The sequence below is a fragment of the Stegostoma tigrinum genome, chromosome 18 (genome assembly GCF_030684315.1).
Source record: "Stegostoma tigrinum isolate sSteTig4 chromosome 18, sSteTig4.hap1, whole genome shotgun sequence".
In the NCBI taxonomy this organism is placed as follows: domain Eukaryota; kingdom Metazoa; phylum Chordata; class Chondrichthyes; order Orectolobiformes; family Stegostomatidae; genus Stegostoma; species Stegostoma tigrinum.
In genome coordinates this window covers 40978916-41267273 of record NC_081371.1, presented here as the reverse complement: position 1 = coordinate 41267273, position 288358 = coordinate 40978916, and the positions used below count along the sequence as shown (strand labels likewise).

At 40.7% G+C, this 288358-nt stretch overlaps 1 protein-coding gene across 3 annotated transcripts; it reads right to left on the bottom strand.

Annotated features, from left to right (window-relative positions):
* Positions 1 to 97640: 97640 nt before the first annotated feature.
* On the bottom strand, positions 97641 to 288028 carry LOC125461000 (protein O-mannosyl-transferase TMTC2). 3 transcript variants are annotated; one of them, XM_048549261.2, is made up of 12 exons: positions 287623 to 288028; positions 210777 to 211347; positions 165652 to 166480; positions 165432 to 165546; positions 151222 to 151307; positions 150123 to 150307; positions 138718 to 138796; positions 132761 to 132882; positions 128238 to 128319; positions 121275 to 121389; positions 107947 to 108010; positions 97641 to 99691 (listed from the first exon to the last, which is right to left on the bottom strand). In XM_048549261.2, exons 1-12 carry the CDS (start codon positions 287703 to 287705, stop codon positions 99503 to 99505), a joined length of 2520 nt encoding a protein of 839 aa, XP_048405218.1. In that variant the 5' UTR covers positions 287706 to 288028; the 3' UTR covers positions 97641 to 99502. The 3 variants fall into 3 exon arrangements, with proteins under 3 accessions (XP_048405218.1, XP_048405219.1, XP_048405221.1); XM_048549262.2 differs by lacking the exon at positions 287623 to 288028 and adding an exon at positions 285816 to 286515; XM_048549264.2 differs by having other exon boundaries at positions 99572 to 103811.
* Positions 288029 to 288358: the final 330 nt, after the last annotated feature.

Genomic DNA, 288358 nt, shown 5'->3' with positions numbered 1-288358 from the left:
AGCTAGAATTTTATTAGGCAAGAGAATCAAAGATTATCTGGAGCAGATGGGTATGTGGATTTCAAAACACACACAGATCAGTCATGAACTTGTGGAATGGTGGAGAAGGCCTGAGGGCCAGAATGGCCTATGTCTGTTCCTAATTCATGTATTGATATGAGTGGGGGAGGGTGCAAACAGATGGTAATCACCAACTTTCCTCAGCAGATTCCGGGTGCACCTTATGTTTTATCTGTGTTAACACTCCACTCCTTTACTTCAGAGATTTCAAGAATTAGACTGCTTCCTGATTGCCAAGTTATAGTTTCTTTAGTGTCTTTATGGCAATGACACAATGCAATTTTCATACACAGTGACAGTATGACATGGTAAAGAGAATTAGGTATTAAGCTTAAATCTGATGTGGCATTAATGTATTTGGATAACTTATTCAAATAAAGGATCGAGTTAAAAAAAAAGCTGTGCAACAATTGACTTAATTTGTGGCTAAGTCAACTAGCGTTATTAAGCAAAACTGATGTTAAATATTGTATGGCCAGCCAAGCAGCAGTAATCAGTGGGAGTGGTATTTTGCAATAGCAGTAATACACTGCAAGAACAGCAAACTTAGGGTAAATTATGCCACATAGGATGAACCAGCAACTCCTTGTACTCTACTGAAGATGTTATTAAAAATTACAGTGTATAAGTGATTAAAAATATAAAGCAAAATGACTTTTGAATAGTACCGAAAATGTATATCCAGTCAAATAGGAAAGGACACTATAACAAAAGGAAAGCCTGCAAAATAATTTAAAATAAAGTTACTTTTTTTTATTTGACAATTGTATCATGTAGGGCTGAGGAAAAATCAAATACAAAATAGATCAGTCTCCACATTAGGTCAGTGGGCTTGTCAATCACAAAGCAACTCTGTGTTTAACACAAAGTGCTATTCAGGCGCATTCCCTAACTTTTCCAGCACTTGATCTTAGCCTTAAACCTTGAGAGTGCTCTTCCGGAAGTGGGTAATATGAGATTGAAGTAAAAACTTCATTTATGTTCTGGGAAGTATCCTCTTGAGAAAATCATGAAGGTATAACTTTCACCCTCGTGTGTAGTTCAATAAGTCTGTATTTCTTGCAAATTAATTTTGCTGACTAAACAAGTCACAGAAAATTAAAACAAATGCACACGTCTGTATTAGGTTAGTAAAGACGAGGTCAGAAAGCTTCAGCAATGGCCAATATGTCATGAAGTTACAAATAACTTTGCTAATGACCCTGGTAGTAAAGAACTGTTTTAACTTGAGCTGGGAGCTTGCATTTGTTGTGAATTGGCCACTGAAACACACAATGGTGTCGAGAAGAATCAGTGCCATTATTCACTCCAATTATGTTTCACTGCTACAATCTTCCACCACTACACCTCAGAATTGGCCTGAACTGATGTGAATCTCCTGCTGTTGCAAGCTGAAAAGGGAAAAATAATCAATGCATGCCTTAGGCTGGCAATGTAATACAAGTAGCACGTGAACGGATATGGGCAGCTCTCAAAGCAAAAGTTAGAAAATCACATTCAGTTCCGATCATCCCAGTGTTGTTAACTGTATGTGATCCTTTCAAAGTTCCTGCAGAAGAGAGTTTGCCCCACAGCACCAGACACCCGGGTTCGATTCCAGCCTTGGGTAACTGTGTGGAGTTTATACATTCTCCATGAGTCTGTGTGGGTTTCCGCTGAATGCTCCAGTTTCCTCCCACAGTCTAAAGGTGGGCAGGTTCAGTGACTTAGTCATGGTAAATGCTGGGATAGGGAAGGGGGCTGGGTCTGTTTGCGTTGTTTTTCAGAGGGTCGGTGCAGACTTGATGGGCCAAAGTTCGAAGGATTCTATAAATTGAAAAAAACCAATTCATTTTACTTCCTGATTTTCCACCTGCAAAAAGACTTCAACGTGATTAACACTCACCCTGCCAATGACATCATCATTCTTAGCTGTTTGGTGATTCTCATTCATGGCACTGATGTCAGAAATAGAGTGGGGAACAAAGGAACACATGAACAGGAAGCAGTCATTCAGCACATTTAGCCTGCCCCATCTTTGAATATGATCATGGTTGATTGTACACTTCAATGCCTTTTACCCATACTGTCCCCAGAACCCTCTACACCACTGATAATTAGAAACATATCTACCTCTACTTTAAATATACTCAAAGACTAAGCTTCTAGCTCTCTGGAGTAGAGAATTCTACAGTTTCACTATCTTCTGACTCAAGAAAGTTTTCCTCGTCTTGGTCCCCTTCTTTTTAATTTGTGCCCTGGTTCTATACTCTCCAAACAGACGAAACATCTTGCTTACATCTACCCTGTCTATCCGTTTAAGTATTTTTAGGTTGCAACAAGATCATGAGTCCAGTTTGCCTAATATCTCTTCATGGAACAATCCTACGACTTCTGAAACAAGACTTTGTTGAGATAAGGAGACCAAGACTGTACAGAGTATTTTCCATGCAGACAGACAAGCTATTCAACAGTTAAAGCAAGACTTCACTTACCCTGTATTCAAATCCTCTTGCAATAAATGTTAACAGTCCATTAGGCTTCTTAAAAACTTGTTGTAACTGCATATCGCTTTCAGTGACTCAACAACAGGAACAACCTTTGTACATGTAGACATTCTAATTTTTTTAACATTTAACACAAGTTCTGCAGGTCTGTTCTTCAGACCAAAGTGTATAATTTTACATTTTTCCATATTATATTTCTTCTGTCACATTCTTGATCAATTATTAAGTTTGTCCAAATCCTCCCAAAATCATTTACATCTTCCTCACAAAACAGACAACTGCTTAGCTTTGTATTATCTGCAAATTGGAAGTATTAAATTGGACACCATTTTCAATCATTGATATATATTGTAAACAAGTGGGGCCCAAGTACTGATCTTGTGCTATTCCACAGTCTGCCAATGAGTGAATGACTCATTCACTTTCACTTTTTGTTTTCTGTACGTCACTTCTGAATGCACGCTAGTGCATTACCACCAATACCATGTGCTTTAACTTTGCCATTGAAATTCCTGGAAGGTACATTATCAACGGCTTGCTGAAAATTCAAATATACTACATCAATCAACTCTTCTTTGTCAATCATCTTCACATAGCCTCAGCAACTTTCTTACACATGATTTTTCGTTTGCAAATCCATGCTGAATCTGCCAAATCAAATCATTATCATCCAAGGAACCTCTATCACGTGCTTTATGATTGATTGGTTGGCTGAACATTTTGAGTTTTTGCATTTTGCAAGAATGTATATTTCCTGTAAGCTATGTCATAACTCTTTTTAAAATTGTCCATTGTTTATGGGCAGTCATACCTTTTCATATACTTCCCTAATCCATCTCATACAATCTATGCATCATTCATATTTAATACCCTTGTATCGTTAGCTGAAGGTGTGAAATAGATAATACCCCAACAGAAGAAAACCGTGACAGATGTGCATGTAAACCAAATGTGTTTCATGTCCCGCAGCAAATGTGAGACATGCTCTTGATGTCATCACTTTAACATAGCATGTGACCTAATGGTATGAAGCTCACTGTCACCATTTTATTGAGCTCTGTTCTCCTACAATATGACACATTGAGGAAAGTACACTGCAACACATCCAAATTGTTCAGCCTGAGCACAGACATGAGTTCTGAAGTTGGATAGAGTAATTGTGAATTGGGAGGCAGGAAGTTAGAGTTTGGTGCTTGTAAAATGCTAGGAGGGAAAGCATTGTGTGGTCCCTTTAAAATATGATGTATTTTTCCTTTGTTTAGAGATGTAAAATGGCTTCTGTGCGCAACACCTTGAAAGTCTGCAGGAACACAGATAGCACCTGAAACATTTGTAACAAAAGGCTGTACAGTTAGAAGACAACAACTTTTGAATTTAGCCAATCAACTTGAACTAGCACTTAGATAACAAAACACCAATTAAATTTAAAATCTGATGGTTTTGACAACCTAGGACCAATCATAATGTAAGAAATATTGATATGCCATTACGGGTATTGAAGAAGGGAGCAGTTGGACAAAACAGCAGAACTAACTGTCATTCACCAGAGTTTACAGTCCTCAGCTATTGAGAGAGAATTTCTGGCTCTCACAGCCTACTCTAAGTCTTATAGAAAGCACCATCTAATTAACAAAGGTACCGTTGGCTCAACTAGTTAATGTTCCTGAAAGAAGAATCAATGGAGAAAGCACAGAGCATTCCCTAAGACGCACAATGTGGCTATAATTTTGGGAAACTAAATTCTACTTTTTTAACATATATATCGGACTTATACTTATTGGAACATCATACCATTAACATCTTGTTTTATTCGGGAACAGTTTGTAGTTAGAAGCAATTAATTTGGTTTGTTAATACTTTAATAAATTTGTTCACTGTTGGCGTTAAATAAATAAATTGTTACTTGTTGATTGTAAAGTGAGTGTCAGGCATTTATTTTATTTAACTACTAGAAGTTGCTGAAAGGCAGGTAACACCACTTTCCAGATTATAAGGCAAGGTGTTCCTCTTTGGTTGTTTCAGTTGTTTCTCTTCTCAGAGGAGGCTCAAACTCCTCCTTATATTAGATTGGGGGCTCAAATCCAGGATTTGGACACATCTGAATGGATTTGGGTGGATCCGAATGGATTTGAACAGATTTGGGTATGAAAGATCCCAGCAGACTTAAACAGGCTTGGGGTCTAGTGTCATAGATCTTTAAATAAAACCTATGTGAGAAGTAGAAAATCTGCTTAATTTCAGTTGCTTGTTAGTTGGCTAAGTGGAAAATGGCCGTTAACATTGTTAAAGAGGGTTTGGGGATTGAAGATTCTTCTCAAATTTGCCAAGAAAGTTTAGAAAGACAGAAAAAGGGGACACTTTTAGAATTAGCATATAGGCTAGGGATAATAAGAAAGCTGAAATTGTGCAGCGATGTTAGAAAAAATTAAATTGCAATTGAGACAATTGGAGTTAGAATTTCTGAACTTAAAAAGCTTGAGTTAGAGGACAAAGAAGAAGAAGAAAGCACTCTAGCCATGGCAGAAGAGAAGGGAAGGGAAAGAGCATTCAAGTTGGAAAAGATGAAGTTGGAACTTGAAGCAAAAAGACTTCAAATGACAGAAATAAAAGTACAAGATAAAAGTGAAGATGAGCAAACGCTTCATAGCCAACAGCCTGATAGGGATATATACAAATATGTCCAAACATTACCAAAACTCGATGAAAAAAATGTTAGAAGCCTTTTTCATTTTGTTTGAGAAATTGGCTAAACAGATGAACTGGCCAGACACTATGTAGGAATGTTAATTCAGACCAAGTTGGTAGGCAGGTTAAGCGAGGTGTTTGCAATGCTGTCAGAGCAAGTGTCAAGAGAATATGAAGAAGTAAAACAGGCTAACTTGAGTGCCTTTGAATTGGTACCAGAAGCATATAGACAACAATTCAGAAATATAAGGAAGGAACCAGGAACAAGCAACTTTGATAGATGAATAAGAGCTTTAAAGATAGAAAAGACATTTGAGGATCTTGAAGGTATTATTCTGCTGAAGGAGTTTAAAAGCTCACTGCCAGAAGTGATAAGAATGCATGTTGAGGAACAAAAAGTTAAAACAGTGTGAAAAACTGCAAAGATGGCAGATAAATACACATTAGTGCAGAAATCAAAATTCCGCTTCCAACAGCAATTTCATTCCATGAGAGATAGAAATTAGGAAACAGGGAGATCTTTCAATGGAGAACAAAAAGTAAATCCCAGTGGAAACAGTTTACCACATGTGAAAAAAGGAACCCAAGAGGATGGAAAAGAGTTGAAAGCCCTCAGGTGTTTTCGTGCAATTAGATAGGATACACAAAGTCACAGTGCTGATGGATTAAGAAAGGTTAGGAAAAGAATGTGGTAAAAGAGGCTAAACCAGTGGGATTAGTTGAGGTAGTGAAGGAAATTCCAAGAGAAGCTGAGGAGCTGCAGGAGAGTACAGAGCCTAGTCATGGACTGGAGAGTAAGAAAGCTCCCAACCTTTTCAAAGACTTCGCCTCCGTGGGTCAGATTTACTCAGGTAGAATAAGGGAAGTAGATGAAGGAGTTAAAAATATTGAAAGATCCAGGAGCTAGTCAGTCTCTATTAGTAAGAGATTAAAATATTTGTGCTCCTTCTGAAATATTGCCCCAGAGAATCATAGGCTGTGGAATAATTGGGGAGAGAGTTAATATTTCTCTGTGTAAAATAAAGCTAGAAAGTCCAATCAAGACTGGGGAAATAATAGTAGGAAAGATGGAAAATTTCCAGGAATACAATTTGTTCTTGGAAATGATAAGGCTGGATCACAGGTGAGCATAATGCCCATTTAAAGGAAAAGCCAAAAGAAAACCAGAGAATGAGGAGTTAAAAGGAAAGTACCTTGGGATGTTTCCAGACTGTGATGTAACAAGATCCCACAGCCATAATTTAAAAAAAGATGTGAAAACAAAAGATAAAGATGAAGGAGTTGAGGTCCAATTAGCTGACACTCTGTTTATTGAGATAGTAAAGGAAAAACATAAGCAGGTAGAGGATCAGGCAGAGGTGTTTAGGCCTGAAAGATTAATGGAGTTACACAAAAAGATGAGATCATAAAAGGTTTATATCAGAAAGCCTACTCTGAAAAGGAATCAGAGTGTATTCCAGAATGTTATTAGCTTAAGAATAAAATCTTAAGGCAGAAATGGAGGCCTTGATGGGTTAGTGCAGAGGAGAAATGGGTGGAAGTTCACCAGATCATGTTGACAGTAGCATACAGACAGGAAGTATTGTGGGTAGCACATGAATTACCTGCAGGAAGTTATCTCGGAGTGAGGAAGACTCGGGCAAAGATACAAAAACGTTTAAATTAACCTGGATTACATGAAAATGTGGTTAAATTTTGCCATACCTGTCCTACATGTTGGATGGTAGAAAGGCAGTAGTAAAGCCAACGCCTTTTGTGCTAATTCCCACATTTGAAGGTCCTTTTGTGCAGCTTATGTTTGATTGTGTAGGTCCACTCCCTAAAACCAAAAGTGGGAACCAGTATTTGCTAACCATAATGGATGTGTCTATTAGGTTTCCAAAGGCAATTCCTTTATGGAACTTCAAGGTGAAAAATAATGTGATGGAGGGTAACTTTTTTTTCCCAAAACATCAGCCTTCCTGCTCCTCTGATGCTACTTGGCCTGCTGTGTTCACCCAGCTCTATACCTTGTTATCTCAGATTCTCCAGCATCTGCAGTTCCTACTATCTGTGATGGAGGTGCTTGTTTCCTTTATTCATTATTGATTACTCAAGGAGATTCAGTCAGACTAAGGATCTAATTTTGCTGCTAAATTATTTAGGGAGATCATGGATATTTTAGGCATCAAACTCTTGAATTCAAGTGTGTACCATCCTGAATCCCAGGGAGCATTGGAAAGGTGGCATCAGACCCTAAAGACAATATTGAGGGCTTATTGCCTGGATTCCCAAATTATTGGAATAAAGGTATCCCATTTATATTATTTGCTGTTGGAGATGCTCCAAATGAATCAACTCTGCTCACTCAATATAAATTGATATGCAGACACAAAGTATGAAGGTCTTTAAAATTGATTAAGGAAAAGTTGATAGGTCCAAAGTTATCAATCTCACAGCTGGATTATATATCTGAGGTGAGAGAAAGGTTAAACAGTAGAGTTGAAATAGCTAGAGAACATTTGAAGGTGGCACAGCATCTAGTGAAGCAAGAAACAAATAAGAAACCTAAAATTTGTACATTTGCCCATAGGGATAAACTGTTGTCATGTTAGGATATTCCTTCAAAGCAAGGTATAGTGGCCCCTATTATATGAGAAGGAGTTAATCAGGTGAATTGTCTGGCAAAACTGCCAGATAGAAAAAAAAAGGTTATTAGGAATGTCATGTGAACATGCTGAACCCTTACCGTGACAAAGAAAGGGAACCGGTGAAACAGATTACTGCCGCTCAGTGTGAGAAATCAAATCCAGATGGTTTGTATTTTAATATGCCTCAAAATAAACTGAATAATGAGCAAATCCTTAACGAATGGGATAGGGGGGGTGAGTTTTCTGCCCGAGGAACAGAGAACTGAACTGAATGACTTATTACAGTGTTATGAGGACATATGTAGAAATAGAATGGGAAGGATTAACACCATAGTCCATGAAGTTGGCATAAGGAATGCCATTCCAATAAAACAACACTCTTATAGGCTTAACCCTCTCAAAGCAGCACAGGTTCAGAAGGAAATGGAAATGATGTTCCAAGAAGACATCACAGAGTTAAGTCAAAGTGAGTAAAGTTTGCCAATCATGTTGGCTCCCAAAACTGATGGTGCTCAACAATTCTGTGTAGATTTTTGGAAGATCAGTGCCATGACCAAATCCCATATCCAATTCCGAGGCTGAAGAATTGAGTGGAAAAAGTAGGACAAGCCATTTACATCACAGATTTGGACTTACTTTATAGTTACTGGAGTGTACCTTTGCTGGAGATAGTGAAAGACGTTTCTGCGTTTATAACCCCAAAAGGGCTGTATCAGTTTAAAGTAATGCCCTTTGCAATGAAAAAATGCACCAGCCACTTTTCAAACACTTATGAATAGAGTTGTGGCTGCATTGATTAACTGTGCCGTCTACATAGATGACTTAGTGATCTTTAACCATTTGTGGAAAGATTGTATAGGGCATTTCTCAGAGCTCTCTGAGACACTACGGAAGGCAAAGTTGGTCATAAGCTTGGCAAAACAAAAGAACTCATGAAGTTGAAAGTAACATTTTTAGGGCACAACATCGGATATGGTTCAATGACACAGAGGAATTTCTAAGACCATGTTCGAAGAAGGAAGTGCTACAATTTTTAGTATTGAGCAGATTCTATGGAAATTTGTACCAAAAGTCAGTGGCATAGTGGCACAGTTGACAGATTTGTTAAAAAAGAATGTGAAATTTCGGTGGACAGATCAATGCCAGGAGGCATTTGAGAATATAAAAACAGTGTTAAATAGCACATCAGTTTTAGCCACGCCAATTATTTTCTAAACCCTTCAAAGTTATCATCGGCGCAAGTGATGTAGGTGTTGGAGCTATGTTGTTACAGGAGAATGATTATCCAATTGAAAGGCCAATCAGTTATTTTTCATTAAAACTCAATATCCACCAGAAAGAATATATTCCACCATTGAAAAAGAGTTATTGGGTTTGGTAACGGCCTTACAACATTTTAATGTTTACAGTGCAAACAATGCATTGTGTATACTGATCACAATTCTTTGACATTTCTGGGAAGATTTAATTACATGAACAAAAGATTATTTCATTGAAGTCTCATGTTACAAGCATGTAATTTACAGATTGTACTTGTTGTGGGTCACAAAAATGTTAACGTGAATATCTAATCATAAGTTTCGAAAAAAATTATATAATGAGCTATGGCTCTTGTAATATAATGGAGTTAAGGTTTTTAAAGAAAATAAAATGAAACCACCCTTTTATAATGATAGTTTCTTTTTTCCTAAGGATGGGAGGTGTTGCAAAGTTGGGTAGACTAATTATGATTGGGAGGAAGGAAGTTAGAAATTGATGTTTTCAAAATGTGAAAAGGAAAGTATTGCATGGTCCCTTTAAAAGGTGATGTGTTTTTTTCTATGTTTAGAAATGTAAAATGGATTCTGGGTGCAGCACCTTGAATGTTTGCAAGAACACAGAAAGCACCTGAATTGAAACATTTGTATCAAAAAGCCATACAGTTAGCAGGCCAAGCATTAGATTTTACCAAAACAAGTTTGAATTTCGCCAATCAATTTGAACCAGTACTTAGATAACAAAGCACTAATTAAATTTAAACCTGATGGTTTTGATAACCTAAGACCAATTCTATTATAAGAAGTATCAATATGTCATCACGCGTATAAAAAAGGAGACAGTTGAACAAAAGAGCAGAGCTAACTGCCATTCACCACAGTTGACAGTCCTTAGCTCTCAAGAGAGGATTACTAGCTCTCACAGCTTACTCTAAATCTTAGAGAAAGCAGCATCTAAATAACAAAGGCACATACCCACTGCACAACTAGTTAATCTTCCTGACAGAAGAATCAACAGGGAATGGTATTCATGACAGAAGAATCAATGGAGAAATCAAAGAACATTACAGAAGACATTTAACTTGGTTGTAATTTTGAGATACTAAATGTTTAAAATATGGGTGGGATTTGTTTTTATGGGAACAACATACCATTAGAATCTTGCTTTATGCGGGAATAGTTAGTCGTGAGAAATGATTTATTTGGTTTTTTAATACTTTAGTTAATTTGTTGACTGCTAGCGTTAGACACATAAATTGTTACTTGTTGATTGTAAAGTGAGTGTCAGCAATTTGTTTTATTTAACTACTAGAAGTCGCTGAAAGGCAGGTCACACCACTTTTCATCTCCTTTTATAGATTATAAGGTGAGGTGCTCCTCTTTGGGTGTTTTAGTTTTTTTAGTTCTCAGTAGGGGGTTGTCATCCTCGTTACAACACATGCAAGTCCCTGTGATTGTAATGTCCATATACTAGCTGTTGTAATGAAAGTCTATTCCATTCTTCAGTACTATGTGATCCGCATCTAATACTTAAGTTAAAGGAGCTAAAATCCGTGTCACAGCATGGCAACCTCAAAGCTTCAGTGTATTAAATCACATCATGCCGTGGTGTTATACTAAATTATGGTGACAATGTGGTAGTCAGCTCCAGCAGCTGCTTGTAGAAGAATCTTCACTGAAGGTCAGACTGTACCAAATCATAGCTGACCAACCACAATAAATTTGCATGAGTATAGATCCCCAAATTAAATATACAGAAGGTAGATTTACTTTCTTTCTATTTCAAGTTCAAGCTATCAAGCCAGAGCCTTTCAACTTATCTTACAGAAATAAAAACCAAAATGTCAACATGGATCCCAACACAAAGTTAAAACTCAACAGTCAAAAATCTTCGTTAAGTTATAAAGAACAAAATATTTGGGTAAATACCCTCTTCTCAGTCTAAGAGCAATACTGATAGTTAAAGGATCATCTCAGTTTAACCATGCATTCCCCCTTTTTAACAAAAAAGGTAATTTAAGACAAAAATGTGATTTTGATGCATACAGAAGTTTACCTGTGTGCAGTAGTCAGTTGGATCTGCCATTTGGTCTGCTTCAATTGTAACAAAGCTGATGTGATGCCCTTATTCATTATTTGGTGGGAGCTCCCCCTCTTGGCCGAATCCCATGACTACAGGTCTTCATTTCATAAAGGCACAAATACACTTTTTGTAAACTTTCTTTAAAAGGCCAAAACCATGGAAAATAAAGTAAAATGGAAGGAATAAGGGAACAAAATGGTGGACTATGTAAAAGAAAGGAGCAAACAAGTACTGCACTCTATTCCAATAAAACAAGAAGCTACATACCTTCAACAATCAATGGAAGGTAAGCATTTGACAACGGATTGAACAGCAAATGTCACCTTCACTAAACTATATAGAATCCCTACAGTGTGGAAACAGGCCCTTCAGCTCAACAAGTCTACACCGACTCTTGTAGCATCCCACCCAGATCCATCCCCCATAACCCTCCTGAGCCACGCATCCCTGAACTCTACGGGCAATTTAGCATTGCCAATCCACCTAACCTGCACATCTTTGGGCTCAAACAACAAGAAAACTTACATCGCAGATCAAGGTAGAAATGACCTCGAGAGGAGGTCTGTAAAAATGTTACAAACTTTCAAATTGATGGGTTTTGCTGAAGAAACACATTCAGTCTTTCTGAGAGTGATTTTAAAAATTGAACTTTTAGCAAGTACTCAAGGACATGCTCAAGGTACAAATAAACAACTGGCTCAATAGGTTCTAACACATCTTGTACCAACAGAAACCCTAAGTGTCCATTGATGGCTTTGTTACTAGATACACAGCAAAGGACATTGTGATTTTTCTGTGGAAAATTCACAAAAAGACGAATTCATCCTTGATTCTAATAAAGGCTTTCTGGAAAGATATGCTGGGCAAAATAAAAGTGTTCTTTCATTGACTCCTATTAGAATATAGATGCCAGAAAGTTGCAGGTCATCAGCATATCACACCACCTCACATCAAAACTAGGATTATGTTTCATCCAACACCATTTCCATTAAATGCTCAAAATGGGACAATAGTCAAACAAAGCATTGGAGATGTACATAGCCTGTCTATTGTCACAGCTACCATTCCCTGTTCCCCTCCTTCCTCCTCCACCCCAAAGTTTGCTCAATTTAATTTTTAAGCAGGAATCAAAATGTCTACTTGTGCTGTCTCCTCAGCATTTCCATTCCAGTTCAGGTTAAGACTTAAATAAAAACCAAAAGAACTGTGGATGCTGTAAATCAGGAACAAAAACAAAGTTGCTGGAAAAGCTCAGCAGGTCTGGCAGCATTTGTAGAGGAGAAAACAGAGTTACCATTTCGGGTCCAGTGGCCCTTCCTCAGTTGTGAGGGAGGGCCACAGAACCCAAAACAGTAACTCTGTTTTCTCCTCCACAGATGCTGCCAGACCTGCTGAGCTTTTCCAGCAACTTTGTTTTTCTTCAGGTTAAGACCTGTTACATCTATCAGGTTACATAAGTTATTGATGGTCAGTCAGGCTTTTGACTTGAAATGGTGAAGTTTGATCAAGAGTAAATATTTCAGCTCACCATGTGGCTAGAGAACTGACCAACTAATATGTTATTGTTCAAAGATGTGTAGGTTAGTTGGATTGGCCATGTTAAATTGCACATAGTGTCCAGGAATGTGTAAGTTAGATGGATTAGCTATGGGAAATGCAGCACTGCAGGGATAGGATAAAGGGGTGTGTCTGGGTGGGATGATCTTTAGAGGGTCAGTGCAGACTCGATGGACTGAATAATCTGCTTCCCCATTGTAGGGTTCTACAATTCTATGAATACTGCTGTACAGAAGCAGATATACATTCAATCAATATTTTGTTCGTAGCTATTTACGAATAATATAACAATATAATCTCCCTCTTTCTTTAAAGAAGGACTCTACATCAATGCAAATGTTCTTGTCAATAACTCTGCTTTTCTTAAACCAAAGATGATTAACATTGTTTCTTTATAAATAAATTGAACCCCTTCTTAGAAATGTTGTAATTGTTTTTCTTTCTAAGAGGTATTATTGAGTATTGCTGATGCCTCAGATGTTCTGTTTCTGACTTGTGAATGATATCATTATTTTCAATAGTGGGTTGGCATGCTACACAGCTAAGGTGTGTGTTGCATTTAATGTTGCAGGAGTCTTGCTCGAGTTTGCAAATGTTGAATTACTAACTAGCGATGTTTCTGATCTTGTTAATTATCTCTTCTGCTTTTCTATCTCAGTTGCGTGTCAAATAGGAACTCTGTTCCTCTCCTTTGCACATTGGTTTTGATATCAATAAAGAATGCTATTGTACTCGCCGTTTCATTGATTGCATTTGTTGGATTCCAGGTTTCCATCATTGGATTCTGTAGAAGTAAAGTCATCATAGTCTCACTGGACCATAGGGCTGCTCTCTCATTAGAGAGAGATTACAGGTGGTGGTTTAACCTGAGAGTCACCTGAAGTGAGAGGAAAGGTTAAGGTAGAGAGTCCTTCATAGTAACCTCAACTGGTGCAGGAACTGATAAAAGCAGATGGCATCACTCTGCTTCACAAATCACCTGACCAGTTAACTGAGCTATCTGATAGCTACAGTTTGTCTTTTCAATGCCTCAGGTAGAGATTTAGCATGCTTATTCAAGTGTCAACCTCCTGCTCTGAATCAGTGAAATGTGGTCTTATTCCTTTTGGTTGTTACTCACTATTTAATCTCAGCTTCGCGCAACGTTTTAGGGTAATATTGTTTGGCTTCAGGACATATTTCATTGAGCAATTATTTTCCATCAAATTTGCAGGAAAGATATTCTGAGATGGTTTTAGTGGGATGATGTTACTCCAGACTGATCTTCTATTTCATGGCCAGCTTTAAACAACTTTTCAGAGGGTGTGGAACCTGAGGAATAACCGAAATTGCAAGAGAGTAAAGTGGATAACAGGCAGTTAAAAAGTTGCTATGGAGACTAGAATACAGAGAAACAAAACTGACATTGAATTTGCTTTGAAACTGGAATCATGTCAAAAAGATGAAGTTAAGGGAACTGAACATGAATATATGCAGCATTTTCAACCGGTGTGGGGGATATGATCTAATTGACATTACAGAAACATGGCTTCATGGTGACCAGGGCTGGGCACTGAATATTCAAGATACATCAGACATGTGTTGCATTTTGTTTGGATGATGTAGTAATCATCCAAACAGATTCACAACCCTCTGAGATGTAATAATGTCACTGGACTAGCAATCCAGAAATATGGGCTAAATCTCTGGTGATATAAGTATGATAGCTGATGGAATTACAATTGAAACAATACGACCAGGAACTAAAACCTAGTCTTAATAAAGGCAACCGTGGAAGTATCATCAACTGTCATAAAAACCCATTTAGTTCATTCATCATTATTAGGGAAGGAAATCTCCTATCTCTGATTTACGTGTGACCCATAGGAATATGATTGAACTTGATCAGACCTCTGAATTGATCTAACAAGCAACTGGTTAGACCAACTGGGATTGGGCAACAAATGTTGACCTTGTCAGCATAAAGATTCCTCATGAAAGAATTTTTTATGAATGTCCACCATAGCTGGATAGGTGGAAGATGTGAAAGTGGTGCGTATATTGTGATAAGTATGTGTGGATGATCACAGCAGATGAACGTTAATTATATATCCTGATTGTTAGGAATTGTTGACCCATGAGTAATGTGTAAAACAGATAACTAAAATGAGGTGCGGTGCACATGAAACAGCATTTAGAAATTCATTCACTGATTTTGACAACATCTGATCAATCATCGAACATTTTCCAGTATTATGTCAAAATATGCATCAAATTCCATGGCTATCTGTTTCCACTTACTTTTCTTTCTAAAACTGTACAAGGCATTAATCAAACCACAGTTGAAATGCTGTGAATAGTTTTGGGCCCCTTGTCTAAGGAAAGATATACTGGCATTAGAAGCAGTCCAAGGAAGGCTCATGAGGTTGATCGCAGGTGTGGAAGGACTATCTAATGGAGGAAAGATTGAGTAGTTTCAACCTATACACATTTGAGTTTAGAAGAATATGAGTCAACCTTATTTGAATACAAAAGATTCTTAGGGGATTTGACAGGGTAGATTTGGAAAGGTTGGTTCTCCTTGGGAGACAGTCTAGGACCAGAGGGCAAAATCTTAGACTAAGAGGTCACCCACTTATTAAAGAGATGAGGAAATAATTCTTCTCTCAGAGGGTTATGAGTTTGTGGAATATTTTACTGCAAAGAGTTGTAGAGGCTGGGTCATTAAGCATAATCAAGGCTGAGATAGACAGAATTTTGGTCAGTAAGGGAATTGAGGATTATGGTGAAAGGCAGGAAAGTAGAGTTAGGATTACCAGCTCAGCTATGATTAATTGAATGACAAAGCTAAATCAGGAGGCTGAATGGCCTATTTCTGCTCCTACATTTTAGGGTATTTTGGCCTTAAATCTATTTGAGGTGAGACCTGTGACTCCTTGCAAGAGATGGCCTCTCTCCTTGTCTCCAGTTTCTGCACCTGTGGTCTTCCTATCTACTTTGTTGCTCAATTGCATTGATTCCCTTTTACTCAGAGTCATTTACAGCAATTTTGAATTCTACAGCTTCATGAATATCTTTTGCTTTTAAGGCTGGCAGATTAGTCTTAAATAATACAGGTTAGTTTTAATTGATGTTAACCTCACACCAATCTGAACCCATCCTCCTACCCCTGTTACACCTGCAGCCAGTTGTTATGACCCAAAGTGCACTGATTCCCAAACTCCACTACTCCCAAGTTTGCATAGAAGTTAATAATTTAATCAAAGCACATGAAGTCCTTAATTTATCAGGCTGTTGTAATTAGTTTAACAGAAAAAAATGAAGTTTCCTGTTCTTCACAAAAACTACTGTCTATTATAAATTAGTACATTGTAATGATAAGTAAAAAATTTATGAACTATCAAAATATGACTCTGCTAGTTAAAGTCCTAACCCCTTTTAAAACCCATACTGACATACACACAGACATAAAGAAACAGGAAAGTGTTCTATACTTGTAGGGAAAAGAAATTTGGGGACCTTGAATCAATAGCATCTGTTCACTGGTTTGTTAAGGTAAGCGCAGAAATTGCTGAAGAAACTCAGTAGCACCAGTAGAGAGAAATCAAGAAGCAAAGCCAATGTTTCAGGTCCAGTGACCTTTCTTCAGAACAGGACCTAAAACATTGACTCTGCTTTATCTGTACAGATGCAGTCAGACCTGCTGGGTTTTTGTTTGTGTTTCTGTTTTGGTTTCAGATTTTCAACATCCACAATTTTTCCTTTATTTGGTTTATCTTTTTTCAGTTTGTTGAGATATTCCCTCCAGCTTGCTAAGACTTTCTGTTCTTCATTCTATTTACTCCAGGTTATCTTACTTCTATGCAAGAGACACATGGTGATTGGTACAATAACTACAGAGTCTCCCAGTTGCTTGTTAAATGCAGCAGGGCTTCCAGCAACTGTTTGGTGAAAATAACTGGTTCTCTTCAGGTTCTGAGTAGTTTTACTGCACAAAGAGAAAGGGGCATACTGCCCTTCAAGCAGTCTGAAGGCTTCTCACTATATTGATTGCATCAATAAGTTGTTCAGCTGCCCAAGAACCAGGAGGATGTCAGCAAATTGATGACCTTTGGCATCTATGACAGGTGACATTATATAAACCAATCAGCTAATTCCTGCTGGATAAATTACACTTTTCACACACACCCCCGTGCCGGGCTGTCTACTAACATTGTCTAACCCCACTTGCTTGAACAATGCAGCAGTGTAAACACCATATTAGAAGAGTTTCAGGAACTTGATTTTAAATGTATAGCAATCTCTTCCAAAGTCCTTGGTTTTAAAATGGTCCTTTTTTTCATTTTAGTCTGCAATTAAAAATGCAAGAATAAAATTAAATCATCTTTAAACTAGCTACACACCACAATCATGGAAATGAGCATGCAGACAAAATTTGTTTGCCACCTTGCATCACTTCAATCATGTTTGGGGAAAGGGGCATTGTGATCCTAGTGTTTAGTAATCTGTCTTGCCAAAGTTTTGCTCTTCTTGTTTTGCAGGTATATTAAAGAAAACATTGAGTTCATTTAGTTAAACAGAAGAGATAAACCCAAACAATGTCTCTCAGATCCAAAGTTGCAGGTTAGAACTTACGTCCTTGAGTTACCCGGAGCGTTACAGAAGTGTTTCAGCTGAGAAGTCTAATATTGTAAGAGGTATCTTGCCCAGCTAGCTACAATTTCGTCATCTGTTAACAGCATCTCCTGGATGTATAATCCTAGCCAAAAAGAGTGAAGTGGGCATAGAAAGGCATTATTTGTCCCTGATCTTCAGGATGATTTGGATAGATAAGCTTGATAGACTGCTGTTGACAGCACAGCACATGGGCTTCTATTGCTGCTGCACCAGCATCTGTTATTATATGCAGCATCAGAAAGCTGCCATCTGATGGCTCAACATTTCAGTTATTCTGATCTACGTTCCATAAATTTTGCAGATTGCTACTAGAAACAGGATTTTAAAATTTCAGTGTTCTGAATGTGGCCCATTGTCGACCAGAAGTCAGGCTAGAAACAATTGCTCTCTTGCCCCCTATGACTGCAGCAATATGCTTCTGGTTGTTAAACTTCACAAATGTTGAGTAAGATCCATATTGAGTAGTTATATATGAATGAAATACCTCAGAAGTCAGCCAAGCCTGGAATGACCCATGCTGCCAGTCGAAGCTGATTGCGGAAATCGGACTCAATGCCTCGCACAATTGAATGGTTACATGATGGGGAATCTGGTGATGACTATGTCTAATAATGCTCCTCTATTCGAGCAGAGTTTGGGGTATATTTACAACTACTATATCCTCTCTGAGTCTCAAATTCTGATCTACTAATTTTAATATTACAATCATTAGGTTTACTGCTAATTGGAAATTCAGACCCAAAATTTCAACAGACCATCAGCAAAGACCTTTACAGAATACAAGGCGAAGTACCTTGAAGCATTAAACATGGCAAGTCAGCAGTTCAATTCATAGTATACTGCTTGGGGCAAGAGATTATTATAAACTTCTTCAGACATGTACTTATAGTCTATTAAGCATTGAGTCTTGGAGTAGCAAGGAACTCATCAATGGCTGATATCCCAATAGTATACTTTGATTCTACCTTTTCCTGTCTGCAAGATAGACAGCAGGAGGGAGGAATGTTGTTTTACAGAAGTATATTGAGTTGCAGTAGGAGTGACCAAGGAAAAAAAATGTTAGAAAGTATGAAAAGCAGAGATTGTCAGCAAGATTTGGAATTTATGGAGTTTGTTTTTTTTTTATTTTCTGTACTATAAATCAGATAGCTGGCCACCTTCTGAATTATATGATGAGCAAGCCCAAACCATCTTTGTTTCAGACCTCATTTATACAGTTCAGGAGCTCAGAATGTCAACCAGGTGCTCCAAGGCAGCTCATTTGTTAAAGAAGGTAGCAACTTGGCTTAAAATGAAAACAGTAAATTCTGAAATAATTCAACAGGTCTAGAAACATCTGTGAAAAAAGAAACAGTTAACTTTTTGAGCCCTATATAATTCTTCTTTCGAACAGAGAGTGAGGCTGGAAAATGATGGCTTTTATGCTGCTGACAAAGTGGTAGGAGGACCAAGTGGAACAGATTGTATGGGTACCACAGAGGAAAAGGTGAAGGGCGTGTTCATGGTAATACAGGAGTGATAAATGCAGCCTAGATGTTAATGATATGTACCTTCAATCCAGGCCAGGGGATATTTCAGAGTGTACAGGGGAAATTATTCCACAAGTCCTTATTTTTGATCCCTGACTCTAGCACTTCTAAGTAATTGGGTGAGTTACAGTATTATGAAAGATTATTTGTTCTTTTTGATTTCAAGCCATTTTCTATATTATGACTTTACCAATGAAGCACACGTGCTCTCTTCGGATGCTAGTCAATATTAATGCACTAAGTCCTCATCCAAGACATGGAACATGAACTCACAGCTTTGGAAGGCCTCACACTGGGAGGTAGTATTGTTCACAGGATTCTGCCAAATAGAGACTGGTAGAAGAACTGAAATTCAGGACTATTGCCCCGATGTTGTGCTCAGATATGAAAGTGACAAAGCAGACTTTGACATATTATAAGTAGAATTCTTTCATTTGTTTTCTCATGTACCACAGTTTTAACCATAACAAAAAGTAGAAATAGGCATTTGAATACTTAAAACAATATTATACATATGGAAGCCTTTTACAAAGAACAATAATGTTATTAAAGCCAAACAAATGTAGGAGGTATCAGAATCAATTTATAAGAACATGCCAGTCTTGAAGGGCTCGAGATATAGGGAGAGGCTAAAAAGCTTGGGGCTATTTTCTCTGGAGTGTGGGAAGCTGAGGGATGATCTTATGGAGATTTATAACATCATGACAGACATGGATAGGGTGAATACTTAAGGTCTTTTCCTTTGGGGTAGTGAGTCCAAACTAGAGAGCGTAGATTTAAGGTGAGAGGGAGAAGATACAGAAGGGCCCTGAGGGGTCTTTTCACAGAGAGGGTGGTGCATGTATGGAATGAACTGCCAGAGGAAGTAGTGGAGCTTAGTATAATTACAATACTTAAATGGCATCTAGATGGGTATATGAATTGGAAGGTTTTAGAGGGATATGGGCCAAAAGCTAACAGATGGGAATAGATTAAATTATGATATGTGATCGGCATTGACGAGTTGGACTGAAGAGTCTATTTCCATTTTATACATCTCTATGGCTCTATGACTCTTAAGTGCCAGCGTGTTTAGAGAAGATTTGTAGCTCAGGTTGAGGTTCTGGATGTGAGTTTTCTCGCTGAGCTGGAAGGTTCGTTTTCTATCGTTTCGTTACTTTTTTTTTAATTTGAAAAAATATACTTTATTCGTAAGATGTACAAAAAATAAAACATATTTACACACCTACCCAGTCATGCAAGCCGCTCTGGGTTACCCAGGGGGTACATACACCAACTAAAGGAAAAAAAACAAAGAAGGAAAAAAAAACAAAGCAAAGAAAACACCCCGGCAGTCGTCACCCCGCACAGTCCCAGTTGGCCCCCTGACCAGTTGGGGAAGGTGCCAGCTGGGCCCAGTTACCAGATAGGGCCCGTTTTTCTATTCTGGACAAGGGGTTTCATACCGTGGTCTTTCCCCACCGCACCTTGGCGGCGGATGCCCCAAGCTTTAGCGCGTCCCTCAGCACGTAGTCCTGGACCTTGGAGTGCGCCAGTCTGCAACATTCGGTCGGGGTCAGTTCTTTCAGCTGGCAGACCAGCAAGTTGCGGGCAGACCAAAGAGTGTCTTTCACCACATTGATGGTCCTCCAGGCGCAGTTGATGGTCTCAGTGTGTGTCCCGGGAAACAGCCCGTAGAGCACGGAGTCCCGCGTCATGGAGCTGCTCGGGACGAACGTCGACAAATACCACTGCATCCCCCTCCAGACCTCCTGCGCATAGGCCCACTCCAGAAGGAGGTGATCGACAGTCTCGTCCCCCCCGCAGCCACCTCGAGGGCAGCGTGCGGTGGCGCAGAGATTCCGGGCTTGCACAAAGGACCTCACTGGCAGAGCACCTCTCACCGCCAGCCAAGCAATGTCCTTGTGCTTGTTTGAAAGTTCTGGCGATGAGGCATTCTGCCAAACGACTTTGGCAGTCTGCATGGGGGACCACACGATGGGATCCACCCTCTCCTTTTCCCGAAGGGTCCCGAGGATACTACGTGCTGACCACTGCCTGATGGCCTTGTGGTCAAAGGTGTTTCCTTTCAAAAATTTCTCCATGAAGGACAGGTGGTATGGAACGGTCCAACTACTCGGAGCGTTCCGCGGCAACAAGGCCAGGCCCATCCTTCGCAACACCGGGGACAGGTAGAACCTCAGTAAGTAGTGACACTTGGTGTTTGCGTACTGAGGATCTACGCACAGCTTCATGCAGCCACACACAAAGGTAGCCGTCAGGGCGAGGGTGGCGTTCGGTACGCCCTTTCCCCCATTTCCCAGGTTTTTGTACATGGTGTCCCTGAGGACCCGGTCCATCCTCGACCCCCAAATGAAGTGGAAGATGGCCCGGGTGACTGCAGCGGCGCAGGTCCAGGGAATAGGCCAGGGCTGCACCACATACAACAGTACCGAAAGCCCCTTGCACCTGACAACCAGGTTCTTACCCGCGATGGAGAGGGACCGGAGCATCCAACTGCCCAGCTTCTGCTTCAGTTTGGTGATATGCTCCTCCCAAGTCTTAGTGCACGCCCCAGCTCCACCAAACCAAACACCCAGCACCTTCAGGTAGTCTGTCCTGACGGTGAAGGGGATGAAGGAGCGGTCGTCCCAGTTCCCGAAGAACATGACCTCGCTCTTACCCCTATTGACTTTGGCACCCGAGGCCAGTTCAAACTGGCTCATATCCTTCCTGATGGAGGCGGCAAAGGGCTCCACACAGCACACGAACAAGGCAGGAGAGAGCAGGCAGCCCTGCCTGACTCCAGATCTGACGGGAAAACTGTCTGATTCCCAACATTTGATCGAGACTGCGCTAACGATGTTGGTGTAGAGCAGCCGGATCCAATTGCGGATGCCCTCCCCGAACCCCAATTTGGAGAGGACGTCCCTCATGTAAGCATGAGAGACCCTGTCGAAGGCCTTCTCCTGGACCAGGCTGACGAGGCAGGTGTCCACCCGCCTGTCCTGTACGTAGGCGATCGTATCCCTGATGAGCGCGAGGCTCTCAGCGATCTTCCTGCCTGGCACAGCACAGGTTTGGTCAGGGTGAATCACCGACTCCAGGACAGACCTGACCCGGTTGGCTATGACCTTGGCCAGGATTTTGTAGTCCACGTTCAATAGTGAAATGGGACGCCAATTCTTAATTTCTTCCCTCTTCCCCCTTCCTCTTGTAAATGAGGGTGATGATGCCCTTCCTCATGGACTTGCACAATTCCCCTGCCCGAAGCTCACTATCGTACACCTCCAGCAGGTCCTGGCCGACCGGGTCCCAGAGAGCGGAATACAGCTCGAACGGTAAGCCGTCACTCCCATGAGTCCTATTCCTCTCCAAGGACTTGAGGGCTCCGGTCAGCTCGTCCAGGGATATCGGCCGGTCTAGCCACTCCCTCATGCCGTCATCTAAGACCTCCGTGATAGACGACGGAATGACTCGGAGGCCGTGCTGTCCGTGGGCTTCATGTCGTACAGTCCGGCATAGAAGGATCTGCTGATCCTCAAAATGTCAGGCCGAGACGACGTCATCAAGCCGTCGTCCTCCTTCAGCCGGTTAAGCACAGAGCTCTCTTTGTGCACCTTCTGAAAGAAGAAACGCGAGCACGTCTCGTCCTGCTCCACGGAGCGGACTCTGGACCAGAAGATTATCCTGGAGGCCTCCGTGGCGAAGAGCGAGGCTTGCTGGCCCCTCACCTCGCGGAGCTCCTCCGTGACATCGACCCCCATCAACTGCAGAAGGAGCAGGTTCTGCACTCTTTTCTGGAGTCGCGACAGCTTTCCCTGCCTCTCTCTCGCCTTCCGAACACCCTTGAGGACAAAGAACCTCTTGATGTTCTCCTTCACCGTCTCCCACCAGTCGCCCGGAGACTCAAAGAGGGGTTTCACGGTTCTCCAACCGGCGTACCCCCTCTTAAGCTCCACGACGTTCTCTGAGGTCAACAGAGTCGTGTTGAGCTTCCACGTTCCCTTGCCGGCCGGCTGGTCGTCCTGTAAGTGACAGTTGGCCAGCAGGAGGCAGTGGTCAGAGAAGAACACTGGCTCGATGCTGGTGGACCTGACCGAGAATGCCCGTGACACAAACAGGAAGTCTATCCTTGAGCGGACAGACCTGTGTGGCCGAGACCAGGTGTACCTCCGCTGCGCTCCGTCTGCAGGGGCGCTGAAGACATCGAGCGGCTTCACCGTGCCCATCAGGAATCTGGACGTGACGTCCAGTTGACTCCCCCCACCCGCTGTCCCCAAGCCGGATCTTCCATCTGCATCGACGATGCAGTTGAAGTCTCCGCCTAGGATGACCGGCCTGGACGTAGCCAGCAGGGGTGGAAGCCGCTGCAGGATGGCCAACCGCTCATTCTGTACCGCTGGGGCGTACACGTTGATCAGCCTCAGGGGAGCGTTCCTGTAGGTGTCGTCAGCCAATGGGAGGCACCCCCAACCACCACCTCCTGAACTTGAGAGATGGTGAAGTCGCGCCCCCGCAGCAGAATAGCCAGGCCCGAGGAGCGACAGTCGTTACCCCCCGACCAGATCGAAGGCCCACAGGTCCAGGCGCCGGACCATTTCCCGTACCTGCCGAGGTGCGGTATCCCGCACTCCTGCAGAAACAGGAGGTCCGCCTTGACGGTGGTCAGGTAGGCCAACGTAGATAGACATCTTGCGGTGGACTTGACACTGTGCACATTAATGCTCGCAACTCGTACCCTCATTGCGGGCAGTGACCGCAGTACCCTCCCCAAGTCCAAGGTCCAGCCCCTCCATCTGTCCCTTCATGCCCATTGCCCGGGCTAACTGCTGGATGCTCTCCGGGCTCAGGAAACCATCCGTGCTGCCTTCCGGGTGGCATCCCCCCGTCGTGGGTACGGAGGCCGGAGGGTCCGGCTCTATGTCAGGCTGGGGACGCGCTGTTTCCTCCTTCCCGCCTGGAAGTTCCGGGGGACCCTCCAGTGCCCCAGCGGCACTTGACTGGGTGTCGGAGGGAGCCTCAGGACATGTCCCGTCACCTGGAAGCGTGGTGCTGCTTTCCTTCTCCCTCAAGATCTTTAACTTCTGCTTCGGGCGGGCCCTCTCCGAATCCCCCTCGTCAGAGGAGCTCTTATAGCCCCCCTGTAGCTGCCTCTTCCCGCCTGATGGTTGCGGTTCCTGGGCCCGTCGACGCACGTTCCTCCTCGCTTTCCGGACCGTCGTCCACTCCCCTGGGTCGCCTGTCGCCAACTCTATCAACTCCGGGTTGTCGGGGGGGAGCGGAGACTGCAGGGGCGCTTTGCTGGCCTCAGGCCCATCCTGCGGGGCTGGGCTCTCCTGCACGGCTTGGCCCTCCTGCACATTAGTGGGGCCCTTTCTGGGCCCTGGTGCCTTCCTCTGCTCCGGGGGGGCTGGCCCCACATTGCCCCTGCCGGCGACCTGGGCGTAGGTGGTGCCTCGCTGCGGGCATGCCCTATAGAGGTGGCCCGCTTCCCCGCAAAGGTTGCAGCTTCTCTCTCGTGGGCAATCCTTTGCAAGGTGTCCCTCCTTCCTGCAGATGGTGGCTTTGCAGTCGGCCGCCATGTGACCTGACCTACCACAGGCATGGCAGACTTTAGGTTGCCCTGCATAGGTCAGGTAGCCCTTGCTCCCGCCGATCGCGAAGCTGGACAGTGGGTGTACGACATTCCCGTCCGCGCCCATCCTCAGCGTCACCTTGATCTGTCTCTTACTCATCCAGGTGCCAAAGGGGTCCATGATGTCAGTTAGGTCCCCTTCCACCTTCACATACCTTCCAAGGACGGTCAGGACATCAACTGCTGGCACATGCGGGTTGTACATGTGTACAGTCACCATACGGCTCCTCTGTGCTGGCATCACAAACAGCGGGACAGCGGTCAATACAGAGAGGGGGCCCTCACCTCCTTTCTCCTTGAAAACCTCCAGGAAGCGCTCGCAAAGCTTGGCACTCCTGAAGGTCACATCGTAAAAACCTCCTCCGGGGAACTTCTGCAGGCAGTAAATGTCCGCAGCAGTGAACCCGCAACAGTCCAACAGGACCCTCTTCACGAAGAAGGTGCGGTCCACAGGTGCACCTTCATCCACCTTCTTTACGGAAACACGGATGGTGTTCCGGACCCCCTGACCTGGGGCACGAGCACTTGCCGCAGCCATCGTTGCAGGTTGGCTGCTCCCTTGAACCAGCGTTAGGCCGAAGCCAGCATTAAGATCCACTGGTCGCAAGGGTGCACAGCCAACCCGACGTCTTCCTTTCACCTCCAAGACAGCACTCTCCTCCTCTCAGTCCACAAGAGAGTGGGTCTTTATTTTGTTCCGGATGTAAGCTGGTTCACTGAGCTTGAAGGTTTGTTCCCAAATGTTTCATCACCATTCTAGATAACATCATCAGTGAGCCTCCGATGAAGCGCTGGTGTTATGTCCCACTTTCTATTTATCTGATTAGGTTTCCTTGGGTTGGTGATGTCATTTTCTGCATTGGTAATGTCATTTCCTGTTCTTTTTCTCAGAGGATGGTAGATTGACTTGGAGCCAATGTGTTTGTTGATGGAGTTCTGGTTGGAATGCCATGCTTCTAGGAATTCTCGAGCATGTCTCTGTTTGGCTTGTCCGAGGATGGATGTGTTGTCCCAAGCAAAGTGGTGTCCTTCCTCATCTGTATGTAAGGATACGAGTGATAGTGGGGCATGTCTTTTTGTGGCTAGTTGATGTTCAAGTATCCTGGTGGCTAGCTTTCTGCCAGTTTGTCCAATGTAGTGTTTGTCACAGTTCTTGCAAGGTATTTTGTAGATGACATTCATTTTGCTTGTTGTCTGTATTGGGTCTTTTAAGTTCATTAGCTGCTGTTTTAGTGTGTTGGTGGGCTTGTGGGCTACCCTGATGCCAAGAGGTCCGAGTAGTCTGGCAGTCATTTCGGAAATGTCTTTGATGTAGGGGGGAGTGTTTATGGTTTCTGAGCCCGTTTTGTCTGTTTGTTTGGGTTTATTGCTGAGGAATCGGCGAACTGTGTTCATAGGGTACCCATTCTTTTTGAATACGCTGTATAGGTGATTTTCCTCTGCTCTTTGTAGTTCCTCTGTGCTGCAGTGTGTGGTGGCTCGTTGGAATAATGTTCTAATGCAGCTTCGTTTGTGGGTGTTGGGATGGTTGCTCCTGTAGTTCAGTATTTGACACAAACACCAGACACCACCAACCTCATCAGCAAGGACAACATCATCAAGCTAGTGGACCTATGCCTCACCACCCACTTCACTTTCAATAACAAAACCTACAGACAAACCAACGGTACACCCATGGGATCTCCGATATCAGGGTTCTTAGCAGAGGCAGTAATGCAGACACTCGAACAAACAGCTCTGCCATTCATCCAACCCAAACTCTGGGTCCGCTATGTGGATGACACCTTTGTCATCACTAAACAAAACAAATTAGAGGAGACCTTCAAGACCATCAATAATACCCTTACTGGCATAACATTCACAAAAGAGGAGGAAAATAACAACAAACTGCCATTCCTACATGTCACAGTAGAGTGAACAGTCAATGGGGAACTTCAAACCAGCGTCTACAGGAAAACAACACACACGGACCAAATACTGAACTACAGGTGTGCACAAAGAGAGCTCTGTGCTTAACCGGCTGAAGGAGGACGACGGCTCAGTGACGTCGTCTCGGCCCGACATTTTGAGGATCAGCAGATCCTTCTATGTCGGACTGTACGAAACGAAGCCCAGGGACAGCACGGCCTCCGAGTCGTTCCTGTCGTCTATCACAGAGGTCTTAGATGACGGCACGAGGGAGTGGCTGGACCGGCCGATGTCCCTGGACGAGCTGACCAGAGCCCTCAAGTCCTTGGAGAGGAATAGGACTCCCAGAAGCGACGGCTTACCTGTCGAGCTGTATTCCGCTCTGTGGGGCCTGGTCGGCCAGGACCTGCTGGAGGTGTACGATAGTGCGCTTCAGGCAGGGGAAATGTGCAAGTCCATGAGGATGGGCATCATCACCCTCATTTACAAGAGGAAGTGGGAGAGGGAAGAAATTAAGAATTGGCGTCCCATTTCACTTTTGAACGTGGACTACAAAATCCTGGCCAAGGTCATAGCCATCCAGGTCCGGTCTGTCCTGGAGTCAATGATTCACCCTGACCAAACCTGTGCTGTGCTGGGCAGGAAGATCGCTGAGAGCCTCGCGCTCATCAGGGATACGATCGCCTACGTACAGGACAGGCGGGTGGACACCTGCCTCGTCAGCCTGGACCAGGACAAGGCTTTCGACAGGGTCTCTCATGCTTACATGAGGGACGTCCTCTCCAAATTGGGGTTCGGGGAGGGCATCCGCAATTGGATCCGGATGCTCTACACCAACATCGTTAGCACAGTCTCGATCAACGGGTGGGAGTCAGACAGTTTTCCTGTTAGATCTGGAGTCAGGCAGGGCTGCCCGCTCTCTCCTGCCTTGTTCGTGTGTTGTGTGGAGCCCTTTGCCGCCTCCATCAGGAAGGACATGAGCCTGAAGGGTGTGACTATCCCAGGCAGCGGAGGCCTTCAGGTCAAGACCTCCCTGCACATGGACAATGTCGCCGTCTTCTGCACTGATCGTCGGTCGGTGAATAGACTATTGGACATCTGCGGCCAGTCTGAACTGGCCTCGGGTGCCAAAGTCAATAGGGGTAAGAGCGAAGTCATGTTCTTCAGGAACTGGGACGACCGCTCCTTCATCCCCTTCACCGTCAGGGCAGACTACCTGAAGGTGCTGGGTGTTTGGTTTGGTGGAGCTGGGGCGTGCACTAAGACTTGGGAGGAGCATATCACCAAACTGAAGCAGAAGCTGGGCAGTTGGATGCTCCGGTCCCTCTCCATCGCGGGTAAGAACCTGGTTGTCAGGTGCAAGGGGCTTTCGGTACTGTTGTATGTGGTGCAGCCCTGGCCTATTCCCTGGACCTGCGCCGCTGCAGTCACCCGGGCCATCTTCCACTTCATTTGGGGGTCGAGGATGGACCGGGTCCTCAGGGACACCATGTACAAAAACCTGGGAAATGGGGGAAAGGGCGTACCGAACGCCACCCTCGCCCTGACGGCTACCTTTGTGTGTGGCTGCATGAAGCTGTGCGTAGATCCTCAGTACGCAAACACCAAGTGTCACTACTTACTGAGGTTCTACCTGTCCCGGTGTTGCGAAGGATGGGCCTGGCCTTGTTGCCGCGGAACGCTCCGAGTAGTTGGACCGTTCCATACCACCTGTCCTTTGCGGAGAAATTTTTGAAAGGAAACACCTTTGACCACAAGGCCGTCAGGCAGTGGTCAGCACGTATTATCCTCGGGACCCTTCGGGAAAAGGAGAGGGTGGATCCCGTCGTGTGGTTCCCCACGCAGACTGCCAAAGTCGTTTGGCAGAATGCCTCATCGCCAGAACTTTCAAACAAGCACAAGGACATTGCTTGGCTGGCGGTGAGAGGGGTTCTGCCAGTGAGATCCTTTATGCACGCCCGGAATCTCTGCGCCACCGCACGCTGCCCTCGAGGTGGCTGCGGGGGGGGACGAGACTGTCGATCACCTCCTTCTGGAGTGGGCCTATGCGCAGGAGGTCTGGAGGGGGATGCAGTGGTATTTGTCGACGTTCGTCCCGAGCAGCTCCATGACGCGGGACTCCGTGCTCTACGGGTTGTTTCCGGGGACGCACACCGAGACCGACATCAACTGCGCCTGGAGGACCATCAATGCAGTGAAAGACACTCTTTGGTCTGCCCGCAACTTGCTGGTCTGCCAGCTGAAAGAACTGACCCCGACCAAGTGTTGCAGACTGGCGCACTCCAAGGTCCAGGACTACGTGCTGAGGGACGCACTAAAGCTTGGAGCAGCTGCCGTCAAGGCGCGGTGGGGAAAGACCACCGTATGAAACCCCTCGTCCAGAATAGAAAAAAGGGCCCTGTCTGGTAACTGAGCCCAGCTGGCGCCTTCCCCAACTGGTCAGGGGGCCAACGGGGACTGTGCGGGGAGACGACTGCTGGGGTGTTTTCTTTGCTCTTTTTTTTTCTTCTTTGGTTTTTGTTTCCTTTAGTTGGTGTATGTACCCCCGCATAACCCGGAGCGGCTTGCATGACTGGGTAGGTGCGTAAATATGTTTTATTTTTTGTACATCTTATGAATAAAGTATATTTTTTCAAATTAAAAAAAAAGGTAATGCAACGTTTGAAAACGAACCTCCCAGCTCAGCGAACAAACTCACATCCAGAACTCGAGTGCCAACTGACATCAGACAACCTTGCTGTTGCAACACCTACTGTAATCACTGATCACTGTTTATTACAGGAAATAATGTACCTTTCATGAAATAATGAATAAAAGATGTTGTCCGGTGTTTTTGTATGTGAAGAAATATTAATATGTCAGCATTTACTATGCACACATAGGAAACAGACAATTTTGTCTCCTTTACATAGACTGAGTGATTGCTTTGCAGAACACCTCCGCTCTGTCAATAAGAATGACCCCAACTTTTAAACTGCTTACCACATGTTAACATTTCCATGCTGGGTTTGCCACAATATTCCTATGAAACTCAATGCAAGGTGAAGTAACAGTACCCTGCTTTCTCCTTTGGCACAATACAGCCTTTCTAGACTGAACACTGAGTTCAAAACCTTCAGAGCACGAACAATTTCTTTCATTTTGCTTGCCGCACTACCCAACCTTCCACCTGTGGCTTGTCTATGTCTAGTTGACTTTGCTCTCAACTCTGTCATTAATGTCTAATTTACAACTTAATCCATCCTTTACAACCATTAGCACTCACTTTATAGGTTGCTCTCTACACTCTTACCAGCTGTTTCACCTGCTCTTCCTCCCATTGATAAACTGAGTAACAGTTTACCAGTTCATCAATCCACCAGCAACATGAAAGCTAATCTACACACTTGATGTAAATCCAGCATTTTGACCTTAATGTGTGACTAATTTAAATTTAAGGGAACCAGACTTAACACATTGATAGCCATTATCCTTGGGTAAAAACTGATGCATTTATACAAATTTAACATTGAATTAAAATCAAAATAACTGTGGCTGCTGTGAATCAGGAGCAAAAGCAAAGTTGCTGAAAAAGCCCTGCAGCCCTGCAGGTTTGGTTTGACAAATTAACTCAGAGTAGTGCAGAGAGGTAAAAACTACTATATGACTCTCCTAAAACAAAGTAGGTGCCACATTAACACACAGCTGCAATCCAATCTGAATTGGGAGGTTGATGGTCTCATAAAGGCATTTGAGAAGTTTCACCAAAAGTGCAGATTGACTTCAATGACTTTTGAAAAGACACTAGTGATGAGGAAAAATTCAGCAGTGCTCCTCTTACAGAGAGAAAGAGTTAATATTTTTGAATAGGAGGTAAAAAGCAAATGTCTGAAAAAAATGTCAGCATACCAGCTCTTCAGCCAAAGTCAAATCATTGAATCTATCATTATGAATGTCGAAACCTGAGGCAGGAATTAGGGGAACGTGTTGACAATTTCATTTCAAGACTGGAAAATGAGGCCAAAAGATGTAAATTCAAGACCACAGATGAAAGGCTGCTAGGTCAGCTAATTTGAGGTTATGTATACCCTGAAGTAGAAAAAGAATTAATTAGAAAGGACAAGCTTGCAATATCCCTGGCTTAGGACATTGCCGGAGAGCTTGAAGCCATGAGTAGGCAGATGAAGATGTTGGTTCCCAAGAGGGTTGACTTCTCAGTTAAGTCAAAGGTAAGGCAGCAGTATTGATGTTGTGAAACTATGTAATGCACACCAGACAGAGAAGTTGTGCAAGGGATGTGAATATGCATATGAGTTCGCAGGCAGAAGGAAATATTCTACATGTGTATCAAACTATTCAGCTTGTGAAAAGTCAAATCTCCAAGAAAAATCGACTGGATAAAGAAAGAAACTGGTAAATGAGTGAGTGGAAACAGTCAACTTTGATATATCTTGAAAGATTAACATGCAGGTGCAGCAAGCTGTTGGGAAGGCTAATGGAACGTTGGTGCGTTTGCATAAGGAATTAATTACAGGAGTAGTGAAGTCTTAGTTCAGTTGCATAGGAATTTGATTAGACTGTGCCTGCAATGCTGGGCAATTCTCCAGGCCATTGACTCCACACTGAACTGGGTGACAACTACAGATCCAGCTGACAGGATCTGGTGCCATGGTCTCCTTTGGTGGTTCTGAGAGAAGAGGACAGACTTACTTTCCATCCACCAGAACCTTCTGGTCCCTATTGGCAATGCAAGGTGCCAACTACCCTTTCAAATCTATGTCCTATAGAATAGCACAACAACACTAAATAGCAACTGCTGGCTAGCAGTGTTTGACCTGGTGCAAAGCTGCAATTTAAAAATGGCACCAACGGCCAAATTCTGGAAGATCCTGGAAACAATGAGTACTTCCTCTATTACTTAGCACTAGATTGGTGTGAGACCAGCAGCATTGAGGTGTGGAGTATTCTTAATGAGGTGAGCAGTGGTGAACTGCACGAAACAATTCACTCAAGTGAAATCTTCAATGAAATTTCCTGAAATTGACACAGAGCTGATTTTTGGTAAAACTCACTAGAACCAGATGGTCTCCATGGAGTTAGGAAGTCCTGGCATAATTGAGAAAATCTGTAAGAGATTTCTGTGATGGCACAGAGAGACCAGAACACTTTTCAAGAAAAGAAACAGACTGTGCAGCTCATTAAGTCAGTGGTGGTATTGTTTTGTTACCATGCACTCAGACAGTTTGAGGTGGCATTTTTTTAAACATGCATCTATTAGTCTGGAGTTATGAATGGTAATGATAGAGGTAGTTCCACATACTATTCATCACATGACAGACTTGGGAACTTTCCTGCGCTGATCACTTGCCCTTGGCTGGGTAAGAATGGTTTGTAGGTTGAAATTTGATTTGATTTGACTTAATTTGAGTTTTTTATAGTCATGTGTGCCTTAGTACAGTGAAAAGCTTTGTTTGTGAGCAGTACAGGCAGATGGTAGCACACAAGAACATAAAGAGTATAGGGTGCTTAGACAGAGAGAGGCATACAAAGTTACGGCTGCACAGGAGGTGCACAAAGCAAGATCAATATCATTTGAAGTTAGAGACGCCCATTCAGCAACCTAATAACTGCCAGGAAGAAGCTACTCTTGAACCTGTTGGTGCCTGTCTTCAAGCTTCTGTATCTTCTACCTGATGGAAGAGATTGGAAGACAGCATTACCGGGTGGGAAAGGTCTTTGATGATGTTAGCTGCCTCGCCACAGCAACTAGAAGTGTACATGGAGTCCATAGATGGGAGGTTGGCACCATGATGATCTGGGATGTGCACACAACGTCCTGCAGTCTCTTATGGTCCTGAGCAGAGCAGTTGCTATACCAAGTCATTATACACCTAGACAGAATGCTTTCTATGTTGCATTTGTAAAAGTTGGTGAGGGTCCTTATGGACATGCTGAATTTTCTAAGCAATCTGCAGAAGAGTTGTTGTAGTCCTTCTTGACCATTGCATCTACATGGGAAGTCCAGGACAGGTTGCTGGTTAGCATCACTCCTAGAAACTTGAACTTCTTGACCCTCTCCATCTCAGCTCTGTTGATGCAGATAGGGGGTGTGTCCTCCTCCTTTCTTCCTGAAAAGAATGATCAGTTCTTTTGTTTTGCTGACATTGAGAAAGAGATTGTAAACAACACACCACAGCACCAAGCACACTCGCGCTCGGTCTCTCTCTCTCCTTCCTGTATTCTGACTCACCGTTGTTTGATATCAACTTCGGAGACTACATGATGAACGCACCTTCCTTGGCCAAGTCCTGAAGTGGCTCTGCAGCTCAGAGCTTACAAAAGCTCTTTCCATAAAATCAGTACTGCACTTAGTTTTTTTTTGCCACAGGCATATAGCTGATTTTAATCATCGGCTAGCTATCTCTTCTTGTCCAAGTAGTGTCAGTAATGCGCCATGTATTCAAGCAGGCATATTTGTTTTCAACTGGTGTAAGAACAAGATGATTAAAACAGTCAGTGGTTGTTTTTTATAGAAATGCCATATCTGTCCAAGTTTTTGGAGATATAAGCTGCACTGATGTGGCCATAAGAGTAGATAGTTTCAAGCCACATCATTTTGTCAACCAAAATTGATTTCTTACTATCCAATTGCTACTCAACTATGGGATCTATGGCATGAGGGTGGCTTTTGGAGCCATGGGCATCTTATTCTCTTTTTCATGGCATTATAAAGAACTCTATGTGAAATGGAGGAATACAGCAGTGTCCACATCTGCATGAGAATAATAAAGTAAAGAGAACAGTGGCATTTCAGATTAGAAAGAGCAGGTATCGCCACAGGTGTGCAGCTGTCTCCAGTGTACTCTCAATCTGGTATCATGAATTGGAATTTGACAGGAGCAGGGAGAGACAGAAGCTGAACCACATGGGACATGTTGTCGAGCACATGTACAGACAGTTCAGAGAGAAAAGCATCAGAAATATCTTCAGTAACACCTGATCATGTAGCTATAAAATATCGGCACTAACCAGGAAGCTCCACATAATTTACACGTGCAACCCTTCAGAACAGTCCATTCATCATGAAAAGTGGGAATCCCACAAGCGCCCAAAGGTTTCCAAACATCTTTTCTATTTTTAATCACTTCAAGTTTCCAACAGAAAAAATCAACCAACAATCATGAAAGATTCTGGAACTTTTTAACTGAGTTGTCATTTAGAGTCATGCAGCTGACTTTCTTCCGCACTTTTTTATATTTTCCTCATTCCGAGCATTTCTACCAACCTCAGGTGTAGACTCAGACATTGACAGCTGTTTTATATTATTACGAATCCCTTGGGACCAAGTTGGGAAGTCAAGTTGGGGCCGCACAAGACATTAGTTAGGTCACTATTGGAATACTGTGCGCAGTCCTGTTCTCCCTGCTGTAGGAAGGATACTGTGAAACTCAAAGGTGCAGAGAAGCTTTATAAGAATGTTGCCAGGATTGGAAGGTCTGAGCTACAGGGAGAGGCTTGGGCTATTTTCTCTGAAGCGTTGGAGGCTAAGGGGTGAATTTATAACATTTATAAAATCATGAAGGGTATGGATAGAGTGAATAGCCAAGGTCTTTTGTCCAGGGTGGGGGAGTCCAAAACTAGATGGCATAAGTTTAAGGTGAGAGGGGAAAGATTTAAAAATGATCTAAGGGGCAACTTTGTCACACAAAGGGTCTTGTGTATATGGAATGAGCTGCCAGAGGGAGTGCTGGAGGCTACTACAATTACATTTAAAAGGCATCTGGATGGGAATATGAACAGAAAGAGTTTAGAGGGATATGGGCCAAATGTTAGCAAACGGGACTAGATTAATTTACTATATGTGGTCAACATGGACAAGTTGGACCGAAGGGGCTGCTTCCAGGTTGTACATCTCTATGACTCTATTGGTACAAGTTTTATGAAGGATTTACTTCTGTAAGCCCAACTGAGATTTCTCATGTCATGCTCTAAAACCTTCCTCACCTGTGTCCCATGCCTATTAGGAGTCTCAGTCATACTGCCTTCACCTTGCCTGGGCTGGAAGTATTTAGCATTGCCATGACTTCCCAGGATTCCTGATGTCGGCACCATAGTTAATCACTGTCATGCATCATGTTGTCAGCCCAGAGATACTCTGCCCATTTCCTTCATTTGAAGAATTACCCTGGAGATGGTGAACCAAGGCAAATTGGCACTTTGACTTGCTGAGAGGGGTCTGGAAGTCCTTGTGAATGGGGTGGTACAGAGGAGGACCATCCTTTTCCCTCAATACTGTCATATGAGACCATACCATCAGATGTTGCCAGCCTGCTCCAAAGTTTCCACCTTGGCAGTAGAGTTTCCACAGTCCGGAAAAATCACTGTCGCAAGAATGCCACACAAAGGAAGTGCTCTCACCTACCTCACACTCACTCTATCTCTGCTACTACACTCAGCTCCCGTCAATGCTCATGCTCTTTCCTTCTTATTGTTAATGTAACATCTTCCTTAACTTACACTTATCTTCCAACCTATCCCAGACTACTAAGCCTGCATTGCATCTTCACTGACTATTTACTCACTTGAGATACCTCACTATCTGTCCTCCAACTGCTGCAGCACTCATAGCTGTGCAACCACTTTCATATCACCCAATCCAGCCCTATTTCTTATTTCAGGTGGAAATAGCTCTAAATAGGACACATAGAGCCAGGTTGAGGGTTGGGGTGCCCAATATTTGTCTTGTCACGCCCTGTGAGGAGAAGATTCTTGACCTAGCTAAGGAGCACCATGATTGGTCATGAAGCAATGCTAAAACCTCCAGGTCCTCAGCCACATAAAATTGTTATCCATTTCATGTTACTCTTCTATTATCATGACAGTAGATTACTCTTAACATGTTCAAACCACTACCACATTTCCGAAACTCACACTCCCTTTTGCTTCCTGCTGGCCCCAGTCTCTGCCATCCAGAAGGTCATCTCTGATGAAGTCGACACAGATCCCTCAAAGGATGCATTGGCAAGGATTCCTCCTGCACCCTCTACTAGCTCAGAAATTGTCCCCTTGGTGGATATTTTATCTAGATTCAAGTCAGGAGCACCTGCTGGACATGCTGAGCACCCTCCTCCTGGAAGAGCCAGCCAAGGAAGAAATAGCCCAGGTCACTAGCACTCGAAGAACTGCTGGAGACCAGGCACCTGCTCAGCCACAGGCAGGAGAAGACCCCATTTGTGTTGGCTATTGGCAACCTCATAGAAATGCACAAGTTCGCAAAGGAGCTGCAGATAGGTTTGTAAGAAGCAGTGGGCAAGCTGACACAAAGGTTGGAAGACTCTAGCAAGGTTTTCTGCACCATGCTGCCCCTAGCATGTGATTGTCGGCTCAGCATGGCAGCTGACTTGGAAAGCTACGGTCAGCACTTTTAGTGCCTGCTGGATATATGCACACACCTGCACTCCCTTTCTCTAACCATTAGTGTTCAGAACCAACGTCATGGTGGCAGGGATACTTTGACCTCGCTCCAGATGGCGGAGACAGGGCAGTGCCAGAAGGCACCCACCCAGAGGAGGAATCACACACCGTCTCCATCAGGAGTCCCTTCTCAGAATAATCTTGATGTGGCCAAGACCTCCACCTCCATTCTGCCTGCCACCTTTAGCTCTGTTGGCGTTCAAGCCGAGCAGAGTGCACCTGCCTCTGGATAGGACACACTTAAAGTTCCTGGGCCCTCTAGCCACAAATGAGCTGAGTGACCTGACTAAAACATTTAGATAAATAGCTCCACTGTAGGGCTTCTACCCCAGCTGCAGAACTGCACCAAGGCATAGTCAGGGTGGGGGAAAGGAATACAAAGACACTCTTTCTCATTTAAATGCATTTTCACATTTAGAAATATATTTTCACTTTTCATTATCAGCTTTGTAAATGAATTTCATTTTAGTTGCAACATCAAAAATGAAAGTAGAACCTAGCTACTCAATGCAAGGTCTACGGTGCAAGGTGTGAAGCAAGCTGCTCCTATGCCATGAGCAGGCTATAGGACCCTAGAACATGATTGCTACTTTGGTAATTAGGCTGAACCTTTCTAAGCGCCAGTTGATGGGTGACCCGAGCACCAGCTGACCTCCATGCAGCTCCTCGACTAATTTACCATAAATGCCTTGACTGGTTACACTGAATCCTACAGCAGAAGCAAGCCATTCAGCCCTTTGAGTCTACATCACCCCCCCAAAGAGCATCCCACCTATGCCTACTCCCTACCCCATCATTGCCCATGGCCAATCCACCTAATCTGCACACCTTTGGATTATGGAAGGAAATCACAGCACCCAGATGAAACTCATACAGACACAGGAAGACTGTGCAAAGTCCAGACAAACAGTCGCTAAACAGTAAAATCGAACCCACGTCCCTGGCATGTGAGGCAGCAGTGCCAATGACAGCAACATTGTGCCACCTCTGGACTTAAAGCTCACTGCGACCTACTCCAAAACTATTGTGACATGAACCCCCTAATCCTGATTATGTCTAATCCCCTGGACTGATAATGGATACTGCCCTTGATTTACAGTACTGGAACTTCTTGACTAAAAGTTGTCTCCCTTAATCTAACTGAAGATTATTCCTCTTGGATTTTGAGACATGGTGATTTTGTTGAAACACATCTAATATGTTTACCATATATGCTGCTTGCACATGTTGCTAATGTGAGATTTATGCAGCATAATGCAGTTTAGCAACATGTTCACCTCTATGATTAATGACTGCCAACAGCCATGAGAAGCTGCCTAGTCTTGTGTCTGCACTAAATAGCAAGGTAAGAAGTACTGTGCACCTTTATGTTCTGGGTGAGGTGAAAAGGGCACAAAAAGGCAAGGGAAAGATGTTGAGATCACCTAAGCAGACAGACAGTGACCGAGCACTAAGTGAACACATGAAAAGCTCTGAGGTGCATTCTGGTCTAATCCATCAGTTGGATGCCTATCCCTACACTAAAAGCATCCTGGCAACAGCATTATATTGAAAAGTGCTAGGATACTTCAAACTACACCATTGAAATTCAGAACCATACTGTAAGTGGGTTAGAGAAGTGTTGTGAGGATGGAGTGAAGGTGTCTGATGTCAACATCCATATTTTGGGTGTCGTGATAGTAGCTGCTCATTTGGCATGCCCCAAGATGTTTGTGACTGCTGTCCAAGATGGAGGCTGGAAGTAAAAGTAGTAAGCTGGAGTTGACTGGTATCTGCTCTGAATTTCAAGTGGAGAACTGTTGCTGTATACTTTCTAGCCAGTGGATGGTAAAATGGGAAACTGTTCGTCAATAAGGTGAAATTAAGTGGTAATGACAACCTAAAGCATTAAAATTGTTCCAACTAAGCCTCTTGCTGCTTACTGTTGAAATTCTCTTCTCGTCATTCAAAACCTGGTTGGAGAATCTGGCTAATTGCTCTCAATATCAAGAGTCTCAGTTCTGCCAATTTTTCCACTGACTCACCAATGCCCACATCTTTTTAAAAACTAGAAAGATTCTATCCACTATCATGGGTGCCAAACAAAAGTAATAGGGTGAATAATGATATGGGTGAATTTTAGCTGGCTGGACATTTTGTTGAGGTATCTGGTATTGGGATTCTCATTTATAAATTCCATGCAGATAAGACCAGAAGGCCATAAGACATAGGAGTGGAAGTAAGGCCATTCAGCCAATCAAGTCCACTCTGCCATTTAATCATGGCTGATGGGCATTTCAACTCTACTTCCCTGCACTCTCCCCATAGCCCTTGATTCCTTGTGAGATCAAGAATATATCAATCTCTGCCTTGAAGACATTTAACGTCCTGGCCTCCACTGCACTCCGTGGCAATGAATTCCACAGGCCCACCACTCTCTGGATGAAGAAATGTCTCCTCATTTCAGTTTTAAATTTACCCCCTCTAATTCCAAGGCTGTGCCCACGGCTCCTAGTCTCCCCACCTAACGGAAACAACTTCCCAGCGTCCACCGTTTCTAAGCCATACATTATCTTGTAAGTTTCTATTAGATCTCCTCTCATCCTTCTAAACTCTAATGACTACAATCCCAGGGTCCTCAGCCCTTCATCGTACGTTAAACCTACCATTCCAGGGATCATCCGTGTGAATCTCTGCTGGACACGCTCCCGCGCCAGTATGTCCTTCCTGAGGTGTGGGGCCCAAAATTGGGCACACTATTCTAAATGGGGCCTAACTAGAGCTTTATAATAAAAATATGCTTCTATATTTGCCATTATTACCTTCCTGTAACAAATCAAAGAAAATATTATGATTGCTTGAAATCTGAAAAAAAATGAAAGTGGTAGAAATATTCGACATATCAAGCAGTATCTGCAGACAGGGAAGCTTACATATTTCCACCTTCCATCAGAACTAGAAGAAAAATGTCATTGTTTGGATCACATTCTGTTTTCAATTACCTCCGTGGTCTCACATTTGCAGGTCTTTGTAACCTCCTTTCTGTCAATAGGCCCCTGAAATATCTTTTCCTCTCTAATTCTGGCCTCTTGAACATCCACAATTTTAAGTGTTTCACCTTTCGTGGTCATGCTATCAGAACCTACATTCTGGAAACCAATACCTAAGCTTTATGGTACTTTTTAAAACGTACTTTGACTATCTTTTTGGCCATCTATCCTAATATCTCATAATGTGAGAGATAATGGGAACTGCAGATGCTGGAGAATTCCAAGATAATAAAATGTGAGGCTGGATGAACACAGCAGGCCAAGCAGCATCTCAGGAGCACAAAAGCCGACGTTTCGGGCCTAGACCCTTCATCAGAGGGCTCGTGAAGGGTCTAGGCCCGAAACGTCAGCTTTTGTGCTCCTGAGATGCTGCTTGGCCTGCTGTGTTCATCCAGCCTCACATTTTATTATCTCGTAATGTGGTTGTGTGTCAAATTTTTATATATAACCATTGTGAAAATCACCTTGGGACATTTTGCTATGCTGGAGGCAGTGGACAGCATGTTTTTATGTTTTTGTGAATAATTTACTCCTGCATGAGAACATAATAGTTTCACTTCTAATCACAAACCAGTTTATTTAACAATTTACTAAAACTTGCATGACTGAACTTATGGAGTTTCCATAAACAAGATGATCCTTCAAATGACTTGCATGCTTAACCAGAATCTCTAGTGGCACAATATGATTATTCAAAAGCAGAGGAGTTTATTCTGTTCATTTAATTCAGATGCTGCACTCTTAAACATCTCACTCCACTTCAAGACTTAATAGTGGCCTGTCATCAGTCATATTTAAAAATGAATGAATGGAACAACACTGCTACCATACACATAAAATATTTCACTGAACTGAGGTGGCATTAGGAAATTTGCCATTTACTGTTTGAGTCACATCATTCTACATAGCTCTAACTACATATTGATGCATCTCTTGAACACCCAAGAGTGCCTCATTTGGCTTTGTAAAATGTAAATATTGCATTCTGAGGAGCTGAAGGCTCTTATTCCCATAGCTCCTGTCACAGCAATATCTTCCAATTGCTGCAAAATGAAACTACTTAAAGCAAAATCCAACATTTTCCTCTTTGCCAGGGTTTTCTCTGCTATCCACGCATCACATCGGTCCATTGGCCATGATACTACTATCAATTGTTGCCAAAACCCATCTGGTTCACTAATGTCTTTCAGAGAAGAAAATCTACTATCCTCATCCAGTTTGCCTACGAATGACTCCAGATCCCTTGTGATGTGATCGACTCCTAAGTGGCATCTGAAATTGCCCAACAAGCCATTCAGTTCAAGGCAATCAAGAATGGCATTTCTTGTCAGTCCAATCTCACCCGTATCCCTATGAAACCATAAAAAAGAAAGTAAGTAAGCTACCTGTACTTGCAATTTGAAGATACAGAGATATAATGCTTGGCTCTACTGTAATGCAATTAAAATGTACTTCGCCCCAAGCTGCCTGGGGATATCAAAAAGGCGTCTAGCTCACTGACTTCATATAAATGAGGTCCAAAATCCAACATTATGCATGTTTCAGAACCGTTTTACTAACGTATGGATTGATTCCTGCACCTAGTTCTCATAAACAAATTTCCAAATGCTTTCTTTCATTGTAAAAGTTATTGATATGCTACAAACATAAATTTAGTGAATGCAGTGAATGAGAAAGAAGTCAGTGCAGAAAATGCCGCTGTTCTTAAAAGAAGCATATTCTTATCAAATTTGCTATTTGTAACTAATTTGTTGGATCAAGAATTGATTTAAAATTCCTGACAGGAACTTGAAATAAAAAATACGCTGACAGGACTTAAGTTTAGATTTCATTCCTGTAGGGTCCTGCTTTTTATCATTATTAAAGAGTCTAGACCTGGCATCTGTATCTGTTTTAAATTAAAATGATTTATTATACAAGACTTACATTTTCGAAATTGATCGTTTTGCAATCTGTGGTCAGATTTAGGAAGGCAACACTTTTTCTTTCTCTGTGGCACATTACACGGGCCCAGATCTTCCGGTTTCAAGATTGTCAGAGACTAGACATACAGCTCAGGTTGTATGTCTGGACCTCATGGAAATTCTGGTGTACCGACTCCATGGAAATTACACAGAAACTTTGATCTTCCACAATTCCCTAGCTCCTTGGCAGCCTCCAAAGATATCTTTGTCCTGTAAGTTAGAGTCAGAGATTTTGGACAATTCAGAAATGCTGGATGGTTACCCCGAAGAAATGGTACACAGAAGAATTCTAGCCTAACTTCTGGGTGATCAATCAAGCCCTCGCCACAGACTAACCTCGTCAATAACCCACCTTCTCACCCAACTACCCACTTCAACAGCCTCATGCAGCTGCAATCTACAATCCTGCCACCTGAACCAGTTGCCATGTGACCTTCCCCACCAACCTAGCACATCAGCCACCCTCTATTCACTTATTCATTACCTGCGTACATGCGTATTTACCCCTTAACTCATCCATCAACAAGTTGAAAAGCCTTGAGAGCTTTAATTACTTTCCCAGAATACTGCAGCCAGAGTTATGAAAGTGGGGAAGGGGAGAGGGTATGACTTCTATGAAAGCTGTTTTTGCTGCTGCCTCTGTGGATTCTTGTAGTGAGGGAATTTTTCAGGATCTTCCATTAGATATTTGGCTGGAAAGATCATTTGCAGGTAAGTGGTTAGTTTACTCTCTGATGAGTGTTAGGCCTAAGGATTTCAGCGCTAATTGGGGTTCAGGTCAACTCCTCTTTACTAGTGAAAATTTGATGAAACTAGTAGAATTTGAAAGAGCCGTATACTTTTGTTTATCATGATACTCGACAAAATGATGTGGCAAATATTTAAAGTTGATGTAACGGTTACCCAATTTTTTTTAGACAAAGATACTTATGGTGTTTCCTGTGGATGATGCGAGATTCTTAACCATTACTTGAGGAATTGGCAGATGTTCACAGGCAGGCAGATTTTTATAGCAATAGATCTATGATTTCAGTGGCAATATTAGTCAGCATCAGTGGTAAAATCCTAACCAGTGTAGCTCTGTGACAAAAGTGGTTAATTCATTCCAGAACTGCACATAGAATCATCATAGGATTCAAGTTATAGCTGTGAGTAGCAGTGATCATGTAACAACACAACAGGATAGATGGGCCTAACAAGCTCCCTCTGTGATGTACATTAATACAATTGCTATGTGATGAATGTAAAATATTTTCTAAAAAACTGTCTTATTTTTCAGCAAATGGCTCAAATGACAACAGATGCATTTTGTCATTAGTTTGAAGCAATATTTGCCTGTAACAATATTATTTTTTGCCGACAGTATAGCTGATGAAGCTATAGCTTCATCATACAGCCCGAAGGAAGATATTACTAGTAGGACAGGAGATCATCCTATTCTAAAGATTCAAAACGAAAGGTTTAATAATTGCAAACTTCAGATGTGGAAAGCTTATTGCACTCAAAGGTGGTAAGTTGGCCCTTTAACTAATTTGATCAATACCTTGTGAGTTTTGATTACACTGTGCTTTTCTCTTTTAGGATCTTCAAAACTAACCAAGAACAAAAGTTTTCAGGCAGGATCTAGAGAGGACAAGTGACAACTGTTGTGCTGAAAACAAAGTCACAAGTAAGGGCTCTAATTGGGAGCTCAGTGAATCAGATATATTATCTGAATTGGATTAAAAACAAACTTAGGTCATGTCAGCAAAGAAAGATCTACTGAGTAGTTCCAGCTTTTTCTGGTATTCTTTCGGCAAAGGCAGAGTTTGGAAGTGTTATGAAAATGAGAATTTAACCAATGGTTATGCTTTATATTGTCCTTATAATTTAAGATAAACAAAATGCCCAAGAATGGAGATCACTGAAAATGTATTGAAGTCCCTCAAGATGGTGGTGCAAATGAGATTTGGTTCTCATAGGGATAGAACCCATTGAGTAAAGGAGGAGCAGTTGGTTTTGCTGGACACGATCTTTCAAAACCCGGCCAGAGATTTGTACAGGAAGACATAAAACGGTCGCTGCTCTGTCAATCAGAGAAAAAAATGTTTGTGTTAATTACTAAGCAGAATGGTGCTCAGAACAAATTCCTTGTTTGGAAATATTGAATTTGTAGCAATATAACGATGAGGGAGTCATCAAAGGATTACTTGCTCTGAAGGCCTTTTTGATGAAATTACAAAGATTAAGTGAGAGGAATTTTTAAAGGGCATTAGAATATTTGCTCTGGTAAGGCAGAGAGAAGAGGACAAAAGGAGTTTGGAACCGTAACTACAAAGCTATATCTGGTGAGAATGTGGCATAATGTAAACTATTTTCTAAAAACAAACTGTAAGAACTACATTTGTTGAAAATCAGAAACAAAAACAGAAATTGCTAGAAAGACTCAACAGGTTTGGCAACATCTTTGGAGAAAAATGAGAGTTAACACAGTTCTGAAGAAGGGTCACTGGACCCAAAACATTAACTGTCATTTCTCTCCACAAATGCTGCCAGATTGCTGAGTTTTTCCAGCAATTTGCAAAATATTTTCTGTTTGTGTCAATTGGTTCATGGGGATAAAACTGTTTTATTGTCTAGAGTCATTAGTTGCTGGGTAATGCTTAGTCATAGTCATAGGCTCAATGTTGTTTGCAATTTGCTTGTTACAAAAAAAATAGTTAGAATCTTATGCAACTCTTTCCATTGATTGCTGAGAAATGTTTATCTCTTTTTAAAACCTATCTATCTCTATGGGATCATAAAAAAGATATCTGAAGTAGGGATTTAGCTTTGAGCTATGAAAGACTGGACTGAACAATTTTAATCCCATGGTAAACAATCATTGCAAATATGTTTTCTACTCAGTCCGTAATAGCATTTATGTCAATTCCGATAAACCATGTTTTATGCATTATAAGAGTTAAACATATTAAAACTCATTGTGATTTTTGAATCAGAGCATCTTTTTGTTCTTTCTCTAAGCCATCTGCTGAGCTGCCACCTGCTAATGAAGGTTTGAGTTATTTAGTAAGCTTCACAGTAAATGATCTGTCCAATGCAAGGAAAGTGGCTGTAAATAAGCAGTCATAAAGAGGAAGGTAGAATCTCCATAGAATTATTATTAAGAGTAAAGGCTCTGGAATTACAGTGTTGTGGAGTCATACATATAGAAACAGACCCTTTGCTCCAAATTTTCAATGCCGACCGGGTTTCCCAAACTAACTTAATCCCATTTGCCTGTGTTTGGCCCATATATCCCTAATTCTTTACAATTCATGCACGGTCCAAATGTCTTTTAAACCTTGTAATGGCTCCTATCTCCAATACAAATTAAGAGGTCAGCTAATTACAATAATACAGGAAAATGCAGATACAATTGATTGGAAAATTACCTCAAGGTGCTGGAATTCTTAAAAAATATCATTTAATGGGATGTAAACTTTTCATTCATTACTTACTGATTTGAATTAAGTGGCTTGCTTGGCCTTTTCAGTGGCCACTTAAAAGTCAACAACATCATCCTAGTTCAGGAGTCACACGTAGGCCAGATCAAGTAAGGATGTTAGATTTCCATCCCTAATGGGCATTAGTAAACCAGAGAGGTTTCAGTGACAATCAATAGTAGTTTCATGGAATCATTACTAAAATGAGCTTCCTATTCCAAATCTCTCAATTGAATTCACGTTCTCACCAAGGGCTACAATTTGATGTTCTCTTCTTCTAAGCACATTCATTTGGGGTCTTTGGTTTACTAATCCAGGGGCATTATTTCCACATTGTCTCCCCCTGCGCCGGCTATCTTTCTGGTAGCAGCCACCAGGACCTTTAAGGGTTGCATATAAACATTGTTTTCTTGAATATTGTTAGCCTGGTTCCTCTATCAGATATGTGTCCAGGTCACCTCTCTTGCAGTCTTCACAAATATGGGGAGTGGTGTTTTTTCTGGCACTTAATGTGTGCTTGCATTATATCTGCCATCTTGCACCCATGTTGCCTGTGAAAAAGGAATACATTCAACTTTCTAGGAATTTCAGTTTAAAAACCAGAAGAGATCCACAATGACCTAAAATGATCCATTTATTTACATAGCACCTCTTAACGTGAAGTTGAAAATTATTTTTAAAGAATTACTTTATGTTTTAATAGTTAAAAGTAAATGCCTGCCTCATTAAGAGACATTTACCATTATGTGCAAGCTTGAGAATTCACATTGGATATATGAATCACTATGCTATAAACAACATCAAGTTTTTGGCTTCACCTAAAAATTAATGATGACCTTACCAAAACAAAAACATAATTAAAAAGTTTACATGAAAGTGACCAAAGCTTTGATTAAGGCCACTAACAATCCAATGGCATTTCCAATGGCTCAATGCTTGAAAACAGCGTAATTTAAAATCCTCGAAATCACAGTACATCCTAGCCATTTGTAGGAGCATTAGCAGGGGTTTTGGCCTTCCTGGTTTACAGAGAAGAAACACTTCAATCATGTTTCCCATTCCCAATTATTATTCAACTCCCTCCTGAAAATTGCAAGCCTGTAGCTTTTGGTTGTGATGCCCTTTCTCCCAATACAATTAAGTAATTGTTCATGCTCACAATTGAATAATCATGAAAATTACTGGATAGCTACAGCTGCCCATGAAACCATACCTTCAGTTGACCAGTGATAATGGGAACTGCAGATGCTGGAGAATCCAAGATAACAAAGTGTGGAGCTGGATGAACACAGCAGGCCCAGCAGCATCTCAGGAGCACAAAAGCTGACTTTTCAGGCCTAGGCCCTTCATCAGAGTGGGGGATAGGGAGAGGGTTCTGGAATAAAACGGGGAGAGAGGGGGAGGCGGACCGAAGATGGAGAGAAAAGAAGATAGGTGGAGAGGAGAGTATAGGTGGGGAGGTAGGGAGGGGATAGGTCAGTCCAGGGAAGACCTATCCCCTCCCTACCTCCCCACCTATACTCTCCTCTCCACCTATCTTCTTTTCTCTCCATCTTCAGTCCGCCTCCCCCTCTCTCCCTATTTATTCCAGAACCCTCTCACCATCCCGCTCTCTGATGAAGGGTCTAGGCCCAAAACGTCAGCTTTTGTGCTCCTGAGATGCTGCTTGGCCTGCTGTGTTCATCCAGCTCCACACTTTGTAACCCTCAATTGACCTACCGCCTTTAAGAGAGAAGAGGAGAACCTGAGAAAAACCATATGATATCTTTCATTAATATATTAATTGATAACTTCATTTGATTTGGACTTTGTTCACTGAACAAGATTGGAGTCTTCAGTCTGACACTTAATCAGTGGCATCTGCCATTGTTAGTATTATTGGTGTGAATGTGCAAGGCTATGATGATAAAGTCCCATATCACTTGTTTTCTGCTGAGGCAGTCAGGACTGTAATTTGTAATCATTAATAGTCCGATCAGTATAGTACTTTCCTGCACTGTTGCAGTTTCTACTTATTTTTCAATCTTAATAATCTTACCAACATAAAAATGTGTTTTGCTACACCTATTATTCCATTCAACAAAACTCTTATTGCTTGTACTCATAATGTTGTAAACTTTGCAATATAGGATTTTGATCTATATGTTTAATATATTTCTCCCTATCTTTCCATTTCTTCTCCAGTTGCTGATTATGCTTTGATGGATAGAGCAGAAATTTATTGATCCAATATTTTTCCTATTAATGCAGTAAATTTTTCAAAAATAGTCAGCACAATTTGCAATATCGGCTATATTTTGGGGAGATTTAATTTTACTTAATGGTAAGTAAAACTGCAAGTTTTTGTCTCACAGCTAATAATCCTGTCACTTAGGCACATTAATGAGGGTAATATTAACCTGCAGCAATACCAGATCATTTGTCTAATATACTCTGCTCAATTAGCCTTTCCTCTCACTGCAAAGGACAAACAGTAGAGTTCAAAATTGAAAACTGAAACAGTATTCTTCACTTTAGGCCATGACTAAAAGTTAAATTTATTTCCATTATAAAAGTAAGGACAATAATCTAACAATGATTCTGCTGTATTATCCAGAGATCAGTGTGTTCACTCTTGTTACTGATCGCAGGGAACACTGGATATAGAATTAACTACTTTCTAGTATGCATCCATGAACAAGATTTTAACCGAAGGGCAGCATGACATCAGAAGCTGATGACAAAGCTGGACTGCACTCGTACATGTGTTTGTCAACTCTATTGTTGTTGTTTAAACTGTCATAGATACAAAAACATCTGTTAACTTAATTCTCATGTCATTTTATGAATACAACGACAAAAGCAAGTCCTGTGACATTATGTGCCAGTATTCTCCAACTGAAAACTAAATAGCTGTAATGCTCACCAACATAAATGACCAAAACTATGATGAGGAATATGATTACATTTAACTAAGAGGGACAGCAAAGGAGCTGTATGAGCGGTATCAGTCGCTGCCGACTGGTTTTCTCATCTGTCAGAGACAGGAGGGACCACAGACCTCACATGCAGGAGTAAGGTTACAATCTGTGAGGACCACACATGAGACATCCAAATTAAAATAGAAAGGGCTCATTTGAGGCTCCTTCAAGTAGCAAAGTGCAGATGGCTTTTGAGCAACTAATTTCCATGTTCAGGCAGCCAGAGCTCTAGTTCTAGCTACTATGCTGAGTTCTAAGTTTACATGTAGATAAAACATGCAATTACAATATTCATTCCTTGAGAGGTATGCACATACTTAAAGAATGATACTCTAAAATTGTGACGTTGGACCTCAATCGACACCCCTCCTGTTTTTAATATGTCTTACAGAAACCATTGCATGACAAATTAATGTAACCTAAAGTATAAAGAAACTGAATACAGCCATCATCAAGAGGAATCTTCAAGCCCAGTTTCAACAATGGGGAAGGGGAAAGGTGTCTGTTGAGGAGACACACTGTACAGATGCAGACCATGTCAAAGATAAGCAAAAATAAGGGAGGTCAGTCTCCTCTTTTACAACTAAAAGTTAAAAAATAATCATCTATGTGCATTAAAGCATGAACCTGGAACTTGTAAAATATGGTTCTGTCCCAAGTGCATATTTGTTAAGGGAAAAATAACAGGGAGAAAAGCTTTGCATTTATATAGCACATCATCAAATCCCAGAAACATCTTGAAGCACTTCATGCACAATGAATTCCTTCCCAAGTGAAGTCCCCCTTGTTCTGCAGGCAGACACTGCAGCTCATTTTCACGCTGTGAGTTTCTACGTGCTGGCATCAGTTGAGGAATAATGTTTGATAATCAATGTAAATGTCCTACCTTTCAATAATGCTGTGACATTTTTAATTATGTTAAGACACAGGCATAGTTAGGCTGGACCGCAGTTTAACATATCATCCAAAGAAAGCTCTTCTGCCGAGCTTGAGTTTTTTGATGATGCTTGAAATTATTACCTGCTGATTTGGAGGCCAGAGAGGTTAAATTAAGCCAACCTAAAACTCAGGGGCATATGATCAAACTGACTATAATATCCACAATCCAGAAAAGTGTGCATTTATTTTATGCACTATTCTATTTTAGCAGTCTACCTCATAGAATGATAAGGAACTTTCAGTACCCAAATTCCACTCATCAGTGAGGCACCATTCCAATAATTCAGTGCAAACACCAAATGCCAACAGAGAATTGTGGTTATAAAGTGGACACATACATGCCCAAGGCAAATAATTCACATGCTACCACATCCTGCATGATTTTAATCTAAAATTGATTATTTCTTTCCCCATAAACTGTTCACAATTTATACAGCAGAAAGTGAGAGATGGCTATATGACCACCCCAGAGCACATTCCTGTCTCCTTGAACTAAACCACAACAGAAGTCTGATACTGATCCCCAAATTGTTAGGTTGGAAAACTAAAAACCCCTTGCCAATTAAAGACACCTTTTTCATAAATTAAATATATCCCAGATGTTAACTAAATCATCATGAGGGAAACAAGAAAGCAATATTATGTAGGCACAAGTTTGGCTGCATTAGCATCTAAAATAGGATAGTTACTTCCAAACATACACAAACTTTGATAGTTAATTTGAAGGGAGATTTTAGGCTTCAATTCACTAACCATGAAAAAATATCCTCAGGAATTATAACATTGCTTTTTCAAAGGCATAATGCTAAATATAACATATTCCTCACTGTATAAGATAATTTAATGAAGGCTGAAATATTTTGGTTAGCTGATTTCAATTGAGATGGCCATCCCAGTCATAGAATTAATTACAACGTTCTTTATTGGTATCTAACAACTTTGGATGAAAGCACTAGGCCTCAGGTATCGGAGGAAGTCAAGGTTAAGTTTAGTTATGATGTCCACCACTGGCACTCATTACTCAAGGTCAAACATAATATTTCAGAAAGCTGACCGCAACCATAGAATATATCCTACAACATATGATTATTTTTAAAAGCAGAAGGAAAAATAAACGGAAAAAAAATTAAAATAGTAAACTATCACAAGTTTTCCTCAGAGGAGATAGAGATTGTCTCTAGACTTACAAAGGAATCATCAGTATGGGTCAGACACAAATTATATAACAATGACAAAAAGCATAAGACAAAGAGCACATTGCTGAAATAAAGTGTTAACTTTTTTTTTGTCGTGCGCTCATCAAGGCAAAATTACAAGAATTCCAAAGGAAGCAACAACTTATTTTTGTTAAATTCACTGGAGGTAGACATTACTGGCTAGGCTTGTATTTATTGTCCATTCCTCATAGCATAGAGGGCAGTTAAGAGTCAACCACATTGCTGTGGGTCTGGAGTCACAGTTAGGATGGAGCAGATAAAGATAGCGGATTTCCTTCCCTAACAGACATTAGTGAAGCAGTTATTTTCTTTTCCCAACAATCAGCAATGGCTTCAAGGTCATCATTAGACTCTTAATGCCACAAATGTTTTTTGTCAAGTTCAAATTTCATGGTGGGTTTGAACCCAGACACCCAGGACATTACCTAGGTCTCTGGATTAATAAAAACATAATGAACAGCGGATGTTGTAAATCAGGAAAAAAACAGCAGGTCCTCCAGCATCTGTGATATGAAGTCAGACTTAACAATTCGGGTCTAGTCACCCTTCCTCAGAACAGGAAGGCAAAGGTCACCGGATCTGAAACATTAACTTTGATTTCTCACCACAGATTCTGCCAGACCTCTTGAGCTTTTCCAGCAACTTCTGTTTTTTTTTCTCTCGAGATTAACAGCTCAGTGATACCAACACGAAGCCATCACCTCATGCTGCATGACAAGAAGATGCTAATTGGTTGATAAGTGAATTCTAATTGACTCAGGTGTTGCCATGGAGAACTGAGTGATGCCAAGTGCTAAGAAGTCATCAGAAAGATCAAAACAACATTATTTCCTATGGTGGAGAAAAACCCTATAAAGCGGCATTTCTACTTAGAGCATGTCACAAAGGACTGGTGCAAAGTTATTTTATTTATATAGATTAGCCATCTTGATGGAGGAAGTGAAGTTAATTGGCAACTGGTCCCAATGATGAACTTCATGATTTCAATTGAAGGAAAGGTAAGTTAACAGCTCTTCATGATCCAATTGGAAAGTTGTATATGAAAAAAACTATAGTTCATCAACATTATTAACATCTTTCACCCCGACCTCAAATTCACCTGGACCATCTCACATATTTTCCTCCCCTTCCTGGGCATCTCTGCCCCCACCTCTGGTGATTGCTTCAAAGCTGACATCTATTTTGAGCCCACTGACTCCCACAGCTACCTGGACTACACCTCCTCGCACCCACCTTACTGCAAGAATGCAATCTCATACTTTTAATTTGTCTGCCTCCACTGCGTCTGATCCCAAGATGGGGCATTCCATTCCTGCACGTCCCAGACGTCTTCCTGTTTCAAGGCCTGTAACTTGCCCTCTTCAGTAATCAAAAATTACCTCAACCACATCTCTTGCATTTCATGGATCTCTGCCCTCACATCCCCTCCCCTCAACAAAAATAAAGACAGAATCCCCCTTGTCCTCACATATCACCCCACCAACCTCCGCACCCAATGCATCATTCTCCACCACTTCCACCACCTACAATCTGACCCCACAACCAGAGAGGCACAAAACAAACCTTCCATTCAGACAGGAGTTCACCTGCATGTCTGTTAACTTGGTCTTCTGCATGCATTGCTCCCAATGTGACCTCCTCTACATCAGTGAGACCACATAGAGACTCGGAGACTGTTTTGTAGAGCATCTGCACTCTGTAAGCAACACATGATAACACCTGCCAGTCACCAACCATTTTAATATCCCCTCCCACTCCCTGGTTGACATGTCCATCCTGGGCCTCCTCCAGTGTCACAATGACACCACCCGCAAAACGGAGGCGCAGGACCTTACATTACAGTTTGGGGCCCTACAGCCTAAACGTGGAATTCACCAGTTTTAAAATCCCCCACCCCGGCCTCCTCCCATGTCCAACCCTCCCTCTTATCCCCATCTCCTTGACCTGACACAACCTGTCCATCTTCTCTGCCACCTATCCACCCCTCCCATAACACTGACCAATCCCCACTACTCCCTACTTGCACTCACCTATCACCATTCTACCTACCTTTCCCAGCCCCACCCCTCCTTTTTCTATTTATTTCCCAGATCTCCTCCCACTCCCCATTTCTGAAGAAGGGTCCTGACCCAAAATGTCAACTTTCCTGCTCCTCTGATGCTGTATGGTCTGCTATGTTCTCAAGCTCCATACTATGTTATCTATAGTTGAATTACTTATTATAATATTACTCGAATAGTACATCATCTTATTAAAATAGTACTTAATCTGTGTAATATATCCCGTGATGTGTTTGAATAACAAAAAAGACATTTGACCGGGTCAGCTGGCAATTTCTATTCATTACTTATCACAATATGTAACCTTGGGCTGTATTCATTCAGGTTAATACAATCAAAAACAATGCACCATTTCAACATTTAAAAAATAAGTGTATTTACTAAGCTTGCTAAATTTATTCATAGGAAAACTTCAGGCTTCAAATATGTGGGATAAAAACACAAAGCATTCCTTTCTTATTTCTAACTCATCACAAGTTTTAAACATCAGTGTGATGGGAGGGGTGGATAAGTTTTAAATAGATGCAAAGATAGCGAGTTTTGAGAAGATTTGTAGCTCAGGTTGAGGTGCTGGTGTGAGTTTGCTCGCTGAGCTGGAAGGTTAGTTGTCAGACGTTTCGTGACCTTTTTTTATTTGAAAAAATATACTTTATTCATAAGATGTACAAAAAATAAAACATATTTATACACCTACCCAGTCATGCAAGCTGCTCCGGGTTACCCAGGGGGTACGTACACCAACCAAAGGAAAAAAACAAACAAAGAAGAAAAAAACAAATCAAAAGACAATACCCCGGCAGTCGTCACCCCGCACAGACCCCGTTGGCCCCCAGACCAGTTGGGGAAGGCGCCAGCTGGGCCCAGTTACCAGATAGGGCCCTTTTTACTATTCTGGATGAGGGGTATCATACGGTGGTCTTTCCCCACCGCGCCTTGCCGGCGGACGCCCCAAGCTTTAGCGCGTCCCTCAGCACGTAGTCCTGGACCTTGGAGTGCGCCAGGCTGCAACATTCGGTCGGGGTCAGTTCTTTCAGCTGGCAGACCAGCAAGTTGCGGGCAGACCAAAGAGTGTCTTTCACCGCATTGATGGTCCTCCAGGCGCAGTTGATGTTGGTCTCGGTGTGCGTCCCGGGAAACAGCCCGTAGAACACGGACTCCCGCATCACGGAGCTGCTTGGGACGAACGTCGACAAATACAACTGCATCCCCCTCCAGACCTCCGGTGCATAGGCACACTCCAGAAGGAGGTGATCGACAGTCTCTTCCACCCCCACCGCAGCCACCTCGAGGGCAGCGTGCAGTGGCGCAGAGGTTCCGGGTATGCATAAAGGATCTCACTGGCAGAGCCCCTCTCACCGCCAGCCAAGCAATGTCCTTGTGCTTATTTGAAAGTTCTGGCGATAAGGCATTCTGCCAAACGACTTTGGCAGTCTGCGTGGGGAACCACACGACGGGATCCACCCTCTCCTTTTCCCGAAGGGTCTCGAATATACTACGTGCTGACCACTGCCTGACGGCCTTGTGGTCAAAGGTGTGTCCTTTCAAAAATTTCTCCACGAAGGACAGGTGGTACGGAACGGTCCAACTACTCGGAGCGTTCCGCGGCAACGAGGCCAGGCCCATTCTTCGCAACACCGGGGACAGGTAGAACCTCAGTAAGTAGTGACACTTGGTGTTTGCGTACTGAGGATCTACGCACAGCTTGATGCAGCCACACACAAAGGTAGCCGTCAGGGCGAGGGTGGCGTTCGGTACGCTCTTTCCCCCATTTTCCGGGTCTTTGTACATGGTGTCCCTGCGGACCCAGTCCATCCTCGACCCCCAAATGAAGTGGAAGATTGCCCGGGTGAAGCAGCGGTGCAGGTCCAGGGAATAGGCCAGGCCTGCGCCACATACAGCAGTACCGAAAGCCCCTCGCACCTGACAACCAGGTTCTTACCCGCGATGGAGAGGGACCGGAGCGTCCACCTGCCCAGCTACTGCTTCAATTTGGTGATACGCTCCTCCCAAGTCTTAGTGCACGCCCCAGCTCCACCAAACCAAACACCCAGCACCTTCAGGTAGTCTGTCCTGACGGTGAAGGGGATGAAGGAGCGGTCGTCCCAGTTCCCGAAGAACATGACCTCGCTCTTACCCCTATTGACGTTGGCACCCGAGGCCAGTTCAAACTGGCCGCAGATGTCCAACAGTCTACTCACCGACCGACGGTCGGTGCAGAAGACGGCGACATCATCCATGTACAGGGAGGTCTTGACCTGAAGGCCTCCACTGCCTGGGATAGTCACGCCTTTCAGGCTCACGTCCTTCCTGATGGATGCGGCAAAGCACTCCACACAGCACACGAACAAGGCAGGAGAGAGCGGGCAGCCCTGCCTGACTACAGATCTGGCGGGAAAACTGTCCAATTCCCAACCGTTGATCGAGACTGCGCTAACGATGTTGGTGTAGAGCATCCGGATCCAATTGCCGATGCCCTCCCCGAACCCCAATTTGGAGAGGACGTCCCTCATGTAAGCATGAGACACCCTGTCGAAGGCCTTGTCCTGGTCCAGGCTGACGAGGCAGGTGTTCACCCGCCTGTCCTGTACATAGGCAATCGTATCCCTGATGAGCGCGAGGCTCTCAGTGATCTTCCTGCCCAGCTCAGCACAGGTTTGGTCAGGGTGAAACACCGACTCCAGGACAGACCTGATCCGGTTGGCTATGACCTTGGCCACGATTTTGTAGTCCACGTTCAATAGTGAAATGGGACGCCAATTCTTAATTTCTTCCCTCTCCACCTTCCTCTTGTAAATGAGGGTGATGATGCCCTTCCTCATGGACTTGCACATTTCCCCTGCCCGAAGCGCACTATCGTACACCTCCAGCAGGTCCTGGCCGACCAGGTCCCACAGAGCGGAATACAGCTCGACCGGTAAGCCGTCACTCCCGGGAGTCCTATTCCTCTCCAAGGACTTGAGGGCTCTGGTCAGCTCGTCCAGGGATATCGGCCGGTCCAGCCACTCCCTCGTGCCGTCGTCTAAGACCTCCGTGATAGACGACAGGAACGACTCGGAGGCCGTGCTGTCCATGGGCTTCGTGTTGTACAGTCCGGCATAGAAGGATCTGCTGATCCTCAAAATGTCGGGCCGAGACGACGTCACCGAGCCATCATCCTCCTTCAGCCGGCTAAGCACAGAGATCTCTTTGTGCACCTTCTGAAAGAAGAAACGCGAGCATGTCTCGTCCTGCTCCACAGAGCAGACCCTGGACCGGAAGATTATCCTGGAGGCCTCCGCGGCGAAGAGCGAGGCTTGCTGGCCCCTCACCTCGTGGAGCTCCTCCGTGACATCAACCCCCATCAACTGCAGAAGGAGCAGGTTCTGCACCCTTCTCTGGAGTCGCGGCAGCTTTCCCCGCCTCTCTCTCGCCTTCCGAACACCCTTGAGGACAAAGAACCTCTTGATGTTCTCCTTCACCGTCTCCCACCAGTCACCCGGAGACTCAAAGAGGGGTTTCACGGTTCTCCAACCGGCGTACTCCTTCTTAAGCTCCTTGACATTCTCTGGGGTCAACAGAGTCGTGTTGAGCTTCCACGTCCCCTTGCCGGCCGGCTGGTCGTCCTGTAAGTGACAGTCGGTCAGCAGGAGGCAGTGGTCAGAGAAGAACACCGGCTCGACGCCGGTGGACCTGACCGAGAATGCCCGTGACACAAACACGAAGTCTATCCTTGAGCGAGTAGACCCGTCTGAGCGCGACCAGGTGTACCTCCGCTGCGCTCCGTCTGTAGGGGTGCTGAAGACGTCGAGCAGCTTGGCGTCCTTCACCGTGCCCATCAGGAATCTGGATGTGATGTCCAGTTGACTCCCCCCACCCACTGTCCCCACGCCGGATCTTCCATCTGCATCAATGATGCAGTTGAAGTCTCTGCCTAGGATGACCGGCCTGGACGTAGCCAGCAGGAGTGGAAGCCACTGCAGGACGGCCAACCGCTCATTCCCTACCGCTGGGGCGTACACGTTGATCAGCCTCAGGGGAGCGTTCCTGTACGTGACGTCAGCCACTAGGAGGCGCCCCCCACCACCTCCTGAACTTGAGAGATGGTGAAGTCGCGCCCCCGCAGCAGAATAGCCAGGCCCGAGGAGCGACAGTCGTTACCCCCCGACCAGATCGAAGGCCCACAGGTCCAGGCGCCGGACCATTTCCCGTACCTGCCGAGGTGCGGTATCCCACACTCCTGCAGAAACAGGAGGTCCGCCTTGACGGTGGTCAGGTAGGCCAACGTGGACACACATCTCGCGGTTGACTTGACACTGCGCACATTAATGCTCGCAACTCGTACCCCCATTGTGGGCAGTGACCGCAGTACCCTCCCCAAGTCCAAGGTCCAGCCCCTCCATCTGTCCCTTCATGCCCATTGCCCGGGCTAACTGCTGGACACTCTCCGGGCTCAGGAAACCATCCGTGCTGCCTTCCGGGTGGCATCCCCCCGTCGGGGATGAGGAGGCAGGAGGGTCCAGCTCTGGGTCAGGCTGGGGACGCGCTGTTTCCTCTTTCCCGCCTGGAAGTTCTGGGGGGCCCTCCAGTGTCCCAGCGGCACTTGACTGGGTGTCGGAGGGAGCCTCAGGACGCCTCCCGTCCCCTGGAAGCATGGTGCTGCTTTCCTTCTCCTTCGAGATCTTTAACTTCTGCTTCGGGCGGGCCATCTCCGAATCCCCCTCGTCAGAGGAGCTCTTATAGCCCCCCTGTAGCTGCCTCTTCCCGCCTGATGGTTGCGGTTCCTGGGCCCGTCGACGCACGTTCCTCCTCGCTTTCCGGACCGTCGTGCACTCCCCTGGGTCGCCTGTCGCTGCCTCCAATCGACTCCGGGTTGTCGGGGGGGGGGAGGGCGGAGCCTGCAGGGGCGCTTTGCTGGCCTCGGGCCCATCCTGCAGGGCTGGGCCCTCCTGCATGATCTTGCCCTCCTGCACATTAGTGGGGTGCTTGCTGGTCCCTGGTGCCTTCCTCTCCTCCGCCGGGGTGGGCTGGCCCCGCAGTGCCCCTGCCGGCAACCTGGCCGTAGGTGGTCCCCCACTGCGGGCATGCCCGATAGAGGTGGCCCGCTTCCCCGCAAAGGTTGCAGCTTTTCTCTTGTGGGCAATCCTTTGCAAGGTGTCCCTCCTCCCTGCAGTTCCTGCAGATGGTGGCTTTGCAGTCGGCCGCCACGTGACCTGACCTACCACAGGCATGGCAGACTTTAGGTTGCCCTGCGTAGGTCAGGTAGCCCTTGCTCCCGCCGATGGCGAAGCTGGACAGTGAGTGTACGACGTTCCCATCCACGCCCATCCTCAGTGTCACCTTGACCTGCCTCTTACTGCATAGGTGGTCCCCCACTGCGGGCATGCCCTATAGAGGTGGCCCGCTTCCCCGCAAAGGTTGCAGCTTTTCTCTTGTGGGCAATCCTTTGCAAGGTGTCCCTCCTCCTTGTAGATGGTGGCTTTGCAGTCGGCCGCCACGTGACCTGACCTACCACAGGCATGGCAGACTTTAGGTTGCCCTGCATAGGTCAGGTAGCCCTTGCTCCCGCCAATGGCGAAGCTGGACTGTGGGTGTACGGCGTTCCCATCTGCGCCCATCCTCAGCGTCACCTTGACCTGCCTCTTACTGGTCCAGATGCCAAAGGGGTCCATGATGTCAGTTAGGTCCCGTTCCACCTTCATGTACCTTCCAAGGAAGGTCAGGATATCAACTGCTGGCACATGCAGGTTGTACATGTGTACAGTCACCATACGGCTCCTCTGCGCTGGCATCACAAACAGCGGGACAGCGGTCAATACAGAGAGGGGGCTCTCACCTCCTTTCTCCTTGAAAACCTCCAGGAAGCGCTCGCAAAGCTTGGCACTCCTGAAGGTCACATCGTAAAAACCTCCTCCGGGGAAATCCTGCAGGCAGTAAATGTCCGCAGCAGCGAACCCACAACAGTCCAACAGGACCCTCTTCACAAAGAAGGTGCGGTCCACAGGTGCACCTACATCCACCTTCTTTGCGGAAACACGGATGGTGTTCCGGACCCCCTGACCTGGGGCACGAGCACTTGCCGCAGCCATCGTTGCAGGTTGGCTGCTCCCCTGAACCAGCGTTAGGCCGAAGCCAGCATTAAGATCCACTGGTCACAAGAGTGCACAGCCAACCCGACGTCCTCCCTTCACCTCCAAGACAGCACTCCCCCCACCTCTCGGTCCACAAGAGAGTGGGTCTTTATTTTGTTCCAGATGTAAGCTGGTTCACTGAGCTTGAAGGTTTGTTCTCAGATGTTCTCAGGGGATGGTAGATTGGCTCCAAATCAATGTGTTTGGATTGTTTGATTTGGAGCCAGTCTACCATCCCCTGAGAAAAAGAACAGGAAATGACATCACCAACCCAAGGAAACCTAACCAGATATATAGAAAGCGGGACATAACACCAGCGCTTCGTCGGAGGCTCACTGATGATGTTACCTAGAATGGAGACAAAACGTCTGAAAACTAACCTTCCAGCTCCGCTAGCAAACTCACATCCAGATGCAAAGATGTCGAAAGATTGTTTGTCACCAGAATTTGATCCATACAGCTCGAAGTTGACTGAAACTTTGAAATATTTAAATTCTACACATTTTAATGATTTTTTTCTTTCACTATGATATAATAAAACATTAACACTTCTGAAAACTGCCAGTCAATCACAAGTGCAAAGCACTTGAATGAAATTTCCCAATTATGCGAGGTCGATAAGGTTGATGCTTACCGTTCTTTTACAAATTTAAGGCAATTGGTGACAAAGAGCAGCTGATGGTCTTTCATCAAATAGGAAACTTTAATAATGGTTTGGATAAATTTGAAAAAAAAGTAAATGAATGATAAGAGATTGCTAATGCAGAAATAATTTGCACAATTTAAAGCATGAGAGTCCTTTAATATCGGAACAACGTTACGTTTAGGTGAAATAACATCTTATAAGACTGAAAAATCGACATTTGCTCAGCCAAAATGCAGAATAGCCTGGTATGTTTTTTGAAAGATCTTGCTGGACATTCAGTCAACGTCACTTGATTTAAAAATCAGACACTTCAGAGTGTGACCATAAGATGTCGGAGCAGAAGTGGGCCAATCAGCCCATCAAGTCCGCTCTGCCATTCAATGAGATCTTGGCTGATTTAATAACCCTTACCTCTACATTCTAGCTTTTTCTCTGTGACCTTGCTTCCATTATTGATTAAAAATCTAACTTATGCTTGAATACACTTAATGACACAGCCTCAACAGCCTTCTGTGGTAAATGATTCCACAGATTCACAACCCTCTGAGAGAAGAAATTTCTCCTCTTCTCTTTCTTATATGGAATATTATTTTATTATCTTATTTCAGCTGTTCGCTCTGGTCTTTTACTCTCCCACGATGGGAAGCAACTTATCCACATCTTCCACATCAAGCTCTCTAAGAATCTTTGTTATGTTAAGATCTATAAGACCATGAATATAGGACCAGAATCATACCATTTGGCTTGTTGAGTCTGCTCCACCATTTGATTATGGCTGATATGTTTCATAATCCCACTCCCTTGCTCTCCCCCTGTAACCCTTGATCCCCCTTTCTAATCAAGAACATATCTATCTCTATCTTAAATACACTCAATGACTTGGCCTCCACAGCCTTCTCTGGCAATGAGTTCCACAGATACACTGCTCTCTGGCTGAATAAATTCCTTCTCATTCCAGTTCTAAAGGGTTGTCCCTTCACTCTGAGTCTATGCCCTCAGGTCCTGGTTTCTCCTAATGGTGGAAACATTTTCTCCATGTCCACACTATCCAGGCCTCTGAGAATTCTGTAAATTCCAATGGGATCCCCCAATCATTCTTCTAAACTCCATTGATACAAACCCAGAATCTTCAATCTCTCTTCATATGGCACATCTTTTATCCCTGGGATCATTCTTGTAAACCCCCTGTGAACTCTTTCAAAGGCCAGCACATCCTTCCTTAGATACAGGGCCCAAAACCATTTAGAATATTCCAAATGCGGTCTGAGCAGAGCCTAATGCAACCTCAGCAGTATACCTCCGCTCTTGTACTCCAGTCCTTTTGAAATGAATGTCAATAAGGCACTTGTTTTCCTAACTGCCAACTGAACCTGTGTGTTGATCTTAAGAGAATCCCAAACTAGGACTTCCGAGCCACTTTGGGCTTCAGATTTCTGAAGACTTTCCCCCATTTAGAAAATAATGTATGCCTCTAATCCTCCTACTAAAGTCCATAACCTCACACTTTCTCGCATTGTATTCCATCTGCTACTCCTATGCATACTCTCTTAACCTTCCTACCTCCTCAGTACTACCTGTCATTCCGCTCTGTGTCATCTGCAAACTTAGCAAGTATGACCTCAGTACCTTCATCCAGATTGTTAATGTATCACGTGAATAGTTGTAGTCCTAATACCGATCTCTGCAGAACTCCACTAGTCACCATACTGAAAATGTCCCCATTATCCCAACTCGCTGCCTTCTGCCAATCAAACAATCCTCTATCTGTGCCAGTACCCTGCTCCCTAATCCACAGATTCTTATCTTATACTAGCAGCCTCTGTGTAACACCTTATCTAAGGCCTTTTGGAAATCCAAATAGATCATGTTCATTGCCTCTCCTCTGCTTAAATAGCTTGTTAACTCCTCAAAGAATTCTAACAGATTTGTCAAGCATGACTCCCCCTTAATGAAGCCATGCTGACTCATTTACCATGTACCCGCAATGGACAATGGAGTCCTTAACAATGGACTCTAAAACCTTACCAACAACTAAAGTCAGGCTAACTGGTCTATTATTTCCCATCTTCTACTTCCCTCCCTTCTTAAACAGGAGTATTACATCAATTTTCTGAATTCATGTTTTCTGAAGAAGGGTCTAGGCCTGAAATGTCAGCTTTCCTGGTCCTCTAGTGCTGCCTGGCCTGCTGTGTTCATCCAGCTCTACACCTAGTTATCTCATATTACATCAATTATTTTCAGTTCTCTGGGATTGATTCCAGTGATTCCTGAAAGATCAACACCAATGCCTCACTATCTCCTCATCTATCTCCTTCAGAAGTGTGTGTGTGTGTGTGTGTGTGTGTGTGTGTGTGTTTTGGTGTCGGGGGCAGTCATTGGTGTAGTCCATCTGGTCCAGCTGATTTATCCATCTTCAGATCTTTCAGTTTCCCCAGCATCTTCTCCTTAGTGTTAGTCACTGTACACACCTCTGCCCCTGAATCTCTTGAAGTTGTGCACTGTGAAGACTGAGGCAAAGCATCTATTCAGTTCATCTGCTATTTCTTTGCTCCCTATTGCTACTTCTCCAGCCTCATCTCTTGCCTTTTACATATCTAAAAAACTCTCACAATCTTCCTTTATGCTTCTAGCCAGCATACCCTCACATTTCATCTTCTATCCTCTTATTCTTTTCTTGTTGTCCTCCACTGATTTTTAAGGGGTTCCCAATCCTCTCATTATCCATATCTGACAGGAGTTCACCTGTACATTCACCAACCTGGTCTACTGTATCCATTGCTCCTGATGAGGCCTCCTCTACATTGGTGAGACCAAGCTCAGACTTGAGGATTGTTTTGTAGAGCATCTGCACTCTGTACGCAATAATCGACAACACCTTCCAGTCGCTAATCATTTTAACTCCTCCTCCCACTCACTTGATGACATATCCATCCTGGGCCTCCTCCAGTGCCAAAATGTCTCCACATGCAAACCAGAGGAGCAACACCTCATATTCTGCTTGCAAGCCTACAGCCTAATGGCCTGAACATAGAATTCACTAGTTGTAAAATTTCCCCATCCCTGGCCTCATCCCAAATCCAAATCTCCCTCTCATCCCCACCTTCTTGACCTGACACAACTAGTCCATCTTCTCTCCCAGTTATCCATTCCCCCTTCACACTGGCTAATCCCCACCACCCTCTACCTACATCTACCTAGCACCATCTCACCTACCTTCCTTCCAGCCCCACCCCTCTTCCCTCCATTTATTTCCCAGTTTGCTTCCCCGTCCTGAGTTCTGAAGAAGGGTCCTGACCCAAAATGTCAACTTTCCTGTTCCTCTGATGTTGCCTGATCTGTTGTGATCATCCAGCTCTGCATTTTATCTCTGACTCCAGCATCTGTAGTTCTTGCTATCTCCTCTGCTTCCAGTGATTTTCACCACACTGAATGCTTTTTCTTTTTCTTTTATATTTTCCCTGACCTCCCTTGTCAGCCATGGTTACCTCGTCCTCCCCTTAGTGTGATTCTTCTTCCCTGGGATGAATTTCTTTTATGCCTTCTGAAGTACCCTCAGAAGCATCCACCATGGCTGCTTAACCATCTTCTCAGCTGGCTTGCCCTTCAAACCAACTCTGGCCAGCTCATCCCTGATGTCTTTTTTATTACATTTACTCAATTGTAATACGGTTACATTTGATTTCAGCTTCTCCCTCTCAAACTGCAGGGTGAATTTTATGGTCATTGCCCCTAGAGGTTCCTTCCCATTAAGCTCCCTCATCAAGTCTGCTTATTATAAATTACCAAATTCAGAATTCTCTGTCCTCAAGTAGACTCTGCTACAAGCTTCTCTGAAAAGTCTCTCAAAGGTTATTCCATAAATTTTCCTTGGGACCCACTACCATACTGATTTTTCCAATCAATCTGCGTAATGATATTGCTTCTCATTCTTCTATACTCCAACAAAAACAGACCCAATCTACTCAATTTATTCTCTTTAGACCTGAATAACTGGTAACAGCCCAGTGAAACTTTGTTGGTCTTCCTTCAACACTCACTGAACCTGGCTAACTTTTTGTGACTCATGGATGAAGACTCCCAAATTCATCTGTTCTGTCATATTCTATAGTTATTCTCTCTTTAAATATTGAATTGATAACTCCATGGCCTTCTCCTTTCTTCAGTCAGCCCAGGTTAACTCTGATGTCAAAGACATTAAGTTTCTAATGTAGTCACCATACATAGACTTGTATGTCATGAAAGCTTGTTATTATCCTCATCAGAATCTGATGTTTTATCCAGAAATGCAAAAAGCACATTAAAAGTGCATCCTCTGATTAACAGTGAAAGTAATACCAGAACAAAAATACTTTTTAAATGTCATAACTGTTTAATAGACTGGCCTAAGTTTTGTATTCATTAAATTGTTCACAAAATAGCATGAAAGTTGATCACCAATCTCCAGATATTGCATGTATTTGTTTATTTAAATTCAAAAATAAATAAATTGCTCTCCACGTTACCCTGGTCTTCCACGGTATGTCATTGATAGATTTAGCATTAAAATCAAAGTTGCTGTAATTGACCATTAATAATTGTACATAGTAGAAAATATTATAATGTTAGAAAAGATTCATACTTATAAGTTATACTTGTAATAAAAACCATCATATTACTTCCAAACTTCAGCTAGGTGCTGGAAATTCAATTACACAAGTTTGGGTTTTCTTCTCCAGATTTTTAAAGACAACTTCTTTCGTTCTTTTTGTATATCGTTTATCTCTTATTTAACCCCATGTTATTCTCCAACCTATAGTTCACTATCCATGCATCATTTAAAAGTAATCAGTGCTTCCTGAGTTTATATGTCCTAGTTTAGACACAATGGCAGAATCTTATGGGTGTGGACTATGACAAAATTTGGACAGAATTGAATGAGAAGTCCCATTAGATCTATCTCGATGTCAGGAGCACCTTATTGTATCTTCTTTGGCTTTGGCTTTGCTGAGTGGTGGTGTGTTTCCAACTCGTCAATAGCAAATTGTCAATTAAGAAATATTACAGCTTGTTAAACACCTTATCAACACCACTCCTCTCCTCGTCAATATTCAAATTCCTATCTTTCTAAATGCACCTGACAAGTCAGACAATAAGAATTTATGTCATGGAAGTCAGAGTGGGTACCTGGCGATTTCACCTCAGTGCAGGCTGCAACGCGCGTTCATGCTGCTCAGAGTCAAACAGCATCTCAGGGCATGATCCACGGGCCTCAATGCATGCACCCCTCACTCATGATCATTGGCATCCAACATTTGCCAACTTCACACACAATCATCATGGCACCTTTCCAATCCATTTGCAGGAAGTTTAGTAAGCACGGACTTGCATTGCAGAATGCACTGGCAGCTAGCATTGGATTCTACAACAAGGATAATTTGCACATGCAAACAGGTGACCAGTTCACCTGTTCTGAGAAAGGGTCACCAGACCCGAAATGTTAACTCTGTTTGCTCCTTCACAGATGCTGCCAGACCTGCTGAGCTTTTCCAGCAACGTTGTTTTTGTGACCAGCTCAAAGGTTGAACCAGGCTACATCTCTGGGCTAATCATTTGCTCTCTTAATGCTCTCTCTGCATGCTTGCAGTATTTCCAAGCAGTATTGGCTTGTTATTTTGCACAGACACACAAACAAGCTGCTTGTCACAAGAGATCTATTCAGATGTTCGGGGATCCATCTTGCAGTATGCCACACCAAGGTGCCAGTTTAACACTTACATCATATGCCAGCTGCCATCACGGTGAATACATTGGACATGTAGTCAAATGAATAGCTGGGTTTGAAAGTAGGTAGGAGTTGGGTTTCAGTCCAGTCAAGCAGAGGTTGGGGGCACTCTTTGGTTAGGGGCTACTTTGACCCTTGGTCCAGGCTACAGTCATGCTTCCACAGTGAGAATGTCGAGGAGCATGGATGGTATCATTAACATGTAATATCAGGGTGCAGGGAGGACACTTGAAATCAAAGTTTGATATGGTGTTTTCCTACATTGGTGGGGATGGGTAAAATGGGCAGGTGGAGTAGAGTGAGGTAAAAGGGGTCGCAGAGGCTTAGAGATGGCCTACTTGATGACCAGGCTGTGACAGGTACTGCCAGCGTCCATAGTAAGCTGTGCATCCTGCCATTACCTGTCATATCTGTAGATGCACATTGCAACTGGGAAATGGCTGGCTATTTTAAGTATGGCAGATATAAGGATACTGGCTATCCAGCACGTAGCTAGTTGTTCCAAGAATTGTAGATAGTGAGAGAAGGCTAGAGTCAGATGTAAGGGATAATGTTAGAGTAGGATAGGTGGGTGCAACAAAAAATCTCACAAGGCTTCAAGACAAGATTCCCTTCATAAAGCTCAACACAACTGTCACTTAGCCAAATAAGTTAAGGTTCAGCCTATTGTGACTTATTGAGTACTCTTGAATCCAATCTGTTTACACACACCGCACATTCCTTTCAGAGACCACAACACTGGATCTGGCCAATGATACCAAAGGACTGATTATAACTCTATAAAATCTTTCCATGATTTGACAGGCAGAGCATCTGAACAATTGTGGGTGGTGCTGTAGAGTGAATAATAAGTCCTGCTCCATCTCTACTGACTGGAAAATTTAGGCCATCATACTTGGGCACACACTAGAGTCAAACCACTTATCAAGCCAAATACGCAACAACATTTGGAATGGAGATATTGCATTGAAATGTTCAAAAATAAAATGCAACTTAAACAATGCAAATAACTCAGAAAAGATGTTGCAAGGGAAAAGCACAGAAAAGAATCCAGTTTCTCACAGTGTTATTCTCTCCAACAACAGAATCATAGATAACCCATTCAATCAGAATAATTCAGCCTGTATGATATGGATGCTATCCATTCCTTTTTTCGCTCGGAGACTTCTAAGTCTAGTTAGCTGCTTTCAGGCATCTTTCAAAATAATATACTGAAAGAATTCCTGTATTTTTGTTTTTATAATGCTCAAGCTCCCATCGAAAGAATCAAACAATTGCAACATTATCTACTGACAATATTGGTGAGTCTACAGTATGAAGTGTTCAATGGCATCTGGATTAGATTTCTTTGCAAGATCGTCACAATTTTGGAAATATTACACATGTGCTTTGGTTGAAGAAGGCAAGCATTCTAACAAACAACATCCTAAAAACAACAGTTGGATCACCAAATTTGCAAGGAAGGTTACGTCATAATGTACATTCTTTGAAGATCTGATACGAAAATTTCTTTTGCATCATTTGTAATCATTACCTGCACACTTGAAAAAATCTGGTTTTATCCAATTGGAGTACATGTGTCCAAACATTCAGAGGGAGGCAATTTATGAATTAGATGTGTATTCTGAAGCTATTTCAGAGATATAGTTATTCCTTCCCAATGACACTACTACCTGACATCAACCATTCGTGTCCTGAGAGATCAGCAGCCATTGTTTTCACTCTGCACACTACTTCTGAGAAATTAAAACCTAAATTGTACACTGATGATGATCTGCAAATCAAAGTGGACTTCAAAATCAGTAACATAGAATCAGAGAACGTTTAGACTTTCATTCAATCACATGTACTATTATTTCTTGAACTGGCAGAAACAGATTGTCAAAGAAACCCATAAGGTAATTACTGGTAGAAATTACTCTACATTACTAGAAAAATTAAAGACAAAGTTATTTTTTTTTTTCTTGAAATTAGATATTAGTCATGTGCAGTGAGTACAAATTGCTCAGATCCAAGGGTTTCTCTAAACAATGATGAAATATGAATTAAAGATTAAAACTAACGTGAGTCTTTGCTCCCAAGGGTTTCAGTTTAGACCATAAGACCATAAGACATAGGAGTGGAAGTAAGGCCATTCGGCCATTTAAATCATGTCTGATGGGCATTTCAACTCCACTTCCCTGCACTCTCCCTGTAGCCCTTGATTCTTTCTGACATCAAGAATATATCGATCTCTGCCTTGAAGGCATCTAACGTCCCGGCCTCCACTGCACTCCATGGTAATGAATTTCACAGGCCCACTACTCTCTGGCTGAAGAAATGTCTCCTCATTTCCATTTTAAATTTACCCCCTCTAATTCCAAGGCTGTGCCCATTGGTCCTAGTCTCCCCGCCTAATGGAAATAACTTCCCAGTGTCCACCCTTTCTGAGCCATACATTATCTTGTAAGTTTCTATTAGATCTCCCCTCAACCTTCTAAACTCTAATGAGTACAATCCCAGGATCCTTAGCCATTCATCGTACGTTAAACCTACCATTCCAGGGATCATCCATGTGAATCTCCATTGGATACGCTCCAGGGCCAGTATGTTCTTCCTGAGGTGTGAGGCCCAAAATTGGACACAGTATTCTAAATGGGGCCTAACTAGAGCTTTATCAAGTCTCAGAAGCACATCACTGCTTTTATATTCCAACCCTCTTGAGATAAATGACAACATTACATTCGCTTTCTTAATCACGGACTCTACCTGCAAGTTAACCTTTAGAGAATCCTGGACCAACTCTCACAGATCCCTTTGTACTTCTGCTTTACGAATTTTCCCACCGTTTAGTAAATAGTCCATGCCTGTATTCTTTTTTCAAAGTGTAAAACCTCACATTTACTCACATTGAATTTCATCAGCCATTTCCTGGACCACTCTTCTAAACCGTCTAAATCTTTCTGCAGCCTCCCCACCTTCTCAGTACTACCTGCCTGTCCACCTATCTTCGAATCATCGGCAAACTTCACCAGAATGCCCCCAGTCACTTCATCCAGATCATTAATATATAAAGTGAACAGCTGCGGCCCCAATACTGAACCCTGCGGGACACCACTTGTCACTGGTTGCCATTCCAAAAAAGAGCCTTTTATCTCAACTCTCTTCCTTCTGTCAGACAGCCAATCCTCAATCCAAGCCAGTATCTCACTTCAAACACCATGGGCCCTCACCTTGCTCAGCAGCCTCCCGTGAGGTACATTATCAAAGGCCTTTTGGAAATCTAAATAGATAACATCCACTGGGTTTCCCTGGTTTACTTTGAATTCGGACCAAAAGCAATGAAAAGAAGAGTTTGTGGCAAAGGAGGGGAATAAGCTGATGCTCAAAGTCCATTGGATCCAGAACTCCACTGCAGCTTAATATAAACGCAGCTGCTCAATAATCTGATAGAGTGCGAAGTCCATCAAGGCCCTGTAGAGAGTTTCTATTTTGCTTGTTCAAGGATGGGTTTTGTTAACTGCACAATTTAATCATCACCACATCCACCAAAATAAGTGTCTCTCAGTGAATGTAAAGAACCTATATAATAGCCTCAATGTTCTAAAATGGCTTGGAACCTGTATTTCTGACTGCCATCAGACACTGGTACATTGGAAATTTTTTTTCCAGCCCAATACCTGATGTAGAACCCAGCAGAACAAATGCAGTTAATAAAGCAAACAGGCAACATTAGAATGAATTTTCAGATAAGCTGCACCCCCTTCTTACAGCAATAGCTGCTGTTCTTCAGTAATTGAAATGCTTGTGATCCCAAAACCACTTTTGACAAGCAGCTAAGGGATGATAAGCATTTAAGCTAAGTGGGTAAGAGTGTAGGGTGGTAGATGGATGTGGTAGTGTGACAGTTGGGTGGGTGATAAATAGCATGCTGGAATGGGTGAGGGATAAGTTGGCACTTTGGTAATATGTTGGCAGGTGAATGGAGGGATTCAAGTAGACACTAACTGGGTGAAAGGCTAATGTAGATCGGATGTTAGAGTCGGATTTGTGAGGCACAGAATGGTTTCTTGGAGGTGAGGTTTATGGGTAGGTGGCCTGGGGAAGTATATGGAGCTATATACTGTCGGGGTTTCAGGTACTGGTGGGGTTGTGATTTTTTTTGGTGACTGTTGGGTGTAAGGGAGTTATTGGGTGCTGAGAAGGTGTGAGATGCCAGAGAGTCTGTTAGTGGTTGAGGACAGAATCAGTATGAGTAACTAATTTGACAATTAATCACCTGAAAGTTTTGTGGATAGTGTTGAATTGTAAATAACAAGCCCTATTCCTCCAGTGACTCCACTGTGAATCACTGTGAGTAACTGCTGTGCAGGTCTATAATGAGTCAAGAGTTAGACCACAATGGAACCCATTCAACATTTCCAGGCTATCTATTAATGTTAATCAACTTGGAGTTGTCAAAAGTCTCTGGCTCAACCTCAAAATCGGATTTTTTCAGAGGGTCCCAGATACTGGGGATATGCCATCAGAAGCTGAAATCTCTGAGGCAATTAGTGCATAGTCATTATGCTGGGATTTCTGAGGCGTCCCAAGGTGCATCTTTCAGGATACTATCTCGAGACTGAATACTTAAACATTATTTAGTTTCCTTTGAGCTAAAGTAACAGATTTTTGAAAGTGTGGAATTGTTCCAACCACCTGAAGAGTATGGCCATAAAAATAAATAAAATTAGAACAAGATAACAGATTTATTATCTTCATAGTTGGCTGAAAAAGTTGGTGTATTTGTGGTCGTTTCTCATTATCGAAGTTGTATTGAATACTCCATTAAATTTCAGCACAGATGTAAGCCAATCAGCTCACGAGTCTGTGATAATGTAGTTCTACACCAGAGCCACTTACATACATTATTTATATCTCTGTTTTATCCCCGTATCGTTTTATAAGATCTCTCATTTTATGAACTAATTCCCCCTTTCTTGAGATCAACTGTTATGATCCCAGCTGATGTTAAGACTGGAAAAAGCAGACTCAGTTAAACATTTTTAAAAATTTATCACTGGTCTTTCACTGCAACATAAGTTTGCAATATTGTAGATTTTTTTAGAATAAAATAAAAGTTTATTACATGAAATAAATGAACATAAAATGGAACAAACCAAGTTATTTACATATAATATATTTTGAAAAATTTCAAAATACAAGACAAAACCACATTCCTAATAATTTCACTTTACAAAACTCTAACACTACAGAGAACCTCAGATGTAAGAGCAGAATTAGGCAATTCGCCCCATCATATCTGCTCTGCCATTCGATCATAGCTGATCCTGCCTTCTCCCCATTAGCCTTCATCCCATTATTAATCTAATACTATCTATCTATCTATCTAACATTAATCTATCTATCTCTGTCTTAAACACACTCAATGATTTAGCCTCTACAGCCTTGTCTATCATACCTACAGGCTTGACTTAACTGGTTCTTTTAATTACAGATCTTGAGAGCTTGAGTGCCCTTTTCTTGGTTATTCACACAATTGAGCTTATAATTTCTTAACTTCAAAACCCATTCAAGTTTCTAAATAAACACTTCTGGCCTGGAATTTTGAAACTGAAGCTCTTACACTGAGATAACCTATTTCTTAACTGTTCCAAACTACTTCCTCTCTCTTGGATAAATTGTAATTGCATCCAACCACAGACAGGTCTTCTATAAACAGAACCCAAAGCTTTTCAATCAACGGGTATTTCCTGAAAAAGATGATGTTTGATTCTGTTAAACCAAAAGCAAGCTCACACTTTTCAATGTTTGCTCCTTCTAATAATAAACCTCTCACAATACAAAGAAACTCACATTATGACTTCTAAGAGAGACCCAGTCAACTTCTCTCTAATATATGTTCATTTAAATTCATGTCTCCAGAAAGGTAAGGAACATGCTTCTATTACACATAGAATGAGTTACACAGCAACCATATTTTACATTCATCCATGGACATCACAGTTTGCCGTCTTTCCAAAGTAATTTGATGAGTCCCAAAGACTGTGAAAATGTCAACTGTAAATGGCAGTGTTTACATCAACACCAAGGCACTAACTAGGACAAATGTCACTGCATTAAACATTTGACAAATTTATGCCTAGGCACTAAGTGTGGATCAGAGGTTTTGACAGAAATGGTACAGTGATACAGAAAATGATGAACAAGCAATATTTACACCTTGTCCGCACGTTGAAGGGAACAATACACAGAAATCAGAGAAACTGTGTCCCACTGCACATAGCACATTACTACTGCAGCGGGATTAAATTAATGATGAACGTCATCAGAACCGATGTACAAAATCCATTCTGGTACAGGCCCAAAATTTGAATCACGGATACAACAATCCTCTGAGTCTATCGTGCATGGTCTAACTCCAGATTGATTGGAATTTTTCAAAGCTAGAGACTGGAGGGAAGAAGAGATAATGGAAATTTGATATATACTTGTTTTATATTTTTGCAAATTAATAAAGCATAATGTCAATTATTGGCAGGGAGATTTCGTCTAAGGCAGTTGGCCTGAATGGGCTAACTCCAAAACTTTGCATTTCTCCGTCCAGGGAGATATAAATGACTCTTACTCTGGAAACTGTTACTCAGCTTAGTTCAGTTTGCTGTGGTTATTCTAGTCTGTCCTCTACTGTTAGCAGTCATGGAACTTGGCCTAGCCTGATATTTCATAGGAGATGCTCTATACTAATTTGCTGTACCACATCTATTTTAAGAAAAAAAGTATTATTCAAGACAGCATTTCTGCCAAGATTTCCACATGGTTACCTTCACAACTTACTACTTATAAGCCCTTAGACTGGTACCAACAACAGAGATTGTTGACATCGTAGCTACCCAAAGGGTATCCTGATGGAATAAGGTGGCTGCTGCAGACATTTCTTGTAACAAATACAATCATATGTTATGGGAAAATATCTCATATATCTACATATCATGTAGAATATTTATCTAACTTTCAAGTGGAACTGAACATGTAGTTTGATAACATATTAGCTTGACACTATTTCAGATCATAAAATATCTGTATTGCATAATATTTTCCTATGACTCACTCGATTAGACAAAGGCTGCTGGATGGTGCCATGATTTGAAAGAGCAGACTGCAAATCTTGAACATAGATTTGACAGGGTGCGAAATATTTGTCTTCGTGCTAATTAGTTTTTATCTCACCAAAATATTAGCTAAGAATTTGGGACCTGGGCTTGACAAAAATTATGCCTTCTTTTGTTGATATATATATTACTTCTCTTAGTTTCTCTGATTTTGTTTTATTCTTGACTTCAACAGAGAGTAAAGTTAGGTAGAAAATAAGTGGACAATCTGATCCCAATCCAATGGGTTAGGTTAAAATTACAACCATTTCGATACTAACAGATCCATCTGAAGTGACAACAATGAAAATTAAATCTTCACAATGGAAATGTGCTACCTTTTTAGTGCTTTGTAACCATTTCAAAGAATTGATGCCAGGCATAAATAATGTACTACTAAGCATTGGAGAGGTCACTTGTTCGTGAATCAGTTCCTGCTGTAGACATTGCTCAATAAGAATTCCATCCGATTGCTCTTTCATTGTTTCTGTGAACTTTTAGATTGTTCTTCTGTCCAGCAATTCATACGCGCACAGCTTTTTCTGGCGATCAATCAATGAATTGAGTGTGATACATTGTACCAAATGTGCATTTCCTTACAAACATAACTGTTCAGAAAGTGTGATATTTGAACTGGGTGAAGGATTATTTTGAGTGAGTGGAGGTCATGTTACATAGAATTGGCCAACTAAAGGGTCACCCTAATAATCATTTCAATAGATACACACAGATTGACAAGTTCTCATCTCTACATTCATATTTAACACTGCTTGACACGTAAGCAGTCTTGTGTTGTAGCTTGACCATTTACTGTATTTGGTAAGACTCCTGGCATCCCCTCCTTTACTCTGCATTGAAGCAAGGTGATCCCCCATTCTGATGGTAATGGTAAAGTGAGGAATATGTCACACTATGGGGTTACCAATTGTAGTTGATTACAATGCTGCCACAGTTGATGGTCCAGTTGAATATCTGTTTGGAGATATTGTTTGTTTGATAAATAAGTACACCTAATTAGGTAAAATTCACATACATATTAAAAATATTTAAAGATAAAAATTCATTTAGGAGTTCATAAAATCATAGAATCCCTCCTGCATGGAAACAGACCATTCGGCACAACAAGTCCACCCCAGTCCTCCGAAGAGCATCACACCCAGACCCGTTTCCCTAGCCCTGCATTTCCTATGTCTAACCCACCTAACCTAAACATCCCTAGGCACTATGTCAATTTAGCATGGCCAGTCCACCTACCCTGCGTATCTTTGGACTCTGGGAAGAAATCCACGCAGACACGATGTGCAAACTCCACACATACAGTTGCCTGAGGGTGGAATTGAACCCAGGTCCTTGGCGCTGTGCAGCAACTGTGCTAACCACTGAGCCACCGTGCCAAAGTGTCACCCATTACTGGGAGTTAACTGTGAATTAGCCACACTGCAGCTAGCAGGTAAAGGTTACAATGGAAAGGGCATATAGAGACAATGCTCATATGCTACTAATTCAGTTAGTGCTCAGCACAGACAGATAAAACACATAAGTAATAGTTCAATCACTAAAAAGAAAGCCTGGAAACACACATGCTAACTTCATATTTGGGCATCAAAGCAAAATATCAATTAGAAAGAAATACTGGAACCATCCAATGAATAGTAATGTCACGTAAATGCAATTAGAAATTAGGGTCAACTGATACCCAAGAAACGGATAAATGAAACATCTTTCCAGATAAATGTTCAGTGGATTTTTTTTAAACTGGAAGAAGAAGAGTGAGATGAAAAGACTGTGAAGCATGACAAATAAGATGACTTGATAAAAGCTCACAAATTCATGATGGAATCTTCACCAAATAATTAAGGAGTGACATTAATTAATACAAGTTAACATCAAAATGGGCGGACCCTATATCGAGGGCTGACACCAACATTTGCAAAGCAGGATGAGTCAAAATATTATGTTAGGAAACCTGTTCACTGGAATTTTAGAAGTGCTAGAAACCCCCAGATAATACTTTTCTCCCCCAGGAAAGATATCGCATTTACTCAGGAATTTAATATAAAATTCAAAAATGTTGGATATTCTATTATTTGATATTGTTACATATTCTATCTTAGCTATTCCTGAATACTCATAAATAACATCAAACTGGATGGTATATGATATGGCTCTTCTAATAGAGTCATAAAGATATACAGTACGGAAACAGACTCTTTGGTCTGAATCATCCATGACGACTAGAAATATAGACTAGATAAATCTAGCCCTATATGTCAGCATTTGACCTATATCCCTCCAAACCCTTCCTATTCATGTATATATCCAAATACCTTTTAAATGTTGTAATTGTACCAGCCTCCGCCAATTACTCCGGCAGCTCATTACATATACGGACCACCTTCTGCACAAAAAAGTTGCCCCAGAATAGCCATTTACCTGTCTACACAAAATATATTGATTTTTAATTGCCACCAATAAAATGACAAGATTAGTGAATTGTTTCTTTTAAGTTTTTCTGTTATAGCAGAGATGAACCCTCATATCTTATACACCTCTTTAAGAGAGGAAGCATATTTCCTGAAGAGAAAAATCCCAGACCCTGAAACTATCTGGAATGTTTATAGCATAGCTGACGGTTATTAAAATCAAGCAGACCTTTTGGAAAGTGGTAACATTTGTGGACATCTTCTTCTCCGGTAGGATGGTTAGTTAAATATTACAGTGCCCAAATTTTAAACATTTGTGAAATTGGTTTGTTTGAACTCAACAGACAGAAATTAATAAGGAAATACTTCTGATCCAAGTTAGCTCTAAAAAGAAGTTAAGAGCTGTAAACCCTTCAGTGTCACACAGCATGATGGAAGATCTCCTCGGTGTGAAGGTTGGACTGTGTGGTATTCATTCTTACCAATACTTTCGTGGCAATTAGGTCAAATAGGGAATATAGGTGAGGAAAAGTTCATGTACGTTTTTCCTTTTGATAACTCCCCCAAAACCTGCTGCAGGCCCAGTTTAGCAAATACGTCTTTTAGAACTTGACCAGTTCTGTCAGTAGTAGAGCTACTCCTAGTGGCGAGCATTGAAGTCCCCCAACTGGAGTATATTCTGTGGCCTTGCATGTTAGCGAATCAGTTGGGTCAGCCCTTTAGAGCTGTGGTGCTAGTCTTGTGTTCTAGAGCTGTCGGTTAGTCTCGTGTTTTAATGCTACTAGCTTAAACTGTGGTGAGAAAATTACGGGTGAAGAAAAAACAACACACATAAGGTAAAAACTAGAAATGAATAAAACAATAATACATCCATGTGGAATAGGTTATGAAATTTTGTAGGCTGTTTGCTGATTCTGGTTGGCTTGTGTCTGGCAGTTGCTTTGAAGATTTTGGATCCTGCATATTAGCCAAAAGCAGTTGCCTAGTTCCCTGTGCAACTGTGGCTTTTGTCTTGGGACTTGCCTCCAACAATGAAAGAGAAAAATTTTTTTTTCTCTTTTTACCTTCAAGTGCTAGTGCCATAGGTGTTCATGTTTACGCCTTAGTAATGAATAAATTTACTCTTTCTTTAACTCAAGAAAAGGCCAGTTAAATTGTCTCCTTTTAAAACATAAATACATTGTAAGTGGGAAAAGAATCCATGAGGGAAGGGATCTTCTGTTTTAAGTTAATTTGTTGTAACCAACAGAGGATGAATTAAGAGGAGGTGTGTTCCTCCCTCCTTATTGTGGGTCATAATGAACAGGGGACTCTCGCTGAGGAGCAGTTATCGATGAGTGTGAGCTCGGGACAATATTGTAAAAAAGTATAGACCAATTGCTGCTGAAGATATAGGAATTGAAGGTCAAAGAAAATGTAAGACTCATGTTGACATGGTGTGAATCACGCCTCAGAGATGAAGTGACTCAAAGGGAATGAATTACTTTGAAAATGAAAGGTTATTATTAGGTATGCAAAAGTAGAAACAAATTTGTACACTGCAAGCCTCTTTGAAAAGTAATTCAATGAATGTCAAGTAATTGACAAGTAATGTCATTACGGACAACAAAGAGATGGCAGGCCAGTTGAACAAATATTTTAGATCTGTCTTCACAAAGAAGGATGCAAATATTCTTCAGGAAATGCTGTGAGATGGAGGGTCAAGCATGAAGGAGGGGCTGAAAGAAATTCTTATTAGTCAGGAAATGATACTGAGGAAATTGATGGGATTAAAACCCAATAAATTTCCAAGGCAACAAAGTGTGAAGCTGGATGAACACAGCAGGCCAAGCAGCATCTCAGGAGCACAAATGCTGACCTTTCAGGCCTAGACCCCCCTCTCTGATGAAGGGTCTAGGCCCGAAACATCAGCTTTTGTGCTCCTGAAATGCTGCTTGGCTTGTTGTGTTCATCCAGCTTCACACTTTGTTATCTTGGATTCTCCAGCATCTGCAGTTCCCATTATCTCTGATCACAATTTCCCAAGGCCTGATACTTAAGAGTATTAGAGTACTTAGGGAAGTGGATGTATTGGCGATCATTTTCCAGCATTCTGTACCCTATGGAACAGTTCCAATAGACTGGGGAGTAGCTACCATAACTCCACTCTTTAAAAAAGGAAGGAGAGAAAATGGGGAATTATAGGCCGGTTAGCCTGACATTGGTGGTGGGGTAAATGCTGAAATCAATCATGAAAGATGTAATAACGAAGCATTTGGAAAGCAGTGACAGAATCGGCCCTAATCAGCATAGATTCATTAAAGGGAAATCATGCTTGACAAATCTTCTGGAAAATTTGAGGATGTGACCAGTAGAGTGGACAATAGTGAGTCAGTAGATGTTGTGTATCTGGACTTTCAAAAGGCTTTTCACAAGGTTCCACACAAGAGATTAGTAAGGAAAATTAAGGCTCTTGGAATTGGAGGTAATGTACTAATGTGGATAGTGAGCTGGCTGGCAGATAGAAAGCAGAGATTTGGAATAAATAGGTCCTTTTCAGAGTGGCAGGCAGTAATGAATGGGGTGCTGCAGGGCCCAGTACAGGGAACCCAGCTGTTCACAATATACACTAACAATTTGGACAAAAGAATTCAATGTCATATTTCCAAATTTGCAGATGACGCTAAGCTGGATGGCAGTGTGTGCCTGTGAGGAGGATGTTAAGAGGCTGCAGGGTGACTTGGACAGACTGACTGAGGGGGCAAACACTTGACAATTGTAGTATAATGTGAATAAATGTGAGATTATCCACTTTGGTCACAAAAACAGGAAGGCAGATTTTTAACTGAATGGTGGCATTTTAGGAAACAGTGAAGTGCAATGAGACCTGGATGTTATGTTGGAACAATAACGGAAGGTTGGGATGCAGGTGCAGCAGGCAGTGAGGAAAGCTAATGGCGTGCTGGCCTTCATAGGGAGAGGATTTGAGTATCAGAGTAAGGATGGCTTGCAGTTATACAGGGTCTTAGTGAAGCCACACCTTGAGTATTTTGTTCAGTTTTGGTCTCCTAGTCTGAGAGAGGACATTCTTGCTATTGAGGGAGTCCAGCAAAAGCTCAACAGACTGATTCCTGGGATGGCAGGACTGACATATGAGGAAAGACCGGATCAACTGACTTGTACTCACTTGAATTTAGAAGAATGAGGGAATTTCTCATAAAAACATATAAAATCCAGATGGGACTGGGCAGGCTAAATGCAGGAAGAATGTTCCCAGTATTGGGGATATCCAGAACAAGGGGTCACAGTTCAAGAATAAGGGGTAATCCATTCATGATTGAGATGAGAAAGAATTTCTTCACTCAGACAGTTGTGGAATTCTCTCCCACAGGAAGCTTGGGGCCAATTTATTAGATATATTGAAGAGGGAGCTAGATGTGGCGAGAGGGCGAGAATGGGATACTGAGATTGCATGATCAGCCATGATTGTATTGAATGGTGGTGCAGGCTCAAAGGGCTGAATAGCCTACTCCTTGGACCTATTTTTCTATGTTTCTAAGTTTGTTTTTAATAGACTTGAAACTGAAATCAGTCAGCTATTATAGAGGCCAGTACATTCGATCATTGGGAGGGAAGTTCAGGATATTTTGAATCCAGCAATTAAATTCCAATACCAACTTAATGCCTGGGCATCAAATGGAAACTTACGAGCCTGCTGTTGATGAGAGAAGAATGTCATCCAAGATTTGATGAGGAATGATGGAAAGAGCCTGATTTTGAATGTCAACAAATCGGCACAACCCATTAACTTTGGAATTTTTTGTAGCATTTACAGTGTATTTTAATATTCAGTTCCTTCAGACTTTTAGACTCAGTGTCCATTTTAAACTGATTCTTCTGGCAATATCAACAACATCAAATTACACATATAAGAACTTCCCAAATGATTAGCAATAGTAAACAGAAAACATCATGTTGAAGATAACAATAGGTTTTTCACATTCTCATTTTAAAGATTTTTTTGGTGGGAGTCTATGGAAAGTTAGGTGGCATGGAATCATTAGAAATATGTCCCCTTTATGTTGTGTTGTTTGAATGCCTAATTTCATGTCTCAGCCTTTTGAAAATGTAAATAAAATGATGGAAACTGCCATAAAGCTTGTGACCTTGAATTACCAAGCATAACCTCTTTTTGTCCATCAGACAAAGATATGCAACCTATTTAACCTCTGTCCTCCTTGTCATCTGACCCATTCCATTTAAACAGAAGTTTTTAACTTCTTTCTGAAGCAGGTAAATAATTAGTAGCCTTAGGGCTACTTGGGGAATTTCATATTTTTTGCTTGGTTATATTTCTGTATTAAGCACGTGTTAACCCCATGCACGCATTTTGACATTTTACTTCTAGTGTTGGCTGACATAAAACATAAAGCACAACTTGTAAATTCTCATCAGAATGTACACATGGGTTGTATGAAATTCATTTGATTATAGCTAGGTAAAATAGTTGGCTTTGATTGGTTAAGAGCCACTGTAAAAACCTATGTTATATTGCTTCTGTGGGTTACCATGTAATACTTTTTTTCAGCGGTTCATTCACTTGTCTAGACTACTTTGATAGCTCTGGCATAAAATCACCACTGGTAGTTCGCAGAGTCTGAGACTAGTACCTCTCCAAATGAGTTCCTCATGTGAGCCACAGTACCTTAGCACACCGCCAATTAAAAGCCACACAACACCCACCCCTTCAATCCAAATCCAAATCTTCATCAGGCCGGCTTCCTGACTCACACACTCTTCACACCTGGGCACATTATTTACTCACCTTGTTGCCCTGAGTCACATCACCTGTCTTCCACAGCCTAAAAAAAATACTAATTGTATCAAGTGGCTTTACATAACCTCTTCTCACAATTTACAATGTTTTTCTATTTTATTTGCTTTTGGCAGGTGGCTGTTGCTGGCTGGGCCAATACTTACTGCCCATTGAGAAGGTCCCTTCAAGAAGGTGGCCGTGAAATGTCAAAACGCTGCAGTCCACTTCTTGTAGGAGAATTACATTTCCCTTGGCAAAATAGTGAATGGGATTTTCCCAGTTCTGCATGATAGTTTAAGCAATATAGCTGACAGCTCTGGGCAACAGTGCATCAACAACAAAAATATAGTGAGCTTGGAAAAATTAGATTCTTGAAGGTTTGACTGGCGAGACCACAATCTCACTACTGAGCAGTTAGGGGCTTATATTCATGCATTTACATCTCATTTGGTACCTGTTCTGACCTCATTTTATATGCAAGTTGCTATTCTCCCACATGATGGAGAGAAACTAGATGGTGATAATTCCTGACATGAAAGTCTGAGAAGGTAGCTGGTGGATCCAATTCACTGTTTGATTTTCCAAACCGCCATCTTTGATAATATTCTCCAACATTTCCACACTTGCTTTATTGGCTGTCACTGCCTTTGTTCCTCTCCCACATACATCCGAGAAAGTTGGCAATGTAGATACATCTGCCTCACTACATCATCAAACCACATCTTTGATTCACTTACAATGCATCTCATCACATTAATACATACCTCTAGAGTTCAATTACTCCTTTCAGTGCAATTATGCTATAGGGCCTCATATCATGACAAACACTTGTCTCATGCATGTGTAAGTGCGTTCAGGGCTCTTTCTCTGCTCTCTTAGTACTCAATCATATCATAGCTACTTGGGTATTCACAACATCTCTGCCTCACATCACTTTGCCTTGGATTCTAGTACTTTTCTGCTTCATTCAGAAGGAAGATCCTCACAGCACTTCTGTCTTGCCCTGACTTTTAGCACAGACACAAATCTGGGCAGATTTTTAGGTTTGGCAGCAGTGCTCTTTCAAGGGAGTGGAATCTTACTGTATGGCACCATCAATATCATCTCTACAGCATGTGCCAACAGTATAAGTGGCAAACACGCTGACTGAACTTCGACCAATGGCTATGTCTCTAAGTCTAGGGGGAATAGTTCTCTGCCAAGTCAAAGGGAGCTTTCATCAGTCAGGTGGAACTGGCACAATCCATCATGGGCAGCATCAAATCTCTATATCATAGGAGCCTACATCATCTCTCACAATGGTTCTCATTTCATCCATTTCATCCAATAGTGCTATGCCACCATTCTTTCTTTCATTCCTGTCTTTTTGAAAGCTCAACTATCCCTGAATATTCCAGTTCTGGTCTCCTTGTAAGCATGTCTCCATAAAAGCTACAAGACCATACCCATTTACCTCAATTTGAGGCATCATTATTCCAAATGATTCATGCATTAAAATAAAAAGCCATTAGATTTGCATTTTTGCTGTATTTAATCATTTTTAATCCCTGCTCAATGGTCCATAAAGGAAATACTGAAGACATCTCAGAAAAGAACCTTGTCAATATTTTCTAGTTTCATTTTCTGTGTGTTCTGACTTGCTGCTTTTGGCCCAAAGAAATCTCCAGTCTGTGATCTCCATCTGAGCATTCTGTTCCTCTAATTAAAGCCCAGGTACAAAATTACCTCGATACATGTCAACAACAATTGTGTTTGTTGACAATACACTCTGACCCATTGTTGGCTTCCTGAATATGAGGTCATCACAATATTTCTGTTAACCGTTAAATCAGCTTGTATTATTTCATTCATGATTCAAATAGTAACCTGAAAGCTCATGATAAATATTTAGCTTGAAAAAGCACATAGAGCAGTTGAAGACAAATACTTGTAAAGTATGTGATACAAATATATGTCATATACACAATTAAAATATGTTTACTTCGTCTCCTAAACGAGTGACTCATGCAAGGGTACAGGTCCATTCTAAGTCTACATCACATTATATACTGTCTTTACCAAACATTTAATCAAGAAATAATACACAAACAGTGCACAGTAATGAGGTGCTCTTTCTCAACTTGACATGGAAAGTTTTACAAAGAAATATATCAAGAACAAAAGACACAGTCATATAAATTATATTGTCCTGACACATTCAAAAGTAGTCGACAATCAGAAATGTTCTTGAATGTCATTTCATTATGTTTCAGAAAACCATCTAATGTATGACTGTGTGTTGCTATTAATCTTCGGTTTTTCATTTCTTTGGTATGAAGTCAAGGCCAAAACAGACAAAATACCCTTCTTCCTAGGAGATGAATGGTAGTATATCACAGTTAAAGGGAAAGAATACAATTACATGCCTGCTGTAGCTAGACTTCAGCACTTAAGTATTTTAGTAGCCTTATACTCACTGAATGTTAAAATGCTCAGCCGGCAACATCTTTATATATATATATATGATCAGTGAATGTAATTGACGATACTAAAATATACTAACCACAATGTGCAGATTCATGTTACAAAAATCTTCAATACTTTTTGTTAATAATATTTAATTGGCAGAAATGCTTAACACTGTAGAAAACTGAAAACAAATTAACTATTTGAGGAAAAGGTCAGTATATTGCTCTATGCAATGTATAGTTGTACATATGTCATACTAGTCAGACAAAGGATCGACAAGGAATATGTTGCCAACAACAAAGTAATAAAATCAGCCAATGCCTGTTTCAGTCTCCAGAAAAATACCATTCTCAAGCCGACAAAATTATAAGCATATCCAGCAACTAGGAGAAAACATTGATACTTTGTAAATGATGCATATTAGCTGGAAAAAAAGTGCGAATATGGAACCTTACAAGAAGAATTAATCATGGAACGAAACGTTGTCAGTCTTGAATGAAACTTTGTTGGACCTCTTGCAGTGGAGGGATTGACCTAACAATAGCAAAAGACTGTTATTGGAGCAGACAGGCTATGGGGTTAGAAAGCAGAATCATTCCATGATCTGACATGATAGAAAGAATAGTTTGCAATCAATGACCTACTCAGTTCAGTTTGTTGCTAAAACTGAATGTGTGGCTGCATTTAAAAAAGGCTAGCGCGAAAATCTTCTCCCAACTCTCTGGGTGAACTGCTGTTGGCGTGGTGAGAAAAAAAGCCATCAATATGAAAATTGTCCCCCCAGACTTATAAAAGGAGCTATGTTTGCAAGAAGAAAGGTCACATTAAATCAGCATGCTATAGTAAGAAGCTTATATAGAATAACCAGAGACAAACACTTCTGTAATAGCAATATCCAATAAATAAAAGATGTCAGTGAAATAAAGATGTCATTCCTAGGTAAGGTCAAATGATTGAGTGAATGTTATTGCTGGCCTTAAATCTCTGTCAATAGATGTCAGACAAACTTTAAGTTCAATAATGGTGAATTGGTTTTAGTTATTTTGGATGCTGAGCTGTGCTTGAAGGAAGATTATCTTCAGCCATTGCAAATACAACCACAAAAAGCAAGAAGCCAAATGCTTGAGGTCACAGAACAAATTTAATTAATTCGTGTATAAATAACGTTTTAAAAAATCAGCAAACTTTTTATATGATCTAGAACTAGGATTGTTCACAGTTAAGCAAAACAAAACAACTTGTATGGACATGGCTACCTGCAAAATGGAGTAACTGGAAAGCTGAAAGGGGCAAACTAAAAATTTGCAAAGAATTTACATAACTGTTCGTGGGACTGGGAAAGCTGAAATCAACTTATAAAATCATTCTGTGTCCTGAATTGAAGCCAGTATTTCTGTTTACAGCCAGAAAAATTCCTCATCCCTTCTTGCCAAAGAATAAGCAGGAAATTGATTCAATATTGAGTAAAAGAGTTGTTATACTGTTGACAAATCTAACAAGCTGGTATTCATGGCTGGTCCCAATTCCAAAACTTAATGGACAATTAAGAATCTACACAGTTTCTTGGGTTGTTGTGGATGCCTCCAGTGTCAGAATTGGCCTACAAAAGGCAAGAGATAGCATTCAAGAAATTTCTAGTTCTCTGTGAGCTCTTACTTGGAAGGAAGCTGAGATCTGAACTCCCCACTATCCTACACTTACTCATACAGCTTCTATAAGTAGAGGATTTGGACAAAGTAAGGCAGAAAGTGGAGTGGTACCACATTCGTCGAATGTGAAATTATATCTCTCAAAGCACGTAACCTAGTAGTTTTCCAACAGGGAGAGTCAAGGTGGAATTGTTGATCAAAACAAGTGATTGAAGAAACATCATGTCCATAGACTCATATCATTCAAAACAATGAAGTGGTGCAACAAGGAAGCACTATATTCTACACAGGTAAAGCAGGGAACAACAGATCAGATATATTGCATCCTTGAGAGATCCATATGATGGCTTGAATGCTGATTTTTTAAAAACCTATTTTAGATTGCAAATGATTCTATGTTGATATGTGACTGATGGCTGGAAATTGCAATGAGAGAATGTCACCCACTTCCCACCGCAGATGAGCTCTTTCAAGAGTTGCCAATAACCAATTAGACTAAAATTTGAGATATCACCAGTTGGACTTCTATCCTGATTCAAAGACTGTAACAAGTTTTGTACACTCTTTATGGACTTTACTAAGATGAAAGATTACTATTTGGCATCTTTTGGAGTATTAGTGATTTATCAACACAAAATCCAAACAGTGATATAGGGATCCCAGTAACAACCAGTATCTCAGCTGATATCATTGCTCATGTTCATAAGTAGAAGTACGATGAAAGGCTGAGATTAGTATTGGCTAGGATGCAGTCAGCAGGAGTGGCAATCAATGCTGGCTAATCATAACAGAATGAACATTCATGGGACATAAGTTCACCAGCAGGGAAAGCTATTCTGCCAAAGACATGGTAGAAGTAACGGCAGAGGTTTGTCAATAGCCACAAAATGCCAGAATGATGTGATGTTCTGGGATTCATGACCTATTGTGCATAGCAGATCTCAAATTCTGCCACCTTGGCTGATCTATTCTGGACTTGGAGCAGAAAGAAAAAATTATCCAGATTTGGTGAAGAACAAAAACACAGCTTTGAAAGACAGCTTGGCATCACTTGAACCTTGGAATACTATCATCCAATGTAACAATAAATGTTGTAGCAGATACTAGTCCAGTAGTTCCGGGATCAATGCTGGTACAAATAGATGTTGAAAGCCTAAGCATCATTACGTATGTAATCAGCCTTCTGTCATATGTGGAAAGACAACATTCTCAAACAGAAAACATCCATAGGATTGCTATGGGCCCATAAAACATTCCATGCATACTTATTCGGCATCAAGTTTGAATCAGTGATGGATACAAGAAATTAGAAATGATTTATTCTCCCAGATCTAAACCATGTGCCAGAATTGAAAGATGGGTTTTGAGACTCCAGCAGTACAACTACAAAGTAGTTCACTCCACTGAAAAAATGCACATTCCTGATCTTCTGCCACAATTGCTGACGAAGGATCAAACGCGCAGAACTTCATTGGAGAAGGAAGCTGAGACATTCATGCGGTTTGCGGTAATTCATACGACACCACAGCAATTACAACTGGAAAGATTGAAAGAGGGTTAGACAAAAATCCAGAATTGGATGACATCAGACAAAGAATCTGAGCTGGGAATTGTGACAATTGCCTATTCAAAGTGAATATCACAATACAGGATGTATTGTGCATAATTGTAGTGTGTTCTCAGAGTCAACAGACCTAGACTGGTAATGCCAGCTCATGACTGTCACTTGGGAGTGGTTGGTTCTAAGCAAAATTTGGATGGAGAAAGATAGGGAGCAATTTATCAAAACATGTCATAATAATAGCTTGTCAACAAACCCAATCCACCAGAAATAGCACACAGCAGACTGTTATTAGATGGAAAACGGGATGAGTAGTTGTGCTCTTAGCCTCACTTCCATCTGGAGAGTTAAAACAAGTGTTGATACATGACTACATTACTGGTTTTATTATGAGTATGTGGTAATGAGTGGCAGAAAAAGAGTGTTTGTGTTGACTGAAATGTTTGAAAGGCATGATCTATCCTTTGCTCAGATAATCAATTTATTTTAGACTTTCTCCGATTTCAATCAAGTCACGGGCATTCACCAACACAAAGTAACCACTTGTTAATCACAAGAAAGTAAGGAAATGGGGTGAAAGAAAGAATCATTAGACAAACAGGTGAGGATTGCTCAGGCTGAGGTCAAAGATTGAAGGAAGCATTGTCAACATATGTGGCATATGAGAAACAGCATATTCTATGATGAGAAAGTGCCCAGCTGACTGTTATTTGGGTGCAAAATATCGAACAAGATGCCAAAACTGAAGTTTGTCAATGTTGATCAGGATATTCAGGATCAAAATACTAAGTAAAAGGGTTCTGCAAAGTTTTATGCAGACCGCAGGACAGCTAGATGGACGCAAAGCTGAGTCATTCTATTGCTGAATATTGCTCAGTTTGGTGAGATACAGAGCATGAGTAAGATGGATGCATTGCAGTACAAAAGGCTTACACAATCATTGCCAAGAAGGGAAATGAAAACTGTGTGATTGCCGAAGGAATACTACATGACAGAAGTTCTTTGTGTGTTCAAAAGTAACATGATGATAAAAACACAGCCACAGGTGAACTGGATATAGGCACTAAGGCAAAGTTAAATCTGATGATACAGATGCCCGAGCCAGTGATGTCGATGGCAGACAGAAAAGAAATTTAAGTATTTCATTTAAACTGAAAGAAAAGGTGGCAAAATACAAGTTCACCACCAAGTCATAAAGTTATGCAACTTTCTGTCATGAGTAAGCTCATGCTCTTTGCGAAGATATGAATCTTTAGGCACTCAATATTTAATCATCTAGGCAACTGTGGGGCAGTCAGAAATCTCTAGCTCTGTAATTAGCTCTCCCAATATTTTAGATTTCATTCAGGAATAAAATAGTCTCTCAGATGCAACAAATAATAAAAAATATTATTTAAAAGGAGGAGACAATCAATAATAAAGCCAATACAACTGTGTGCATCATCTTCCTAGAACTATATTTTTTCCAAGTCTAACATTTACTTCTTGTGCTCAAAGATTTGATTTACTTTTCACCTGACATGTCCCATCCCAGCCCCCCTTGGGAAAACTGACAAATAATTCAAAACTTATTTCAGCATCTTTAACAGCGTATATGCCTTAACTACATCTTTCGTTCTTCTACATTTAAGCAAGGAGAGACATAAATTGTTCAATCTCTCCTCATAAGACAAGCCTTTCACTGTTGGAATTAATTAAGTGAACCTACTCTGAATTGTCTTCAATGTACATGGTATTCCACATGTGGTTTCAACATCGTCTTCACGTACACAACACTTCTGTTTTTATCTTTTTTAGCAATAACTGCCAAAATTCTATTTACCTTGCTTATTAGATCTTGTATCTGTTTCTAGTTTTCTGCAATTCATGCACAAGGATACCCAAATCACTCTGCACTAAAGTTTCTCTCCATTTAGATCATTCTTCTGTCCAAACTGGATAATCACACACTTGTCCACATTAAATTCTATCTGCCAAATTTTGGCCTGTTCACCTAACTAATCCATATTCATTTGTAAATTTCTTATTTATTTACTGCAACTTGTTTTCCCATCTATTTTAGTGTCATCAGCCAGTTTGACTTCAGAACTTTCTCTCCCTGCATCCAAGTAATTTTGGTAAACGCATTGTATATGGTTGGAGTCTAAGAACCAAACCCTGTAGCACCCTACTACTTACAGCTTGTCAACTACAAAAAGACCTATTTATCCCAACTCAGTGCCTTATGTTTGTTAGCCAATCCTCTATCCAATGTAGCATATTATCCCTAAAACTATGTGAAATTACCTTGTGTCTTAACATTTTGTGTGTCACCTTATCAAATGCCTTCTGGAAATCCAAACGTACTATAGTGAAAGGACCCTCAGTATCCACTTTTGCTCATTAAATCTTTGAAGAACTCTCGAAGATTGGACAACATGATTATCCTTTATAAAACCATGCTGAAACTGATGGATTGCATTTTTACTTTCCAAATGTTATGTTAACACACCCTTCCTTAATGAATCCCAACATTTTCCCAATGACAAGTGTTAAACTGTCTAGTCTTTAGTTTCTTTCTGTCTACTTCCCTTTTTTGAATAAGGGCATAATGTTAACATTTTTCAATTCTACTGGGAACTTTCTGGAAACCAGGGAATTTTGGAATGTTGTAATCAATTCATCTATGCTGCCGCTTCCTCTTATATCCTGGGATATAGCCATCAAGCCCTGCGGATTTGTTTGCCTTTAATCCCAATAGTTTACTCAGTACATTTTCCCTGGCAATAGCGATGGCTTTGAGTTTCCTCTTTTCATAACCTCTCCATTACCTGGAACTATTGAGATAGTCTGAGTGTCCACCATAACAATCAAGGCAAATTATTGATTTAGTGCCTCTGAAATTTCAATGTTCCCAACTTTAATCTCTAACCTGATCCTCTAAGGGACAAACATTCAGTTTAGCTAGTCTATTTCCTTTTATATACTTATAAAAGCTTTTGTTATCTGTCAAGGATGGGATAAGTCAAGGGTTTTGTTACATTTTTATTCTTTGATGGGATATGGCATTATTGATAGTTCTAGAAACCTATTTTTAATTTTCCTTGAAAAGATGGGAGCGATATTCCTACTTGAATAAAACTATGTGGCTTGCTTGTTCATTTTAATGAACAGTTAAGTGGTCTAGAGTCAACCATATTGCAATTGGTATGTAGTCACGTACAGGCCAACAAGATAAAAATTGTGGATTGGATTCTCCAATGACATCAGTGAATCAGATGGTTTTGACAACAATCTGGTTGCTCAATGACCACTATTATTGTTGCATGCTTCACTTTCACCTTCTATTTATTTTACATAACAAAATTTCAATTTTCTAATTTCCATAGTAGGATTTTAATCCTTGTCTCCAAATCATTAACTCTGGTCTTTGGATGCTAGCCCAATAATGCAACCACACTGCATCTATCCTCAGCAGAGACATGATAGGGTCAATTCCCTCAGCATATGCTTCTAAATTCTCAATCAGTTTATAACAATTTTTAGCAGTTAATTTGAGAAACAGAAAGCTAGGGATAGATCATATGATTTCACTGCTTATGGTGAGAAATTCATGTCATCAGTACAAGTTTGCAAGAAATGTTTGCCTTTGAAATGGGGAGGAAAGTTGTTGCAAGACAAGTATACTGTCAACCTGGGTCCAATACAATGGAAGATAATAAAATGTGAGGCTGGATGAACACAGCAGGCCAAGCAGCATCTCAGGAGCACAAAAGCTGACGTCTCGGGCCTAGACCCTTCATCAGAGAGGGGGATGGGGTGAGGGTTCTGGAATAAATAGGGAGAGAGGGGGAGGCGGACCGAAGATGGAGAGAAAAGAAGATAGGTGGAGAGGAGAGTATAGGTGGGGAGGTAGGGAGGGGATAGGTCAGTCCAGGGAAGACGGACAGGTCAAGGAGGTGGGATGAGGTTAGTAGGTAGGAGATGGAGGTGCGGCTTGGGGTCGGAGGAAGGGATGGGCGAGAGGAAGAACAGGTTAGGGAGGCAGAGACAGGCTGGACTGGTTTTGGGATGCAGTGGGTGGAGGGGAAGAGCTGGGCTGGTTGTGTGGTGCAGTGAGGGGAGGGGACGAACTGGGCTGGTTTTGGGATGCGGTGGGGGAAGGGGAAATTTTGAAGCTGTTGAAGTCCACATTGATACCATTGGGCTTCAGGGTTTCCATGCGGAATATGAGTTGCTGTTCCTGCAACCTTCGGGTGGCATCATTGTGGCACTGCAGGAGGCCCATGATGGACATGTCATCTAAAGAATGGGAGGGGGAGTGGAAATGGTTCGCGACTAGGAGGTGCAGTTGTTTATTGCGAACCGAGCGGATGTGTTCTGCAAAGCAGCCCCCAAGCCTCCGCTTGGTTTCCCCAATGTAGAGGAAGCCACACCGGGTACAGTGGATGCAGTATACCACATTGGCAGATGTGCAGATGAACCTCTGCTTAATGTGGAAAGTCATCTTGGGGCCTGGGATAGGGGTGAGGGAGGAGGTGTGGGGGCAAGTACAATGGAAAATGGTTTCTCTCCTGGAGCTAATGAAACTTGAGCCATCCAGCTGAATGATTGTAGTTTGCCCTGCTCAATCAGTTAATTCTTTGACTATCACTGGGAATGCAGGATACATAATCAAACCCATGTATAATTTTGAAGTACGACCTAATATGAGCCTTATACATAAGTCAGGAACCAATATGTAATACTTGATTTGAGGAAATCATCCCAACACACTTCATTACAAAAGGTTAATGCTGGATTTTCTTTTCACAGAATAAAGCTTGCTAGTTAATTTGCATGACTGGTGAAATTTGTTCTCATTGTTTCCTAACAAATGACTGGGTACTTTGCCACAAATGGACAATCAATTAATTCCAAAACATACAGCCATTCAGCAGAATTGCCATGTTGAGGTTGAGAAGTCCATAAATTCACTGCACCTGATGGTATCTACCAAAGAGACTACTTCCTGGCAGCAGTTGTACGGCAGGAAGCTGGAGTGCTGTTGGTGTGTAGGGTACACTAGTCAACTTACTAAATAAACATAGTTTGTCTCTGGTACACTTTTCTCAGTTCATTGTTTAAACATGTAACAGCAGACTTCAGGTCTTTGAGCACAAATTACTGGACTCCCAAACCTGTCAGCTCATGAAATATATGGCATCCAGATAGATGTACACTTTTATTTGTGGTTTTGGGAGTAATGCTTATTTAATTTAATCATATAATTGCACGACCTGCATGTCTTCATGAACTCACATCAAGAACTTGGAAACCATATGTTTCTTCCACTTAAACTAGCTTTCAAACATCAGTTCCATTGGCCTTCTGTATGCTAGGGATTTCTAAGCTACATCAGCCTACTGGTCTGAACATATCGGAATTCACATGGCACACATAATAAATGCTTTAATTACTTTGCATTTTAAATTAATTCAAGTGATTTATTTATGTCACTTGCATAATTATGAAAATGATTAAAATGACGCTTTATATATATACGGTGCTTCTTATATACAAGAAAACACGATGTGGAGGTGCCAGTGTTGGACTGGGATATACAAGGTCCAAAGTCACATGACATCAGGTTATCGTCCAACAGGTTTATTTGAAATCACGAGCTTTCAAAGCGTTGCCCTTTCATCAGGTGAAATCACCTGACAAAGGAGGAGCACTCTACTTGTTGGACTATAACTTGGTGTTGTGTGACTTCTGACAAGCAAACACATTCAGGTACTGGGTGGAGAGGGACTGTTCTTCTGCTTCTGGGCCATTTCCACTCTCTGTTAATGATAGTGACTCCCTAGATCGCTACTGCACTTTAAGAACCACCAGTCAGCAAATTTTGTACTTTGTTATTCATTCATAGGATCTGGATGTCACTGAACAGTCTAACATTCATTGCCCATCCCTAATAGCGCTTGAGAGGATGGTGGTGGTCTGCCTTCTGGAAACAATGCATGTTATTTGTTACACCCACTATGGTACACCCACTTTGGTGTTAAGGAGTGACTTCCAATACCTTGCCACAGTGATGTTGAAGGAACAGCAATATAATTCCATGTTGGAATGGTATGTGGCTTGGAGAGAACTTGTAAGTTGAGGTATTCTCATGTACCTGCTGCTCTTATCCTCCTAGATGGCAGTGGTCATGGATTTGGAAGTGCTATCTAGGGATCCTTGGCAAGTTGTAGCAATGCATCTTGTACCTGATACACGAAATTACTAGTAATTGTCAGTAGTGGAGATACTAAATGCTCGTGGATGTGGGCTGCTTTCTCTTGAATGGTGTCAAGCTTCCTGAGTGGCATTGGAGCAGCACCCATCCAGGCAAATGCGTAATATGCCATTGTGCTTCTCATTTATGCCCTGTAGATGGTGAACAGGCTTAGGGAGTCAGGCGTGTTACTCACTGCAGGATTGCCAGTCTCTGCCTTGTTTTTGCAGCCACAGCATTTATAAAGCTAGCCCATTTCAGTTTCTGGCCAACAGGCATGCCCAGGCTGTTGATAGCAGGGGAGGTAGTGATGGCAATGAATGTCATGGGCTGATGGTGAGATTCTGTCATGTTGGAGATGGTCATTGCCTCACACTTGTGCAGCAGGAGCATTGCTTGTCACTTGTCAGCTCAAGCATGGAAATTGTCCAGCTCCTAGACATTTGGACTGAACTGCTTTGGTATCCAAAATGTTGCAAATGGTGCTGAACATTATGCAATCATCAACAAACATCTCCACTTCTAACCATACAACAGATAGAAAGTCATTGATGAAGCAGCTTGTTGGGCTTAGGGCACTGCTTTGAGGAACTCAGACAGAGATATCCAGAAGCTAAAATGACTGATCTTTAACAACCACAGCCATCTTCCTTTATGCTACTTATGACTCTAGCCAGTGGAGAGCTTTTCCCCTCATTCCCAATTGGTTCATGTTTTTCTAGAGCTCCTTGCTGTCACTCTCAGTCAAATATGGCCTTAATTTCAAGCACAGTCACTTTCATCTCGCTTCTGGAATTTAATTCTTTTGTCTGTGTTTTTCCAACTAAAGCATTAATGAGATCAGGTGGAGTGACCCTGATGGGAACCCAAACTGAACACTAGTAAGTAAGCTATTCCTAAACAAGTGCTGTTTGATAGCACTGTTGATGACACTTTACATCACTTTACTATAGACAGACAGTAAACTGGCTAATAAAGTGTGGAGCTGGATGAACACAGCAGGCCAAGCAGCATCTCAGGAGCACAAAAGCTGACATTTCCGGCCTAGACCCTTCATCAGAGAGGCTAGTTTGGATTTATCTTGTTTTTTGTGTAGAAGATACATTGATCAATTTTCCACATTATCAGGTAGCTGCAAGTGCTTTAACCATACTGAACAGTTTACGCTGGGGTGTGGCAAGCTCTAGAGCACATGTCTTCAATATTGTTGTCAGAACATTGTCAGAACCTATACAAACAAGTTAGCAACAGGAGTGGATCATTTATTGCTTGAACCTATTCCAGCATTTATTAAGTCCATGTTTGATCAGATTGTAAACTGAACTCAATAATCCTAGCAACCCCAAATAATCTTCCATTCATTTGCTTATCAAGAACCTCTGCCTTAAAAAATATTCAAAGATGCTGCTTCAACAACCCTTAGAAGAAGAATTCAAAAGATTCACTTCTGAGAGCAAAAAAATCTCATCTCTGTCAGCCAGAGAGTGGTGGGCTTGTGGAATTCATTGCTACGGAGTGCAGTGGAGGCCAGGACGTTAAACACCTTCAAGGCAGAGATCGATAAATTCTTGATCTCACAAGGAATCAAGGGCTACGGGGAGAGTGCAGGGAAGTGGATTTGAAATGCCCATCAGCCATGATTTAAATGGCAGAATGGACTCGATGGGCCGAATGGGCTTACTTCCACTCCTATGTCTTATGGTCTTAAGTAGGTGATCCCTTGTTTTTAAATGGTGGCTCCAGCTCTAGATTATCTCAAGGAAGTAAAAGTCATTTCCACGTCCACACTGTCAAGCCACCTCAGGATCATGTATAACTCAATCTAGTCACCATTTACTTTTCTAATGTCAGGTAGATATAAACCTGTCCTCACAAGACAAACCACCTATTTCCAGGTATTAGTCTAGTAAACCTTTGAATTGCTTGCAATGTATTTATATTTATCTTTAAACAAGGTGACTCATACTATACCCAGCACTCCAAGTGTGGTCTTACAAGTACCCTCTATCAATGAAGCATAATCATCTTTCTTTTATATTCAATTTCACTTGCAATTAATATTCTTTTAGTTTTCCTAAATATTTACTGTATCTGCATACTAGCTTCCTATGATTCATGAAATAGAACACTTCAATCCCTCTCAAAGCTCTACTATGTCTCAACATTTAAGTGACATGATTTTTGTGAGAAAAAACTTCTGCCAACATAGACAATTTCACATTTCTTTACATGAGACTTCATTTGTCAGATCTTTGTCTATTCACATAACCCATCAATATCCCTTTGTAGCTTCCTTATATTCTTGTTACAGCTTAGTTTTCTACTTATTTCTTGTCATCAGCAGATTTGGCAACAGGAGTTTTAGACACTTCACCCAAGTCATTTACAAAAGTTGAGGCCTTGCACTGAATACAGTGGTAACGCTAAGAAAATTATATTTATGTTTCAGAACTCATAAATAGGTACATTCCAACTGAAAAGAAAATTCCAAGGGAATGACCTACTATTGATGATTAGCCAATAAGTCAAAGATAGCATCAGAATTAAAGGAAAAGTACATATTTGTGCAAAGATGGCTAGCAAATCAGAAAATAAGACAAATTATAAGAAACAACAAAGATTGACTAAAAGATTAATTAGGAAAGGGAAAATACATGTTGAGAGAAAACTGGCTAGAAATATAAAATAGGATATTAGAAGTTTCCCTTGATATTTAAAAAGAAAGTGAGCATTGATTTTAGAGATAGTACATCTGAGGAATTAGTAATGGAAAGCACGGAGATAGTTGAAGAATTGAACAGACATTTATGCGTTAGTCTTCACTTTAAAGGATACAACTAAAATCCCAGAAGTATATGTAAGAGAAAAATGGAAGGGAATGGAGGAAGGGAGGAACTCAAGAAAATTATGTTCTTCGTGAAGTGGTTCTGGGAAGCTGTAGGACAACAATTCCCCGGTTCCAAGACTCGAAAAAGAACCAGCTTGTGAGATAGTTGACGGACTGGTTTTAAGCTCCCAAAGTTGCCTAAATTCAGAGAAGACTTCTTTAGATTGGAAAATGTTGGGAATGAAACATCTTTATACCAAAAAGAGATTGAGGCAGCAGGAAACTACACTCCGATTAGCTTAACATCTGTTATAAGGAAGTTAATTAGAAGCTATTAGTAATAATATTGTGAGTCTTTTGAACTCTCTTCATCAAAAGGCAGTAGAAGCAGAGCCTTTAAATATTTTGAAAGGCAGAAATAATTAACTTTTTGATAAGTAAGGATGTGAAAGGCTTTCAACAATAGGTGGAATTTTAGACTATTCACATGAGTGAATATTATTAAATCTTATTAAATGGTGGGGAGCAGGGTTGTGGGCTGACTCTTGCCACTAAATCATATGCTTGTGTGTAAGCTATTGGTGAGACTTGAGCCTAATTCCCTCTAAACCAACAACTAAAAAACCTAAAAACATTCTTTGAGATAAAAATCTCAATCCATTTTCAATTCAGGAACAAAAGCAATTAGCAGAATCTTGATGAATAACAGGATTGACAAAAAAAGGCACCAGATAGAAAAAGGTAGAAAAGAAGCATCAGCAAGCATTACATATCCAGCCATTGTTTTAGAAAATTCATTGGCAACCTTTACAGCATCAAGAAGTCAAAATAAAAGTTAATCTCAGTTCTCAATTTCCTCTGGGGCCAACTATAAGTATATACTTCTAAACAGATGAGATTCACATAAGAAATATGATTATGGCTGTTGAATTTTAAGTGGAACCAATTATTATGCAGAACAGCACAGTATTTAATTTGTTTTGCTCTCTTACTGGAGCAATGAATTCAATACACGTATGTATTTCCAATTAATTTTCTCCTCGCTCTGATGTAGATGTCCTTGTAATTCTTTGGAATATTTGGCTCTCGCTGATACAAATGTAACATTTCCTTTTGTGTAGCCACTTTATTAGAGTTGTCACTATGATCTCAAGTAGTGCTTTGAGTACATTTAGTAATTATGGCTCAGAAAGCCAGCTACGGAAATTAATGCAAGTAAGTGGATGAAAAAAGACTGCGGTGTATAAAACAACTAAAACATAATACAGAGATAGAAGGAACTGCCGATGCTGGAGCATGTGAGATAATAAGGTGTAGAGCTGGATGAACACAGCAGGCCAGGCAGCACTAGAGGAGCAGGAAAGCTGACTTTTCTGAAGAAGTGTCGAGACCCGAAACGTCAGCTTTCCCGCTCTGTTCATCCAGCTCTACACCTTGTTAACTAAAATATAATACAAATGTCTGCTTTCACACAGAAGAGTTGTGAAGAAAAGTGGATTGTGTCATTTTATTAAGGTAAATTTAATATCCAGCCAAATAATTTATAACTCAGATCATTTTTGTACTGCACAAGTGTTAAGGAAATTGCCTAGTCCATTTAACTTGTTGCCTAATGGAACGCACCTATCACCGATTTCAAAGAACTTGCCGCAGAATTCAATTTATTATTGGGTAATTTAATTTAAGCAAAGACTTTGATCCAGGGAAAGAAGTGTCACTGTGTTTTTTAAAGCAAGAAACCCATATGTGTAGCACCTGTGTCTTCACATGTTTTTCAGCATCACTCTTATTCCATCCAATGGCTTCATTAGAAGGAAATTGCTCAAAATATTTAGGGCAACAGTTCATAGCAAACTATATTAATTTTTTTTTCCATGCTCTGGCATGTTCTCAGGCAAATTTGCTGGACATACAAAAACAGTTTATGGTACTCAGCACCATTTAGCCCATTAGGGAATGTCATACACATTAGCCAATTAATATGACTCGTCAGCTGCCTTGCCACAAATGTTCTGTTAGCAGATGGAAAAGCATCTGTGTAGCACAAGTTTTTTCTGTGAAGTATTCTTTAAAGAACAAATTAAATCTAATTGAGTTATATAAGGTCCCCACAGAGATTCTCTAGTGTGTTCTCAAGAAGAATCAAAACCTTGACGCAAAATCCCATTATTGCCCAAAAAAGGAAATGTGCTGATGCACATTTATAAGGCAGGATGAAGTCAAAACTAATTCCATTCACAGAGCATTTTTCACCTTACAAGCACAATAGTGTGTTGTCTATACAATGTCTCTCATTCTCCCCTCTGATAGGAGTGGCGTTGGAGGTGTGTGGAAAAGGACTACAATGAGTCAGATTACATGCTATTCATATATTAAAAAGAAACAGAAAGCTGTACCATCAATAGTTATAAACTCTTCCACGGAACACTTTCCAATAATTTTACTGATGTTTAAAACTTGTCTTTAACTTAAAATTATCATGTATAAGGAATGGTTTCCTAACAGAATGAATAAATTAGAATACTAACATTTTGTATCATGTTACATCTGGTTCAGTAACAATGGAAATTTTTTTTCTGTAAATATTTATGATAGGTCCACAAATAGAAGCTGACTTCAAATGATATTTTAAACATGTCATAACGTAAGAAATATTATTAATGTTGAAAAATGGCAATGGCAACACACTTGTCTTTAAAGTCACATGTTTGTCAATCTGTAATTAATGTGTCAAATGTTTATTGTTAGATTATACATGTACGCCCTTTTATTGTATTTTTTAATAATGATAACAATAATGCCCAACACTTGTGTTGGCTTTGCGCATTGCAGCTTATTGAAATGTATAATGCACTCATTTATCTGAATGTCAGCTCCAAAGTGGTAACAGAGGCTTGTTTATGTTAGGCAGTAACTCTTGGACCATAAGACCATAAAACTTTGGAGAGAAGTAGGCCACTCAGCACATTAAATCTGTTCTACCATTCAACGAGATCATGGCTGATCTAATAACCCTCAGTTCCACTCTCCTGCCTACATCCTATAACCTTCAATTCCCTTTCTAATTAAACAATGTGTCCTATTTAATGACTCAGCCTTGACAGCTTCTGCAGTAAAGAATTCCACAGACTTACTAACTGCTCAGAAAAAAAAACTCCTTGCCTCTGTCTTTAATGGGTGGCCCTTTATTCTGAGGTTGTACTCTTTGGCCCTGGACTCCCGCAGGGGAAATAACATATTTACATCTACTCTGTCAAGCCCCGTTAGAATCTTCCATGTTTCATAAGGTTGTCTCTCTTTCTTCTATACTTCTATTCTAAATTTCTCAGCCTATTTCCATAAGAAAATCCTGCCAAACCTAGGATCAACCCAGTGAACTTACTCTGGACTGCCTCCAATGCGAGTATACTTTTCACAATATAAACAGAAATTGCTAGAGAAATTCAGCATGTCTGGAGAGAAAGCAGAGTTACCGTTTTGGTTCCAGAGATCCTTTGTTTTTATTCATTCATGGGAGATGGGATATGGGTGTCACTGGTTGGCCAGCATTTATTGCTCATCCATAGTTGCCTTTGAACTGAATGGCTTGCAACGCCATTACAGAGGGCGGTTGAGACTCAACCACATTGCTGTGTGTCTGGAGTCACATGGAGGCCCAACCAGGCAAGGTTGGTAGATTTCTTTCTCTGAAGGACGTTAGTTAAATGGATGGATTTTTCCTGACAATCATTTCATGATCATTAGTAGATTCTTAATTCCAGATTATAACTTAATTCAAACTCCACCATCTGCCATGGCAGGGTTCGAACACAGGTCCTCAGAATATTAACTGAGTTCTGGATTAATTGCCCAGCAATAGCACCACTAGGCCATTGCCTCCCCAGTTCTACCCAGCTCTGAAGAACAATCGCTTACCCCGAAACAGTAATTTTTTTTTCTCTCTACAAATGCTGCCAGACCTGCTGAGATTCTCCAGAAATTGCTGTTATTGTTTCAGATTTCCAGCATCTGTAACTCTCTGCCTTTTTTGTTGTCCAGTATATTTTTCCTTAGATAAGGGAAATATTGGGCTGCATTTGTTTCACGATAAAGGCATTTGCTTCCCCCATTACCCATTATAATTGAAAAATAATTTCTTGTGATTCTTGCACAGTAACTCCCAAAGTCATTTTTGTTGCAGCTGTCCGCAAATACTTCTTCACATAAATAACATCTTTTGTTCATCCTGCCAAAGTGCAGGTATCTTGAACACCTTATGGAAATTCAAATATATTACATCTAGTAGTTCCCTTTTATCTATCCTGTGTGGCGCCTCATCAAAGAATTCTAACATATTTTGCCTGGCATGATTTCCCCTTAATGAAGCCATTTTTACTCTGCTTAATTATGTTAGGCATTTCTTTGTTCATTGAAAATATGCCTTGCAACAAATATTGCAAACACTATGCTGTGAAGTGTAACCATAAAAACCACAAACACTCGTGATTTGTGTTTTCCATCACTGCATTTTTATTGGGGTAGGCTTGTGTGTTGGCATGTATACAGTCATTATACAAAAGGAAACACATCTACAAATTTGGATAATTTATACAAATAGAACAATTTCAAAAAATAAAACTTTTAATTTAGTAAACACATCCTGTGCTCTTTAGCACCATCTGGAATTACTCCACTGTATGCAATCCCTGAGCAGCAACACAAATGTAATAATTATCAGCTTTCCTCAAAACCTGAAAGCATTGACCGGGAAAAGAGGAATTCTCCCCCTGCATGGCTTAGGTTTCACACTTAAATCTTGGACAGACCCATGAATGAATCATTGCTACAACACAATGCCAACAAAGTCAGAGCAATTAGTCATTTGTGCCACGCAATCACACAAAAGAAGAAAACATTCCTGCTGTTTGATTTAAATGAGAGAAGTACGGATGCAAAGTGATGGCTTTGTGTTGTGACTCAAAAGTCATGAAAATACATCTGCTTTATGGCCAGTAAAATCAACTGAATGTCTTCAGTCATTTAAAAGATAACAAATGTTTAGAAACTGGAAGAGAAATAGCATTAGAACAAATGCAGCTCTTGATTTATTTCCTTTCTCCGATAAAAAACCAACAAATATGCCTTGATTTGGAATTCAATACAATTTTATAAAGGGATTCTGCTATTGCTACAGGAGAAATGAGATACAATTTAATGTTTTCTTTCTCTTTCCCTTTTAATTACAGTAACTCATAGTCAATGAAATGGCCCAATACCATTTTCGCCAAAACCAACATCAAAATTGTCTATGCACAATTGTTTATTGTACTTCAGAACAATACATAACATATCAAACACGAAGGGTGCCTATGCAAACTTGGGCACACTTTACAAATACTCAAACTTAAGCTCTGATAGTTTTATAGTGATAACTTTATCAGAGCCCTCCACAGTTGCATCAGCCTTGACAGGTACCTGTCATTATCAACAACGTCTTCGACAATTTGATAACTCCAAGGGCACTCTTGCCTTGTCTGCAACTTGCTCACAACTAAGTAGTAAGTTACAGCAAAAGTAACCAGCCATCCAGAGATGCAGAGTGGATAGGTATCTTTAGCATAAACTATGTGAACTAGGCAATGTGTATCAGTGGTGGGGAAGTATTGAGACTGACATGTTCCAAATGAGAAAAATAAATTGTTAACAATATTAATCATCATCCAAAAATTATTAGTTATTTACTAATCTTATTTGCTAAGTGCTCTGATTATCTGCTGGCTAGGCAGAACCAAGGGGGCCGATGCATTTGTAAAATCAGAGGACAGAATTCGAGCAAAGACCTCACACATCCACCATCTTCAACCCCCCCAATACCAGTTTTCCATCTTTCTGGGAGCTTTCTATTAACCTTGTAAAGGGCAGAGCCTGCAAACGCCCCAGAAGAGACAAAAGGCATATAGTAATGAACCTACCTAAGAAAGGAGAATCTCCTCCACGTTTTTGACTCATTTGGACCTTGGTGTATTGTTGAAGGCTAGAATGCCAAATGAATTAGGATTAGAATTTCACAAGAGTTGGCAAGAGCTTAATCAATTGGATAGCTGATCAGATCTCAAAGAAATTATTTTTGATTAAATCTTCTGAACAATTTGGAAAATCATAGCTGGAGAAATATATGTCCTCCTTGTAGTTTATTAAGAGCTTTTGGCTGTGTTAGGTAGGTGAGTGCACCTGGCATGTCCCATAATAACCAAATGCCTTTCCATTGATTCTGCAAATCCAGTGTGGTAAGTCTGGAGGTCGTTGCCAGAATAGCAACTGCAAGATGTTTGGCCTGCAGATCTTTGCTGATTCCTTCTCATTTAATATTTCAATAGTCTTTTTTTTAAGGTCTTTTTGTTTTTTGCAAATTCAAGCCTTGTTTCTCCATGATGTTCCACAGTTTCCGAAGGTTGGACTGGGTGATCGTATCATCAGGCTTGAGTTGAAGAGCTCGGAGGTAATTAGCTTCAGCCTCATGCAGTTTTCCATTCAGGTGAAGAATGGCTCCTAGGTTCATCAATGCCACAGGGTACTTTCAGAAAAGAAATTGGAGTTAGAGCCAAATCAGACACACTGAAAAAATAGTGATGACAAAGAGGGATGTAAAATGAACAATTGTTCATATGAATCAGTCCATCACTAGATCAGTTTATGAATATTGAAACTCAAATACTATTTCGTACAATTCAACATTAATTGACTCTTTAAGACGCTGATTTGTATTTTCTTAAACATCACAAATTTAAGACCAATATCATTTCAAAAGCAACTCATTACTTCAAAAATGACCCTAGCAATAAAGCTATAACATGTCAAAGCCAGCGATTATACAGCAAGTGCAATGCCACAATGCCTTGTGACTTAAGCTGCTGTTTTACACACAATATACCACACAGAAACAGGCCATTTGTCCCAGCTAGTCTATGCTGGTGTTAATATCTGTGCAAACTTCTGCCCCATTCCATGTACATCATTTCCACTTTCCAATATTCCTTTTTTCTCAGATATTTAATTTCCTTTGACAAAATTAAGCTATTTCCCTCAACCACTATTTGTGGTAGCGAGTTCTAGTTACTGGATAATCTTCAGTGTAAAAAAAATTCTCCCCATTCTCCTGTTGATTTATAACAATTATTTGACATTTGGTGTTACAGAGGTAAGATCTTTGTTTAAATGTTGGTTTTGTTGTTATAGCTAGCATTTCATTTTGCAACACCCCAGCAAGTTGTAAAAGTCATTGAAGAGAGAAGCTGGATATAAACACTGAATGCACACAGATTTATTTTCATGGGAGGTTTGAGGGACTCTACAGATTTTGCAGTTGTATTGATGGCAAAATATTCAGCAAACACCAGAGTTAAAAGTGTAAAACTGATAACACCTTTGACCATCACTGTGCTGTTAAATACAGAGATTCAGATGTTGCTGTATGTGATTCTTTGCAACTGCACATGGTGTTCTGTTAAATTCCTCATGGATGGAAAGCTTTTGAAATCACTTATAATTGGCATGAACTATTTTATTTTGCTGCTCGTGTTGCTGTAAAAACCTTTTGAAAGGTTAGGCCATATGAAATAATGTGTAGTCAGATATTTAACTATGTACTATGTTCATAATTAGTGCTTAACAAAATCTCTTGCCCTGAGAAAATAATGTGTGCTGTCAAATGTCAATTTTCTCTATAATGATAAAATTCCACTTTCTTAGAAGTAATATCAATGTAAATGTTTGTTTATGGTATTTCAGTTTTCACCTTAATCCCATATACATGATCAAAATCAGTTTTACTGCTTGTATAATTATAAAAAAATTAGGTGTAATCAGTGTTTTTTACTTTCTTATTCACTGTCTGAGAAATTTCTTCAATTTGAGAGGCTGCTTAGCCCGCTTGCTACCAGAGCCAGGAAAAGGAATATTGTCCAGGGGCTGGGAACCAAGGTCTAAACATCCCCCTGCAGTGCCTTTAGCAAAAGCATCTCATCATCAGCCTTGAAATAGGCCAACTGCTTAAGGGAGAGTTGAGCTGGCTTTGGAAGCTGGAGGGCCAAGTACGGGTCTTCCATCGTAAAAGGAGCAAGAGGCTACAATGCAATTTAACTAAAAGAGAATGGCACCACAGCTGGAGATACCCTCTTTCCAATATTTTAAAATCTAAATTCAAAAGCTTTTGGCTCATTCACCATTGTGGAGAGGGGAACCAGCTCTGCAGGGGAACCTACTTTTGCACCCAGGCAGACAGAATAGGGTTAGATTTAGGTTAAATATGGAATTGTTAGGTTAACTAAGGAGTAGAAATTAGTAAATTTCTCCCATTCTTGCAATAACTTGTGCGCACTGTGTATGGCTGAAAGAATCACCTGCAGTAGACTGTAAATCAGCTAAAAATGATGCTGGGTTAAAGAAGGTGGTTTGCCTCGTTCGTAGTCTGCAAACGTTGGCATGTCATTCCTATACCTCTGCTGTCAGCTTTATCAAACACAGTTACAATTATGTCGTGTTGCTCAGAAAATTCAAAATTTCACTCAAAGAGTTTTTATACTAACTTAGCCAAGGTCCTGATCATTTGCATTTGGAGCCATCGCTATTTGAACACATCTCATTTTTAAAAAAAGTAAATTACTTCAAATATCTGCAGCATCTGTGCCTATTATTTTCAGTGTCCTGTCACTGAAGTCCAAGGTGAGAGTTATAACTGCAAAGATGCTTCTAATTTCAGTCATATGGTAGAACCATATTTATTCGTTGTCAAAAAGCATAGGAAGAGTTGGTATGCAGCCAAATTTCCTGCTGGTTTACAAAGAAGGATATGACCACATCTGAGACATTCACACAACAGTCTTGGTTTTCACCATTAGTCTTCAGTTTCACAAAAACTGTGGTTTCTGGGACAACACAGTTAACCAAGCCCCAGCCAAAGCCATTTCTCTTATCTTTATCCTCTCTGTTGCCATGCATCTTCGGGGACTAAGACAAGTTGTCAAAAGGAATGCCTAGCCCTCCAAGTACTGAATAGGAAACCCTGTTGATCACATACACAATTCACAGAGCCTTCTTTTCAACTTGATTTACCCATTCATTTTCTTTGCAAACAATCTCTGACATTATATTTGCTTCGGGATATATGCCACCTTCATTACGTTTGTATGCTTTGCAGGTCACAAGACGAATGGGCAATAGAATGGGAAATAAATGTATATTGAAGTTTCTCAAACAGATTGCTTTTTATTGAATGCAGCTGATGGAACTTTTCACCCCATCAATAAAGATAGTCATTAATGCTGGAGTTCAATAATCCACTACTGCTAGACTTACATAAAAAATGACACCACCTACAGCTTTAAAGTCAAATGATCAAAAGACTTGCTTCACTTCCGACAGTGGATGAGAAGTTTTATAAAATCGGCTAAAAAGCAGACAAATGCAACATCACCCAAAGAAAAGACTCTAAACTCATGAAAACCTTGAGATCCACATCACTGCAAGTTAATCATTAGGTTGTTCTTTGCAATGATCATATGAATAAATAAGTTTGGGGCAACTCAGAACCTTTTGTCAAATACTGTCTCCATTGATTCTTTTTACGTCTATTCCAAAATAATATCAGCGACATACACAGAGAACCAACCTCAGAATGAAACTGGGTTTGCGGAGGGGTGACACTTAATAGGCATTAATCTACATCAACTAATCAAGCTAAATATAAATTGGGACTATAGTACACAAATATGATGAGACAACATAATTGTTTTTTAGCTGTATAGGATCAACGCCACTGATGTGAATCTACTAAATCCTGTTGTGTTTGTGCCATTTAGTAAACAAACTATTAACAAACTGTTAAATTGTATTTGTTGTAGGTGCAGGGGTCAGAAAGTCCCTTTGGCTACTGATTGACAATCAAATTCTGCATAGCCTTGGCCAAGTTCAGTTCTGGGTGGTCAAATCAATCATCTTCCACCTAAAACTTTTTTTTATTAGGATTCTGATTCTTTCTGCATGGTGCATGCTTACGTCTGTTTGGCTCTATGTTTGTTACTCAATGTAATGCACAGAGTCATGCAAAAATAACTGGCAATTGTCAGTCTGGCATGCACAGAATTCCATGTTTGGCATCTCTGTTAATACAAACGATATAATGTTCAACAAATTTGAATGGAAACAAACTGATTCCAGGCTGCAAAGCTCCACTGACCACAGAGATTTACAAACTATGCAGACCTTTTTATTATAATTTCTGTGCCTCGCCTGAAGGTGTAACTCTAGACTGAGTATCCTGTGATTGTTTGGATGAAATGACATTGGATAGAAACAATTTACAGTGAAAAAATTTACTACCCATATAGTTCTGACGGGCAAAGCAAAGGTTTGTCACAATACTTTGGATAAAAAGTACAAATACATTGGTTTTCCATTAACACACATATGTTATCTGGGTCATGGCATTAAAGGTAGAAGGAAGGTATTTCAAAAGTACTGAATTCAATGTAGGCATCTCAAAAACAAAATGTAGGAATACACTTAACTTTTTGCTTAATGCATTTCAGACAAAACTTCAAAGTGTTCTTTTTCAGGCACAGAAGAGAAAGTAAATTAGCAGATGTTGGTGAACCGGTTTCTCCGAATGCAGCTGTTCAAAATCATGTGCATGTAGACTGCAGGGAAAAGGTTGAGTGCTCAACAGAAAGACAGTTATATAAAAAGCCACTGAGGAAATACAGTAAAACTTCTGATAACAGTTTCTTTAGTTCCTGAAAGCAAAGCTCCTTCATTGTTCTGTTGTAGTGTATCTTTGCTTTCAGTGTGAATCTGCACTTTACACAAAATGTATGCAATGTATGTTGTTGTTGTAACTTCACTGCTAATTCTTTGAAGGATCCCCTTACAACACTAGCACTGGATACCCGCAGTGCAGACACACATAGTTTTTAAATCTTATATTTTGTAAATTTTAAGATCACTCATGTGAGGTATGTTAAGTGCTGCGAAACAATGTAGCTTATACTTCAGTCCCCTTTTGTCAGCTGCAATGATTGCTCTCATGTTTAATAATGCTGCTGACCTAGGATGTTCTACTAATGTAAAGGTGCTATATAAATGCAAGCTGGTGTTGTAATATGGAGCAAACATTTCACTATTTCAGAAGACCTCACTATTAGGCCATTATCCTGCCATTCTGCAGTTTCTTTGTGGGAAACAGTCAGTTTTGTGACAATGAGTGCCAAATTCAGATATTTTGCAGAGAAAATTGGGATCTTGATTTAACGGCTTATCTAAAAGACAATACCACCAAAACTATAATAATGCATCAAAGAATATGATATATACCCAGGTTACATATTTAGAATTTTGTAAGAAGTCACCTTCTGACTTTGAGGCTAAAGTTTTGAGCCGAAGATAGCCACCCAAATTAGACAGATTTGTAGATGATATTGGGTGTTTAAAATTTATATGAAGGATAATGGAAGCCAATAAATCAGCAGAAAAAGAAATGCATAAAGAATGGGGAAATGCAAGCAGAATACAAGAGAAAAAGTGAAAAAAAGCTAGGATTTAAAAACAGCAAAGAAGTTTACTCAATGTCCTGGCTGCATTTATCCTCATCAATATTATTGAGACTTTGTTTGCTCAGTCATTGTGTATGTGGGATCTTGCTGTCTGCAACTTGTTGTGCTTGCTTGCTTAACAGTAACACTTCAAAAGTAATGAATTGATTGGGAAGTACTCCTGCATGTCCCAATCATGTTAAAAATATCAAATAAATGTAATTTTATTGTTTCCTTTGAGATGGAAATCTAAAAGAACAAAGTTTAGTAAGGAGAGAACTGAGGGGGGGAAAAAATGTCAAATTTGAAGGTAATAATCAAGTCTTCAGTTTTGGGACTGAACCAAGGCTGAGATGACCACATTCAGCTGTTTACATGAAATAAAATATGGAATTATAAACACACTTCAGAGTCAAGTGAGATGCTGCTGTAGGTTAAAATGTAGATACCAAACAGGGCTAAAAGGCCTACCCCTACCATTATCCTCTTGACTAAACTCCATTCATGAAGCAACATTTATGAGTGAGGAAGAAGCCATGACCATCCAGCAAAGCAATGTCTGCAATGCGACACATTAGATTCATTTTGCAATTTAGTAAACGTCTGCCATCAGCATAATGCGTCAGCTTTCCCAATATTTTAGGCAATAAAGTCTAAAGCCCCCCCTATCAGCTACTAATCGTTTTATCCAGATTCTAGCCACACTCCTTGATGCCAGATTTTGGAGGTAAACAAAATAATACTTTTTCAATACATCATATGAATGTTAAACCATGGAGGGAGCTGCTTAACAACATAAAAATAGGTAGTAAGGAATTTGAGTGTTGTTCAAAAAAAAGATGCTACCATCAAGCCAAACAAATCACTCTGCTTATCACACAAATGCATAATGTTGCATTTCAGTGCTGATGTGATGCCAAATATGTAGACCATAGATCCTGAAGACTGAGGAATTATATCAAACAGTGTATTGCTTTGACTGTTGCAAAAAGCAAGGTAGACAAACAGAAGGCTGGAAGAACACAGCAAGCCAGGCACCATCTGGTAGAAATGAGCAGTCAACGTTTTGGGTATTACCCTTCTTCAGGGCTGGATAGGAGGGTAGGGGTACTGATCACGCCCAGTTAAAACACATTTGTAAATCTTGCAACATAGTATCCCACACTAGATGTGACTCTGCAAAGTGAGGAACATTTTGCTGGATAACCCTGAGTGTGCATAGAATTACACAGGCAAACAACTTAGGGTCGCCAGTCAGGCTGGCAGCATAGTGCACCTGTGTCACTGAAAGCCGAATATATAAATACGCAAGGTCCTATTCTTTGATCGGACGATAGAAAGAATATGCACACTGTTTCAATTCAATCAAATGGATGACAGACATTTGCTGGTCTATTTCTGAGCTCACTGCCTTCACTTACATTCCCTCAAACTAAACCAATTGCTGTACAGACCTTCAAGGTCCATGAATAGCAGAGGCTGGAGAAGCTGGACGTGAATATATCTGCATGCCATTTGGCATTGGTGTAACCGTCAGAGTGTGGAGCGGCTATTGGCTCTGACCTGTCAACCTGCCTGGTTTAAAATTTAAACAAAGTCTGACTGTTAACTGTCAATCATCATTAATTTATGCATTTTCCATGACAATGCTTCTATCAATCACAGACCACTTGCCAACCCATTAGCACTGTCCTCATACAAAGAATAGATGTTGGTTTTTCTCACTAAATTTGTATTCCTGCAAAATTCCAAAGACAATGAACCTGAAAAATACAATTTCTACATAAATATTACCCCGGAAATGAGGTGAACTTCCTGGTTCAGAGTAACCTATAACAGGACATGGCTTCCATTAAAGAATCATGATGAAGGTCACTAAGATAGTAAAGAAGTTGGTATTCAGCAAAATCTCATAATAATATGTTTCATTCAATATATCATGCCATATACGTTAAAATTACTTAGAGTTCTCATCCAAAACTTCCTAAAGAAGTATATCCTTTGAAAATATACATCAAGTATCATCACAAAAGCACCCCACCGTAATATTTATTTTTTCATGTTGGCTTAATGTCAAGCATTTAAATAATAAGTTTGCACTTTAGCTTATTAGTATCACTGATATAACAGATTTTCTTATGACTTACACAGTTGCAAACTTACAAAATTTTATACATAAAAACTCATTTATCCTATAATAACGAATATTACTGCCTCCCGTTGCTGATATCTAAAAGCAGAGTGAACTGGTTGGATCTGCCCCGAATAAGGATTTTTACAGAATAAGCATTGTAATGTTTCTTGATGTGTAACAAATGCTTATGGTTCAGAACAAAATAATGACTTCTAACTATAGATAAAAGTACATTTAATTGTACATCTGTTTGCTGCATTCCGGTACTAAATGTGGTGTTTATACAGTCACAGCTTTACCTCATAGCTCTATAGTTATGTCTTAACTTCATAATTAAATATAATTTCTTGAAAACTGATAATTTAGCAGTCTATTACGCTAAGTCTTTCCACCACAGGTTCCCTATCAACAGTTCATGCATTGACAGGGGTAGTCAATGCAAATATTATCACACCTTGTAAGCTAGACTGTCCTATTACAAAACAGGGCAAAATAACATTTTGAAATATATTATTTTCTGCAATGTAGCGTACCTTATGTGAAGTTCTCATATGGATCCCACATTGTTTCGAAATGTTGAAATAGAGATGTTGGAATTTAGGGCAAGCTTCTGATGTGTATCAACATGAAAGTCACAACAAGACTCTAGCATCAGGACAACATCTAAATCTGGAGTTTAATATCAGGAGGCCCCTCAAGAAGGCTTTCTCACACCATCTAAGCTCAATATTACGTAGAGTATGGATCAGAGCAGAACTGAGCCAAATAAGAAAAGTCCTGCTGTGACACTTTATAAAATTACCACATTCTTTCTTAAAAACAAATTGAGAGAACAAACACTCCTCAAATATAAAATTTTCAACGGGTTAAAAAGCATAGAATGTGCTTGTAGGCATAATAGAGTTCTGCCCTGCAATAGTTCCATTTTCCAGCCATATATCAGTTCTTTCTGGCAGTGCCACTGGCCTCAGACTCATAATGCAGTGTAACTGCAACCTTAAATGCATTTAATGGGGGAGGGGTGGGGCATTGTTTTCAGATGATGTAATATATAGAGGTTTATGCCGATCATTGGACGTTGCTGTTCTGGTCATGGCTGTATTCACTTACGTTGGGTCGCAGTCCTGCTGCCAATCCGTAATGTTTCTCAGCTGCTGCATTCAGGCCAGCTTGTCTGATGAACAAAAAACAGTTTACAAATGAAATGAAATCTGACTTCAGACACGTGTCATAAAAACGGCATACAGTTCATATAGCAGAGCTGTCAGTGCTACCAGATGTTTAACAAGGAGGACAGTACAGCAAACGCCAGAAAGCCAGTCAGGTATTGTAACTTCAACATGAAGGACATCACCCTCAAACTGCTAGTAATTATTGAAGTAATTGCTGTATTCTAAATTACATTTAAATGAAAACATCCTAACAATTCAAAGTATCAGCAAAGATTTTGTGCAACTTCATTGACACTATTGTACATTTAAGCAGCACAGAAACATAATGCTCGTAACATTAAACATGAATAAATACATCTTTCACTGTGTTTCCTTTCTTCCTTGGTTTCATGCAGTGTTGACAATTGATTCTCTGGTGCCAACACTTTTCATGGACCTGATCTGAGTGACCATTCATCATGTATGAGTCAAGGCTTCGAACAGAAGTATGGAGCATCAGAACCAATATGGGTTCTGCCCCCATGCCATATATTTTAAATTCATTCAAGGGATGCAGGTATCACTAACTAGGCCAGCATTTATTGCCCATCCCTAATTGGCCAGAAGGCATTAAGTTTTAATCACATTGTTTTGAGCCTGGAATCACATGTAGACCAGAGCAGGGATATTCTCTTCCCTTTAGCAGACCAGATGGGTTTTTACAATAATTGAATGTTTACTTGGTCACCTTTGAACATTTTCTTTCAATTCCATATTGTTATTGAATTGAAATTTCTCCATAGTGGGATGTGAACCATTGTTCCCAGGACATTAATTTGGGATTACTGGATTACAAGGCCTGTGACATTACAACTACAGGTAGTTCTCCTATAAAGGAAATAGTTGCATTCTTCCATGACATCACGCTATAGAAAATCGCCATAGAAAATCACATGATTGGGAAATTACTATAGAAAATAACTATGCCTGTACAGCAGAAAGTTTGCGCTATCCAAGGAGTGTCCACTATTTAGCAATCGTGTACAGCCAATTTGTGTTATCAAAGCACACGTTATAGCAGAACTATCTGTATGCCAACACTTCCCATAATAGGCATCTGCATGCATTTTCCAGCAGGATCCATTGAGAAAGATCAGAAATAAAAACAGAAAACGCTGAAAATGCACATTTGGCTTACAAACATTCATTTCAGGTTGGTGGCCTTGCATTTGAAATGACAAATTTAAGACCATAAGACATAGGAGTGGAAGTAAGGCCACTCGGCCCATCAAGTCCACTCCGCCATTTAAGTCATGGCTGATGGGCATTTCAACACCACTTCCCTGGACTCTCCCCGTCGACCTTGATTCTTTCTGAGATCAAGAATTTGTCGATCTCTGCCTTGAAGGCATCTAACGTCCCGGCCTCCACTGCACTCTGCGGCAATGAATTCCACAAGCCCACCACTCTCTGGCTGAAGAAATGTCGTCTCATTTCAGTTTTAAATTTACCCCCTCTAATTTTAAGGCTGTGCCCACGGGTCCGAGCCACCCCGCCTAACGGAAACAACTTCCTAGCGTCCACCCCTTCTAAACCATACATTATCTTGTAAGTTTCTATTAGATCTCCCCGCAACCTTCTAAACTCCAATGAGTACAATCCCAGGATCCTTGGCAGTTCATCATAAATTAAACCTACCATTCCAGGGATCATCCGTGTGAATCTCAGCTGGACACGCTCCAGGGCCAGTATGTCCTTCCTGAGGTGTGGGGTTCAAAACAGTATTCTAAATGGGGTCTTATAAAGCCTCAGAAACACATTGCTTCTTTTATATTCCAACCCTCTTGAGATTAATGACAACATTACATTCGCTTTCTTAATTTTGGACTCTACCTGCAAGTTAACCTTTAGAGAATCCTGGACCAACACTCCCAGATCCCTTTGCACTTCAGATTTGTGAATTTTCTCACCGTTTAGAAAATAGTCCATGCCTGTATTCTTTTTTCCAAAGTGCAAAACCTCACATTTACTCACATTGAATTTCATCAGTCATTTCCTGGACCACTCTCCTGAACTGTCTAAATCTTTCTGCAGCTTCCCCACCTCCTCAGTACTACCTGCCTGTCCACCTATCTTCGTATCATCGGCAAACTTCGCCAGAATGCCCCCAGTCCCTTCATCCACATCATTAATATACAAGGAGAACAGCTGTGGCTCCAACACTGACCCCTGCGGCACACCACTTGTCACCGGTTGCCATTCCAAAAAAGAGCTTTTATCCCAACTCTCTGCCTTCTGTCAGACAGCCAATCTTCAATCCAAGCCAGTAGCTCACCTCGAACACCATGGGCCCTCACCTAGCTCAGCAGCCTCCTGTGAGGCACTGTATCAAAGGCCTTTTGGAAGTCTAGATAGATAACATCTACTGGGTTTCCCTGGTCTAACATACTTGTTACCTCTTCAAAGAATTCTAACAGGTTTGTCAGGCACAACCTCCCCTTACTAAAACCATGCTGACTTGTTTTAAGCTGACACTGCACATCCAGGAATTTAGAAATCTCATCCTTGACAATGGATTCTCGAATTTTACCAACTACCAAGGTTAGGCTAATCAGCCTATAATTTTCCATCTTTTGCCTTGATCCTTTCTTAAACAAGGGAGTTACAACAGCAATTTTCCCATCATCTGGGGACTTTCCCTCACTCCAGTGACTTTTGAAAGATCACGACCAAAGCCTCCACTATTTCCTCAGCCATCTCCCTCAGAACTCTAGGATGTAGCCCATCGGGGCCCGGAGATTTATCAATTTTTAGACACTTTAGCTTTTGTAGCACTTTCTCTTTTGTAATGCTTACCGTACTCAACTCTGCCCCCTGGCTCTCCCTAATTGTTGGCATACTACTCATGTCTTTCACTGTGAAGACTGACGCAAAGTACTTATAAAGTTCTTCAGCTATTTCCTTATCTCCCATCACTAGCCTTGCAGCATCAATTTGGAGCGGCCCAATATCTACTTTTGCCTCTCGTTTGTTTCTTATGTATTGAAAGAAGCTTTTACTATCATTTCTAATATTACTAGCTAGCCTACCTTCATATTTGATCCTCTCCTTCCTTATTGCTCTCTTTGTTATCCTCTGTCTGTTTTTGTAGCCTTCCCGATCTTCTGATTTCCCAGTGCTCTTGGCTACTTTATAGGCTGTCTCTTTTCTTTGATACATTTCCTGACTTCCTTTTTCAGCCATGGCTGTCTAATCCCACCCCGGATAATCTTTCTTTTCTTTGGGATGAACCTCTGTACTGTGTCCTCAATTACACCCAGAAACTCCTGCCATTGTTGGTCTACTGTCTTCCCCGCTAGGCTCTGCTTCCAGTTGATTTTCATCAATTCCTCTCTCATGCCCCTGTAACTACCTTTATTTAACTGTAACACCATTACATCCGATTTTGCCTTCTCTCTTTCAAACCGCAGACTGAACTCCACCATATTATGATTGCTGCCTCCTAAGTGTTCCCTTACTTTAAGGTCTTTTATAAAGTCTGGCTTATTACATAGCACTAAGTCCAGAATAGCCTGCTCCCTTGTGGGCTCCATCACAAGCTGTTCCAAAAAGCCATCCTGCAAACATTCCATGAATTCTCTTTCTTTGGATCCACCGGCAACATTATTCACCCAATCCACCTGCATATTGAAGACCCCATGATCACCGTGACCTTGCCTTTCTGACATGCCCTATCTATTTCTCGGTGCATCTTGCGCCCCTGGTCCTGATCACTGTTAGGAGGTCTGTACATAACTCCCATTATAGTTTTTTTGCCTTTGTGGTTCCTCAATTCCACCCACACAGACTCCACATCCTCTGACCCTATGTCATTCAGTGCCATAGATTTAATTCCATTCTTAACTAACAAGGCAACCCCACCCCCTCTGCCCACATCCCTGTCTTTTCGATATGTTTTGAATCCTTGCATGTTTAACTGCCAGTCCTGAGCTCCCTGCAACAATGTCTCTGTGATGCCGACCACATCATAATCATTCAAGAGGATTTGTGCTGTTAATTCATCCACTTTGTTGCGAATACTACGAGCATTTAGATAAAGTGTCTAAATTTGTTTCTCTCACCAAAGATGCTACCAAACTTTCCGGATCTTGCCATAATTTTCTGTATTTTTTTCCATTTTTCACCAATGCATTACATTGCTTTGTGCATCATGAGTTGGAACCTTGATTGTTCTTTCCATCCCTCACCTCAAATCCAATTATGTCAGCCTGACTATCAGCCTGACCAAGGCTCATTAATTTAGAACGCATAGAAATCTATTTGGTCTGAGTAGCTCACACAATTATGTTTTCATGAAAAAGCCTGCGCTGACCTAGTGAGAACATTATCTGTTATTAGATTGTTTTGCAACTTTCCTTAAAAATTTGACCACGTTTATGACACTAATGTGTTTGACGAGTTGTAGTTTCCTTTGTGGAGACTATTGAGTGTTTGGCAGAACTGCTTGAAGGGTAAAAGATTAATATGATTTGCCATGCACTCTGAATATATTTCCATTATTCTCCACTATTCCATAGCATTTTTGCAAACAAATTAAGAAAAGAATGCCGTCTGAAATTGTTTTGATTCACTATTCGTTCACCTCACAAACAGACTTCTGCCAAAAGTTTTGAATGTCTCTGCTACTGTTTCATCGAGAAATTGAACATAGATGAACAGCATTGGAACAAAATCTTTCAACACTTGCCAGTTAGTACAGTTCCAAGAAATGGTCCCACATGAGAAATAATATTATTATTCATAATATTAGATGCCAAATATAGATCTATTGGAACAATAAAGTAGATTAATGTTATATTTCTGGCTTTAATGTACCCAATTGAGAACTATTAACAGTTCAGATCCTATGATCAAGGTCTTTTGCTGGTTTGATGAAATATAGCAATTAATTAACAATCATTTAGAGAAGAAAATACAGCTAAAATATTTGCAATAAAGTTTTATCAACTGAGTAAAATCTGTGACTAAGCATGTTATGAAATTCCTCAATTTACTGCTCAGGCATAAAACTAGAAATTAAAATCAGTTTGTTCGTATAATGGGCAGCTGTTTTGCTAATCAATGTTACAGCCATTTGACGAGATGAACAATAACCTTGTTAATTCAGCAGAGATAAAATAAAATGAAATTTACCTACAGAAACTTTTACTTCATAGGATCATTACAGTTTAGAAGCAGACCATTCAGCTCATAGCATCTACACCAACTATCCAAAGAGCAGCCCTTCAGACCCACCCCATCTCTGTAACCCTGCATTTCCCCTGGCTAGCAGACCTAGTTCACACATCCCTGGACACTACCTGCACATCTTTGGACAGTGGGAAGAAACCAGAGCACCCGGAGGAAACTCATGCAGACATGGGGAGAACGTGCAAACTCCACACAGACAGTCGCCCAGACCTGGAGTCAAATCTTGGTCCCTGGTGCTGTGAAGCACATGCTAACCACTGAGCCATGTGCTGCCCTGACACTGTGCTCTCCAACTAACTTGTTGGTTGTCCAAAAAAGGATGATTGGTGTGGAGGAAGCAACTATGAGTGGCACAAGGAAGTTTATTAGAATGAAAATACGTTGAGTGGTCAGCCAGAAGGGTCAGTGTTAGAGTTGCACCTGTCAATACATATGCAGTGAATTAGACCGGAGGATTGTAGGAATAGTGGTGAAATTTGCTGAAATTGGGGCTGTGTCAAAAGAGTGTGGGGACACAGGGAAGCTGGCAAAAAATGCCAGCAGGATAGGCAGATAGGTGCAAATTCAATGTCGAAAAGTATGAAATGTTTAATTTGGAAGTAAGGATGTGGAAGGAAATATATATATCTATATACTAAATGGAGAAAATAAAATCAAGTGACCTAGATGCACAAAATGCACATTAAATTTGGCTGTACACATATTTAAGGCTATTAGAAAAGGAAAACAAAATGCCTTGATATAACTGCACGTAAAGGTTTCAAAGTAACATTGAATTTAAACCAGACCCTAGTTGTGCCACGATAACGCATGATCAGGAGGATAGAAAAGCATTGGCAATGATATACCGTTGATTCATTATGGATTTACTGATTTACTTATGGTTATGAAAAGTAGCATATGAACTAAGAATCATCAAGTAATTTATGGCAGAGAAGGAGGTTATGCAGCCCAATGAGTCCATGCAGCCCCGACTGATCAACACAATAAGGGAAATTATGGATGGATATAAGTGCTGGTTCTTAGAGAACATCACTGCCCAACACTGTTCTACCAGTTCAAAAAACAACAAATTTATGACAACATGCTGCTTTCCGTTCTAAACCAGTTTCTCCTATCCAATTGTACACTGGGTCTTATATTCCATAAACCTCAATTTTGTTAATTAGTCCTTTCATCTGGTACCTTGTTGAATTCTTTCTTAAAATCCAGACAGATAACATCCACTGAATATTCTTAATCAACCTTCACTGTAATTTCACCAAAGCATTCAATCAGACTGCAGGAGTATGATCTGCCTTTCACAAGTCCATTTACTCTCTTTAATTAACTCAAATCTCTCCGAGTGACTGAAGATTTTTCTATGTTTCTGGACTTCAAAGTTTTATCCACCAGTGATAATAAATTAATTGGTCCGTAATTGTGAGGACTGTCTTTGGGCCCTTTCTTGTATAACGGCATCACTCTCAAATCCTCTGGCACCTGGCCCATGTATAAGGAAGCTTGAGAAATTAAGACAAGCACTTCTGCTTGTCCCAATCCTTTAGCAGAATGAGACACTACCATTGGACTAGGTGGCTTACCATATGCACAGCCAGCTTTCCAGTAACTATTCCATTCACTTTTCACAATTTCAGCACTGTCATTCTTATACTGATAGATGGTTAAAATTTTCTACCTTACAATACAAGAAAGTTTAAATAATCCAGCCTCTTTTCCGTGCCCCTGAAACCCCTTCTTGTCCCTTCTGTCCCGAGTAGGATCCAATCCATTTCTTAGTACTGCTTCCTATTTTCATGCAGGGAGAGGACTCTTGGGTTCCCTTTTATGTTTATTGTCATTCTGTTCTCACCTTCTCTCTTTTCCAATCTTATTTTTATCATTGCCTCCACAATCAATGGTGTTCGACATGGTTCTCATTTCAACAAGACATGCAACATGCACACTCCTTTGTATTTAAGGAGTTTTATTTTGGCTTCCTTCCCTTTTACCCTTGTTGGATAGCACCTAGCCTGAAGGATCAAATACCACAGATTGATCCATTGCAGATTTTCTCATCAGTCTCATTTATGAATTTAGGTTCCTTCTCATTTCACTTTAATTTGTCTTCTTCCAATTTAGAAGTTCTATATTTGACTGTTCCTTGTTTATCTCCATTAATCTAAAGTTTCACATACAATCATAAGACCATCAGACACAGGAGTAGAATTAGGCCAATCATCTCATCAAGTCTGTTTCGCCATTCGATAATGGCGGATATGTTTCTCAACCCCATTCTCCTGCATTCTCCCTGTATTCCTTAATACCCTTACTAATCAATAATCTATCTATCTCTGTCTTAAATGCACTCAATGGCTTGGCCTTCACAGCCCTCTGCGGCAATGGGTTTTACAGATTCACCACCCTCTGGCCGAAGAAATTCCTCCTCATCTCAGTTCTAAAGGGTCATGCCTGCATTCTGAGGTTGTGCCCTCAGGTCCTAGTCTCCCCTGCTTGTGGAAGCATCTTCTCCACATGCACTTTTTGCAGCCCTCTCAGTATTCTGCAATTTCAATGTGACTTCCTCTCATCCTTCTAAACTGCATCAAGGACAGATCCTAGCATTCTCAACTGCTCCTCATACAACAAGATCTTCATTCACAGAATCAACTCCTCTGGACATCTCCAACGCCAGCATATTCTTCCTTACAAATGCGGCCCAAAACTGCTCACTGTATTCCAAATGCAGTCTGACCAGAGCCTCATACAGACTCAGCAGTCATATCTAATCTTGCCTTTTGAAATGAATTCTAGCATTGCAGTTACCTTCTTAAATGCCAACAGAACTCACATATTACAAAGATCACCGTTACCCAATGTTTCCCCACAGTTGGTTAGTCCATTTGAGCTGTATCATTTTCCAACAGCAGACCAGCAATTCCTCCTTTCCAGTTGGATTGAGAGCATACTGATCAAGGAATTTTTCTGAGCATAGCTCTGTGATTCCACCAATCTTCTCTTCCCTAACTTACCCTGTAACATTATTCCAATCAATATTTGGGTAATTAAAAATCTTCAGTGTCACCAGTCTAGTGTTATTGTACATCTGTGAATTCCCTGTGAATGTCTTCCTCTCTTTCTCTTGGTCCCACTAATTGAAGGCCTATAAAATGCCTAAAATTTGTCCTCCCAACTCCAATCAAATGGACTCTACCCTTGACCTCTCAAAGGAGTCCTCCCTTTCAAGTATGACAATATATTTCCTAACCATTATTGCAATATAACCTCCTTTTTGTTCCTTCTCTATCTTTACTGAAGGCATACATTCTTGCACTTTACAGCTGAGTCCTCACAATTTTGTTCCTCACATCTCTGTTGTTGCCACAGTCATCACATTCCCACATTGCTATTCGTGCTTGTAGTTCACGAACCTTATTCACCGTACTTTGTATGTTTATGTGCTTTTACTGTCGTCCTGCCCTGACGAATTTCTTTGAACATTAGAGCTTTGAAGTTTGAGGTTGACTAGTTAGAAGTTTATCAATGTGACGAAGGGTTTTGAGTGCTCAGCTCAATCGTTGGGGCAAAGAACAAATGTAACATAATCACAAAACAAATCTATTCGCACAGCAGACATTTTACAATGTTAAATTCTCTGCTACAAATAATTACTGAAGCAGAGGTCATGAATTATTTTAAAAGGGAAATTAACAGTTGTTTGAAAAAGACAAATACTAAAGAATGCAGAGATAAAGATTGGAATTAAGTAGGTGACAAATCTGAATGCAAACAATATCAATGCAGACAAAGTAGCATCGTAGTTACTGGACAGGGTACTGGATTATGAGTTAAAATATCATTGAACCAGTATGAATCTAAGTTCTGCAAATTAGCTTGTTTTGGTGGTGATGATAGTAAAAACAATAGCTCAAAGTTTACTGGTTTGCAGTAAAACCAACTTATTCCTTAATATCCATCACAGCAAGAAAATGACAATCCCTGTCTTCTCTTCCATAACAACGTAGTCATAAGTAGTCGTGAATTTAAAATATCACCTTGTCAAGGTTGTTCACATTCTGGGAATAAAAATAACATATTACATCTATTTTAGCAAGGTTAACTGCACTTTACAATCTAAGTTGACATATGTTACATTTTTCCTGCAAAATAAATACCAATATCAATGGACCAGATTTATGCAATGATTCATCTCTGTAAAAGCCACCTCCACTCAAAGATGCACATGTGTGAATGTGCCAGTACAAGAATGCAAAACACTTTGAAATTTGGCCGGTAATTTATTAACAGCACATATATTAAGCCAGGATAAACATGTGACTTCAAGACTCCCATTCAGACAGTTTCTACTTGACTTGATCCTTACCCGTGGCTTTGATCTCCTAACCGGTGCCATTTTACTCTGAAATGGCAGCCAAAACTATGTTGTGTGACATGAATGAAGCGTCAAAGCTAAAGTATACTGTTTTCATTGCAGCCCTAATCTAAACTTTTACAATAGTCACAGAATGATCTCAACTAAAGTTTATTTTCAAATTCTGATGTTTTAACATTCATGCCAAGGGATTTTTAATTTCTGCAAATAATCACTTCTCCTTAGACTCCCTCAACATCAGAAAACATTAGAGCGCATTCCTAAGATTCAGACAGATGTGTTTTTGTACTTTTGCAGCGGAGTGCACTTGCAATAATATTGGTGATAAATTCTCCATTCTAAGGTGATATCAGTTCAATATGTTTACATTCTGACCTTGTTGTAGTTTCCAGAGGTTATGACAAACTGTTCTGACTGTCCCCACCCTCAGCTTATTGTGTAGCATCATTAATAATTGGGTAAGGGATCAGTTGGCCTTAACAAGAATCTTACACAGAAGTGGCTGATGATAGCAATGTAAACCCTTGGCTAAGCATTTAACAAATTATTCAGGAAGCCAGTAGGATTACTTCTTAATGTCATATTATTCTATGTTATACCTCTAAATTATCAACTATAATACTTGTCATGCAAGATTTATGGAAACATAATTATGAATTTGAAGTTATGTTCTATTGGAAATATTAGCTGTATTCCAGGGGAATTAAAATGAATCACAATTCTTCACGCGCTATTCTTTAGCGCTTACTCGCACTAACCTGTACACTATTAAGTGTATTTTCACCAGGAACCAAAAAACAAATCAGAGTACAAATACTGCTTTTCAAAATTCCCCAAGCAATGTGAGTTTTTGATAATTTTTCTAATTTTTTTTTAAACTTGGGCTGAATATAAAAGTGAATAAAATGCTGCAGTGTCTACTATGCATTGCAATTATGATGAATAGAATAACTTTGCAAAAGGTTATTTAAAAAGTACAAAGTGAACTTGTTGAGTTTAAAAGGGGTGAATGTTCAAGCATAGGGTTTCATTATATGCAGGTGAACCAGATACAGCCCACAATTACATCAATATTCAAGATGTCCACTTTACATGCTTAAGCATGTTTTTGTGTAACACAGGAAATGGGAACAGTAGGAAGCCAAATGGTCTCTCAAGCCTGCTTCACCATACAATTAGATCATGGTTATTCTTCCCCTGTAATTTCAATTTCCTGTTCTACTGTCATATTCTTTAATTAGTGTCCAAAAAAAATCTTATAAATCTTAGAGACAGTATGAACTGCTGATGCTGGAGTCAGGGATAAAACAACATGGAGCTGGAGAAGCACAGAGCAGGCCAGGTAGCATCAGAGGAGCCGAGAAGTTGACGTTTCAGGTCAGGATCCTTCTTTATTTGTTTGAAGAAGGGTCCTGACACAAAATGTCAACTTTCCTGCCCTTCCCATGCTGCCTGGCCTGCTGTTCTCCTCCTGCTCAACACTGTTTTATTTCTTATTGATCTTAGCCTTGCATATTCTCATCAACTGAGCCTCCACTATCCTCCATGTAGAGAATTCCAAAGATGCATAAACCTCTGAACCATATCTTAAGACAACGGTCCTCAATTCTAGACTCATCAGACAGGTAAAGTTTCCCTCCTTGTCAAGTTTTCGAATAGTTTTAAGCGTTTTTGTGAGGCACAGACAACTATTTTATCTCAGGTGAGACCAATTAAATCAGGTGAGATATATCCTATTTTTGCTTATTCCAGAACAGTGCATTCTTTTGAATTTAATAAATAAATGAGGACATATACAAACAAACCTAAGTGAAATCTGACAGTGTATTCTATAAATGTGGATGTGAGTTTGCTCGCTGAGCTGGAAGGTTTGTTCCCAGACGTTTCGTCACCATTCTGGGTAACATCAACAGTGAGCCTCCGACGAAGCGCTGGTGTTATGTCCCACTTTCTATTTATCTGGTTAGGTTTCCTTGGGTTGGTGATGTCATTTCCTGTTCTTTTTCTCAGGGGATGGTAGATTGGCTCCAAATCAATGTGTTTGTTGATGGAGTTCCGGCTGGAATGCCATGCTTCTAGGAATTCTCGTGCGTGTCTCTGTTTGGCTTGTCCTAGGATGGATGTGTTGTCCCAATCAAAGTGGTGTCCTTCCTCATCTGTATGCAAGGATACGAGTGATAGTGGGTCATGTCGTTTTGTGGCTAGTTGATGTTCATGTATTCTGGTGGCTAGCTTTTTGCCAGTTTGTCCAATGTAGTGTTTGTCACAGTTCTTGCAAGGTATTTTGTAGATGACGTTTGTCAAATGAATTTAAAAGACCCTATGCAGACAACAAACAAAACAAACGTCATCTACAAAATACCTTGCAAGAACTGTGACAAACACTACATTGGACAAACAGGCAGAAAGCTAGCCACCAGGATACATGAACATCAACTAGTCACCAAACGACATGACCCACTGTCACTCGTATCCTTGCATACAAATGAGGAAGGACACCACTTTGATTGGGACAACACATCCATCCTAGGACAAGCAAAACAGAGACACGCACGAGAATTCCTAGAAGCATGGCATTCCAACCGGAACTCCATCAACAAACACATTGATTTGGAGCCAATCTACCATCCCCTGAGAAAAAGAACAGGAAATGACATCACCAACGCAGGAAATGACATCACCAACCCAAGGAAACCTAACCAGATAAATAGGAAGCGGGACATAACACCAGCGCTTCATCGGAGGCTCACTGATGATGTTACCTAGAATGGTGACGAAATGTCTGAAAACTAACCTTCCAGCTCAGCAAGCAAACTCACATCCAGAACCTCAATCTGAGCTACAAATCTTCTCAAAATTCTATAAATGTTTTTGCTACAGTCTGGCCATGTCAATAATTATGAATGTTGCAACCTTAAAAGCAAACCTGCATTTCTCCATCAAATGCTGATCAATTTGTTCTTTATTTTATTCTGGTACAAAATTGTATTCCGTTTTTAATCCTCAAAATCTAAATACAATTGTACCAGGAGTTAATGCAGCATTTAATGTTGGTCTATTGCCCCTGGAGAAAGAATTGACTCAAATTATAGGCCAAATTTTTCTGGATTACCTGCATATTGTTATTTGTGAAATGATACTCTCGAAATGAAGCCAGCATTTGTAATGGATGCAATTGTTTCCAACTGTGTTTTTATCATCCCACTTACGACTCCCAGTGAAAGCGTATACACATTGCAAAATAAGTTACTTCGGTCATTTACAAGTGAACTTTATCAGAAGACGACTAGCTGTAAAACTATATAGTGTATCATTTCTGTTTTCCAAATACTTCATGCCAGCAAAGCACTTACTACAACCTGCCCTTCAGAGCCCTCTACGAGGTCACATAGACCAAGTATATATGTTTTTTTTAAATGTTTTAGCATACAAGACATCCAAGTTAAATTAAGCACAGAGGGAGGCAGAATTACTGCATGATGCTGCTGCTTTTTAAAATAGATTTGAAAGTCTGCCGCATTGAAATATTAGCCCATAATTCTTTCCTTTTTGAAAAAAATGCTTATTTTCCCTCCAAATTATGTCTGATAACAAAATCCATAGTGTCCAACAGCCTAATTCAAACTGTATTTCATGATGCAATCCATTAATAAGAAAGAACTAACCTGAGCATGTGGGCTGCATTAAAGACAACATCAAATTCTGTGCTGTCCAGTTCAGCTGCTCTCTCTGCCATCTGAGCAGCTTCTACCAGACGAGATTCCTCTAACAGAAATTGACCTGTGATAAAACATAAAAATGCAATTTTTTTTAGGAACAGAACATTGACAGTGTCAATTCCTTTTCAATCAGCAACCTATCTATCTGGGGTCATAGCTTTACATAACCTGATAAAGATCTAACCATGCTGGTACTCCATTGTTTCCTGGGGAGTTCCTATTTGGCTTGCAAGAAACAATACCTCCATCTGTCACTTACTACGCAAAAGATGCCAAGAAACTGAATCAGGGAATCCAAGCCAGCTGTCTTGACTTCAAATCTTAAGGCTATTTCTCCATAGAAAGGTTTTGAAAGAAGAATTTTAATATTGTGGATTTTAAAAGCAGCGTGTGCTTTCACATGTTTCTAAAGCAAAACAGAAGATATTGCATGAAGGATAGCTAATCTGCATTTCTTTTGAAGATACCAAATACAACTAGGAACAGCCCTGAGGACCTCCTGAACACCTGAACAGGGCTGGCAAACTGTTTAAAGTAAAAATGCTGCACAGAATAGCATACAAAATAGGGGCAGAAAATTATTGTTAATAATGTTGTATAAAATTCTGGAGTGAACAGTTAGTGTAAATCTGCCACAATTTTACCACCTCCAGTGAGATGCCACCACCAGAAACATGTTCCCCTCCCCTCCCTTTTCCACCTTCCGCAGGGACCATTCCCTCTGGGACACCCTGGTCCACGCTTCATTCACCCACAACATCCTCGCAACAGCCTTACGGCATCTTCCCCTGTAACTGGTTAAGGTGCAACACCTGCGTATCTCCTCCCTCCCAGAATCCAAGGAACCAAACATACCTTCCAGGTGAAGCAATACTTCACCTGCAGTTCCTAAAATCTAGTCTACTGTATTCGCTGCTCACAATGTGGTCTCCTCTACACTGGGGAAATGAAGCGTAGACTGGGGGTGACCACTTTGCAGAACATCTGCATTCTGCTCGCAAAAAAGACCCTGAGCTACCCGTTGCTTGCCATTTTAACGTACCACCCTTTTTCCTGGCCAACACCTTGGTCTCTGGCTTGCTGTAGTGTTCCAGTGAAGCTCAATGCAAGCTGGAAGAACAATACCTTACTTTCCACTTGGGGACCCTGCAGCCCTCCGGACTCAATATCGAGTTCAGTCATTTTAGGGCCTAAACTCTCCAATGTCCTAGGCCCCTACCCACATACCAGACCTTGTGATCACATAGTATGCCATTACACACCACTTGTTGCTAGTCACTAACAGTTCCCATTAACAACTATTCACCCTTGTGGCAAGATCGGTATCAACTCCTTTGTCTGTCCAACTATTCTTCTGTCTCTTTAGGCTCTATTCTGTCATTTACTCCCTACCCCACTCTCCTCCCCTATTTTCTGCATATAAACTGATATTATCACAGCTACCATCAGTTCTGAGGAAGGGTCACTGGACCCGAAATGTTAACTCTGTTTTCTCCTCCACAGATGCTGCCAGACCTGCTGAGCTTTTCCAGCAACTTTGTTTTCGTTCACAATCTAATTATTTATGTTTCATTAAGCACTAGTAAGAACTCTTTAAAACAAAATATTCAGCACTTTAATGTATGAAACATGGCTATTATCAAGCCATTAAATTTATTTCACTTCCACTGATCTGAGGTTGACAATGACTTCTGAACACTGAGTTTGGAGAGACACCAATGTTGGTTCAAAGTGTACTTGTATTGAGGCAGAAGGTTGTGTGTTCAAGTCCACTCCAGGAATGAGACACAATCTCTGCAATGATGTGGGAATGCTGCATTGTCAGCAGTGTTGTCTCTCGGATACATTTTAAACTGATTGAGGTCCGAAGGATATCATGGCGCAGTTGTGAAGGAAGGCAGGAGAGTTCTCTCTGGTGTCCTGGATAACACTTATCACTCAAACAACACTACTAAAACAGCTTACCTGGTCATTATCAATTCACTGTTTGTGAAATCCTACTGCTTACAAATTGAACACTTTGGCCAGCAAAGAGTGAGGGTGGCACAGTGGCTCACTGGTTAGCACAGCTGCCACACAGCACCAGGGACCTGGGTTCGATTCCATCCTCAGGTGACCGTCTGTTTGGAGTTTGCACGTTCTCCCTGTGTCTGCATGGATTTCCTCAGGGTGCTCTGGTTTCTTCCCACAGTGCAATGATATGCAGGTTAGGTGGATTGGCCATGCGAAATTGCCCACAATGTTCAGGGATGTGTAGATTAGGTGGGTTATGAGGGATGGGTCTGGGTGGGAAGCTCTGAGGGGTGGTATGGATTTGTTGGGCCGAAGGGTCTGTTTCCACACTATCAGGATTCTGTGATGATTTCCCACATCATCATCATGGTGATGAATTTTTTTTGTCCCATATAGTACTTTCAGATGTTCTGAGATCATGAAAGGTGTGATTTAAATTACTTTTCTTCATCCTTTTATAAGACATGGCATCACTGGCAAGGCAAGCATTTGTTGTCTACTCCTAATTGCATTTGAATTGAGTGCCTTTCTAAATCATTGTTGGAGGGAATTTAAGAGTTAACCACATTGTCGTAGGCCTCATATGTAACCCAGAAAAATTAAGGAAGGCAGAATTCCTTCCCTAAAGGACATTAATGTCCAGATGGGTTTTTAATGACATTTGCCAATAGTTGTCAAGGTCAACATTCCAACTATATTACCATCCCCGCCAAATTCTTTCTCATTTATAATATGAGCTAGTTTAACATATTCAGGCTCTGCAATTACATAGAATAGCAACAAAAAAAAAGCCTAAAGTGATGATCTTGTAAAATACTTAGCTGTATTATTTCAGTAAACTTAATTTTTTATGTCACTAATTTTAGCACCAGTAGGATTAATACCTCAGATGGAAAAAGACAAATATGGCATGAATGCATTAAGAATGTGTCTGCTAATGTTTGACAGTGTCATCTCAAGGCCATGAGGCAGTGTGATTAGTTACCAAAATACAGGTGAGATTTCTTTCTTTGTATACTCTCATGCTGTCAGTTATTGTCAATGATGTTCCATTGAATTAATAGAAAAATTAACTGACAGTGGTAACACCTATGGAACATGCTGTGCCTAATCTGTTTATAATAAAATTCAAATTCAAACGGGAAGGCAAAAGTAAAATTTATAGATATTTCAGTTTCTACTTCAACATTGAATGGGGAGGTGATGGCCTAGTGGTCTTACTGCTGTACTGTTAATCCAGAAACGCAGATAATGTTGTGGAGACATGAGTTGGAATCCTACCTTGGCAGTTGGTGGAATTTGAATTCAATAAATATCTGGAAGTAAGGGTCTAATGTTAACTGTGAACCCATTGTCGATTGTTGGGAAAAACCCATCTGGCTCACTAATGCCCTTTGGGGAAGGAAACAGCCATCCTTCCCCGGTCTGGCCGACATGTGACTCCAGACCCACAGCAATGTGGTTGACTCTTAATTGCCTTCTGGGCAACTAGCGATGGGCAATAAATGCTCCCTAGCCAGTGACACACTCATCCTAAGAACGAAATTTTAACAATTGACCAGGCACTTTTGAAAGTCAAAATTTTTCAATCAAATGTGTCCTTCAGTTGGAACTGCCCAGCTGTATTTATGGCCATGTGGGCATATTGAATGTCCTTCAATTCTGCTCTAGCCAATTTATGAAAATAAATGTGATCTTTACACTAGATATATGTGCGATGCTGCATTTTGGAAAGGCACATCGGGGCAGGGCTTATATGGGAAGGTCCTGGGAAGTGTTACTGAACAAAAAGACCTGGGAGTAGAGGTTCCTAGTTTCTTGAAAGTGGAGTCGCAGGCAGATAGGATAGTGAAGGCAGCATTTGGTACGCTTGCCTTTATTGGTCAGTCCACTGCATAAATGAGTTGGGAGGTCATGTCACAGCTGCACAAGACATTGGTTCCTCCACTTCGAGTATTGCACACAATTCTGGTCTCCCTCTGAGAGGAAGACTATTGTGGAACTAGAAGGAGTTCAGAAAAGGGTTGCCTGGTTTGGAGGGTTTTGTGCTATCGGGAGAGGCTGAATAGACGGGCTTATTTTTCCTGGAGCATTGCAAGCCAAGGGATGACCTCATAGAGGTTTATAAAATCATCAGGGGCATGGATAGAGTAAAAAGGTATAGTTTTTAACTCAGGCTGTGCGAGTCCAAAACTAGAGGGCATAGGTTTAAAGTGAGAGGGGAAAGATATAAAAGGGACCTTAGAGGCAACCGTTTCACACAGAGGGTGATGTATATACAAGGATCTGCCAGCGGTAGTGGTGTTACAACAATTTAAAAGGCATCTGGATGGGTATATGAGTAGGAAGGATTTAGAGGGATATGGCCCAAACGTTAGCAAACGGGATTAGATTTATATCAGATATCTGGTCAGCATGAACAAGTTGGACATGCTGTACATCTCTATGAGTCACTAGTATTTTATTAGAATCCCGACAGTGTGGAAACAGGTTATTTGGCCCATCGATTCCACACCGATCCTCCAACGAGTATCACATCCAGACTCCTATCTCTGTAACCCTGCATTCCCCAAGGCTAATCCACATAACCTACACATCCCTGGACACTACAGACAATTTAGCATGGCCAATCCACCCAATCTGAACATCTTTGGACTGTAGGAAGAAACTGGAGGAAACCCACGCAGACACTGTCCAAACTCCACACAGAGAGTCATCTGAGGTAGAATTCAACCTGGACCCCTAATATTGTGAGGCTGCAATGCTAACCACTGAGTCACCGTGCCATATTTTACATTTCATTCCCGATCTCAGGGATTCTCGTTAATAACTTAAGTTGCTATTCGGACCTCATTACTAATGGACACAGAGCAGCCAAAGGTGATTTGACCTCATGACCATGCAATGAATTGCATTTCACAATTAGCACATAGTAAATAGTATTTGCAATGCAATGTCATCCCATGTTACATATAAAACTTGACATGATACTTGCTGACAGGATGTTTCCCCTCATGGGAGAGTCTAGGGCATAGACTCAGAATTAAACAGTGCTAATTTAAGACTGAGATGAGGAAGAATTTCTTTTCTCAGAGAGCGTTGCAAGTCTTTGGAACTCCGTGCAACAGGGACCTGTGGGGCCACAGTTCTTGTGTATATTTAAGGCTAAGATAGACAGATTCGTGATCAGTTGGGGAATCAAGGATTATAGGGAAAAGCTAGGATAGTGGAAACAAGGAATTTCAGATCAGCTGAGATCCTATTGAATGGCTGAGCATGCTCAAGGGGCCAAATGGCCTACTCTGTTCCAATTTCTTGTAGTCTTATCATTTTATGGTCTCTAAGAAGACCAACTATGTCTAAATGGAATTCAACCTATAAATTATACTGCAAACAATAATACAGAAGATGGTAAAATAAGATTTCACAGGCAAAATCCTCACCTCCAAATTTTGATCATGAAGAGGCTTAGAAATTTATTTTTGAACATTTTATTTAGCCTACTTATCAATAATCAAGCAAAATAGGTCAAAGGCACTTCATTGCTGTTAGATGAAATCCTGGAGCTTCCAATCTAACAACATAGTTATTGCAGCTGCATCTCAAGGACATCAGAAGTTCATGAAGAAGGCTCAACGCCACTTGCTTATTCTCAATTAGGGTTCAGAAATCAATGCTAAGTTTGCCAGCAATACTCACATTCCATGAACGATTTTTTAAAAGATTTAAGCATGATGACATCAAATTGCAAGATGAAGTTAATTATCATTTTTAAAAGCTGTCATTTGAATTTTCTCAATTTTTGGCAAAATGTTTCGTCAAGTGAGATTTCTAGTAGCCGGTCTGTCATGGCGCACATCAAATTTTCTCATGCAGTCTTTTGTTCTTCATCTCATTAATTGAATAATCCACTTCTTTTGTGTCTGTCTCTTGGAATCATGTGGCAGGAGAGCACAGATTGCTCACTGTTGCCAGAAGTTTAAGATGTGTACACCACAAATGCCAAATTAAAACCCATCTCCATATCACTTCAGGTGCTGCAAGCCAGGAACTTCCCCTCACATTGAAATGTTCCAGTGTTTTCCCAAGAAAACGGCCCAGAAAGATAATGTGGCTCCCTGCTTTGCAGTTCGTGACATAGAGATGCTGGTGGACAAGGTGGTACAGAGGTGGGACATTCTTTTCCCCGCTGATCTGCAAAGGAAGCCAGGCAACCAGACTCGGCTAGCCTAGACTGAGACAGCAGACTGGTCAGTGCAGCCTTCCAGATGAAGCACAATGTCCAGTGTTGCGAAAAGATTAATGATCCCCTGCACCCCACAAAAATAAGTGCTACCCTATTCTCTGTTATTTGACACTTTACAACTGATCGATCGCACAATGGAAGACTTGAAAAAGTAACTTGTGCAATCTCTAGTGTGGAGCATTGTGCAATATGGGTTTGAAAATAGAGCCACAAAAAGGATGTGAGAACAGAAATCTCGGTCAAGGTGTGAGTCCTACGAATCAGCTGAACAGACTAAAGAAGAAATGGATTATCTGTTTAAAAAAAATCAAAGTTCCACTATTTCATGGGTTTTAGTGAAAGTGAAGAAACAGAAACTGCGAAAGTACAAACATTGAAGGTCAGTATTACAAATTCAAGTCCCTTTAAGGGTCAACATTTATCCCCATTGACCAACATCTCCAAAACACATCAGCTGTTCACTTATTATTGTTTTGTGGGACTGTGTTGTGAAAGCGTTATTGTTACAAAATAAAAGTCCCTACTCTAAAAATTAGTTAATCGGCTGAAATGGTTTGTGATATCCTTAGGTCATGCATCGTGTTGCATAAGATCTTCCTTCATTCTAAAGTTAGGGCCAAGTTAGACACTTTAAACAAAAGTTAACTTACCATAATGCATGTAGCAGTTCCCTTTTGTAGGATCCAGCTGGATAGATCGCACAAAATATTTTTCAGCTTCTTCCTTACGTCCCTGTAAATTACCAAACAGATCTTAATTGAGAAAAGGCTTCAATATCTCAGTTTTCAGCTTAAATTGCTGATCAGCAAAGCAAAGACCCTGACTAGAATTATTTTATTGTGTACAATTAGCTGATTCTAAGCACACATTACAAGAGCACACTAATTTTGTTTATATATGAATGATTAATAATATCTTACGCTTTATACAGGCATGGAGCTCTACACCATCAAAAAAGGTCATTCAGCTCATTGCAGTAGTCAAAAACAACAAGTTAACTGTTCTAATCCTATTTTCCAGCACTTGGCCCAGTAACTTCCATGTATTGACATTGCAAGTGTACATCTAAATATTGCTTAAACATTGAGCATTTCTGCCTCTACTATCCTTACAGCCAGTAAGTTCCCACCACCCTCTGAATGAAAATATTTTCTTCACTTTCCCTCTGAACTTACTGCCTCTCTCCTTATCAGTGCCCCTTCTTCATTGCTTCTTCCATTGAGAGGAAAACTTCTTCCTGTCTATGCCCCTCCTAAATTTATACATCTCAATCATGTCCCCACCTGCCCCAGCCTCCATCAGTCTCCTCTGCTACAAGGTGTCAAAGGCCATCATTTTAACATCAATCTATACAAAATATATTAATGCTTGATAAATGTAGCTCATGTATTAGCCATGCCATAAACAGAATTTGCTGACATATTTTGAATCAAATTCTGAAACACGCGCATTCAAACTCATATGTTCCAATTGATTAGATTCCCTACAGTGTGGAAACCGGCCGTTCGGCCCAACAAGTCAATACCGCGTCTTGAAGCATCCCACCCAGACCAATCCCCCTATAACCCACACACCCCTGAACTCTACAGGCAATTTAGCATGGCCGATCCACTTAGCCTGCACATCTTTGGACTGTGGGAGGAAACCAGAGCACCCGGAGGAAACCCACACAGACACGGGGAGAATGTGAAAACTCCGCACAGACAGTTACCCGAGGCTGGAATCGAACCCAGGTCCCTGGTGCTGTGAGGCTGCAGTGCTAATCACTGAGCCACTGTGCCACCCTTGCTGAGTTCCAAAGTCTCACTGTAACCAGCAGGTTGAGGATACAACCTTCCAAATGAGGATACTTACAACCACTAAATGGTATAACAAACATCAATGAGAAAAGTTTACAGAAAGTTCAATATCCATGTTGTTCCATGTCTTAAAGAATCTAACATGCTTCACAATTCCCTGCACAGCATGAGCTCAGATCATCCTGTCAATTTAGGGTGGACGGTTGCCTCAAAGGAAATGAAACAGGAGGCTTAATCCATGGTTGTCTCTGTCATCTAACTAACTCAAGATGCTTGGGAAGAAGGTTTTTTTTTAGTTCAGGATATTGTGTATGAAATGGAGGAAAATGTTACAAAGAGGAAACAAAACAATATAGTGTATATACGTGAGCTGCCAACATTGCACAATTTTCCTTAAAAGATAGTTTATTCTTAAAAGAATATTGTTCTCACAAAATTGGTTTGACAACACTTCTGTATTATTGTTTGTTTCAATATCCTATACATGAGCTAAAACTTCAAACAAAAACATCGGCAGCCCAAGAAGACAATTATTCACCTCGATCTCCCATTACTCGAGGAGTGAGAGTAAGCAAGTCAGTGTGCAATTCTCAAACAGACAGATAGAAACATAGATAAACAGTAGAGGAAAGACAGAGGCAAAGAGTCCTGTATGAAAACCACATGCCCAGTGACTCCAATTACAAATGAAATGCTGGATCCTCAAAAATGTTAATTATAGCAAAGTTGAGATCATTAATTATTGCATGGTAAAATGATCTGTAATGTAAACATTTATGTAATACTGCCTGGCCTTTTATTTGTTTAACTGTTATGTATTTCCATAAGTTCCACTGCATCATATTGATAGATTTGTCCAGTACACATTGTCATTTATTTTACGTGGCACAGCTATAAACAGACTAAACTATACAATCGGTATGTACAATCATAAATCAGTATGAGGTAAAATTTGACTGACTGGTAAGCCTAAGCAGATTCTATCTGATAAAATACTCAACCTTAAATCGATTTAGTACACAAACAAAATGTGAAAACTGGAAAGTTTGAAAAATAATGTTTTCTCTATCAAAAGAAATTATTACGTGATGGAAATATGTTCCAATAATGCATGCAATAACGTCCACCCCCAAATCAGCAAAAAAAGTCTTCATCCCATTGTGCGTTAACGTAGTAGTATGACATTTGTTATGTAATATTTAGTAAGTGACATTTCAATTTAAGTGACAAATTCTTGTCATCCGTGCCTGCAGATGTGTGTTCAAAATCCAAGTGACATTGACTTCATTTAACACAAATTTGTGCCTTCTGTGTCCAGGATGCTGCAATGCAGTGCAATGCATGATACTGTAATTTTGCAGTTCCGCCCTAATTAATTTAAGTGGATAACTACTCAAACACCAATCAAAATATGCATCCTCAACTTAATGTATCTCAGTGTAATAGTGGAACATATGGCATTAGTGACTTGAAGTCTGGAATGACTTGGAGCCAAAACAACTTAATAAACGAGGCAATGAACTCATATCTCTGCGTCGGTTAGAACCAGCAACACGATTATTACTCATTGTTGTAGTAGAAGCCATTTAACATTTTGTCAACCTAACATTCAGATGAGAAAGGCTGGTGGATGCAAAAGATTCCACAGCACAATTCACAGAACGTATTCCCCCGCAACCCTAACAGCAGTTATCCCTCAACCAAAAGAAAAATCAGGTTAGTTGCCTTATTTTTGAATATGGGTCCTTGTTGTTCACAAATTGCTGTCACTGAACGGCAACAGTCAGTATGTCTTAAAAGTACTTCATTGGCTCTGAAGAGCTTTCGGACATCCGGGGATCATAAGCGGCACTATGTAAATATAAGTTTATTTACTTTCTCCATATGAAATTTCCTTTTTAAAATACCCGAGAAAATATGATTTACAATTGAGTCCCCATGAAATTATTTTCTGGATAAGATTTCTTTAGCAAATGTGCAGATATCACATAGCAGAATATATGAACACATAGATTCACAATCCCATGGTTGAATGTCACGTCAATTTGTCTACCACTGTTGAAACAAGATTTTACTGTTTTCAGTGTTTTACTGAGTATATTGGCTCATGGAACAGGGTTATTCAGTATATCTGTAGAGGAAAAACAGACATGCTCACTTTGTCCCTTTAATCGTGCACTACTCTGACTAATCATGGTTTTACGTTGACATGAGTCTAGGAGATATGCAAATTGAACATAGGTTTCACAAAGAAAACTGCCTCCAGAATGTGGGGTGAAACAGTGTATCAAACACACAAATATAAAGTCCATTCAAATTGAAAGCTTGAGATAATCACTTCACAATTCAATTATATTTGAAGAGTATAGTTAAGCACCCAGTCCTGATGTAATCCAACTCAATAAAGGAAATATTCTGGCAGGCATTGTTGCCAAACAAATTGAGAATATGAAAGAGGCAGAAAATAAAAAGAAAATGAACAATGAAAATACCTGTTTGCTACAGAAGGCTATGCCCATTTCTGGAAAGAGCAATTGTATTTGCATGAATTCTGAACCTCCCCTAAACCCGAGGAGATTTTGTTTCTCAAATAAATTGGGAAATCTGAGCTGCTGGCATGAAAATACTTAAAAAGATCAATCACCAGCCATGTGCAATGCAGCAGAAAAAGCAAAAACAACTAATTTCAATATAACAGCAAGAGTGCCATGTTGCTGTTGAAACTGAAGCACGTTGGAATTGTTGTATCTATTTACAGAAGTCTTATGCTTACATTCCCAGTGGAGTTTAGTAGTCAAACTGACTTAAATAATTCCAGAGTGACGTGCCCTGGTAATAGCAGGGTACAACTGTCGGATGGGCAAAGCACATTAGCATCACAGAAGGTTCATACATTCTTTTTGTAAATCTGATGAACTGGGACGTACAAACTGAGTGCACCAATTTCCTTCAATGTCTATCAGCATGATCTCAAAGTCAACAGAGCTAGCACATGAATGTGCCTGCTGCTTTAAATATAAGGAGAATGCTGATCATAACTATTACTTTACAGCAACATTACAAATCAGACATATTGTTATTCAAAAAACTTGTGTTCAATAAATGAAAACAAGAACTTTAATATATAAGAAAAAATATGGCTTTGTACTGTATTGATCAAATCTGTTTGAGAAGCATACTGAATGTCTTCCAAATTAAAAAGCATGTGCTGAAGGAAAGTGTGAAATCCTTAAATAACTCATGGTTCAAGCGTAAACTATGAAGGTAAGTGCTAAGATGTAAGGACTTGCTTTCTTGAATGCACAGTTTCATAAGGGACAACTTGTGAAATGAGTTGTGTAAAGAACATGAAAAAACAAGTACAATCAACTCACTGTGAGTGCCAGAAGTTTCCCATATGTGAGATGGGCAGGGATATGATCAGGTTTAGAACGCAGGGACTCCAAGTACCAGAACTCAGCCTCCGTCAGTTTGTTCAGTCTCATGTATGCTTCACCTGTGGGTACAGATAAAGGTCAAAGCTCACAACGATGTGTATCTTTAATGATATTCTCTCATAGCGCAAGCATACCAAGGAAAATCGTTTAAACATGTCGAACTCCTGTGCTTCGTTATAATGTGACAAGTTAACAAATGGACAGATTCCACACAACAGAGAAGCCCGGCATACAGTACTTTGATGTCCAGTTTGAGTAATGACCTTTTGGAATTCGACCGTGCTGACTGGAAATAGAAATGAAGCATGTCACCAGCAAGGCTACTCCTTCATATCATTATTCAGCCCAAAGAATAATATATTATAACAGGTAGGAGGCCAGCATCCTCAGAAAAATAGCATTAATCTAAAATCACATTCCTGAGGAAATAATGTAACCCTAACTAGGGAGACAATAGTAATGGATATTTAAGGATTGGTTCCAAGTTAAAATCTCCAGGCATCTTAGACCGGATTTTCCATTGGCCAGGCGGTCATTATTCCAGTGTAGATGGGAGGTGCGTATGGAGAGCCTGCAGAATCCTGCATCATAGCAGATTCGGAAGGAATTGCCCAGGAATTTGAATTTTCCACTAGGCAGTTCTGTCGAGGCTAAAACTCTCAAAGTAATAAAATGTGAGGCTGGATGAACACAGCAGGCCCAGCAGCATCTCAGGAGCACAAAAGCTGACGTTTCGGGCCTAGACCCTTCATCAGAGAGGGGGATGGGGTGAGGGTTCTGGAATAAATAGGGAGAGAGGGGGAGGCGGACCGAAGATGGAGAGAAAAGAAGATAGGTGGAAAGGAGAGTTTAGGTGGGGAGGTAGGGAGGCGATAGGTCAGTCCAGGGAAGACGGACAGGTCAAGGAGGTGGGATGAGGTTAGTAGGTAGGAAATGGAGGTGCGGCTTGGGGTGGGTGGAAGGGACGGGTGAGAGGAAGAACAGGTTAGGGAGGCAGAGACAGGTTGGACTGGTTTTGGGATGCAGTGGGTGGAGGGGAAGAGCTGGGCTGGTTGTGTGGTGCATTGGGGGGAGGGGACGAACTGGGCTGGTTTAGGGATGCGGTGGGGGAAGGGGAGATTTTGAAGCTGGTGAAGTCCACATTGATACCATTAGGCTGCAGGGTTCCCAGGCGGAATATGAGTTGCTGTTCCTGCAACCTTCGGGTGGCATCATACTGGCACTGCAGGAGGCCCATGATGGACATGTCATCTAAAGAATGGGAGGGGGAGTGGAAATGGTTTGCGACTGGGAGGTGCAGTTGTTTGTTGCGAACTGAGCGGAGGTGTTCTGCAAAGCAGTCCCCAAGCCTCCGCTTGGTTTCCCCAATGTAGAGGAAGCCACACCGGGTACAGTGGATGCAGTATAACACATTGGCAGATGTGCAGGTGAACCTCTGCTTAATGTGGAATGTCATCTTGGGGCCTGGGATAGGGGTGAGGGAGGAGGTGTGGGGACAAGTGTAGCATTTCCTGCGGTTGCAGGGGAAGGTGCGGGTGTGGTGGGGTTGGAGGGCAGTATGGAGCGAACAAAGGAGTGACGGAGAGAGTGGTCTCTCCGGAAAGCAGACAGGGGTGGGGACGGAAAAATGTCTTGGGTGGTGGGGTCGGATTGTAGATGGCGGAAGTGTCGGAGGATGATGCGTTGTATCCGGAGGTTGGTAGGGTGGTGTGTGAGAACGAGGAGGATCCTCTTTGGGCGGTTGTGGCGGGGGTGGGATGTGAGGGATGTGTTGCGGGAAATGCGGGAGACGTGGTCAAGGGCGTTCTCGACCACTGTGGGGGGAAAGTTGCTGTCCTTGAAGAACTTGGACATCTGGAATGTGCAGGAGTGGAATGCCTCATCGTGGGAGCAGATGCGGCGGAGGCGGAGGAATTGGGAATAGGGGATGGAATTTTTGCAGGAGGGTGGGTGGGAGGAGGTGTATCCTAGGTAGCTGTGGGAGTCAGTGGGCTTGAAATGGACATCAGTTACAAGCTGGTTGCCTGAGATGGAGACTGAGAGTTCCAGGAAGGTGAGGGATGTGCTGGAGATGGCCCAGGTGAACTGAAGGTTGGGGTGGAAGGTGTTGGTGAAGTGGATGAACTGTTCGAGCTCCTCTGGGGAGCAAAAGGCGGCGCCGATGCAGTCAAAGTGTCTTGATTCAAATCAGAGATTTTGGAGAGTTCCAACTAAATTCAGTGAAACAGTTACACAAGAAATGTTGCACTAAGAAATAAGTAGTCTAACTAAAATATATTTAACTGATCCCATATATACTCACACGTGCCATTCTTCACCTCCCCAAAATCACTTACAGACCCTAAACCCTGACCTGTTCAGGAGGGTTTCCTAACGCAGTACGTTGACAGGCCGACGAGGGGAGAGGCCATTCTAGACTTGGTGCTCGGAAACGAGCCGGGGCAGGTATCAGATCTTGTGGTGGGCGAGCATTTTGGTGATAGTGACCATAACTGCCTCACATTCTACATAGCTATGGAGAAGGAGAGGATTAAGCAAAATGGGAGGATATTTAATTGGGGAAGAGAAAACTATGACGCGATTAGACATGAGTTAGGAAGCATGGACTGGGAGCAATTGTTCCATGGTAAGGGAACTATAGACATGTGGAGACTGTTTAAGGAACAGTTGTTGCGAGTGATGAGTAAATATGTCCCTCTGAGACAGGCAAGAAGGGGTAAGATAAAGGAACTTTGGATGACGAGAGCGATGGAGCTTCTTGTGAAAAGGAAGAAGGTAGCTTACATAAGGTGGAGGAAGCTAGGGTCAAGCTCAGCTCTAGAGGATTACTCGCAGGCAAGGAAGGAGCTCAAAAAAGGTCTGAGGAGAGCCAGGAGGGGGCACGAGAAAGGCTTGGCAGAAGGAATCAGGGAAAACACAAAGGCATTTTACACTTATGTGAGGAATAAGAAAGAGTAGGGTCGATCAGGGATAGCATAGGGAACTTGTGTGTGGAGTCTGAGGAGGTAGGGGAAGCCCTAAATGAGTTTTTTGCTTCTGTCATTACGAAAGAAACGAACTTTGTAGTGAATGAAACCTTTGAAGAACAGGTGTGCATGCTGGAATGGATAGAGATAGAGGAAGCTGATGTGCTGAAAATTTTGTCAAACATTAAGATTGACAAGTCGCCAGGCCCAGACCAGATTTGTCCTCGGCTGCTTTGGGAAGCGAGAAATGAAATTGCTTCGCCACTTGTGAAGATCTTTGCATCCTCGCTCTCCACTGGAGTCGTACCTGAGGACTGGAGAGAGGCAAATGTAATTCCTCTCTTCAAGAAACGAAATAGGGAAATCCCCGGCAATTACAGACCAGTAAGTCTCACGTCTGTCACCTGCAAGGTGTTAGAAAGGATTCTGAGGGATAGGATTTATAACCATCTGGAGGAGCATGGCTTGATCAAATACAGTCAACACGGCTTTGTGAGGGGTAGGTCATGCCTCACAAACCTTATCGAGTTTTTTGAGGATGTGACTAGAAAAGTTGATGAGGGTCGAGCTGTGGATGTGGTGTATATGGACTTCAGTAAGGCATTTGATAAGGTTCCCCATGGTAGGCTCATTCAGAAGGTCAGGAGGAATGGGATACAGGGGAACTTAGCTGCTTGGATACAGAATTGGCTGGCCAACAGAAGACAGCGAGTGGTTGTAGAAGGAAAATATTCTGCCTGGAAGTCAGTGGTGAGTGGGGTTCCACAGGGTTCTGTCCTTGGGCCTCTACTGTTTGTAATTTTTATTAATGACCTGGATGAGGGGGTTGAAGGATGGGTCAGCAAGTTTGCAGACGACACAAAGGTCGGAGGTGTCGTTGACAGTATAGAGGGCTGTTGTAGGCTGCAGCGGGACATTGACAGGATGCAGAGATGGGCTGAGAGGTGGCAGATGGAGTTCAACCTGGATAAATGCGAGGTGATGCATTTTGGAAGGTCAAATTTGAAATCTGAGTACAGGATTAAGGATAGGATTCTTGACAGTGTGGAGGAACAGAGGAATCTTGGTGTGCAGATACATAGATCCCTTAAAATGGCCACCCAAGTGGACAGGGTTGTTAAGAAAGCATATGGTGTTTTGGCTTTCATTAACAGGGGGATTGAGTTTAAGAGTCGTGAGATCTTGTTGCAGCTCTATAAAACTTTGGTTAGACCGCACTTGGAATACTGCGTCCAGTTCTGGTCGCCGTATTATAGGAAAGATGTGGATGCTTTGGAGAGGGTTCAAAGGAGGTTTACCAGGATGCTGCCTGGACTGGAGGGCTTATCTTATGAAAAGAGGTTGACTGAGCTTGGTCTCTTTTCATTGGAGAAAAGGAGGAGGAGAGGGGACCTAATTGAGGTATACAAGATAATGAGAGGCATAGATAGAGTTGATAGCCAGAGACTATTTCCCAGGGCAGAAATGGCTAGCACGAGGGGTCATAGTTTTAAGCTGGTTTGTAGAAAGTATAGAGGGGATGTCAGAGGCGGGTTCTTCACACAGAGAGTTGTGAGAGCATGGAATGCGTTGCCAGCAGCAGTTGTGGAAGCAAGGTCATTGGGGTCATTTAAGAGACTGCTGGACATGCATATGGTCACAGAAATTTGAGGGTGCATACATGAGGATCAATGGTCGGCACAACATTGTGGGCTGAAGGGCCTGTTCTGTGCTGTACTGTTCTATGTTCTATGTTCTATGTTCTATGATAAACCCACCCCAGGAACCCAACACATAAGTCATCAAAATCTGACAAGTGACCCCACCCCAGGACCTGACATAGGACCTGCCCCACTGTCTCAAGATTCAACATCGTATGCTTAAGGAGATAACAGCTGATCATCTCCTGAACTCACCCCCCGATACTACCCCTGACAGCTCCCACCTCTACTCCCCACAACCACTGCCAACTGGAACTAACCAGATCCTCATGCTCCCAGGCCCTGCCTGATCCCATTTCATCTGCCTTCACTGACAGTTCTGCATTATGGAAAAACTGCCAAAGTGGAAGTACAGTTCCACATTTCTGACAGAACCTCGAGTGGAATCACCTTTCAGAAATGTGGAACTCCCTTCTTTTGTGAAAAAAGAAGGGCTGGATTGGCAACTTGCAAGAGATTGCTACTCCTCAGAAAATCCAGCCGATAATGTTTGTTTTTAAACATTGGAAATGCCCACACTATATTTTCAACCTCATAGAGTGTTTATGATTTAGTGATTTTATCTAAGTTTGACTAGGGAGTTATTAATCACAACTGACAAATTTAATAGATTACTGTTATTGATGTTTTTGTTTGTTACCACTCAAACAAAATTGAACAGCTTAAAATAACACATTACACTACAGAAATATTTCCCTAGGGCAATACAATTTTGTAGTCAAGTAGCCAACTAGGCTTCGTGGCATGACAATAAATTGACTCATCTTTTGGCTGTAATAAGCCTATTCTGTAGATTGCAACTCTAAATAAGCAAAAATGTCTCTACTTGAACCATCATGTGTCACCAACACAAGATCTACTTAAGTTTCTGTTTAACAAGCACTTTTAATGTGGTACTTTGACTAATATAACAAGAATTAATTTTCACTTAATAAGCATCATATGTTGTACTGCTACACCACTATTTTTAATATTACCTAACTTATGACTTTGAGCTTAATTTTGATTGAAAAATTCATCAGTTTATATGAAGCTTTTGACTGGAGCCAATTCCACAAGATGATACATAATTACTGGTCTAGGTACTTCAGAAGAGTTGCTTTACAGTATTTGATTAAAAAGATGATATTATTACAGACCTATTGGGCCAGACATACCCTTATAAAAACATAAACACACTTCTTCACATGTGGCAGTGTGATTGCAAGGCGTGTGTCAGTGCACTCACCCATCATGTTGTATAAGCTCTGCGGTGCAAACTGTTTCGGCATCTTCTGTATTGCTTCCTTATAAACAACTAATGCATCCTACATTGAAAAGAAACTGTGACTTACAAATCAAATTTTATTCAAATTAAAATTCTATGAAGTTAACAAGACTTTTTTCAACAGAGAGATGCAAAACATTATTTTAATGTCTCATCCACTCTCCCCACTTCCACGCATAAATTCCATTTTTGTTCCCTAATCAGTTCTAATCCTCCTTTACTACTGAAATGCCTTTAGAAGACTTTTGGATTTCCTTTTATGTTAGTTGCCAGTTTCTTTTTTTTAAAAAATTCATTTTTGGGGCGTGGGCTTTTCTGGCTGGCCAGCATTTATTTCCTGTTCCTGGTTGCTCTTGACAAGATGGTGCTGAACTGCTTTCTTGAGCCACTACAATCCACCTCTTACTATACTCTCCTTATGTCTCTTATTTAATATTTCAACTCCCCTCTGAAACTTCTTTGTTCCAAACACTACCATCCATAAAGAAAAGATGGGAACACCAGGCATGCGATTTTCTCTCCAAGTCACTCACCACTCTGACTTGGAAATATATTGCTAGTCCTTCAAGTGTTGTGAGTTGCAAATCCTGGAACACTCTCCCTAGGGCAATGCGGGCCCAACTGCCCCAAATGGTGGTTCAAGAAAGCAGCATATCACCACCTTTTGAGGAGCAACTAAGGATGAACAATAAATGCTGGTCCTGGTAATGGTGCCCCATCTCATGAATAAATTTTTAAAAATCAGCCTTCTCTTCTATTGTATTATCCATGTCACTTCTGGTGTTAGCGCACTGTTTTCTGTTTCACATTAATTTCTACTTCTTTCAGCATTCAGGGAGCTCTGGGATTTTTCACCTTGTTTTTTCTGTTTGTGGGAATGTGCATCGACTGTACTTGAACTTGAACTTGAACTACCCCTCCTTTAAAGGCAGCCCATTATTTGTGCAAAGACAAAATCATTCTCAGCATTCTGTATGATGAACATATTGTGGAATAAAGTAGGTAACAAGCTTGAAAAAGCAAAATTTCATAAAGAGGCAGAAATTGAGTGAAAGCTGATTAGCCTCCTATGATACAGCTGCCGATTTCATTTCTATTGAGGTCTTTGTGTTATAAAAACAAAGTGCTGCAGCTGGAAATATGAAATAAAAACAGAAAGTGAAGAGCAGTGTAGAATAGGTTGCAATATGAGAGAGAAATAAATTGGGAGAATGTCATATTAATCATGGTTTTGCCTGAAGTGCTGTCTACAGCTTTGGAGAATGAGGATAGAGAGATGAAAGAGCAGGGGTTGTATTTCCTGTACTTGCTCAGAAAGCTGTCCAGGAAAATAGCCAGTGTGTTTGGCTGGATTGAGGGGTGATCAGCTTGTCCCAGAGAAGCAGAGATAAAGGATTATTATCTATAACTGAGGTTTTTGGGTTGGTTGATGAGGATCCGGAGAACCCTCCTGTAGTTCTGCAACCATAGGATAGATGAAAGCAGAATTGTGGGGAATGGGCTGAGTACAATCAAAGGCCCTGTCAACTGTGGAAGAATTCCCAGTTAAGAAGAATGGAAGACATAACAGAAATCAGAGTTGTCGTATCCGGTTAAGTGACCGTTCCTCTGTTCTGTTTAGCATGAATTTTTAAAAGCCATTCACAGAAATAGACATCACCGGCTTAGCCGAAACGTATTTCTGATCACCATTTGTTCAGAGGGAAGTTAAGAGTCAACCACCTTTCTGTGGATTCAGAGTTCCATGTAGGCCAGACCAGGTAAAAGACAGTAGATTTCCTTCCCTAATGGATATTAGTGAACTAGATGGTTTTTTACAATGATCAACAGTGATCGCATAGTCACTATTGGGCTAGATTTTTCCTCCAGAATTTTAAAATGCTGGGTTTTTGCCCAAAAGTAACCAAACCATTAACCATGTAGTTGATTGAAAAGCAACTTCGGAAAGCCACATCATCAGGACTGTCACAAGTAAAGGGAAAGTGTACCTTACTAATGAAATGTGAAATTTAAAGGCAGAAGTTGTCATCAAGTAGACTCCTGACCTCCCCTCGGAAACTGCATATTGTGGAACTGTGTAGCTAAGTACCATCATGCATGCTAAAGAGGGGTTGCTATTGTGCAAGGTGTACCTTTGTTGCATTAACTATTTAATGTCAAAGTTAGCTTTTTATTTTAAAATTAATTATATTTGTCTATTAATTCATGCTAAATTGTCAATGGTGCTGATTTCTGTTAAGATAAACGTTACAATAAGTGAAATCTTAAGGATAATTTATTAATTTAAGGATCATTTAATAAATGGTTATTTTGTTTTTAGTTCCCCATAAGGAATATAACTGGGCAGATTGTGAGATGGAGAGGTACAGAGATTTGAGGCCAGAATAAAATCTCAGGACATTGATTTCTTCTCTCTAGAGAGAGATTCATCTTTGGAATGTACCTCCACAGATAGCAGCGGAAGTTGGGTCAATGAATATATTCAATAACATATTAGATAGATGTTTGATGAGTGACTTGAGGGTTATGGGAGAGAAGAAGAAAAGTGGAGTTATGGCCATATAACGACCAGCCATGATCTCATTGTAAAGTGGAGCAGACTCAAATATACCAGATGGCTTATTCCTGCTCTGATTTCTTCTGATTTTATGATCCATTGACAGCTGAAGGCCCAGCTGCTAATGGGTGGAGTAGAAAGTGGTGAATGTGTAAGGTATCAGATTTGCAGAATGCAGTGTTCTTTAACTGTTGTAGAGCTGGAAACAGTTTTCAAAATAAGGTGAAAGCCTATGTAGAAAGCACATATATGGAGCCTTTTAAACTAAATACACTGGTGAAGCAAAGACAAGTTAACAAGCACACGTGGTGATATGCAGATGGGCCTACAGCACTTGGGGATATCAACACAGGAGATTTAGACCAAGATAATAAAATGTGAGGCTGGATGAACACAGCAGGCCCAGCAGCATCTCAGGAGCACAAAAGCTGACGTTTTTGGCCTAGACCCTTCATCAGATTTAGACCAAGTCAAGTTTACAGAGTGTGAAAGGTATAAGGTCCACTAAGAGACTGGATTCAAGAGGAATCCAGGGTTTGTGAACTGAATTTACTTCCGTGGAGGAAATGGTAAATTATTGGCTGGTGGTGGGGGTGGGGGGGGGGGGGGTGCGGTGCAGTGGCGGTGTTGAGAGATTAGAGGTTATGTTTATTTTTGTCCTCACTGAGCACCAAGTCATTAGTTGGGGAAACTGGATCATTTTGAAATTCAAATTTCAGTTGAATTTAAGCTGAGAGCTGCCAACATGACACTAGCACCCCATCCAACTCACTAGCTTAAGATGCCTGGAAAGCAATAGACACCTGCATAGAAACAGCCTGCAGGCCAAAGCTGTCGGACTGGGGCTGATCCTGAGGTGAGTGTTGCAGACAGGTTCTTAGCAGGACTTTATAGCATGATAGACTCCATATTAGCAACCTTAACTTTTCCAACTCTTCATAACTCTAGTCTATCAACCCCAATAACAATCTGATAAACTCTCTCTTTAAGCTTTTCTGAGGCCTTTATATCTTCTCTGACCATCTTTCCTGGCACTCAAAATTGTGCACAACACATTAGGATTATTTTTCTCGCTACAGCAAAGTTTTAGAGGGAATGAAATCAAGAAATTCAAAGTGATAAGAAGCATTGATAGAGGAGATAGAAGAAAAGTCTAGCCACTGGCAAGTAGATCAATAGCCAGAAGTCACAAATTTAACAATAGAATTATAGTCCTGTGACAAAAAAAGCATAATTCAAGAATGTTTCTGGTTTCTCGCAACTGCTTCGGGAGAAAGATTCTCATTAGTCCTGATTTTGACTCTGAGGTGGCAGGTGTGGAATATATTTGGGCCTGCTGATCCTGGAGACACATCAGGAACTGAAACAGGGACTGTTTATGGCTAAAGTAGGCTGTTTAAAGTGCACAATTTAGTTCTCTAGGACTTCATTAAAGTTATTTCCTTAACTTTTAGGCCCTAAATGCTCTTTTAACCTGTCAAACACATCAAATTTTTAATAATCAATCTCAATCAATAAAACTGCGACCTTAGAAAATCCCATCCGCACATCCTTTGCTGAAATAATTATAGGTCGTGGAAAGCAGCCAAACACTAATGATGGATTAATGGGGAGATAGTAAGAACTGCCGATCCTGGAGTCAGAGATAACACAGTGTGGAGCAGGAGGAGCATAGCAGGCCAGGCAGCTTCATAGAAGCAGGAAAGCTGACTTTTCAGTCAGAGTCCTTTTTCAGAAGTGGCGGTGGGGGAAGAGAGCTCAGAAATAAATAGAGAGGAGGGGTGGGGCTGGGGAAAGTAGGGGTGGGATGGTGATAGGTGAATGCAGGTAGGCAGTGGTGGGGATTGTCAGTGAGGTGGAAGAAGCAAATAGTTGGGAGAGATGATGGACAGGTTGTGTCATGTCAAGGTGGCAGGGATAAGAGGGAGGATTGGTCATGGGATGAGGTCAGGGGTGGGGAGATTTTGAAACTGGTAAAGTCCACATTGAGACTATTGGATTGTAGGCTCCCGAGGGGTAATAGGAGGTGCGGCTCCTCCAGTTTCCAGGTGGTGTCATTGTGACACTGGGGGAGGCAGGGTGGACATGTCACCCAGGGAGTGGGAGGAGGTTTGAAGTGGTTTGCAAGTAGAAAGTGTTGTCATTTGTAATGAACAGAGCACTACAAAACGATATATGAGCCTCCATTTGGTCTCATCGATGTAGACAACACCACATTGGCAGCATCGGATGCAATAGACCACAGTGACGGATGTGCAGATGAACCTCTAACTGATGTGAAAGGTTGGTTTGGTGCCTTGGATGGAGGTGAGGGGGGAGGTGTAGGAGCAGGTGTAGCACTTCCTGCGGTTGCAGGGAAAGGTGCTGGTGGTAGTGGCGTTAGAGGGGAGTGTGGTGCAGATGAGGGAGTCACTGTAGAGAGTGACTACAAAAGGCAGATAGGGGTGGGGAGGCAAATTTACCTTTGGTCGTGGGGTCGGATTGCAGGTGGCGGAAGTGGCAGAGAATGATACATTGGATGCGGAGGTTAGTGCGGTGATACATGAGAAAAAGGGAGTTTTGTCTTTGATTTTATTGTGAGGAGGGGATGTGAGGGCAGATGTGCGGGAAATGCTAGAGACACGATCAAGAGCATTTTCGACCTCCAAAGGGGAATGTTGTGGTCCCTGAAATAAGAGGACATCCGGGATGTTTGGGAGTGGTAAGTCCTGTAATGTAATGATGACAAACAGCTATTGCAACTGCTGGAAAGATTTTTTCAAGTCACTGACAGGCAGTCTGTTTTCTCACCTTTAATAGATTGGCATTCGACAGATCTCATGTCCACTCTAAAAATTTCCAGCTCGCTGTGTCTGCTTTGAAAGAAACTGCCTCAACAAACCTGATTTCCTGTCCAGGATGAAAGGTGTAGGATGAAGTTGGGCCCACCAACCCAAAATGTAAATCAGATGCTGCCCTAAAGTTGTGTGATGCTGGGTTAAGGCCCTTATGAGGACAAAGTCTGTTTGTGAGCTATGCCCTGATCTCCTCTCCCTATCAGCAAAAGCTCTCAGAAATGGGGCCAGGACTTCCAAGTCCAGGTCCCACCTATCAGTTTTCAAGGCCTGTGCAGTTGCTGGGTTTTTAAAATCATTGGCAAAAGAACAAGAGCATTCTAATGAAAAAGCATGGAAGCTGATTCCATAAATAATTTTAAAACAAAATCAGATGGTACTTGATGATAAGGAATTTACAAAGCATTACTTAAAGAGTCAGGGTGTGAAACTATGAAAGACTGCTTCTGAAGTGCAAGTACAGCATGATGGACCAAATGGACTCCTTTTACAACATTGAACATTTTTTTTGTCAGCACATAACTGTCACTTTCATTTGAAATGCTATGTAATGGTACCTACAATAAACCATGCTGAAACTTAATCCACTGCTTCTTTAACTGAAAAAGTCTCAGGGGACCACTGTGTATTTAATTTTTGATTGATCCCTTCAAGATATTTACGCAGGATAATACAGATAAGCTCAGGAATTGGATCCTGCTGCAAGATAGGAGACAGACATTGCATAACACAGGAGAGCGAGTAGCTGTGATCATCTACAATTGAGATTCCAGTTTGAGGCTGCTATTTACTTTAATCAGTGTAAGCCAGCAGAACAAAGTTATACTGCTAGCTGCCAGCTATTTTCCTCAAGCATAGCACAGTTCTGTGTGTAATACAAAAATTAATGCCCACCCAACTAGTAAAATTCTTTCATGCATTTACAGTATTGGAAACGTTAGTGTAGAAAAAAAATTGCTCAATAGTTAATGTGATACACAACATTTGGAAGTAAACTATCTATATAAATCCTGCCACTCTCTTTAGTTTTATTAGCTTGCTCTCCTTGTTAAGTCTCCACCCCAATATTGGAATACACATGCACAAGTAATAATTCCATTGATATCAAGTTACATAGTTGCTATAACAATCTTGGAATTGGTGGAAGGTCAGGTTAATCAGCCAAGTTACTTACAACTTTAACATTAACTCAAGCAGGTTATGACTGTAATTTGCTTTTTGGGCTGAGAAGGAATGATCTCTGTAGTGTCCATGAAGCCTGCCAATAACTCATACATCATCAATAACTTTTTGTGGCACTCACTAGCAAGAGGTCTGCTCTGGACAACCATCAGACATATTCCTCTATACACACACGTGCTTGTACCACGAATTTTGTTGTCGGACTTCAGGCCAAAGAAATGGGTAACGAGTTTTATCTCTCAGGAAATAGAATTTATTGTATTAGAATTTTTTGTGACTATTATTTGCTCCTGAACTAAACAAAAATTTTAAGACCTTCATATTAATAAATATTTTATCATTTTTAAAGCTGTTGTACCTATCATGGTAATAAAATGTGAGGCTGGATGAACACAGCAGGCCAAGCAGCATCTCAGGAGCACAAAAGCTGACGTTTCGGGCCTAGACCCTTCATCAGAGAGGGGGATGGGGGGAGGGAACTGGAATAAATAGGGAGAGAGGGGGAGGCGGACCGAAGATGGAGAGTAAAGAAGATAGGTGGAGAGGGTGTAGGTGGGGAGGTAGGGAGGGGATAGGTCAGTCCAGGGAAGACGGACAGGTCAAGGAGGTGGGATGAGGTTAGTAGGTAGCGGGGGGTGCGGCTTGGGGTGGGAGGAAGGGCTCTCACCCATCCCTTCCTCCCACCCCAAGCCGCACCCCCCGCTACCTACTAACCTCATCCCACCTCCTTGACCTGTCCGTCTTCCCTGGACTGACCTATCCCCTCCCTACCTCCCCACCTACACCCTCTCCACCTATCTTCTTTACTCTCCATCTTCGGTCCGCCTCCCCCTCTCTCCCTATTTATTCCAGTTCCCTCCCCCCATCCCCCTCTCTGATGAAGGGTCTAGGCCCGAAACGTCAGCTTTTGTGCTCCTGAGATGCTGCTTGGCCTGCTGTGTTCATCCAGCCTCACATTTTATTATCTTGGAATCTCCAGCATCTGCAGTTCCCATTATCCCTGTACCTATCATGGTTATCAGTGCTTTGATATTTTGATGTTGGACCATACAAACCTGGATTCTAAATCAGCATCTGGCATCTGATTAAAAAAAATAAATTGCCCCAATTATGGACTAAATCCTTGTTAAGGTGTTGGGGATCTTGCGTACTGGCTACAAAGCCCATAAGAGTCACAGAGTCACACAGCATAGTAATAGACCCTGCAGTCCAACTCATCCATGCAAACTAAGATGCTCAACTAAATTAATCCCATTTGTCTGTATTTGGCCCATATCCTTCTAAGCTTTTCCCATTCATGTACCCATCCAAATGTTTTCTAAATATTATAATTGTATGTGTATCTATCACTGCCTTTTGCAGTTCATTCCACATATGAATCACACTCTGTGTGTTATTTATGTGAAAAAGTTGCCCCTTTTACATCTTTCTCCTGTCATGTTAAAATTGAGTTCTCTAGTTTTGAACTGCTCCACCTTAGGGGCAAAAACACCTTTGTTATTCACTTTATCTCTGCCCCTGACGATTTTATAAATTTGTATAAGGTCACTCCTCAACGTCCTATGCTCCTGTGAAGGAAGTCCCAGTTTATCGTGTCTCTCCTTATAACTCAAACCCTCCAATCCTAGTCGCATCTTTGTAAATCTTTTCTGCACCCTTTCCAATTTAATAATATCCTTCCTATAGTAGGGCAACCAAGAGTATACACAATACTCCAAAAGTGATCTCTGTATCATCCTGTACAACTGCAACATGATGTCCTAACTCCTAAGTGAAATGGTCTGAACAATGAAGTCAAGCATTCTAAACTGCTCCTTTGCCACTCTGTCCATCTGTGACACAACTTTCAATGAACCAAGAATCTGAACCACAAGATCTCTCTCTTCCACAAGACTCCCCCGGGCCCTACCATATACTATGCAAGTCCTGTTCTTGCTCGCCTTACCAACTTGCAACACCTCGCATTTATCTAAATTAAACTCCATCTGCCATTCCTCAACCCACAGCCGCAGCTGATCAAGATCCCTTTATAGTCTTAGATAACTTTCCTCACTATCTATTATAACATTAATTTTGGTGTCATCCACAAAATGACTAGCCATTCTTCCTATATTCCTATCCACATCATTTATATAAATGACAAACAACAATGGACCAAGCACCAATGCTTGTGGAACAACACTGGCCACAGGACTCCAGACTGAAAAAACAACCCTTCACCACCACCCTCTGTCTCCTACCACAAAGCAAATTTTGTATTCAATTGGCATGCTCTTCCTAAATCCCAAATTTCCTCTATCTCCCAGGGAAGGCCAACCAGACCGTGGTGAGGTCATCAGTGGTCGATCAGGGAGGAGAATTCCTGCCCTGTAAACCAGCCAAAAGAGAAACGATAAGCATTTTGCACTCAGCAATGTCATGGAGGAAGCTGTGCTGCATCTCCCAGACTCCTAGGATCACCAAGTACACAGGAAAAAGTAAATGATACCAAAAGAGGAAGGAATCAGATTTCTCAAAAGGGAGTCAAAAATAGAGGGGCAGAATGATTGGAAACAGGGCCTGTCATGTAATTTCCAGCTGGGATCCTCCCACCCCAATGTCTAGTCCCTCAATCAGGAGCCAATAAGATGTGGTCCCCTGCATTGTGGGCTGAGGTCATTAGTGGTTTTTAATTAGCAACTTAAGAGTCTCAATTGACAGTGGAGTGGGGATTTTGATCATGGGACTTCTCGCTCAGGTCTAATTCTGCTGGTGGCAAGGTTTAGAAAAACCAACACACTGCCGAATTAAATGCCATTTCTACCTTCAAGTTCACAACCTTAAGATGCAGAAGATGCTGCCTTATGTGTGAGTTTGAGAGCTGCATTTACATTTTTAGGCAATGATATTAAGCCTTAGATGAAATTAAAGTATAAGGCTGAATTTTACAGATTTTTGTCGACGTGTAAGTATCATCATGAATTTCTCCCAGTGAGGCCTCTCACATTTTCTTATGCCATTGGCCCAAATACATTCATTAAACAAGTACCCTGCCCCTATGATGCCCCTCACAACTGATGCTAGGCCATTCACCACAAGCAGAAGAATTCATCACTGCTGGGATATCGTTGAATAGACTAACATCTATGGATCTGTGCCATCTTTAAAAGTCCATTGTGGACCAAAACAAGCACTGTCAGCTCAAAGATACTCTGCAAAGTCCATGACCTTTGCCCCAGACTTGGTAGTTAAGGAGAAATTGGCAACTTGCTTTGCAGGCAGCTACCTAGATGATCCTAGACAAGATGGTGCAGTGGAGGAACATCCATTTCCTCCAGGACTAGCAGAGGAGACTGCTATATCAGACTCTGCCAGTCTGGTCTGAGGTCATCAGCCAGGTCATTGCAATCTCAGTGATATGGTGGAAAGCCCAGTAGTGAAAGGAGGAAGCCAGGACCTTCTTTGTTTAGCCAGAGTAAGTGCTACAATCTTCCCCCTATGACCTCAAGCTCACTGTATCTCTGCTGCTGCACCAAAGGCTCACACTCTACACTTCTGACCATTAAATGCCACGTCTTCCCCCACATACTCTCACCCACCTTAACACCCTGCCATCCTAATCCTGAATGACACTGCAATGCCTAACTGCTTGTTCAGAACACCTTTCCCAGCCCAATGCTAGCATTTGCAGTTGTGCCACCCATTTTATCAGATTCAATCCTTCCCTTTCCCTCATTCCAGAAGAAAAAAACACTCCTAAAAAGGATGGTAGGGCAGACTGATATTTGGCTCCTTGTCGGTTATGAGGAGAGGATCCTGCCCCACACCACTCTGTGGCCAACTGGCAGTGTACAATCCTTTGGGCTGATATCGGAGGTTGCCTTTAATTTACCCACTGGGATCCCCTAACTGCAAGCTGTCTCACTTCACTTAATGAGGACTATTAGCAACCATGACAAGCATCCTGGATTTGTATCTGTGCTAAATGGCAGCGCAAGGCAGAAGTGCCGTGCGCCTGATAGTTCTGGCTGAGGGATCAAAATGCAAAAAGGCACCACAAGGAGGATGTGAGCATCCAAGCAGATTCAAATTAGGTCAGCTCTAACAGAGTAACGAGCCTTTTTGAGATGCAGCAATCCATGACTGCGTGCCTGTCCCTGCACGTGAAGTGTTCTTGCATTGCAATACTAATTGCTGGTGCACCCCAAAGTACAACTTTAAAATGTTGATGCATCCTGCAAGTGGATTGGAAAGATACCACAGAGGCTGGCACGTGTTGATTGCCAGCTTCTGTGAAAGTGGGGTGAGTGCAACCGATGCCCTGGAATGGGCCCTGCTATGTTGTTGCTGGGTGACCAAGATGACTGAGCAAGCAGCAAGTTGAAAGTGCCAAATATTCTGCTCTGATTTTTATCTCAGGAGTTTTCAGCATCTGTTTTCTTTGCTGCACCTGGTATGATAGGAAGCTATGTATTAATGAGGCAAGATGTGCATATAATGAGGACAATAACAAGCAATAATACCTGTTAATAGGCATCTCACCGCTGCCCAGCAAGAAGCTCAATATGATTTCAGTAACTTAGTCATAAAATATAGCTAGTTAATCCTAAGAAAGGCCTCACTGGATAGTTTGTTTGATTCTCTCAGATTCCTCACCATAGACCACATTGTTCAGGGCCCCATAATATTCCACACATAATTCAGCTATGATCTTCTTAAATGACTGAATAGTCTTGAATAATTGAATGGCCTGCTCCTGTTGAAACATACCTTACATGTTCACTGTTACCATTGTACTTTTAATCTATTCCTACCTCATGCTGTCCTTGTTCATGTAGGAGTTTGCCTAAGTTGTACAAGCAGCTCGTTACAGAACTCCTGTGGGTATGAGGGTCTTTGAGGTTTTCGTCTGAGATGTCAGCACATATAACAAAGGTTCTCTTGGCTTCTTCGAATCTGCCCTGGTTCATTAAGATAATCCCAGTGTTCAGATAGGCAGCTGTAAGAAAAGGAGTAAACAGCTGTCAGAGATGTTAATTTAGCAACAAGATTCAGTTCTCTGTGTTTGTGCACAAAAATTGACATTTTTCACTATAGTTTGTAATTCCTGTACCAAGCATTGGCAAAGACACCACCGGTTATTAGAATATTAGTGTTGACATAAAAGAAAAATTACATGGCTCAATTACTGGAGCACTCAAGTTTATATTGAACTTGGGAAATGTCACTGAAATGACCAGGCAAACAGTAGACCTGGTTTACAACTCCTGTTTATATTTTTATCTTGTGCTATTTACATCTATCAAATGCTATTTCTAATGCCTGGATTTACCAAAGCTGCCACCTTCTTTCTGGGGAGGTCTTGCATCGTAATATTCATGGTTCGAACATTTTGCTACACTGAAATGTGTGACACAGCCCACTGGTGTACAATGTATACAATGTGCTATTAACCATCAGATGGAATAAATATCTTAAAATAATTGAGCCCCTCCATTTAAAAATGTGGTTTCTGACTGGTCTTGTGTTGCAGTGTGGAGTTTTCAGCAGGAACATATGGAGAAGTTAAAAATCAGAAAATTAGTACACCAGAGCTATTCCCATATATTAAAAAAATGACAACAAAAACTATTTTCAGCTACAAGAGCAGAAACTGGAGAAAAATCAGGCTTTCATCAGTGTTATGAAATCAAGCTTTCATCGCTATTACTGCAAAGAGGAATAACCATAAATTACCATACTGACACATTAATTGCCACATCATAGAGTGTTGACCAACTCACATTTGGTTTGTTTTAAATTAATGCCCTAAATCTTGATAGCATTGCTATTTTGCTAAACAATACAACTCATTAGCTATTTCCAAATGTAAAAGTCTGTTAATGTTATCAACAGTGATGGGTGGTTACTTACATGCCAGGGTAGGCCTGCTACCAATTGCCAATTTATAGTAATGTAAGGCCTCTGAGAACCGGTCATTCTCCTGTAGAAGCAGCCCTCTGATAAATAAAAAAGGTGTAAAAATAGTTGGTTCAAAGATTAAATCATTTATGAATAACAGAATTCTTAGGGAATGAATATGTCGCTTGGAATTAAAACAAGGACTATCACCTAAATATGTATAAAGAAAATATTCCTGGTCCAGTGCAAAACAAACAACGAGATTTCCTTTTTTCAACCTGGGGGTATCAAACTCAGCAACAGAAACACACAGTACTTAATGATCTTTGCAAAGGTTTATCTCAGGAGAGTTTGGAAAGCAGATGTCCCTGTGGTATAAGGTCATAATTGTCAGCAACATCCAAAGTTATGCGGATGTGCATTTGTCTTCAATAGCACAGTCCTCAGAATTGTTACCTGTTTCCCTCTTCCTTTGATATTCACCTTCCCCAGTGTTTCTTTTACAGATGCATTTCAGGCAAAATAAGATTCTAACTGCAACAAGACAAGGGTTTCATTGAGATTTACATTTAACAGGGAGCATCACAGATTATGTCTGTTACAGAAACTACAGGAGAATTTAGAACCAATAATCCAGATCCAGAGTGGCGAAAAAAAAGTCAAATATTTTTATATTTTACCTTGTAACAAATTAATTAATGGCTAGGAAAGCCTTGAAGGATAAAAGAATCACTAAAATAAATAGCAATTGTCATTTTAGTAAGGGCCATTCTAATGAGAGTTCGAGTTCCTCCTACAATACCCAGGACACACTTATTTCTATAACATGATTTCTACTGGCCATTACAAATATTTTGTTGCTAACAGCATCTGTTCAGGAAAAAGAAAAGTATGTGTTATTTAGAGAGTAATACATATCTGCATATTTGTCATTTAGCATCAAAACGTCTCGGTCACCTCATTGCTACTGCAGTTATCGTTTCTTCACCTCATCCTGTGGTAATCTCATTCACACTAGCAGCACGACCAATACTGATATGAAAGAAGCCTAATCTGTTATCATAAAGTTTATTCCGTTTCCAACCTAGCAATGCACAATGCATTAATTATTAGAAATAAAAGTAAAGTTCAAAACCACAGTCCATGCAATAACAGGGCTTCCTCTAGCTCATGTGCAAGCTCCAGAACCAAGATGTCCAGTGCATTTTTATCAGAACCAGGAAATATTTGCTGGAAGTAAGCTTTCAACTCATACTATCCTGCTATTCAGTGTTACAGAAAGGGAGTCAATTTATCAAAATGACTCACAAGGACTTCAATTAAGCAATCAAAATCACATAAGATAGGTACTTTGAATTAGACCTGGACAACGTGATCAAGTAGGTGACATGCTCCAATCTACCTAGTGGAGATTCATTTTTAACATTAAAGTCAGGCATCCGTCCCCAAACTGATGAGAAAAAAGATATGCAAAATCAGCACCAAACATGGTAACCTGAAGAGGCAGTTTGAGAACAATGCATGCAAATGTCAAACAAGTGATTGGCAAGGCTCCATGTTCTATACCAGAGATATCAATTTACTTGCCTCTCCACAGATTTTGACTTATCTCTAAATGCTTCCAGCATGTTCACTTTCTTTTGTAGATATCCATCAACTATAGTGTAATATCTTGCCTTTTGTTTCTGCCATAGTTATATTGAAGGAAAGGAAGCAGATGCTGTTGAAACCTTACACCTCTAATTGAGTGTAACAGACAAGAGGGAGAGATTAACTGGATTATTCGTACTGTTTTCTTCTTTCATCTGTAACAGAGTTTTTTTAATATTTTTGTTTCTTGTTTTCTTTTCCCTTTGAAAAGTAAATGGTAATTTGTTGCCCAAACCTCCCTTGTGAAGGGCAATTTAAAATAATCTACAAAAATTCTTTCCGGTTATTACAAAGCAGTGTCTATTATTGCATTTAAAACCCAGCAGAATGGTTTGTGATACACATTCACACACACAATCATGCAAGAAAAAAGAAGGAAGAAAGAGAAAAGTTACAAATGGTAAATTACTTAAGATCAAAAATATCAGAATTAGTTCACTTGAATTAGAAAGTTCAGTAAATCAATGTCCCGTTTAGATTCATCCAACTTCACACTTTGTTATCTCGGATTCTCCAGTATCTGCAGTTCCCATTATCTCTGATCTCTCTCTAGTTTAGATTCTTCCAGTTAGCTGTGATTAGAAGTATCTATGCAAGAGCTCGGACACAATTGAATAGCTAGTGACCATGTAACACTCAAACAGGGAATTGATTCACTTCACAGATGAAACACAAAGTTCTTTCCAAAAATTAGATTCTTCAGAAATATTGTGATCAGAGGCAGATATTTAGCTAAGTGTAGAGCTATTTTGTCTTCTGTTGTTACGAATAGATTGATGAATAAAAGACAAATCTATTCAAATAAACAAATCGTTTCAGTTACATAAGACACTTAGCTATTAGAGTGGGTTTGATTTCCCTTTGTTATAAAATATCATGTTTTATAGTGCAAATTATTTGATAGCAATTTGCTAAGTCACCAACTAGGTTTTGACAGTCTCTGTTGTCCAGAACTGAATTAGGTAGATATATCATCTACTAACCATTTGCGTTCTCTTGGCTACAATGTTCATACAATACAAGGAGAGTTATATTCCATAAGCTGATGAGCTTGCTTCTATTCTAATAATTACTGGACACAGTCTAATTGGTCATTCTGTATTTGATAGCTTCCATTTTAATATATGGCAAGAGTCTTTCTTTTTAAGAAAGAATGTAAACAAAATAATGTAACTCACACAAAATATATAATATCACTTTTGCTGCCTTTTTGGCATTAAAATAGAATTCCCCATTGATAGAGTACAATGTCTGGTCAGAACAATGTTATGAATGCGCACATACGTTAGTGATTAGTTATGTTGCTCAACATGCCAGCAGGTGGAGTTCCTAGTAACTGCAGATTTATTACTGAGAGCTTAAACACATGCTTGTTAGTTCTATTAGCGACTCATGACTATTATTCCTTGCAAGAATGGGAAATCTGATAGTCTTTCTGGGATCAAAGCAGCTCCAAGATGACAGATCTGGCAAAGATAATTCAGAAACAAGTTAGCCTCAATGTCAAACTTTGTCATCAAATGTTTGAGCCAGGTAGGTTCATTGCATCCAAGTCATTGTTTGAAATTGACCAGCCTTGTTACTTCCCATTAAGGGTTTGAATACATCTGTAATGGGGAGCAGGATTTTTCATGTTTCTGTTCAAATCATGGGTTGAATTTACACTGTTTTTGGCTAAATCCAAGTCACGTTGAGAGTTTTGGAAGGGATTCTGCCACGAGATCTATCAATTTCACATCCAATTCTGGCCCCATCTTTTCACGTGCTGTTCTGAAAACAACTTTCCAATTGGCGAATATACTAGAGTTCACTAGCACACTGTGTAAACATGTCCTCATTGTACAGCCAGACAAATACTATCATTCTGGAACTGCCCCTTCCGTTCCAGACATTTGCTCCTGACATGGCAGACATGGGGAAATTGAAGCCTCAGTTTATAGGCAGGATCCGAGAAGTTCTGAAGAAGGGTTCTGAGTTCTGAGGAAGGGTCACCTGACCCAAAACATTAACTCTGCTTTTTCCTTCATAGATGCTGCCAGACCTGCTGAGCTTTTCCAACAACTTTGTTTTTGTTGCTGATTTACAGCATCCACAGTTCTTTTGGTCCTAGAAGTTCTGCTGGATGAGGTGATGCAGGCACAGGACATCCTCTTGTTCAGGCTAGGAGTGGAGACCATAACACTAGAACACCACAGCATCCCAGCACGGTTTGAAGTTGCTTCATTCTTAGCCATCAGGAGGAGTGTCCAGCACTGTAGGAAGGAGGTCAATGCTCTTCTCCACTCCACTTACATAAGTGTCACCATCTTCTCTCTAACTCATCATTCTATTTCTTTTACTGCACCCACTCCCAAGAAAGCCCATGTTCCACCATTCTCACCATTGCCGGCAAGCCCTCCCTCACTCACAGTCACCCGCCAAATTCCCCAACACCACAGACCCAGCATTTTCTCAGCGTTGCCTACTCACTCGCTCAGTATACTTCCCCACCTGCACCCAAACTAACAAATGTAACAGAATCCTTTGAAATAATCAGATACTTACTTTTTGGAAGGGGCCCTCATTGGATCCATGAAGGATCATGTGCATGTGCAAGTTTGGCTAACAACACAATATTTAAACCTGTAATGTTCAAGGGAGTGCTTTGAATAAAACAATAAATCATCAAACTTGCTTATTTTAGTTGAATATTAAAAACTTGAGTGTGAGGCACAAATTGGAGATGTACAAGGAATTATTGTAGTCTTCTAAAGAACATTTGCCCCTCAGCCAAAAACACAGGATCATGAGGTTGGGTAGAAGCAGAATGGACTACCCAGCTTGTTGCATGAATTGCTTCATGATAATAGAATGGCAAAGTAAGTGTTAAAACTGCATTAAGTTCCACCCAGTCTGGTGATGTCACAGATTGTCCCAGCTTCACACATTTTTGGATGGAGAGAAAGTAAACTAATACAAGGTCCTGGCGGAGACAGAAGTACCATCCTTGGCTCCTGATAGTCTTTGCAATTATGCCTAACTAATCAATGTACCTTGTGCCTTTTGCTATAATGCAATATACTAGATCATATGTAAGACTTTCACTAAGACAATGGTGGTACATCTTCCATCAGTGTTAAATGAACAGACCCTTAGACTTAGCAGAGAAAAAAGAATCGGTTACAGTAAAACATTCCCAAGGCACCACTGTTTGGTGCTGCAACATATGACATACCTTCAGGCCAAACTATTGTAAAGTTGTTCCTCCACAGTGGTAGCTTGACACTTTAGTCCCCGCCTACCAGCAACAACTACATCTGCCAATTGGGCTGCCATTCGTCTAAAGCCATCACCTTGTGATTGAGTTTGCAGACACAAGAACATGCCTACTGTTCTTACAATTAGAAGGTAGTTGGGCATTGGCCAATTAGTAGGCTACCACCTGGAAGGTCACACCAATTGGCATGTTGACAATGATAGTCATTTTTACAAGATTTTAAGATGCTGCCTAATATGTGTAAAATGCTTGCTGTGTTTCACAACTGAAAACAATTTATCTCCTGTCAAAGGCCGTAGAGTGTTTCTGAGGGATGTAATAAGGTGCTATTTAAATTCCACTCCTCATTCGTTCACGTTCAAATTGCTTCTCCTAAAAGTAAGTCCAAATATTTCCCTCGACCGCTGAAAGCTTCCCGCTGAAATTTCAGGAAAACGTCAGGAACAAAAGTTGGGGGAAGGGAGTGAAAAGAAAGCTATGGTAAATAGATCTGCCTTTCTGTACTTTGGCATTTTTGTTTTTCTTTCTGTTGGACAATTTGTGATGTTTCACAATAAGAATTTTAAAGAAGAGTTTTATTTTAAGAAAAGCTGCACATGTACAACACTGCATTTTAATACAGGCAGTGAGCTGTACATTCTTTCAAAATAAATCCTAACACTTCTCTGAGAAATGTCCCGACTACATTCAGTGAAATCATTTAAAGGGCAAAAGGCAGCATGGGCTGATAGCTATCATGTTAAATTATTACAATGTTTAAAGCAGGGTAGCGTTTATAATATGGGATCTGTGTATGTAAGTCCTGTTATTTATAGTGACATGAAAGAATGGAATCGTTCAGATTTTTTTCATTGATTTGGCTTCTGCAAATCACACTGCACTGATATCACTGCAAAACAAAATCTAAACCAATGTTTGTATGTCCATTTGTATGAAAATCATAAGCTGATGTGTGACTTCCCATCACGTGAAACCTCCTTTAAAGATGTTTAACTGATCAAAAATATGAAGACTATAGACTAACATGTCCATCAATATTTGACCCATGATCTGACATTTGGATATGTCTATTAAGTTCGATTATCATGCACAACTTCATGATCTCACTGAGAGAATTGCCTTTACCCATCTGGAACCCAAAGTCAAAGAAGTGAATTAGTGCAGATTATGAAGTTAGTGGGCTTACAAGTAGTGAATTGAGAACTCACAGAGTCAAAAATGACAGGGGCAGGAAGGCAAGTGGTATTTACAGACAGTGGGATGAGTGTTTGCAGACACAAATGGAAGTGTCTAAAGTCAGTAGGTCCACGTAAAAAGACAAATCAGTGTCCACAGACAGAGAGGGAAGGAATGTTTACACAAAGAGAGTAAGGATTTACGAAAAGAAGTGTCAGTCTTCCACAGAGATGAAAAGCGTCTATATTCGGGTGATTTGCTGTTGACAGACAGAAAACGTATTGACAGAGTTATTTCTGTGTGATTCTGATATGCATTTTCCACTTCTGGGGAACTGTGCCAGTTAACTATTTTGGCAGTTCTAATATATCAATGATTTTGAAACAATTTATTGAAATCATTAAAGTACCAGGAAATATGTTAAATGTGTACCACCCCGTGTTCCTTGCAGTAACATGTTATCACATTGAAAAGTTTGATATCATCAATAGACAAATCATTATTCTAAATAAAGGTACATTATTTTAGTAACTTAAAAAATAAATAACTATTCCAGTACTTACTGCACAATAACAGTAAACGTTTTCTCTAAAGTGGTAACCAAAAAAATCTCTAGAGAGGAATATTGCCTGGAGCTCCTAATATCCATTACAATTGCAAACATTTTTTTCCATTCTTTCATGGGATGTGACACGGCAAGCTTTTAATTATCACACCTAATTAATTGAAGCGGTAGTGTTGAATCGCCTTCTGGAACTGTTACATTCCATTTGATGTAGGTAAACCAAAGAGCTGTTAGGGAAGACGTTCCAGCATTTTGACACATGCAACTATGAAAATGTAATGACATTTTGCAGTCAGACTGGAATGCGATTTGGAGATGGTGGTGTACCACTGCCTGCTGCCATTGTCCTTCAAGGAGGAAGAGATCACAATTTTGGCACATGAAAGAAATTTCTACTGCAGAGCATCCTGTAGATGGTGTACTTTTGTAGGCACAATGGACTGTTGGTGGAGGAAGTGGATGTTTACAGTGTTACATAGGCTGCCAATCAAGCAAAGATAACAAAGTGAGGAGATGGATGAACACAACAGGCCAAGCAGCATCTCAGGAGCACAAAAGCTGACATTTCAGGCCTGGACCCTTCATCAGAAAAGGGGGATGGGGAGAGGGAACTGGAATAAATAGGGAGAGAGGGGGAGGCAGACTGAAGATGGATAGAGGAGAAGATAGGTGGAGAGGAGAGTATGGGTGGGGAGGTAGGAAGGGGATAGGTCAGTCCGGGGAGGACAGACAGGTCAAGGAGGCGGGGCCATCAAGCAGGCTGCTTTATCATGGATGGTGTTCAACTGCTTAAATTGTGATGAGAGCTGCACTCATTCACGTAGTAGACATTGTGTCATCACACTTCTGACTTGCACCTGCTAGATTTTGGAAAGACATCAGAGAGTCAGAAAGTAAATTATGCATCACAGCTTTTCATCTCCTCTTGTCACCATATGGCTGGTCTGAGTAAACCTCCGCTCAAAAGTAGCCTAAGATATTGTTAGTGAGGCATTCAGTCATGGTAATACCATTCAACATTCAGGGGAGATGGTTAGATTCTCCCTTGTTGAAAATATCTGCCATTTGGTATTTATGTGATGTGATTGTTGGGTGTCATTTATCAGCTGAAGCCTACTTGCCCAGGTCATCAGCAGGTATCCTATTTCTGAGCATACAATGGACAGAATATCATTGATAAAGCAGTTGAGTAGGGTTGGTTCTAGGACACCACCTTAAGTGATATTCTGAAATTGATATCCTGGGGTTCATATGATTGGCCTCCAACAACTGGAACCATCTTCCTATGTACTGATTCTGACTCCAAACAACTGAGAGATTTCCCCCTAATTTCCACTGACTTCAATATTGATAGGGCCCCTCGATGCCTCATTGCCTTTGGTCACGGGCAGTCATTCTCACGTCACTTCTAGAATTTAACTCTTTTGTCTGTTTGAACGAAGGCGATATTGAGGCTTGGAGCCAAATAGTCTGGGCAGAACTTCAACTGAGCAACTGGTGTGCAGGTTCCTGGACTGCGCTAGTTGTCAGCATTGTTCAAACTCCCTTCCACACTTTTGTTGATGATTGAGAGGAAGCTAATAGGCGGTAATTGGCCAGAAAAATATTGTCCTGCTCTTTTATGAAGGGAACCAACTGGGCAATTTTCCATTCTAAGGACAAGCAGTATTGGTGAGAAAACACAGCTAGGTCAAGAACACAAGTGTTTAGGACTGCATACATATTGTTGGTAGGGTCCATAGTCTTTGCTCCATCTGATGTAGTCAGCCGTTACTGGATTTCACATACAGTTAATCAAATCAGCTGAAGATGTCAATGGCAGGGGCCTCAGAAGTGGCCCAAGAAGGATAATCTACTGAGCACATCTGGATGAAGTTGCTTGGAAATGCTTTGGTTTTGTCTCCTGCACTCAAGTGCTGGGTCCCATCATTGTGACGATTGGGATCTTCATGGAACCTCCTTCTTTTATTTACTTATTTAATATAATTCACGACTGGATGTGGCAGGACTGCAGTTTTGATCAGATAGGCTGGCTAATTGCTTAGTTCTGTTGAGCATAGTGGTTAGAATGTTAACATTGGTGGACTGGTAACCCAGCCACCAGGTCTAATGATCTGAGCATATGGGTTCAAAATCCTACTACGGCAGCTCGAGGAAGTTCAAATAAATTATTAAGTCTGGACTAGACTGGATTGTTGTAAAAACCCATCTTGTGCCCTAATATCCTTTAGGGAATGAAGTCTTGCATCCTTACCCAGTCTGGTCTACATGAGACACCAGACCCTCAGCAAGGTGATTAACTCTTAAGTGACCTCTGAAGTGGTCCATCAATTCACGGATAAATAGGAATCATCAACAAATGTTGGTCTTGCTGGCAGTACTCACATCCCATGAAAGAATAAAGGACAAAGAAAATGGGCATTTCAAGGATAAGATGTATAAATTCCTGAGGGTGAAAGAAACAGGAGGACATGCTAATTAGGCTTGGTGAATTGTGGGATGGGGAAGTCAGCAATGAATAGGAGGAATGAATGGTTGTTTCTGCGTGGTAAACAGTGCATAATTCTGTTTAACTATTAAAATTATTCAATAAATTAGAAATTACAAATAATGAAATCAGCTCTAGGGCCTTCATCGGGAAGCTCATGACTCAAGTTGGAGCCAAAGTGTAGTATAAATGTTTCCGCAACTGTTCCCTTAAATGGGATTGTGATTAGAATCCTGTCAGCCATTAAAGTTGTAATAATTACACCTTCTACTGACAAGCGTTAGCAAAAGCTCTGACAAATTTAGATTTTCATGTATGCTGCGCAGTTTCTTATTAGATTCTACAGCAGATTTTTAATGCTAATCCTGTCTGCATTCACCAAGGAAATAATGGAATGCAGAGATTTTTTTTTAAAAGAAGTACAATCTGTTACAAGTTTCCACAGTTCATAAATAGAACATGATGTCATTTGAGCACCAGAGCAGAGTAAAAGCTTCCCTTAAGAAAACAACAGCAACAATGCCTGACATTAGTATTTACATTTTTAAAAAGTTAAGTTGCATATGTATTTGTTTGCATTTTCTTTACAATCACAATTGAATTTCCACAACTAAGAATCAATAATGCCCACACAGTACATATCCATGAGGGGGAAAAAGATTCAGAACAGATGCATTCTCTTTTGGGGTGAGAATATGGTTTGAATAGAGAGTTTTGTTTTGATGGTAGGGCCCCCAGCATGTGACAACCTCTTGATTTTAGTTTACAGTAGAAATTGTAAGAAGTTACAATATTGGATATATCCAGTCAGTGCAAAGAGGTGTAAATGAATAACATCTTCACATTGGTATCTAGGTTCAAAAATGATAACTATTCTGCTAATGCATAAATAGACATTCTGACTGCCTTGACCCAGTCAGTCAGTCATTTGGTAGCTCAGCAGTGATGTGGTACTGAGACGTAAAGGTGGAGCATTGGGACCGGGCAGGAGTGGGGAATATACGGATTTGCAGTTAAGAAATCCAAAAGAAATGAAGGTTGAAGGCAGCAGTTGAGAAGCACAAGGGATGGAGAGATCAGAATGGATTGAAGAAGCATTAGAATGAAAAGCCATAGCAAGGGGTAAGTCAAATCACAGGGAGGGGAGCAGGAACAGTCGCTGGATATGGGAGGTAAATGCTTAACAGCTGAATCCAGCAGTCCTGACCTTCACTTCGTCACTAGTTTCCTGAGCCCAGGAAATCCTGCTAGTCTAATTAAAATTAGAAAGGGAGCTAAGGTGCTAAATTATCATCTGGTTGCGGAGATACAATTTGGTACATGAATTAATACACTCTTTTTTGAAATTCTAATTTTCATTTAATTTTTGTTCCATTTACATGTTGGGAATGTCAAATATTCATCCTGGCTTTGGGTAAATAGGGTACAAATATCAGTTTTTCATCTGCTGGTATGGGGTTTGGAAGCCTTTCAAAAACACGTCAGATTTGAGAGCTTGTAAAAAAAATGGAAAACCTACTGAGGAACATTCTGAAAAGGTATGTGCAAAGTCCTTTCACACCCTGAAATGTCATGATTATGTATTGTATTGTAACAAAAATGTGTTTTTTTGCTGTAATTCATCATAGGGATCTGTCTTTAAAAGGTAAATTGACCCGAACGCTGACCAGCCCTGTGTTTTTGTTCACATGCATTACAGGCTTTTCCAATAAAGGCACCCACATTGCATTGGAATATTTTACAAAATATATTTAGCCTGTGCTATAATCTTGCCATTGTGATTTAAATAGCTCTGGCTAATACAAAAAAAGGGTTTGATATTTGAAAAATATCTAACCATCTACTCTCATACATTACTTTACAAGTACTCTGCTTTGAAATAGAAATAAGCATCTTCTGTACGTTTTTTTCCCCCAGACAGTAGTATTTGAGGAAAATGTGGCTACTATCAATGCATGGCTATGTTTGAAGTACAACTGGATTTCAGCATGGTACGTACCCCATTCACTTGAGAACGAATGACAGTTTCAAAAAGTGCTGATAATTGATTGCTCCTTTAAGGTCTTTCTGATTTATTGATATAAGCTAACAGTATTACAAGGTTTCTTTTCATATGGCAGCAATTTCTTTTCTCAATATCAATGATATGGAGGCTTTTTATTAGATAGTGAGAGGTTTATATTTTGTAAGCAATCTAAAATATTGCATGAAATCTGAGGACCATCTGAGTACTGGGTGAGTGGTTACAAATGATATGGAGACATAAAGATGTCAAGGGTTACCTGAGAGTGCTTTGAGGACATGTAGGGGTAGTATAGGTGTTTTGTGATGACATGATGGGCAGTTGAGAGGGATGGCAGGTGAAAAATGAGGCTTTATTTAATATTATACACTATTAGGAGTTGAGATGTTTTGTTGGGGAGTTGAGGAAAAACTTCGAATCCTTTTGCCTCTCTAAATGGTCTCTTTATGTTCTTCAACATGCCTTGCAAAGTGCACTGATTCTCATGTGAAAAGATAGAAATGGTATTTAGCATCATTGATTAGTGTGCAGAAAGCAACCATTTGGACAATTGAGTTTGTCCCAACTGTCCGAAGACCTCCCCACCCTGTCCCCTTAACCCCTCATTTACCAAGCCTGGACATTATTAACAATTAGTATTGGCAATCCGACTAACCTGTATATCTTCGAACTTTTGGAAGAAATCAGAGCACCTGACAGAAACCCATGCAGACAATGTGCAAACTCCACATGGGCAGTCACCCAAAGCTGGAATTGAACCAAGGCCCCTGGCGCTGTGAGGTAGCAGTGCTAACCACTGAGCCACCATGCTGTCAGTTTTATGCCACATGTCAGGTGTGCAATTTGTGAGCATTGAAATTTTAGAGGTCAGATTTTTCTGAGCATACAGAAAAAATTTTGTTCAAAATCTGAGATGCACAGCCTAACATATAAATAACAATGCAACCTCATTGTCATACATTAATTGGTCACCTATGGATTGGTCAGTTAGGTCAACTGGCCAGGCAGCCATTTTGCAATACAAAACAATGCCAAAACTGCAGGTTCAGTTTCAGTCCTGTCTGAGGTGACTGTGAAGCCCTGATCTTCTCAACCATGTCCCCTGCTTGAAGTGCGGTGACACTCAAGTCAAACAACTCGTCTGTCTCTAATGAGAGAGCAGCCTGTGGTTTTCATGATATTTACATACCTCGAAGTGGATGGGTTCAGATTTGAGATTTTGAAAATGTTGACACTGCAATTGACCTAAACTTACAATTTTGTGGTTGTTAAATTGTATCTCTTCTAAGAATGCAATAATATTAATCAAACTTATTTAACAGGCAGAAAGTTTCACTTGAATACATTGAAACTACGGGCAGGATTTTCTGTCCCTGGAGGTGGTGAGAGAGGCGATGAGAAGAGGAAATAATTGGGCAGGTTGGTCTCAAAGAGTGGTTTGGCCCTTCTTGTCAGCTCAGCAATTAAATACTGATGGTCAAATGGTGAATTTCTAATCTTACCAGCAATTAAAGCCCTTAAATAGTCAATTAATGGCCTCTTAAAGGATTCAGTTCATCACTGCTGAGACAAGGGAGAAGCCGCATGGCAACCTGCTTATCAGGTTAGGGTGAAAGCCTTCATTTACACCATCTGGGTCAAGGTAGGGGCACCGATATGGGGCAAGATGTGGTATTTGAAAAACAACCCTTAATCCTGACTCTGACCTCATCCCAACCCCCAACCCTATGACCACCCTAATACCCCCATGCCCTTCCTGCAAGGGAAGCAAAGGAAAAATATTTACCTTTGTGTTATTAGATCATTGAAGATTACACCTTGACTGAAGGTCATTAGAGCCCAAAGGCTGCCTTTGGGGTTAACCAGCATGAAACTTGACCAGCATGGAACATTGTTAAACTTGCATGAGAATCACTCTTGCCTACAACTGATAAACTACAGAAAGCCACAGTAAATAAGTTCAAGTGTCACTTAGTCATGTAGTTCAAACTTTGGAGACAAGCTGGCTTTCTCATGATACCAGATCCCAATGGAGATCCTGTTTTAGTTAAGTCATTATACAAGAAGTCATGATTTTTTTTGTATAAGCATCAAACATATTGCGGCTAATGCCTTCTTTACAAAAGCTAAAATATGATTATTTGCTTGTGGCTGTTCACATCTTCATATAAAATTGAAAACAGAAGGAATTGCCATAATGGAAAATGAATGTTGGCTTGTAAAATTATGTTCTGTAGCAGAATTCAATAAAATGACCAGTTTCAGGTTTATTTTCTCAACATTTGGATCACGTGTGAATGAATTCAATAGGTCAGAAGGTAGATTTGGCATAAGGACAGAAACCACAACGCATAAATCACCATCTGAAGGTACTTTTGCAAGCAAAATATGAGGCCTCTCGGATGCTGATTATCCTGCTGTACAATCTCACATTCTTCAATCTTGTTGAAAGTTTAATGTGAAATGTGATCATATCTGCTGACAAACTTTGGCACAAGTAAACTGCATTTATATTGACTCTGCACAGTTTTGATGAATGTATCCCAAAACACAATTTTTTCTGATTTGGAAGTATAGAGCAATGAGCATTGGGTCATTTTTGAAGCTGAAATAACCCTAACTAAGTAACAAGCACAAATATCACTTCCAAAAGAATTTGAAGAAAATCCTCAACATTTACTCCATAAATTTTCAGAACATTCCATATCTTTGATCAAACTTCTTAGTAACAGTATGCCAATTACCTACTTACTTGCACAGGTTATACAATCATTCTCAATGTAACTTAAACCATTAAAATCCTATGTGCAAGAAATCAAACAGTATTTGAGATTTTAAAAATGATTGAAATGAGGGAAACTTTTTCCTATTTAAGAATGCAGTAAAGAAATGCTGCTGTCAGTAGGAGACAGGGAACAGGATTAATTAAAACACTGCTATAGCGATTCATTGTACCAGTAGACAATATCTGTGTCACACAAATAGATCAATAGTGCCATTCATTGCAAGTTTTATAATTGACCTGGTTAGGAATAAGGCCAGCAGTTGAGTCATGCATACTTACAAATTATAAAGCATATCAGCCATGTTGCTGCGATAGTACAAGGCATTTCTATAGGCCTTTTCAGCTTCCCAAACTTTGCCTTGGCTTTTCAGAACATTCCCGAGGTTACCCCACGCTGCCAGGAAGAGAAAGCAGTTGTTCATGTTGGTGCTAGAATCCACTTAAATATGACTTATCATCTTAACATTAAGTTTCACGTTTTGAAGTCAGAATTGTTTACCTTTAGCAGGATTCACTTTTATCCCTGATCTATATAACATTTCCTCATCATGCCAGTCTCTGTTCCTTAATATGGTTTTCAATCCATACAAAACGACTAAAGCAGCAGCTGCATATAAAATCAAATTCTTAAAGACTCTCTTCTTCATTCTGAGAGAGAGGGTCCTAATGCCCAAAGTTACTAGTAAACAAAAACCCATGCTTGGAATGTACAGGATTCGCTCTGCTATTACAAAACCGACATAAAAGAAAAGGTTAGTAGCAGGCAGGAATGGCACTATTAGAAGCGATAAAGAGAAAATGACAACGTTCTGAGCTTTTGGAAGTGGTTGTCCCTGAATTAAATCATCCTTAACAAAGTGGTCAGTTCTTGGTACTAAATCAAAACCTTGTTCATTATTCCCATGCTCCATGCCTGACTGGCAGCTGTGCCCATTTGTGTTCTGTTTGCCATTCATCATTGTTTTGCCATTGCAAACTTTGTCTTTTGGAGAGCTCTTCAGGCTGATGTAGATGAGGAGCAGAAATCCAACAAGGAATGCTAATGTATGAAGGTTTCTCCAATCATTGATTGATCTTATCAATGGCACGGCATCCATCGACCAATCAAAACTCATTGTGTCAGGGCATAACAGTAGCCAAAAATTTGCTGCTGGCAAATAATTAAAGGTCAAAGTTCGTGTAAGCAGATTGTCCGAGTCTGCCGCTGGGTTGTCAGAGTTGGAGAAGCTTGGTGGTTTGTTACCCATCCAGTACAAGCGAAGTCCCAGTAAAGTGGCACCCCAGACAGCCAGCAGTCCTATTCTTATCAAAAGGGAAGTGACCTGCCTCTAAAAGAAAGAAAAAGAAAAATATTGACTAAGAAGTTAAATAAATCAATGATTAGCAGGCATTATTCATATCATTTTTGTAAGTCTGAGAAAAGAAAACGATACAAACTTTGAAGTGTATGTTAATGCCGAGAAAAGTGCATCCACTAAACTCTGAATATACAGATGTTGGAGGAAACAGAATCTAAATTGCTGCTGCACAGTGATGCCTTATTTTATATACAGTGTGGTCCAGCAAAATCATGTTTGTGCTGCTGTAAAAGCAGTTTAAAGCTATGCAGTATTAAAAAATTTAACAAGGGTAGAGAACAGTAAAACATCGAAGAGGCTATGTCTTTAAAATACTAAACTAAATACATTGGAAAAAAGAAAAAAGAAAAAAATCCACAACAAACACAGAGAATTAGAAACAAAAAATGAAAATTCTCGAAGGGCACAAATTAATATTTCACTGCTTTACTATCCACTTCAGATAAGATAGAATAGCAAACAAAATGTGGTAGAATAAGAATGAAATGGTTTAGCCTTCACTTACATTCAACAAAAACAGCTATGCAATTAATTTTATGCAGTTTGTACTCCCAGTAAATTGTACCTGGTGCTGTTCGATGACATAGATGTAGTTAATTACATGCAACTTTATAAATATCAGTTGCCAAAAAATAGTGCTCAAGCAGAGATATGTTTAAAGAAGTTAATTATTTTAAGTTCGGCTGCCCCCATATAGTTTTAATGGACAGAGAGTCTACCTTCAAAAGAATTTTTTGAACTCTTAAACACAGTGATCTTTAATTTTTTTTTAAAAAAATGACTTTATACAGAAGAGATTCTTCAAGAAAGCAGTCCCATTCCAAAGATTTTTAGAAATGTCTATGCTTTAGAAGCCAGCTGTTAAGGATAACATAAAAACAGGGTTGGAGCTGTCTGGTTGTACCATCATTGTGAGGAACTATTCCTCTTGTTGATATTTTGACCAATATTAAAAGGACCCTGCATAAATACCAGCCTCAATTGAAAGTTCTGGTGGCACTTAATGCCTTTTTGCTCTTGCATAATTTCACCTACCATTATTTCAGGGTTGCTGTTTGCAAACTAGACATGAGAAAATCAAGATGCAGAATCAATCTGAAGATGTACTTCTGTTTCAGAAAAGCAAATATATATCGGAAAACCTATCCGTGTGAAACTAGCTTTAGATAGCAACACAAAGAGAACTATAGCAAAAGGGCAGACCAGCTGATTTTCTATTCTATGAATGGAAGAGAATATTGGACAATTTTGGACAGGGTGTAAGAAGAAACGGCAAAGGTACTTGAAAAGTGTCCATATTATAGAAGAGGAGGTGCTGGACTTCTTAAAACACATAGGCATGGATAAATCCCTGGGACATGATCAGGTGTACCTTAGAATGCTATGGGATGCTAGGGAAGTGATTGCTGGGCCCCTCACTGAGATATTTATATCATCATTAGCCACAGGCGAGGTGCCAGAAGACTGGAGGTTGGCTAATTTGGTGTTATTGTTTAAAAAAAGTGATAAGGGAAAAAACAGGGGCCTATAGGCCAGTGAGCCTGATCTCAGTGATGGGTGAGTTGTAGGAAGGAATCCTGAGGGACAGGATTTAAATATATTTGGAAAGGCAAGGACTGATTAGGGATAGTCAACATGACTCTTAGAAGACAGAGAGTGACGGTGGAGGGTTACTTTTCAGACTGGAGGCCTATGACCAGTGGCATGCCACAAGGATCAGTGCTGGATTCTCTGCGTTTTGTGATTTATATAAATGATTTTGATGTGAACGTAGGAGGTATAGTTAGTAAGTTTGCAGATGACACCAAAATTGGAGGTGTCGCAGATGGCAACAAAGGTTATCTCAGAATACAATGGAATCTTGTACAGATGGGCCAATGGGCCAAGGAGTGGCAGATGGAGTTTAATTTAAGTAAATGTGAAGTGCTGCATTTTGGAAAGGCAAATCGGGGCAGGACTTTTCCACTTAATGGTAAGGTCCTGGGGAGTGTTGCAGAACAAAGGCTTTGGAGTTCAGGTTCATAGTTCCCGGAAAGTGGAGCCACAGGTAGCTAGAATAGTAAGGAAGGTGTTTGGTAGGATTGCCTTTATTGGTCAGTCTATTGAGTACAGGAGTGGGACATCATGTTGCAGCTGTACAGGACATTGGTTAGGCCACTATTGGAATATTGTGTTCATTTCTGGTTTCTTTGCTATAAGAAGGATTGTGTAAAATTTGAAAGGGTTCAGAAAAGATTTACAAGGATGTTGCCAGGATTGGAGGGTTTGAGCTGTAGGGAGAGGCTGAATAAGCTGGGGTTATTTTCTCCAGAGCATCAGAGGCTGTGGTATGATCTTATAGAGGTTTATAAAATCATGAGAGGCATGGACAAGGTAAATAGGCAGGGACTTTTCCTTGGAGTGAGGGAATCCAAAACTGGAGGGCATAAGTTTAAGGTGGAAGAGGAACGACTTAAAAGGGACCTAAGCGGTAACTTTTTCATGCAGAGGGTGGTGCTTGTATGGAATGAGCTGCCAGAGGAAGTGAAGGGAGGCTGGTACAATTATAACTGTTAAAAGGCATGTGGCTGGGTATATGAATAAGAAGGGTTTAGAGGGATGTGGGCCAAATACTGGCAAATGGCACTCGATTAATTTAGGATATCTGGTCGGTAAGACCATAAAACATAGGAGCAGAAATTGGGCCATTTGGCCCATCTAGTCTGCTCTGCCATTCAATCATGGCTGATAGGTTCCTCAACCCTATTCTCCTACCTTCTCCCCAACAAGTGTGGACATGTTAGACCAAAAGGTCTGTTTCCTTGCTGTATATCTCTATGATTCTGTGACTCTAAGTGTTCAAGACCAATTTCAGCCTTAATGTCCCAGTCATTGAAAATGTCAAACATGTATCATTGCTGTTTTCTGCACTATAATTCATCATTAAGCTGATAGCAATAATTAGTTACCCTTCATAATTCTATGAAATTGATGGAATTGCACATTTTTCAGTTCAGCAGTGCAATTTTTACTCCAAATTTAGACATTTTGCTAAAAAATTGTGATTATTCCTTTGATCAGAAAGTTTTGTTTCATATAATGAGTGGGAGCGGGGACTGACTGATTTCCTCTGAAATGGTACAGGATTCTGCTGCATTCTCATGGGAAAGGGACACTGCTTATATAGTACCGCTGATGTAATCCTGGGAGCACTGGATTTCCTATGAGGCTAGTCTGTTCCAGCTGTATGAATGTCCAAAAGTAACTGGAACAAACACAAATCCTTCATCTGAAAACAATGCAAACAATATGTTTCAGTGGCAGGCAATTTTTAGCTGGCATAATTATCTTGTTAAAAGAAATCTCAGTCGGCTTTGTCACGACAAAAAAATAGAAATGCAAAATTAATTGTGATGTCTATTTGCTTTAGAGGCATTTTATCTATGTGCAGTAACAAAATTGGATAAGGATTTCTGTTGCTAACCTATACAAACTAAAAGACATTTCTTAGGAGTTGGTAGAAATTTAAACTATTGAAAGTGCTAAAACAAAATCGATTTTAAGAGAACACATTTAATTAATTTTCCTTCAGTTCCATTTCAGTTCTTTTCTGTTTCAGTTAATTGAAACGTCACAGCTTTCAGTTGTGTGAGCACTAAGGAAATGATTTGTCAAGCACAGTTTGTACTTGAAACTTTCACAAATACATATAATAATTTCCTCTTGTACATAAAAACCATCACCGGTATGTCTGGCTGCACATAGGTCAGATATAAAACCAAAACAAAATGCCATATAAAACTTAAACTAAATAATTCAACAAGGCAAGGGCAGACCCAAACCAAATCTTGGTCATTTTGGGCCTGAGCAAACTTGAATCTTTTCCACACTTTCTTCGATTGCAAATTTCCACAAAGATATGAACAATTTTTATATTTCCAATTTGGAACTCATTTTGATATACTAGGGTGGTTTTGGAATAAACAAAACCAAATATGTGAACAGCAGCCAAATTCTACATCCTTGCTTTCCATTCCATCTCTTCAAACAGGGTTTAGCTATAAGAACATAAGATTTATACAGGAGTTGACCACACAGTCTATCAAAAGGCGCCATCATTCAGTAAGATAATGGCCGATGATCTACACCAGCTCTAGTTTCCAACTCTATCCCTTGATCAAATTGTCAATCCCAATTTACCCAACAATTGGGCATTCACAACCCTCTGAGGTACAGAACTCTAAAAATTCACAAGTCTCTTAATCTCAGTCAAACCTTTCACTCTAAAACTATAATTCCTCATTCTAGACTCTTCAAGCAGTGGAAAAGACTTCAGGCCTCTACCCTGTCATGAGAGGGCTGGTTGCTGATGACTTGAGAGCTCAGTTTCATTCAGAGCTTCACTGATTATGAAGTAACTTCTGTCAGTCTCCGACACGACATGAACAACATCTCAGCTTAGGGTAACAACTGCCAGCTAACAGTCACATTATTCAGAGAATTAGGTAACAACCATCTTGAAGAAGAAAATGTCCAGTTTATATCCTGCATATTATCATACAGACGTCACCATCAATGTATTTAAGATCGCTCTTAAATGGATTCACCTTTCTAACAACACGAGGACAAGAAGAGGACATAAACTGAGTGCTCTTTGAATGTCTCGCCTCCTGATACATCATCTACCACATTCAAGTCTAAGAATGTGATGGAACTCTCAATGGGTGAAATCACAACAAAATTCAAGAAAAATAGTTTCATCAAACATACAGCAGTTTGCTAGATCAGCATCTTTGTAGTCATGTCCCACACACTTCATCATTAGTACGTTTTGATTGCAATAAAATGCACTGTAGCTACTAATCACGGTTACTCTAACAACCTCTTTCTCCAGTGCAACCTCTGCTACTTAGAGTATAGGAGCATCAATACCACTAATTTATAGACAAACCTGAGTCTGGCATTTATTACCAATTCTGTATCATTGCTGCGCAGTACCCAAGTATTCCTTACACAAAATCATGTGAAGGTATTAACGTAAGGGAACTATAGTACTTCAAGGAGGAAGTCCATGATCATTTTCTCAGTAAAACTGGGAATGGACATCAAAGCAGTCTTGTTGTTGTTGCTGACATTCCAAAATAAAACTTCAAACAATAATAATTGTGATATAAACCCTTCCTAAGAAAGAATAGTTGAGTTTTGAAATCCATCAATAATCACTTTTGTACTGTTTTAGTGCTAAAGTAAACAACAAAGAAATGGTGAAAATTTGTTCTCGATTGTCTACTTGACAAGGACATTTCAAATTAAAGGCTCTCACCACTTGTATTATTAACCTAACTCAATGGAAAATGTGACTAAGTAAGCTATTTACAGCAACTGCAGCCCTCTGATTAACTGTTGAATCTACAACAGATCAACACATTTAGAAGAATGCAGAAAATTCCCCAGTCAGCAAATCCTGGGCACTGATACCCAGTTCATGTTAAGAGCAAATTATTAGTGGCTAAGAATCTAAACAGTTCAATTACTGAACCTCCAGGGGATCTGACTAGAAACTCAACCTGACCTTACCTCCCCTCCTCCTTCCGTTATTAATATAGGGAAAGCTTTTGAATGCCAGCACTAACTTTAATCCTGTTTAGTACAAAATAAGAGGTTTACTGGTTCCCAGTAGGCATTATATTTCAGTCAAATCATTGTAAGCCTGAAACAATCCAGCATTATATTGTGTTTTCATGAGAATGTATCCTGCAAGATACATTACATCTGAAAAGAAAATGCTTTCAAACATATGCAAACATTTTGAAAATTCTGAAGGAAATCTGTCATAAAAAAAGAACAAGAATATAATATTTGATCAGCAGCTTGCAACTGGCTGTAAGAATTGATTCTTTCACTTTCAAGAAGTATAATATGATGCAAATGCCTTGGCCTTTTTTCAAACAACATCCTCAAGTGGTTGTCCTTGGAGCCGGGGTTGAGAAAATAAAAGTGCTCTAAACACAAGAAACACATTTAGCAATCTTTTTAGCCAAGTAATTAGCTTTTCCAAAAGCTGAAGTTAACTGCAAATATACTTCACTTTCTTTCTTTTTTTGACAACTCATTCGAAAGCTGCCTCTGTCCATGTGTCACTGGTGTCAAATGCGTAGAAGCTTCTATGTTGAATGAAGAGTTGACTTGAAAACATGCTCATTGTTCAGCATTCCAAATAAAAGTCTTTCGCTCAGTTCTTTTATAACATTGAAACTGAGAGTGAAAGGATATGCACATGGCAAAAAAGCAAGGTAGGAAAGAATGATCTTGCTATGAATTTAAAGCAATCCATCCTATTTTAACATATGCTAGTTCTGAAAACATTGACCACATTCCAATTAAAATGCTTGATTTGGAAATTTGATCTCAATTTATCTTGAGATATGAATTCAAGGCTGAAGTAGGAGGGTGAACCATCTAGTTGTTCCAAGTGTGGGGCTCAGAGATTATAATTCCTAGGCCTTACTTGGGTGCCCTGGTAGGAATGGTCCAATACATTTGCAAATGTTGATAACTTTTCGGGTTCCAGGCTTTCCGACAAAGATCATGTCACATTTAAAGCCCTAGGACAGATGTCAGAGGCAGATTCTTTACTCAGAGAGTAGTAAGGACGTGGAATGCCCTGCCTGCAACAGTAGTAGACTTGCCAATTTTAAGGGCATTTAAATGGTCATTGGATAAACATATGGATAATAACAGAATAGTGTAGGTTAGACGGGCTTCAGTTTGGTTTCACAGGTCGGCGCAACATCAAGGGCCGAAGGATATGTACTGCGCTGTAGTGTTCTATGTTCTATGTGCTAACTATACACAATGAACCTTAAAAATGTAAAGTAAGAATCTTCAACTGGGCCTCCTATATTTCCTGGATGCTGTCTGCTGCCAGATATTCAATGACCCACAACCAAAATTGTTACATGTCCCAATGATGACATCAAGACTCCATGGCCATCACCATTTAATCAGGTCCAGCTCCTCTAAGACAGGTGTGCTCTGCCTGATTTCTGCAAAGTTGGAGAGGGATAGGAGCACAATGCCAGATGCCTATCACCTTAACATTATGAAAACAGAAATCTGTAGAATCATTTTGTATCAGCAGGCTCTGTCTCTGTGTATTGTCACACTTTTTTTAAAAATTGCATTTCATCACATCTGGGTCCAGACTTCCCTCCCATAGATGAGAGAATGGACAGAAATACACCCACACCTACCCTAGCTTTGAACACAAACATTTTAGTTAAGGCTGACAGCTCTATGTGCAATTTGTTCCATATGCATCTGTCCTCAATTAGTGACTCTACTGAAAGCTGGCAAATCTCACCATACACTCCACTGATAGATTTGAATATCAACTTCTGCCATGGCCACAACAGTGTGATGGAAACTGCAACCTTCCACATCTAACAATTGAAATTGGTGGGGTTGGCTTTTAGCTTTGTTTGAATGTTGCTTTGGGTGAAAGGAAGCAAGACGTTCACGGCACAACAAATTAATGGAAGGAATTTTAAGTAGAATGTTTGGAAAATACCTGCAAAAATATTACTTTGCTAATACTCTTTTAAATGAGGACTCACAATAATCTTTGGGTTTGCACACTGAAAGGGTGCTGCAGAATGATGAGTAATGAAGCCAGCTTACACAGTATACACAGCTTCATTGAAATGTCTGTTTAATTTAAATCTATTTCTAGTTCATTTTATGCACAATGTTAACTATTCCTTCAATTTCTCGTAAATATTCATTTACACTATATTTGCTTATAATATCCAGCCACATTACATAGTTATACAGCCACATGTTCTACTTTAAACTTTTAACGTCTACTCCCTTCACCAATGTACGGTGGCAACAATGTGTACCATCTACACAATTAACCTACAAGGCTTCTTGACAGCACCATCAAAATCTGTAACCTCTACCATTGAGATGGACAAAGGCTACAGATGCAAATGAACTCCTCTACCTATAAGTCCTCCTCCAAGCCACTCACCATGCTGACTTGAAACTATGATCATTACTGTGTCCAATTTTGGGCCCCACACCTCAGGAAGGACATACTAGCCCTGGAGCATGACCAGTGGAGAGTCACACGGATGATCCCTGGAATGGTAGGTTTAACGTATGATGAACAGCTAAGGATCCTGGGATTGTACTCATTAGAGTTTAGAAGGTTGAGGGGAGATCTAATAGAAACTTACAAGATAATGTACGGCTTAGAAGGGGTGGGGGCTAGGAAGTTGTTTCCGTTAGGCGGGGAGACTAGGACCCAGGGGCATAGACTTAAAATTAGAGGGGGTAAATTTAAAATGGAAATGAGGAGACATTTCTTCAGACAGAGAGTGGTGGACTTGTGCAATTCATTACCGCAGAGTGCAGTGGAGGCTGGGACGTTAGATGCCTTCAAGGCAGTAATCGACAAATTCTTGATCTCAGAAAGAATCAAGGGCTATGGGGAGAGTGCAGGGAAATGGAGTTGAAATGCCCATCTGCCATGATTTAAATGGCGGAGTGGACTTGATGGGCCGAATGTCCTTACTTCCACTCCTATGTCTTATGGTCTTATGGTCTTATTCCTTCACTGTTGCTGGGTCAAAATGCTGGAACTCCTTCTTTAATAATACTGTTTGTATCATTACATCCCACTGACAGCAACAGTTCAAGGGCAATTTGGGATGGCAATAAATGCATAATCAGCAACTCCCACAACCCATGAATATATTAAATAAACGTCAAGGGTGGAATATTCACACAAAATATGTTGCATGAAACGCAATTAAATTGACCATATTCATGTACATTTATTAATAGGCAACAACAGCACAGATGTACATAGTACTTTTAATATAGAAAATCACAGGAGTGTTAAGAAGGAAAATTTGATGACAAGCCACAAATGGGAACATTAGGTCAAATGGCCAAATGTTTGGTCAAGAAGATAGGTTTTAAGTAGCATTTTTAACAAGGAAAGAGACAGAGAGGTGAGGCTGTCAGGGAAGATGATTCTAGAGATCAGAACCAAGACAGTAAAGCATGATCATCAATAGTGGGCAAATTGAAATTGAGATTCTCAAGAGGGCAAAAGGAGAGAAACAAAGACATCTCATAGGTCTGTGAGGCTAGAGTAGATTGCATGGATTGGCATGGGTAAAGGATTGGAGAGGTTGGAAAACCAGGATAAGTATTTTAAAAATGAGTTTTTTTTAAATGAGAATTTGATACAAATCAGCCATCACGAGGGCAATGTACAGTTACAAGCAGAAGTTTGAATCACCTAATACTTTTGCATGGTAGAATGTGGGCAGCCAATCAGAAGAGCATCAGAATAATTGCATCTAACATCAAAGAGGCATGGATGATGGTTTCAGAAACTGAACTGAACTAAATTATATTACAGAAATGGAAATAAACAAACACAGTCTTAGGAATGGCACGGATACGTCATTGAAAATTCAGCTTGGAGTCATTTATTTTAAAATTTGTTCATAAGATATGGGTGCTGCTAGATAGGCCCATATTTATTGCTCATCACTAATTGCCCAGAGGGTAGTTGAGAGTCAACTATATTTCTGAGGTACTGAGTTACATGTAGGCCACATCCCAAGTGAGGATGGCAGATTTCTTCCACCGAAGGGTATCACTGAACTAGATGGGAATGTTTTTCTACAATAATCAATAGTGGTTACATGGTTGCCAGTAGGCCAACTCTCCATTTCAGTTATCTGTTTTTATGAATTCAACTTTCCTCCATGTGCCATGGTGGGACTCGAATCCAAGTCCCACAGAACATTGCCTGGTGTACTGGATTGCTGGTTGAATGACATTATTACTGTGCCGACACCTTCCATTATTTCTGGTATAACCAACTTTTCTTCCTATTTGCTATTCTGGTACTAATTGTTTAAGATTTTCATAATTCATAGACTATTCACGAAGGGCTTAAATGGCATGATAAAGCTTTGAGAATGAAGCAACTATAGTATTTCATAGTTACTTGAATTTGCAGCTAAAATTACCTCCTAGGAATCACATCAGTATTTATGACATCAGGCTTTGAAATGGTTGGGGATTTTTTATGAGGAATTTTCTCAGTTTTCTGATCATGGCTCAGAGCATTCAGCATGGACGATGCTTAATGATTTCCTTACATACTCTTTGTCCTAGCTCCAACTTCAACTACTTCATCAATGGTGTTCCCTCAATCATAAGATCAGAAGTGGGGTTGTGAGATACTGAAGCAGCCTATGTCCAAATACAGCAAGATCTGATAATATCCAGGTTTGAGGTAACCTCTGAGAAGCATCATATGTGCTTTACAAATGCTAGACAACGACCATCTCTGACAAAAGAAATTCTAACCAGTATCCCTCCACATTCAATGGCATGACCATTGCCAGATACCCTATTATCAACATCCTGGGGATTGCCATTGACCAAAAAATGAACTGGATTAGCCACAGAAATAATACAATGGCTATAAGAGCAGATCAGAGACAAGGAATCCTGCAGAGAATGACCTAACTCCTGACTGCACAAAACCTGTCCACCATCTACAAAGCACAAATCAGAAATGTGATGGAACACTCCTCACTTGTCTGGATGAGTGCTGATCCAACAACACTCAAGAAGCTTGACATCATCCAGGATAAAGCAGCCCACTTAATTGGCATTATATCCACAAAGTGATGTACAGTTGCCGCAGGGTATAATATATTCATGATGTACTGCAGAAATTCACCAAGGCTCTTTACACAGCATCTTCCAAACCCCTACCATCTAGACAGGTAAGAGTAACATCACCACTTACAAGTTCCCCTCCAAGCCAATCAACTTTGAAATATATCAGCATTTCTTCAGTGTCACTGGCTCAAAATCCTAGAACTCTCTGCCTAATGGTATTGTGGGTATACCTATACCAAATAGAATTATGTTTTACTCAGTCATGAGATAGCCAGGCAGCATTTATTGCTTTTTGCAGCATTTATTTACCTCTCTGATGAAGGGTCTAGGCCCGAAACATCAACTTTTGTGCTCCTGAGATGCTGCTGGGCCTGCTGTGTTCGTCCAGCCTCACATTTTATTATCTAGCATTTATTGCCTGCCTGTTATTGCCCAGAGGGCTGTCGAGAGTCAACCACATTGCTGCGGGCCCGGAGTCACATGTAGGCCAGACTAGATAAGGATGACAGTTTCCTTCCCTAAAGGACATTAGTGAACCTATGGGTTTTTCGACAATCGACAATGGATTCATGGTCATCATTAGAGTCTTAATTCCAGATATTAATTGAATTTATTGAATTCAAATTCTACCCTCTGCCATGGCAAGGTTAGAGCCTGGGTCCCCAGAACATTTCCTGTGCCTCTGGATTAACAGTTCACCAATAATACCACTAGGCCATCACCTCCCCAATGCATCACTTTGCAGCACTTCAAGAAGATAGCTCACCAACACTTTATCAAAAGAAACTCAGGACGGGGAATAAATGCTGTCTCAGGAAGCATCTTCCACATCCCAGGATTGAATTTAAAAAAAACTCCTTATTTAAAGGACAAACAAATCAATGTGAAGCAAATCATACTTAGACAAAAGCAAAATAGACTAGGGAGGCTGGAAACCTGAAATATAAGCAGAAGCTACTCAAAGTCCGACATCCCAGTTAGTAGACTAGATTCGATAACACGTTAAAGCAAATTCACAAAGGCTGAGAAGTGGCCGGTGGAAGAAGGCAAGAGCAAACTGTAAAGTCTGTAACAGGGAGACATGAGCAAATTACATGGAGATGGTGCAAGTTAGAAAGGCCACAGTAATTAGACAAATGAAGAAATAGGAGGGGGGGGCTTGAGTAGGTTAAAATAACAACGCTAAAACGTAAATTGTATTTGCTGCATGAAAACATAGGAGCAGTGGTTATGAATTCAGTGTTAGTTCAGCGGTCTGTAAAGTGCCTGTGCAAAAGATGTTATTCTCATTTTCTATCCACATCACTCATGTAATGTTGTGCATACATGAAGATGCATTGAATTCAAGCAGTTAAGAGAAGAATGCACTTGAACCAAAAACTTTGCACTGGTTGCCAATATTCGGATTCTAATTAGGGTTCATCTGCCTTCAAGTTGCACATCCAATTAAAACAGAGTGAGGTGTAGAATCACAAATTTGCTGTCTGCTGTTTAGAATTCGGTCCAAAGAGTTATTTTGCTGCAACCTAATTACATTGCACAATATAACTGTGAGCCAGTATCAACAAAGAGCCACAGAAGCTACACAAAATCACTGTTCATTTTAACATTTGAACACACACACACACACACACACGCATGCACACCGCCATCATATATTTTGATACCACACAAAATGTATTCAATACTATGCATTATTGTGTTGTGAAACAACCTGCGACAGATCTGTGCATTGTAGGTTTGCAGTGCCGCTTAGCATATAAGGGTGCGGCATAAACACGGAAGTCTCTAGGTATACTGAGCAATAAGTTGCTTCCGTGCACTAATGAAAAACAGGGCCTATACCTTTAAAGTATATTGAGCACACAGGAGCACTTTAATACCTCATAAATGTGGGAATTACTAATGTTCATTTATGTCAGTGAAGGATTCGACTAGTATTTAGTTCTGAAATTGCAGATTGCCTGCATTCATGGCATGAGACACAAGACAAAGTCGTACTATATGGAATGGTTTACTGTCAATACTGACAGAATATTTATCACCTGCTGTTGCATCAGGGAGCCCAGTTTTGGTTCTGATCAATTTAAATTTGGGTTTGTTTCAACAATGTGATATTTTGCAAGCATTTAGACCATATGTTATTGATTTGCGTCTGAAAGCTGTGGAGAAACAAACGCCTCACCAAACTGCAGCAACTAAATAAGCAAGGTCTTCTGCAATGTAGGATACTTTTGAAAAATTAAAGAAAATTGTGGAGTAACTGGGGGAAAACACTTTCATGCTGTAAGAATAATTTCATATACATTTAAAGTACATCTTAGAAATATAAGCAGTGTAACGTTTGGCTGTGCACCATCAGGCTTCTGGGTGTAACACATGGCCTTTGAGGTTGGAACTAGTGTCTGCAAAACATGCACATTCGATTAGCATGAATTGAGGCAGATGTCATACCGGGGAGTGTATTTGTGGGTGCCAAGTGAGCATCCATCATAAGTATGCAGTGTAGGGAGATCACAATGTCAATGAACATAAAAGGTTTAATGCTAACGCTGCCAGTTTGCAATCCAAACCCCAGCTAATACAAGGCTATAGAAGAGTGCTGGAAAATTCAGTTAGAACAGTTACATGGTAGCTTTTAGCTAGCATACACTTGATGGGCTAAAGGGCCTTTTTCTGTGCTGTAGACAGCTATGATTCTAACTCCTCTCTTAAGCAAGCATGACCAAATACGCAGCAGGCAGGATCCCTTTACCAGCACTGTTAAAAGAATCTTTACTACACTCAGGTCAGTTGCTGACTCATTTTGGCATGGCTATTGCAGCAATTTCATGTGTTTCATGCTTATTATAGTTCTTTAATGTCACTAAAGCCTGCAGAGAGTGGTGTGGCAGGTGGTGACATCAAGCTTTCTGCACAAACCAGTTGCTCCAAATGTGGGTTCAACAGTCGGTAAACCCTCTTAGACATAGCATGCTCAGGAGCATAGACCCAGCACAGAATACCCTGCTCTTCTTCAGAATAGTGCCATAGGATATTTTATGTTCACCTGACCGAACAGATGCTACCTTGGGATCTCTGATTGCGCAGCACTCCTTCAATGTTGCACTGGTTTGTCAGCATTGATTTTTGAGCTGAAGTCACTGGAATGGGACTCAAACACACAACTTTGTTTTTTACTCAGATTGATAGTGCTTCAATAAGAGGAGAGGGAAGATTTTTAAAAAAAGGGAGGACGAGGAAACCAACACAGCCCCCTTATGGTCTGTTCATCCATAAATAACTCATTCAATTTTGCAACCAGTAAATGTAGCTCTAATTCCCTATGTCTCATAACGTGCAATCTTTGTTTTACTATCAGAGTGTCTTAGCTGTGACAAACTTAATTTATTAATCAAAGTATGCCACATTACATTTAAATATTGACAAATCATCCATTTGCATTCTCTTAGTCACTCAGTTCTAGATGCCTTTGCATGTCCTTGTCTTTAAATGCTTCTACACTTGCTACAGCATCATTGGTGGATTGCTGCTGACTCAATGAAAGAGATTGCAACTAGCTTTGCAAAATGACCTTAAGTAGCTCCGGCTAGCCTTGGCCAACATCATCTCTACATTGGCAGCAACAAGCTGGGTTGTTTGGCAGACAAGCTATATTTCAGGTACTGGCACAGTGGCAGTACTGGGAAGTCCAATGCTGTTGTCTTGAGAGGACGTAAATCCATGATCCATGGAGTCACTGGCTGTTCCTGGGAGTAGCATGTATGCAATCCTGAAAATTTGTGGAAACAAATCATTGTACTGCTGCAAAAGCTGATGTTTCGGGCCTAGACCCTTTATCTGATGAAGGGTCTAGGCCCGAAACGTCAGCTTTTGTGCTCCTGAGATGCTGCTTGGCCTGCTGTGTACATCCAGCTTCACATTTTGTTATCTTGGATTCTCCAGCATCTGCAGTTCCCACTATCATTGTACTGCTGCAACAGCCTGCAAGTTTCTTTGTGCACCAGTATCAACCACACTTGCAACAATCTGATCTCCTACTGAAACAGCCCAAGGTTGTGCAGCCTCTGTTTGTGTTTCAGTGAAAGCCATGAGATCCTTTTATCACGATTAGATCCACAAGTGCATTAATGGACCTAGCTACTATAGGCTGGAAAGGAAGGATGCTAAGCTCCATGCAAAGCCCTATGCAAGGTTGGCACTAGACTTTCACTTGTTTCTTGATATTCACTGCAGGTTTTGGCAGGCCTTCCAACACAGCAAGGAGTTCATTGTACATACACTTCAACCTTATTTTGTGGCCTGTCTCATCAAAGTATTCATCTGCATTCTCCAGAGCAAAATTCATGTGAAACCTGGCAAGAGCTCGAACCATGCTGGTTGCTTTTGCCATAGGTCACTCAGGCCAGGTGTCTCACCACACGCAGGTCCCATCTTTATGCTATTCTATAAATTATGCACAGTGTAAGGATTTCAGTTGATAACTATGAGTGTGAGCTCAAGTGACAGTGCTACTTCATCATCACTATCTTCTTGCTGTTCCATTACTGCCCGATGAGGTAGCAGTTTTCTTGCAAATATGAAGAGAGTTTGGTACAAAGATGGATTTGGGGAGAAAAGTGAGGAAGCAGGAAGTGACACCATCGATTATTTGTAAACCAGAAGAGATCATGGAACGACAAGGACGTGGAATTTGAGGAGGACGATTATCTCTAAGAATACTATCATTCGTTTTTAATTCCATAGCTGACCACTGCCTCAGTAAACAAGGGCTTGCTGTTTTAAAATAAGTGTTTGCTCATTTAAAACAGAGATGAGAGCATTTATTTTTGTCTCTGATGATCATAATTGCTCTTCTTGTGCAGATGGTGGAAACAAAGTCCGTAAATAGTTCTAAGAAAGTGGTGGATAGATTCTGGTTAAGCACGGGGGTGAAAGATTATCAGGGAGAGGTAAGAATGTGGATTTGAGGTTGCAATCAGATCAGCCATAATCTTACTAAATAGCAGAGCAGGCTCATGGAGCCAAATGGTTCACCCCTGCTCTTTGTTCATATGGATGTAAACAAGTTCCAATGATACTGAGCTTAGCCTCTTCCACTGGGGCAGTCACTACTGTCGCAACTTGCCGCATCTGGTTGTACACCACTCGCTCTGCAGGACAGCGGAAAGTGCAGGGCAATATGTGACTCAGAGAATAGAAGACTTTCACAAATCTGGCAACTATTAACCGACCAGAAACCGGACACAAGCATCAATACAGCAGAAGGATCAAAGACACACTGAAAAAGACTGAAAACATCTTTAGAAGCTATTATAGCCGTGACAAAGTTGGAACAATAAAAACAGTTGAACTCATGCCAAAAGAAGATCTGATAGGTACTTCAGGGATGACTAATTTTGCAGTGAATTGTCCAAAGTGAAGAGGCAGAATCCTTTAAATGACATAAGATGAAAAGAACTCTGAAGAATGGGATGAAGACAATGCTGAATTGGAATCAATTATATTGGTCACAAGGAGTTTTATTACTGTGATGGAAGTGTTAGACATTGAATCTCTATTCTAAAATGTTAGATTGTGCTTGTATTTTAACAATACGCGGGACAAATTGGTCAAAATTTTATCTTGGTAAATTAAATAATGAGAATTTGCACAAGGTCAAAGAATATAAAAATGCTTTTAAAAATCCAAAAGAACTGCAGATGCTGTAAATCAGGAACAAAAACAAAGTTGCTGGAAAAGCTCAGCAGGTCTGGCAGCATCTGTGAAGGAAAAAACAGAGTTAACGTTTCAGGTCCGGAGGCCTTTCCTCAGAACGAGCACTATAATATAAAAATGTTACTTACTTTAGGTCTGCTTGAATAAGCCATTTTATTGACATAATTTTACTGACATAATAAACTTGACATGGTACAATAAATATGTTTGGGAAAATCACATGTACCCAGGCAGTACATTATATCCTCTTAACAAAGCCTACTATTTTTTCATTCTGAAGGTTTGCCAGATATTAATGGAATCAAGTAATAAGTATATGAGGAAAATAAAACAAATTGTCTTAAAGGCATAAGGACAATTTTTCCATCCTATCTGAAAGGTTAAACAAATCCTGCAAAACCTAACTCTAACCATATCAGCAACTTGGTTGTTGAAGGGCTCATATTGCCAATAGAAGAGATTAGTGGGAAGTGAAATCTGTAAACTGTACGCCAGGATGTCACCACTTACCATTGAAACCCTTCCATTAACACATGGCTTTAATGAGTTAGCCCTCCTGGATCTAAAGATCAAAATCAGAGATATTTTTGTCCTGCATTTTATTGGTCCAATTACCATATTTTGTATTTCAACTCTAGTACATAGTCAGGTCAAACGGATTATAATGTACAAGACTTTGGGCAAATGGAAAAGGATGGATTTGGGATATCAGCAATTTTCTTGACAGACATTACAGCTGATTTTGCCGAAGGTAAGTTCAAAGATGTGTGAAAACATAAATAACATGTAGCAGCTGAGAGCCCTTTTGCTATGGTCTTTACTAAAGGAACCATGCTGTGATCGATGAAAAGGTGCATGAAATTTTAGCTGATCAGCCGGACTGAAAATTGATCATTGCCTGATTATACTGTCACACAAATATGTTGTAAAGCCTAATAAAAGAGACAAACTAATTGTTGAGTTTAATTGATCAATCAAACTAGTTATACTCTCAGACTAGGCCAGGTGCTAATTTGGATGTGTTCGTTGAAGTACTAAGATGAAACAACCTAGTCTTGATTTTTTTAAGGACAAATAAAATTTAAGAAGGTTAAATTTTGATAAATGCTTTGCATTTTGTATGGTAATATTTTAGTACAGCTGATTTAGCAATAATTTTTAAAGGGATAAAGGAAAATGTCCCTTGCTTGGGCTAACAGTACTCTGGCTGCTATAACACTGTTTCTTTTGGAAAAAGTGGGTAGAAGATTCAATTTTTCAAATAATTTAATTGTGATTCCACACATTGGGCATCATGAAAGTTTTACTGATAAATGCCATGTAAATAATTGTTTACAGTATGATAATATACTCTCACTCAGAAGTGTGAATGAGAAACAATTGAGGGTTAATCTTGTTAGCATGAAACAGATGCAAAACAAAATCTCTGAAATTAAATGGATGGATTTAAACCAGCAAATATCAGCACATTTTACAAAAAGAAATGCACAAGTGGAAATTCTGCCACGGTCCTAAAGGAGGGATGTCTTACCACTTTGCGCAGAATACGGAGGCTTTTGGGGTTTTTACGTAAAATTTTGGTTGGACGTATAAGCTAACTTTTGTTTGAAGAGAGATGGGAATCAGTAAATGGAATAGAGATTAAGCATTTAATTGTATTCAGACACTGGGCATTAAGTGGATTTCTCTTAGGCTCCTACATATAGACGCAGACTGAAATTGTGGTTGTTGGGTTAGGAGGTACATGCCTGGATTAAAGATTAGGCTCTAGTTTTTATCCATTATCGCCAGGCTGTCTGGTGTAGAACACACTGCTGAGGCATGTTGTCACTTCCCATGCTGGCTACATGTTACATCTAACTTAAGCAGAGACGTGGGTTAATCCATGATCCTAGTGCCTGCTTACAAGTTTTACGAACATTAATCTGTTGTATGTCTAAGTTTTTGTGTAGAATGTTATATAAGAGAAAAATAAAATTGCATTGCGGACCAGTGCTACTTGAGTTGTACATCGTGTTGAAATTTGTTATCTGACCTTTACATTGTAGATAAAGAACTCTAATTCGTGGTTCAACCATTGAAACAATATTGATAGATACTTTAATAAAGCTTACCACACACTTACCACAACCCCACCCCCCTTAGAGGAATAAACAGTTCTTTTGTGGTCAAGTTAACTTTAAGACAACTGGCAACAAAACCCTGGAACTGAGTCACTCCTCCTCAGATGAATCACTAATCCTTACTGTTGGAGCTGAGATGGAAGAAGTGCACTGTTATTCGAGTCCCCCACTCCATGGGTTGCAATATAGAATTAAAATATTTTACCTAAGTCCTAATACAACCAATCATATGTTTTCGCTATATTAAATTTAAAATTCATCAACCAAAGAATGCAGAGCAAGAGAGCACAGGGACGGGCCCTTCAACCCTCCAAGCCTACACTGACACATTTTGCCCTTCCATACTAAAACTAAAACTAAACCAGGTTTCTTTAATAAATACAAAATTAATGTTTAATTATAAAACAAAACCTATTTAATGAAGATACTGTATTTTTATAACCCAAATTTATAACCTGAAAATATAAATATTTATCCCTCTATGTAACCTAAAGCACACAAACAAACACACATACACTTCAAGTAAAGGTCAAAAAAAAGATTTCTCTCTCTAAAGTTGCACTTTTAAAAAGCACTTTCTGGTCATTGGTGGCTATTATTGAAGGGAAAACCGAATGCTCTGAACTCTGTCAATCTAGGGATCTTGCTGTGTGATCATGCACAGTTTTCTCTCAGACCTTAACAGACACAGCTTGATCAGGAAATAGAATATTGAGAGGGTCTTCCAGTCATTCTTCCAGGCTTCACCCTGATCTCTCAGAAAATGCATTTCAGAAACAGGAGACACAAGCTGATCAACTTGTTCCATAGCAGGCTTTGCTCAACTGAAAAGCTAAACATAAAATGTAAAACAACCAAAGACTGAAATTGCAGGAGATATTCAGCAGGAAGATTTAATTCAGGCACAAATTGTGCAATAAATAGCTGAACCCTTAGGACCATTTTTATACATGGTGATCTGAGTGTACTTGCCCACAGATCCCTGAAAATGGCAACACAGGAGCATAAGGTGGTTAAGAAGGCATACTACATGCTTGCCTTCATTGGCTGCGGCATCAAATATTAAGATTGGCAAATTATATTACAACTGTAGAAAACTTTTGTTAGGCTACATTTGAAATATTACATGCAGTCTGGTCGCAACGCTACCAGAAGGATGCTTTAGAGAGAGTGCAGAGAAGGTTTACCAGGGTTTTAGTTATGAGGAGAGGTTGGAAAAATTTGGATTGTCTTCATTGGAAAGACACAGTCTGAGGGACAACCTGATAGCAGTCCACAAAATGATGAGAAGCATAGATAGGGTGGATAGTCAGAGGCTTTTTTCGAGGGTGGAACGGTCAACTACAAGAGGGCACAGGTAAGGGGGGAGGGGATGTTTAGGGGAGAAACATGGGAAAAAGTTTTCACACAGAGGGTAGTGGATGCCTGGAACACACTGCCAGTGGAGGTGCTGGAAGCAGGCACGTTAGCAACATTTCAGGAATATCATGGCAGATACATGAACGGGAGATAAGCTGTGGGCTAGGAACTACGTATGGGCAGTAAGTGACTCAGAGATAGTAAGAACTGCAGATGCTGGAGTCAGAAATAATACAGTGTGGAGCTGGAGGAACACAGCATGCCAGGCAGCATCAGAGAAACAGGAAAGTTGACGTTTCTTCAGAAGGACGAAGGGTCCCAATCCGAAATGTGAGCTTTCCTGTTCCTCTGATGCTACCTGGCCTGCTGTGTTCCACCAGCTCCACACTGTGTTATATATGAGCAGTAAGTAGTAGGTCTTAATAAGGATTAGGAATCAGGCCTGGTCCAGTGTTGCATTTTATTGTATTTTGTGTTATTGTAGGTGTGGCAGCTTCTGTGGAAAGAAAACAGAGTTAACATTTCGAGTCCAGCAACCTTGCTTCAGGACTGCAGAAGTGAAGAAATGAAGATTTCAGAAAAAAATTCTAAGCCTGAAAATTCTGCCCAAACAAAATAGTCACGTGTTTTCCTAAAGTGAGTTCAAGCAACCAATACCAGCCATTATCTGGAACCATGTGGTTTCCAAGAAATGTCTTTTCATTAAAAAACAATCCAACGTGTCTGTTTATTGATTTCTTAAAACAATCCAAACATCTCCACGATACTTCAAGCTCAAGTCCACATAAGTTATTAAAAGTGGCACATAGTTCAAACATAACCTAAGCCAATCAGTTGATTAAGAAGAGCAGAGGCAGAATGTCATTGAGATGAGGATGCTATATTATTCACAAACAGTTCTGACTACTCTGCAAAACTATACAGTAAAATGGAATCCCAGTTGTATAAAATCAAACCTCTGCATTACAAAGCTATGCAATTACCTAAATAAACACAAGCATTATCCCTTTGCATACTAAAACACAACAGACCTGCGATCCTGTAAATTAGTGACAAAACTCTCTCCATGCACAAAAGTGACACTCACTCCATGGACTCCGTGGGTACTCTACATTGTGTAATCAGAGCCTACATTACAGATTTCACAATACTTGGTGAGTGGCACAGAGTCAAACAGTGTGGAAGCAGACCCTTCGGTCCAACTCATCGGCGCCAACCAGATATCTCAATCTGGCCTAGTCCTGTTTGCCAGCATTAGGCCCATATGCCTCTAAGTTCTTCCTGTTCATATACCCACGCATATGCCTTTTAAATGTCATATTTGCAACCCGTCTCCACCACTTCCTCTGGCAGCCCATTCCACATATGCACCATCCTCTGCATAATGTTACCCGTCTGGTCTTTTTTAAAATCTTGCCCTTCTCCCTTTAAATCTATGCCCTCTACTTTTGGATTCTGCCACCCTAGGTTGGATGATTTTCAAAAATTGTAACAAGGTTCATGTGTATCAGATGCAGAGCCAGACCAAAAACAAAACATGTAATAGCATTTTCTAGACTTGGACAGAATTTATTCTAATTTCTAATAACTTGCAAATGGAAAATGCAATGAGTGGCTAAACATTGTACCAATCATACTTATGTATCTTTCCCATTGCCCATGTTCTTGCCATTGAGTATCAATAAAGTGTTTCTTTCCATTTAGAAAAATACAATGCACATTTCAACTAGGCACTGACATATCCCAAAAGCCTGAAAAAACACGAGAAAACCAGGTAACAGCTCCAACACTCGCCAGAACTGAGAGTTACTATTGTGGTCCTTGAAAATTAAGGACTTTAGGTCAGCTGAAGGATACAGATTTTAGCAGCATTCTCCAGAATGAACTTCTGATCTTCAGTTTCCTGGTGACAAAAAGGCAGCTGCCCATCATTAAGCATAATTCTAAAATATAGCATCATCCATATTCATACAGCAAGGTTATAACAACTCCCCATTATTCTTTTTGACTAACTGGTCCCAGTTGTCTGTTCACAAATTTATGCAAAAGTGAATGAATTCCTTTAAAAATTCCAGTTCTGTAATATGAAATGTATTTGAAAAACAACTGCGGGATGTTAAAGTGGCAATGACCTTCCTGTAAAAGAGGGACACTTTTTTTACATTTGTTTGTGAATACACAGTGCAAAGTTATTGACGTTATTGTCCTTCGAAATGCAGCAATGCTCAAGTGATACATTTTTTATTTTCCGAACATGAGATACTTTTTTAATGTCAATTTTTCATAATGGCTTAAAAAACTTTCTAAATTTGCTAAAATCTCTTGAAATGCTAGCAATTTCAGTTCAGTGATCAAATGATTCATTTGTCCAGCGTCAGTAAACGTGGAGCTGGGAAAGCACAGCAAGTCAGATAGCATTGGCCTGAAATGTTGACTTTCCTGCTCCTCAGATGCTGTCTAATCCGCTGTGCTTTTCCAGCTCCACATTTATTGACTCTAGCTTCCAGCATCTGCAGCCCTTACCATCTCCAAGTCAATGTATTTGTCTATGTTTTGATGCACTGCCCTTGTTGAGTTGCTATTGTATATTATCATTTTAAAACTTGGGTCTTGACTTGGTTTGGGCTGGCCTGCCAAATAATTCTCGTGCAGGAAATTAAAGTACGAAATGCCCATGGTCCTGCACTTACGCCCACTGCTAATAATTCATCACAAATTTTCCTTCAGAGTTCAATGGATCCCTGATTTTCAAGTTCAAGAAATATCTGTTCGTCTGGGTTCAACGTGGAAGCCATTTCAGGAATTCTGGGATCTATTTACTTCAGTGTTTGTTGACGTCCTAGCACATTACGGCTGTGGGTATGCATGTGTAAAAACATGAGAGTGTTTCTGGAAAATTGGCCGGCATGTCAACAAGAATTCCAATAGTCGCAAAAGCTCTCTCACACAGATGTTTGTAAACCATTGCCATGAGCAATCAGTTCCAACATTTTAATATAAAATGTGGAAGCAAAAATCAGAAAATGAGTTGAATGTTCTATCTAGTGTGGAAGTATCTTTAAAACACATCCAAGTAGGTCACTGAATAATTACTGACTGTAGTCTGACATTACTGCATTCATAGTGAAAATTATCATTGAAAGCCAAAGAATAATACCTATTATCTGATAAAGCAAATAATGTGGTGGCTTGGGAAGGAGGTATATGGAGAGTTGTCGGTTCAGAGAAAATGGGAATTACAATGAAGAGCACGTCAATTATTTTATCATTACAGCTGTGTTTGCCTGATCCAAGGTCAATTATTCATGCGTTTTATCAGGAATCAACTGGAGTAATATTTTAAGGTAAACAAGGCAGAAATCCAGAGCAACCTATTGATTTCAGTAAATGCTAACAATCACTTATTATGCAGAGTGCATTCACTGTACCTAACAAGACCTTAAGAAGTTAAACGTTTTCAGAAATATTTAAAGTTGGTTTATTTATAAGTGTTCTTTCAACAATAGGTCTCACAGAATGTTTTATGAACTTGTGGCCGTGCGAAGTGTTATGTTCCAAATTCTTATGTAAAATCCCAATCTATGCAATCTCTTTGTTTTGGCCATGAGCTGTGGGAAGTTTTCTGAAGAAGTGTCTAGGCCCGAAACGTCAGCCTTCTTGCTCCTCTGATGCTGCTTGGCCTGCTGTGCTCATCCAGCTCTGCACCTTGTTATTTCAGATTCTCCAGTATCTGCAGATCCTACTATCATTGAAGAAAGCTTGGTGAGTTTCTCATTATCATCAACAATTATTTCAGTAGCTGTACATGGAATTAAGGAATAACAGGCTGGTTAGGAGTTCGGTGAATTGTTATGTGGAAACTGGATAGATGCAATACTTGTTAATTACATTGATACCTCCTAATTGCAGTGATACTGCTGCATTGATTAGAATAATTTGAATTGAAATAGAACAGACAATAGCAGCTAACTGATTGTGGCTGAACCAATGGAAGATAATGTGATAATTACTCAAACAATAATTGATCGTATAACAGCCAACCGGAAAAGAACTGTGCATTTCAAAAACAGTGTTTTGAAATCCTGAAAGTGTTCTAAAAGGGATCACTCAAGAAGAGAAGATGACAGATAAATAGTAACTGGGAGATCACAAGAAGGCTAGACGAACAGCACTTTGGGTAGAAGACAGTGGAATGAATATTTTGGCTAAGTCTGAGTTGCATCAAGCTTTTTGGAGGGTTTTTGTTGCAAAGCCTCATGATTTCCCTCACCCTTTCTTACCGAACTCGCCTTATTAATTACCTATCCGACCTCAATGGCATCTCTCACATCAGCTTTCTGCCCTGTTGGCCTCAGAACAATTTGTTGTTCAGTACATATTGCAGATATCAATGCTTGCACCCACAGCTTCTTTAAAAATCTGTTGCGCACCCAGACAAGCACTATCAGTCCAGAGCTGCTCCATATTGTTCCTATCATTTTCCCTGAACAAGACAGATGGGGGAAAGCGATGTCCACTTTGTGGGCAGGGCCCTGGTTATCCTTCTGGTGGTGCCAGTGCAGAACCTCCCCATCCCCTAGGACCAGCAGTGGGTCTGTAACACCACAACAGGCCTTCTCTGCTCTACATATCCATTACTGCTCAAAGGCCGGCCTTGTCTAACACAACAAGTTTGCAACAGCCACTTAAATCTATGACTTAATTCAATTTGTTTTGTCTAACATTTTCAACAAAGGCCTAGGATTTAATGTGGGTTTATTGTCAATTGTAATTCTCAGTCTTCAGAAATAAAATCATGTGTCAAGTGTAATTCTCAGTCTCCAAACTTAAGAAAGAAGTTAAAATCCTCTATTACATATATGATTTTCATTACTACTGATGACATAAACTCTTCACTAATTTTCTCTTTCACTGTTCTCCATTACTTTCTGGAGGCATCAACCCCTTGTTGTTCCACAGACATAGACCACATCCAAAATGTTTCACTTATGTCAGTATTTGTTTTATTAAAACCTTGAAGACTGACTTTGGTATGTTACTTCACTGTTGCATATGACATTCTCACCTATTCCCATTCTTGCTTCGCGTGCACACATTCAAACCAGGGGCTTGCTGGCAAGTCATCAGGCGTCAAAATGGGGACCAAATTTCCTTCCTTAATTGTAACACCCTTAGTACTTTTGTGAATACAATTTAGTAATTTAGCAACAACTGTGCATGGGACCTGGGAATCTTCTGGTTTGCAAAACAAAACAAAATACTGTTTTATCAGGGCAAAGACTCTGGTATTTCAGAGATTAAGGATCAGATCCATTAAGCTCAGCTGCCGCCCTTCACTATTTCTGGACAACATAAATTGCCAGGTCCAAGAAGAAACGTCAGAAACAAAGGCAGGCCATAGATGATTGGAGGAAATGCAGTTCCAAATCCCTTATTCAAACTGGCAGGCTGGGTAACATTACAGTTTTGCAATTAAGACCATAAAGCCATAAGACATATTGGAGCAGAAGTAGGCCATTTGACCCATCGGGTTTGTTGTACCTTTCAATGAAATCTGATAATCCTCAACTCCACTTTCAAGCCTGTTTTTCATAACCTTTGACTCTCTTGCCGATTAAAATTGTCTTTCTCAGCTTAGATTAGATTCCCTACAGTGAGGAAACAGGCCCTTTGGCCCAACAAGTCCACACCGCCCCTTGAAGTATCCCACCCAGACCCATCCCCCTACAACCCACATATCCCTGAACACTATGGACAATTTAGCATGGCCGATCTACCGAGCCTGCGCATTTTTGGACTGTGGGAGGAAACTGGAGGACCCGGAGCTTCTACAGCCCTCTGTGATAAAGAATTGTTACCATCCAAGAGAAGAAATTCCTCCTCATCTCTGTCATAAATGGGCAACCCCTTCCTCGGAGATATGCCTCCTTTCCTAGACTCTCCCAAGAGCTAACAATCTTCCCACATCTACCATGTCAAGCTCCCCAAGAATCTTATAGCTTTCAAGAATTAGTTATTATTATTTGGTGGAATGCTATTAGTATGAAAGAAATGATAACAATTTTGTGTCATAAGTTTAACAATGCAGTTGCTTTAATAAACTCATCTCTCCGAAATGCTGTTGTGTGTCTGATAAGGCAGCCTTTTTATGTGCTGCTGAGCATTTTCATCAAACTGTCAATCACATGGAATCCAGCTATTCATATTGTTAATGTTTTCCAAGAGCTGAAATCAATTCCCAAACTTGATTTAGAATCATAATATCGTTCAACACAGAAGGAAGCAATGTATGCCATATCTTAGCGAGATTTTAAAGTACAGCTAGTCAATTAATCCTCAAGTCAGTGCTTCCCTTACAGCCTTATAATTATTTTTTCCTTCGATTAGGACCTTTTGAGAGAGATCACTGAATTTGCTTCCACACCTCAGTCAGGCATTGTATGCCAGATCTAAATGGCATTTAACTATCTACTTCTAAATTTCCCTGTTCCTTCCACTTTGTTACTGCTCTTTTAGCAATCATTCACCTGTCTTCTCAAACTATCACTTTAAACAACACAGAATCATGACCGTGTAGAAGGAGGACCAGATAATTCCTAGGTCCAATGCTCAGTTGGTGTTGAATTACTAAATTGTATTCACAACAGTACAAGGGGTGTTATATTGTACCAGTGTAGAATGGTAATTGGCACATTACTGAGTGCCAATCTCCTGCATTTTCCCCATACTCTTGCACACTATTTCTATCCAAGTAATCAGCCAATTCTCTTTGAATATCTTAATTGAATCTACCTTCACGACACTTCCAGGAGCTAATTCCATACACTAACTTCTTGCTAAATGAAAAAACTTTTACCCCCATCACTCTTTCTTCCTATGTACATCACTTTCAAATCCCCATTACTGTACTTCTTGTCTTCAAAAGGTTCCCTTGTTGCCTACAATTTTATTCTTGCCTAAACCCTCCTTTCGTATTCACCTGTTCAGTGTCCACTTTATTTTCTGTTACATTGTTATCGCATCTAAGAAAGCTCTGCACATGTTTGCTCATGAACGATGTGAGCCCTTGTTGCAGTAGTTGTCACACAATGTGTTAAAGTTGTCTTCTTACTGTTAACTAACATTAAAGTGGGTTTGTGCCTGTGGCTAATTACCAGGTTGGCATTTTTAAACTCTGATGGTTGTTTAACTAAAGCTAATAACTGACCTCAGAATGTTTATTTATGGAGGTGTTCTGTATGCTGTGACCATTGCTGTGCAGGAGAACTGTGAGAATGAATTAACGAATAAGAGGGGGCCAGTTAGCACCTCAAGATTGTTCTGCCATTCAGTTAGGTAGCAAGTGATTTGAGTTTCAACTCCATCAATCCACCTTTGTCCCATACTCCGAATAGATTTTTATTAAGCAAATGTATCATTCTTATCTGTGAAATTTTCAACTGACTGAATCTTAGTGGGACAAGAGAGTTTCACTATTTCCAATGTGAAAAAAATGCTTTCTAATGTCATGCCTAAACTAACTTGCTCTAATTTCAATGTAACTGCTCCTTGTTCCCTGTAATATTGCATTTAATGCAGCACTTTTATGTTAGGTTTTGAAAGTACAGCTTTTCAAATTTCATTTCAGAACAGACTGTTTCCATCAAACCTATCAGTTCCTTCAAACAGTGCAAAATCCTCAAATCGATTACTCTAAAAAGGGGGATCTTCTGTAATAAGCCTCAAAAACCAACAGTGTTAAGGGGACAAGATAACAAAGTTGAAGCTGGATGAACACAGCAGGCCAAGCACCATCTCAGGAGCACAAAAGCTGACGTTTTGGGCCTAGACCCTTCATCAGAGAGCGTTAAGGAGAACATAGTATAGCCTTGGATGAGCAGAGCAGGCCAGGCAGCATCAGAGTTTTTCAGGGCAGAGGAGATTACCAGTGGGTTGCGGTGGGAAAGAGGTTCACTGAGGTCTTTCAGGAAGGAGGAGGGCAACTTCTTCAAGGTAGGCATCCTTGAAAGAGGATTCACAGTGGGGTTATAACTTACCGAGATAGCAAGAACTGCAGATGCTGGAGGAACACAGCAGACTAGGCAGCTTCAGTGTTAAGGGGTTACAAAACCAGAAATTGCTGGTGAACCTCAGCAGGTCTGGCAGCATTTTAGAGACAAAGCAGACTTAACATTTCAAGTCCAGTGACTCTTCTTTAGAACAGCATTAAGCAGTTATTATTAATTAACTGACAAAAACAGCATTCAAAGATAAACTCAGAATAAAACACTAAAGATTCGCCAATGCGAATATAAAGGAAATTGCATTTTTAACTGTTAGTGCCATTTTACAGAATCCATGAAGGAAATTTGTGTTGACATGTTTATAAATCTACAGGGAATTTCCTAATAAATTGAATATATCCCTTTAGCATTGTGATGAAGAAGAGTCTAGGCCTGAAACATCAGCTTTCCTTCTCCTCTGATGCTGCTTGGCCTGCTGTGTTCATCCAGCTCTACACCTTGTTATCTCATATCCCTTTAAGCATGACCTACTTTCTCATTAATCAATAATCAAATCATGATATCCACCTGCAAGAAACTTTTCTATCATAGAACCTCCTCCAATTGCAGTAAATGGCAATGAAATTAGTTGTAAGTTTTACCTTTAATGGGATGGTTTCCAACGCAGTTATAAAAATTAATTTAGCAATGGTTTAAATATTTGTCATGTGGCAAAGAATTTTGTAAAAACAATTATTTTATTTTCTTTGCACATTAGCATATGGTCAATATAAAATTTGGAAAATTCCTTTGAAAACTAATCTCTAAGTGCCATATCAAATATAATACAATAGGGAAATTATAGGGTCAAATGTGGATTTCCTATTATTGCTAGAATAACTGATTAGTGCTTTAACTATGGAAAATAATCAGTTCAGAAAACATTTTCAATATCAGCATTGTTTCTCTCCTATTGTTAAAGTTGAAATCAGAATGAAGTGTTTGGTCGGTTGGTGGATAGGTCTAAAAACTGTAAATGAACATTTTCCTCATTGAATCGTCAATAAAGCACAGGACACCTTGAATATTGAATCCATGCTGTGCCTCAAAAAGATATGCTTTATTCCCAGATAACCCAGCTGTAAATCTGTTTTAAATTGTGGTAGCATTATCTAGCAGTTGCCTACTATCTACAGTATGAAACCAAATTATATCCTGCAGGCATGATGTGTGTGATATAAAGTGATGATCCAGAAATCCTTCATCTACATAAATTTTCTGAGAGGTATAAAAACAGAAGTTGCTGGAAAAACTCAGCAGATCTGACCACATCTGTGAAGGGTCACCAGACCCGAAACGTAAACTCTGATTTTTTTTTTCTTCACTGATGCTGTCAGACCTGCTGAGCTTCTCCAGAAACTTCTGTTTATGTTCCTGATTTACAGCATCTGCAATTCTTTCAGTTTTTGTACTGAGAGGTATACTGTATTAACTAGATACTTTTTTATGTTTTAAATTAACACAGTATTTATCAGTTACAGCTAATAATTTGGATAAAAGACATTGTTTTTGAATTGACAAACATACAAATTAAGACATTGGCTCCTCCCTCTGCAACTGGATCCTCAGCTTTCTGAGCCACAGGCCACAATCAGTGATAGGTAACTGCACCTCCTCCACAATAACACTCAACACAGGACACCCCCCCTCCCCAAGGTTGTGTCCTCAGCCCCCTACTGTACTCCCTGTACAGCCAAATTCTGATTGAATGCCATCTACAAGTTGACTGGCAACACCTCCTAGTGAGACAGATATCTAACAATGATGAGTCAAAATGCAGAAGGGAGATAGAAGGCTTGGTGACATGGTGTAATGAAAACAATCTGTCTCTCAATGTTGGCAAAACTAAAGAACTGACCATCGACTTGAGAAAGCAAGTCGGAGAACACACTGCTATCTATATCAACGTAACTGAGTTTGAGAGAGCAAAGAGCATCAAGTTTCTGGGAGTGATGATAACCAATGGCCTGTCCTGAACTTCCATTATAAATGCGACACTGAAGGAGGCATAACAATGCCTCTTCTTCCTCAGGCTGCCCAGGAAATTTGGTGTGTCCATAAGGTCCCTCACCAACTTCGAAAGAAACACCACTGCAAGCACACTGTCCAGGTGCATAATGGCTTGCTATAGCAACTGTTCTGCCCAGCACCATAAGAAACTACAGAGTGTGATGTGCACAGCCCAGACCATCATGGAATCCAACCTTCCACCCATGGACTCTATTTATACAGCTCGCTGCTGCAGAAAGGCAGTCAATAGCATCAAAGACCCATCATCATCCTGCTAATGATCTCCTACAATCTCTTCCATTAGGCAGAAGATACAGATGCTGAACCCACACACAAGCAGGCTCAGGGCCAGTTTATTTCCGGCCATTATCAGACTAGTGAATGGCCTCTAGCCTCAAATAATAGAACATAGAACATAGAACAGTACAGCACAGAACAGGCCCTTCAGCCCACAATGTTGTGCCGACCATTGATCCTCATGGATGCACCCTCAAATTTCTGTGACCATATGCATGTCCAGCAGTCTCTTAAATGACCCCAATGACCTTGCTTCCACAACTGCTGCTGGCAACGCATTCCATGCTCTCACAACTCACAACTCTCTGCGTAATGTAACGTGCACGCGTCTAAGTCCTTTTTATCTGTGCATCCTTTGCTTGCTATGATCTGCCTGTACCACTCATAAACAAAGCTTTTCACTGTATTTCAGTAAACATGACATTCAACTAATCAATCAATCAAATAGAAATACACCACTTGGTGCCTCAAGCCCGTTCTGCCATTCATCAGTTTATGTTTCGAATGTTATGGATGATCAGTTTGCATTTGGAATTCTACATTCCATTCTGCGGACAATAACTTTTGATTCCCCTCCCTAAAAAGTGTATGTACCTCTGCCTTAAAATTATTGAATTATTAAAGGACTCCACCTCCACCGCTTTCTGATGCAGACAGTTCTGAAGTTGCACAAACCTTTGAGTGAAAAGGTTTCTCGTCAGCTCCAAATTTTAAAATAATGTATCCAAGTTCTGGACTCACCCATAAGTAGAAACATCCTTTCTACACCCATGTCGTCAAGATCTTGTCAAGTTCAGGATCTTACCTATTTCATTATGTAATTCCCTTTTCTAAACTACCGTGAAAACCAGCCAGTCTGTCCAGTTATTCACAAAAGAAAATATGCTTATTCCATGTACTGATCAAGTAAACCACCACTAAATTTCATCCAATGTATGTTCATCCTTCCTTAAATAGAGACCAGAATTGTACAGGTTAGAGAGAGGTGGCCTCGATAGTGCCTTGTATAATTGATATGATCAATTCCTCTCATAATAAAGGATAGAATACTATTTTCCTTTTTTATTACTTGCTAATGTAAGTTTTTTCTTTGCCTATATTGTAAGGCATCTTGACATTTTATTTTAAGAGCAAATTACTGCAGATGCTGGAACCCGTACTGGAAACAAAAAGTGCAAGAGATCACAGCAGGTCAGGCAACATCCATGGAGAAAGCAAACTAATGTTTTGAATCAAGATGACTCTTCAGAGCTGACATGAAACTTCAAGTGAGTGCTGATAAAGAGTCATCTAGACTCGAAATGTTAGCTTGCTTTCTCTCTATTGATGCTTCCTGACCTGCTCACTTCTCAGTTAGTGAAGCAAAAGTAGCAGTTTTGTTTTCCATCTCTTTTGAAACTGAATGTCATTATTTTTCTACTTGTTAGTTAATTTGCCATCAATCAGCTCCTACTGGAGTCACAATAGGATCTAAGATGCTGCTTGGCCTGCTGTGTTCATCCAGCTCCACACTTTGTTATCTAAGAGACACAGCGAGCCTTTTCACAACAAGACAAGTACAAAAGAGTTCAGAGTACAGCAGTAACCTTTATACATGACCTTCTTTAATCTCAAAAATGCCATCAACAGCTAATCGAATGAAAATTATGGAGAATTCTCCTCAAACTTGGCTGTCCACAGAAAATTGTCAGCATGTCAACACGCAAGCTGTAAACCACACCAATGGATCCAGCACATGTCCAGTACGTGTGCAATCTGGGGTCAAACCAGTCATTGAACCAATGCTTTTCTCCACCTTCTTTGCTGCTATACTTCGCATTCTATCTATGAAGCTCTACTCCAGTGGGAAGCTTCAACACAGGACAAGCAAAATACTGCCTCCAGTCCAGAATCAAGATCACCCCAATCTCTATCATCAAGTTGCAGATGTGCACACTCAGAGGTCAAGTTACAAACCACTGCTGACACATTCACAGACGCATATCTGAGAATGGGATTTGGGCTAAATATACAGTTGACAAAGTTCCACTACCAGCCTGCTCCCCTTATGCAACATTGTCTATGGCTGTCAAGATCCATGTTGCACTACTGGATAATGTGGATCAATTCTGAGTACTGAAGAGCCTCTATTCAGTTGCAGCAGATATAAATGCTAAAATTCAACACAGCTTTCAATGTACCCGAGCAGCATTTGGCTGCTGAAGGCGCAAATGATTGATGTCAGACACCCAAAATTCAGCAAAAAGCTCACGGTCTACTGCACAATAGTGATACCTGTCCTACTGTACACATCAGAGACATTAACCATATCCAACAAACATCACAAAAATTAAGTAATATATCAAAAGTGATGCTCTCACAAAATTATGCACATTCAGTGGAAGCATTCCTACATCTGACCAATATCCCCATCATTGAGGCACTAGCTACAAGCAATCTGGGTGCTCTAATTTCCTCCCACAGTCCAAAGATATGTAGGTGAGGTGGATTGACCATGCTAAATTGCCTGTAGTGCTCAGGGATGTGTAGATGAGGTGGGCTATAGGGTAATAGGTCTGAGTGGGCTGCACCGAGGGTGGGTTTGGACTTGTTGGACCAAAGGGCCTGTTTCCACACTGTAGGGATTCTAGTTCTAAGTTCTAAGCCTAAACTGTGTTGGACAGGCCACATCATCCACGTATCTAACACAAGATTTCTAAAACAAGCTCTGTACTCTTTGCTCCTTGATGGCAAATGTGGGTAAAAATTATTCTTCTAGATGTCCTCATACTTGAGAAAATGCTATAACGCCTGACCGAAGGGAGTTTATTGCCCAAGACCACAAACTTGTGAAAAAGTATTCACAAAGGAGGCAAAATAAGAACAGAGGAAGGTGTATGTGAAAATATAAGCATTTCCAGCAACAAATTCTGCACTGGACTGTTTAGTCACCTCATGGCTCAGGACTCCACCCTTAGTCTTGAAGGACTGCCAAAGAAGGAACATTTAATTAATTCAAAATTCTCTGAAAATGTTTGTGCCACTTTTGGGGATTGATGATGATGCATGGTGACAGTTTGTTCATGCCCAGAGGAATGAGGTTACTGTAGGTTTGAGATCCCATCCTCAGTTACATTGGGTGTGTGAACTGTGAGGTACCAAATGAGACTAATCATGCATCTCACAGATTAAGGCAAGGTAATTGTGGGAGACAGGTCATGATGGCACAAGATAGGTTCCTAGCGCATCAGCAACCCAGATTACTTTCATGGTTCTTAGTGTAAAGTGAATAGGAGATCTGAATTTCCTGATACTGTCTGAGTTGTTTGGTTTCAACATATTTAGATAAAAATTGTAGCTTCAGTGCAAACAACTTTACTTATTCCACACGGGTCTCACAAAACATGCCTCAATCTATGGTCAAGTGATTCCAGCAGCCATTTTAGGTCCATGTTTCTTCCTTTTTACAAATCATTTTTTGTCCATGAAAGATGTCATGTATGACAATTAGATGATGGAATTTATAATTAAATAGTCCATATTTACATTAACATTTCAACATTCTTCTAGAAAAATGAATCATGGGAGGTTTGAAATTATTGTTGATATCAATGGACAAAACACATATGATGTTCTAATGTTTATTACTGAATCGGTCACATTATTAAAATGTTAAATTAATGCAATAATAGATTCAATGAAGAAGCAGACAGAAACATCAAATAAATTTGAAAAGTATTCATCTGCCAATATTCTAATGATAATTTTCTGCTGTATTTTTACAGGATTTAGGAAATCTCACTATCCTAACTAGTTTCTGAACCTAAGATTGACAGATGGAATAAAATGACAATTGCCCGCGTTACTAGCACGCAGACTGCTTGACAAATGAGGCCAAGTTGTAGGTGAGTTGCAATACAAAGTCACAATCTGTTCAAAACAGTCTCATTCAAAATGGTCTGTCTGTTTTTGTGGCATAACCAGCTTTAATTAATGAATTGTTTTAATAATAGTAGGTTGTTGATTGTGACAGATTACCAACAGCAATTCTACTTACAGCAACGTCAAATGTAGTTAAATTAAAGGAAAACTTGAAGGCTCTAAATTGCTTCTGTTTAACGCAAAGAACACAAGTAGTTACTGATCGATGTGGAATGAATGTTATTCTTTTGTCCCTAATCTATAAAATCTAGTTGCTCGTTGTTGACTAAAACTACTCAAATTCAAGAACTATTAGCTGCTTGCTTTAAGAGTACACGATAATTAATAACAGATTCTGTAAAATCACTGCGATGAACCTATTAATGAAAAGCCTCCTTGTGCTGACATGGCTAATTTCCCTCTTCATCTCATTCAATATTGTCATCATGATGACATGGCCATTTTGAACATTAAAAAGAAACTACAGATAGCTGCTGTAAAGCTGTAAGTAATTGTTCTGGGTGTAAATGAAAAAAATACTTTGAAACAAGTTTGAAACTACTTAGGTGACCTTTTAGAAATAATCTGTGCTGGGAACTGGAACAGAGAAAAATTCAAGATAAAATTTAATTTCAGCAATATCACACTGCAGGAGGTGGTGAATTGGGCTCCTGTTACATTGACTTTAAAGAGAAGGAAATTTGGATAAGGTATGTAAAGGAAACTTGAGTAGTATATGACATGTGGTTAAACCATGGCCCCAAAGACCTCCCATCCCACTGCTGCGAAATAAATCTCAAAAGATGAGTTACTATCATTCCTATCTTCCTGTGAAATGATTTGGTATGGTTGTCAATACAACTAGGACAGTCACTCAGGAGTCATATAACAATCTGCACAAAGCCAAGTGACTTGAAACTCATTCCTAACATCATCTATTGCTTGTGTAAAGACACATGATAAAGCATGCTTGCAGTCTTCTGGCCAACATGAAAACTCTTAAGTGTTAAATAGATTACTTTCAATAATTCAAGAAGGTGAATCCTCCCAGCTGCATCTAAGGAACAGCAAGCAGCCATGGGCCCACACATAGCGTTTCTTTCTAGTAAACTACCGTGTAATAGATTAGGGGCTAGAAATCCTGCAGAAAATCCCTGACTCCCCAAAGCCTGTCCACAAGGCACGAGTCACAAACGTCAAGAAATACGCCCCCCCCCCCCCGCCCCCTTATCTGGATAACCCAAAGACATAGGAGCTGATGTAGGTCGTTCAGCCCATTGAGTCTCTTCCACCATTCATTTGAGATCATAGCTGATCTGATGCTCCTCAACCTCACTTTCACCAAATTTGCTTAGATAGCACCTTCTAAACCCATAACCAAAATCATTTAGAAGAACAAGAGCAGCAGAGACTTGGGTACAAGTTCCCTTCCAAGCCAATTACAATTCTGACTCGGAAATTTATCACTGTTCTTTCAGTGTCAACAAAATCCGAGAATTCTTTCCCTAACAATGTCATGGATGTATCGACACCAATTGGGCTGTAGTGGTTCAAGTAGGAAGCTCACTATGAACTTCTCATGGCCAAATTGCGACAGGTAATATATGTTGACACAGCCAACAGTTCCCACATTCCATGAATGAATTTTAAAAAAAAGTTGCAGTCTTTCACAATTGGCAGTAGAACTCCAACTTTCTAATATGGCTGCTAATGATACAAATATAGCCCCTAAAAAAATTAATGGTTAGCTTCTGTGTGGCTAAATGACCATAAAATCTTACCAGATTATAAATAGGTTTAATTGTACATGTCTCATGTTCCTTGCACTAACAGTCCAGTTAGATACAGGTATGGTTTGACTTCACTCAGCATGGAAAGTGAGAAAACAACAGATACGTAATGTATTAATAAGTCAGCAATACATTGGAAGTATTTAGAGGACTCTTTATTGTAAATATAAAACAAAGCTGATGGATGGCTGAAATAACTGTAAACCTGTCTACATATTGCTGAGGAGCAGGTGTGGCTGCAAAAGCAAACAGAGAAGAAAATGTGTTTCCAGCTTATCACTTGCTGACAGGAGCTATTATCAGACAACTAGAGCATATAAATGCCATCTGGTTACCATGCATTGCCCCCCTCCACCTTGCCCCACACTCCCTTTTCAGAAAATAATAAAAATTCAAATCATACATTAAAGCAGCTTTTGCAGTCCCTTGAAGAAAGCAATGTTAACATGCTTCTTATTAAATGCTGCATAACCCTTTGTCGCAGGCCTGTAAACGCTGCACAATGTTTGAGAACCAGCAAAATTCAAATTGACAATGCATCACCATTTTATGCATGTGAGCCTTTTCATTGTGTTCACAGCCTTTCATCTGAATGCTTTTATTATTAGGAATTAATCTAAGCTGTTGAAAAACAGTGTTATTGTAATTCGTAATTTCATTTCCAAAAAAATGCCGACCGATTCCAGCAGCGCTTTCCTTTCTTACAAAACCCAAACACTAATGCAGTACTGATGATTTTGCCATGCCAGCCAAATTTCTGTTATAACAATGGTCCTTGCCTTCAATCCATCTGGTTTAGCTTGTGTTATTGAAGCAATATTGGTCAATAATATTTCTCTAGCTGTATGCCTTGCAAACAATCCTTGTGGTGATTAATATGCAGTTTTAGTTTCAATAGATATATGATCACATGTTCTTAAACTGTTGCAAGACAAGGATGTTCCAATCAAAAAAGTTGCCACCATTCTTTTTAAAGTCATGCATTTGTTTCTTGGCTTCCAAAGGGCACCCTTTCCTGTCCTTTTTTTAAAAAATGTTTAGGTCTTTGCATTCCTGCCATGTGTTTACAGAATGTTTGGGGTGGTCAGCTGTGCCCTTCGGCAAGTAGATTTCCTGCCTTCTCTAAAATACTTAAAGAAAATGAGCTGGATGAAAGCAGTATTTGCAAAGCTACCTAAATTAGTCCCTCCTTGGTTCAACAGATGGACACGTGCAGCTGGTTTGATTAACGGATCCTTTTGTAGACCCCTGAAGCCTACTCCATAAGTATACCAGGCCACAGTGGATTAACACGTCCTTTTGCCTCCAGCTGCAACACTATAGGATTTTTCTTTCAGCCAGTAATTCAGATATCCTGTCATCAATATACATTTGACATAAACTTATTTGATCGTGGATACATGTTGTAAGAGGTATGCCGGATCAACTTAAAAAAATGTAACAGCCAACTTCTATCGTCAGCTGTGGCTCAGTTGGTTGCCCCCTAAGTCCAAAGTTTGTGGGTTCAAGCCCTACTTCAAGGGCCTCTGCACAAAAATCAGAGCTGACATTCTAGTGCTATAGTATAGAAAATAATAAAGTATTAATAGTATCAGATTTCAACTCCCACAATATAAACAGAAGTGTGAAAGGCTTACGAGGGGTAGAATTTTTAAAATGTGTCCAGGAGAGCTATTTAAGTCATAAAAGTCCTACAAGGAGGTACAGGACCTAATTTTACAGAACAATGCCAGGCAAGTGGTAGATGTGGGTATGGGGAGCATTTTGGTGATTGTGATCATAATTTAGTAAGGTTTAAGATAATTATGGATAAGAACAAAGGTAGACTAGAAAGGAAGGTTCTGAATTGAGGAAGGTTCTGAATTGGGGAAGGTTAATTTTGACTAAATATGAGAGAGATATAGCCAAAGTGGACTAGAAGCAGCTACTTGCAGGTGACTTTACATCAGATCAGCAGGAGATACTCAAAAGGGTTATACTGAGATAACAAAGAAGATAAGAACATAAGAACTAGGAGCAGGAGTAGGCATCTGGCCCCTCGAGCCTGCCCCACCATTTAATAAGATCATGGCTGATCTTTTAGAGACTCAGCTCCACTTACCCGTCCACTCATCATAACTCTTAATTCCTTTACTGTTCAAAAATGTATCTAGCCTTGCCTTAAAAACATTCAGTGAGGTAGCTTCAACTGTTTCACTGGGCAGGGAATTCTACAGATTCACAACCCTTTGGGTGAAGAAGTTCCTCCTGACCTCCGTCCTACATCTGCTTCCTCGTATTTTGAGGTGATGCCTTATAGTCCTGGTTCCACCTGTTAGTGGAAACAACTTCCCTGCCTCCACTTTATCTATTCCCTTCATAACCTTATGTGTTTCTATAAGATCTCCTAATACAAGGTCAGTATGTTCCCAATAATTTGAAGGGTGGGATCAACAAATCCAGAGAATCCAGAGATGTACAAGATTGGGTAAGGAATAAATGTAGGGAGTTGCTTAAAAAAGAAATTAGGAGAATAAATAGAGGACATGAACAAACACCGATGGGTGTTAAGATAAATCCAAAGCTGTTTTATGAATATATTAGGGTAAGAAAATAACAAAGAAAAGACTAGGTTCCATTAGAGATCAAAGTGGCAATCTGTGTATGGAGCCAGATGACAGATGTTGGGTTATAAATGAATACTCCGCATCTGTATTCACTGCTCAGAACGACAATGTAGTTTATCAATCAGGCAGGGGTTCTGTTATATACTGGAACATATTAGCATTGAGAGGGAGGAGGTATTTATGTTTTAGTGGGCTTGAAAGTGAGTCTTTAGGCCCAGATGAGATGCATCCCAGGGTACTGTGAGAAGCAAGAGAGGAGATTGCAAGGCCTTTGGCATTAGTTTTCAAATCCTCTCTGACCATATGAGGGCTACCAGAGGACTGAAGGACAGTTAATGTGGTACCATTACTCAAGAAGGGTAATAGGAAAAACCAGGAAACTACAGATCAATGAGTCTAATGTCTGTATTGGAAACAACAGATCAATGAGTCTAACGTCTATATTGGAAACATTTCTGAGGGACAGACTTAACTTCCACTTAGAGAGGCAAGGATTAATCAAGGATAGTTAACACAGCTTTGTAAGGGGAGATCATGTCTAACAAATTTGATTGCATTTTTTGAGGACGTGGCCAGGTGCACAGATGATAGTTTTGCAGTTGATGCAGTCTACATCGAATTTAGAAAGGCTTTTGACAAAAATTTGCATGGAATACTGGTTAGGAAGTAAACAGCCCATTGGATTCCAGGGCAATTTAGCAAAATTGGATCTAATTTTGAATAAATGCCATAAAACAGACAGGGATGGCTGAAGGAAGTTTTATGACTAGGAGCATATGTCCAGAGGCATATCACAGGGTTTCGTGCTGAATCATTTGCTGTTTGTTTTATACATTAATGATATTGTTGCAAATGTAGGCGATATGATCAGTAAATTCTCAATATGACATGAAGATTGGCAGTGTGGTAAATAGTGAAGAGGAAAGCTTTAGATTCCAGGGCGATACCGACTTAAAGTAACAAGCAGGACGTTTAGAATGGAGTCACAGAAAATTATTTGCTTCCAGAGTGTTATAAGGATCTAAAACTTGCCACATGTAACGGTCATGGAAACAGAAAGTATTTCTTGCATTTGAAATATATTTGGATATGCTCAAGGAGTGCTTTAACCCCAGGGAAACAGAATAGAAAAAGAAATGTATCATTACACTAGATAGCAAGGTGAACTTTTGTCACAGAACCATAAATGGGAGCCAGGTCTGTTTGGAGTCAGAAATTCATCTCCAGCAAGAAACTTAGTGGTATCCCCTTAATTGATATGGAGATGAGTTTCCAGTTCAATTATGGCCAATGGAGAGGGAAACAGAGGCAGATCACTGTGGGATCCACTTAATTTCTGTGTCAGCCATTACTCAGGTTCCTGGAGGTCCTAAGGGAGAAATGTTTGGTTATGTCAAAGCTTTCTGCTAAATTTGACAGTAGTGCAACATGACAGGAGAGCTGAACTTTGCCTAATTACTAGTGTGATTTATAAAGCAGGACACCCAGATCCCTCTACATCTCACAGCACTACAGCGCTCTCTACACATTTAGATATTATGCTTTTTTGTTATTTTTCCTGCCAAAATGAATAATTTCATATTTTCATACATGAAACTCGATTTGCCAGATATTTGCCCGCAGACGTAACCTATCCATTTTCCATTGTAACTGTCCTTAAGCCCTCTTTCCAAATTACTTTCCTAACTGTCTTTGTGTCATCAGAAAATTTACCACTGGTCCCATCACCCAAGGCACTTATATAAATTGTTAAAGGTTGATTGCTCAGCGGTGCTCTCTATAGCACTCTGCTCATTATTGTTTGTAAACCAGAAAATGACTCTTGTATGCCTATTCTCTATTTCCTGTTCACAAGCTAATCTTCTCTCCATGGCAAAATGCTGTCCCCTATGCCACCTGCTTCTATTTTCCATGATAATCTTTGATGGGGCACTTATGCCTTCTAGAAATCTAAGTACAGTACATCCATCAATTCCCCTTTTTGCACAGCTGGTATTTCCTCAAAGAGTTCCAGCAGATTGAACAAATATGATTTTCCTTTCACAAAGCCATCTTGACACTACTTGATTATCTTGAACATATTTAAGTGCCCTCCTGACAAAAACAGTGGCAGATGGAGTTCAATATAACCATGTTTGAAGTTCTCCATTTTGGGACCAAAAAAAATAGATCTGGGTACTCTCAAGATGGTATGAAGGTAAACACAGTGGCTGTCCAAAGAGACCTGGGGGTTTAGATGTACAGATCTTTAAAATGTCATGAACAGGTGCAAAAAATAATCAAGAAAGCTAAAGGAAAGTTGACTTTTACATCTAGAGGACTGGAGTACAAAGATGGAGAGGTTATGCTGCTGTTCCACAACACCCTGGCCGGACTCCATTTGGAGCACTGGCAGCAGATCTGGGCACCACACCTTAAGAAGGATATATTGTCCTTAAAGTGAGTGCAACATTGGTTTACATATAAATTAGACCTGTTTTCTTGAGAATTTAGAAGGTTAAAGTGTTCCATAATCAAAGTCTTCAAGATATTGTCAGGAAACAATAGGGTAGATAAACTATTTCCATGATTTGGGGATTCTAGAACTAGAGGCATCACCAAAGAATTGGGGCCAGACCATTCAGGAGATATTTAAGGAAGTAGTTCTACTTACAAAAGGTGGTAAGTGTTTCTCTTCCACAAATGGACACTGGGTCAGTTGTTAATTTTAAGTCGGAGATAGATAAACACTTGTTAAACAATCATATTAAGGGGTGTGGGCAAAAGGCAGGGATATGGAGTTAAGCCACAGATCAACCATGATCTCATTGAATGGTGCAACAGGCTCAAATGGGCTGAATGGCCTACTCCTGTTCCTATTACTTCATTGTTAATCGTTGCTAACATTTTTCCTTTTACAGATGTTAAGCTAACCAGCCTGTAATTTCCTGCTTTCTGAACAGTTCAGGTTGTGTATTTGTGTGTGTGGCAGTGGGTTGGGGAGGTATTGTTGCATGTGTGTGCATTTCTAATACTTATCAACCATTGACTAACCTAAGCTTTTTAAATTTCTGGTCTGAAATGAGACTATGGAGACTGCTAGCCACAGATATTCTGATTCCATAGGAGCTTGTCGTTTATACGACCTCCCCCAGATGTCCATTATTCAGCCCTCTACATGTTATCCACCACAAGTTAAATCAGGTTGACATTCCCACTAAGCTACATGGGCATGATGCCACCCAACAGCCAAAAGGGTGCCAAGCCAACACATGTCTATGACGAGCTCGCAGCTGCAATGACCGTTTGTGGCCTGGATAAACATAGATGAGGTAGAACAACCAATTTTTATAACAAACTGTCAACAATTCCTGCTGAAACCATCTAATACTACAAACGAATAGGCATGCAGCCTTCCTTCTGTATATGATTCAGCCACTCAATTAATAAACTAAATAATCATAGAAAATACAGATTTCATTCACATTGAACACTACTGTCCTGATACTGAAATCCGCGTTAAATCTATCATACTTCAATATAAATGTAAAAGAATTAAAATACAAAGGCATCTTAATCATTCATCTAATGTTTTAGCTGGAAGACGATTCAATTCATTTCTGTGCTGTGCATTTTTCATTTTAATTGACTGATGCACCATGGCGACACAATGACATGCAACTACAGGTGCGGCTTATAAGCATTAATAGCCATTTGGTTGAATAATATGGATAAATATGTACTGAAGACCAAATGTGTAACTTTACCCCGGAACTCATAGGTTTTTGCTTTCTGATCCCATCAATCATTCAAAACCGAAATATTAGATTTATTTAAAATATTAGAAAATCACATTTATGTCCTTTGTTGGAAGACATCAAAATTAATAATTACTACTCAAAATGTAAAGAGGTTCATAGTTATTTAATCCATAATGTTATTCATTGGGAAATGTTGTCATCATGGGATTGCCACAGAACTGGTAATCCCGAATCCGTAACTAATGTCAGGGCATTTGGATTCAAAACCCTCAAGGACTGATGGAGAAGTCTGAAATCAGTAAATTCCTGGAATTAAGAAAACAACCATTGATGATTGTTGTGAAATCTGCCTGATTCACTAATGTCCTTCAGGGAAAGGATTCTACCACCCAAAACCGGTCCGGCCTACCCACAGAAATGTTGTTGATGCTTAAATGGCCTAGCAGGGCAATCAGGAATGGTCAACAAATGTTGGTTCAGTCAGAAGAATCCAACATAAAATAAATAAATAAAATAAATTTCTTGCGTTCTTGCAACTGGTGTGCATATTGGAAGTTGAATACAGACACTTAAAAATGTCAAATGCTGCCTTTCAAACATTACCTTTTCAGTCAAATAATTATGGACCATAATCATGCTTGACATGGCATGAAAAATGTTGCTGTAGAAATCTTATTCAAATGTAATTAAATATTATACCTTGGAAGAGAAAATGTGGCTTTATACCAAAGTTGTCCACCATTGGGCTTTTCCTCATTTCTGTTATTGACCATTTGAGAAAATTTGTTTGTTCTGTTTATTCAACAACTTCATTATCATCTTATCATGCAAATGCCAGGACAGTAAAAGAGAAAACTAGTTTAATATCATTTTTATTCGTATAGTATTTTCAATGCCTTTTACTTGTCTACTTGTATAAGCAGATTTAAATTCAAAGGAACAAAGAAATTCCCAGGTTTGATCATTAGCCATGTGCCCTATCATCCAACTCTAGTTTTCTTTCCACAGATGCTGCCAGACATGCTGAACTTTTCTAACAATTTCAGCTTTTGTTTCTAACTCTAGTGATACCCTGGTGTAGGGGCCACAATCTGTCCAAGGCATGACTGTGAACATCGCCTGTGATGATCACCTGCTCTGGTTGATAGACTATTGACCCATATTATCAAGGTTTGCACACAAGTGCCAAGTATTGGAATGGTGGTGCAGCAGTTAGCAATGTATCTGGCATGATTTTCCCTAAAAAGACAAACAGCATTGGCTAAAGGGAGGGGAAGAAATTGGCCCTGGTCAACATTGAATTTTCTAAGGCGTGTTTTGAAAATCAGTTATCAGTTTCTGTGATGTGGTTAGACCTCAGAAATATTGCCTTAAGGCTGTGTACAAATATTTATGGATAAAACAGAAGTACTGCCAAGCCCAGCACTGGCGACTGTCAGCCAGACAGCTCTGCGCTACCATGTCAAATATTGTGAAAACCACGAATCCTCCTTGTTTGCTATCAATTTTGTTCCCTTAAACTGAACAAGAATCAATACTATTAACAAAGGTAACATTGCAGCTGGAGGGGTGTGAAATGTGGCAAATAACTAAGTACAATGGAGGGGCAGTTTCCAGTTTAGTCCACCGCCCCATTTTAATGATGTACCTAAATTGCTATCAGCATAATATCAATCCTTGGTATGGGTCTATCAGCTTTGACACAAAGTGCATCAACTGAGCAGGATACGCTCAAATGCGACTGCTAAAAGCATGAAAATTGGAAGGACTTTTACATAACTCTTATCAGCATCTACATGGCAGCATAGGAAATACAAGAGAAATAATTTAATACACACTTCCTATCAGAACATCACAGACAGCCCACATTTGGGCTACTGATATGCACCGTCAATGAGTAAAGCACCCCATTATTCATGTGGACTCACAGTTACCCTGTGCATTGGTGGTCACAAATTGCTGTGTTACTCTGATGTGGCTTACCTTGTGAATCAATGAGATGAGTTGGTAAAATTTGAGCTTGCGATCTACAAATACATCATAAACAGCGGAAATAGCCAGGACAGTTACTCCTTGCTCCTTCCAGAGCATACTGCAGGCGGCACACATGAAGCTTCCAAATAGCCAGGCCCAGCTCCATACAGAATGTCGCCTGCACGCACAGTGCCGGATGTAACACGTTAAGGAAAGGAGGAAAAAGAGCCCAGCTCCGACATCTGCTCGGCCAACAATTCCAGCCACTGCCTCAGTGTGGATAGGATGTGCAGCAAACAGCAGACCTGCAATGAAAGTCCAATAGCCATCGCCAAACAGCACCCGCGAGAAGTTTGTGAAGAGACCAGTGACTACACTGTGCAACAGCACATTTACAAAATGATATCCCCAGGGATCCATACCACCAAAGGCACAGTTAAAACGGAAAGAAAGTGTACAAAGTGGGCGGTAGGACTTGTGGCTGCCACTGTGTGTAAGAAGGGTTCCCCAAAAGTCATTGTAAAAGATATTTGTCCAAGGTGTTTCTGGAAGTAGATCTTGGTTGGCTTTAATGGCTCGGCTGGAAGAAAACATAAAAATAGAATTACTGACTTCATAAAAGACAGGTTTCTCATTAGTGTAGATGATAGAAATTTGATAACAAGCACCTAATCACATTCCATGTTTCTTTTATAGCGATCACCCATGTATGAATGTGATGATTCAGTTAAGGCCCCATAGCACTAGGCTTTCTCCTTCATACTGATGAAATTGAGAATACATGAAAATCTACTTAATTCTTATTACTCCAAGATTTTTAACTGCTTTAGCATTACAACATATTTCTCTTCTCAAAAGATAAACAAATGCTATACATCTGAGCCCTGGCCAATGCTGTTTTTCTTAGTAATATACTTAATACTATTGATGTGTAGAAATCATGAACATGAACGTGCATCCTAGTTATAGGTTTAACAACTTTGTTGTGTTTTTTCATACCTTTTGGGTTTAAATGAACCAGAATTGATTACTGTACAATTGTGATCGAATGTAGACCTGATTGGAGAAGTGTCCTAAATAACAGAGGATCTGGTTGGAGAAGTTTCCCGAATAACAGGGGATTTAACCATACCATATCCACACTTAGAATCAATTATCAAGGAAATTAAAACACTATCCATCAGATTCAGGTGCTATAGAGAAAGTTAATTCACAAGGTTGGATCATACAGGATTAGGGTAATTTATTAGCTTGGGTATGTGACTGGCTGTCGGACAGAAGATAGACAGTCAGGATAGATGGGTCTTTTTTATAGGAGGCAAGAAGTAATTAGTGGGGTGACACAGGGTTCGGTGTTTGGACCCCAGCTATTTACAATTTACATTAATGACTTGGTTAGAAAGCTCTATAGCCAAATTTGTGGATGCCACAAAAATAGGCCAGACGGTACATTGAAATGATGAAATAAGAACCTTAAAAATGGGTATAGATAGGTTAGGAGACTGAGCCAAAATGTGGCAGATGCAGTTTAACACAGATATGTGTGAGGTCAAGCATTTTGGTTGGAAAAATGGCAATGTGATCTTTTATCTAAATGGGGAGAGACTTTGGGATACTCCGTTGCCAAGGGATCTGGCTGTCCTTGTTCACGAGTCACAGAGAACTAGCATGCAGGCACACCAGACAATAAAGAAAGTGAATGAAATGTTGGCTTTTAAGGCTAAAGAAATAGAATATAAAAGGTAAGGAAGTGTTGTTGTAACTATTCAAGGCATTGGTGAGGCTGCACCTGGAGTAGTGTACACAGTTTTGGTCCCCTTATTTGACAAAAGATGTAATGGCATTGGAGGCAGTTCAGAGAAGGTTCACTAGGTTGATTCCAGAGATGTGGGGTTTGTCGTAAGAAGACAGATTGAACAGTTTAGGCCATTACGCTCTTGAATTTAGAAGAATAAGGGGAGATTAAATTCAGGTATTCAAATGATAAAAGGTATAAGTAAATATAGATGTAGAGTAGATGCTTCCTCTTGTGGGGCATTCTAGGACAAGGAATCAGAGTGTTAGGATAAGGGGTAGCAAATTTAAAACAAAGTTAAGAAGCAACTGGTTCTCCCAAAGGTGAATCTGTGGAATTACTTATCCCAAAGTGTGGTGGGTGCTGGGATAGTGGGTGAATTTATGGAGGAGTTAGACAGATTTTTAATTGGTAATTGGTTAAAGGATTATGGGGAGAAAGCAGGAAAGTGGGGGCGAGGAGCATATCAACCATGATCGAGTGGCTTGATAGGCCAAATGGCCTAATTCTGCCCATTTATGTTATGAAGTATCTGGTTGGAAAAGTTTCCTGAATAACAGAGGAGCTGATGCAAAGATCTATGTTCTTGTTGTCTTCAAACTCAATGACTCCAATCTTTTCTTATTTGGCCTTCTATTTTTCCCTCTCCTTGAATTTTTGCTAATTATATCCTACCTCACACTAAGTCCCATTTTCTATGCTCACTGGTCTACATTTTCACCTCACCCACCTATGCCTCAATCAATGCTGTTCAAAGGTATTAGATATTTTCTAAACATGTTCAGAGATGCTTTCACATATCTCTGGAGCAGTTGGGACTTAAATCCAAGCCACTTCACTCAGAGGTAGAGACACTATCACTGCACTGCAGGATTAGCAGACCATCACCTTAACCAATCAGTCATCGTGTCAGATTCAAATGTAATTAGATACTTTCCAATCAACCCGATCAAAAAATGTTATTCCAACCTTTGGAGCAGATGGGACTTGAACCAGTATCTCTTGGCACAGAGATAGGGACATCGGTCTGTATTTTTTTAAAAAAAAATCAATTACACTATTTTCATTTCCCTTATATTAAGCTATCACTTTTACACACTTCACTCTAATTTTTTTTAAAAGTTACATTAGTTTCTGAAATTTTCTTGGATTCACATTTTAATGTAACACGACATTGCAACCATCATATTTAAATTGCGCTGAGCCAACACCAGAACAAATGCTGTAGAACAAATGTTAAACCCTTTTGCCCCAATGCTTTACCTGCAAACCTCAAAAGGACCTTATATTCCTCCAACCCTTTGCCCATCTGGCCCACCTTCTGCCTACAGTTGCACAGACCTTGAGCTCTAGAATTTCTTAATCAAATCTCTTTGCCTCTTCATTGTATCTTTAAACAACATTGTTTTTTTTGTAGATAATAAAATGTGAGGCTGGATGAACACAGCAGGCCAAGCAGCATCTCAGGAGCACAAAAGCTGACGTTTCGGGCCTAGACCCTTCATCAGAGAGGGGGATGGGGGGAGGGAACTGGAATAAATAGGGAGAGAGGGGGAGGCGGACCAAAGATGGAGAGTAAAGAAGATAGGTGGAGAGAGTGTAGGTGGGGAGGTAGGGAGGGGATAGGTCAGTCCAGGGAAGACGGACAGGTCAAGGAGGTGGGATGAGGTTAGTAGGTAGCTGGGGGTGCGGCTTGGGGTGGGAGGAAGGGATGGGTGAGAGGAAGAACCGGTTAGGGAGGCAGAGACAGGTTGGACTGGTTTTGGGATGCAGTGGGTGGGGGGGAAGAGCTGGGCTGGTTGTGTGGTGCAGTGGGGGGAGGGGATGAACTGGGCTGGTTTAGGGATGCAGTAGGGGAAGGGGAGATTTTGAAACTGGTGAAGTCCACATTGATACCATATGGCTGCAGGGTTCCCAGGCGGAATATGAGTTGCTGTTCCTGCAACCTTCGAGTGGCATCACTGTGGCAGTGCAGGAGGCCCATGATGGACATGTCATCTAGAGAATGGGAGGGGGAGTGGAAATGGTTTGCGACTGGGAGGTGCAGTTGTTTGTTGCGAACTTAGCGGAGGTGTTCTGCAAAGCGGTCCCCAAGCCTCCGCTTGGTTTCCCCAATGTAGAGGAAGCTGCACCGGGTACAGTGGATGCAGTGTACCACATTGGCAGATGTGCAGGTGAACCTCTGCTTAATGTGGAATGTCATCTTGGGGCCTGGGATGGGGGTGAGGGAGGAGGTGTGGGGACAAGTGTAGCATTTCCTGCGGTTGCAGGGGAAGGTGCCGGGTGTGGTGGGGTCGGAGGGCAGCGCGGAGCGAACAAGGGAGTCACGGACATGTCTTTGTAGGTTACGTGGAACAGTCCCTCTTCCGCACCTACACAGGCCCCAAACCCCACCTCTTCCTCCGGTACATTGATGACTGTATCGGCGCCGCCTCTTGCTCCCCAGAGGAGCTCGAACAGTTCATCCACTTCACCAACACCTTCCACCCCAACCTTCAGTTCACCTGGGCCATCTCCAGCACATCCCTCACCTTCCTGGATCTCTCAGTCTCCATCTCAGGCAACCAGCTTGTAACTGATGTCCATTTCAAGCCCACCGACTCCCACAGCTACCTAGAATACGCCTCCTCCCACCCACCCTCCTGCAAAAATTCCATCCCCTATTCCCAATTCCTCCGCCTCCGCCGCATCTGCTCCCACGATAAGACATTCCACTCCCGCACATCCCAGATGTCCAAGTTCTTTAAGGACCGCAACTTTCCCCCCACGGTGATCGAGAACGCCCTTGACCGCGTCTCCCGCATTTCCCGCGACACATCCCTCACACCCCGCCCCCGCCACAACCGCCCCAAGAGGATCCCCCTCGTTCTCACACACCACCCTACCAACCTCCGGATACAACGCATTATCCTCCGACACTTCCGCCATTTACAATCCGACCCCACCACCCAAGACATTTTTCCATCCCCTCCCCTGTCTGCTTTCCGGAGAGACCACTCTCTCCGTGACTCCCTTGTTCGCTCCACACTGCCCTCCAACCCCACCACACCCGGCACCTTCCCCTGCAACCGCAGGAAATGCTACACTTGTCCCCACACCTCCTCCCTCACCCCCATCCCAGGCCCCAAGATGACATTCCACATTAAGCAGAGGTTCACCTGCACATCTGCCAATGTGGTATACTGCATCCACTGTACCCGGTGCGGCTTCCTCTACATTGGGGAAACCAAGCGGAGGCTTGGGGACCGCTTTGCAGAACACCTCCGCTAAGTTCGCAACAAACAACTGCACCTCCCAGTCGCAAACCATTTCCACTCCCCCTCCCATTCTCTTGATGACATGTCCATCATGGGCCTCCTGCACTGCCACAGTGATGCCACCCGAAGGTTGCAGGAAAAGCAACTCATATTCCGCCTGGGAACCCTGCAGCCATATGGTATCAATGTGGACTTCACCAGTTTCAAAATCTCCCCTTCCCCTACTGCATCCCTAAACCAGCCCAGTTCATCCCCTCCCCCCACTGCACCACACAACCAGCCCAGCTCTTCCCCCCCACCCACTGCATCCCAAAACCAGTCCAACCTGTCTCTGCCTCCCTAACCGGTTCTTCCTCTCACCCATCCCTTCCTCCCACCCCAAGCCGCACCCCCAGCTACCTACTAACCTCATCCCACCTCCTTGACCTGTCCGTCTTCCCTGGACTGACCTATCCCCTCCCTACCTCCCCACCTACACTCTCTCCACCTATCTTCTTTACTCTCCATCTTCGGTCCGCCTCCCCCTCTCTCCCTATTTATTCCAGTTCCCTCCCCCCATCCCCCTCTCTGATGAAGGGTCTAGGCCCGAAACGTCAGCTTTTGTGCTCCTGAGATGCTGCTTGGCCTGCTGTGTTCATCCAGCCTCACATTTTATTATCTTGGAATCTCCAGCATCTGCAGTTCCCATTGTCTCTGATATTGTTTTTTTTGTACCTGCCTTATTGTCTCCCTCTTTGGCTCAGTGCCCAATTCTTAAATGAAATTGGGATATTTGCTACATTAAATATACTATTTAAAAGGCATTACAATTCGAGTGACAGAAAGTTTCAAAAACTATTGCAAAAATTAAAGGACAAAGAGTGTAAAACTGATAGTTTAAAACAAGGGGAATGAAAATGATGTAATTGATGAAAAAGTATGGCTGATTAAACAAAATATTGAAGTGGTAGATTGTTCAGTGATTTAAATTGGAATCTCTGATCACAGTAATCCATTTTGCTCTGTTAATTTTAGTTACATTTGAAAGGGTTCCTGTGACACAGTGCTAATGTCCCTACCTCTGAGTCAGGACACCCAGGTCCAGATCAACTTACTCCACAGGCATGTATTAGACTGATCAGGTTGCTTCAAATATATCTAGCCACGTTCGAATATGACAGGGTGGCCGAGAGGTTGAGGTGATGGACTGCTAAACTATTGAGAACTTTTGTAGTGCAGTGGCAGTGTCCCTAACACTGAGCCAGAAATTCTAGATTAAAGTTCCACCTACTCCAGGGTATGTAATAACATCTCTGAATGGGTTGATTAGAAAACACAGAAATATCTATGAGCTTCATAGTTGAGATGTAGAGTACAATAGTTACATTTGCGAGGCCCTTGCAGTGCAGTCGTAATACCCCTACACCTAAGCTAGGATGCCCTGGTCAAGTCCCACCTGCTCCAAAGGTATGTAGTACCATCTCTGAACAGTCTGGTTAAAAATATCAAGATATATTTCAATAAGGCTCTTATTGTTATGTGATAATGTCTCTATCTTTGAGTCAGAGGCCCAGGTTCAAGTTCTACCTGCTCTGGAATAGTGTATTGACATCTCTGAGCAGGTTGGTTAGGAAAATCTCTAGCTACATTTGAGTAGCATTGACAGTTTAACAGCACATCTTAAATGTTGTCAGATTAAATTACATATCATTTGCTGCTTAAAGCACACAAGAAAATTTTGCAGATTATGGAAAGAAAATAGTATATCAACCCACAATGTATATCATCCCTCTTGGGGCTGTGGCTATTGGGCCCAGAGGCTCATAACCCAAAGAAGGGGACATAGGCAGAGAAAGCAGTCCCTGAAGTCCCAATAACTTTCCTTTCAATGCGTGAAATAACAGATAACTTGTATTTGTTGACATGCGATTCAGAACCAGGTCCTCTCAATCAGCAGTCAGATAAATGGCCAGATCTTGGCTTGATTTGCATGTTGGGCAGCCTTTTGGACAGCAAGAGGAGAAGGATTTTTGTTGTTTGTCCAAAGATTGCAACATGATGCCTGAAGCATTTGAAACCCTCGTCTCGTTTTGATTGCTGTTGTTGAACTTTGTACACTGCAATTCTGGCCACTCGGTGGAGCAAAGGTATGACTTTACGGATCAAGTTGTGTGGATGGCGTGGAAGCACAGAGGAGGCTCAGATTTGTTAGAGGCAAATAGGAAGTTTTAAGTGATTGCAATTGTCACTTCAATGATTCATACTTTGGCTGCTCAATGCTGGTGCCAGCAAAACAGTTTCCTTTAATTAATGGCTCCTCAAAATTCTGTTAGTGCTTTATTTACATCATAGACATGTCTAATCAAGATTTATAATAAGGCGTAGTGTTGCAGCAATGTCTGATGACAGTCTGAAAATATTGTGCACAATTATAAGTTGATAGCATCATATTACAGTGGCATTTTCATCCAGATGTCAAAAACACTTTGCAATCAAGCTTTGAAAAATAGGCTAATGTCTTGAACTATCCAATTTTCAATATTTCAATGCATATTTTCCCCAATTAAGAAACCTCATTTACACCTTTACCAATTAAGGAGTGGACTAATTTGTAGTATGAATCATTCCTGAGAGAACAGGACAGCCAACTGCTTCCATCTATCAAACTAACTATGTATGTCCTCCAATTAATATGGCACCTAGGCTTTAGAGTATGCTTGAGTTTTATTGGCTGGTGCTCTGATTATTTTCCATCTTTCATATTGGAATATACCTCAATATTAAACACTATCTTTTGTGGCAGTAAATACCATAGATGAACTGTAGATTTATATCCACGGATAAGGCCATTTGAAATTAGTGCGTTTCCCTCACTTAAAAGCTAGTTTCCTTCAGGCTTTACTTTTAGCATCAAGAACTGAGGGGGAAATTATAATAATATAAACATAGATACAAAATAGACACTTTAAAATAACCATTTTAATAGCCTCAAAAGCAGTTCCCAAAACTTCCATGGAGCAAAATACAAGTAAGACACATCTTTATAAGTAAAATATATTTATTACATTTAGAAAGAAGATATAGGGCACAGTACACTTATAATCTCAGGGTGCTCCAATGAATGCCTATCCACCATCTACAAGGCACAAATCAAGACTGCCCTTAGTTATCAAAAAGCTTGACACCATCTGGGCCAAAGTGTCATATCCATGAGCATTCATTCCCATCACCACTGATACACAGTAGCCAGAGTATGTAACATGGACTGCAGAAATCCACCAAGGCTCCTCAGATACCTCCTTCCAAACCCATGACCATTACCATCTAGATGAACAAGGGTAGTAGATCTGTTGAAACACCACCATTTGCACATTCCTCCCTAAGCAAATCGCCATCCTGAATGTTAAATATATCAGTACTCCTTCATTATCACTGGGTCAAACACCTGAAACTCCCTCCAAGTGGATTTGTCTGTCTACCAGCAACACATGAACTGCAAGGGTTCAAATATTTAGCTTACCACCACCTTCTCAAGGGTGTCTAGGGATGAGCAACAAACGCTGGCTTACCAGCGGCAGTCAGAATGAGTGTTTAAAAACCACAGTAAAGACCAAAAGATAAGAAAAAAATACATGAGTGTTTTGTTGATTGAAGGATGACTGCTAGCTAGGACTATGCAAGAAGATTCACTCTTTTTCACATAATGCCAGATGGTTAGTTATGTCCACATGTCAGTTCTTATTCAGAGGACATCTCATACTTCCTTAGAGGTGCAGTGAAGTGTCAGCTTAGATTGTGTGGCCTGGATTCTTACTGGTGACTTAAACATATGATCTTCCAACTCAGTGAAAAATATTGTATAATTGAACCAAAGCTGATTTGTAAATAAGCAGTATGGTCACACAATATATACATTGAAACATGGGAGGTTGATGTGAATATTTGATTTTACAATACATGCAATGAATACTATTTTGTTAAGAAAAATGCTACATCTATTGGTAATAGTGATTATCAGAACATTCAACAAGATAAATCCTGGCAGAACAGACACATGTGACATTACATCACCTAAATATTTTATTAAGAATATTAAATATATCCTCCTTGGTTTAAATTCAATTTTTATCAATTCACGGGCAAGAATAATCCATGAATTTGTTAATCACAAAGTATATATTACTTGTTTAGATGAATTAGATGACGGAACTATATAGATTATCTCCAACAGTTCTGATGAAGGGCCACCAGACCTGAAATGTTAACTCTGATTATTTTCTTCACAGATGTTGCCAGACCTGCTGAGCTGTTCCAGCAACTTCTGTTATGTTCCTGATTTACAACATCCACAGCTCATTCAGGTTTTATTTATGTAATATCTCCAAGTTGGCAGATGACACAAAGAAAAGTGGGAGGGTGAACAATGAAGAGGGTGCAGTGATCGTTCAGTCTGATTTGGACAATTTGAGTGAATGGGCAAACACAATGCAGGTGAAATATAATGTGGACAAATGTGTGTTGTCGACTTTGGAATCAAAAACAGTAAGGGAGATTATTATCTGAATAACAATAGATTGAGAAAGGAGAGGTGGAACAAGGCCTGGATATCCTTGCACAACTGTCACAGAAAATAAGCATGCAGGTGCAGCAGACAATGAAGAAGCAAATGGTATGTTGGTCATAGCAATAGCATAGACTTGAAGGGCCAACTTAGCATAGGAGCAGGTATATCTTGCTGCAATTGTACAGGGCCTAGGTTAGACCACACCTGGAGAATTGTATGCGTTCTGGTCTCTTCAGAGGAAGGATATCCTGGCAAAAGAGGAAGTGCAACTATGGTTTACCAGACTGATTCCTGTCATGGCAGAACTGATGTATGAAGACAGATTAGGTCTATTAGGATTATATTCACTGGAGTTTAGAACAATGAGGGAGATCTCAAAGAAACCTTTAAAATTCAAACAGGAGTAGACAGAGTAAAGAATCAGGGAGTCCAGAATCAAAGTTCATAGTCTAAAGGTATGGGGCTAGGCCATTTACAAGTGAGATGAGGAGAAATTTTTTCAACTAAAGCCTGTGGAATTCTCTGCCACATAAAACATTTGAGGCCAAAATGTTGAATATTTTTGTGAAATGGTTAGATATAGTTAAAGGGATCAAAAGGTATGGAGCCAACGTGGGAACAGGGTACTAAATTGGATATTCAGCCATGGTTATATTGAATACAGAGCAGACTTCAGGTATGGCAGACAAACACAATTTGATGAAACATTCCTGTGGTAAACCATTTTGGACCAAGTTCTTAAAGCAAAATGAATTCAAGATTTGACTTCAAACACACCGAGTTCAGGGGATTGATATTAATCATCAGTGTCGCGCTTTCTGCCTTTCCAGCACCAAAGAAGGAAGATTTCCCAAAAGGCAAGACCAGCGGGTACCCCGGTCCAAAAACTCCATGTGTATAACCGCAAAATGGAGCACCAATGTGTCCACAGCTATGTATTTCCAAGCAGTAGTCCTCTCCTCCGAGTTAATCACGCGTCCTGTGGAGTCCTGATAAGGGCAAACTTGCTCCTCCTGGCTGTATGACATGATTTTGTTACAAACAAAATGCAATAATTACTTGGACTTGGCAGCCAAGGCGATTCAGAAGGATCCTTGGTGGGGTAGGTCCTACGACTGCCATACCATTTGTTGACACTTTTCCCAATGGGAATGTGGAACAGGTGTCAAAATACAAATTTTCCCATTAAAGCAGCTTTGCACGCATTTTAAACATTCACTCATGTTCGCCAAAAATATGTTCAAGAATTTAGATATGACACCAACCACTGCACCAAAGAGACATAGGCCATCCCACTGCTAATTATTAACTTTTTCCTTAAAGCTCAAGGAGGTGAGTGCAATCCATACCAAATTCTGTGCCATTTGGCTCCAGGGCCTTGTGTGCCTCAAGCTTGTGTTTCTGCATTTCTTTACAAAATGTATTTTAGAATATATATAAACGTATTACCACTCTGCCAATAATACGTCAGTCGTCTGGAAATATTTTGGCTAGGTAGTGGGGCTTTTGTGTACATAAACAATAATTCAGCTTTCATCAAGCAAATTCTTCCTGCTCAATTATTTTCCATTACAACCACAATAATTTCTGGATCAGTTTCCTTTTTAAAGAATTACATGAATGTGAGAGAAACATATTTCTACTGGGAATATTCTTCCCCTCGTGGAACTGGTTGGCAATTTGTCATTTCATGGGTTCAAGCCACGAGGCAGATAAGTGACATCTGCTTTTGTTGATGGCCATTACAGGAACTAAGTGAACAATACAGTGTTATTGTATTTCCCAGAGAACACAAGATTTGCAGTGTGACAATAAAAATCAGTGCAAGTGAAAATATTTCCCCTCCATTGTTGTCAATAGGGTTGATGACAGCGAAGAAACAGTGATTGTGGCTCAATTCTGTACCCAAGTTTTTTTATGACTGGGTAGGTGTTTTGGCAGCATAGATGTGAGCACCAGAACACTGTGAAATCCATGGCGCAGAAGATACCGAGGAAATTAGGGCAATTGAAAATTTCAATGGGCCTGGAACCAATCAAGGTTTCCCCATGCTTAGAACCTTCCGAAAAGTATCCAAAAAGGAATTGGGAGAGATAGTGGGAACTGCCGATGCTGGAGAATCTGAGATAACAAGGTGTAGGGCAGGATAATACCCAATGCATCATCCTCCAGTACTCTCGTCATCTGCAATCTGACCCCACTACCAAAGACATTTTTCCCTCCCCATCCTTGTCTGCCTTCCAGAGGGACCACTATCTCTGCGACTCCCTTGTCTACGCCACACACCCCACCAGCCACACCACCCCCGGCACTTTTCCCTGCAACTGCGAGAAGTGCTACACCCCCCCGTCATCCTCATCCCAGGCCCCAGGAAAACTTTCCACATCAAGCAGATGTTCACCTGCACATTTGCTAATGTGTTATACTGTATCCACTGTTCGCGATGTGGCCTCCTCTATATCGGGGAAACCAAGCAGAGGCTTGGGGACCACGTTGTGGAACAGCTACAACTACACCTCCCAGTCACAAACCATTTCAACTCCCACTCCCACTCCTTAGACAACATGTCCATCCTGGGCCTCCTGCAGTGCCACAACAATGCCACCCAAAGGTTGCAGGAACAGCACCTCATATTCTGCATGGGAACCCTGCAACCCATTGGTATCAATGTGGACTTGACAAGCTTCAAAATCTCTCCTCCCCGACCACATCCCAAAACCAGCCCAGCTCGTCCCGCCTCCCTAACCTGTCCATCCTTCCTCCCACCTCAAGCCCCACACCCACTTCCTACCTATCAGTGTCATCCAGCCTCCTTGACCTGTCCGTCCACCTTGGACTGACCTATCCCCTCCCTAGTTCCCCACTTACACTCACCTTTACTGGCTCCATCCCCGCCTCTTTGACCTGTCTGTCTCCTCTCCACCTATCTGCTCCTTTATCCATCTTCCATCTGCCTCCCCCGTCTCTATTTATTTCAGAATCCGCTTCCCCGCCCCCATTTCTGAAGAAGGGTCCAGACCCAAAACGTCAGCTTTCCTGCTCCTCTGATGCTGCTTGGCCTGTTGTGTTAATTCAGCTCTACACCTTGTTATATCACAGAATTGAGAGAGTTGTGTTTCAGTTAAATACATAGCTAGCCAGGAAAAGGCTGACAATTAAAAATCTAATGCAACTCCAGGGTAACTATTAAACTAAATTCAGGATGGCAGTGGTGACTCACTGGTTAGCACTGCTGCCTCACAGCACCAGGGACCTGTGTTCAATTCTATCCTTGGGTCACTGTCAGTGTGGAGTTTGCACATTGTCCTTGTGTCTGCACGGGTTTCCTCCCACAGTCCAAAGATGTGCAGGTTAGGTCGATTGGCCATCAGAAATGCAGAGTTTCAGGGATAGGGGAAGGGGAGGGATCTGGGTGAGATGGTCTTTAGTGGGTCAGTGCGGATGTGATGTATCAAATGGTCCGTTTCCACACTGTTGGGCCTCGAAGATTCTAAACTTCAGGTGTATCATACATATCCCCAACTGCACTTATCCAGCATCTGACACCACCTGGGCCTGAATCTGACGCACCTACCCACCACTCCATCACCATGAACCAAGATGCATTCTTCCTCCTCTGGGAGGAACTGTGGCAGGGGAAAGGGGCTGTGAAATAAATGGGGGTGGGAGTCGGTGATAGAAGATAGTGGAGCAGATAGGTGGGAGACAAGACAGGTCAAGGAGGCGGGGTTGAAGCTAGTAAAGGTGAGTGTAGGTATGTAGGGGTGGGGATTGTTCAGTGAGGTGGGAGGAGCAGATAGGTGGGAGAGAAGACAGACAGGTCAATGACGTGGGATGAGGAGAGGTGGTGCTGGTCTTGGGATGAGGTCAGGGATAAGAAGATTTTGAAGCTCAAAGTCCACATTGAGAGCATTGGGTTGTAGGTTTACATGGTGGAATATGAGGTGAGGTTGCGTTATTCAACTAACAAGGAGAATGAAATTATTTATTACGACACATGAGAATCAACACATGTATGCAGAGATTGAAAATAAAAGGTGATTCTAAAACATAAAGATTGAAAAACATTTTCAGAGAAGTCATGCAAATAATGAATAACTAAACAATGTAGCTATTCATCGGAGGATACTGATAAGATTGCAGTTGGTATTTGCATTGTCCAGTTTTTAGTGATTCTTCGTGTTGTAGGCTCATTGAAGTTCCTTTGTCCTGAAACCTTGTTTTGAGTTGGTTTACTGCACTCAAAGTGGAGGCAATCTCCTTTTTGTTGTCCTGCTAGCTAGCCGACTTGCAACACTTATAACGAAAGAAACCTTTGCTTGCAACACAGGGATAACGAGAAGTAGTTTTTTGACTGTGACCCTCACAGTCTGCTCATACTTGAGCACAAGTAGGTACACATGTGGATGTTTAGTCTAACTAGATCTCCAGAAGAGTTAAACCTGACCTTTAAAGCATATAATTTTAATCTTAAAAGGAAAAATCACAAAATTGGTCTTTGGCTCGGGAAGTAACTGCAGGGGATGGTTTGTTGTTGAGCAGACTTTTAATATTTTAGTAGTCACAAGAGTTTGTTTCTTTGACGCCTTTAGGTGTTACATCCCGTCAGTCCCATGCAGGTACCAAGGTGTAGAGCTGGATGAACACAGCAGGCCAAGCAGCATCAGAAGAGCAGGAAAGCTGACGTTTCGGGCCTAGACCCTTCTTCAGAAATGCCGGAGTACTTTTACATCCACTGTCCACTTTTAAAAGTCATATTTTGGGATTAAGGGCTTAAAATGATCACTGTACTTTGGCCACATGACCTATGATCATGACAAAACACAAAAGAGGTCAAACCGGACATACAGTTTGCTAGTCATACCCAGAATCAGTTCCCGGAGGTAGTTCATCAAACTTATCTTTATTTACTTGAAGAGGTATCACAGCTGATTTAATGAATTAACACATCTGGACTGAAGTGCCAGTCATATTAATAATGATCGCTAAATTAATGACTGTCATAAAAACCCTGCTGGTTCACTAATGTCCTTCAGAACAGAAAAGCTGCCATCCTTACCTGGTCTGACCTATACATGACTGCAGATCCACAGCAATGTGGCTAACTGTTCACCGCCATCTGAAATATTATAGTAAGCCTTTCAGTTGTATGAAACTGCACAAAAATAATGGACAACAGTGGTTCAAGAAGGTGGATCGGCATCACCTTCTCCATAATAATTAGAGATAGGCAATAAATGTCAACATATCAACAACGCTGAAATTCCAGGAAGGGAAAAATAAACAGGGTAACATTTCAAAGGCAGGAGAATAAAATATATTAATTCTGTAAACAGATTTTAAGTGATTATATGTTTGTTTATATTTTAATGGCTGAGTTGATTACAAACTAAAGTATACCATCTTCCAACCAGTTTGATGGATACAATGTAACAAAAACAGAAGTAATGGTATAATTCACAAGATTTGATTGACACACAGCGTAACTTACCCAGTAATACATTGTTATGGTCAAACTGTTTTCCAGTTATATTAGAGGCTTGGGGATTTTGTTCTGGTACATTTGAAATAGCAGATCGGAGAATTAAATGATGGAGAATATGTCTTCCAGAGTGGCATTTCTATTCTCAAGCTTCATATCAGAAAAATTGAAAATCCCCACAAGCCCCAGGCTCATTCTGTCTTTTCTGGCATTAGCATGAATAAGGGCAGTAACCTCTTGTTCTTTATTGAGAGTCACTGCTGTAACCAAAACTGCAACTTCAGAGCAGGCCGAGGACAGTATTGGTCAAAGCTCTGGAAGAAACCTGTAGAAGTCCAGCTGGAATGGCGGTAGTGGATGGATATTGCTGACATGCTAGGAGAGAGAACAACAATCTTTTTCCTTTCTTCAGCAAGGCATCTTATAATATAAAGAGAACCTCTGAGAGCAGTTTCTCCCCTATTGCAGCATAATTCACATATGCTGTTCAGCTTCTCTTCCATGAACAGTTTCGGCATCTGTTCCAGCCTCAGTACAACTCCCTTTTGAGAGATGCAGGTCACCTTTATATAGTGCAGATAAGACGGAAGCGGTTTTAGCCTCACACAAATGTGGGCCCCTGCTGAGGTGTGCAGGCTCTCCACAGCACATTTAGTACTGGCCATGGACAGTAATCATGCAACTTAACAGGAGTATGAATTTATGCCCAACACTGGAACCAAGAAGCATAGATTAATTGAGCATTGCAATCCCACATCTGTTCTGGAGAGTGGCTGAATTATGTCTCTCAGTGAAACTATTTAATGAATTACCACTGATGCTACGGATCCATATTCAGGTAAGTATCAATCATAAGGCCATTCGGCCCATCAGGTCCACTCCGCCATTTAAATCATGGCTGATGGGAATTTCAACACCACTTCCCTGCACTCTCCCCGCAGCCCTTGAATCCTTTTGAGATCAAGAATTTGTCGATCTCTGCCTTGAAGGCATCCAATGTCCCGGCCTCCACTGCACTCTGCGGCAATGAATTCCAAAAGCCCACCACACTCTGGCTGAAGAAATGTCATCTCATTTCAGTTTTAAATTTACCCCCTCTAATTTTAAGGCTGTGCCCACGGGTCCTTGTCTCCCTGCCTAACGGAAACAACTTCCTAGCATCCACCCCTTCTAAACCATACATTATCTTGTAAGTTTCTATTAGATCTCCCCTCAACCTTCTAAACTCTAGTGAATACAATCCCAGGATCCTTAGCCGTTCATCATATATTAAACCTACCATTCCAGGGATCATCTGTGTGAATCTCCGCTGGACACGCTCCAGGGCCAGTATGTCCATCCTGAGGTGTGGGGCCCAAAATTGGACACAGTATTCTAAATGGGGCTAACTAGAGCCTTATAAAGCCTCAGAAGCACATCGCTGCTTTTACATTCCAACACTTGAGATAAACGACATTACATTCGCTTTCTTAATTACGGACTCTACCTGCAAGTTAACCTTTAGAGAATCCTGGACCAACACTCCCAGATCCCTTTGCACTTCAGATTTGCGAATTTTCTCACCATTTAGAAAATAGTCCATGCCTGTATTCTTTTTTCCAAAGTGCAAAACCTCACATTTACTCACATTGAATTTCATCAGTCATTTCCTGGAACACTCTCCTGAACTGTCTAAATCTTTCTGCAGCTTCCCCACCTCCTCAGTACTACCTGCCTGTCCACCTATCTTCGTATCATCGGCAAACTTCGCCAGAATGCCCCCAGTCCCTTCATCCAGAAGGGATGAAAAGTCCTAAAGCAACTGAGAAGCAGAAGACAGATAAAATGTATAAAATATAGAATGCATAGCTCCGACACACGAACTTTATGCAAAAAAAAGAGAATAAATGAATTTTCTTTAGTTTAATTTCAGGATTTTTTTGCCCTTGGTTTTTGTTCACAGAACATTGGTGCTGCCTGAGCACCGGTGTTGTTTTCAGTTTCCAGTCATAACCATGCAAGTGGCACATGATAACATACAGGTACTACAACAATTCTGGATGTCCCATTTTGAATCAGTCATTATCTTACTGCAGCACAAAATCAGCACTTATGTTAACAATTCCTCTTAAGGGCCTATCAGATTTTATATTGTCATATTGTTCTCTCCTAACTCAAACTTTTAAAAACATCAGATGCCAAACTTACAATATTTATCTGCCATGAAGGAAAACACATGTAGTATTATTTAAGAATTCATCTTGGCAACATGTTCATGTATTTTCAAGCCAATGATAACTTTTCAATTGCCATCATCACTTGTGTTTAAATGGAATTTCCTTGCTGTTTGGATCAGCCTATTGTTGTAATCTTTAATTTATATTATTGGAGGGAATTTTTATTTTATAAAACCCACAGAGCTGAGCTCTGCAGAAAAGAATTGAAATAAATTACATTGGGACCTGGAGCTTAACCAATTAATAACAGGAAAAATACTGATATAGTGAAATACAGAAAAATATTGACAATAGCCCAGATTTTCTCATGAAAGCTACCAGACTTCAGCATTATTAAGGTACAAATCAACCATCAATTGATAAAAGTGCCACAAATATCAACAAGATAACGGTTGGATAATCTGGGGTTTAGAAGGCCACAGATGGTATTTGTGTTCTTAGTTAAGGTACAAATATTGGCCATGTATAAAATGACATCCAGAAGAGAGTGATTTTGACAGTGAGGCACTCCCTCAACAGTGATGTGTAGTTTGGCCTCTGAAATATGGTTTAAACCCACGACCTTCTGATTCAGAGGCAAGATGCGAACAGTGAGCAGAGCCAATACTTGAAGTAGCAGGGCAAACTAACGGCTTCAATTTTAACAACAACAGCGAAAATGGCCATGAAATTGACCTTGAAAAATGCTCCTACCAAAACTGCGCAAACAACATGGTGTTGTTTTCCTCTATTACAACTTCAGTTTCATGATGACGTGGCAGCGAGGAATCTCTGGCATCCATCAAGTAGATGAACAGCCATTGACAATTCTCACAGAAAGGAAACCAAACAGCAGCTGGGTAGGCAATAGCCTAGTGGCATCATCACTAGACTATTAATCCAGAACCGCAACTGATGTTCTCGGGACCCGGGTTCATAATCCCACCACAGCAGATGGTGGAATTTGAATCCATTAAAAAAAAGGGTCTGGAATTAAGAATATACTGATCACCATGAAATCATTGCCAAATTGTCAAAAAAGATCATCTGGGTCACTAATGTCTTTCAGGGAAGGAAATCTGCCAGACCCACAGCAAGGTGGTTGACTGTCAACTGCCCTCTGAAATAGCTTAGCAAGCCACTCAGTTGTACCAATTGCTACAAAGTCTAAAAGAGATAAAACCAAATGGATCACGTGGCATCAGCCAAGGCACCAGAAAAGACAACGGCAGAAACAGCCTTGCTGACCATGCAAAGTCCTCCTCACTAACATCTGGGGGTTAGCCCCAAAATTGGGAGAGCTGTCTTGCAGACTAGTCAAGCAACAGCCTGACATAGTCATATTCATAGAATCATACCTTACAGACAATGTCCCAGATACCACCATCAACATCCCTGGAAATACCCTGTCCCACCTGCAGGACATACTAGAGGTGGTAGCACAGTGGTATACAGTCAGGAGGGAGTTGCTCTGGGAGGCCTCAACATTGACTCTGGACCCCACGAAGTCTCACGGCTTCAGGTTAAACATGGCCAAGGAAATCGCCTGCTGATTATCACACGTTGTCCTCCGTCACCTATGAATCAGTAGTCTTCAATGGTGAGCAACACTTAGAGGAAACACTGAGGAGGGCAAGGGCACAAAATGTACTCTGGGTGCGGGATTTCAATGTCCACCACCAAGAGTGGCTCAGCAGCAGTACTACTGATCAAGTTGGTCGGGTCGTAAAGGACATGGCTACTAGACTGGGTCTGCAGCAAGTGGTGAGGAAGCCAGAAACAGGGAAAAACATACCTGACCTCATCCTTACTAATCTGCCAGCAGCAGTTGTATCTGTCCATGGCAATATCGGTAAGAATGACCATTGCACAATCCTTGTGGAGATTTCACATTGAAAATAACTTCCATCATGTGGTGTGACACTACCACTGTGCTAAATGGGACAAACTTCACACAGATCAAGCGACTCAAGACTGGGCATCCATGGGATGCTGTGGGCCATCAACAGCAGCAGAATTGTACTCCAGTACAATCTGTAGCCTCATAGCTCAGCATATCCCCCACTCAACCATTACCATCAAACCTGGGGATCAATCCTGGTTCAATGAAGAGTGCAGGAGGGCATGTCAGGAGCAGCACCAATTCCTGAAGCTGAGGTATCATCCTGATGAAGCCACCAAACAGGACTACTTGCAAGCCAAACAGCGAAAGCAGCAAGTGAAAGACAGAGCTAAGCGATCCCACAGCCAACGGATCAAATATAAGCTTTGCAGTCCTGCCACATCCCGTTGTGAATGGTGGTGAACAAATAAACAACTCAGTGGAGGAGGAGACTCCACAAATATCCCCATCCTCAATGATGGGAGAGCCCGGCACATCAGTACAAAGGATAAGGCTGAGGCATTCGTAGCAATCTTCAGGCAGCAGTGCCAAGTGGATGATCCATCTCAGCCTCCTCCGGTGGTCCCCAGCATTACAGATATCAGTCTTCAGCCAATTCGATTCGTTCCACGTGATATCACAAAATGGTTGAAGACACTGGATACTGCAAAGGCTATGGGCCCTGACAATATTCCAGCAATAGTACTGAAGACTTGTGCTCCAGAACTTGCCGCACCCCCAGCCAAGCTGCTCCAGTACAGGTACAACACTGTGGAAAATTGGCCAACTATGTCCTGTACACAAAAAACAGGACAAATCCAACCCGGCCAATTACCACCCCATCAGTCTACTCTCAATCTCAGTAAAGTGATGGAAGGTGTCATCAACAGTGTTACCAAGCAGAACCTGCTCAATGATGCCCAATTTGGTTTCTGCCAGGGCCACTCAGCTCCTGACCTCTTTACAGCCTTGGTTCGAACATGGACAAAAGACTAATGTGGCATCCAGAAACCCTAGCAAAACTGGAATCAATGGGTATCAGAGGGCAAACTCTCCTGTGATTGGAGTCATACCTGACACGTAGAAAGATGGTTGTGGTTGTTGGAAGTCAATCATCTCGGCTCCAGGGCATCTCTGCAGGAATTTCTCAGGGTAGTGTCCTAGGCCCAACCATCTTCATCTGCTTCATCAATGACCATCCCTCCATCATATGGTCAGAAGTGGGGATGTTCACTGATTATTATTTCAATGTTCAGCACCATCCTTGACTCCTCAGATACTGAAGCAACCCATGTTCCCATGCAACAAAATCTGGTCTATATCCAGGCTTGGGCTGACAAGTGGCAAGTGACATTCATGCCACACAAATGCCAGGCTACGGCCATCACCAATAAGAGACAGACAATCTAACCACTGCCCCTTGACATTCCATGGTGTTACCAACACTGAATCCCCCACTGTCAACATCCTGGGGATTACAATTGACCAGAGACTCAATTGGACTCACCACATAAACAGTGGCTAGTACAGTTGGCCAAGCTATGAATACTGCAGTGAGTAACTCACCTCTTGACGCCCCCAAAGCCTGTCCACCATCGACAAGCAATAAGTCAGGAGTGTGATGGAATACTCCCCACTTACCTGGATGAATTCAGCCCCAACAACATTCAAGAAGCTTGACACCATCCAGGACCAAGCAGCCCGCTTGATTGGCAAAACATCCACAAGCATCCACTCCCTCCACCACTGACACTCAATACACACTGTTGCTACTATTTACAAGATGCGTTGCAGAAATTCATCAAAGATCCTCAGACAGCACCTTCTGAACCCATGACCACTTCCATCCAGAAGGTCAAGGGCAGCAGACATATGGGAACACCACCACGTCCAATTTCCCCTCCAAGCCTCTCACCATCCTGACTTGGAAATATATCACCATTCCTTCACTCTCGCTGAGTCAAAATCCTGGAATTCCCTCCCTAATAGCATTGTGGGTCTACCTACAGCAGGAGGACTTCAGTGATTCAAGAAGGCACCTCACCACCATCTTCTCAAGGGCAATGAGAGATGGGCAGCAAATGCTGGCCAGCCAGCAATGCCCACATGAAACAAATGAAAACAAAAAAAAAGCCACTCATTGTTATTCACTTTCCAATCAATTTACAGACAGTGAAATAAAGATTGTGATGTACACATAGGATTAAGACAGAAGCTGAATTACTATTAACTTAAAATATATATTTTCTAAACCGTTTAAAATTTGAGATGTTTATCGTGGAGGGAATAGCATTCCAGATTTCTAAAGTTTGTTTTTTCAGGTTCAGAGTGGTTGTGCTTCAATAACTATAACATAAAATTCAGATTCATTTAATTCAACAAGGTGTAACATTATTATTGTTTTTTATTCAGAAAAAAAATGTAGAAAAAATTGAAGTTCACTTCAAATTACTGAATAACATGCTGATTGTACCTGCCATACAGCCCATGGAAAAGGTGGTATCTTGACAGAAACTTCCAGATTTTCACATTCAGTTCATGTGAGTTTGCCAAAGATTTTGTACGGCAGAGATGGCAAATGTGACATTTCCAATATTATGAACTCATGAAAGGTTTTGACAGCGTAAATAAGGAGAAACTGTTTTCAGCAGTTGAAGGGTCAGTAGCTAAATGATACAAAATTTAGGTAATTAGCTAAAGAACTTGAGGCATGATGAGGAGTTCATTTTACACAGCGAGTTACTATGATCTTAAATGCACTGCCTAAAAGTGTGATGGAAGCAGGTACAATACTACCTTTTAAAGGGAATTGGTTATTTACTTGAAGAGGAAACATTTGCAGGACTTTAGGGAAATAGCTGAGGAATGAAACTAATTGGATTGTGCTTTAAAAGAGTTGATATATAGGCACAATGAGGTAATAGTCTCTTTTCTATGCTGCATCATTCTATGACTCCAACGAACTAGTGAAACTTCACCCCATTTATTATTAACCTCAGGCAGTACCAGATGCAGAACATTCAATAAAGGAAACAATACAAAGATGCAATTACATGAACTGTTTCAAAAATCTTGCCAAATGGTTGTCATTTTGACTGTTTTAAAAAGAAACCTACAGCACAGGAACAGGCCCTTCGGCCCTCCAAGTTTTAATAAGCCGCACTTTATCCTAGCATAATTGTTGTATTCAATAGGTACATTTATATTTCATTTTGTAGATGTGAAAGTTAATAATTACACCTAATCCATATCAGCAAACAGATATATTTTAGAATATCATAAGCTTCAATGTCAGCTTGACCAACTTGTTCATTAAGCGAATAATGAAATAGAGCAATGCAAACACCATGTACAGCATTGTCTGCTGACAAATCAAACACAAACCCAGTAAACCAAAACATTTCTCTATATGACACCTTCATTATAATTAATCAGTTTAAGGTATTTAACAAAAATATTATAAAACCATAAGACAAAGGAACAGAAGTAGGTTCTCAGTGCATCAAGTCTGCACTGCCATTCAATTAGACCACGGCTGGTCAGATCATCCTCAAATTCACTTGCCTGTCTTTACTTAAAACCCCTGGATTCTGGCCAACATTTTTTTTGCCCATCCCTAGTTGCCCTTGAGAAGATGGTGATGACTTTAATTGGCAAGTATAGTCAGAAGGAAAAATTCATAGAGTGTATTTAAAACAGTTTCCCAAAACAATATATCATGGATCCTACCAGGAATCAGGCTATTTTGATCTGGCAACATGTAATGTAGTAGATTTAAGAAATGATCTCAAAGTAAAATATTCTCTAGTAAATAGTACCATAACATGGTAGAATCAAGCATTGAGTTTGAGAGTGAGAAACAACACAACTGTGTTAACAATAAGTAAGGGTGATTACAAAGGAATGAGGGCAGTGTTGGCTAAAGTGGCCTAAAGAAAGAGTTTAGTAGAAAGTCCTTAAGGAACACTGGCTAACATTTAACAAAATAGCTCATGACTCATAGCAAAGATAAAGTCCAGTGATGAAGAGGGATTCTAGGAGAGGATAAACTAATCACGGTTAGATAGGAAAGTTGAGGACTGTATCAAATTGAAAGAAAGCGTATATTCAAGCATGAGGTAGACATACTTTTAATCAATAATGGAATCGAGGGTGATGGGGTAAAGGCAGAAAGTGGAGCTGAGCATCATCAGATCAACCACAATCTCATTGGATGCTAGAGCAGACTTGATGGGTAGAATAGCCCACGTATGGTCCTACATCTTATATCTAACCAAAGTTTGGAAGATCGCGGCATGCTTGCACCATCTTATATTCATCACAGATGGAATATTATTGGATCATGCTATGATTTGGAGACACCATAAATTTTATAGGCTCCTCACCACAGTTCCACCTGGCAGCATAGTGCAAAGATCATAGCCTCTCCATCAAAATCAGCAAAACCAAAGAGCGGATCATCGACTTCAAGAAGAAGGAAAACAGGCTATTATCTACATCAAAAGAGCTGAGGTAGAGATGGTCCACAGCATCAAGTTCCTAGGAGTGACAGACCATCACAGACCATCTGTCCTGGACTGCCCACATTGATGCAAAGGTCGAGAAGGTACTACAATAGCTTTTCTTCCTCAGGAGGCTAAGGAAATTTGACATGCCCATAAGGACCATTTCCAACCTTTGTGGATGCACCATAGAAAGCAAACAGTCTGGGTGCATCATAGCTTGGTATGGCCAACTAGTCTCCCAGGACCATAACAAACTACAGAAAGCTGTGAACAGGCCATCGTGCAAGACAACTTTTCATCCATTGATTCCATCTACACTTCTCATTGCCACAGAAAGGCAGCCAACACCATCAAAAAACCCTTCCCACCCTGGTTATAATCTCTCCCAACCTCTTCCATCAGGCAGAAGATAGAAAAGTTTAAACATGCACACCACCAGGTTCAAGAACAGCTTTTTCCCTGCTGTTATTAAGACTTCTTAACGGATCTCTCAAATTCAAATTCAATGTTGATCTTGCTTTTTGTGCACCTTCTTTGCAGCTGTAACTTTGTACTCCTATGATCTTTGCATCTCTGTATATTACAATCTATCTGCAGTGCATGCAAAACAAAACATTTCTCTGTAATAGGTACATATTAAAATAATAAATCAAATCAAATTACAAATCACCCTTATCCATCATTCCACAACTTTACAGATGTGGAGAACGATTGGGTGGGTTGATGCCTCTGGACAATTAATGCTTAATTTATGACCTTATCGCCATATGGGTACCTCAATGTAAAGACACTCTTATGGGCTAGACAAGGGCATTGAAGTATTTAAAGATAAAAACAGAAATATTAAATTTAAGGCACAAGGGTGCCAGAAGCCAAATCAGATCACCAAAGACAGGAGTGTTGTACAAGCAGTATTAGTTTTAAGCTCGAATATGGAGGGCAAATAATTGGATACATGGTTTTTATACAGGATAGGAAACTGGCCAAAGGCACAATGGACTAATTGAGTTTATGAGACACAAGCCATATTAATGGATAAATAGATCTTAAGAAGGGTTTAAACAACGAAATGAAGGAGTGATTTAGGAGAGAAATTCCAGCGTGCTGTTTAATAGTTTGCATTGGTGTCTGTTAATGGTAATAAAGATACAGAGTTTGTCTCAGCAAACAATGATGGTTACTTCTCCAAAACATAGCTGTGGTTTCATCCATGACTGCTTGTGACACCACAAGAGTTAGGTGAGAATTGATCAAGGGGTAAAGCCAAGGATCTACTAACCAAGAGTTTTGGAAATAATGTTTTCAAAGAGTATCATGCAAATGTTGAGAGGAAGTGACAAAAAATGGATCCTCAGGGGATTACTTTTACAATGCATGGAAGTGGAAAGATAAATGTTTATTTGAAATGGTATGCTTCAATCTGACGTGTCAGTGTGAAACTAAAATTAGGCCAATTCCATTAAATTAGTCAATGAAACAAAGGTATTTAAGGAGCATATCATGCTTGATAATGTTAGACACTGGAGATGAATCAAGGAGGATGAGAATATTCAGAGGATTTAATTCATTACTTTGCTAAGATCAGTTTTGAACATGGGGAAGGAATGGCAAGCTGGCTGAAGGAACTTAAACAGGGATTGTGAGAGATATTTAGTCAGTAACAATGTATACCGAGATCCTGAAAGGAACGGAGATCAGAAACGGGATGGTAAATTGAGAAAAGGGGCACGGGGCAATTTTCTTCAGGAGTGGAGTGATTACAATGGTTTTGAAAGTGGGCAGTGTGATAAGTTAAAAATCATTTACAAGTCAACGGGCATGGGTGCCAGAAAGCAAACTATCCACATACCCAAATTAAGAATGACACCTTGGACCATAGCTTCCAACCTGTTGTTGTCATCTATGTTTCCAGCAGAAAACATTTCACTAAGGGGATGACTAAGGGCAGAAAATCAAAGGTAAAGTTAAACAGGGTATGAAGGATTTAAGGCTGGTTGACTTCATAAGAATTCAAATGATAACAGAGGAGACCGAAGATTTTTAATATTCATCCACAGAAACTGGGTGTCAACTTTTAGAGTAAGTAGTAATTCAACTTGTTGGCACTGCTAAAATCTATGACGTGTTAATGCACTCACTGCATTGTCATGGGAGAGTTCCAGAGTTTTGACCCAGTGACAGTGAAGAAACAGCAATGTACTTGCTAGACAGTTTGGGGTGTTATTGTTGGTGTTCCTGGGTGTCTGCCATGTGTTTTTTTTCTGACATTATAGAGTATAGAAATAGAAATTACTCACAAAGGAGTCTTGCCAAGTTACTCCAAAACATCATTTTGATGGCAATACACTGCAACCACAATGTGCCTGTTGTGGAGGGAATTTAAAGTGTTACGTAGCTAAGGAATACACTGTGTTCAGCTTCTGGAGTGTTTTGTAGCTGCATTCAACCAGACAAGGGGAAGTATTCTATTACATTTTTTATTTATACCTGGTGGATAGCGTACAAAGTTTGGGGAGTCAGATGGTGAGATGCACGCCACAGCATTCCCAAATTAAGGTACGCTAATCTGTACTGCCAGGAAGTTTGCCTTATGAGAAATTACCTCCAATACTGAGGCATTGCAAAGAGACCTTTGCTTTGAATTTGCTTTTCCTGGAGTTTTCAAAGGGCAGTTGATGCTGTTAATTGGTGGCAACAGTAAAATGCATTACATGCTAAAGTAATAACTTGCTGTGCTTTGAAGGGCACAATAATCACTTCACATAAAGGGTTTCCATCAGGAATTTCAACATTTAGTAAGCAATCCTGTATTTTATTCCTCGGCTTGGTTTCTCATGTTTGGCTTTACCACATGAATGAAATAATAGAAGGTTACAGATGATTCCACAGCAATGGAAATTGTTTAGACCTTTAGGTGGCATTTGCACAGATGTAAAGTAGGAGTTCTTTTTAACCCCAATCTTTGTTAGTCATAAAACAGGAACACTATAAAAAGCACAGATTTTCCTTCATCTGACATCGCCGTTAAAGCAGACTGTAATGACAATACGATGTATTTGAGAGTTTTCCATGTGAGCAAGTTGTCTGCCATGTAAACACACAGGACTTGTTCAATCTTACTGCATAGTCATAAAAGTTTATCATAAACCAAATAAGAATGCATAATAGTAATCATGTACTAAACAATTAAATTTAAACTGTTGCATATCTTATAATATTGAAGTCAACATTAATTTTTACAAAAATGGTCAATATGCTTTTTAAAAAAATTGGTAATTTTCCAACAAATTACAAATAGAAACACAACTACCACAAGGGAACGTGCTATCCCCATACAGTGTTCATATATGATGTCATCTTTACCCTTGTTGGCCAATGGAAAACATGCATAGATGTACTATGTTTCCTTGTGTGTAGCCATGCTTGCCAGTTCACTCAATCAATTTCATGGTTAACTGGCATACAGACTACTGATGATATGACCACTATCAAATGAGGAAAATTTACTGCTGATTTCATTTTAGTCCCTAAATTGTATTTTTAAGCGCTCACATTCTTTTCTAAAATATTTGTGGCATCTTTCTTCTCAAAAGGAGACATGTGTAACTCAATCCAGTTCCCGCCAACAATGAATCTGTACAAAACAAAACATGAAGCAACTTACTCATTACACAAGGGACTGAGCTGTCCCCACACACGCTATTAATGGGTGATGTCATCCTTTAGCGTGGGAGAATGATGGAAAACATAAATAACTGCAACGCTTTAGCTGTTTAATGTTTGTGCATAGTAGGGGTTTAGAACCAATGCCTTTGTTAAAGCAAATTTTGACTGTATCACCATTCAGTTGTTCATCAAGAAGCCCAAAATATTAATGGTTTACTGTTTTCTCTGTGATCTAAGCAAGGTGAAGATTTTGGGCACAGACAGGTGAACACTCAAGCCACTAAAATGTAATTCTTGGCAGAGAATTCCTGGTGTGTTGCAACTTAAACACACGCTGATTCTCTTTAAATGACAATTAGAGTGGACTTTATAAGCACCTGCAGCACAGTCAACTGGAACTGGGAAAAAAGACTGCTCCCAAAGCAAGATAACCAGAGTCCTAAACTACGTGTTCCAATTCTTTTTATGATATATTTGCCTGTCTCCCATCCATAACACACTCTTCCCTCATAGCAAAAAGGCAACATAAACGAGATAGAAAGCGTTAGAAAATCAGGTAGGCACCTATGACATTTTAAGCATTTCTAGGTTCCAACTTCAGGGCTACTCATTGACTGGGCAGAAAGACAGAGGAGAAGAAATCTACACCAGCTTTCCCCCTTCAAAAGCTCTTGATAAAAGGAAGCTGCCCATCATTCACAATCACCACACAGATAAACACATCTGTTGAATACAGTACCCTAGATCAGCATCACTAAATAAAATAAACTTTTTTTCAACAGCTGCTCTTAAATAACAGCCAGGAAGCACATGTTTATTTATGAAGAACATAGAATTCTGCGTTGAGATACCAAGTCCTGCTTTACAAGCTGGAAGGAAGTCTTTAGAGGCCAAAGGTAGTAATTATTCCCACATATACACTGCGTGCATTACACAAAAAGTGAAATAAGCATGTGTGTCTCGTAAGAAATAATTAAATGGACAGAAAGGAAAATGGCCTAAATTTCCCTGGAAGAGGCGGCGGTACAGGCTGTCCTGTTAAACCCATCAACAGACAGGAACAGTCAAGTGAAGAAGACCATGAAAGTAATCTTACAATATTTTGGCTAAGTGTAATTTTCCATCAGGTTTTATGCAGAGTTTCTCTTGGTGAGGCTTAGCAAATTTTAGAATATAAGTAGTAGGCAATTCAGCCCCTCGAACCTGCACCATTTTAATATGATCATGGCTAATGTCATCTTGACTTCACCTCCATTTTCCTGTCCAGTCTCCATAATCCTACAACTCAATACAAATTAAAGATCTATCCATCTCCTCCTTCCACTTACTCAGCGTCCCAGGATCCAACACTCTCTGGGGCAGTGAACTCCACAGATTCACGACCCTGTGGATGAAGTAACTTCTTAACTTCTTCTTATCTTTGTCCACTGCAGGACTCCTGTTCAGAGACCTTTATCACTCCTACAAAGGACAGTTTTCCCTTGTTATTTCTTACTTCTACACAGATTGATACATCTTGCTCTCCAGTTTAGATATCATTTCTTACAACAGCACTGATTGTATCCTTTAGTAACAAAGCTACATCACCTCCTTTTCCATCCTGCTAATCATTCCAAGCTTGACTCATTAACTGCTTAGTCCACCATTATGTCACCTCTCTTCTCCAATACTAGTCCAATTCGCCAATTTGGCTTGCTCATCTGCCACAGCTAGATATCTGACATATACTGGCATCACTGGCACCTGTATCATATTTAAAATGCTGTTACACACAAGGTCAATTGCTGGCATTGCAGAACTGCTTTGCACAGTTACCTCTCCATATTTTAGCCAGATTAGTATCAGAGCACTTGCTGGACACTGCCATACTGCTGCATCGAGTGGAGAAAGAAATACTCATAGGAATGCTGGATACCAGGCACATACTTAGCCCCAGGCAAGGCAGAACCCTAAGTTGTCAACAATTAGAGATTCCATAAAAAGGACACCAGCAGATGCAAGAGCAGCAGGCAGGTTTGTTGAGGGCACTGGGTGACTTAACTGCAGGATGACTAAAACACACTTGGGACCCTGCTCAGCATCAATGGCAAGGAGACAGGGAGATGACTGAGTCTTCCATTCTCACAAGGAAACAGAGCAGTGCCAATGGGCACTAAGACAGAGGAGGAAACATAGACAGGCCCCACAGAGGTCTCCTCTCAAGACACCCCTGAGGTGGTTATGCCTTTTATCTTCAGTGATTCTCCCACATTTTTTGCCATTACCCGCATTGACCTGGGAAGATACCATATTAATACACTCCAACACTCAGACTTGAATATTGCAACAACCATAAATAACTCCAATGTCTTGAACTCTGTTGGAACAGATATATATGAAATCTTTCATATCAGCAGTAAAAAGAAATTAAGATTAAAAACATACAAAGCTTATCAAGCTATTTTCAACTGAGAAGCTAAATAAATTATTAGATCAAGGAATCAGTAAAAAAGGTTAAATAGATTATGGTAGTATCATTATCATAACTGAGTTTAACTCAGTTCATGATTCATGAGCAAATACAATCTTTAGACACATGAGTAATTGTAACAGTCTTGAAATAACTCATGGTTCAGCCACCTAATATAACCAGTTGGACATTGCGGTTTTCTCACTTCTTCACTATCATTGTGTAAACGTCCTTTCTTGTTTATGAAAGACTACTCCTGTGGTTTGATCCGCCACCGCTTTTTAGAAACCACTAATGCAAAGAAATGAAAACACTGGTTATCTAATTAGCATTAGACAAGTCCAGAACAACAAAAGGTCAGCTTGCTGAAGCTGAGGTTAAGGGCCTGCACAAAATAACATTGCTAATACAAGTCACTCCTAGAAGAGCTGCGAAAAAGCTTTGAACTGATCCAGTACGTTCCATTTTATGTTTACCTCAGCAAGCTATCCCAGAGATTAATTTTTAAAACAGGAATTTGTGCTGAATAACGAATATGTGTGGACACAAAGGAAATTTTGAATGTCATGTTGCTATAAAACCCAAGCTTTCTGCTTATGATTAGTTTCAGGATTCATAGAACATCTTGGTTATTTAAACAATGGTTTGCAAGAGGTAAACTTTCTGTGCAGATTGACATCAGACCCTGAACAGGAGTGGTCCCTGTCAAATCACTCCTGTATTGCAAGCAGAGATGCTTTTCTTTAAATTTTCTGTTGCATTTGAATTTTGGATATGAGTATCAACTAACATTAACAAGTTCACACTCAAAAGACATTTTTTCTTGATATCTTTCCTTTGTCTTGCCAAGCAGTCCCTGTGGATGGTTCTGCATTGTTTCCCATTTGCAGGCCCAATTCCAGTTAACACACGTCCCCCAAAATGAAAGTCATGTGGCAGTTTCTATACGAGTTTCTCACAAGTCAGGTCTGCAAAGTCACGTATAGTGCCAACGCCGCACATCCAGTTCAGGAATGAACATTTTGGCCATAGTCTGTTTCGCTTTCATTTTTTCTTCCCCTTTTTTCCCTTTTCATTTCTATTTGTATTAATGTTAAATCCCTACTTTTGCCGTTCTTGGCATCTCTTATTTCTTCTATCAACACCAACATCAAGAAGGTGGTATTAGATGTTTCAGCAAGCATAAAGGTACAGAAATCCCGAGGGCCTGATGAGATGCATCCCAAGCTGCTTTGGGAGGGTGATCAATCCCTACCTTTCCACATGTTGATTGATCCTGTTCCTTGGAAATGGGAAGATATTTAATACTTGGCTTCCCACAGGTGAACAACCAAATGACTGGAGGAGAATTGACGTGGTTCCTTTGCTCAAGAAGGGCGGTAGGGATAGGCCAGGTGATTACAGACCAGTTAGTCTGACAACAATGATAGGGAAAATAATTGGAAAAAATTTCCAAGGGACAGGATCAATCAACATGTGGAAAGGCAGGGATAGTCAGTGGATCTGTTGGAAGACTTGAGTCTTTTGTGAAGATGACTAAATGTATTGATGATGGTACTGCAGTTTATATCATTTGCACGGGCTTCAGTAAGGCCTTTGACAAGGTCCCACATGGAGATCTGGTCAAAAAGGGCCTATGGGATTCAAGGCAAGTTGGCAAACTGGATCCAAAATTGGCTTATGATTAGTAGGCAAAGAATGATGGTGGAGGGTTCTTTTTGTAATTGGCAGCCAGTGAACAGCAATGTTTCACAGTGATCGGTATTTGGACCCTTGCTGATGCTATTTTCATTAATGATTTGGATGTGAATGAAGAAGATATAATTGGTAAGTTGCAGATGTAGTGTTTTGTTAGTAAGGAGGATGGTCTCCAGCTATAGTCTGATATTGATCAGCTAGTAAACTGGTCAGAGCAATGGCAGATGGAGTTTAATTTTGATAAATGCAAGGTGATACATTTTGGGAGGTCTAACGTACATAATGAATAGTGGGTCATTTGGGAGTACTGAGGAACAGAGGGAGCCTGGTGTAGGAGTTCATAGGTTCCTGAAAATGACAGCGCAGGTAGATAGGGTGATGAAGACGGCATATGGAACGCTTACCTCCATAAGGCAGGGCATAAAGTATAGGAAGAAGGAAGTCTCATTACAACTTTATGAAACATTGGTTAAGCCACAGGTCGTATACTGTCAGAGATAATGGGAACTGCAGATGCTGGAGTCGTATACTGTGTTCAGTTCTGATCACCACATTATCAGCAGGGCGTGTTTGCACTGGAGAGGGTGCTGGGCATTTTAAATAGGCTATTGACAAAATACAGGTAAATGGTGTTTGTGTGGTTTGCTCTTTGTTGGATTGGCATTGATATGGTGGGCTGAAGGATCTGTTTTTATGCTGTAAGACTCAATGACTCTGTAACATTCTTATTGCCTCACTCACAGCTAGCCTACTTGCCCAAATTTCTTCCATTCTTTTAAGGAGATTTTTTTGCCTACGTTTCCACAGAAATAATTGTCAGCCAGTCAAGGCAATAGAAACACTAATTTCAGGGCAGGGAATTTGATAAAACTAAAAAAACCAAAACACAATTCAAATAGAGCAGGAGACAGCCAAATTTATAATGAAAATAGTGGACAAATGGAAGGGGAAGAATTCAAGTGTAATATGGAAACTATGTTGAGATGAGATGAAGGACAAAATAAATTAGAAGTACTGTCATCTCACCAACCACTATTACCAACATGCCTTCCAAATTCTCACCAGCTGCTGAACAAATCATTGTCTGCCCACGATTTAAACCATGGGAAATCCATAGTATGCTGTTATTTCTCATACATCTTAGCACACAGAACTAGATTTTTAAAGAAGTAATAAAGCAGGAAAACAAAATACCAAATTTCATAGAGAAAAGTCGGTGTCGTAATTTTGATACAAACTCTAACAAATCCTTTAGAATATTGACCAAAGCACAAAGTATGCATACTTCATTGTGAATGAATGAAGTCTCTTTCAGATGTAAACTCCTGGTACCTAGACTAACATAAAAGTATCTCTCTGGTGCAGTAGGAAATAAAGCCCATCTGTCACTTTCAGTGGTATTGCCTTGGATTTTGCACATAACAAGGATGGCCAGGCTGCCAGCACATGCCATCATTATTCTCTGAAATTGACAGCAGTTCTGGAACACACACACACACACACACACACACACAGTGAGTCTATGCTTCCTCAGAAAGTGTGTTTTTGAGGGCTCCCTCGGATCAACATCAATTAGAAATCATTGAGCTGATGCGAACGTGCCTTTCCATGCACATACAGATTTGGAGAGGAATAGACCACTTAGTGCCTCGAACCTGCTCTACTATCCAATTAGATCATGGCTGATATGATTAAACCACATTCTGACTAAACACCAATAAACCTAACAAGACTCTCTTTACCTTCACCAAAAAAGTAATCAGGAATGCTGTTCCCACCAACTTTTGAAGAAAGGAGTTCCAAAGTCTCACCATTCTGTGAGAAATTTTTTAAAATCCTTATCTCTGTCTTAAAGGGGTTGCACTTAAATTTGAAACAGTAATTTCAATTTCCAAATTCCCCACAAAAGGAATTGTCTTTTCTACATCCACCTTGTCAGGACTCCTCAGCATGTTTCGATCAAGTCACTCTTGCCCTTATAAACTTCAACAGATACAAGCCTAGCCTTATCTTCCAGAACAAGCCATCCAGTTAACCTCTCTAAACTGTATCGAATGTATTTTCATTCTTTAAGTGAGGAGATCAATACAGCATACAGTATCTCAGTTGTGGTTTCATCAGTGCCCTGCATAACTACTTCATAAACACCCAACTTTCATATTGAATTCTCTTTGCAACAAACAATAACATTCTATTCACTCTCTAGTTACATGTTGTACTTATGTACTAATATTTTTGTACTTTACGCATTAGGACAACCAGATCCCACTGCATCTCAAAGCTGTATAATCTCTTACCATTTAAATTCAATTTTAATGTTCCTGCCAAAAATGGACAAGATTACATTTCCCTATATTATACTCCATTGTACAATCTAGCCCACTCACTTATCTATATATTTTAGTATAAGAGATAATGGGAACTGCAGATGCTGGAGATTCCAAGATAATAAAATGTGAGGCTGGATGAACATCTCCCAACTTGTTTTCCTAGCTATCTTGTGTCATTAGAAATTTAGTATCAACATCTTTGGTGCCTTCATCTAAGTCACTTACATAAGAGGACACCACAAGTTACATCTTACCAGCCTGAAAATGGCCCACATATTTCCACTCTCTGTTTCTTGTTAAGCAGACAATATTTTACAGTTTTGATATGTTACCTCCTACATGATGAAATTTATTTACACTACCAATCTCTGATGCGGCACCGTATCAAATGTCTCCTGGAATTCTAAGTACAGCATATCTATGAGTTCCACTTTACCCATAGCACATGTTGCTTCCTCAAAGAACTCCAATAAATAGGTTAAACATGATTTCCCTTTCACAAAATAATGCTGACTCTGCCTGATTACCTTGAATCTTTCTGTCTGCTCTGTTATACTGTAAATTATGAGTCTTGCTCTGAAATCCCTTAGAAAAATTATATCTTGTTGCAAGAGACATAGCTGGGTTTTAATGCTGTCCTGCATTCATAATTCTCACCAATATTGCTGGCTTCAATGAATTTTATAGTCTTGAAATTTTAAATTTCTCTATGTTGATAAAAAGTTACATTTTATGATAATCATTTTCTTGAAATTTCTTTAGGATGCAGTAGTATCTGCTTTAATTCCACATGTGCCACAATCATTTATTTTGTTCTGGATAAAATGAAACAAAAAAAAACTATCAACACATTTTCATTGTAGATGCACTATGAGAATACTTCAATATAATTGGCTGCTTATTCTGCTTGATAAAAATCACTGAACTAGATGTCTTAAGATTTCCTCGACTTGGCATCACATTTAAACTCTCTTTAGGGAAGAGGAAATTCATGCCATTGGAATACTGGATATTTGTGGGCAGCTTTCTTTGAAGTCCACAGCAAACAGATTCATTCTGGGATGATCATAAAATCCAGGCCAACATATATTTTGACAAGCATGTCAGTACATGTGAAATAAATAGAATAGAAAATGCTCAGGATTATAAAAGACTGAACACCTCTCTTTTCATGATATGACCTCAAATGTCAAGTCTGTTTTTGTCTCCACAGACACTGCCTGCTCTGTTCAGCATTTTAAGCCTTTTCCATTTTTATTTCTGATTTGCAAAATTTGCCGTATTATAACTCAGTGCACCTCCAGTTGTTATTTTGTTTTCCCTTCATTTGATAGCATTTACTGATTAACAAATCAGAGGTACAACATGCTGTCAGACCCATGCCAATGCTAATCTGTAACATGAAGCCTGGAGCTACACGCATGATCTTGCAGATTCTCCAGATTTAGAAATATTTTGTTTCATTAGTAGCTCACTTGAATCTTCCGGCTGATATATATTCCCTGTACACTGCATGCTTTCTGCATTGTACCAGAAAGACAGCCTTATAAAGAGGCTCTTCTACTTTATGGCTGGTTTGTTTGAAATTACATTTGTTTTGTTAAGAATCCAGCCTTACTGTGTATGAAATAACGACTCCCTATATACAAGCTTTGCGACTGGAGACTGTCCTTAAACAGTACACAACTGCTGCTCAGTTCAGAGCTACAATGATTATCTAGGACTTTTCTTTCACACTCCTTCATTGACAGGTTTGAAGGTCAGTGGGGGACATAAAATCCAGCCTATGGAATCTACTTTGTTATGTGGCTCTACAGTTGCAAGAGTTCAATCATAAATTACCTTTCCACATTTTACTTTTTCCAATTGATATTACAGAACAATGATACATGGAATGAGAGGTCCTGAGCATTTAAGGACAAGATTGCTTATAGTTCAGGAATGATCCAAATTACTCATTGGTCAGGCAATTTAAGTGACCTCAATCTATTAAGTTAACAATGAAACGGTACCAAATACTGTAGTCTGTCCATAATCTGCAACTTTAGATCAGCCAGCAGTCCTTTTGATCATTGTCCTATGGATGTTATTACCATTTCATTACAAAAGGTGATGGCTATCACCTGCCCATAGTATGATTAGTGACCGTCAGCATCACAAGTGACAGAAAGCACTGCTGGTAGTCTCTGATCAACTCCTGCTTCACTAACCAAAGTCATCAGTTTCAGTCAGTGATTTTCTCTTCGTATTGATTTTCAGTCTGGTGCTAATTATCCTGCTAACCACCATCCAGTTAGAAATGAAATGAAATAAATGGATATGGATTGAGATTCTGTCTTTGATTCCAACCAGTGTGATTTTCAGAACCCACAGCAGACTGCAGCCTGCCCTGGGAGAAATAAAGAACTCAACTCATGCCCCACACACAGCCTCTCATTCCATTCATCTGAAAACATGACAACACTGTTAATCTGATCATTACCATCAGCTGGTTCTCGGTGCAGTTTTATGAAGCTCGACATCAGGTTCTTAAATGGGTAAAATTAGCTTTTAATCTTTTGAGGCTTTTTCTTCTATTTTTGCTTCAAAGTTTTTATTATTTAAAACACAACAGAAACAATGAGAATTGGTAGACTCTCAATTTTTGATTGGAAGGAAACCTTTCAAGAGAAGATAGGCTGCAATATTGTTCAGTGTGTAAGGGAATCAAAGTAAAATCTGGAATCTTTGGCATAATGTTTTCTGGAGACCAAGTGCAGGTGTGGCAGGCACTTCTACTCAGGGCAAGGTCAGGTTTTCTCACAAGGTTATGTTCTTCTCAGCCTTTTGAAATGTTCACGTGCAGATAAAACACCAAATTTTATGGAAAGGTGGGCAGAAGTTCTTCCGGGCTCAAATTTCACTATCTGCAACCAGAAACATCACATAACCCTGCTCATCAACGCCACTCACATCAGAGACCTGATAAAGAGCAATATCGCTATTCAGCGACAACTTCGTAGAGGTGCTCCCAAAGGCTGTCCAGGACGAAAGGGAGGTTCAATGCCAATATACAGGAGCATCACACATAAGGGCGAGTGCCAGGCAACTCTATCAAATATCTTCTATTCAAACGATGTCTATAACTTCATTGTGGATACCATTGCAGCTCCATCGGCGCCGCAGCAATACCGCTTCTTACACATCTGTCAGGGTTCCCTCTTAAAATAGAAACAAGCTAAACACACAACTCACACACCACTAGCTCACTGATCTTTATTCACTTCGAGGAGAACATGGATCATGCGTAATGACATTTCGCCAAAGGCTTGTGTGGCACAAGGAAACCACCATGAAAACATGGCTTTGGATAAACACTCTGCAGGTCTCTCAGGCACACATATGATATAGTGCTTTATTTGTTTTTCATCAGCACTAACTCTTTCATGATAATGAACCTCCTATTAATCTGAGCCATTTAACTCTTAAGTACTCCCATATCATATCCTTCTCACTCACAAAATACACAGACAATCACAGCGTTGGGGATTGACATATATTCAGTCAATGCAGGCATAGTAATTATGTGCCTCTGCTAGCGTCTCTTAATCCTTCTCTCCTTCTACTGGAGAACAACATGCATAACCAGTGAGAAAGTCCCCACTCTTAAAACGTTAACTCAGCTCTCTTCCCACGTTGAAAGTTATAAAAACAGAAGCTGCTGGAAAAGCTTAGCAGGTCTGGCAGCATCTGTGAAGGACAAATCAGAGTTAACGTTGCGGGTCTGTTAATCCTTCCTCAGAAGTGTTGAAAGTTCTTTTCTTATAGCATTAAAATTTGACTTACTCCAATTAAAGCTTTTACTTTTTCTGGAAGGCATATCCTGTTCCATAATTGTTTTAAAACTGATAGTAATTCTGTCACAAGACTCAGAGTTTCCCTGTACTGTCACTTCAGTCACTTGCTACGCCTTATTTTTTTTTCCCATAGGAACATCGATTTATTGACAAGGAAAAATTTCTTGAATGCATTTCAGATAAATACTCCCCATCTAAACCTTTAACACAATGGCAGTCCCAGTAAATGTTTGGAAACTGAAAATCACCAACTATTATAACCTTGTTATTCTTAGACATATCTGAGATCCCTCTGCATATTTGTTCCTCAGTTTCCCTTTGACTGTTAGGAAGCATATGGTACAATCCCATCAGATGATTGTTCCTTTCTTATTTCTTATTTCTAATTTCAACATATGTTTTCATGGGATGATTTTTCAGAAACATCTCTTCTAGTGATAGCAGCAATGTTTTCCTTATTTAAAAAAAATTCCTGCAATTGGCCCATATTCACTTCAAACCATTCAAATTCATGTACTTATCTGAATGTTTTTCAAACATCGTAACTACCCACATCCATCACTTCCTCTGGCAGTTCATTCCACACACTGAACACTCTTTATAAAACAAAACAATGCCCTTCATGCCTTTTTTAAAATTTTTCTCCTCTCATTTTAAAAACATGCCCCTGGTTTTGAAATCCCCCACCTGAGGGAAAAGACCTTTGCTATTCCTTATCTGTGTCTCTCATTATTTTATTAAACCTACATAAGGTCATCCCTCAACCTCTTACCTTCCCGTGAAAGAAGTTCCCACCAGCCCAGCATATTTTTATAACTCAACCACTCCATTCCTGACAATATCCTGGTAAGTTTTTGCAAACCCACTCCAGTTTAACAATATTCTTCCCACAACAGGATGACCAGAGCAGCACACAGTCCTCCAGAAGAGGACTTGCCAACATCACTTCCCAACTCCTGTTCTCAAAGGCCTGAGCAATGAAGACAAGTGTGCTAAGTGCCTTCCTAACCACCCTGTCTACCTGTGATGCAAATTTCAAAGAATGATGTACCTGAAACCCGAGGTTTTTTCTGTTTTGCAACACTACCCAGAGTCCAACCACTAATTGTGCAAGTCCTGCATTTGTGAAGTATTGCATTGTGGTAAAACAAACATTTATCCAAATAAAATTCAATCTGTCATTCCTCAGCCCATTGCCCCAATTGATTAAGATCTCTCTGAAATCCAGAAAGCTACGAGGCCATCTCCCTTGTTATGACAACAAATAATAATCAATGAAAAGATGTTCTGCTTCATTTGTACAAGGAAGGGGTCAAACCAAATCTTGAATACTGTCTGCAGGTTTTGGTCTTCTGTTCGTTTATTCAAAGTGGCTCAGAGGAGGTTTACAAGATTGAAACCTGGAATCAGTGGGTTGTCTGAGGAAGATGGATTGGGCAGGAAAGAGGGAAAAGGATGTGTCAGGAGCTGTTGACTAAAACAGGAAACTGACGTGAGCCAGGATGTAGGGTGTATTGTATTTATAAGGTGAATTTATTCAAACTTGTTGCACATACACGTGGAAGAGGTCTATAAGCCTAGCTCGGAGACACTCTTCCATTTACAGCTACTCAGAAACGGCATATTAAGGCATTTTCACATCAGAATGGTTGCATGTAACATTGATATAAAATAAATTTATATGTCAGTTACTTACTACAAAACAGGATGCTGTTCAGTTTCTGACAAAGTTCTGAGTCCACTAATTTCAACAGGACTGCCACTTCCATACTATCTTCGGAGCTTCTCTACCCCATCATCAGCTCACAGCTGGGTGAGTAATACTTACATGACTATCATAAGCTACACAGATAGTTTCAGAGCCCAAAGTAACTGTTGATGTTTCGCTGTTATGGACCTGCAGTTAAATTGTCTGTGAGATGTTAATGTGAAAACATCCCATTCATTTATATACTTTGATAATTAAAGTCTTTTGTCTGCATTTGATTCTGACACAGAGACTTTAATTTATAGAAGTAAACTCTTATCTACCTTCACATAGGTATGCAGACACTACCCTGAAGCTTCCTGCCCAGCTAGGAATTCAGTGTAAAGCTTTTGTAACTCCTTTTCTTCTCACACATCGGTATGCAGACACTGTCTTAAGCTTCCGGACTGAATTAAAATTAGAATCAAACTGTTTCCAACAGGGTTAGGTGGGGAAATTTTGTAAAGGTGTGAAACCTCTGAAGTACGTAACTTTTGTCGCTGACAAAAGGGGCCAGGGCACTGATTTGGTTCTAGTCAGACACACTGGCAACTTGAAATCAGAATCTGTCCCGGACAACAACTCGAAATCGCCTCCTGCCATTAGCAGCTACTTCACTAGCAATCGATTCTAAATCCTGGTCTTTTATGTCAGCACGGTTTTGTGAAGGGAAGGTCGTGCCTCACAAACCTTATTGAGTTCTTTGAGAAGGTGACCAAACAGGTAGATGAGAGTATGTGGTGTATCTGGATTTCAGCAAGGCATCCGATAAGGTTCCCACAATAGGCTATTGTACAAAATCCGGAGGAATGGAATTGTGGGAGATATAGCAGAAATTGGCTTGCTGAAAGAAGGCAGAGGGTGGTAGTTGATGGGAAATGTTCATCCTGGAGACCAGTTACTAATGGTGTACCGCAAGGGTCGGTGTTGGGTCCACTGCTGTTTGTCATTTTTATAAATGACCTGGATGGAGGGCGTAGAAGGATGGGTTAGTAAATTTGCAGACGACACTGAGGTCGGTGGAGTTGTGGATAGTGACGAAGGATGCTGTAGGTTGCAGGGAGACATAGATAAGCTGCAGAGCTGGGCTGAGAGGTGGCAAATGGAGTTTAATGCAGACAAGTGTGAGGTGATGCACTTTGGTAGGAGTAACCGGAAGGGAAAGTACAGGGCTAATGGTAAGATTCTTAGCAGTGTAGATGAGCAGAGAGATCTGGTGTCCATGTACACAGATCCTTGAAAGTTGTCACCCAGGTTGACAGGGCTGTTAAGAAAGCGTACAGTGTTTTAGCTTTTATTTATAGAGGGATCGAGTTCCGGAACCAAGAGGTTATGCTACAGCTGTACAAAACTCTGGTCCGGCCGCACTTGGAGTATTGCGTACAGTTCTGGTCACCGCATTATAAGAAGGATGTGGAAGCTTTGGAAAGGGTGCAGAGGAGATTTACTAGGATGTTGCCTGGTATGGAGGGAAGGTCTTACGAGGAAAAGCTGAGGGACTTGAGGCTGTTTTCGTTAGAGAGAAGAAGGTTGAGAGGTGACTTAATTGAAACATATAAAATAATCAGAGGGTTAGATAGGGTGGATAGGGAGAGCCTTTTTCCTAGGATGGTGACGGCGGGCACGAGGGGGCATAGCTTTAAATTGAGGGGTGAAAGATATAGGACAGATGTCAGAGGTAGTTTCTTTACTCAGAGAGTAGTAAGGGAATGGAACGCTTTGCCTGCACTCGTAGTAGATTCGCCAACTTTAGGTACATTTAAGTCGTCATTGGACAAGCATATGGACTTACATGGAATAGTGTAGGTTAGATGGGCTTGAGATCGGGATGACAGGTCGGCACAACATCGAGGGCCGAAGGGCCTGTACTGTGCTGTTATGTTCTATGTTCTATGTTCTATATGAGAGCAAACCTGTTGTGTTTCACCTACAATTTCTGTTTTTGATCAGATTTCAAGCCTCTTCAGTTCTTTACTTCATTTTAGGCAATAACAGGGGGTATTGATATATAAATGATAAAGCTCCACACCCCTTCAAGGGGAGCTGACTGGCAGGAGTGCAAAAGGAACATGCCTGTATTGAAGGGGAGACTGGATGCCTACAGCTATCTCTGAGAAAGTCTCCAGGCAGCTACATCTAGCTGCGCATCAAGCACCAGCACTTTAACAATAACCTTGAGCAATAGTGGTGGTTCATGAATTTAGCAAATCTTTATGTTTTCTATGCAGTCTTTGATCAAACCAGGACAAAAAAAGAAGAGGAGTCCCAGCTCCAAGGCGTATCACTTTCAACACTATACAGCATGCCTCTGAATGAGATGTGAGCCTCAGAGGATACACTAGCAGGGATTTCTCTCCCACCCTCCACAGCATAGAGACAGAGGCAATCACCTTGGTAGGAAATCCATCTACAATAGGCTCAGCGTCAGTTTCCGGTGAGCACAGCACTGACTCAAATGCAAAGCTACAGGAGGAAGAAACAGCTGAGATATCTGACTCTTGGAGGACTGATGGAGAACAGGCCCCTGCCGAGCCCTCTACAGATGCTAAACCTCTAGACTTGTCATTTATGAGCTGATGAAGGTGCAGAGGTATGCAGGAGAATGTCTAGCAGAGATACCAGAGATCATGCACAAACTGGAGTGAATTGAAGATTCTTCAGTCCAAATTTAGTCTGATGTCATTGTTCTGGCATGTGAGCAGGCGATCACCTCCATAGACCAGGTGGCAGCCATTGTACAGAGCCAGATCCAGTGGACTGATCAATGTCTTTTGGATATGAGTAATAATCTTCACTCCATTCTTTAAACCATCGATGTGTCATCCACTAGCAAGGTGAGAGGAGTATGAGCAAACCTGATCTCCCTCCGGGTGTCCCTTCCCTCAACAGATGACAGAGGTCACACTGTGTATTGACAAGGAGGAGTGACCCAAGAATCATCATCTGTGCCCAATTTTACCAACTCCTCGCTGCCAATGACCTAACACCTCTATCAAGTCAAATCAGAGAACGTTGCACATGCACCTATGCGGAGATCCCAGTGGACCAGTCCATTAAAGCTTCTCTCTAATTATGTTATTCTTGTAAACTACCTTGAGAAGTGATGATCACCCTAGATGCTCACATGCACATTGGGTAGAACAGTGCATGAATCTCTTGTGCACCTTTGTCTAGGAAGGACATAGCCCCTGGAAAATGATTACCATTTGCACTGGGATGCCTTCAGAGATAGCAGTTGTACTCCTAGGCTAGCTGGTGATTTTGCTGGAGGTAAGACATTCGAGGAACCTGGCTGTTGTGCAGGATATAAGCAGCAGCACAGTAACTGTTGTCTGTGGTCACAAGGGGGACTGTATTCCTTCCCTAATCAGGAATTTGCAGGATGATGTCGTGAAGCTCTGAGTGCCACACACAACAGTCAAAGGCCCCTTGTGTCGGAGGGAGCACTGCAATTCCAAAAACTCTGGTGCCTTGGTCTGGTGAACTGGACAAACTGCATCGCTTTCCTGTAAAAGACTTCGGTAGACTCCCAAATGCAGCGTACACGTGTCAGTTGGGAGGTTCCACATATACCTCCAGCTGAGTTTGAAAGGAGCCAGTTGTGAGGGTGTTTACTGCAGCTGTGATCTTCAGTGCCAGAGACAGCAATGCTTCCTAGCTGTAGGTTTGCTGCAACAGGAGCTAATATAGCTGACCATTTTGGATGGCTTCTCTTGTCATGCAAACGTGCCTCTGCTGCTTCTGCCATGGACTTTCACTCATCTGCAGGCAAATGGAATGCATTTGGTACCCCCTCTCTCAGTAGACTGCTCAAGAACGTTGATACCCTGGTTCTCTATCTAATGCACTGTTTGCCCATCTACCGCTGCAGCTTCTGACCCTTGTGTCTGTGGCGACACTGTCATCGTTCATTGCTTCTTCACTACCATCTCATTCATCTTAAACTTCGTGAAGCTAATATAGCTACTGGGTTAAACTGGTGAAACACTAGGCATGCAAGCACTGACCTGTGAAAAAAATATCAGGAATGAGATGTTTGATTGCCATTTGATGAAAACAATGTGTCTTTGGGACTAATCAAGCTGCTCATCTATCACGTGAAATTTTGCCCTATAGCCAACTCCATGTGGTGGCTTGGAACCTCCATGACCCAGGATTGGTGTTCCCTATCCGGCTGCTGCCATATGTAACACATTCAATCACATCTGGGACCTTTCCCATTTACAGCTTGCATTCTCTGTGGGGCTTTATTCTGAATATGGGAAGAATTATATTCCATCAGGTATATGCCTGATCTATATCAAGAAAACACGTATTTCCATTTTTACCTAACAAAATTGCACTCGGCTGGTGTGTTAGCGAGTACTTGTTGCACGCTAATGAATATGAAAGTTACCAAAAGCTTAACAGAAAAACTTTAACCTGCTGTCGAGAAACTGAATTTTAACCTACCAGAAATTTAAATGTCTCCTTTTTTAAAACTACAGGGGACCCTTAAAGATTTCACCTCTTAGTTCACACTAAAATGTTGCCAGCTGGAATTAAACCAAGAAAGGCCTTGTAAAAAAAAATTAATTTTTAAAATCCTAGCCCAAATTGCCTATATTAATATCATGTGACTTTCAGGCTTAATATTAAACATAGCCTAATGTGCCTTTCAGCTGCCTGCTGAAAGCAAAGTCACTTAAAATCAATCACTAAATTGTTGATGCTAATAGAAAAGCTAAAAGCCCAAGGATTCGGGTTCATGATGTCAATCAGTAACCCTGGAACTGGTGCTCTCAACCCATTTATTTTATACTGACGCCTGGGGTCTGTGTATCTGTGAAATCATCCTCTAAATAAACACACATTCAGTAAGTAAATAATTGAAACAACGCAGTGCATTTCTAATCAATTCAAAGGTTAAATGGTTTGATTTTCAGGTTGTTAGTTCTCTGGCCCACCATCTATGAAAAGAAAGAATGACTTCATCATTTTCTGTATTCAGTTAAAGATAATTAATGTTGCTTGCGGTCAGGCTAATTGTAATTTCTGCTCGTCTGTAGAGGCACCAATGTAATTGGCCACAGAGCCACTTCCATGGAAACATCAAGGTGCACATCCTTTCTCCTCTCATTGGAGCACATTATCATCTCAGCAGATTAGGCATCAGCGTAAACTGAAGCTGGATGCATAGAAGAGTGAGTGTGCCTGGTATGAACCTTTCACACAGCAGTATAAGTTAGAATACAAAGCTGATAAGCAGCAATGTTGAGATGAATTTAGATTTAAAGTGAAACACCTAGGGACCTGAACTGGACTTTTCTACTCATTGATGAACAGCCACTTTAATGAGAACAAAAGCAAAATATTGTGGCTGCAGGAAATTTGAAATAAAAGCAATAAAAGGCTTCATTTTAAAACTAAACCAAGGCACAATTTGACTCAGGCTGGTGGAAGGAACCGTCAAATCATTCAGAAAAAGGAAATTATTTAAACATCTGGCAGCTAAAAGAATGACAAACAACTGGCTTTATTCTGTTGTTGGGAAACCATAAACAGTCTAGATATATTATCATTGCTGTGACAGTTCTGAAGCTGAACGAGGAGGAAAGGCCTTGGGCCACTGGCACTTGGGGAGTTGACAGAGACTGGGCACCTACTCAGCTGAGGGCTCTGTGTGTGTCAGCAATCAAGTACTTCATCCATGAGAACTGGGAGAAACAACAGCACAAAAAACACATGGCATCTGGGATGCAATGGCCCTCAATGGCCAGAAGCTACATCAGTGCAGGGAATGCTGTGACCATCTAGATGTTGCGACTGCTGTCAAGTGCCATGCCCAGCTCCCTAGAAAGCTGCACACACTTGCAGTCCACCATCCCAGCACTGATCCTCAGGAGCAAAGGCATGGCGACACGAGCACCTTGGCCCCAGTCCAGGTGTTTGCTAGCCTCTCTGTGTAAATGTAAAACACACCTTCGCACCATCCAGCAGCATGTCATGGCCACAGAGACGCCTCCATGGATGGAAGTCTAAACTGAGAGCCTAGGGCACCATCTGGAAACAGGGGAAGCAATGTGTACACATGGGTAGTGTAAAGTTTGCCCCTTCTTGTTCAACATCCCAATGCCTGCAACGGTAGCAGATTTGCCAACTTTAGGTACATTTAAGTCGTCATTGGATAAGCATATGGACGTACATGGAGTAGTATAGGTTAGATGGAGTTGAGATCGGTATGACAGGTCGGCACAACATCGAGGGCTTGAAGGGCCTGTACTGTGCTGTAATGTTCAATGTTCTATGTTTGGCTCACTCGGTGCATAAAGGCGTAGCAATCCAAGAATTGTCCAGTAGTGGCTATGCCGTGGAGGTGCAGCACACAGCACTCATCCCTGGAACATCTGGACAATAAAGATTCCGATGTCAGACTTCTGCCCATTGACTACAGTTCCACCTTCAACACCATTATTCCCTGCAGACTGATCTCAAAACTGTGTGACCTTGGTCTCGGCTCCGGCCTCTGCAACTGGATCCTCAGCTTTCTGACCCACAGGCTGCAGTCAGTGAGGATAGGTAACTGCACCTCCTCCACAATAACACTCAGCACTGGATCCCTCAAAGATGTGCCCTCAGCACCCTACCATATTCCTTGTACACACACAACTGTGTTGCCAAATTCCAAACAAATGCCATCTACAAGTTCACTGATGACACCACCATAGTGGAATGGATATCGAACAAAGACAAGTCAAAATACAGAAGGCAGACTGTAGGCTTGGTGACGTGAAGCAATGAGAACAATCTCTCTCCCAATGTCAACAAAACTAAAGAACTGATCATTGGCTTCAGAAAGAAAAATAGAAAACACGCTCCTATCTACATCAATGGAACTGAAGTTGACAGAGTGAAGAGGGTCAAGTTCCTTGGAGTGAAGATAACTGACAACCTCTCCTGGACTTCCCACGTAAATTCAGCTGTCAAGAAGGCACAACAATGCCTCTTCTTCCTCAGGCAGCTCAGGAAATTTGACATGTCCATAAGGTCCCTCACCAACATCTACAGAAGCACCATAGAAAGCATACTGTCCGGGTGCATAATGGCCTGGTATAGCAACTGCTCTGTCCAGGACTGTAAGAAACTACAGAAGGTGGTGTGCACAGCCCAGGCCATCACGGAAACCAACCTTCCATCCATCGACTCCATTTATACAGCTCACTGCAACAGAAAGATGGCCAACATGATCAAAGACCCATTGTACCGCTGTAATGACCTCCTACAACCTCTCCATCAGGTAGAGGATACAGAAGCCTGAACACACACACCAGCAGGTTCAGGAACAGCTTCTTTCTGGCCGTTATCAGACTGATGAATGGATTCTAGCCTCAAATAATGTAACCTGCAATGTAACCTGTTTACCTCTAAGTCTTTTTGACCTATATACCCTTTGCTTGATGTGATCTGCCTGTACTGCTCATAAACAAAGTTTTTCACTGTATTTCAGTCCATGTGACAATAAAATCAAAATCAAAGAGCTGTTGTATGGCCAAGTAGAAGGCAGCTTGGTGCCTGTGTCCTGTATATTGCATGGGCCTGAGACCAATGTTCATTCTCCTTAAAATTCCTATGATCAGTGGTTGCTACAGCCCCTTCCCTCACAAGTTGATTCACTTTACTACTTTGCCATAATACCCTCCTTACAAATCTTGCTGCACTTTCTTTTTACAAAGTACCTAGTCTAGTGCATACAAGCCTCCAGTCCCGAAGATTAACCTACAAAAGGGTCAACCCGGTGGCAACGATCGCACTTGCACCCCTCCCACCCTTTTCCCACTTTGTTTCTGTCAACAGCCCCCACGGTGTAACTGTGACCCACCTCCACAACCATCATAACTCGGCAACATCATGCAAGACATACCCACACTTCTGATTGGTATCCACACATCCGCTTGACCAGATTAGACTTACCCCATCATGGACTTGCCACTATGGCGCCATTATATTGTCCGTGGCCCACTCCCTGGCCTACTGAGACACAGACCCCTGAACTGAGAAGTCCCCAGCTGGACATATGACAGTGGCCAATCCTCTTAAGTCATATTGGAAGTTACCCTTGACTTACTGTGGAAAGTGTCCCTGACATCTGACTGCTGTTATGGACTTCAGTGGGGATTATTCCTAATTTCAGTTCTGAAGATGGTTCATACTAAGCTCAAAATGTTAACTCTATTTCTGTCACCACAGATGTTGCCAGATCGGCTGAGTTTCTCTAGTATTCTCTGTGATTATTTCAGATTTCTCGCATCCCAAGTATTTTGCATTTATTCAAGGGTTGGAGAAACTTAGCAGGACTGGCACCATCTGTGGAGCAGGAGATGGAGCTAATGTTTCGAGAAGAGTATGACATTTCTTCAGTTCCAAAAAAAAAGTCATATTGGTGCATTTGTTTGAGATATCCAGCGTTCACAGGATTTTGCTTTTATGCCCAAGATGCAGCTTCAGTAACTCTACAAGCTGGCTTCCTGTCCTTGTGCACAAAGTGTCCCTGTTACAGCCTTTCAATGCTAGTTGCTGGCGCACTCTGCCATGCAAGTCAGTTCTTCCAGAGGGCACTCCCAGTGCATAGTAGAAGTGCTATGATGGTCATGATGGGTTGGCAGATGCCAATGTCTGTGAAGGGGAGTATATTCACCCGGTGACCACTGATCATGCTTTGTACTACAGTTTGGTTTTAGGCAACATGAAGATGGTTCAGAGCAACTGCATGCTGCATCAACTAAGTACTCACTTTGGTTTCCTTGCTGAGTTTTCCCAACATCCAGGTTGTTTAATGACTTTGGTAAGAAAGGAGTCTAGATATTAATGAAATGAGTTGTGAGTTTACCAAGATGTTTAACAAGCATTAAATCCTGTCAACTGGCAACAGGTCATCATTGCCTAGCAAGAATCTTGTTACTTCACTTGTGAAAAGCAGAAAGGATGGCCTGAAATGGCCTGGATCACAAGATGGGCCCTGATTCTGTCACACATTTCACCATAGTCCATGTCACTCAGCCTCCTGTAAGATTCCATCCACAAGAACAATGAAGAATTAAGGGACATGACCTGGTTCAGGGAAATTCCTTCCTATTGTAAGTTATTTACTCCATCATGATACATGGCATATAAAGCAATTTGCATGATCTTGCTCTTTTAAACTTCTAATAATCTCACTGGCCAGATTTTTGAGATACTAAACTGTGCCAGGGTTTTTTTTTTAATTATTTATACCTTTTATAATTTTCCCTTAATTACATAAATGTTGTGTGCGAATTATTTTACAAATCATTTTTGGCTTTTATGCAGGGACCTTCTTCTGGGCCATTTGTCAGTTTCCTGAAGAGGTAGAGGCAGCTTTGGCTAGATTTGAAATGTACTGTCATTCTTCTTGCTATCCTTCTCATCTAGCATGTTGCTCTCGATTTGCAAAATTACTTTTTGTCTGTTAAGTACCATACATTTTCTCCAACTGCTTAACAATATACCAAACTTTATTATTATGTGGTTAAGTAATTTGGTAGCTGCCTGAGAATTGCTAAGATTCACAATTAACCTGTGAGCTGCTTAGTTGCCACTTATAGGTTGCTGCTATCAAAATTGCTTTTCCAGAAATTACTTGTTTGAAACACATGCTTTCAGTCACAAGTTTGTGGGTTTTTGAAGAATAACATTTTTCTCCTAGTTGTTGTGAAAATAGAAATGTGGGTCTTCTATGTTTCTGTGTAAGACAATTGGGATATTACACTCAATATGAATGACATTTATTAATAATGAATTACATGGAAGTAATTCACAAAACTGCTAAAATAAGCTTTATTATGTGCTTTTCATTTGATCTCTGTGAAGATTCATTTTTTATGTCCTTTTTTTTCTCTCTCATCAACCAGGATGATTGTTCTTGACATATAGAGAGACATGCAATAACAATTTGTTAAAATTCAGGCAGTAACTTGATCCGACAACCTAAGAATGAGAGACTTCTTAGAAAATTTACTGCATTTGTTTGGATAAATGTATGCTGTCTAGCAGAAATTAAGGATAATTTGCAGCAGTATTCAATGCCACTCCGTAAGATGAATCTGTTCATCAGTTGCACTATTTTATGTACATTGTCCATTTTAGGAGCCATATTTTTGAAAAGGACACTGTTCTGCTTTATGTGACTATCAAATCCTGTAGTTACCCCCACTAAAATAACACAAGCTCTGCATTGCAACCTTGGCAACATTACAGTCTTTGTACACCCAAGCGTTTCTCAATCTTCACTTAAATGAAAAGTGTTGCCCACAGAAGGAGGCATTAGTCCTCTGGGCTGGAGGCACGTTCTCCCATGTACTTACCCCAAACCCCACACACAAGGTCTTATTATCACATGGTCTGCTATTACACACAACCCATTATTAGCCCCTATTAGTCCCATTAGTGGCTATTCATTCTCCTATGCTAATCATCATCCATTCTTTGTCTGTTCAACTGTTCTTCTCTCTCTTTGGGCTCTAGTCCCACCTTTCATTTACTCCTAATCCCGTCCCCGCACCCTACACACTGCAGGAGAAACAACATTTTCCTAGCTACTATCAGTTCTGGGGAAGGGTCACTGGGCTCGAAACGTTAATTCTGATTTCTCTCCACAGATGCTGCTGCACCTGCTCAGCTTTTTCAGAAACTTCTGTTTTTATTTCATTAGGCCACTGCGTTTGTGCTGACCTTTTTAGTAGCACTACAGTTAATGACCCGTTCTTTCTCCATAGTCTTGTAAGTATTTTACTTCAATTACTTACCCAACTCTTTTTTGAATGTTATCATTGAACCTGTTTCCATGATCTTTTCAGACCATGAACTCAAATCACAATTACATACTGTTTTATCACATTACCTGTAGTCATTTTGCCAATCACCTTAGATCATCTGGTTATCTCCTGTTCTGCCACTGGAAACAATTCTCCCTATATGTGCTATCAATCCAATTCATAATTCTGAATACCTCTCTCTAATTTGCTCATTGTCTTATCTTCTCTAAGGAGAACAACCCTATTATCTCCAGTCTGTTCACACAACTGAATTCTTTATCCCTAGCACATGCAAATAAATCTCTTCTGCATCCTCTGCAAAACCTTGACATGCTTCCCAATGTGTATTGCCTGGAATTGAAAGCTATTCTCCAACTGAGGCAGGATCCATGTTTTATGAAAGTTTAACGCATTGCACTTCCACTTCAAATCCATTCATCCATTAATAAAGCATAAATTCCTTGGGCAGAATCTTACACAGGACTAGACAATGTGGGTTGTGGCAAGATTTGTGGCAGAATGACATGAAATGTCAGGCAAGGCCTAGTTTGATGTCAGGAGCAACTTGTTGCATCTTTTATGGATTTGCCAAGCAGCAAGGCACATTCATTGGTAGATAGTAGTGAGTTGCCAATTAAGGGGAATTATAGATTAATATTCAGTTTCCTGTCTTACTGAACATTCTCAACAAGCTTCAGACAGTGAGACTTCTCGACTTGGAAGTCAAAAGCAGGCATCTGCTGACTTTAGCTTGCTGCTAGCTATGAACAGCTCTGTGTTGCTCAGCACCGAAGAGCATCTCAGGGCACGATCCATGGCATGAGCCACACGCATCCTTTCTCCACAGGCATTGGCATCTAACATGTGTCAGCATCTATGAATGCTCATGGCACATTTCCAATCATTTACAGTCTGCTTCACCACTTCAATGTTACATGGACAACTATCACAGTAATACTGCTGTAATGACACTGTGCACTCAAGGGCATGCATACAGCTCTTTGACTGAACCAGGCTGTGTCTCCAACCTCAACACAGTGTGGAGCTGGAGGAACACAGCAGGTCAGACAGCATCAGCGGAGCAGGAGTGTCAATGTTTCGGGCCGAGACCCTTCGTCAGAACTATTGACTTGGACTCCAGCATCTGCAGTTCTTGCTATCTCCCACTGTATCTCCAACCTATTCAATTTCTTTCATAGGCTCAACCACACTGAGCTCACCTGGATGGTCACAGAATCTCTGCCTTGCCTTTGTGCACTTTGCCCCCTCAGGCAGAAGTGCCAGGCTCACAGCACTGTATAGGGCAGACACAGAGCCAGGAAGCTTGTCTTGGTTGTTAGAAGGCTACATTTAAGTAGAGGGAGATAATCTTCGCTCAGGGATTCATAGTGCACTAAGTCAAGGGCAGCCTCTGACATCAATTCATGGACACATTTATCGACACTGTCGATCAGCCACTGAGGGTAGTCAGTGTAAGGACATTCTTATTAAAAGCTGTAAGCTGCTGAATGGCCAGGAGCCAAATGGTGGGCAGCCCACACAACCATCTTAACTCTTTCTGCCTTGTTTTGGGCTGTTTCCTGTTGGAATAAAAAGGGAGGCAGATATTATGAAAAATTAAAGTGTGTGGCACACCTGTTACCTTTTGGTAGGGAGACTTCCAGAGAAAGCACACAAAGGTCATGCATGTTAACGGTGTCAGTGGTAGAGTAGATAACCACAGAGGGATGATATTTGCAGGCATCACTGAGAATCGTACAGCATGAGCTTTGGTGGCAGGTAGGTATGAAAGAGTGATTGCTGGGTATCAGAGAGATGGTGGAACTTACACTGGCAGAATAGAGAAGATCTTTAACCTTCTTCCTACATTGCTGAAAATTCCTTCAGATGGTCTAAGGCAGCACCTACTGAGGTGGCAATCTTAGACCAAGTTGGCATAACCTGGTGTCATGGCCTCCTTTGCAGATCCTGAGGGAAGAGAACATCCCAGCTATGTATCACCCTATCTAGCAGGGCGTCCATGTATTGCCTGCAATGTAAAGGACTAAATTTCCCTTGCATCCCAGATCCAGCACAATTGTCCTGAACTGTGCAGTCCAGCCCAGGCGCTGCCTAGTTGCACATGGGCACCAGTGACAGGGAAGCCTGTCAATTCCAGAACATCCTGACAATAGTGAGTTGCTTAGGAGGAATGGTACACAGTATGATGTGGATAGTATCAGATGAGATGGACACCATTGTTTCAGGGTAGCTAGTTAATGAGGCTGGTTTAGAAATTTAGTGAGAAAATCCACCAGGCACTGCACCAAAAATCTTCAAAAAACTCAACACAACTACTGCTGAGCCAAAGAAACATAAGATTCAGCCACATGTTTCTTCTGTCGGACAGCCTTTGCACCTTGTTCTGCCACCTTCAAGCATTTGTGCACACAGAGTTCCAGGTCTCTCTTGTCCTGCACCCTCTTTAAATTTAGACCATTTAATTCAAATTGCCTTCCTATATTTATCCTGTATTCTGCAGTGAATTTGATCTGCTATGCACACATTTCTCCAGGCTACATGTTCCTGGATTTGCTTACTATCCTCCACAATTTTTACCATATTTCTGAATTCCAGGTCATCTGCTGACTTTAAAATTATGTCCTGCATTTGCAGGCCCAGATAATTATGGAGATCAAAAAGAACTGTGGTCCAAATACTGACCTTCAAAGAAGTCTTCTGCATACTTGCTCCAGACAGGAAAATAACCATTCACCACCATGATCTACTTTCTGTTCCTTAGACAATTGTTCATCCATAATCTCTTTAGTTCTGTGGGCTGGAATCTCATGGAGTCTTTGTGTGTATTATCCATTTGTTGGACAAGTGGCGAGACACTCGGCCGGATTTTTAGAGTAAGTACTACTACATCACCCTCTAATCATGCAGTTTAGTTAGCAGCAAGGAAGGGTCCCCAGAATGGAAAATGCCCTCTATTCAGATCTTCCAGCCAATCAGAGGTTAGCAATCCTCACACTTGGCAGCACCATTGTGAAGATCATGATTACTGCCAGCAGAATACTCAACTGCTGAGGATCAAGTTCTCAGATAAATGCTTTTAGTTTGGGAGTGGGGTTTTGGGGTTAGGTAAGGTGGGAAAGGGGAATCATTAAAGCAGCCACTCTCCTTACCCTGAAGTCCAGTCCCTCAATTGTGTAAAAGGATCCACACAGATAGAAGGACCATCCCCAAAACTGACAGATCAGCCACGCTGGCTTGCCAGTTGGATGGTTCAACATGTTCTTATCCCTTACGAATACTATTTGACCTCTAAAGGGGCTCATTTGGCTGAGGGATGGCAAGGTTCAGCTTCAGCCTTATGTCCAGGAAAGGCAGGAAGGTGGTGAGATTCTAGGATACTATCATCCCACTAAGTAAGTTTCCAGCCCACCTCAGGCTCACCACTTCCAGTACCAGAAGATTCCATCCAATTTTGTGAACAAGTGTGTGATGTCATACCTCATCAAATTACTTTGGAAATTACACATATACAACATCGACTATACTGCCCATATCGACTATTTATTTTATGAAGGTACTCAATCAGTTCGTGAAATGTTCATTGTCTTTACAAGCCCACATACCTCCAACTCTTAATACATTATACACTGGATTGCTGTTCTAATGTTAGGCTTGACTTACATGCAGTTATCTCCTTTAACCTTCGCCCTCTTTCTCTAATGGGGGCATAATACTTGACAACTCTCCAATCCTGCAAAACCATTGCCTTATCCAAAGATATGGGAAAATTGAAAATCATAATTTCCATTCTTACTTCCCACAATAGCCTAGGATGCATCCCATCAGAGAACTTCTACAATACATCCTCTTAATTTGTTTTATCCTGTCCAATTCCACTATCATTTCGTCTTTTACTGCTGCATTGCGACCATCTTTTTTTTCTAGTGAAGATAAATGCAAAGTAATTATTTAGAACCACATTCTGCCTTCACAGCTGATCTCTTTGCACCCTCTTCAGCCCCACCCTTTCTATGACTACGTATACATCTATAAAAGATTTTGGAATACCTTTTTATGTTCGCCACTACTATTCTCTAATAAGAAATAATTACTGTCACTTGATTGGCAAATAATCATTTCCAGACTTCTTTAACAATTTTTCAAGCCTTTACTTCCTACTGAGCATCATTAGGCAGGCTTATGATTTAGAGTGCCTGAAATTATTTTTCAATCCAGATGATTTGCAATATGCCCATAGGCATGGAGATGGCAGGGGTAACACACCATCCAAAAGCCAGCTGCTAGTCTTGGTCCAACACAGGCACAGAACTGATGCAAGAATGAGTGCAGCACATTGGTCCCTGTAAAGAACTTTTCCTGAGGAAATAGGACTGTGTGTCCACAATTCACAATTTTGCCGCAGGATGGCAGAGAGTGTTTAAAAGAAAACACAAAAGCTTTAAAATGAAACCTTCTTTACATTACTATACACAGAAATCAGTGTTTTGTCCAAGCTGACAAACATGTCCGCACCTTGCTCTTTTCATCTTTACAAAACCTTTATCCTTGCATTCCAGCTACACTTGTAGATTTTCAAATCACTCTCCCCCGATCTCCACTTCTTCCTCTCCCATCAACCAGAAAAAATTCAATCACCTTATCCCCATTCTCTGAAACCTATCCTTAAATACCTTTTACTAAAACTGAAATTCTGGAGAAACTCAGTAGGTCTGGCTGCATCTGTGAAGTAGAAGCAGAGTTAACATTTTGGGTCCACTGACCCCTAAGCAAAACTGGTTTGGAATTCTAAAGAAGGGTTATTTGGACTCAAAACATTGACTCTATTTTCTCTCCACAAATGCAGCCAGACCCACTGGGTTTCTCTCCAACAATTACTGTTTATAGTTCAGATTTTCAGCATGTGCAGTTCTTTGTTTTATTTTAATCAAATGCTTTGGCTTTCATTCTGTCAAGTCACACGTGGAGTATTGCATTCAGTGTTGGGTACCGAATATTGGGAAAGGTAATTTGTTTTTTCAAGGGAGCACAGCAGAAATTCACTCGACTGTTACAAGGACTTAAAGAGGTTACAGGGTTGGATTGTATCAACTTAATATGTATTTCTGTGAACTTAGAAGTGGTGATCTAATTAAGGTGTTCAAAATGTAAAAGTCATAGATACTGAGAAACTCTCTGTTCTGATGAGTGAGTGTACTCTAGAGCAAAGGGCAATAGCCTTCAAATTTAGGTAAACCATTCAACAATCAAATCAGGAAGCACTTCTTGAACCCAAAGGATAGTGAAAATCTGAAACTTCCCTCTTTAAAAAGCTAATCAAAATGATCAACATTTGAGTTCAATAGATTTATTTCAGTGAGGTCATCAAGGGACATAGTACAATAGAAATAAAATGAAGTTGAGTTATAGATCAGACATGCTACTAAACAGAGGCTCAAAGGGTTGAATGGCCACGACTGTAATTTTGCTTCAATGCTATTTTTGTCCCACCTATAGTAGCATTATCAAAACCTATCTTTCTAAACTTGTTATTGGTCAAGTCTCCTAACAGTTCTGCCACTGCTAAGTGCATTCTCCCCTCTGTAAGGGGCAGAAGACTTTATTAGATGAAAAGATGCCGTATAAATCAATAGTGGGGATGAACATATTCTGAGCTATTTGTTCTTTTCAGCACAAGTATCAAGCCCAATGAAAATGTCTCAAAAGGATCTGATAGATGTATCTCTTTGGCAATCCAGGCTTCACACCATCCATTCAAATGTTTACTCAATTTACTTTTTTAATTTTTTATCTTTTTAGCCTCAAGCACTAGAACACTGAACCAAAGAAAACAAAGAACTGCAGATGCTGAGTTTTTCCAGCAATTTCTGTTCTTGTTCAAGCACTAAAATAATGGCTCCTAAAGATTCAGTTCTATTATGTTGAACAGACTTGTTAAAGATGCCATCAGGCCACGAATTTAATGCAAAATAACTCTGGAACTGGGTCGAATTCTCTCAAAGGCCTTCTCCTCACTTTGCGGACTCCATCATAACGTGATTTGCCCGAATGATCTTGGGCTTTATCAAAAAAAAGACTAAGTAAATCTTCTGAAAATAACAGAAATATGTAACACACAAAATAGGTCAGACATCATTTCTGCTACCTCCGGCAAGATGCCACCACCAGACACACATTCCCCTCCTCTACCTTGTCCACCTTCCGCAGGGACCGTTTCCTCCAGGACACCCTGGTCCACTCTTCCTTCACCCCCAACACCTCCCCACAGCCCTACGGCACCTTCCCCTGTAACCAGCGAAGGTGCACACCTGCCCAGTTACCTCCTCCCGCCCAGAATCCAAGGGGCCAAACATACCTTTCAGGTGAAGAAACACTTCATCTGCACTTCCAAGAATCTAGTCTACTACATTTGCTGCTCACAATGTGGTCTCCTCTACATTGGGGAAATGAAGCGTAGACTTGGCAGCCACTTCATAGAACATCTACATTCTGCTCGCAAAAAAGACCCTGAACTACCTGTTGCCTGCCATTTCAATGCACCACCCTGCTCCCTGGCCAACATCTCTGTCTCTGGCTTGTTGCAGTGTTCCAGTGAAGCCCAACGTAAGTTGGAAGAACAACGCCTCATTTTCCACTTGGGGACCCTACAGCCCTCCGGACTCAATGTTAAGTTCAATAATTTTACAGCCTAAACTCTCCCATGTCCCAGCCCCCCACCCCACACACCAAGCCTTGTTACCACATAGTCTGCAACCACACACCCCCTGTTGTTAGTCACTAACAGTCCCCATTAACAAATATTCACCCTCCCAGCCTGATCGTTAGCAACTCCTTTGTCAGTCCAACTGTCTTTCTCTCTCTTTGGGCTCTATCCTATTGTTTACTCCCCACCCCACCCACCTCCCTATTTTTTGCATATAAGCTGATGTTTTCCCAGCCACCATCAGTTCTGAGGAAGGGTCACCAAACCTGAAACATTAACTCTGTTTTCTCCTTCACAGATGCTGCCAGACCTGCTGAGCTTTTCCAGCAACTTTGTTTTTGTTCCTGATTTACAGCATCCACAGTTCTTTTGGTTTTTACACAAAATAGGTGCATGAGTAGGTCATTCGGCCCTTCAAGCCTGCATCACAATTCAATACAATCATTGTTGATCATGTAATCTCAGTTTTCCATACCCACCCTCTCCCCATGCCCCTTGATCCTATAGCCAAAGGCCACGTCCAGATCCCTCCTGAATATATCTAATGAACTGTCCCCAACAGTTTCTTGTGGGAGAGAATTCCCCAGGTTCACAACGCTGAGTGAACAAATTCTTCATCTCAGTCCTGAACAGTTTACTCTTTAATCTTAGACTGTGATCCCTACTTTTGGACTTCCCCAACATCAGGAACATTCTTCCCATATCTAGCCTGTCTCAGAATTTTATATGTTTCTATGAGATTCCCCACCTCCCCCATTCTTCAAAAAATCAATGAGTGCACGGCCAGTCGACCCAGTCTTTCCTCAGATGTCAGTCCTGCCACCCTAGGAATCAGTCTGGTGAACCTTCGCTGGAATCCCTCAATAGCAAGAATGTCATTCCTCAGACTAGGAGACCAAAATTGCACACAATACTCAAGGTGTGGCCTCACCAAGGCCTTGCAAAACTGCGAGACATCATTACTCTGCCACTCTGATAGCTCAGCATGTGAGGTGGTGAAATGTGGACTTAGTCTCCGGAATTCAAACGTTTTATTGATTAAAGAATAAGTTTCATTAAAATACTTGCATAAACAAATTGTAATTGCCCTCTGGACAATAAATGCTCCCTAGCCAGAGACGCCCTCATCCAGCGAATGAATAAAGAAAAAGAATGCAAATTGAGCTTTTTAATAGAAAACTCCAAACTTAAATAGTGAAACATCAGAATTAATGGATTTCTTTTTAAAAATTACAATATTCTCCGATCTGAGCTATTAATTACAAGAGCACATGATGATTCATTTTAATGAAGAACCAAAGCACAATAATATTCTGCAGAAACCCTATAATCATCTCAATAATCAGCTCAAATCTCATTAAAGCCATTGACAGATGTAATAAAGTGTTTCACTGACTGGCTTTGATGGATTGTGTTGATTCCATTTTAAAATAGATTTAGAATGTCTATGAAAGTAACTTGCCTGATGAGGTGAATGACCACTTCATTCAATGCTTCCTTACATAGTTGCTAGTGGATATTACCAGTGATAACAGTGAATAGATACTTAACATGTTTGTCTTATATGCCCTTTCCCTTTGATATTTTAAGAGAGGCACTGAGTTATTTCATCTTTAGAGGCTAATGTCTGCATTAACAGAGCTTACAAAATAACATGATAGAAATACTGATCAACTCAACGCTAATATAATTAACAATAATCTCTAGCCTCACTGTCGGAAAATCAAAGAATATATAATGAACGTTAGGGTTTTTAAGTCACTGTCTCAAATGACAGTTAGCTTGTGTGACTTGAGGAGAAATTTAACCTGAATTTACCCAGGTGTGGAAGGAAACAATAAGAATTTTTTCCCAATATCCTCCCAAAGCGATTCATCTCAGAGTTCAGACACACTATTTTACTGCAATGAGTGCACAAGTGCATGTATTTTCTTTATGAAAAATGTAGTCATCCTATCAGCAGTCTGTTTGATATTTCAAACAAAGACCAATCCTAGTGCTTTGTCAAGCCACAACCTTTCCAATCTGCAGATGGTAGGTTTGACGAAATGGTGTCCTTTAAAGAATCAGCACAATCAGTTGATTTGATAAGAAGCCTGCTTTAATTTTGATCGTGACAGCACAAAAGAGAACTGATCTGTTTTGACAGCTTTGCTCAAAATTATATGAAAATATTCATAAAACACAGAAGTCAAACTCATATTTTTATGCTAAAGGATACTCATAATTTGCAACTCCTCTGCCTGCACAGAAATGCATCTGAAAATGAATCAATCTCCAAAACCATAAGAGTATAAAAGTTTGCTCCAGCATATCAATTCCCAACTTAAATATCCAAGTATCGTCATTGTGGTAGTTGCAGCATTAAGCTCTAATCAAGAGTATATAGGAAGAACATCGGTTTTCTGATCATTTCTTTGAGAGAACTTCCAAAAGCAATACAGAATATCCAAAATGCTGTGTCTAAAACTTGGGTGGGGGGGGGGTGGAAATTCACGAAGGACTTTACACAATTACTGTCTAGACACCATATGGAATAATCATCTTAATGCTACGATGATCACTTTCCACTGAAAACAATTAGAATGTACACTTCACGTATGTATTTCACATACAAGACACTAACCACGATAATTATCTGTAAGCTTGCTTGCAACATGTCATTATACAGATTTAACTATTGCAAACGTTGACTTTCTGGCCATTTTAATAAAATACCATTAATATTGAATATGACTAGTAGAAGTATAAGTAGTTCAAAGTTCCACAACTACTGGAGAAACAATATAAACAACCATCTCCACACATTTATGGTGCTGCAATTCCAGATTGAGGATACTTATATGCAGTGATATTGAAGATATATGATAGTGCAAAACAAATTCCTCATGAATGGGCAAAACAAATTGCACAGATGCAGTGTACAGTAACAAAGAAAAACTCAGTATAATTAATGCTAAATTGGTATGGCTTCTGCCTAAAATTAAGATAATGAGAGTTGGGAGGACAGGTGTACTAATATTAGCATCCTTGAAGCAGCTAATAACAGCATCATTGAGACCATGGTCATCTGAAACCAACTCTGCTGGGCCAGCCACATGCTTAGGATGCCTGAATTCCAACTGCCAAAGTAAGTCTACTTGGCCTAGCTCAAGGATGGTACTCAAATGACAGGAGGACAAAGGAAGGGGCTGAAAGACTCCCTACAGGTTTCCCCTCAACAAATGGAATATTGATGTCAATGCATGGGAGACCCATGTTCAGAAGAAAATGATTTGTAGGAAGGTCCTGTTCTTCGAGAACACCTGTGGGCAACAGGAAGTAAGGAAAAAGGTCAGGGACCACATCCACCTCTTGGAAATACCTTCCAAAGTTTTTGTGGGAGATACAGCTCTTCAGTCACACAAGGCACCACCATGATGAATAATACAGAATTTCCGAGGTGGACAATCATACTCATTAGCGAATGATTACTGACGCCAACTGTCTGCCACTATAATGTCCCTTAAGCTAACAGATGATGTAGCTACTAAATATAACAGCTAAGCACTAAAGTGTGCCACATGTCTAATGTAAAGTTTTCCAAATGACTGCATGAGTGGCAAATTCAGTAATAAAAACTTAAAGTCCCTAAAGGAAAACAAAACCTAGCCGGAGTGAAAAGAAAAAGATATATTTATGGTTATTGAGTTTACTGAATATTTATCTTTCTTTATTTCATTATATAAAATTTATCAGTCTAAGGTGCTAAATTAGAGGTAGTCCATTGATTCTGTATAATTTCTTTTGATCTTACTATAATCTGTACTTTCTTTGATGTGTGCATGAAGTTAGCTCAATGGTCCACATTAAATTACGAAATCAATTCAACTGCTTAGTTCAAGAAAGTAATCAAGTAACTAGCCTGGTGCCACACTGCATTAGCACACTGACATACTGCACCGCAGAATGGAAACATATGAATTTTATTTTGTGATTGTTTATATAAGGATTTCTCAATCCAGCCAAGCTGTCTGGAGTGGCACTGAGCAGAGATACATGATTCGCCAGAGGTGCAGAATAATGACAGAAAAATGCATCAATACTAACCTACATAGTGTTGGATGATTGTAAGCAGCTCAGGTAGATGTGAAGAAACAAGCCACCTGTACTCATTTTGGCAGGCATGCAAAATAACAGGCATTCAAATGGATTGAAGACTAATATACAAAATAATTGTGTAAATGAGGAAATTTGTTATCTAGTTTAGGATTCTTATCTTAAAACTGTATTAAAATTTTCAATCAAAATTTGTCAGTTCATGCTTGGTTGGTAGCACTCTTACCCTGTGAAGCAAACATTTGTGGTTTCAATTCCTACTCCAGTACATGAGCACATGAATCAAGGCTGACTTGTCAGTACACTACCAAACTGGTGGAGATGCTTAGTTACTGAAAATTTCATCAGATTTCCTTTAGGGAGACAAATCAAAGATACCACCACAGGATCTGAAGAAGGGTCTAGGCCTGAAACATCAGCTTTCCTGCTCCTATGATGCTGCTGGCCTGTTGTGTTCATCCAGCTCTATACCTTGTTACCTCTACAGGAATAGTTGTTAACTTATTAACCATCATATCCTGTGTGCTTGGTGTTCCTCAAAAAAATTGGATGCCACACCACGTCTTCCCAGTGCAGAAAATGGGATATTCAACATGTAAACTCCTCTCCTCATTATTCTTAATCTAGTTGTCTGGCAGAACACACAACACATATGATGAAACTGAGGAACATTAAATTCAAAGCCACTTGATAAGATTTTCAGACAACTATTTCAATTTATGAATCACTCCATAAAACAACAGTTTATCCTTCCTAGCTGCTCTTACATTCTTTTATCACTCACTCTGATCACCCAACCACTTATACATAATGTATTTTTGGAAAGCATGGACAAAATTGCCCCAGAGCATGACCTACTTGCAAACAGACACTATCTTAATTTCAAGATAATAAAGTGTGAAGCTGGATGAACACAGCAGGCCAAGCAGCATCTCAGGAGCACAAAAGCTGACGTTTCGGGCCTGGACCCTTCATCAGAGAGGGGGATGAGGTGAGGGTTCTGGAATAAATAGGGAGAGAGGGGGAGGCGGACTGAAGATGGAGAGAAAAGAAGATAGGTGGAGAGGACAGTTTAGGTGGGGAGGTAGGGAGGGGATAGGTCAGTCCAGGGAAGACGGACAAGTCAAGGAGATGGGATGAGGTTAGTAGGTAGGAAATGGAGGTGCGGCTTGGGGTGGGAGGAAGGGATGGGTGAGAGGAAGAACAGGTTAGGGAGGCAGAGACAGGCTGGGCTGGTTTTGGGATGCAGCGGGGGGAGGGGAAGAGCTGGGCTGGTTGTGTGGTGCAGTGGGGGGAGGGGACGAACTGGGCTGGTTTTGGGATGCGGTGGGGGAAGGGGAGATTTTGAAGCTGGTGAAGTCCACATTGATACCATTGGGCTGCAGGGTTCCCAAGGGAATATGAGTTGCTGTTCCTGCAACCTTCGGGTGGCATCATTGTGGCACTGCAGGAGGCCCATGATGGACATGTCATCTAAAGAATGGGAGGGGGAGCCAAAATGGTTCACGACTGGGAGGTGCAGTTGTTTATTGCGAACCGAGTGGAGGTGTTCTGCAAAGTGGTCCCCAAGCCTCCGTTTGGTTTCCCCAATGTACAGGAAGCCACACTGAGTATAATGGATACAGTATACCACATTATATATACCACCGTTTCCCCACCGCATCCCAAAACCAGCCCAGTTCGTCCCTTCCCCCCACTCCCTTCCCCCACCACATCCCAAAACCAGCCCAGTTCGTCCCTTCCCCCCACTCCCTTCCCCCACCACATCCCAAAACCAGCCCAGTTCTTCCCCTCCCCCCACTGCACCACACAACCAGCCCAGCCTGTCTCTGCCTCCCTAACCTGTTCTTCCTCTCACCCATCCCTTCCTCCCACCCCAAGCCTCACCTCCATTTCCTACCTACTAACCTCATCCCACCTCCTTGACCTGTCTGTCTTCCCTGGACTGATCTATCCCCTCCCTACCTCCCCACCTAAACTCTCCTCGCCACCTATCTTCTTTTCTCTCCATCTTCGGTCCGCCTCCCCCTCTCTCCCTATTTATTCCAGAACCCTCACCCCATCCCCCTCTCCGATGAAGTGTCTAGGCCCGAAACGTCAGCTTTTGTGCTCCTGAGATGCTGCTTGGCCTGCTGTGTTCATCCAGCTTCACACTTTATTATCTTGGATTCTCCAGCATCTGCAGTTCCCATTATCTCTGATACTATCTTAATTTCAACCAGGACAAAACGTCAGACTTTTTTCATTATTCAAATACATGACTTTGTGAAAAGATAATATGTTGTTTATAAGCAGACCATTCAACATTCTTTACAGCATCAGTACAGAATGAAGCTACACAACTAAGCTGTGATAATTATATGGTGACTAGTTCTGGTAATGTTGTACATCCACCAAAGTTTTATCTCAATGTATAAAGATGATGCACTAATGTGTATCCTTGTATATATTGAATGCAAGTGGTTTCCCATTCTTCAAGGAGGAAAGGTGAATGCTGTATTATTGCACAGATTGCAGACAGCCAATATATTTACAAGATGGCTGGATGACAAAACAATATGTGAAACTCTGGAATGAAAGGTTTCCATCTTATTGTCTGTGCATTCAGTTGGTAGTTACCCTGTTTGTCTATCTGCCAATCAAGTATATATGTAATGCAATGATAATCTAAATAATTATATAACAAAATATTAATATGCAAGTAAGCATGTTATCGATTTCCATACCATTTATTTTAATACCGGTATTATTATCCATTCTTTCTTATCCAATGTAACAGAATACAATGCTTTTAAGGGAATATTAGGTTAGTACATGAAGAAGACAGAAGTTGATAGTTTAAGTTTAAGGAAATGGGAGGGTGCTCATGTGGAACAAAAAAAATAGCATAAACTAGTTGGGCTGAATGGTCTGCTTGTGTGCTGTAAAATATGACACAATGGTAGATTGGGAGTTGTAGTTCCAAAATTACCTTAGTTTTATTCAACCATCAAAAGAAACTTTCCTGGCCAATTAACAATGATCGTATAAGTTCTGCCAGATTGTGCATCTGTTAGCTTCATTCAACAGATGGGACTTGGGACTCGGGACTCTGAGCTGGACATTTTTGTTTCTTGCTTACCTTTGGCTCTGTTAAAATCTTTTAATTCTGTTTGTGGTAACCAGTGAATGGCAACTTTGTGCACTTTTCGCTATACTTATATATTCCCACACTTAGTACCTGTGACAAATAATACATCTAATGCCAAATCTTCAATCTTCTGCTTTCAAACTCCTTTGCCCTCATCCTTTGAACTGCATTATATCATAAATACAATGAGTGTGAAATTAAATCAGGAACAATGCCTCCCATTGTAAGAATTCTCCTTTGGCCATCAAAACAAATATCATTTATTTTAGTTATTTCACTTCAAATTATTTGATAAAATAAGTTGACATTTTATTTTCCTCCACTAACCACTTTTACCTCCACCACAGCACACAGCAACATGATGCTGAATACAAGACTTATATCAATATGATTCCTTCTTAAATAATGTTTTTACCTATAGCTAAATGAAAACCACAATATTGAAGATTGGAAATTTTGACTCTTGCCATCAATCAGACTACATCACTTTTTTTAACAAATTAAAGATGCAACAGGAATTAATCGTTTGGAGAAACACAACTGCACATTGAAGCCATTGTGTGAACTACATTTAATTCCAGTTCAATTATGCCACGAATGGGGCTTGGTTTGGCACAGTTGACTGGATGGTAGGTTTGCAAAGCAATGTGATGCCAACAGTATGGGTTCAATCCCTACACCAGCTGAGATTCTCTTTCACAATCTCACCCCTCACCTGAGGTATGGTAGCCCTTTGGTTAAATCACCAGTTTGTGTGTCTAATGAGCAAGCAGCCCTATTGTCCAGTATGGTGATTTGACTTGCTATGTAGTCAGCAGCAGAAGAATGCAAAGCAGATAGGAGCAAACAAAGGTCAAATTGCTACACAAGGTAATAATGAAGTTTTAAACTTTAATCATCCCAGAATGTCACCAAAACCTTTCCTATTTCCATTGTCAAGTTGTGAGCCTTAGCTCTTCAAATCATCATTCTTGTACAAAAAATTCCATAAGAGCATTTAAAATTTTTTGTCACGTCTTCAACGAAAGTGACAAAAAAATTTTGACTTTGTCAGATGTGCTAAAGTAGACATAAGAAAGTCTGATTAATTTAGTTGTAACTTGGTCGTTCTCATGCATTACTCATGGTAAAATATTCATCATTTTGTAAATTAGAATGATATAATTGTTGAGGGTGTAACTGAAAGCAATGTGGGCAACTCCAAACCAAATATTTGTGACTAGCAGCTCATGTAAAATGAGATTTGAAAACATATGAATTGGGAATAGGAATAGGCCATTCAGCTACTTGAGCCTGCTCCACCATTCAATGAGATCAAGGTTGATCTTCTATCCTTAACCAGCTCAACAAGGGCATCAGTTGTGTCTCAGTTATTAATGCAATTACCTCGGAAACAAAATGTTGTCAGTTTAATTCCCCAACAAAACTTGGACACAGAATTAAATTCAGTGTTGCTGTATGGTTGGATGTGTCTCTTGGTGGACATAAAAGAGCCATCTTTTATGACCTACTTCAAATGGTATACCTGGTGTCCTGGGATAATAAATATTCATTATTTATCCCTCAATTGACAACAGATTATCTGATCATTATTGCATTGTTGTATGCTTTGTACAAGCTAGCTACTACATTTCCAACATTACAAGAGTGTTTGTTCCTCATTGGTTGCAAAATACTTTGAGATGATTGCTAATTTCAGAAGATGCTCTCTAAATACTAGTCCATCTTTTCTTTGACCCCGCTGTCCCATTCTTCATTCATTCAGTGCCTAAAACTTAATCAATCTCAAACTTACTTGACAACTGAGTATCCATTAGCCTCTGACTAGAGAATTCCAAACATTCACAAACTTCTCCATAGAACCCCTACAGTGTGGAAACAGACCCTACAGCCCAACAAGTCCACACCAAACTGCCCACCCAGACCCATCCCCCTAATCTAAACATCCCTGAACACTGTGGGCAACTTAGCATGGCTAATACACCTAACCTGCACATCTTTGGACTGTGGGAGGAAACCTGAGCACCCAGAGGAAACCCACACAGACACGGGGAGAACGTACAAACTCCTCACAGACAGTCACTCGAGGCTGGAATCAAACCCGGGTCCCTAGCGCTGTGAGGCAGCAGTGCTAACCACTGTGCCACCCTTCTTAAGTGAAAAAAATCTCTTCACATCCCACTGCTCAATGGTTGATCACTTATCCTGAAAGTATGACAACAAATCGTAGACACTTCAGCAGATGAGTTCTTACAAACAACAATACACAGACATGCCATCAGGCTGTCCAAGACTTTCACTACTCACAATAAATAAAAAGCCTGTCTTTCAGAAGGTTCTCCAATATTAACATTACTGTAATGACTTAGGCTGAAATTTAAATGCAGAGGCACATTAGTACCTGATTCTTTAGGATGCACTGGACTCAAAAGTGGACCAGCACACCACACCCATCTATGTACCCAATGCCCCCACTCGAACCATTAACTTCAATAGTTGATGGATTCACATCTGAAACCTATGGCCTTTCCCTCATTGAAATGAAGGCTAAGGAAGAGTGATTGGAAATGTTTGAATTGATTTCAATTTGGAACTTGACTGTTAAAAGCTAAAATATATGAAACGAAGGCCTCATGCAGCCTGTATTTTCCAGTTGCAATTTCTTCCCAATATAGTACAGATGACTTAGCATCACAACATCAATTGATTTTTAACATTCTTCTACTAAATGCTAAAGGCTGACTTTCAAATCATTCTTTACTAGTCCGTATAGAATAACGTATCTGTGGAACAAAAGTAGTTGAGCCCACTATTATGTTTCGTTTTCCTACTGATGTTTACCTACCAGCACCACCAATACAGGTCTAAGTGCTGATGCTATTTAGCATTCGCATACTTCTTATTTCACTACGTTACAGAGGAAGTTCTGTAACTATGTGTAAAGCAAACTCTTATATTTATGGAAACTTAAGTTCAGGATCTCAAGCCATATCAAAATATTTTATAACAAATAAAGCATTTTGAAAAGTCATCAATTGTTGTAATGTTGGAGAATGGGCATGCAATTTCTGCATAGGAAAGGCACACAAACAACAACACAATAGCGACTGGATAATCTGTTCTTAGGTCCTTTTGAGAGATAAATACAGAGGCCAGAGAAGACTTCCCATTCCATACACAAATAACAGCACGGGACATTTTACCACAGCTGGAGAGGGCAAATGGGGCCTCGATTTAAGGTTTCATGTAAATGAGCTCGCAATCCACTGTAGACTGAAAAGGAATCCATTCCAAGTTGATAAAATGTGAGGCTGGATGAACACAGCAGGCCAAGCAGCATCTCAGGAGCACAAAAGCTGACGTTTCGGGCCTAGACCCTTCATCAGAGAGGGGGATGGGGAGAGGGAACTGGAATAAATAGGGAGAGAGGGGGAGGCGGGCCGAAGATGGAGAGTAAAGAAGATAGGTGGAGAGAGTGTAGGTGGGGAGGTAGGGAGGGGATAGGTCAGTCCAGGGAAGACGGACAGGTCAAGGAGGTGGGATGGGGTTAGTAGGTAGCTGGGGGTGCGGCTTGGGGTGGGAGGAAGGGATGGGTGAGAGGAAGAACCGGTTAGGGAGGCAGAGACAGGTTGGACTGGTTTTGGGATGCAGTGGGTGGGGGGGGAAGAGCTGGGCTGGTTGTGTGGTGCAGTGGGGGGAGGGGACGAACTGGGCTGGTTTAGGGATGCAGTAGGGGAAGGGGGGATTTTGAAACTGGTGAAGTCCACATTGATACCATATGGCTGCAGGGTTCCCAGGCGGAATATGAGTTGCTGTTCCTGCAACCTTCGGGTGGCATCATTGTGGCACTGCAGGAGGCCCATGATGGACATGTCATCTAGAGAGTGGGAGGGGGAGTGGAAATGGTTTGCGACTGGGAGGTGCAGTTGTTTGTTGCGAACTGAGCGGAGGTGTTCTGCAAAGCGGTCCCCAAGCATCCGCTTGGTTTCCCCAATGTAGAGGAAGCCGCACTGGGTACAGTGGATGCAGTATACCACATTGGCAGATGTGCAGGTGAACCTCTGCTTAATGTGGAATGTCATCTTGGGGCCTGGGATGGGGGTGAGGGAGGAGGTGTGGGGACAGGTGTAGCATTTCCTGCGGTTGCAGGGGAAGGTGCCGGGTGTGGTGGGGTTGGAGGGCAGTGTGGAGCGAACAAGGGAGTCACGGAGAGAGTGGTCTCTCTGGAAAGCTGACAGGGGAGGGGATGGAAAAATGTCTTGGGTGGTGGGGTCGGATTGTAAATGGCGGAAGTGTCGGAGGATAATGCGTTGTATCCGGAGGTTGGTAGGGTGGTGTGTGAGAACGAGGGGGATCCTCTTGGGGCGGTTGTGGCGGGGGCGGGGTGTGAGGGATGTGTTGCGGGAAATACGGGAGACGCGGTCAAGGGCGTTCTCGATCACTGTGGGGGGAAAGTTGCGGTTCTTAAAGAACTTAAAGAACCATTCCAAGTTGCTTTAGTACTGTTACTGTACCCTGAGAAAGAGGCAGTGCAAGAATGTGCAGAATTAGAATACTTACACAATGCAATAAATTACTCAACATTGCAGAAACTTAGAAAGAAACTTCTTTTGCATATAACTGGGCTACATCTAAAATGGGATTGCTTTATCCTGATCTTAACATCCTTAACTTTAAGACCAAATGAATAATAGAGGTTGGGTGAATGCACGATGATTCTTGATCAAAAACACTACTGTCATGCCAAGTTCATTTCTTTCAATAATGCGTTACCAGAAATGTGGCAGGTGTATAAATCACATCCTGTTCAATTTGGATTTAGAAAAAAACTTGTCTTCTCAACAAGTGGGCTTGAGGACATAATCCATTACTGTGCAAAGATAATTGAGTTCAATAATGAATCGTAAACTGGAAACCATGATTTGATGACTATCCAATTCATTGACTTGATACTGCGTCTCCTTTACTCTATTCTACTGTTTCAAAAGCAATTGCCAGTCAATTCTATTCCAGAATCCAGACATTCCACCTGGGAGCATCCGTTAAAATCATTAGATCTGTAAAGAACAGCTGAGAACAAACAGTCTCTTCTCAGTTGTCCTCCTCTGTACCTCAAGTGGAATAATTATGCGAAAGAGTTACTACACAACAATGTCATGAATAAATCAAATTTCCTTTTTTGTTACACAGATTCTGAGATTTTAAGTGGTGTTTTGCGGTAGTATTCGTGTTTCATCCATTGATTTGCTTTGATTCAGTAAATTATATTCTGTTTTTATTATCAAGGATTCCAAACTTTTTACCAGTGTTTGGGGAATGCATTCCACAATTCCATGCATTTTTCCATGAAAACTGGCTACCAGTGGCCTTGGTTGTAGTGAAAAAATTGGCTGTAGCTTTGCTGTATAGGTGTGTTGAAATATAATTATATACTTAAAGCATACAAACTTTACTCAGGCTTTGATTACTCATTGTTTTCAAATCCAAATACAAGTGATATGGGAAGAGTTAAGAATAGAATTGCACATGTTGTGATTCAGATCATTGTTCGTTTGATGTGCCTAATAACAGACACCTTTCTAACTAGTATAAATAAACTTTAGGTTTGCAAACAGCTTAACGGAAAAGATTCTGAACATACAACTTGTTACACTGTCTTTTACAAGCCTTCCTCATTGATATTGCCATGCAATGATATTATCATACATGTGTGGTTCTCTACTAATACAAGTCGAAAAGGAGTTTTTGAGCTGTTTAACACATTTTTCAACAGATTTTTCATTTTGGAATTTCCAATTGCTCAAAAAATAATTGTGTTAAAGAGATCGCTGAACCCTTGCCTGAAGAAGTGAGATCTTGGTTAAATACTTCATACAGTCTACCTGTAATCAGATGTTAAAAGCAATTCCTAGTTGAATGGTAAGAGAGACTAATGTGAGATGACCATTCTTCTAGTAAATTTTGGCAGTGGAGTGTAGTTGCTATCAAAAATTTACAACATGCTAAATGGTTTCATTAACTAGGCAAGTTGCTCATTGGACAAAATAGCAAACAACTCTGAAATCAATACAGGTGATTAAGTTTTAAATGTCCCTAACCCCTCAAATTTTGTTCATCCTCTGTTCAGTTGGGCAATTTTAAAAGGAAATGATGGACTGTTTTTGCTATGTATTTGCATTATGAAAAGAAATGTTGTAAATGTTTTAGCATGTCTTCACCATCATCTGGGAAGCCAGAGAGGAGACTGTGTAAAAACAAAGGAAAACAGAGAAAAATAACAAACTCTTTCTAATCACATCATCAAATTTACTGCTTGTAATATCACAGCTGACAGGAATATTAATAAAGCACCCATCTAGTTTCTAGTAGGTGACTGAGATGTTTGCCTCAAAACATCAAGGTTACTGCCAAGATGTCTGATCAGGAAAACACATAGCAAATCACTTTATACAAGCTTCCAAAAAAAACTGTTGTTTGAGAATAACAAAATATTGCATTAGCACACAATAATTCCCTAATGATTTGCTATATAGGTCACGAGAACAGACTGGAGTTTACACTGTCAGCTTGATATCTTTAGCATGTCCATGTTTCCAGATTTCAACTTTAAATTTAAATGAGTAGCAATTAAATAACAACAACTCTGTTAATTATAAAGAGAAATGTTGAGGTTTTGTTATTATAGCACTGCTTTTTCGAAATGTTATCCCTTAATTCTTTCATCAACGATTCCAATTACAGCAGATTAGCAAAAATCACAGGGAACACAGCTTAAAATGTAATCGGCAAATGACCAAGAGTTATCTTGCTTTACACAATGCAAATGTGTTCACAATGGGGCGACCTAGCAATGATTGCATATTGGTAGATTTCAGAAGCCTACTTTTTAATCTGCCTCCATGCTGAGCAACACTGAAAATTAATTTGTTACAATGTCAGGCTGTTGATAGACATCTCAACACATATTTCTAAATTTAAAGTTAGCATTAATGCAAATTCATACAAATAAGATGGCTGTGTTGTTGAATCTGATCTGCTCTTCCATGCTAGACAAACTCTTGATTACAGCCTGCAAACATGTAGGCAGCTTGATGTGGCTCAATATATGCCCTGATCCAAAATGCTTGAGTGATTGGATTAATTTCATAAAGACTAATCTGAAATGAATTTAATCCACCACAGCCAGTAGTGCAAAAATACATCATTGAAAGCAAGAACTAAGAGTGAAGGAATCATAAACATTTTACTTGTTAACAAGGTATTACCAAACTGTCTCTGTTAATCTTTCTCAGTGTAATTTTTGAATAGACTTTTTTAGGTGATTGTTGCATATTCAACTATATTGTTATATTGATTACATCCGAGAACTGAATTTTTAATATATATGATGGGAGTTAAATTTAGCTCCTGAATTTCAGAGATTGGAACATTCAGCAGAATCTAGTTTCAGTAACCAAGGATAGTTTCTGAGTGTTACAAGAAATAAACCATAATCTATTATTTTAATGTCTTTCACAAGAAGAATTTTAGGACTTGCTCTTTACGAGCAACAGCAGTTAAGTCACAAGACTCTCCCTAACTTGCAAGTCACAATATATTTAAAACATTGTCCACACCATTATATATAGATAAGGCTGTTCAAATTTGAACACTTTGTGGCAAACAATGGCATTCTGGGAAGAGTTGGGCTGTTATTAATTCAGGAGATGCACACACGATTGATTGTTGTACAAGATTTGCACGCTTATTCCACAAATTGAGAGAGACCAGTTCTTCCCACAAGGAGAAAACTCTGAATAACTATCAGAAGTCTTTAGATTACAGCACAATGGGAACAAAGCTTAGGTATTTGTCAATGCCAGTATACTACCACTTCAGTGTTTCTACAAAGGGTGTTGGATGTTTATCAATGTGAAAGCAGCAGTGTAATGCTCTCCCATCAGGTTCCAGTCTGACTCTTGAGAACACAGAAAAACCAAGGGCACCTGAGATTGGTTGAGCTACTCACAAGTTATAATATAGCTTCAGTCCTGTGAAGATACATCTAAATTGAATTATGAGGCAGTAGTGAGAGCAAAACTGTCAATATTTGCTGTAAACACTTCTGAAATTGAAGCAAATTTGCACATAGATAGCTAAATGTAAAAAGCCAGAAGCTGACGCCTTGATTCAACACTTACCCATAGGGTATGCTGGTCGAGGCTTTCCCAGCCCACATTCAAATAATAATTACTGAACTGATTAAACTGTCTTCTTATGTTATTTGTCTCATGTAAAGAAAACTTGAAAGTGATACATCTTGTTGAAGAAGGCATAAATGGGATTTTAACCGCAAACTTAGTATGTAATTATTTTGGAATGGTTCTGAAAACTATTAAAGTTATTCATATATTTGTGGAATGTCAAATTTCTCCATTACAATATCAAATGTTCACACAACTTAATTGTCAAAAAGTTTGTTTATGATATTTCAGTTACTGCCATGATCCTGCATTTATTTTTTCATGTATTTATTTTGCTTTTTATGAAGTCATAATGGATCAACAGGAGGAGCATGAATAGGCTATTTAGCCCATCAAGCCTGCAAAATAATTCATTAAGATCATGGGTGATTTCTTTCTGACCTTACGCCACTTACCTACCTGTTACTCCATAACCCTAAAATTTCTTGTCTGATTCAACCTATAAGATATTCAATGATTCAGCCTCCACTATTTCTTTAAGAAAACAATTCTATGGACGATAAAATTTAGTCAAAAGTGAAAAACTTCAGTATATTACAATTATACTATCTGCAGACTATCCACAAAACTACTTCAGCGTAATTAGCTGCTTACCCTCCATAATGACATCCCTATTGCTGATCATTTGGAAATCCCCTTGCCTTTGCAGTTTATTCCAACGAACATTGAACAAGGAGAAATCTATGCCATAGAGATCACTAGTTTTATTTTGTGGCAGCTTTTCTTGGGGTCAGCAACAAGTAACATTATTTCAACACTGACTGTGAAACCCAGACCATTCTACCCATTGCGTCATCTGTGGATAACTCAAACGTAGCTACTGCCTTTTACTGTCTCAGGGTATTACAAAAAGCTGCCTGGAAAACTAAGCTCGAAGCATTTCCACAATGGTATTCTCCATGCTTGTCACAATTGAACCCACAGAAGAACAAATTGGTATGTATATTCTAAGATGCACAGCATGTAAAAGTTTAAGACAAAGCAACATGTAACATGTAGTGGACCCAGAATTTCATTGTGATTCAATGAGTGCAAAGTTGCTTTGTCACTGATTTCAATGTGGGGCATGACAAAATGCAACTGATGGCATTACTTGAATATGCCAACTACTTTAGGATTAGTAGCTTCAGTATAATGCTGGGGGATTTTTGTCACTGTTCTGGACAATACTTAAATCTTGACAAACACTTGAAACAGATGATTTGGTGACATTTAGTATTTTTAACCATTTATAAAAGTAAACAAAATAACATTTACATAGCATTTTTCACAACCATAGATTATCAGAGTACTTTATAGTCAATAAAATATTTTTGAAGCATATTCACTGTTATAATGTAGTAAACGCAAATGTCAACTTATGCATAATGAACTCATGGACAATGATCCAATTATCTTTTTTAAACATGTTGATTGAAGGATAAATATTAGCTACTAAACTAGTCATAGCTCTCTTTTACAATAATGCCATGATGTAACTTATATCTTCCTAACAGGGCCTTTAGTTTAATACTTCATCTGAAAGATGGCACGTCAAACAGTGCAGAACTTCCTCGGTGCTCAAGTTCATGACTTCTTAATATTATACCTTGATAATTTGCATATCATATGATTCTCATTTGTACAGCCAGGCTGTTTTCCAGTAAAGGGGGATTGTTGTAATATACACTGAACTTTATTCACAGACAATTGAAAACTGATACTTTGAACTTTTTGTGCTCAAATCCTGGAGTGGACCTTCAAACTCAGAAAAATACTATCAATTGAGCCATGGGACACATGACATCTTTAGGACCCTACTACATACAATTGGCTACAAATTGTTTGATTACAACTTTAGGGCCCGTCATTGGTAAGGTATTTTGGACATGAGTTTGAGAAAAGCATGATGCAACTTTAAAACACTTTTCTCCATGTCCACCTTTTGAATTGCAAGACTAAATTACCACCATAAATTCATTTGAGTACTTAATTTTTTTTGCTTATGTTTTCAAGTGCATTCATTTTACATAAAAAAGAGGTTTTATGTTATACAGTGGCTAATCACTCTGACGTTCCAAGTGGCTCAATAAGAGTCATCTAGATGAATTTAGGTGTTCCTTTGATGTAGGAGACTCCAGAGATTATCCTTTGAAATATGAAATATTATTTACCCAGAGAATTATGGTGACATATTCACAATGCTGAATATGTAATCACTCACCTCTTTTGCTTTAGTGTCTAAGTTAGTAATGCCATAACAATAACAATAACTCCATAACAATAAAACATGAATGACTAAATTTCAGTGCATATTACAACATGCCACCTTTATTGGAAAACAGTCGGTAGTCTGGCTGTACAAATGAGTATCATACAATATGCCAATTACAAAGATATACTGTTAAGTCGCAGTCATGAATTTGAGCACAGACTTGAAGCAATTATAATACATCACACACTTTTTTCATAACGTTTGACAAGTCTGTTGAATGTCAGCTCGAGGACAATATTCTATTTACAAACTACTTATGTAGCTTTCATAGGCTGAAGAAATATTCTGGGGAGAAGTGTCTACAATTTAGCTGTTAGATAAACACGGTGATCTAAGTTACTTAACTAAAATTACAGCTTTCCCACCCCCACTTTAAAAGAGAACTCCTCAGGAGGTATCTGATTACCTGAATTGAACTGTCATCTCTGTAAAACTTGAGAATAGTTAGCGAAAACAAGTCAGTTCACATTTAGTCGAAACGCCACTGCCCGACTGTCCCTACTGTTTATTCAAAACAATCTTCAGCAGGAGGCACTGATAGCAAAAGCTTAAGTGACAAAACATTATGGTCCTGAAATGACTCCATGGGATACCAGCTGACAAACACTTTAACTATCGCTTTGAAATTCTTCCCTCTGCTTTTTCAGTAGAACCGTCAACCCATTTGGTTTTAAATGGGTTATTTTTAAAAGGGTTAATTTATTCCAAACCTATCAACGTCGCTAATAAAACAGCAGAGAGCTGAATATTAAGCGGATATGTCAGGATCCCACGCAGTAGTTCCCGGGCCCGTACTTTTGCACCTTGTCTTCAAAATGCTGAGAAGTTGGCTAGGGCCCAGTCATTCTCCTGGTATAGACTAAGAAGCCCCCCACCAGCGCAGGCGAGTGGGCTGAGTCGATTCTATGGGGTTATACTGAACCATTGTCTTCAATCACACGTGGCCAAATTAGGCTCTTTCCATTTGACCTCTTTCGGACGACCGTGCATCAAGCAGGTCCCGCTGGTTTATTGGCTAGTTTGAAGAAATTCTCGCTTGTTTATTACAGGCGAACGGTCTGCCATAGATACATATCGGTCATTTAAATTTCTAAACACTCAGGATGCGCCCCTCTCCTCAGAGAAGACGGTCACACCGTTTGACAATGATAGGTTTCTTTGGCAGAAGAGAGGCTGATTTATTCTATTATTCAACGTGACAAAGCCAGCCTATCAAAGTCCACGGAATTTCAGTGTAAACTCCCCGGTAATCATGTTCTTAAAAAAAATAGAACGGTTGAGCCTATCTCTAAGCAGCTCATTGTAAACAACGCCAACACGCTGCTGCCAGGAGCAGACCGCATTGCTCACTGATGGCGATGGTTTCACTTTTGTCAGTTCCATACCCAATGTCCTCAACTGACTAAATATCGTTTTATTTTCTCCCCGCTTTATGGGAACATTGCAGCATCAACCTCACAGCCTGATGAGAACCGATCAAGTCAATGTACCGTCAGGTCTAGGTCGGTTTAATTTCAATAGAGCATGAAAGCCCCAGACACTGAAGTTTACCCACGCGTGATTGTTTCACATATATTCCAATTATGCTGCCACTAAGTGGCAATCAGATTAAGTCACCGGAAACTGGATTAAACTCAAGATTCACAATAATAGGGACGCTTTTAATCAATTTCCAACAATACTGTGGTTTCCCCCAATAGAATACCAGCAAAACTGTGAGGTTTACAGTAGGCTCCACAGTTTCTTAGACAGCACAACTGACGCCTTGTTCACCAGATCGCATCATTTTTTTAAAAATAATGCATTTAAAGGGAAATTGCTGCGCTTTTAAATTTGTAAAACAATGCCGACAAGTATGCGGATTTCCGTAATCTTAGTGAATGTAAAAACGCTCCAGTTGCCAAAAGGTTATTTCTCTACTCGGAGCCGGGGCACTTTGATTTCTAATCCGGTGACAGGGATGGGCCATCTTTATCTAATCGCCCTCCGCACCAGATTTCACAGCTTCACTGGAATAGCATCTGCAGACTCCAGTGACACAGCCTAGAGTTGTCTCCTCAATCCAGGTTTCATTCCCCCTCCTCAGAGAGGATACCGCAATGAATCCCTTCATATACAGATCACAACCAGTATACCATGAATTTCCCCGGCAAAGGCTGGCAGCAGTTTTTAAAGTGATCAATCAGAAAGTATGAAGAGAGAACAATACCTACCTGTCATCGTAACAGAAGTCAGCACTCAGTGTGTTCAGATATAGGGCAACAGCGACCGCGCTGCACACAAATTCAGAAATCATGTCTACTACAGTATCGCATCGATTCTTCTGTTCACCTCGCTGGGATGGATCCGCATCCTCGGGCTGTTTATATAGATATATATTGTTGCTGTTATTTTGCTTTTTTCCCCTCCTTTGCCCCTTTTTTTAGAGTCTGTAACCTCACAGCAGACCGCAAGGTGCTGCTGGTGGCACAGGGAACCAGATTCGCTGTGCAATCGGTCGGCTACATTTAGCAATCCGATTTTTTCATATGTGCGTGTGTGTGTGCATATAAATATATAAAGGCTGCAAACAGTGAATGAGTGAGTGTGTGTGTCGCTGCTTGTAAGAGCGAAGCCGCGTGTGGGGACACCCGCAGGCAATAGGGCGCATGCGTATAACCCCACCCCCCCTCCAGCCCCACCTCCCGTCCCTGTCAGTTTCAGTTCAGTTTCAGACAGACAGCTCCAGACAGTCTCTGCTCTGTCCTGCTGTCACTCAACAACGCTGCACCTGCACCGCTGCCACATGCGCAGGGAGAAAAGAAAAACACCCTCCTCTCGATTTGAAATTGCAAGCACTTTAACCCAGCAAAGGTGTACTCTCTGAGCAAGATGCAACAACGTGAAATTCAGGCCATACCTCAGCGTTAACTCTTGATCCGGTGTTAGTGATTCTCCGTCCGTGCTGCT

What these genes read in the sequence shown, in the direction of transcription:
- LOC125461000 (XM_048549261.2), bottom strand. Translation starts at nt 287,705, where the DNA reads ATGATTTCTGAATTTGTGTGCAGCGCGGTCGCTGTTGCCCTATATCTG. An exon ending in GCTGATATGCTTTATAATTT is followed by an intron (nt 151,308 to 165,431) that starts GTAAGTATGCAT and finishes TTTATTTATCAG; the next exon opens with AGGGCTGCTTCTACAGGAGA. An exon ending in GGAAACTTCTGGCACTCACA is followed by an intron (nt 128,320 to 132,760) that starts GTGAGTTGATTG and finishes GGTAATTTACAG; the next exon opens with GGACGTAAGGAAGAAGCTGA.